The following is a 219,782-nucleotide window of genomic DNA, read 5'->3' as shown; positions in this document are numbered from 1 at the left end:
GAAATGTCCATATAGAAGACAACATTGCGGAAACCCAAGAATCCTTGTTACAAGAGAAACACCATATCGCCCGACAATAGCTGAACACACATCAAGCGTGAAAACAGGAAGAAACTGGATTGTGAAAAAAAGTAAAATAGAAAGAGTGAATGGTTCAACAACACCAAGTGCAATAGCTGAACACACATCAAGCATGAAAACAGGAAGAAACTGGATTATGAAAAAAATGTAAAATAGAAAGAGTGAACGGTCCACGTGCAGTATAAGGGGGTCGCTGAATGAAACAGCAACACATCGTGTTCGGTTAGTGGGTTAGCTGCCCTCTGTAATAAAAAAAACTGACTTAATGTATCAACGCGATGGACTTCAACAAGTGTCATAGGACGTCCGCCGCGAACAAATACAACGATCAATTACGAAAAAAAAGGAGACTAAAAGAAGTGGTCAAGCCTCCCACATGTAAATTTTTTTCCCTTGCTGTTCGCTCTATTCAAATTTTTGTCTGTGTCACGGTGTAACGACCGTATGCAACAGCGAGGTGTAAGGTAGGGACCTCCGCACGAACCGAGCGAGGTGGCGCAGTGGTTAGCACACTGGACTCACATTCGGGAGGACGAAGGTTCAATCCCGTCTCCGGCCATCCTGATTTAGGTTTTCCGTGATTTCCCTAAATCGTTTCAGGCGAATGCCGAGATGGTTCCTTTGAAAAGGCACGGCCGATTTCCTTCCCAATCCTTCCCTAACCCGAGCTTGCGCTCCGTCTCTAATGACCTCGTTGTCGACGGGACGTTAAACACTAACCACCACCACCACCATCTCCGCACGACTCTATCAGCAGCCGAAAGGAAGTGGCTTTCGAATGGGAACCGCAAATGTTTTATGACAAGGTGACAAGTCAACCGAATCGTCCACCGGAAATACGTCTGGTGCGTCATATACGGCAGTAGTGACACTATATGTGTCATATTGACAAGAATCCCTTGACGCACTTAATTTGTACGACTCATAAGTGAGTGAGATATTCCTACTTGCCCGATATGGGTGTTCGTATGAAAGTGAATGTGATCACTTCAAAGGAAACTATCAAAACGTAATAGTTTGTCACATAAACTATAACAAATGAACGCAACAGTTTCACAATCACACAGTTTCTCTGTGCTCTGCAAAACATATGTTATTAACGTTTATGAAGGCGCTTTCCGTTTGGAAGTCTTGACTCTTGGATTCCTTTGTTGTAACATAGTCCACACCCACTTATTTGTTATTTTCATTTCTGTGAGACGTCTTTATGGCATCTCGCCTGCTCTCCATTCATCACATTTACTTGCGACGGTAACACTCTTACCACACGACTCATATTCTATAACACAGGTCCGCAACTAAAAAACTGCATAGGATTTTTTTAACATTTCTTATAGATTCTGACCTCCCAAAACCAGGAAAAATATTCAAAAAATTCTATCAGATACGTTTTTATGTATATTGCAGTATTTATGTTCATTAGTAATAAACCTATATGTTTTTAAATTTAATAATTATTAAAAATTATATCAATTATAATTGATAAAATAAACTTAAATTTAAAAATTTACAATGTTAACTATTCTTTGATACCACTTGCAGGTTTTACCGTGAACTCCTGGGCGCCATAAGCAGATGCAAACAATCTTACTGTTCAGTTTTATCGTGTTGAGACAATTCAAACGACGATTTGTGCCTCGCATGAAATGAAGAGAAACTCTCAGTAGACATATTGCTATTCAAGTGAACAGTGCTGTTGTTTGTGTCTAGTCATGGCTACAAGAGGTTGTGTTATTTCTTCAAACAATTTTTGTTGTATCTATGGTGAATACACTATTAACAGACAACAGAGAAACGTAAGTGATTTTGTGAGGAAAGCTTATTTTGCTTACTTTAAATTAAAACTTGGCGATCAAGATAAACCATGGGCCCCGCATAAGGTGTGTAGAAGATGTGAAGAAGATCTTTGTTTGTGGTTTAAGGGTAAGAAAAATGCATTTCGGTTTGGGATTCCTATGATATGGTGTGAGCAAAAAACCATACCACTGATTGCTACTTCTGTTCAGTTGACGTAAAGGGATTCAATTCAAAAAACAAAGAAGCATAAGTTATTCTAACCTTGACTCATCTATACGTCCAGTGCCCCATAGCTCTGAAATACCTATCCCACAGTCGCCTTCCACTTTGGATGAATACCCGAGTGAGTTGGAGGACGAAGTTACATTGCATCCTCAGGGTGAATCAAGCTCAGAATTTTCTTCAGACGAAGATGAAAGACCTCAACTATTTTCTCAAAGTGAGCTCAATCATCTAGTAAGAAATTTAGGTCTTTCAAAAGATGCAGCCGAACTGTTAGGTTCTAGATTAAAAAATATAAACCTTTCTTCATCTGACACCTCATTTTCATGGTACAGACACCGAGAAAAGGAATTTACCCAGTTTTTCTCAAAAGAAGGAAATTTAGTTTTTTGCAATGATGTGGAAGGACTCGTGCATTGCTTTGATATGCAGTATGACTCATCTGAATGGCGCCTATTCATTGATTCATCCAAAACTAGTCTTAAAGTAGTATTATTGCACAATGGAAATAAATTTGCATCGCTTCCGATCGGACATTCTGTGCATATGGGCGAAAACTATAACGATTTGGCCATTATCCTGGAAAAAATCAGATATCAGGACCATCAATGGATGGTTTGTGGGGACTTCAAAACACTCACGATGCTTTTGGGTCAGCAGGCTGGCTGTATTAAATACCCATGGTTCTTATGCTTGTGGGATAGTAGAGCCAGAGAACAGCACTGGACTAAAAGTGATTGGCCACCCCGAGAAACTTTAAAACCTGGAGAGAAAAATTTTATCAATACTACTTTGGTACCACCAAAAAAGGTTTTTTTGCCCCCTCTCCATATCAAATTGGGGTTGATGAAACAATTTGTAAACCCGCTGCAAAAGGATGGGGACTTTTAAATATCTATCTACAAAATTCTCGAAGCAGTCAGAAGCAAAGTTGAAAGATGGAGTTTTCACTGGCCCCGACATAAGAAAACTTTTAACCGACACCCTCTTTGTGGATAGTATGAATGAAATGGAAAAAGAAGCTTGAGTATCGTTCAAGGATGTAGTGCGAAAGTTTTTGCGAAATACTAAGGATCCTGACTACAAAAGCATTGTTCAATGGATGCTAGCTGCATACGAAGCTCAAGGCTACAAGATGAGCTTGAAGGTCCATTTTTTACGCTCACACATAGACAGTTTTCCTGTAAACCTGGGAGCTTACAGTGAGAAGAACAGGGGGAGCGGTTCCACCAGGATGTCCGTGATATCGAGAGACGGTACTAAGGAAGATGGGATGTCACTATGCCTGCTGACTACCGTTGGATGCTTAAGCAGGAAACTAAAGATGGAAATCGGAAAAGGACTCGGCAAAGTATCAAGGAAAAGAAGAAAAGATTTCATAAAAAACATGAATAAGTATAATATTGTTACTATTTGTCTCAAAATAATGTTTCATTGGTTGTAAAAAAATATATGATGTTTGTTAATTTTGAAGAAACGAGCGCTTTTACCAATTTTTGGTGTTTGAATTTGCAAAAAAACCTTATGTGATAGAAAAAAATGGACATCACGTCTGAAATCAGCGCATTCTAAAACATATAATTCAGTAAAAATACCTCAGGCAGCTGACAAATTTTTTATTTATTTACTTTTATTTAATTTTTTTTATTTTTTGCAGAGCTGTGTAATCAGCGTATAGTATGACAACTGGCAAGACTACAGAAAGACATTTCAGTGACCGGACAGACAGTTTATAATGTTGTGGGGAAAAAAGAAACAAATGGTAGGTACATGGGAGTTTTGAACACAGCTCAGCCGCTTGACACACATGTTAAGTCAGGCTGCTCTTCATTGTAGTTCTTGTTCTCGGACCGTTCACTGTTTCTATTTTGCTATTTTTTTACAGTTCAGTACACCTTCTTCCTGTTCTCATGCTTCATCTGTGTTCAGTTTTTGGCGGGCTATCCACTGGACCATCTTACCACTACATCTGAGGAGATGCGCTGGGGAGTTTTCCTTGTTAGATATCTTAATGTCAGTAAAGACTGCAGAGGGTACGTCAAAAGATGTTCAGCAGCAGCTGGAAATAGATGGTCTGGATATTGCGTTGTGCAGCGCTCACATTTTTGCCCTCATGAATTTCAGGTGTATATGGAGTACCACGACGAAAAATTTGAGAAGTCAGTCCAAAAGCTATGTTTAGCCCCTGCGTTAATCATTACTTTTTCTTTGTGGAGTTCATGCAGTTTTATGTGTTCCCTCTAGTGTCACCTTTTTTAGGAACTGTAGAGAAGTTACATTCATTCTTCTCGCCTTCTACATGTAGGTGGGAATTACTTGTAGGAAAAATAGGAACACGTTTGAAGCGATTGCTTGGTCTCCGCTGGAGTGCTCATTACAATTCAGTCAGTCATGACAGAAAACGTGGAAACAACTATGAGCACTGAGGAACATATGCAAGGTCCATTCAAAGCAAACATCGATACTAGAGCTGCAGCAAGCTTGCTCCTGCAACTGCATCTGATTTTACCTTTTTAACCTACTCCAACTTTTGGCACACGATACCGGAGAAAGTAAATTTAATCCACCAGTTTCTAAAGTAGAGTAGCCAAATTAAAAACGCTAAATGAGTTTTTAGTAACGGAACAAACTACGATTATAGGAAATACTGTTACTTTTGACAATGAAAACTGCGATGATGTATACATTAACACTGGCCGATCTTCTCTTCGCTAGTGTACATTATACTCATCACATATCATCCTGAATGACGCATTTTCCTTTTGTTTCCATTCGTTTACTTTCAACTCCAGCACGTAGACGAGTTACATTATCCCGCTACCTCCATTGTTTGCTAATGCGAGAAAGTCAAAGACATTCTTCTGATACGCTTTTAATAACGTCATGTTTACTCAACGGTACACTGCGATATGTTTTGAATAGATCCTGAGCAGAGCAAGTGGATAAGTGAATAAAAAATATAGGGTGCCATTTAAGACATTTTGCTGTTCCTATCTTCATAACGAACGAAGTTTCAAGAAAAGCAATCATGCTCGTTTATGTCCCCATAGTGGCTGAACAACTTTTGCTTTGTACATTTTTTATTTTGCTTCTGGACAATACCCTAATGGGTCTGTCAAGATAAATGGGAGACACCTGTAGCACGCAATCAAGCACCGATTGCTTCCAGTGCGGCCCACTCTCCAAAACGAAATACGCTAAATGCGTCTGCAAAAATGCCAGAAAAACTGAACTAAAACAAGGTGCATTATTGTGATGTTTTATTTTTGCCATAATTTTGCTGTGTAGGGTATTTAAGTGCTGGAGCGACATATACGAAAATCCAGTAAGGTAGATATTGTTAGGTAACTCCAACTGTATGAAGAGCGGGTGGATAAGATTTTATACACAGACATGCTAAAATATAATTAACTCTGATATTACTTTGATTGATTCTTTTTTTTTTTACTTTGGGTTCAGGTTCTTGAAAAATAATTTACTCAGATTTACTCATATCAGGTATGTAATTCGGTTTACAACAACTTCAGGAAATAACGCTTCCACAGGATTTTGCATTAATCTTAAGTTCGTGTACGATGTTTCATTTTAATGTCTTTAATAGACGAAGAGGAAAGCGCAAAAGAATAAAAATTTAGTGGCGCGCCTTGTGCATCTCATCAGGGAAGTAATTTCTTGATGTATTACTACTTCGGATGTGGGTATAACAATCTGAGGTTTTAGTTCTATGAAATATCCATTGTCCCATTTGTAAGAACTCGATATTTTGACGCAAAAATAAATTTAAATAAACTTTTTATGTCCGTTTCTTTCGCATAACTTTCTGTTTTTCACAATAAAAATATAAATAGTGTTTCTGGGAGATACTTACAGGATACCTCAGAATATCTGCACTGTAATATTACATATTTCATACACTTCGCGAACTACCGCCTTGAATAGAAATTCGCTGTTCCTCTTCTCAATTCAGTTGCTGCAACATAGTTTACTACAACTGTGAAACGTATGACTTCTGATGCATAAATCAAAGTTTGCTTTTTTTAGATCTGCTTCCTTCATTGTGATAAAGTTGCTATAGTTCGCTGATGTTAGCTGTGCTGCAACAGCGTTTCCAGTAAGGCGATAAGGCTCTTGGTCCTGTGTATGTGTGTGATGATAAACCCAAAACACACGCCAACACAGCTTTAGTTTGTTTTGTTGTACTTTTTTATTCAGTCAAATAATACATTTTCATGGAATATGGAACGCGCAATTTTCCTTTAATCAACATGGATTTTAATGCTTTCCTGCTGTAAGAAAGGTTAGAAAAGAAGCCAAATAGTTGTGAAAACCCCATACTTTCGGACCCTTTCTAAACAACTCATTTCCCAGCTAAATGGTATTAAAAAGAAGTCAAAGTTAGCTCTAAAAAAGCTGGGGAGTTACACAGGTTACACTAATATTTAACAAAGGTAGTAGGACAAACCACTTAAGTACTGCCGCCGAGCCCAGGCAGCGTGCCGATAACGAAGCGATTGCCTTTGGTGACATCTTTTGCAATAACGACTGCGCGAATCGACGGTATCTCGTAAGGAAGGAAAGAGCAGCAGCTGCCGCCGAGCCCAGGCGCCGTGCCTAACACGCAGAAGGTCCCCGGTTCGATTGCGGGCGGAAACCCGTTTTCGTCGCACTCAGCAAGACACTTGCTACGATCTCTACTGTGACCATTTAAATCAACTTCAAACGTTCCATCAGCAGGGTGCACATGGCTCAAATGAAACATGAAACGGTTTCAGAACTGGTTGTCGGATTTTAGCGCTGACTTGGAGGCCTGGAAATGCGCGAAACAGCCGCCGCCATGCGATTTGTTACCACACCGTTGTACAAAACGCAAGGGCTCGTCCGGGATTTGAACCCGGGACCTCCTGCACCCGAAGCAGGAATCATACCCCTAGATGAATGACGCCACCTTTGATGGTCTCACCATGTAGGGCTGCAGCTCAGCCAGCGTTCTCCCCATTAACGTCGATATGCAGCAGGATTTTGAAACATAGGCTATATGTTGTTCGAACATTATGAATTACCTCGAAGAGAATTGACACACAGTCAATACGGATTTAGAAAACATAGTTCTTGTTAAACTCAACTAGCTCTTTACACAAACGAAGTGTTCAGTGCTATTGACAAGGCATTTCAAATTGATTCCGCATTTCCAGATTTCCAAAAGGCTTTTGACACTATACCATACAAGCAGCTTGTAGTAAAATTGCGTGCTTATGGAATATCGTCTCAGTTATGTGACTGGATTCGTGATTTCTTCTCAGAGAGTTCATAGTTCGTATAGATCGACTGAAATTCTTCGAGTAAAACAGAATTGATTTCTGTCGTTCCCCAAAGTTGTGTTATAGACCCTCTCTTGTTCCTGATCTATATAAACGATTTAGGAGACAATCTGAGGTTGTTTGCACATGATGTTGTCGTTTATCGTCTAGTAAACTCATCAGAAGATCAAAACAAACTGCAAAACAATTTAGAAAAGATATAGGAATAGTACGAAAATTGGCAATTGACCCTAAAGAATGAAAAGTGTGAGGTCATCCACATGAGTGCTAAAAGGAATCCGTTAAACTTCGGTTACACAATAAATCAGTGTAATGTGAAGGCCGTAAATTCAAGTAAAGACCTAGGAATTACAAACATATTAAATTGGTAATAATACATAGAAAGTGTTGTGGGGATTGCTAACCAAAGACTGCGTTTTATTGACAAGACAATTAGAAAATGTAACAGATCTACTAAAGAGACTGCCTACACTACGCTTGTCCGTCCTCTTTTGTAGTACTGCTGCCCGGTCTGGGATCGTTACCCAACAGCATTAATGGAGTACATCGTGAAAGTTCAAAGAAGAGCAGCACGTTTTGTATTATCGCGAAATAGGGGAAACAGTGAAACCGACATGATACAGGATTTTGAATGGACACCATTAAAACAAAGGTTTTTTCGTTGCGGCGGAATCTTATCACATAATTTCAGTCACTAACTTTCTCCTCCGAATGCGAAATCATTTTGTTGACGCCGACCCATATAGGGAGAAACGATTGTCATAATAAGATAAGGGAAATCAGAGCTCACACGGAAAGATATAGGTGTTCGTTTTTTCCGCGAGATGTTCGAGAGTGGAATAATAGAGAATTATTGTGAAGGTTGTTCGATGAACCCTCTGCCAGGCACTTAACTGTGATATGCAGAGTATCCATGTAGATGTAGATGTAGATGATTAGGCAACACTGATTGTTTCAGACAGATGATGTCCACCCTCCAGTCAAAATGCCGCCGATGCATTCTCACTAGGAGCGGAACAGTTACACACAACAGTTCGGTTCGGAGGACAAGAAGACCACGGCCAACCGCTCGTTTGGAGGAATAGCCCCACTGCTTAAGCCGTCAGTACACGGACCGTGCTGTCGAACGTTAACGTTGAGCGTGCCAAGCTCAACGTGATGCTGAACGCTCAGGAACGATGCGACTTGTACATACGGTACATGGGCCCCAACGTGGTATACGCGATCGCAACGCATTCCAGCGGCAGTTGAGGGATGTTTCTAGTTCGTAAATCACACTGTATACTCAACGGGAGCGCGTAAAATTCCCACGTTAGCTCTATTACAACGCACATTTCCTCCATCGTCCACAAAAAAGAAAGTAACATGTCCAATCAATAAGGACACAGGCTTATAAAAGTTCCATTACAAACAGTGCGGTACAAATTTGGAATACTTATTCGCATAAGATAAACATTATGTCATCATTGCCCCATTTTAGTAAAACCCCAAGGTCAGTCTTACTTGATCACTGTTCCTACCCAGTAGCAGAATCTTTGCAACACGTGAATAACGAAGCGTAAAAGAAAAAGTAGCAAAATATCTTTATACAAGTAGCGCAAGCTGTCCTGTAGATTAAGTCAATCAAACAAAGTCACATCTCAAAAAAAGGTCAACTTATATTTACATAACATCAAATATTATTGCATATAATTATATTAAACTAACAAGAAAGTATCAGAACCTAATAAAAACGCGAATGTTAGGGAAACAAATTTGGAAGTGTTAAGACGCGAAACACCGCCCCAACAAAAACTCATAATGGAACAAGGAGGCTACTGATTACACTAAACCAACAACACCCACAATATAGGAAATCATATTACGTTAGCCCTTGCTAAAAACGTTAATCGTAGATAATTATGTTACTAATTGAAATTTAATTATAACAAATTGTACCAAGAACAATGCGTTTTGGGTGGATCTTCAGTGTGTTGCTGCCTTCAAATAGCCTACTCTCATAATACGCAAGTTACAATAATTCTTTTGCAACGAATATGATGTTTCTCATTATTTTATTGGAACGAACCACACACCTAACAACGGGTTTTCCAGTAGTTCTCAACTTGCTGGTGCTCAGAAACAGCATATGAGTCGCCTAGATGCAAAACTGTCCATGTCCTCGATAAACGGTTTTGAGAAAAAGTGGAAAAACTGTTTTCACTGGGTAAATACACACTGCCCTACACTGTATGTTGTATACATAAGTATGGATTAGTGCAAAACCATTTGGGCTATTGAAAAAAAATCAGGAACTCAATGCATGTAAGATTATTACTATTATTTTGAGCTTTTCCTCATTACAGAGGCTTATCTCCAACATAATAATTTACTTGGAAATTACAATACAAACAATAAACGTTCTTAAACTATATTCTCAAAATATTCCTCCAGGTGTTTCGATCTTGTGTGTCTTCTTCCTCTGCGCCCATTCTCCTCATTGTGTGCTGTACATTTTGGAACCAGGTGGTCATAGGTCGTTCTCTTCTTCTCCCCTCCGGTTCCCACTCCAGTATCAATTTTGGTATTCTGGCTTTCTCCATTCGTCGTACATGCCCGTACCACTGTAATTTCTTCCTATCCATTACATCATATGTTCTTTCTTTTATTTCCATTCTCCTTATTACTTCGGTGTTCCTTATCTTTTCTTTCCTAGAGATTCTTGCCGATCTTCTCCAAAAGTCCATATCTATAGCTTGTAATTTTTTAATGTGCTTCATGTTAATTGTCCAGGTCTCCGTTCCATACAGAACCACACTCTCTGATATGGATTTGTATATTAACTTTTTTTTCTGCTCATTACATTCCTGCTCCATAAGACTGAGTGAAGCATCCCAATGACCCTCCGTACGCTACTACTTCTTTTATTGATTTCTGACTCTGATTTTCCATCGATTTCTAAAATGGATCCCAAATAACAGAACGTGTTTATCTTTTTGATTTGCTTTCCTTCAATGTATAGCTCATCTGAATCATTAGTCAAGTGTTCTGTTTTTTGGTAATTAATCTTGAAACCCGAAGTTTTGTATGCTACTGCTAGTTGATTGCACATACAGTTAGCATCCTCCCCATCTTGTGGTACGACTACTTGATCATAAGCAAATAATAAATGATGTAGGTAAACTCCATCTCTTATTTCTAATCCCATACTATTACATTTACGAGACCATGTTCTAAGGCTAATATCTATATAGAACTTAAATAATGATGGTGACATGGGACAGCCCTGTAAAAGGCCTCTTGCTTGTTCTAAATTTCTGTGAAAGTTTATTACCAACTTTCACTTGGCAGATATTATCTTTATACATCTGTTGTATTATTTTAATCAAGGAAGGGTTTATGTTTGCCATATGTAGTGCTCTCCAAAGTAATTTTCTTGGAACAGTATCATACGCTTTTTCTAGATCTATGAAAATTAATCTTATATTTTTTTATTTTTCCCTATGTTTCTCCAAAATCTGTCGTAATGTGAAAATATGGTCTACACATGATCTCCCAGCCGTGAATCCACATTGTTCTTCTTGGGTTCTAAAATTTTTTTCCAGTTTGTTTTTAATTACTTTCGCAAAAATTCTCATTACTGTGTTTGTAACACAAATTCCTCGATAGATTGAACAAATTTTGCGATCCCCTTTCTTAAATATTGTATTAATGTAGCCTAGCTTCATCTCGTTGGGTATTGAATCTCCATGTATCATTTTGTTGAAGAGCTGTGTTATCAGTTTCACAATTTTGTCACCACCATATTTCAGACACTCCAGATTGATATTGCCTGGTCCCAGTGATTTACCATTCTTTCCTGTTCTCAACGCCTGAAGTACTTCACTTTCTAAAATCTGGATCTCATCATCTTCATGTCCTTTTTCTTCCCCTGTTCCTTCTTCGGATATTCTTCTCTGTCCTCATTTAATAATTTTTGGAAATACTCTTTCCATTCCTTTTGTGTTATCAGTTGGAGATTAGTTTTGCTTTTTGTATCCTGTCGAAGCCCTTTCCATACTGACCATGCTTCTTTTGCTCTCCCAAATTCTAATTTGCGATTCACCTTGGCACATGTTCTTTCCCATGCTTCATTTTTTGCCATCCTTATGTTTTTCATCACTTCATTCTTCTTTTCCTTGTATATTGATCTTGTTTGTTCTGATTTATCATTCAACCACTGAAGGAACGCATTTCGTTTTTATCTAACGAGGACCTCCGGTTGTGGTTGCTATCTTTTTTACCCAACACCTCTGGTGCTCTGATTTTCACATTAGCTTTTATGTAGTCATATATTTCCTCTGTACTTCCTTCAAATGATTCAACCAGTTTCCTTTCCATCCTGGCCGCAAAGAGTGTTCTGATACATTCGTCTTGTAGGCTGTCAATATTAAGAGGTAAATTTTCATCTTTCTTAGTCTGCTTCGTTTTATTTATGTTACTTGTATCACTCCTTGCATTCTTTCATGGCCAGAAAGACTTCATTTTAACTAGATAATAAGATATAAGCGAAATAAAAATGGACTTGGACAGTTTTGCATCTGACTTTGCAGATGGCCACTTTTGCATGCAACTGAAATGGACATGGACAGTTTTGAACATGACTAGTTGTACATGAGGAGAGGATATGGGGTGAACACAAAACTGTGTATTCAGTTTTAATTTCTTTTAATATTTCTGAAGGTACATGGTGTAACAACTGACAAACTGCAATCCACTTAATACATCATATCTGGAACAGTGTCTTCATCTTCCCCTGCTAGGCATTCTGATTCAACTGATGCCCCTGACCCGCTGGACCCCAGTAATGTCATGTACCACGACAGGGATTCACGTTCCCTCCAGGACTCACCATAGTGTTTCTCGAGGAGATTTGAAACATCCTCCAGTTTCTTTTCATTAATAGCAACAACCGTGTTCGTAATGCAGCTCCGAGTTTATGTGTCCTAAGTGTTTCCCACGTTTGCATACGGACACTGGTAGGTTGATTTCAGTTTTATAATTAGGCTCCCCTTGGACTTTTATAGGATTCTGAGAATGTGTATAACTTTCAGAATAAACAACTGTAAGAGACCACACAAGTACAATGTTTACATGCTTATGGTAGCCATCTTGCATTACAGTCACATGACCCCAGCCTTCAATGCGATTTGTCAAAAGGGACAAGGCAAGTTTTGCACCCAACTTACTGATGGACATGGACAGTTTTGAATTTAACCACACTTTTCGTGAGCTGTTTTCCATAGGACATGGAGAGCTTTGAGCATAAATAGCATTTCAAGCATGTGTAAAATGTCATGCTCTACAATCCAGAGTTGCCAACTCAATTTTTTTTAAAAAGTGGACATGGACAGTTTTGCATCTAAGCGACTCATATATACATATAGGCTTGAAATGAATGCCAATATGGCGCCTCACAACTCTGTACCGAAGGGACACGGCGTGCGTGTGACGTAAGTGGCGTTGTGCCATCTCATTGGTCAACGCTCAGACGCACGCTCAGAATATCTGACATGCCAGATATTGCTCTGCACGTTCGGAAAGACTCCCGAACGTGCTATTCCACGCTATGACGTCTGAAACTCGGCACGCTCAACGTTCGGATGCACGGTCCGTGTGCCGACAGCTTTAGCGTCTGTCGTAGATCGGGGACAGAATTTCCCCGCTCTGACTGCTGCGGCCGCAGCCGGCGGCGTGGCTAGCGGGCGACACGCAGTTGGCTGGCACCCGCGCACAGCTGCGGCCCGGACGCGGCCTTGGCTAGTCAACGCCGCCCTGTGTCGCGTGACTGCCTTTCTTGTCGCGCGCCGTTGCTTACGTGTTAGCCGTAGCCCGCCCGCCCCCTGTTCCGGCTGCCCGCTCTCTTCCCGCTACTCGAAAACAGCTGGCCGCTGCCGATATCGCTTTCCCTATCTGCTCTTACGCGAGGAATGGCGCGAAAAAGTCGCTTCTCTCTCATTACGCGACGTTTAGGCAAGAAGCGAGTCCAGCTTATAAAGCAGCCTTGGAATTTCGTCCGGTTGGGTTACAAATCCGGAGTCCTTGCAGTCGAAACTGTACTGTCGATTGTCTGGGCCGCTATTTTTACAAGGTTAGAAACTGTCTTTCACGAACATACACGGCGGCACAGACGAGGACATCTGCACAATACGATCCATAAACGCACCGCCATACAGCAACAGTGCGACCGAATAAATTTGTCTTACGCTGTAGCATTCAAAGGGCAGAATGTTTTTGTCTATGACTAAATTTATTAAACTCAGAACTCTGAAGCTTTCTTCCACTCAAGTACAATGGTTCCACTCACACGTTACATACCGCCAGCAGCGTGTAATGATCGGAGCCAAGATCACAATGGATGTATGTAGTATCAGGCATCCCACAGCGACCTGTATTGCACCTGTTACTTTTCTCGTTATATGTTTAATGATGAGTCGACTATTATCTCCCATGCCAAATATCATTTACACGCTGACGACCTACAGTTATACCTAAGAGCAAGCACAACAAATCTGCACTCAACGATCTACACTGTCATCAGAAGTATCCGGACACATGGCTGAAAATTACTAAAGTTCGTGGCGCCCTCCATCAGTAATGTTGGAATTCAATATGGTGTTGGCCTACCCATAGCCTTGATGATGCCGGCCCGAGTGGCCGTGCGGTTCTAGGCGCTACAGTCTGGAGCCGAGCAACCGCTACGTCGCAGGTTCGAATCCTGCCTCGGGCATGGCTGTGTGTGATGTCCTTAGGTTAGTTAGGTTTAATTAGTTCTAAGTTCTAGGCGACTGATGACCTCAGAAGTTAAGTCGCGTAGTGCTCAGAGCCCTTAGCCTTGATGACAGCTTCCACTCTATCAGCCATACGTTCAATCAGGTGCTGGAAGGTTTCTTGGGCAATGGTAGCCCATTCTTCACGGAGTGCTGCGCTGAGGAGAGGTATCGATTTCATTATTTCATTTCATTAACACTACAGAGTAACCCATCGCCTTGAAATGAAAGGTGGGTCGGATGCTTCTGAATAGCGAAGACTTCTCATTGTCACAGTCTTATTGGTATACAGTTGTTAATGCTGTTTTTAAATGATATAAAGAACATAATATATAAAGATTTCTCTGAGCTTACAGCGAATTGAATGCTTAAAAAATGGCTCTGAGCACTATGGGACTTAACATCCGAGGTCATGAGTCCCCTAGAACTTTGAAGTATTTAAACCCAACCTAAGGACATCACACACATCCATGCCCGAGGCAGCATTCGAACCTGCGACCGTAGCGGTCGCGCGGTTCCAGACTGAAGCGTCTAGAACCGCTCGGCCACTCCGGCCGGCTCCATTTCACTGTAACATCGGAAGCACTGGACCTAGGGATGTTTAGGGGTATGGAAATCTCGCGTACAGACGTATGACACAAGTGACACCCAATCACCTGATCACCTTCTAAGTCCGTGACTTCCGCGGAACGGCCCATTCTGCTCTTTCACGATGTCTAATGACTACTGAGGTCGCTGATATGGAGTACCTGGCAGTAGGTGGCAGCACAATGCACCCAATATGAAAAACGTATGTTTTTGGGGGTGTCCGGATACTTTTCATCACATAGTGTATAACATAAATGCTCACTTCTTTGCTTTATGAGAAAGGTTGCAGAACATAGGTCTGAAACTTAAACCATCTAAGCAAGCAATCTCAGTTGCTCCAAAATACTTATTACTCCTCATTTCAGAGAACCTTTTCCACTGTTAATCCTAAACAGCTCAGAAATAACTTTTTCATCTTCTGCAAAGACTCTAGGGATAATTCTGGACCACCACGTAGACAGGATTGATGGTTATGATGTGATGATGATGATGTTTGGTTTGTGGGGCGCTCAACTGCACTGTCATCAGCGCCCGTACGATGTCCCAATTTTGTACACTGTCCAATTTTTACACAGTCCAATCTAGCCTCTTTCAGGAATGATGGTGATAAGGATGAAATGATGAGGACAACACAAACACCCAGATCCCGGGCAAGACAGGACTGAAAACGTAACTACAGGTGTCAGTATCACTTCATTCACTACAGAAATATAAAAAAATATATTTCCTGACGAGTTTAAATAGAAACTTGTAGAGTGGCTAATAGGCCTACTCCCGTTCCTTCATCATGGAGAACCTATTCCCCAATGTCTTCCATTTGCCCGCTCATGTCAGCAAGAACTGGCGCTGAATGCTTGTAAGCGATGTATTTGTGAGGTACCCGCACGTTATTTCCACCATATGACTCCTGCCTATGAATAATTATCATGGCTGGTTGCCGATTAGCAGAGAGATTATCATGTATCGTCTACTCAATCATTGCTCTCCTTCCTATTTATCTTCATTCTTACGCTACTATGTACATTCTCAACATAGTAAAATCCTCTCTGTACCACTATACAACATCATGTTATCGAGTGAGGTGGCGCACTGGTTAGCAACTGGACTCGCATTCGGGGCGGCGATGGTTCAAACCCGCGTCCGGCCATCGTCGTTTAGGTTTTCCGTGATTTCCCTATATCGCTTCAGGCAAATGCCGGGATAGGTCCTTTGAAAGGGCAAGGCCGATTTCTTTCCCCATCCTTCCCTAATCCGAGCTTATGCTCCGTCACTCCGTCTCCCCCTCCTCCTCTAAATCATTTTCTGTATAAGGAACCCGATATTATTCATCAAAATATTAGAAAATTAAAATCCTTCCAAACTTCAAAAGACAGCTAAACGCACACTTTCTGTCAAAACAGCTAACTCTGCAGCAGCTCAGTCTCGCCAACCCCACCTCCTCCACCACTTTACCTCCCCTTGTCTACAGAGTTCTCTGTTGAAAATCTCTTCTGTCCTAGCAGCCATTATCATTTTCATTTCAACCATCTCCTCTTCCATTATCCCTGCCGCTTCTTCTAATACCAAATAAGGAGCCGGCCTTTGTGGCCGAGCGGTTCTAGGCGCTTCAGTCTGGTACTGCGCTGCCGCTACGGTCGCAGGTTCGAATTCTGCCTCGGGCATAGACGTGTGTGATGTCTTTAGGTTAGTTGGGTTTAAGTAGTTCTAAGTGTAGGGGACTGATGACCTCAGATGTTAAAGTCCCATAGTGCTTAGAGCCATTTGAACCAAACAAGGCTTGAAAAGGGCTAAACTGTCAATATCATTCTTCATTCCTCCATTATTTTATTATTATTTGTGTTATTATTATTATTTTTATTAACCGTATGCTGCCGGCCGAGGTGGCCGAGCGGTTCTAGGCGCTACAGTCTGGAACCGCGCGACTGCTACGTCGCAGGTTCGAATCCTGCCTCGGGCATGGATGTGTGTGAGGTCCTTAGGTTAGTTAGGTTTAAGTAGTTCTAGGGGACTGATGACCTCAAATGTTAAGTCTCATAGTGCTCAGAGCCATTTCAAACATTAACCGTATGCTACTAACGCTGATAAAATATGCGATTGCAGTTGGTACCAATTCGTGGTTCCTGCCATCCTGTATTCTCAGTATACAGTACACAGCAGGATACTTTTTACATACTGTTGGAGACATAATTCTAATTATCTCATAAACTAAAAATTATGACTTGCTTTGAATAAAACATGGAGTAGTAAAACTTACATCAGTTTAGTTACAATGTAACATTTTCCCCCCTTTAGGGTTCTAAGGCTTATAATGCTAATTATTTTTATTGAGTTATTCATGTAATAACTAAGCAATACCATTCTTAATTCCTCCATTATTTTATGATAACTTTTAGTGTTACTTTTATTTTACATTATTGCCGATTATTATTTTTGTAAAAATAGTTATTATTAATATTGTGATTGCAAGGTAACGTGTTTTGTATGTGACGTTCCTGGTCAGATGTAACAGAGGGCTACTAAGGCCCTAATCTGGTCAGGCTAATAAACAGTAAATAAATAAATTTTTGACTACTATAATTATGAAGCAACCATTTTCTTTTAACGGAAAGGCGTACTTTTTAGAGTGACGTTCTAATGCTTCTGTATAGAATAGTGGGGCCTACAGGAGACACGTCTGTGTTGGCAGTGCAACTTTTTGTAAAAACAGCTGGCAGTGTGAGGTCCGGTCTGTTAAAATTTACCAACTTTGCATTCCTTACCACGTCAGCACAACATTAAGGTCTATCCTCTAAAGCACTGCAAGCGCATGCCTGATCTGCGTGGCACCGAGCGATGTGGGACAGTGGCTAGCGCACTGGATCGCATTCGAGAGGACGACATTCGAAATCTGAGTCCGGCCACACTGATTTCCCCAAACCGCTCCGGACAAATGCCGAGATAGTCCCTTTGACAAGGCACGGCCGTTTTCCTTCCCCATCCTTGAAACAATCTGAGCTTGTGTTCCGCCTACAATAATCTTCCCTCTGCTAGGCAACTAGAAATGGCAACGGTGCGCGAGAGAGGGCGCGAATACACTTCGCTTAATTTGGCGGAAGTTGCCGAAGATCGCCGATGCTACTTCGCTCACAGTACACGGCCACGTGGTTGGCACAGCTGAGTGTGCTCTTGTTCAAGGCCATGTGGATGCCACGCGCGTGCATTCACTTGCGTAAACTATGTTTGCATAGGGCTCCCAAAAAAGTATTTTGTAAACCGATTTTACAATACCATTCCTCCTTGGTCAATATGGTTCCGAAAATCCCTTTCTAACTGCCTGTTTTCCACTTCCACAATCGAGTTTTTGAAATGTGTTTGTATTGTCATGTTAAGTCTTTTTTCAAAATATTCGACTAATATCGGTGCGGTGACTTCCTGTGCAATGAAGGAGTAGAAGAAATATTATACTGAGCGTAAAACTGTCTATCTTAAATATTTAAGCGAAGAGAAATAGCGATTGTGCCAACTAAACCAGAAACTGGAACGGCAGTTTTCAAGACGTCATGTTTAACTGGGCTAGGAAATCGGCTTCAGGTCTTAAAATGTAAACTCGGTAGCAAAAAACAGTTTCCAAAATTCGGTTCTCGTCTTTCGGAAGATGTGTCGCACGTAAACATAGCGACGTAGGCTCCGAACCTACATTGCGCGCATGTACGATGTGCTTCGCTTACCTCCAGAGTTTGGCGAAATTCATTCAAAAGACGAACAACGAATTCAGAGAAAAATTGCTATTCGTGATTAACTAAAAAACATTAATTACTTGGAAATGGAATGAAGTTCCGTGCTTCTTGACAGAGCATAAGGGAACGATGCGGGAGACCCGCACCGCCGTACTAGGCAAGGTCCTAATGGAGGTGAACATGTAATACGTCAGCCTCAGTTGCAAATAGAAACCAAACTTCACCCAGGTTTCCATTAGTTGTCAACCACGCTGGTGGTATAATGGAACACCCTACCACATGAACTCCTCACCAAACTTGTGACCAGCGTGGGAGTACGTTGCAGACCACGCACAGCTGCCTGTGGCGACGAAACACGCTATTAAGATCCACGTCCCAACTTTTGTACTTTCCAGGGTTCAAAAATGGTTTAAATGGCTCTGAGCACTATGGGACTTAACAGCTGTGGTCATCAGTCCCCTAGAACTTAGAACTACTTAAACCTAACTAACCTAAGGACATCACACACATCCATGCCCGAGGCAGGATTCGAACCTGCGACCGTAGCAGTCGCACGGTTCCGGACTGCGCGCCTAGAACCGCGAGACCACCGCGGCCGGCTACTTTCCAAGGGGTCATCACAAACCGCAATGTCTTCCGTGTAATTATTGTCTTTGAATAAAATGTCATCTGTTCGTTCCAGTGCGCATTTCTTTGGGTTACCTTATGTACTACACAGCAGCAATTCGTTTTACGAGGGTGAGTCAAATCACAACCTTAAATTTGTAATAACAAATCGAAATTTCGCGCCGTTATCCTGTAAGTTAAGCGTGCTACAAACAGCGTGCAGACTGGCCTGTAGGTGGCAGCATAGTGCAGATGCACACATACCGTCGCAGTATCAGTATAAAGATGGCTGCCCCACTTGGGACTTGCACCAGGGAAGAACAGCTTTCTGTTATTCGGTTTCTGCGTAGTGGAAGGTGTGAAACCTACTGAAATTCATCGACGAATGAAGGTTCAGTACGGTGATGCTTGTTTGTCACATCAGCAAGTCTACGAATGGAGTAGGAAGTTCGCAAATGGTGTGACTTCAGTGGAAGATGCTCCTCGTCCAGGTCAGGCACAACGAGTTGTGACGCCACAGAACATTGCAGCAGTTGAAGCGATAGTGAAGGAAAACCGCCGAGTGACACGAAATGACATTGCAGCATGTTTACAGATTAGTCATGGGTCAGCACACCACATTGTGCACGATGTGCTCCAGCTTCACAAAGTGTCTGCAAGATGGGTGCCACGGCAGCTGACTCCTGAGATGAGAGAACGACGTGTCGATGCTTGTGAAGAACTTCTTCGGCGCTTTGAAAGAGAATGTGACGGCTTGCAAGAATCGTTACTGGGGACGAAACCTGGGTTCACTTCCACCAAGCAGAAACGAAGAGAGAGAGCAGGGAATGACGCTATTCCTCATCACCAAAACCAAAGAAGTTTCGAACAGAACCATCAGCAGGGAATGTTATGCTGACTCTCATTAGGGAAGAAAAAGGCGTTATTTTGGAGCATTACATGCCTAGAGGGACCACTGTCACCAGTGCATCATACACAGATCTCCTAAAAAATCATCTGCGGCCTGCAATCAAATCAAAGCGACGTGGACTGCTGTCAGCATGTGTCCTTTTGCAACATTACAATGCAAGGCTCCACACTGCCCGTACAATAGTTGCAACAGTCACAGACCCGCATTTTGAGTGTCTTCCTCATCCACCATACTCACCCGATCTTGCCCCAAGTGATTTCCATGTGTCTTGACCACTCAAAGACGCAATGGGCGGAAAGAAGTTCCGTTCTGAAGGAGAGGTACGCCACGCGGTGCATGAGTGGTTGCGTGGACTACCAAAAGAATTTTCTTCTAAAGGAATTTATGCACTTTGTAAGCGCTGGAGGACTTGCATTGAGCGTGAAGAAGATTATGTTGAAAAGTGATACAGCTTTGTACAACTTCTGCACAATAAATAATATTTAAAAAAAAATTTAAAGTTTTCATTTGACTCCCCCCCGTATGTGTGGTCTAAGTTTCATCGAGCTATGTTACTTGGCAGTGATAAATAGTATGACAGCTAATTTTGCCCTTCAGCTCTGCACAACAGTGTAGGTTTCTTCATAAATAACAAACTACAAAATTAGTTCACACCTAAAAAACAGTAAAGATAAATTTTCAGATTCAGGCATGTATAAAATCACGTGTAAAATCAGTGGTTAGGAAATTTCATATTAGATACAATGAACACATCAATTGTGTACACACTAACTAATTCACAAAATCAGCCATAGCAACACACATAAAAATCACTGGACACCCATTCACAAACAAAGAAGAAGGTTTAAAACACTTCATCACTTCCAGAAATCACGTACAGTGAATCACATACAACGGTTTTAATAGAGAAGCTGTAAATTTTTATTCACCACAAAAATTCAGGAGTAAAAATACTCAATGACAAGCTAGATAGCGAGTCGATTCCTTCAAATGTTTCTCCTGTAGATAATAAGTGTAGTAAATCCAAAAATATGTTCATCCTTTCATATATTCCAATCAATAGGTGTATCAAACTGCATAAAATAGAATATAATAATTTATAATTGACAGTTTAAGAAGTTAGTGGCCATAGTGATAGAGGTTATAAGTGACGACTTGATGTAAATAACGTAATTCACTAAAAATGGAACACGTTTCACTGTATCCAAGCACTTTGTGCTATATTTTGATTTCACAGAAGCAAACAGTGTGAGTAATGGTAAGTGTGTGTGTGTGTGAATTTCTGTATGATGAAGGAGGCACAATATCTGCAAGGATATTATTATCTAAATATTATTATCTAACGTTAGTATGTAAAAAAACCTCAAGATTTACATTTACATTAAGAGAGACAGAATAGCACATATCCGAACAACACATAAAATACCTATGTGAATAGTTTCTCTTGAAAATGGGAATAAATTCATCAAGTGCGTCGTGTTTTGCATGAAAAAACGTAGCTGGTGAAGTGTTTTATTATTTCAGTCATTAATGACACAGTTGTAGGGTCACTACAAATACCGATTATGATGAATGAAAATATTCTCTTCATTAGTTCAAATGGTTCAAATGGCTGTGAGCACTATGGGACTTAACTTCTGAGGTCATCAGTCCCCTAGAGCTTAGAACTACTTAAACCTAACTAACCTAAGGACATCACACACATCCATGCCCGAGGCAGGATTCGAACCTGCGACCGTAGTGGTCGCGCAGTTCCAGACTGTACCGCCTAGAACCGCTCACCCACAGCGGCCGACTTTCATTAGTTATATGATCCAATTTTCAGCAATCTTCTGTTGCATCACATTTCAAAATCTTCTATTCTCTCCGTGTCTGCATTCTTTACCATCAATATTTCACTCCTATATAAATCTACATTTCAGACTTGAATTTATTATCGATGTAAACAAATTCCTCTTCTTCTTTCAATGGCCGGCCGCAGTGGCTCAGAGCCATTTGAACCATTTTTTTCTTTCAATATCTCATTTCGTAATATAATTCTTTCAGTGCACCTGATTTAATTTTACTACACGGCATTACCTTTGTTAACGTTCTTCATAGAGCCTTTATTCGTGATACTGTCTATTCCGTTCAAACTGATCTTCCAAGTCATTCGATGCCCCTTCCAGAATCACAATGTTTACGGCAAACTTTAAAGATTCTATTCTTCTCCCTGAAGTTTAGTGCAGTTTTCGAATCTCTCGTCGGTTTCCTTTATTGGTTGCTAATTTCACAGACTGAATAGCAAGGACAAAACTCCAACCCTCCATCTAACTACATAGTGACTGCAGTACGAAAACAAAACTTACGAGAGTAATTATTTACAAAGGTGAAAGACTACAGAAAGCGTCAGGGTAAAATGCTAAGTAATTGGATGTAGGGACCAATGACCTAAGTAGTTTGGTCCCGTAAGACCTTACCACAAATTTCCAAACCGCCACTGGAGCGAACGGACTTTAAAAACTGGAAGTGACTTAGGATACAATTACCGAGTGTCTTTTAAAGGTGGGTGGTGAGGGACTGGTGCATCTGGGAACAGAGAAGTGGAAATTGTGACTACCTAACAGGCGATTCAGCAAACGTACTGAGTGATTATCACACATTCGGACTAAACGAAACTAGGAAAGAGTGGTGTGGTTACACAGGGAAAAGTATTTGAGTCGTGTCTTTGTTGTTAACAAACAAACTGTACGAATTGCTCGCATCTACGACTTCCAATAAAATCAAAGCCAAACTAACTTAATATGAAATTGTTTGAGCAGCAGAACGAAAGTAACCTAATAAAGTATGAGATCAGATTTGACCATCGGATCGATAACAGTGACACATAATATTGTGCTATCTGTGTAGGATTTCTTTTCAGCACGATACACTTGGTATGCAAACAATAAAAACATACTGTATAGGATCAATGGGAGCGTTGAGGGCCTGTGGTGCTGGCGGCCTTGCTATCGCAACAATCCTGAGATCACGGCTCCCGGCAGCGGCTTGCTAGCGGTTGTCGGCTTCACCATTTTTTGTCTTCTGCCGTAAGTAGTCATCGGCTGCAGGCACTGCCCTGAACAAAAACTTGCCGCCGCCGTAACCCCAGTGGCTACGTTGTCTTGCATACCGGCTAACGGTTGAAGCCAAGCACAGTGTGATGGCTGTGACTGTTACATTTAAGGCAGAACTAAGTGCTGCTTCCTTCTTCCGTAAACAGATACAAAATAAAAACCTGCTAAAAGCTAAACCAGGACTAGATAGTGGCCGTAGCCACCGTTGAGTAATCCGACGCGTTGTTTCCATCCAAATCTGTTGCGTTATCACATCCTCAAATGCAATTGATTGATCTATTATCAATACACATCACTAGATAAAAGGCCCCTGCCACGTTTCTCTGTCTGTATGTGAAGGCTAATCTCAGGAAATACAGCAGAGTTTTTGGTACGGTTTTCACTAATAGATAAACTGACTAACATAGATTATTTGGGTAGATAATTTACAAATATTCCGTACAAACTGACTGAACTATCAAGAATCAAATAAACCAGCCGCATTTTTCTGTGTACATGTGAAGCATGATATCAGGGACTACCGTGTGAAATTTAAAGTTTTCCCGGTTAATTAAATGTTCGAAGAGGTTTAGGGATTGCAGTCGGCCGTCGTGGACTGAAGCTTACCACGACCAGCTGCAATCCTGAAACCTCTTCGAACAGGAAGCACCGTATTATTTATTTATTTAACCTGATCAGATTAGAGACTCAAGACCCTCTCTTACACCGCACCGGAGTTTCACGCATACAGTACCTGTTTTACATATTAGTTCCATAAGAAATAACAATAATTTTAACATGACGAATATTAATAAAATGATTTGAGCGTCTGTGGAGACAATTTGAATAAATAGTACTAAGAGTTAATAACATTAATAGAGGCAGTACTTCCACTACTGCTGCTTCCAGTTACGATAGTAATAACAATAATGACAATAATAATAATAATAATACACTCATGCTCATAAATTAAGGATAACTGCAGAATGTGGTGACACACAACGTGGCATTACACGAAACTGGCGCTAATAGCATAGGCACATAGGGAACACACACGACACAGATCTGTAAGTCCACGGTATTGGTGATAAGTCGAGAAAACCGTTCCGAAAAACATGTGCTAAAAATCGCCACTGTTTCCTGTGCATGTACCCCGACATCAATATGGGTATGATCACCATGCAGCCGGCCGGAGTGGCCGTGCGGTTCTAGGCGCTACAGTCTGGAACCGAGCGACCGCTACTGTCGCAGGTTCGAATCCTGCCTCGGGCATGGATGAGTGTGATGTCATTAGGTTAGTTAGGTTTAATTAGTTCTAAGTTCTAGGCGACTGATGACATCAGAAGTTAATTCGCATAGTGCTCAGAGCCATTTTGATCACCATGCACACGTACACAGGCCGCACAATGGGTTAGCATACTCTGGAACAGGTGGTCGAGCAGCTGCTGGGGCATAGCCTCCCATCCTCTTGGAGCTCCTGAAGTGTCATAGGGGTTTGAAGACGAGATCTGGAGAAGAAGCAGGCCACTCCATTCGCCTGATATCTTCTGTTTCAAGGCACTCCTCCACGATAGCAGCTCGGTGGGGCCGTGTGTTATCATTCATCAGGATGAAGGTAGGACCCACTGCACCCCTGAAATTGGCAGACGTACTGGTGCAAAATGACGTTCCGATACCCCTGACCTGTTTCAGTTCCTCTGTCAAAGACATGCAGAGGTGTACGTGCACCAATCATAATCCCACCCCACACCATCAAACCACGACCTCCATACAGGTTACTTTCAAGCACAAATTAGGGGGTGGTATCTGGTTCCTGGTTCACGCCAGATGAAAACCCGGCGAGAATCACTGTTCATACTATACCTGGACTCGTCTGTGAACATAACCTGGGACCACTGTTCCAATGACCATGTACTGTGTTCTTGACACCAGGCTTTACGGGCTCTCCTGTGACCAGGGGTCAGTGGAATGCACCTTGTAGGTCTCCGGGCGAATAAACTATGCCTGTTCAGTCGCCTGTAGACTGTGTGTCTGGAGACAACTGTTCCAGTGGCAGCGGTAAGGTCCCGAGCAAGTAAATCGGTCAAGTACTTACTGAGATTTTTGGTAACAATGCTTCCTCTACATATTACGTATATATTTAAAACTAAACTCCGCCCGAAAAGGCAACGAAGGCCCAACGGTACCGACTGGCCGCCGTGTCATCCTCAGCCCACAGGCGTCACTGGATGCGGATATGGAGGGGCATATGGTCAGCACACCGCTCTCCCGGTCTTTTTGTCAGTTTACTACACCGGAGCCGCTACTTCTAAGTCAAGTAGCTCCTCAGTTTGCTTTACAAGGATTCAGTACACCCGCTTGCCAACAGCGCTCAGCAGACCAGAACGTCATCCATCCAAGTGCTAGCGCAGCGCTCAACTTCGGTGATCTGACGGGAACCGGTGTTACCACTGAGACAAAACCGTTGGCTACGTGTATATTTAGGAATTCTGTACAGTAAAAAATATATATAGCCTACTGTAGTTCTGCAAATTCGACAGAGTATCGTGTAAAATTTTAAGTAAACGTTTCGAGATGTTAGGTTAGAATGTTCCCATTTATATGAACTTCATCCGAGCAGACCTTGGAAGGCCCAACGGTGCCGATCGGCCGCCGTGTCATCCTCAACATACAGGCGTCACTGGATGCGGATATGGAGAGGCATGTGGTCAGCACACCGCTCTCCCGGCCGTATGTCAGTTTGCGAGACCAGAGCCGCTACTTCTCAATCAAGCAGCTCCTCAGTTTGCCTCACAAGGGCTGAGTGCACCCCGATTGCCAACAGCGCTCGGCAGACCTGATAGTCACCCATCCAAGTGTTAGCCCAGCCCGACAGCGCTTAACTTCGGTGATCTGACGGGAACCGGTGTTGCCACTGCGGCAAGGCCGTTGGCAATTCCCCTTTATATATTACAAATTTATTTATATATTATATTTTTTAAAATAGGCATCTAAGAACACGCGCGTATTCATATGCAACTTTAACTTTCAAAGCAATCGACTGACTACTTTTAGACTTCTTTGAGCAAAAAAAAAAAAAAAAAAAAAAAAAAAATGCAGACTAAAATTTTACGTATAAAAGTTATATTATAACACTTATCAAATACTGCCAAAAGTAGATCATTTTTCTGTTTTTGTTCCCTTTTCTTAATATATTATTTTAAATGTAGAACCTGATTTCTGTGCAATTTTCGTGGCAAGAAAATCCACGACGAAGAATTATTTCAAAACCCCATCCTGAAGTCGAAAATGCCACGCTGTTTCCTTCAGAATTAAAATTCTGTTTAGCACTTTTATATTCTTTTTTCAGTTAGAAAAGTTGATTTCACTCCTTCGTTAAACTGTATTGTACTCTAAAGCCTAGCATTCATCTAGTCATGATTTTCACCACATTTCTCCATTCGACTAAACCACCGAAATCACTATATTCCATCAAGTTTCGCATGTGTTTAACGTTACTAACGTATTTGAGTAACTACCAGATTGTAACATTCGATTACATTTCGTACGTTAGGTTGGTCTGGGAAGACGACTATAAAGAGCACATCGTAGTTAATAGCTGCGAGAGCATAGCATTATAAGTTTCTTACGTGTATAGAATGCACTCCTCAAAACAGAAGAGGGCCTATACTGAAATTAAGTAATATTTTAACTATTGTCCTCTTCGTTCTCTGTAGAGTTACGTTTGTTAATAGCGAAGAAAGAGCTTGTTGTTGTTGTGCCATCATCACGAAGTATCCACGTACGCTATTATAGCCTGGCTAGTGCTTTCCCTTATCTGACCACTGATTCAGCTCCCGGGGTGGTGTGTCGAGATTATTGGTTCTAATTACTGACGTCCATGACTTGCTGCCATAAGTGAGCACATTAAATAGCTGACTGCTGACACTAAGAGGCTGAGCAGGTAAATGAAATGGGTGCCATCCCAACATACAAAGAAAATTCTGGATTCTATGTTTATTCCAATTTCAAAGGAATCCTAGCACTTCAACGTGTTGATCCCTTCAGCTGGCGCGCAAGTACTCGAAGCGACCATAACGACCTCTACTGATTCAGTTAGTTGTGTCTTTTGTTGATAATAATTACAATCTCTAACTATGATGTGGAACGTTTCAATTACTTTTCAAATCTATCTCATTTCCTCGGTGAAAATATGGCAACACACTGACTATTTACTTGACTGACATTTACACCAGTTACCTACTTTAATTTTATGATGTTGTACATGTAATCGCATGTGCAACCACACTCTCCCCTCTCTCTGTCACACACACACACACACACACACACACACACACACACACACACACATTACAGTGTTACACATTCAGAAATTCTTCTACAGAATAGAAGGAGTTGTCAAGGACGTATGATTTCCATTTTTGTTTGAATCTATTAGATTCTTCATATCGCCGCGTAGGATTAGCCGAGCGGTCTACGGCGCTGCAGTCATGGACTGTGCGGCTGGTCCCGGCGGAGGTTCGAGTCCTCCCTCGGGCATGGGTGTATGTGTTTGTCCTTAGGATAATTTAGGTTAAGTAGTGTGTAAACTTAGGGACTGATGACCTTAGCAGTTAAGTCCCATAAGATTTCACACACATTTGAACATTTGAACATTCTTCATATCACTGGGCATGTGGTAAAAAAAATTGCGAGTGAGTACTTCATTTGTTTGTGTGTCCGACCAAGGCTGAGAAATGACGGTGTAAGCTCACTTGTGAGTTTAGTATTGTATTGGAGAATGTAACTGTTGTATTTTAAATGTAGTTAACGGTTGGCAACAAACCCCACAACGTCAACATCTACATCTATGCTCTGCAAAACACAGTGAAGTGAAGGACAGAGGATTCTTAGCATGGCACCCCATGTTACAGTGTACTCCTCAATGCAATCATGTATCGAGTGCAGGGAGAATGAAATGCTTAAATGACTCTATGCTTGCTTTAATTACTCTATTATTGTCTCCACGATCCCTGCGAAAGTGATACGTAATGGACTGCACACCGTCACTACATTCTGCACTTGACATTGTTTCTTGAGACGTTGTACGCTGAGGTGACAAAGTCATGGATAGCGATATGTACATATACACATGGAGGCAGTATCGCGTACACAAGGTATAAAAGGTCAGTGCTCTGGCGGAGCTGTCACTTGTACTCAGTTGATTCATGGGAAAAGATTTCCGACGTGATTATGGCCGCACGACAGGAATTAACAGACTTTGAACGCAGAATGGCAGTTGGAGCGAGACGCAAAGGACATTACATTTTGAAAATCGATGGGGAATTCAATATTCCGAGATCCACAGGGTCAAGAGTGTGCTGGGAATACCAACTTTGAAGTATTAGCTCTCATCGTGGGTGTTGTGTACATAGTTCCACCTAGTCAGCGCGTACACAACTTTCCCACTAGAGCGCGCCCCACTAACCACAACAGCACAGGCGCAGCGCTCGTCCGTCTCCACACTACGAGATGGCGCTGCCGTAGAGACGGACCAAATTCTGCTTCCGCCGATCTGCGTATTAATATGTAACGCAGCCAATGAGATTGCTGCTAACGTAGAAGCTTTTCTCCTTGCGGATCACATTCGTGCAGCGATACCTGAACGTGCGAGGTATTATAATGAGTCTACAGACCTCCAATTAGTCAGTCTGCATTTGTCTGCACCTGTCTGTACCAGTCTACATTAGTCTATGACAGTCTATAGTCAAGTTTCAGTCTGCGCCTAATAAGATTACCATATTCCTGTACATAGCCATGAAGATAAATGAATAGACACTTTGTCAAGTATCAGAGATATGTGAGAATAAGATTAACGTACCAAGGTCAAAGGAACTTCAGATTGTCAATTGTAAACAACATCCAGAATCAAGTTACGTAATGTCTATGCTTTTTATTATTTTAATAAATGTGTGTGAAAATTAATCAAGTTCTGTTTAACATTGGTCACTGTCACTCTGCTACTCTAAGCGTGCAAGTGGCATTTCTATCGTCTGACCTAACGGCTGAAGATAAACACGCCACGATAAAACCACGAGACATATTGCTGATACTCGCCTACTTTGTTAGAGCGACAAGTCAAATAATCTGATGGTGTGTGCACCGAAGGTCTTGTAGTACGCACACCACAATGGGTAACGCAGTGGCCGAAGGGCTTCTCGTAACGACCGACAGCAATGGCGTTTATGTAGAGTTGCCAGTGCTAACAGACAAGCAACACTGCGTGAAATAACCGCAGAAATCAATATGGGACGTACGACAAATGTATCCGTTAAGACAGTGCGGCGAAATCTGGCGTTAATGGTTTATGGCAGCACACGACCGACGCGAGTGCCTTTGCTAACGGCACAACATTGCCTGCAGCGCCTCTCCTGGGCTCTTGACCGTATCGCTTAGATCCTAGAGGGCTGTAAAACCGTGGCCTTTTCAGATGAGTTCCGATTTTAGCTGGTAAGAGCTTATGGTATGGTTCGAGCGTGGTGCGGACCACTTGAAGCCATGGACACAAGTTGTCAACAAGATGCTGTGCAAGCTGGTGGTGACACCATAATGGTGTGGGCTGTGTTTACATGGAATGGACTGGATCCTTGGTTCAACTGAATCGATCATTGATTGGAAATGGTTATGTTCGGTTACTTGGAGGCCATTTGCAGCCATTCATGAGTTTTCTGTTCCCAAAGAACGATGGAACTCTTATGAATGACAATGTGCCATGTCAACGGGCCAGAACTGCTCGCGATTGGTTTGAAGAACAGTCTGGACAATTCGAGGGAATGGTTTAGCCTCCCAGGTTGCCCGACGTGAATCCCACACAACATTTATGGGACATAATAGAGAGGTTAGTTCGTGCACAAAATCCTGCACCGGTAACCCTTTCACAATAGTGGACGGCTATAGAGGCGGCATGGATCAATATTTTTTGCAGGGAATTTCCAACGACTTGTTGGGTCCATACCACATCCAGTTGCTGCGCTATGCCAGGAGATCCGACACGATATTAGGAGGTATCCCATGACTTTTGTCACCTCAGTGTATGTTGGCTTTCGCGTGATAATTACAATTGGTTTAGCCTCCCAGGTTGCCCGACGTGAATCCCACACAACATTTATGGGACATAATAGAGAGGTTAGTTCGTGCACAAAATCCTGCACCGGTAACCCTTTCACAATAGTGGACGGCTATAGAGGCGGCATGGATCAATATTTTTTGCAGGGAATTTCCAACGACTTGTTGGGTCCATACCACATCCAGTTGCTGCGCTATGCCAGGAGATCCGACACGATATTAGGAGGTATCCCATGACTTTTGTCACCTCAGTGTATGTTGGCTTTCGCGTGATAATTATCTGTCTTCAAGTGGTTGCCAATTTTGTTTCTTCAACATTTATATGACGCTCTTTCGTCAGTCAGGCAAACCTGTGACCATTTGTATCACTCTTTTCTGTATACAGCCAAATACTCCATGTTATTATGGGTCCTCCACACTTGAGCAGTATTCTAATATGAGACGCATGAGTGATCCGAAAGCAGCCTGCTTTGTAGAGTAGCTGCAGTTTCCCAGTATCCCAGTATCTGCCACGTGCCTTACCTCCAACTGAGCCTATGTGATCATTCTATTTCATACCCTTACAAATTGTTACGCGAAGATATTTGTGTGACTTGACTGATTCGAACAGAGACTCATTGATACTGCAGTCGTAGGACACTACAGTTTTTAGGTTTTTCCACAATTTTACATTTCTCAGCAATTAAGAAAAGAAATGTTAGGACCACACTGAAATTTTCTCGAAATCTGATTGAATATTCCTGCAGCTTGTTTTATCAGACAGTACTTCATCATAGATAACTGGTTCATCTGTAAAATGTCCGAGGTCGGTAATAATATCGTCTGATAAGCCTTAATGTACAACTAGAGCAACAAGGATCCCAAACACCCTTCCCTTAGGCATGTCTGTAGGTCCTTTTATTCTGTCGATTACTCTCTATTCAAGACAACATGACACTTTCTCGTTGCCAAGAATTCCTCAACCCAGTCACTACGTAAGGATAAATATGCTGCGAGGCGTTGTCAGGATTCCGTGGAAAACACACACCAGCTTTCTTACACGCCACTATGTAATGGATCACTTTCTTTAACACTGAAAAGTTGGCACGGAACATGACACAAGAGTACATTAGTAAATGAAAATAGGAAAAAGTAAGTCAGCTTGTTGGATTTTTCATCTCGAAATTCTGCTTTTACCTGCAAAACAAAAGTTGGAGAATGTATACGTTTAAAAAAACACTGTAACTCGTGATCCCAGTTTCTTGTTCTTACCCGTGTAAATACTGTGCCAAAGACTTCAGAACATTTTGCGTCATTTATTGATATCTCTTCGAGTGTTATTCTAGCGGTGTGGTCAGGCCTTGTATAGTACAGAATTGCCTGTCTTTTTTATGTAAATTCAGTGAGAACTATTTACAGATCGGTTAATAATTTTCAAGAGACGCTTTCTTGAAGTCAGTGTACGACATAGAGGAAAAATCCCTATCTCAAAAACTGTCCGGATCACAGTGAAGCATTCTGTATATGAGATTTGGGAGCCAGCAATCTGACAGCGGAGTGATTTTCATGATAATTATTCGTCGTGAATCTGTTCATAGCTTTGCAGATGCCTAGGCATCAAAGAGATAGCTTTTCGTTTGGCAAGGACAAATGAGTCAGTAATAATCAACGGTGGGGTTAAAAGTGAGAAAACTGCAACAGGAGAGAAAAAAGGCCACGGGGAACTGATTACAAGGAAAACGAACGAGGCGACAACTGTACGCTACAGATGGGACTGCCACTGAAGGAAGTTTGGGACTTAACATTCCGTCGACTTCCAGGTCTTTGCCAATTGAACTTTACTGCGTCTACGATGCCGCGTTCACTCATTAATTAATTCATTCGCCCTTCATGTTCCATAAATCCCATCATGAAGCAGTGCCTTCAAGGAGTAGAAGGAGTTAAATCTCATATTAGTTGGCAGAGAAGCGACTACTGCAAGCTGCTTGTGTCAAATATAATGACAACCATTTACGACTAGTGCTAACCTACTCACATTGATAGTTCTGGAAATTACTATCAAATCACTTTACAGTGTCTATTAGCAGAAAAGCAGCTACTTCTCTCCCTCTTCCACTTTTCAGCCGACGTATTTGTGTACTACTTTGAACTAGCAAAACAGCAGCTCGACAGTAAACTATCTGTTTTATATTGTTAAGGTATAACTCCACTCATGCCATACCATTTTAATTTCATTTATAGAAGTTTATGATCTTAATATTCGAAGGCTTGACGAGCTCATCGAAAATGCTAATAGGGTAATTTTAATTATCTAGTTCTACCTGAGCTGATTGTGAGTTTTTCACATCGTACATTGCTTTCTTTGTGGAGAAGGTTTTATGAAAGTAAAACTGGGCAGCTGTAAAAAGGTTATTGTCAGAAAAATGGTTCCATTTTGTGTTATGATCTACCATTTCAAAAACTTTTGAGAACACGAGAAGGAAGAAGATAGAGCTATAATTATAGGGCACCATCCTCTTGCATATTTCAGTCTTTCAGGGAAACAAAAGACTTAGACTCGTTGCTGACTACAAAGATAACTCACATAAAGTGCTAAAACCTAGAGATGTAACGTATCAGTCGCCTATCAGAGTACAACATAACGCTCCTCTTCAATGACATCAAACTTGACTGGACGCTAAATAATACTGAGTGACGGGTTCATTTCTGGTTCTTCATACACTTTCCTTCCACATCTCTTCGCAGTACATCAAAATCGCTACATCAAGATTGCCGAATGGCGATGTTTTGATGTGGTGTTCATTCATCTAGGAAACTGTAGCGATTGATAGGTGATATTTATTCGTTATCGAGTGGGTTTTTCGAAAGAAATGTTTGCGTGTAGTCTAGGTCACAGCAGATAGCGGTGAACCAGGGCAACTGACAATTTCAAATGTGCTGATGCTACTTTTCTTTTCCCACAGCTGGAAATTTCTGAGGTACTTGAGTTAAGGTTTTAATATTCACTTGCATGTTGGCTAATATAAAGTAATTTTTATAAATCGATTTCATCTTCCACATCACACACTCGCATGTAGTCAGTACAGAGACTGGGGTGAAGCAGTCTTCTACGCTAGTCTACCCTGTGCAACCCTGTACATCTCTGCGTAGCTTCTGCAGCATACATCCATTTTAACCTGCTTACTGCAGCACGCCTTGGTCCCTTCCTACCACTTTTACCAACCATACCTTCCTCCATTAACAAATTAACCGTTCGTCGGCGCCTCAGAACGTGTCCTATCAACTGATCCTTTCATTTAGTGAAGCTGAGCATAAATTTAATTTCTCCTCAATTCGATTCTGTTTCTCCCCATTAGGTGTCCGATCTACCCGTCTAATCTACAACATTCGTCGGTAGTACCACATTTCAAAGGCTTCTATTCTCTTCTTGTTTAAACTGTTTTTCATTCTAAAACCGTTATCAGTCCCGTGGAATTGCTGTTCACAATGATAACAATACGCTCTAAGGAAAACAGAAAAGGAACTATCGGAATGGACGGAAATCGGTAGACGTGATGTACGTGTACAGACAAACAAATGGTTAACAATTTTAGAAAATTGGATGATGTAGCCGGCCGCTGTGGGCGAGCAGTTCTAGGCGTTTCAGTCCGGAACCGCGCTGCTGCTACGGTCACAGGTTCGAATCCTGCTTCGGGCATGGATGTATGTGATGTCGTTAGGTTAGTTAGGTTTAAGTAGTTCTAAGTTCTAGGGGACTGATGACCTCAGAAGTTAAGTCCCATAGTGCTCAGAGCCATTTGAACCATTTTTTATTATGGTGTTTGATCATACAATGCGCGTAATGCCCGTTTGACAAAAATCACCATAGATGTACGGTTTTTGTTTTGTGTCGTAACCGTAGAAACGAAAAAGTAATAAACAGTTTGCTGCTCGAAACAAACATGGAACAAATGAATTGAGTATTTTTCGTGGCGTATGTGGTATTATAGGCACAACGGTCACACGCTCGTCGCGACTTTGGGACGATATAGAAACTTGAAGGTGATAACATCAGCCTACACGATGGAATTTTGCAAATAAAAAAGGGTTCACAGCGGCGAAAAACAAATGAGAGAAGCGTAAGTCGAAACGGCTAAGATGTAAAGAAATAGCGTGCTTCAAGGTAAGATTTCTTTTTAGAGGAGTTCTTTTTTATGCATGAAGGGTATTTAATTTTCACAGTGCTCTGTAGGTGTTCGAAGGTGTTTGATGGCTGAATATCTCATTCCTCGTCTGTGTCACATTAAAGCTGTGTGATGGATAGTGCAAGTCATTTCTCTTTCCAGCAATACATTTCTGTATGTCATTGTTTTCAAACTGTGGATGATTGTTGGCAACAACATTTATAAGGGAGTAATACCATAAGACATTAATTAACGAACTTCTGAAAGAAAATCAGTCAACTTTTGTATATTTTCATCTCCAAAATCTAGTATGATCGGCAACGCAAAACTTTCAGAGCTTAGAAACAGAAGTTCTGTTAATGTGACTTTCAGGTCAAGCTTTTATCAATTTATGCACCCAAGAATTTACGATATTCTCTTCCATTTATTGGTTTTCTCTCATGCAATGTTACTAATGATGTGGTCAGGTCTTGTACAGTACTGAATTGCATGTATGGTGTTCTATCTCTGATCAGATATAACCCGTTTCCAACGAACCATTTATTAATTTTCAAGGAAATATTATTTACATTTTCAAGTGTCGATGTTTATCCAGTAGGCTTGATTAAAATAACTGTATCGTCAGCAAAGATAATTACATATTCATACTTCTTGTGTATGTTATTGTAGATGGTATAAATATAATAGGAACAAGAAGGGATCCAATATCGGTGCCTGTAATGCCCCTGTAGTGATCATTCCCCATGATGAAAATGCTGTTTTGTTGTGCAAACCCTTTGCGTTTCTTAATGGGGCACCTCGCATACATTTAGTTAGATAACTGGGAAATCAGTTTCCAACAAGATATCCGAGAACCATAATATTTTAGCTTCCGTAGGATATTGTTAACTGCACAAAAAAGTAGCAGTTGGAATATTTTGCCATTTCAACTTCGTTAATTTGATTCGTGATCGGGAAATAGGGTGTTCTGTGGAGATACCCTTCTGAAATCCAAACTGAGGCCGATGGACCTATTTTGAGGGACGTCTGTTACGGCTGTTGCATCCAGTACCTTCGAGAAGGAAGTACGTGGTGATATTAATCGGTAATTATTGATATCTACGAGGGTTGGAACTTTAATAGTGGCAACTATTTATTTACAGCTCGTACAAAATAGATACGTGTTTCAAAGTTTTACTGACCTTCAAAGGAATCACCAGCATTGTGTATAACCCGTTGCCAGCGATGTGGAGGTCTATGGATACGGTACTCTTAGCACTGCCAGTTGTGTTGACAGTTCGAACGGTGCAGTCTATTGCCCGACGAATTTGTAGCAATTATGAAGCGATTGCCATGAAGTGTTTCCTTCAGTTTAGAAATCGAGTTGAACTCAGGAGGGCTTAAGTCAGGGGAGTGCAGGAGGTGGTATAGCACTTAGCAGCCCCATCAGTCAAACAAATCAGTAAAACTTGCGCTGTATGTGGTCGTAGGTTGTGTTCCAAAAATGAACAGCACAGAGGCAGGAGTGATGACACTTTCTGCAGGACCTGACCATCATTTTGCAGGACAATGCTCAAGCACGTATAGTGCAAGCTGTTACTGATTTGTTAGACTGATGGGGCTGCTTAAGTGCTATACCACCTACTGCACTCCCCTTACTGAAGCCCTCTTAAGTTCAACTCTATTTCTAAACTGAAGGAAACACTTCACGGTATTCGCTTCAGAACTGCTACAAATTCATCGGGCAATAGACCACGCCGCTCGAACTGTCAACACAATTGACACTGCTGAGAGTATCCTACGACTTGGCCGGCCGCGGTGGTCTAGCGGTTCTAGGCGCGCAGTCCGGAACCGCGCGACTGCTACGGTCGCAGGTTCGAATCCTGCCTCGCGCATGGATGTGTGTGATGTCCTTAGGTTAGTTAGGTTTAAGTAGTTCTAACTTCTAGGGGACTGATGACCACAGTAGTTAAGTCCCATAGTGCTCAGAGCCATTTGAACCATTTTTTTTTTATCCTACGACTTCCACATCGCTGGCAACGGGTTACACACTACTACCTTTACAATAGCATATTTCATTCTACCTGTAAATATTGCCTGCGATAGTGATGCACTTGTGAGTGAATATATTGCATAAGAACAGGGTTCTGGTAGTATATTGAAGACATTATCAACTTCGTGAGAGTTTTTACTATTGATGGAATTAATTACATTCTTAATTTCTTTGGTGGGGCATGGAGTAATTCTGATTTTCCTGTACGTCTGTAACGGTATTAGTAACCACGGTAGAAGGCGCTGTCTTCTTGAATGGATATTTCATAATTGTGCCAAGCGACAGCTGACCGAGGCAATAGGCGAGTATTAACATTATGGATCACGGGGCAAGAGACTCAGCAAAGCGCCACTGCCAAGGTCGCGGCAGAGAACCAGCCTCTCGTCTCGGCTCAGTGCTTCGCTTACGGGACTACCGAGAACCGGGGACGTGGTCAGTCGGATGAATCACGCTAACGGCGCTTGAAACTGACGTTCGGTTCCGAAGTGACGCATACACAAGCAGGCCACGTGCTTTGGTTCCAGTAAGGCATTAAACGGGCTGCTGCTCGTTCTGTTCATATATAGCGAGATTTTTCGTTGCTGCTCAGGTTTCAATCATCTTCCCATACATACACCACGTTTACGTGCGATATAACTTTACAACTTGCGGAAGGCGAAAATGGAATTTCCGAAACAGATTTTCATTGCCTCATTTGCATGTTTAGTCTTAATCGATTTCGCTAGCCCGATCTTGGGTTACCATATATTCCCAAATGAAAAAATCGGGAGGGGGGGATATTACAAGTAATTTTTATGCGAACCACAGCGTTGAACAGTAACTTTAATCCATAATTGGAGAACATCGCTCTTGTTTATACATAATTACAATCTCAATATAAACTGGTAATGGCGCCTTGCTAGGTCGTAGCAAATGACGTAGTTGAAGGCTAAGCTAACTATCGTCTCGGCAAATGAGAGCGTATGTGTCAGTGTAGCATCGCTAGCAAAGTCTGCTGTACAACTGGGGCGAGTGCTAGGACGTCTCTCTAGACCTGCCGTGTGGCGGCGCTCGGTCTGCAATCACTGACAGTGGCGACACGCGGGTCCGACGTATACTAACGGACCGCGGCCGATTTAAAGGCTACCACCTAGCATGTGTGGCGTCTGGCGGTGACACCACAAAAAGCATGTTTCTCGATTGCGAGGAACCTTCTTGGGTAACTTTCGTGGATTTGATGTTGTCATAGTACTGACAACAAGTGAGAACTTTATAGTAAAAAAAAAATGTCGTGTGGCGAGGGCCTCCCGCCGGGAAGACCGCTCGCCTGGTGCAAGTCTTTCGATTTGACGCCAATTCGGCGACTTGCGCGTCGATGGGGATGAAATGATGATGATTAGTACAACACAACACCCAGTCCCTGAGCGGAGAAAATCTCCGACCCAGCCGGGAATCGAACCTGGGCAGACGATCAACAATTTCTTTACACCTTGTACAGAAAGACTATTTCTTTCATCAGTCCAATGAATGTTTATTAAGGAGAATACCCTTTCAGCAGGTACACTATGGTCAGGGATTGCAAAAAAGTACTGCATAATTTTCAAAAGTTCTGAATATTCAAATCCAGAACGATTGTTAATGAAATCACGCCATCTATCAGATACAGTTATCTCTAAAAATGTTTACCTGGTTTGCTGTTTGAGCTGTTCGCTTAAAAGCGTTTTTCGACGATTTACGTGATGCAACAATTCACTGTCATTCACAAGAACATTTCTGTTTCTCAAATAAGCTACAGCATTTTCCACATTTTCCCAGTCAAATTTTATGATAAGAGTTAACCAATCGGACACAGTTAGTTCATCGTACTGCTTCATCTACTTGCTGATGTAATCGCTACAAATAGAATAAATGCAATTCATCTCTTTTCTGAACAAAATAACAAACTGGTCATTGCCACATTTAGAGACGACATCTCTTACTTTGAGGGAAGTTGCTATTTTTAGCAGTATCAGTCAGGACAGCATACACTTCCATTACAATCTTTTTCTCACTTTCAATGTGCAATATTTTTTTGTGCAAGTAACTAGAGACGTTATGGAGAAACCGTAGGTCTCGTACACCCAGAAGATTTTCTGGGAAAAGCCTAATTGTAATGGCAATGTTATTTTCAGACATGAAGCAAGATTTAAGAGCGTTGTAAAATTGCAAAATTCTTTCAACTGTAAGTGATAACGATCTGTGTCTTACGATTAGAAAATATTATCTTACGTTCAGTTCCTACAAAATCACGGAATTCAACCGAGTTTTGTCCTCGTAAGTACAAATTGAAAAATGGGAGAATACTTTCGGGACAAGAACTTCCCCATTCATCTTCATGAAGTCTGTAACATTTCTACCAGCATTATGTATAATACGGTACAAACAGCCACTCCTTAGAATGTTGTCCCACAATTCATTCTTCAGTTCACTGAATACATTGTTGAAACCAGGTCGTTCTAGTCAAAGTTGACATCGACGTTACCACTGCCAAATGCAACATCCTTTTTGTGACAGATGACAGGATGTTCCCGATCGCAGTATATGTGATCTGGACTGGATTCGCGATACACTACTCTAGAGGAGCGAAGCTGAAAATCAAATCGCCAAGTCATGACAGTCGACGATCGCCTGTAGTGTTGCTAACCTGATTTTATCTTTCCCAGTTTATGTCCAGTTTCAGTTTCAGTCCATCAGACGACACTTGACATCACGAAATAACAACTCGACACCGAAGTGTAAAAACCGTTTTTTCATCAGACGACACTTGACATCACGAAATAACAACTCGACACCGAAGTGTAAAAACCGTTTTTTTAGTGTTTTATAAATTTGCACCTGGGGGTGGAAATAGGGCATTAGAAACTGGGTGGAATCTGGATAAACCAGGCGATTTGGTAACATCCCAATAAAATACCGGTGATCCGAGCGACAATTGTTTTGCACTAATGGAGTCTACAAACCACCTGTTCCAATTTCATCACATGATGTTCCTTCGAAATATTCTTCTCCTTCTTCTTCTTCAGCCTATCTTAGTGCACTGCTGGATATAGGCCTCCTTATGTTTCCACTGCCTTCATTTATGGTCCACCTAGTACCACTGTGTTCCAGCCACCAACTTTGTCATCAAACCATCTCTCTCAGGGTCTTCCAATGCCTCTCTTGTGATCCCATGGTCTCCAATGACCAATTTTATAGGTCCACATCCTTTAATCTTGTCGAGCTACCTACCTGGCCCATTGACACTTCAGTCTTGCAATTCTCTCTAGAACTTCTTTTACCTACGTTCTCTTTCTAATGTCCTCTCACTGAATCATATCCCTGAAGCTGACTCTTTAGCATCTGTCGCTGCATAGCTCGGTGTGTGCGCTGTAGTTTACGAGCACCTGTCTTAGAGTCACTGTGTCGAGGCTGTAGGCCGTAACTGGCCGTATGCTCATTAATATGGCTTTAGCCTGCAGATTATTTAGGGCATTAATGTTGGTAAGAACGCTGTCCAGCCCAGTCCTGTTCTCTACTTCGTAACATTTTTGATAAACAGTTAGTACGATTTCCTAATGGATGTCAGTAAACTCATAAACAAATCGTTCAAGCCCAGATCACGTAATATTCTTACGGGATCTGGGATTCAAGGAAAATATCTTTAAATGTCGTATTTATGTCAGCTAACTTTTGCGAAACAACCTTTTACTACGCCCACCCAGAACGTATGGTTGTGGAAAAAAAATTATAACTGGTAGAACATTACTGGATGCCAATGTTGGAACTTGAAACGGCTAGGAAACCTCCGAATGAGTAAAGGTAAAGTTCTATGGCTGCGTTAAGAATTGACAAATGTTTTGTCACTACCCATTGCTACTGTACGGGAACCTTTGCCAGTCATGGAGTGGGTAAGGCAGTTAAAAATCAGCCAGCTACGAAGGATATAGGGTTGTTGCCGGAGAGTTCGACTTTGCTACGTCAGTAAAGACAATAGCATTTATCAATCTTTTCTCTTTTAATATGGTTCAAATGGCTCTGAGCACTATGGGACTTAACTTCTGAGGTAATGAGTCCCCTAGAACTTACAACTACTTAAACCTAACTAACCTAAGGACATCACACGCATCTGTGCCCGAGGCAGGATTCGGACCTGCGGCCGTAGCGGTCGCGCGGTTCCAGACTGTAGCGCCTAGAACCGCTATAAAAGGCGATTCATACTAATTAAAAAATGAGGTACGTAACTTTCAGTACAGTCCAATACTTTTTCTTTTCCTTCATACAACTGAGGTTACCAAATCATGGGGCTTATCCGGGTACCACCTGGTTCACACAACTAGGACTACCACATCACATGGTTTATCTGGGCTCCACCCGATTTGTAATGTTCCATTTCAAACCCCAATGGCAAATCCATAAAAAACAACGATTTTAGGACTTCCATGTCATCAGGTTGGACTGTGGCTTCAAGTGTCATCTGATGGACTGAAATTGAAACTGGACATAAACTGGAGAGGTAAAGGCCGGCTGGCAACACTACACGCGATCGTAGACTATCATGGCATGGCATTTGCTCCTCTAGAGTAGCATACCGCTCATCAAGTCATTGACACTAATTATTGTGATCGTATAAAAGGCTTCGAATATGCCTAAAGATAACTGTAAATGCAAATTTAGGGAAAATTAGCTGCTTATCTTTCCATTTCTACATAGCAGGAGCTGAGGTAGCATTTTCATTTAATACCTTACAACACAATCAGTTTATCTCGATGGGATTGTACCAACAAATTGGTTGGAAAGGCTCTCGATGACTGCGAAGTTGCTGGAAACTCTTCTTATATAGAACTAAATGTCAAGAAATAGCAGTGTCTTAGCCTCTGAGTACCTAGATCACTTAAAACTTCAATTGGAAGGAGTTAATTTTCTTAATGGTACCACTGATGCCAGTAACCAAGAAAAAATTAAACTTTTCCTGTGGTTATTCAGTCCTTTTTGCTATCCAGGTCGTTAATGTATTCAGAAAGGCTATGAATGATTTTTATTTTATGATTTCGTAAAAAAAAAAGTTATTGCAGTTCACATAAAGATTGTAATATCCACAGTTTTTTTCATTTGGAAATATGGTAACCCTACACACAATACAAAATCACTTCATCCACATTAATTGTTTAAGCTAGTGGCAAGCTGATCGCCTAACCACGGTTTAAATGCGGTATAGCGTTTACATGGAGCGGAAGCGTATTGTAGAAGCTAAAATTTGGCAGTCAAACCCATATTTCGGAATGAATATTTGACTGTTTACATGACCAGCCAGACGCCTCACTGGGTAATTGGTTTATGAAAAACCTTATTTGGGAGCATATGTATATGTATTGACAGTAAAACGATTGTGACCTCTACGAATGACTACGTGCACCACAGCCCAGTTCACGAAATCACAAAACGACGTTGTATGTCAGCAGTTTAATGTAGCCGCTTATAGGGCGAGGGAAGACCAGATGAGTTTGATGATAACCTTAGAGAAAATCAAAGTCTTACAGAATATCAAACAGTCATTCCAGTGTGATCTGGTTTAATATTTTTTCTGCTTATAGAAAAAATATTCGTCTTAAAAGCCATGAATGGCTATTTAAGACGGTTGCTCATTATCTTTGCGGATGTCCTGTGTTCTCTTCTTAATGGGAAGGAATGTCGTGATAAAGCAGTCGAGAGAATTCCCCATCCTGATTTAGGTGTTTCGCCGTTTTCCTAAATCAGCTTTGGCAATTTCGGGATGGTTCCTTTAATAGAAGCCACAACTGAATCCTTTCCCCTTAGGTGACAGTCGATTTACTTTAGTGCAAACTCGCTCATATTACGATTTCTATATCCGCTGCTATCCTCTTGAAACCAACAAAAAGTGTTTGGCACGGCGTGCTTTTCATTCTATCATACATTAAGATTTCTTCCCGTACCGTTCAAGAACGGAGCGTGGTGAGAACGACTGCAATATATGCGCTGCGCAAACTGTGTTAGTCTTAGGACATTTTCGCAGTCTTTGCAGGAACGATATGCAGAGAGCTGAAGTACATTCTACTCATAAAACGGTTTGCTGGAATTAAGTAAATAGGTATCTGAGGAAGTTAGACGAATTCAAAGACCTGTCGCTTCAAATTAAGCAGAATTCTGTCACACTCCCTGTTGTCGAAACAAGACTCCGACTATTCGAGCTGAACCGTGAACATTCTGTGTGCTCTGTTATCCCAACAAGTTACTAATCGAATAATGAGTTGTATTCTTGTGTAGGCTGTACAAATTGTTTCAAGCAATCTCTTTCGTGCACAGATTGCATCTTCTCAGTTTCTTATCAGCACATCGAGTCTTATCATATGCTTTACCGTTACGTCGGTCTAAGCTATCATCGAACGTGATATCACCATCCATTATTAGCATATTCGTAGGTATTTGTATTGATTTGCTAAATCATTCAGGTGGAATGGAGGACCCGTTACTTTGTTATAGTAATAACGATGGTAATATGAGAGCAAGTGGGATTCCTAACCATGCAACTGACATTTTGTTCCCAGACCTACGTCAACTCTTTGATTAAGTCCTTCAATCAGTACAATCTGATCCTCCACGAGTGGTCATAGTTTTCTTCATACTTAAGTATCACACTGAGTCACCTCTTTTGACACTCAGTTTTCAGTTACTACTGTCTAACATCGTCCAATTATGTTTTGTGTTTGGCAAATCTTTAACAAAACGAATGTATAAGTAGACTGTATGACTGTAATATTATTATTGGTGAGCGTGTGTTTGATTGAATTATTATTACTTTTTTTTTTTTTTTTTTTTTTTTTTTTTTTTTTTTTTTTTTTTTTTTTACAAAATACTGACACCTTATGCAGGGCCGCTTCGGTAACATTAATTTTTCCACACAAGCGCCCTCTCGCTCCATCCTTTTCCCTCGTACACGTTCATCCGTGTCAGTTTTAGCTACCAATAGTGAAACGCACTGCATACAGGTCTTACACTAGGCGCCTCTGGTGCCCCTCTCATCATGGCTACTCGAGCAGCCTCTGAGGTCGTGTACAAGTCTAAAGAAAAGTACGTAGCTTCTGGAATACTGAACTTTAATCCACAATTGTAGAACATCGCTCTTGATGATACATGCTTCATAATATTAATTAGCAATTGAATACGGCGCCTTGCTAGGTCGTAGCAAATGTAACTGAAGGCTATGCTAACTATCGTCTCGGCAAATGAGAGCGTATTTGTCAGTGAACCACTGCTATGAACGTCGGCTGTACAACTGGGGCGAATGCTAGTAAGTCTCTCTAGACCTGCCGTGTGGTGACGCTCGGTCTGCGATCACTGACAGTGGCGACACGCGGGTCCGACGCATACTACCGGACCGCGGCCGATTTAAAAGCTACCACCTAGCAAGTGTGGTGTCTGGCGGTGACACCACACATTACATATACAAAGTCTATTTATAAACTTTTCTCTGAGGCATTGTCTCGCTATCATTAATCTGTAATTACCTGATGATGGCTTCAAAACGGAAAACCACCACATAGCTTAAACAGGACATAACAGAAAATTCAAAGAGTCTGTGTTTATTTTTGAACTAGTACGAAGATGTGACTGTATCTTAGATGTGAATATATCTTATCTACACTGACAAAAAATAAATAAATAAATAACAAATAAAATCGCGACGCCAAGAAGGAGTTGTGCGACATAAACGAAAGTTGGTAGGCGTGTTTCTACACCGACTGGCACGAAAAACGCAAAACCCAATAAATTATGTGTAATCATTGTGAAATTATCGGTTTAATTAAAGTGAAACATTTCAACCAATTTTTGAGACTGGGTATGTTATTGACGGTGCTTTGCGAGCAAACATTCAAGCGTCGATTGTTTATTGCACTAGCCTCAATTGTTGTCTCCGGCGGACCCTCGAAAACACATCACTGAATGTGAGAGAATAATGTTTTCCCCCCTCTTGTAGCGCTTATTGTTGTAGCCTACATTATTCCCCTTTTAATCACACGTGTTTGTAGGATCTTTCTATGACTGTAGTAATCAGCTTTCTGGAGTAAACATGCCGTTAAGCCCTGAACAAGCTGCGAAAGCTGTTGAAGTGTTGAGGACTACACCTTTCACGATTTCCAGAACCGTACGAAGGTACAGGGAAACTGGAGGCTTTGCAAGGAGACTAAGAACAGGCCCGAGAAGAGCAACATCGGAAAGAGATGACCCTTCTCACAACTTCAAGTTCTTCGCAACAGAAACACTACTGCTATTGAATCACGAAATCGATTCCACCAGATTCAATGGGTCAATCTTACTGAGAGAACTGTTCGAAGAAGACTGGAAGAAGCAAATGTTCTGTCCAGAAGACCTGCTACAGGTCCGGAATTAACCAGAGTGCATTGCACAGCTCGACTACGTTTTCCGATCAGCTGATGGAAGAGAGGGTCTGGAGGACAGGGGAAAGGTATTCACCTTACACATTCTCATCCAGGATGCCTTTTCAGGGAGGTTCTGTGGCAGTGTGGGCACGAATCAATACAGCTGAAAGGATGGATTTGGACTTCGTGGAGCTTGGGAGCTTTACTGCACATTGGTGTGTGGAGGAACTCCTTGTGGAGCATGTTGTGCATTTCGCTCCATTTATTGGTGATGATTTTACACTAATACACACCCACATGTTGCGAGAATTGAGCAGGAATTCTTGGATGAAACAGGGACTCATACTGATGGGTTGGCCTGCTCGAAGCCCCGATTTGAATCCTACTGAGCGCGTTTGTGACTGGCTGCGGAGAAGAGCCAGTGAGTACCGTCCAGACACTCTACAGGGTCTACACAACGCCTTTCTGGAAGAACGGGATATGATTCATCAACAGGACAGTAGGGCATTAATCAGGATCATGCCTGAAAGGTTGAATGTCGCCACTGGTGCAAGAGGTGGCAATACAAGCTTTTGAAAATGCGAACAAAGGTCTCCGACCGTGTCTCTGAGGTCTGTGAAGTAAAGAGTGAAGTGTGTAACATCAAAACAGACGTGCATTACCTTTATGAGATTACTCAAAATTTCCTTGAAGTGCGAATCTCTGGCTTAATTTGTTAAATTTATTTATAGTCGTCTTTCTTTTTTCATTGTTGGACTCTTAGATGGGACCATACCACAATATTTCATAATAAGATTGTGGATTGGTGTCATAAATTTAAAATGAATTTCGATTTTTGTAAGAAACTGAAGTGCTTCATTTTTCGTGCCAGTTAATGTACATGTGAAAGATGATATCTATTCAAATTTTGCGCCAGTCGCATAACAATGGCGCTAGTAGCGTCACTATGAGGAGGCAAATCGTGTTTGCTTTAAATACACACTATAAAGGTCGTGAGCGTTAGTTACTTTTGAGAGTAGACATGGTGAATTGGTGTTAGTCAAGAACGCCTTTGAGGTGACAAAGACACCATTATCAAAACCTGACATTTTGAACAAGGTCGTGTAACAGGACTATGAGAAGCTCGATGTTCATTCTGCGGTACAGCAGAAAGACTTCGTAGGGATATAGCTGCTGTATATGATTGCTGGCAGCAGTAGACACAAAAATGTACAATTAAAAGAAGACCATGCTCTGGACAGCCACATGGCACATTGAGAGGAAAGACCATTGTGTTCGGCACATGGCTCTGGTGCATCGTACTGCATCTGCAGCAGCAATTTGAGCAGCAGTTGGCACCACAGTGACACAACAATCTGTTACAAATCAGTTACTTCCAGGACAGCTCCAATCCAGACGCCCTGTAAAGCCCATTCCACTGACCCCAAACCACTGCCATGTGTGACTTAAGTGATCTTGAGAGAGGGCTCATTGGTGGGAAGGGTGGAAGTCTGTTGTGTTTTCTGATGCTGATTGCTGCTTCTGCCTAGGTGTCAGTGATGGCCGTATGTTGGTTGGAAGGGTATCAACTGTGAGCCTGCAACTGACCTCTCTGCGTGTTAGACACACTGGACCTGCACCTGGAGTTACGGTCTGGGGTGTGATTTCATATGACAGCAGGGACACTGTCATAGTTATCCCACACACCCCGGCTGCAAATTTGTATTTCAGGCTGGTGATTCGACCTGTTGTGCTGCCGTTCATTAAGAGCACTCCATGGGAAGTTTTCCATCAGAATAACGCTCACCCACATACCACATTATGGCCCAACATGCTCTACAGAGTGCTGACATGTTGCCGTGGTCTGCTTAATTACCAGATGTGTTCCAAGTGAGCACATGTGGGACATCACTGGATGACAATTCCAGTGTCATCCACAACCAGAATTAGCTGTGCCTGTATTGACTGACCAAGAGCAACAGGCATACAACTCCATCCCACAAACTGACTTCTGGCACCCGCAAGACATGATGCATGCACGTTTGTGTGCTTCCATTCAACTTCCTGATGGTTACATCGGTGATTAATGTACCAGCATTTCGCGTTTGCAACAGCTTATCTCATGCTTGCATTCACCTGTGATATCACAATATTAAACACTTAGATATTTTACCTAGACCAATGTATTCCTGAAATTTCATTACTGTACATTATTTCTTGGTGTTGCGATTTATTTTATGGCAGTGTATTCTGTGCACTGAAGTCTGTGACTCTTCCATAATAGAAATAAATTGTATAGAAACTGCAATCAATTACTACACGATCTTTAGAAATGATTTATTATCTTATTAACCAGGTTTCAAGCCACTGCAGCTGTCATCATCAGATTGTGAATGGTCATAGGACCTTGGCTTTGAAGACCATGTGCAGTTACTCGCTGAGGTTGTCATGACTTCGAGTAGAAGATCCAGTAGGGATTCTTGTAGTGAATACTGTATGCAGCAACTGAAGGGATTTGTATACTTTATTGCCGACACTGCGGTACACAGGAGAGTGCATGCACACACAGCTACTGTTAAGAGCAAACAGCAAGTAAAAGACACTGCCTTAGTGAAACTCTGCCGTACTGACAAAAGAGCTTGCTTAAGGCAATCCATGATTGAGTTTCCACAGCTGCATGGAGCCAAGGAGTTGGCAAGGATTAATAAATGCACTATTAAAGTATCCATTCTTATTGACAAATACCTTCAATAGCAGCTTACGGTGTTAGATGATGCCATTTCTACAGTGAATGAATTTATGAGACTCGAGAGCATAATGTTATTTGTTTCTTTTTTCAATCCTGAAGCTCTGTAATTGGCCTCAGTATACTATCTAGGCTAATTCCAAACTTTCCTGTATGGGAAAATAAAGAGAAAAGGTGGTGGGATGACAGACGATCATTCATGTACCGGGTCTTGGATGCTCATGTCTTGTCACATAACATGGAGGTTGGAGGTTTGCCCACACAGCAAAGCAGGAAAGGCAGTGGTTTGTGGCAGATATCATAAAGAGTACAATTCTGTTCTGGAGTACACCTCTCAGTGCACATTGTTCAATATGGAGCTCTGCAGTAGACAGCTCCTACGTATTCCCACAGTGCCCCTATGACATCATCAGATACAACTGCAATTGGCATGGTATCATTGAGATTTGACCAACGGTTGTTGCGTCAGTTCAATGGTTGTGCCTGGACATGCCATTATTCAGATGAATGCCCACGTGACACATGCATTGTGCTACAGATGCAGGCTGGTGGAGGCAGTATTATGTTTAGGGGACATTCACCTGGTGTTGCGTGGAACCTGTGGCAGTAATCGAAGGCACCATGATAGCTGTGGACTACACAAACATCTGAAAAACTGAAGGCAGCAGAGAATCATACAGGCAAAAATGGCCCAGCAGATATCCTAGCATAGCATAAGAAATATTTATTTTAACTGAGAAAAGAAGAAAATATAAAAATACTACAAATCAAGTAGGTAAAATGGGATGCAGATGCCTAAAAAATGAGATTCACCTGAAGAGCAAAGGTGAAGCAGGATTAGCTAGAGCAGAAATGCAAAGCTATGGAAGCACGTATTACCATGGGAAATAAAGAGTCATTTTCGGAATATATCTCATATGGCAAGCCAGTACCAAGCATAAGTGAAGGATGGCAAATGGAAGGGATATATAGAGCATCTACACAAAGAAAATAAACTTGATGATGATATTACAAAGAGGGAAGAGGAAGTAGATGAAGATGACAGGGGGATATACTATGAGAAGAAACCGATAAAGCAATGAATAACGTAAGTGAAAAAAAAGCCCTGGGAACAGATGACATTGTCTCATGATAATGAAATCATTGAGGCAGCCACCCTTAACAAAACTATTCCACTTTGTACTCAGGATGTATGAGACAGGTAAAATACCCTCACAAGAATGTAATAATTCCTGCTCCAAAGAAAGCAGGTACTAACAGGTGTGAATGTTACTGAACAACCAGTTTAATATGTCACATTGCAAAATATATACATGAGTTATTTACAGAAGAATGGAAAAACTGGTAGAAGTTCACCTCATGGAAGATCAGTTTTTTTTTTTGATAAAGCGTATGAACATATGAGACAACACTGACCCTATGACATAATTTAGAAGTTAGACTGAGGAAACGTAAACCTACATTTATAGCATTTGTAGAATTTAAAGAAAGCTCTTGACAATATTGACTGGACTGTAGCATTTAAAATTCTGAATGTAATAGGAATGAAAAAGAGAGAGCAGAAAATTTAGCTACAGCTTGTACATAGAGTTGATGGACATGAAAGGGGAGCAGAAATTAAGAAGAGAATGAGATACAGTTATAGCCTGTACCCAATGTTTTTCAATTCGTACACTCAGCAAGCAGTAAAGGAAACTAAGGTGAGATGAAAAAGGACTCAAAGTTCAGGTTGAGTTTTTGACAATGACAAAGCCAAAGGACTTAGAAGAAGAGAAGAATGGAATGGATAATATTCTGGGAAGGGATTATATGATGAATATCAATAAAATTAAAACACGGTTAATGGAACATAGTCAAAGTAAATCAGGCAATGCTCAGGAAACTAGATTAGGAAATGAAACACTAAAAGTAGTAGATGAGTTTTGCTACTTGGGCAACAAAGTAAGTGACAATAGTCAAAGTACAGAAGATATAAAATAGAGGTTGGCAGCAGCAAGAAAACTGTTTCTGAAAAATAGAAGATCGTTAACTTCTTGCTGTACCATTTAGTTGGATGAAATCTATGCCCAATTGATTGGGGATGACATATATGAAACGAGCCGGCATGATTCATGAGAGAATCGCAATACAAACCAGCATGAAGTTTCCTGTTATGTAGCTACATGTGTATTTGTTTCCAGTGGAGCTACTCTTGTAGATGGTAACACTGATCTAATTCTTGTTCGTTATTTATATATATTCTTGTAATAGAATATTTCAAACAACGCTTCAAAATAAAACTGTAAATTTTTACACATATACAGTACTTTAGTAGAAACTATAATCTTCATGGGTGTCTCCAGGTGTAGCTTCTTCAAAAGGAATGCAATAATATGCCTAAATCTTGATATTATCAACAAAACTGTAATTACATGAACAAATGCTCGCCTTGAATGAATTTCTAGCAGGAAAACACCCACAACTCTAAAAATTAGTAGTCCTGCATGGCATGGTAGTTTCAAAAGCACTGCAGTAGATGTAATGCCACTTTACACTACATGCATTCCCACATCGTTTCAATTTGTACTTTGTGATTCATGCATAGTGCCTTCTACTTTTTTTGTCATTGAATCAAAGATCAGTATGTTTTGAGAAATGGGCTCAATATTGCACTTGGAATCGAAGAGGTGTTTCACCTAGTATTAGTTTTGTAGACCGGCAATTGGACATTTTTTATCATTACCTCTGCTATGTTTATTTGGTAATCAACATATTTCCTTTCTCTGACTGTGTATTGTTTCTTGGATTGTGTATATATCAAATAGAGCCATATCCGACACATAAAAGTTTGGCGTAAATCTTGTTCTCACGAGTGTGACGTGATGTTTATGTTTGGCCCACATTGGTTTCCACAAGTTGGACTTGTCAAAGTATAGCAAGAGGTTAACATCGAACAGTCTTTTCTGAAAGTATGGTTTGGAGAGTACAATTGTATGTAATATGAAATGCAGATGATAAACAGTTAAGACAAGAATGGAACTGAAGATTTTGAAATGTGATGTTACAGTAGTTTGCCCAATATTAGATGGGTAGATCAAATAATGCTAATGAAGAGATACTGAATTGAGAAGGGGAAAAAAAGAGATTTATGGCACAACTCGACTAAAAGTAATGATTGGTTGATAGGAAACATCCTGATGCACTGATATGATAATTGAAGAAAGTGTGAGGGTTAAAAATTATAGAAGAAGAGCAAATCTTGAATACAGAAAGAGGTTCAAATAAATGTACATTGCAGTCATTCTGCAGAACTGAAAAGGTTTGCATGGAACATTCTAGCATGGAGAGCTGCATCAAACCAGTTTTTGGACTGGAGACCACAACAACAAGTTCACAAAGAAAGATTCTTCAACCTATTATGATTTGAAACATGCACAATTAACTAATTGTTTTAGTTTGAAACCCCTTTTGCTGTTATCATGTGTATTACGTACCTGAATGAAAACACTTAACTTGATTAAGTTTGTGTGTGTGTGTGTGTGTGTGTGTGTGTGTGTGTGTGTGTGTTTTCCAGGTTTGCTTCTGATATATATGTAGCCCCAAAAACTTAACACATACCTACTTTTTATATTTAGTTGTTTGATTATACATTCTCGTATTCTGAAAGAAACACTGAACTTCACACACTAATTTTATCAAGAATTACTGACAAGAAATTTCCAATGAAACATTTAAACCATGTATATCACAGCAGAGTGCTACATTGTTCTTTGCAATCAATGACAGTTTGGCAATCAGTACTTTGTTCTAAAACTGTGACGCTACGAAATATCCAAAAATATTACAAGTCGATATAGTCTTTGGCATTGGGAATCTTGTAACTGACAGGATTCATTTGCAGGTGTCTTAAATTGCACCCACCACTTTCTATTTGGGGTAGCATGAAGTCTGCTACTGAGCTCAGTATCTTCATCTGATGGTCGCTTCTGAGGCTTCTTCCATTGTGATGCAATTTTCGCAAACTGGAATGTACATCATCTATTGCCCATGAAATATACAACTGGTCTATTTATATCATGTTTAGAATAATACAGAATACTTTTGATTAAAGGACATGCTACCTCTTCTGGTCAAATGTTATCTAAGCAGACTGCCACTTTGTGACTAGAAAAGAATTACTTCCAGTCATTGGCTTCCCAGTCAGTTCATCAGAGTATCACAGAAGCAAAGCATGTGTCATAATTAACTGTGAACATAATTCAATGGTTTAAATTTATATATCTGTAAAAGATGGATCATGTAACATCATGTGAAGTGGATAAATGCAAGAATGAAATACCAGAAAAGTATTATTTGAGTGTAAATGTGAACAGAACATGTGCTAGTGACCAACTGGTCATGGTCAGGAATGGGAAAAGAACCAAGAAAATGTATGAACAAAGATCTATTTTACTTGCATTCAAACACGGTGACACGAGCCTAATACATCTAAGGAAGTCTTAGCTCGAGACTGCAAAATTTGTATCTATTTGTTTGTAAACTAAAAAATATAGATCAATGGCAGGATAGTAATTTCAGGTTATTCACTGAGAAATGCAGATGTCAGCACAGAGAGAGAGAGAGAGAGAGAGAGAGAGAGAGAGAGAGAGAGAGAGAGAGAGATTTGAAGAGCAGACCCTCAGTATTTAAAAATTTATTGTCCGCCAACAAAGACAATAAGAATAATCATAAAAACAATATTAACATAACAGAAAAATTACAATTTACAAAACTGATACTATATCTCAATAACATTACAAAATATGAGATCTCAGTATTTTTAGAAATTCCACATACAGTCTGCCAATATTGTTGGTAAAAAAAAAAGACATGTATGAGATCATATTTTATGCTAAGAAATGAATGAAATATATTGTTATAACTGAAAGATGCTTCCAAAGAATTCCTACATTTCTCTTCTTTAAATAGGAATCTCATTATGATCCCAGAAATGATCGTTTTTCTGGCAACAAAGAAATTAGGAATGAACTTAAAAAACAACATTAACATAACAGAAAAATCATAAAAATTTATTCTTAATTTTTTTTTAATTTTTCGAATAAAATTTCTGTTGGAGAAATGGTTCTGATATGTTCTTAACCTGATACCAGTAAGTAAATTATGTTAGTTGTATTGGCCCTCCACCTGGATTCCATGGTACAGGTGAAACAGGACCTGATCGGCCAAATTTTTTCCTATGTTCCACTCTCTCCAGCCAGTCTTCAAATGCCTGCTCTGCCTGATACAGTCTTTCTGTGGCACGCATCTGTTCTCTCTGTATCTTGACTCGGTTACGTCGCCTGGAATGGTTATTGCAATTTGTAGAATATGTCTGTATGCTATGAAAGTGTTCCACCATTTTACATTAGATATTTTATACTTACATGCACCAATAGTGGACATATTCTCATGGCTACGAAACATATCAAGGAATATAATATACAGGATGAGACGCATAAAGTATAACATCTTTTTTATTTCTTAAACAGTTTAAGATATTGCGAGGCACATAATTTTGTGTTATGCTTAATGCTCTTAATTCATTTATTAAGAGTTGCAAAAACCCTGTTTCAATATCTTGAAATATTCACAAATGAAAGGGTTTTACATCTTATGCAACTCACCCCTCTACAGATATTTTACACAAGACTTAATGTGCTTAGATTTATTATTCATAGCACAGGCCTTCAAAAATATGGAGCAACTAAAAACACTAATTTTCATTCACAGATTAATAGACTGATACAGTAGGTGTAACATACACAGAATGATGATGTATCATGTTTACTTTTATTGATCACATTCCTGCAGTTAAAGTACACATTAGTTGAATACTACACAGCATTCAAGTTATGTTATATTACTAAGAATGTTCACATCAGTTGAATCCGCTAAGAAAAGTATTGATGGAATAGAAAGGGTTGGCTACCTTTAAGTTCCTCTTAAATTTTAAATTATAATTCATTAAATTATTCTTGATTTCTGACCAGTTACTGAAAATATGTGTTCCTGGAATAACTGACATCTTTTTTGACTCAAGTGAGTGATGTTTAAGTCTTTGTGCAGATTGTTCTTATTCTTCATACTAAATGTTTGAACTAAGCCATTGGTTAAAAGAGCTATACGTTATTCACAGTTAATTTTCTTAAGGACTCACCATAAAAAAACCATTAGTTAGTATACTTAATACTTTGAACATATTTCCACAACACACTTCAATTCACAGCAAAAATCATTCATGTTACATGCTTTTGGGCTTAGCTTGGACTGAGAAATTGCCTTAAAATATAATACCATTCGACACAGATGGGTAGACAGGTCAAATATTACATGCATTATATATAGTGTAATTGGAAGGGAACAAATACAAAATGCACACGGGATCTATTCCAAGAAGAATTGTCCATCATATGGAAGAGGTCATCCTGGGAGCAATCTAAAGCTTGGGTTGCTGCTAGGTGAAGTAAATTATTCATGTCAGAACCAATGGCATCTATCAACTGAAATTGAAATTTTATTGAAAAAAAAGGTGACTACTAAAATCAAGCAAAGCACCAGGCCCTGGGTATAACTGGCTGATTTTGAATTCAATATACAGCACCAGAAGTCCCAATTATTACTTTTGTTTATCGAGAACCTCATCTGCAGTAAATAAATAATCTCATATGACGGGAAAAGAATGCAGGTCAGTCATGTTTACTATAAGAGCAAATATGTTTTGCAGAATTACAGACCAGTATCTCCCATTATTGCCTGTTTTAAAATCTTAAAGCATATTCTAAAATCAAGCATAATCTTAAAGCATATTCTAAAATCAAGCATTATAATGATCCTGGAGGAATGGAAGTCTCTCTCAAAGACTTAGCATTGTTTTTTTTTTTTTTTTTTGGGGGGGGGGGGGGGGGGGAGGTCTTGTAATTGTAAGAATGTCTTGCAGTAGTAGATGAAAGTGAATTGGCAGAGCCTGTCTCCTAGATTTCTGAAAGGTGTTTGACATTGTACCACATGGAAAACTTATAACTAAGATTCAGTAATGAAAGTTTTGTAGAACATAAATTATTTAGGAGTAAAGGCAGCAATTCACAGATTAGTAGAGGCATTCTGTCAGTGACAGGCACATAAACATAGCTGAAAACTTTGTTAACTTCCAGAAGAATCCTGTTTTGATCTAGAGGATACATATGAAGATACAGATACACCATGCTGGCTGAAGAGACAATGCCAGGACTGCAGTTCTGCATGTTGACTGGGGTAAGGGTTTGTGTTGGTTGGAGTGGGAAAGTGGAGAAAGGAAGTGGGGAATGAGAGGGAGGGAAGGGTAACTGACAGCTCAGAGAGAGCCAGAAGGGGCATGGAAAAAGAGTGTGACAGGGACACTGGCACTGGTAAATTTGTGCACTCCACTTGCAAGGGGGTGATAGAACAGAGGAAGGGGAAATGCTGGGAAGAGGGTGTGGGTACAAGATGAGTGTGGTTAGGGTCCTGGGGCAGGGCAGGGCAGGGTAGGGTAGGGTAGGGTACAGTGGGGTGGGGTGGGGTGGGGTGGGGTGGGGTGGGGTGGGGTGGGTGTGCGGCTGGGGGCTAATGGAGATTGAGACCAGGAGCATTTCATCAATGAAGGATGTAAGAACATCACCCACCTACGTAGTTCAGAAAAGCTGGCGTTGGGGTATGGAACCTGTGGTGTGCGTCCTGTACGACCTTCGGTACACACACCATCAGATTATTTGACTTCTCGCTCTAACGAAGTAGGCGAGTGTCAGCAATATGGTTCGTGGTCTTATCGTGGCATGTTTATCTTCTGCCGTTAGGTCACGCGATAGAAATGTCACTTGCACGCTTAGAGTAGTAGATTGACAGTGACCAACTTTAAACAGAACTTGATTAATTTTCACACACATTTATTAAAATAGTAACAAGCATAAACCTCACATAACTTGATTCTGGATGCTATTTACAATTGACAATCTGAAGTTCCTTTGGTCTTGGTACGTTAATCTTATTCTCACATATCTCTGATACTTGACAAAGTGCCTATACATTTCTCTTCATGGCTATGTACAGGAATATGATAATCTTATTAGGTACAGACTGAAACATGACTATAGACTGGTACAGACAAATGCAGACTGGTACAGACAAATGCAGACTGACTGATTGGAGGTCTGTACACTCGTTATAATACCTCGTGCGCTCAGGTATCACTGCGCGAGTGTGATCCGCAAGGAGAAAAGGTTCTATGTTAGCAGCAATCTCATTGGCTGCGTTACATATTAATATGCAGATCGGCAGAAGCAGAATTTGGTCCATCTCTAAGGCAGTGCCATCTCGTAGTGCGGATACGGACGAGTGCTGTGCCTGCGCTGTTGTGCTTAGCGGGGCGCGCTCTAGTGGGAAAGTTGTGTACGTGCTGACTACGTGAAACTATGCATACAACAGAACTACATGGCACAGATTATGAAGCAGCAATTGAAATCAAGAACATTGTGTTCAGCAGCATTTACCACCATTTAGTGGTCAACTCTTGGCCACAGTTTGGTGGTGTCCATTCATTTGAGAGGACATCTGGTTGGTGGTCACTCCCAAATAAAATGCTGTGGAAAATTTCTTCAGAGTAGGTACATGACATGGCTGCTTTAACAGGTGGGCCTGCTTCTGATGGTATAGGATAAGGCTGTGGTCTTCCACAGAGGTATGAGCTGTGTGATAAGGAATTGGGAGCATGTGTGACATTAGGAACGGCCAGGATACTGCATTTATTAGGTGGGCAACAGAATACCACATTGTGAGGGATGGGTAGAACAGTAGATAGGATGTTCCTCATTTCCAGCCAAGATCACAAATAGCCAAATCCCTGGTGTAGGATGTGGTTTCCAGTTTGGAATGATATTGGGTAATGAAAAGGGTGTTCATTTTCAGCTGGTTCTTCAGGGTGATGAGAGGATTAGGGCTGTTTGAGAGTATGGGGTGGGAAATTTGTCTGTAGACTAGGTTCAGAGGATAGTATCTTTCTGTGAAGACCTGAATGAGACCAGCATACTGGACAAGGGAATTCTTGTCACTGCAGATACACTATCAGAGGTGACCCCATTATATGAAAGTGATCTCAGACTATTTTGTTTGTGTCCATAGACCTGCAGTAATTTAGAAAGGGTAATATTTTCCACATGGCTTCTTATTTAATGTATTTATTCACCATGTTCATGATTTGGGCCTAATGTGCCATTCTTAGTATTTATTGATGTGACAAATGCCGAGTTGCAGGCCCCCTATAACTGTCTAGGCAAGTCAGCTCAAAAGTCAGAGGAAGGTAAGGCACATCACCTCCAACAGGACCATGCCAAGTAAAGCACTGTGGTCCTCAAAACAATCTTCGGGTTGATGACTGCTTTACTTTACTATGTCATTTTCAAGTGAGAGTTCATTGCAAAGTACATCAGTGTATATCATTCCTTTTAAGAGCGCACTGTCTTGTGTCAAACATGTTTATGTAGTCCATGTGTATAATGGGATAGGAGTCTTTGCCACTTATATGAATGCTGAACACTCCTGTCTTATTATACATAGAGAATATCTAAACATGGTTGACACAAGGCTGGGCTTGTATATGAAGGAATCAGACAGCTGTCGGATGCCTTCTGTCAGGTTCAGATTCTGTTAGGTGATTCATCATGATCTGTGGAAGGAGGGCAAGGCCACGTTGGAGGAAAGTCTTTGCTTCAAGATAACCAGGGGGGAGTTTGATGGGTGAGGGGGAGAGTTGGTCTCACCATCCTTCCCCAGGTTTGTTCACAGGAAAACAAACCTTTCAGTGAAAGAAAGAACAGCCATCCGCAACCTCGAGACATACCTTGGTTCAGTCACCTTCCCTGCAGACAAAGAAAGGCTCCACCAACACTGTGGAGACTCATAGCAATTACATTAGAGAAAGCATCCACCAATTGACTGATTCCTCCACCTATAAGCCCTGCCACCATGATCGTACCTCAGAAGTAGAGCAGTCCTGAAATCTCTCCCCTGAATCCATCTCCATTCTCAACCCACTGACCACTGCCCATCAGCATTCTACATGCTTCCCAAAATCCATAACCTCAACAATTTTGGTTGCCCCATTGTAGGTGGTTACTGAGTCCCTTTCAAAATGATCTCTGCTCTTGCTGTCCAGCGCTTCCAACTAGCTGCCCACAGACTAGCCTCCCATATTAAAGATATGATCCACTTCATAAGCTCTTCACCCTTTTCCACTACCACCTGGATCCTTGCTCATCACTGTTGACACCCACTCCTGGTACACTAACATCCCTCATGTTCTTGTCCTTACCATTACTAAAAACTACCTCTCCCAATATCCTTCTTTCTCCAAACTCACCACTTTATTCCTTTTACCTCTGACTAATCACATCCTCACATATTACTACTTCTCTTCTGAGGAGAAGATATATAAACAAATCTGTAGAATAGCCATGGGAACATGCTTGGCACTCTCCTATATCAACCTGAGCCATTTAGAGGAAACCTTCCTAGCCTCTCGAAACCCCAAACTCCTTGTTTGATTCACATTCATTGAGGATATCTTTGCAATATTGCCCCAGTGTCAAGACACCCTACCCTCATTCCTCCACAGCCTTGACACCTTCTCTCCCATGCAGTTCACCTGGTCCTCCTCAACCCAATGTGTCTGCTTTCTGGTTGTTGACCTCCACCTCTGTGATGGCTCCATCCATTCTTCTGTCCATATCAAGACAACTAAGCATCAATAGTATCTGCTTTTTAACATTTGTCATCCCTTCCACACCAAAAAAGTTACACCCATTCAGTCTCGCCACCTATGGATGTCACATTTGCAGTGATGAGAATTCTGTTGCTCATATGCTGAAGGTCTTCACAGACTAGCACTATTCCCCAAACCCTGTCTGCCGACAATTTTCCCACCCCCATTTTCTCAGACACCTCTAACATCTCTACTCTTCCCACCATTCCCAAGAACCAGCTGCAAAGGAGCACCACCCGCTCCCCCCTCCCCCATCATTACTAAATATCATATTGGACTTTTCAAAATCCTCCACTGTGGCTTCAACTATTTCTGATCATGCCTTGAAATGAGAAATATCCTACCCACATTCCTTTCCAGCCATATTGAAGTGGTACTCTACTGCCCAACCAATCTACGCAGTCTTGGTCAATCATTATCCCACGCCCATGTCCAACCCATTGTCCCATGGGGCATATCCCTGTGGAAGACCCAGGTGTAAAACATGTCCAATACATCCACCCATCATATCCTATTCTAGTCCCATCAGAGGCTTACTCTATCTCACCAGTAGCAGGGCCACCTGTCAAAGCAGCCACACCAAATACTGTACCCACTCAGCTGCAATTTCTCCACAGGTTTTTATGTAGGCATGACCAACAACCAGTTGTCCACCTGAGTGGCACCAAACTGTAGCCCAAAGCAGAGTTGACAACCCTATATCAGAATGCACTGCTGAACACAATGCACCTGATTTCAGTGGATGTTTCAAAATGTGTGCCATCTAGACCATCCTCCATCCCCTTCCCCAATACCAGCTTTTCTGAACTATGTAGATGTATCCGTACTGATTTATTCAAATACTTGAACAGTACTACACAGGCACAGTAACTTGGTGTTGTGTGCAGTGGCTGCTAGCATACAATGTAAGGGATTTTACTTATTCCTCCTTTCCCAACATCCCCTATGAGAAGTGGCAACATATAGAACCTGGAAGCAGTGGCCATGAATGTGTGACTTGTGCATTTATGAAAGTGGGTGTGTTTTCCTATGTCTGAACTAAGATTAATAGCTGATATTATCTAACAACTTTCTTTCAATGTGCCTGTCTGGTGCTCAGTGCTTCTTCTATGTAGTGAGTAGGAATCTATCCATTTAATATTGTCTCAGAAATTTTTTTCTTCTGCAGCTCAAGTATTAGGCTTAGGCCTGTTATGTTGCCCATTACTCCATAGTCTTCTCACACTTCTTTGGCCTATGGGATTATAATTTATAACTTTGTAATCTAGTCTGCTCCTGTTCATTATGCCCAGACATTCACTTCATTTTCTTCTGTTTTCTCTAGTTTCATTTCTTATGTTAAATACGTTTAAATTCCTTCCTAATGCCAGTAGTTCTTAATCTGTCTACTCTGGTACAGCATTTCACAGCCCCAATAATTCACATTTAAGATGCCTGGCTCTTACATTTTTGTGTGGTTTGTAACTGACCCATGACCCACTATGTAGAGTAGCGTGGAAGGCCATTACTTTATAAAACATCATGATTTTTTTTTATGTCTTGGTTCTAAAGTATCTATATATTGTTCCAGATATGTTTCCAAATTTTGCTACATTTTTGTCTGTATCTTTGTCATACTCATATGTGTAATCATATACCAGATAATTAAGTGGCCAACCTTTTCTACTACTGTATTATTTACTGCTATTTTTGTTCTTACAGGGTCTTGTCCTATAAAAGGCACTGTTTTAGTTTTATTTGTGGATATAGTCATGTTAGTAATGATAGGTCCTGTTAGTGGTGAAAGGTGCAGCTAGCTCTCTGTATCTAAAGCGACTATTGTGTTTTTATATGGGCTTCTTAATGTATGTATTAAATGGTATGGGTACCCTCTTTTCTTTGTTGTGGTGTGGTTACCCTCTTTTCTTTATCACATGCTTTTTCCAGATCGACAAATGCTAAGTGGGTTTCTTAATTAAATTCTGCAAGTTTTTAATTGATTTCCTTCCACAAGTGTTGAGAGACCTATTGGTACATCAGTTCAATTATCATTTCATCACAAATGTTGCATGTGTAAACCTGTTTGTTCTTCATTTAATAAGCACTCTGATATTACTTTTAAATCTGCTGTTCAGGATCCTGGTGTAAGCCTTGTATGTTATATCCATTGAGCTAATCCCTCTGTTACTCTGACAGTTACTTCTATCTCCTTTTTTATACAGTGATATAACTTTTGCTGGTGCTGTGCTCTTAGTATGACACTTCTTTCCAACACGTATTGAATAGATTTAACAGTTTCAGGTGGAGAGAGATTTCACTGTATTTCAGGATGCTGCTCATGCCTGACAGTTTTCCTGTTTTTCAAAACCATCATAGGCTCTGTCACCTCTTCTGTGTATATGTCACCCACATCTTGCGAATCTATATATACTATTTCACCATTTTCTCTATGCCTGTCTGAATGCCAAAGGCGTTAGTAGCGTTTGACTCATAGCTGCTGTTCTATGTTATTTATCTGCACTGTTTCTCTGTCTGCTTTGTTAAGTATTTTCATTGTCTTACAGGCTAGTGCTTGTCCTCTGTGGATGACATCTTCAATTATACTTACAAACTGTTTCCAAGATTCTTGGTGGCCATCTTTTACCATCTTTTTTTAGCAATGTACCTCTTCTGTTTGTAAATCTGTTTTTTTTCTTCTGTTGGGGCCTTAAGACATTCAAGATGAGGTTATTGTTTGAGCTTTATGGTTGCTCCAAGGCCAGGTGACTAGATTTTGAGGCCCCTCTCCAAAGTATCTTTCTTCTTATCTTCTTCATCAGCAGCATTCATTATTGTTTTCCTTATATTCCTGCTCAATGTCTTCATCTGTCTGCTACAGATATCTGTTTAATCTCTTTGATATGGTTCTCTGACACTGTCTTCATTAAGCAAATATACTTTATGAACGTCACAATTTGTATGCTCTTTGGGCAACTACTGTTTTTCTTTCATTTTGTGAACAGATCTATTTTAGACATTATGACACAGGACATCTGCAACTGCAGCGTATGATTTGAACAGAATTTCAGCATTAATTGCATTTTTAGGTAAATGAAAGTGCAACTAGTGCTGAAAGTCCATTCAGATTTATGTGGTAGTCAAGGCAGTTACAGTTTCTTTCTGTTGTTTAATCACATATTTGTTAATATAATTAAATAATTCCTAAATTATAGTGAGAATTATGAAAAAGATTACATAAAAGTGCAGGGTTTGAGTTAAACTTTTCATTGCTGTGTCTTAAAATCATAAGGGTTATTATCATTTAGATCAGAGTAGCATTGAGTCTTGTTGAAGAAATCAACAACCACCACACAGACAATTTATAAAAGAAAGAGATCTTTTTGTCCTCTTTTACAAAAAAAAAAAAAAAATAAGAATCCCATATCAAACAGTGCACATTATGTGCTCATATTATCTAAAATTAATATAATATGAATTAATTCAGTATGAAACTACATGATGTGATACATATTGAATAAAATGTACTTACTTGCCAGATACTAAAGTTAGGTCAACAAATGTGCAGCCAGCACCAGCATAAAGCAGCTAACAATTATAAATTCTTGGCTGATAAAATGAGTAATTTCTTTGTGGAGGAACTGCCAGAAAAAAGCAAAAAATATGAGAAAAAATAAATGTGAAGGGAACAGGAAGGTAACCAGAACGTCACATCAAGGCAAACATGCGAAATATAAGACTGGAAATGAAAATAACAATGAGAATAAAGCTAAGATTTAGATTTCAGAATACCCATTGAGTTGCAGCTAAACTGGATGCTAGAACAACATATTTTGCGTACGTCCATTCTGTAATTCATTACAGTATAACTTTCTGGGGAACAAGTGAGCAGAATGTACAAACAAAGGCTGTATGAATAATAACAAAAAGTGGTAATAGATCTCACAGTATTGAGTTGTCCAAATCTATGGGAATCTTGACTGTTCCATGTGAATAGATTTATTTATTTATATATAAAAAAGAAAGATGAGGTGACTTTCCGAACAAAAGCGCTGGCAGGTCGATAGACACACAAACAAACACAAACATACACACAAAATTCAAGCTTTCGCAACAAACTGTTGCCTCATCAGGAAAGAGGGAAGGAGAGGGGAAGACGAAAGGAAGTGGGTTTTAAGGGAGGGGGTAAGGAGTCATTCCAATCCCGGGAGCGGAAAGACTTACCTTAGGGGGAAAAAAGGACAGGTATACACTCGCACACACGCACATATCCATCCACACATACAGACACAAGCAGACATATTTAAAGACAAAGAGTTTGGGCAGAGATGTCAGTCAAGGCAGAAGTGTAGAGGCAAAGAAGTTGTTGAAAGACAGGTGAGGTATGAGTGGCGGCAACTTGAAATTAGCGGAGATTGAGGCCTGGCGGATGACGAGAAGAGAGGATATACTGAAGGGCAAGTTCCCATCTCCGGAGTTCGGATAGGTTGGTGTTGGTGGGAAGTATCCAGATAACCCGGACGGTGTAACACTGTGCCATGATGTGCTGGCTGTGCACCAAGGCATGTTTAGCCACAGGGTGATCCTCATTACCAACAAACACTGTCTGCCTGTGTCCATTCATGCGAATGGACAGTTTGTTGCATTAATGGACACAGGCAGACAGTGTTTGTTGGTAATGAGGATCACCCTGTGGCTAAACATGCCTTGGTGCACAGCCAGCACATCATGGCACAGTGTTACACCATCCGGGTTATCTGGATACTTCCCACCAACACCAACCTATCCGAACTCCGGAGATGGGAACTTGCCCTTCAGTATATCCTCTCTTCTCGTCATCCGCCAGGCCTCAATCTCCGCTAATTTCAAGTTGCTGCCACTCATACCTCACCTGTCTTTCAACAACTTCTTTGCCTCTACACTTCTGCCTCGACTGACATCTCTGCCCAAACTCTTTGTCTTTAAATATGTCTGCTTGTGTCTGTATGTGTGGATGGATATGTGCGTGTGTGCGAGTGTATACCTGTCCTTTTTTCCCCCTAAGGTAAGTCTTTCCGCTCCCGGGATTGGAATGACTCCTTACCCTCTCCCTTAAAACCCACTTCCTTTCGTCTTCCCCTCTCCTTCCCTCTTTCCTGATGAGGCAACAGTTTGTTGCAAAAGCTTGAATTTTGTGTGTATGTTTGTGTTTGTTTGTGTGTCTATCGACCTGCCAGCGCTTTTGTTCGGTAAGTCACCTCATCTTTCTTTTTTATATATAATTTTTCCCACGTGGAATGTTTCCTTCCATTATATTGATTGATTTATTTATTTATTTACACATCATGTTCCATAGGACCAAATTGAGGAACAAATCTCCAATGTCATGGAATATGTCAGTACATGAAATTACAACATAAAAGTAATAACAGATAAAAATAAATGTTCGTGAACCTGAAAAAAGTCAGTCCATAAGTTTAAGTAAACGCTATCAGCAATACAATAAGAATCTGCTTAATTTTTCAAGGAACTCCTCTACAGAATAGGAGTGACCCATGAGGAAACTCTTCAGTTTTGATTTGAAAGCACGTGGATTACTGCTAAGATTTTTGAATTCGGGTGGCAGGTTATTGAAAATGGATGCAGCAGTATACTGCACACCTTTTTGCACAAGAGTTAAGGAAGTCCGATCCAAATGCAGGTTTGATTTCTGCTGAGTATTAACCAAGTGAAAGCTGCTTATTCTTGGGAATAAACTAAACACTGGTAACAAGAAATGACAATAAGGAATATACATATTGAGAGGCCAATGTCAAAATACCCAGACTCGTGAACAGAGGTCGACAAGAGGTTCATGAACTCACACCACTTATTGCCCGAACCGCCTATTTCTGAGTCAAAAATATCCTTGTAGAATGGGAAGAGTTACCCCAAAATATAATACCATATGACATAAGTGAATGAAAATAAGCAAAGTAGACTTATTTTCATGTCAAAGTATCACTCACTTCTGATACCATTTGAATAGTAAAAATGGCAGTATTAAGTCTTTGAACAAGATCCTGAACATGGGCTTTCCATGACAGCTTACTATCTATCTGAACACCCAGAAATTTGAACTGTTCAGTTTCACTAATCATATGCCCATTCTGTGAAATTAAAACGTCAGGTTTTGTTGAATTGTGTGTTAGAAACTGTAAAAACTAAGTCTTACTGTGATTGAACGTTACTTTATTTTGTACAAGCCAAGAACTGAGATCATGTACTGCACTATTTGAAACCGAGCCAGTGTTGTATATAACATTCTTTACTACCAAGCTAGTGTCATCAGCAAACAGAAATATTTTAGAGTTACCCATAATACTAGAGGACATATCATTTATATAAATAAGGAGTAGGATCCCTGCCCCCCCCCTCCCCCCCCCCCTTCCACTTGACAGTACCCCACTCAGATCCCACATCACAGCCGTTATCAACATTGTGAATAATGACCTTTTGCTGCCTGTTGCTAAAGTAACGGGTGAACCAATTGTGAGCTATTCCCCGTATTCCGTAATGGTCCAACTTTTCATAGAATGATCTCATAAAGAAAATGTTAATCAGTGTCCAGCAAACAGGTCTCTACATGACTATAGAACCAGATCCTGCCACCACTTACATCTTGGTAGGGGAAAAAAGTGTGCTATATAATGGAATTAACTATAAAAAGGACAGAAATAAATGAAAAATGAGTAAAAGGAGGAAAAATAAATACAGAAAAATAAATAACACAATCACACAAATAAGTGAAGAGTGCACGGAAAGGGATACACTTGTGTGTGTGTGTGTGTGTGTGTGTGTGTGTTTTACCAACAGCCCATAAATATTGCTTGGCTGATGGCTATGTCAAAACTGGTCAGCAGTCAACATTTCATTGAGATTCCTTTTAAAGGGCTGGGAGCCTCCATGAATTCCCAGTGTGTTTTGACACAGCACTCAGCCAAACAATATTTTTGGGCTATTGATAATGACTAGACAGTCAAAACTTGTGGAGCCATGAAATAAATTTTACAGTGGTAAACAATATGATCACTGATGTTCTCAGCCAGTAGCAAGGCAAATGTGTACAATTTGTCAAACCTGTTTCTTTCTTGTTGGGTTTTGATTTCAGTATCCTTAAGTGCCTTCCAGGCAGAAAATGCCTTCTGAGCTGCCTCCGCCTTTTCCATCTTCTCTTTTCTCTCTTTGGCTGCCTTTTGTCTTTTCTTCATGACTTCCTCTTTATTCTTTGCTTGGAATGCTTCATCTGCACGTTGTTTCCATACCCGATAACTCTTATTATTTCCATGAGTGAAGAAAGAAAAAATTAGTCAGTTGTAATAGAGATCAGTTGAACATGCAAGTGACATCACTATATTTGAGGTGCCCCATTCTACGTAATAATTAGCAAATTAAAATTAAAACCTAATGAGCTCCATGCAGTATACATACTTGGCAGCACAAAAAAGTTGCTAGAGCTGAAGTTTGAGATTCGCACCAAGTAGTCTGTGAGCTACTAAAATAACAGTGTACACAATACAGCTCATAAAAATTTACACCTTTAATTGTGAGCAGGATAGAAAGAGTAATAAGCATAAGGACACACATTTTTAAAAACTCACAAGGAACCCTGTTGCATTTAATTTCTCATGATGTGGATAAGGAAACTGCAATTACCTTGTTGACTTGGAGTCAAAGATGTAAAATTGTTAAGATACATCACCTAAACATTGGATAAAACAGTACAATGTGTATATAGCTTAGCGTGTTTGTCGAAAGGTTAGACTGAACTTCCATTTTGTTACATGTGATTCAACACTCCTCCCACCCCAACCCAAAGCTGCATATTCTTCTGTTATTGCTATACTGTGTTGCATCTGTAGAGCACTTGAAATTAACAGAGAAAAGGGATCACAGTTATTGTTAAGTTGTTTTGGGCCCTGAAACTGGCAGAACATGATTTCTTCACCAATTAATATGCTTCCACAGATCTCTTGACTTTAGTGAGGAAGTCTATTAAGAGGGAAATAAATCCCTCATTTCTTGGCACCTACTCCCCTAATGTTTATAAGATTACTTCATCTTCTTGGCATGGGGTCTGGCCAGTTTTCTTGTAGCATCCATCTCATTTCTGTTCACACATTTTTGATGGGTTCTATGCATCAACATGTGAGGAGAACACTTAGGAATAATAATCTTGTCTGTTCTGCAGACAATCACAGCACCATCTCAACATGTGTTCTGGAAACTAGTCTTTCAGAAAACAGATTACTCCCTCACAATACAATTATTGAACTGATGGGATTGTGACATTACTCATAATTACTGGACAGCATGAATCCAGCGATCACCCTGTGAAGCACTTCAGGTCCAAATAGAGAGATCCAGCCACATGCCACCACAGACACATCACTACGAGATGACTCACAGACATATCTGTGGTCAAAATGAACATGTTGTGACTTATGTACTTATATTGAACCATTGTTAACTGAGAAAAATACCATTTCATCAGAAAATGCAAAGTTATGTATACACTTGCAAACTGAGCAATGTCTGAATAACTCTTGAGCAAGTTACTCGCAAGTGTGTATGTTGCTCATGAGCTGTTCATGAATTGCTCAATGAGAGCCATCTGCTGTTAGCATTTCTGGTGACGACAAAGGGACATTCAGGCTCAGAGTGCTGATGCACTTGTGAGCAATGTTGCTCAAAGAATGCTCAGACGAGGGAAGCTCTCAGTCACAGCTTTTTCCCCAAGCTGTTCATGAGCTGCTCATGAACATATTGCCCACAATGATAACACACACCTCAATGTTTCACCAGTTATGATGGACATTTTCCTTGGCAAATCCTAACCACTCCTTGAGGACTGCTTGTTTAATTTGTTGTCTGGTCTCCTAAAGCTGGTGCCAAATTGTACCCACTGATCAGGTAAATGCAGTAACATGTTTCAATTGCATTTTGTTTAAAAATTGATTTTACAATGATGTGTTCACCTTCTCACTGTCCTGGATCAGTTGTGAAACACACCACAGTTATGTTCCTTCATGCATTCTGGATTCTTCATTTATGCAATACTGTTGTATCCACCAAACTCACAATTGTCATATAATGTCTTGGCCTTTTGATGATGAAAAATTTTCTTCTTTCATAAGAGCAATGGTGGGGTCATGAATAGCCCGTTATTGATGAAGTCCACGAATAAATGGCTGGGCTCAAAGTGAAATGATTCAGGTATCTGACATATAATCTTCAGTCAACTGCCTGGTACAGAATGAATGATAAGCTTATAGAGATATTTAACTTGCTGCGCTAGACTGTTTTACATTTGTGAGGTATATTCTAATGTAAAAAAAGAACACAGCTTCAGAATGACATTTTAGTGTGAGAAAGGTGGCTCTATAAGGAAGTTAAGCACATTCCACTGTTCAAAGCTGTCTACGTAATGTTGCTAAGCTTTTGGAGGATGTCCTTCTTCAGAGATAACTACAGAATATACATTCACACAGTTGCACACACATACAAACTTGGATGCAGGGTGTGGGGAGATTCTGCAAATGTGCCCGTACAAAGAGCCAGTAAAGAATGCTGTAAGATGCATAATAAAAAATCTTCTAGAGATTCCAGCAGAAATAAATTCAGGGAACTAAACATAATGAAAACAGCATCACTATACATACATGAAAAAATTATCTGTGTAAAAAGTAGCCATGCTGCATTGTCACAAAGAGATACAAAGAGGTATCCATAACTATAACACAAGAAATAAAAATGATTATCATATTGAAGGAAATCAACTCAAATTAACTTGGCAAAGAACCTACAAAATCAGGATGCCTTTTGTACAACAGTTTGCCAAACTATATGAAGATAATAGAAAAGATGCCTGTCTTCAAAAATAGACTAACATGTCACTTGATTAAAACTTCTCCATACAGTGTTAAAAAGTACCTTGAAGTAAAAAAACTAATGTATTCTTTCATATGTAACTGTGCAAATATGTAAAAACTTTCAGAAAGCATAAATTGATTTTCATCTCTGGTAATTATGTACATATACCACTGTTTTTTTATATAGATACTTGTATTTCAGAGGATATTTTTGAAGAAATCAGCCATTTTACTGATGTATGTATGTAGTTATGTATATTTTAAACTTCTAATTTTTCACATATCATGTAAACTTATCCAATACTATTGTACAGAATGGTCCACAGACATAAAAAATTTAATAAATGTCTTAAGTGAGGAAGTCTTGTAGCCAAGCGTGCTAGGTAACAGATAGCGTTCTGAATGAAATCAAGTTCTATGGTTGAAGTCCCCTACAATGCTTCATTTTCGTACTATACCTATATCTGGTTATATAGGTACCAATTTCTAGTTTTTGTAAATAAACAATAAGGGTGCATTATTAGAGAACAATCAACAGTCATTTATTGTGATACTGTTTTCTGCTGTCATCAGTTACCATTATTAGAATAAATTACTTTTGATTTCTGATCGTCTCTCAGACAGTGTTTCCCATTTCTTGAAATAAAGAGCAGAATCTGTCCATGCACCTAATTTGTTTAAAACTCTGAATAATTTATAGAATGGAAACTCAAAACAAGATTGAAATGAACAACTTCCCCAAACTAGTAATGAACAGTTATTTCAACTACAGTTGTTTCCTATGGTACTTCATCCAAAATATGTTATAACCATTATTATTATTATTGTTGTTGTTGTTGGTACTGCTGCTGCTGCTGTCAAGTAGTGAAAACGTTTTCAGTTTATCAATAATGCAGTCTTCACAGGAGCTCTGGATCAGACCCATCCCATAACAGTGGGCTAATGATAGAAGGTGCTACCACTGATTTTAGAGGCCACTGACTTTAGAGGTTTTTGCTAGTTTTATCATCCTGTCCACCAGAAGTGACCCTTTATGATTTCTATCCAACAGTCATTGCACCTACCCTCAGAAATCATTAACACATTTTTGATAAAAATTCTGGCCACCTGCTGGCCACCACACTGAGTAGTAAAAGCTGATCACTTAACTCAACAATAAAGTGTTAGAATCCTTGAGCCCAGCAGAAGGCATGAGCTGTACATGCAGTAATCTCTAGAGGGAGTTTTCTATCATTTGAATAAAATGTTTCCATATTTGCTAATGTTTTAGTGGTAAATGGCACACAGAATTAAAGAACAGTACCAGTGCATGAGGTTAGGGTTCCATGGCTACTGTTGCCTTCAAAAAACTTTACTAGCTATGTAACTAACTGCATCATCATGTTGTTTTATAAACCAATGTTTTGGCCACTATTGGAAATGGCCTTCACCAGAGTGGTGTGAATATTCCACTCTAATGAAGACCACTTGCAAGAGTGGCCAAAATATTGCTTTACACAGCAATATGAGTTTGTGAATATATACACAGAAAAGTTTTATTGAAAAACACAAGTACAGTGTTCAATACCATACATTGTCTAATATTTTGATTTGGTATTTCACCTTCTTAATGAAAATATATGTCTAATCAATGCACAGCCGTTGTTTATTTAACTTCCTTATATGAAAATATGAAATGCTGTGCAAAAATATCTTCATAAGTGTTCTGGGCTGGATGTCCATCTCTGAACATCTCACTCTCAATGATTGCTTTGTAGAGAATGTTGATAATAACACTTTTGGGATGCATGAATGCATTCAAATAATTTAACATGACCCAGAGACAGCTCAAATTCATTAGAGATTTTTGTGCCGTAGGCAAGTAGTGTACTTGCCCATCCCCTTCCCAACCCTAAATCTGTCATTTAGATGGATGATACATTAGTGGATGTTACTTTATTTGACCTTGTGGTCTGTGGATTTCTGAGTCCAAAAAGAATGTCGACCCTTCTGATATTATGAAGGTTGTATTCTCCCAAGCAATTCTGATGCAGAATGTTAGGAAGACCCTCTGTGATTCCTGTTTTCTTTGTAAAGTCACATGCATCTACATGAAGGACCTATGAGGACATGATGAAAAGTAATGTCCCCCAAATTTTTTATACAAAAACTCTTACAGCTTTTTAAATAAAACATTATTAACATTCTACACCTTTATTCTTACATCTATATATTTATTTCTCAACATAGTCACCCTGGCAACAAACTCATTTCTCCCAATGAGAGAACAATTTGTTGTTAGATTGTTTGACTTTGTTCATAGAGCCACAACCTCACCACTGCTTGCATTGCTTCATCAAAGCAAATTCCTTGAGCATATTCAGTATGTTTTGGAAGCAGATGAAAATTGAATTGGATGGGGCCAAGGTGGGACTGTATGGAGGGTGAGCAATGACAATGAACCCAAGGTATGGGATTGTTGTAGATGTCACAGTGCTCAAGTGTGTTCTGGCTTTTTTGTGCTGAAGGAGATGGTGCTCCATGTGTGGGTGAACTCTCAGAATTTGAAACACGATTATAACATTTTTTTTCTCATGCACAGACGGTCATGTTAGACACCACTATATTACACGCTACAGTTCGGAGCACTCTATAAACAGAGGGTTGCAAATATGCAGACAACAAGAATAAAAATGTAGAACATTAATAACATTTGGTTTATTTAAACACCTTTAAGAATTTTCACATAAAAAATTTGGAGGCATCACTTTTCAAAATGAATGTAAATGAATGACTGACAAAATGCAGCACAAGTAGACTCCTTATTTTAGGATTTTACCAACTTGGTTTCTTAATTTACTATGTCAGGTGTGATCTAGCCTCAACGTCCAGTCTCAATAAAATTATGTATTGTTAGCTACATTTTTTGGGGGAAATGTCTTAAAAGTCATACATAATATAGTGATTAGAAAATGTGGGAACAAACGTCAGCATTGTGAAGGAATTGGGTATCTCATTCCCAATAGTTTCTACAATTTGCAAGGACAAAAAGAAAATACAGTCTCTTTTCAAACACAATTCCTTAAAAGCCAAAACAGCGAGAACATCTGCGCACAAAGATATTGCAGAAGCTTTACTTACATTGTTTCAGCAGCAGAGATCAAATAATGTGCAAGTCAATGGGTCTATTCTACAAGCAAAAGCAAATGGATTTGTGCATCTGTTGGCAAATGTAAATTTCAATTGTTCTTCATCTTGGATACAGCGTTTCCAAGCTCACCATGATATTATCACAGGTAATATTTGTAGATCTCTATAGCTTCTCTATACATGCGGGTATAATAATGTGACATCCTAGCTATCACATTTGTCTCACTAAATCTAGATCTATGGAACTTAGCGCAGAAGTGTCTTCTAACAAGCAGAAGAAGAAGTTTGAGCATTTAAAAAAACAGGAAACATTGATTACAGACAATTCTCATACAGTTATCAACTTGTCTGGGAAAGAACTATCCAAGGAGGAAGTCTCTGTTCTCTCGAAAGGAGAAAATTTTGCTATCACTCCATCACAGATTACCACGGAAGATATTGTTGCCAATACAGAAGGAGGGATTCGTCTGTTATTACCGCATTCTGCCAATGAAATCAGGATGGAGACAGTGAGGATATTATGTAAAGCCAAGCCACCCAGCAGTAATTTATCCCTAGGAGAAAGGAAGGCGTTATGGGAGATTAATGCAGACAGGAATATTATTGTACTTACTACTGATAAGGGTAACGCTGCTGTCGTGCTGAAGAGTGAGGATTATCATAGAAAGATCAGTGGCCTCTTGGATCCTACCACCTACAAAAAACTGAAAAAGGACCCTACAATGAAAGTGTTAAGTGCTACCCTGCGATTAATAAAAAGCTCTTCCATTCGTACAGAAGATAAAAAATACCTTTGCAAAATGGACGCTTACCATCATAGACTGTATAGTTTACCTAAGATACACAAGCCCTATGTCCCATTGAGACCAACAGTAAGTGCCATTGGGGCTCCTACTCAAGAGCTGGCTAGATATCTTGCTTCTTTGTTGCAACCGTATATAGGTAAAACTGACACTCATATTAAAAATTCCATGCATTTTATCGAAAAACTGAGGGAGATCACAGTTAGTCCAAGTGACATCCTTGTCAGTTTCGATGTAGTATCCCTGTTCACCATGGTCCCTGTTGACGAAGCTCTTTCTTACATAGCTGATATGTTTCCTACTGATATAATAGCTTTGTTTTGACATTGTCTTTCCTCGACTTATTTTCAATATAACAACGAGTTCTATGAGCAAATTGATGGGGTGGCCATGAGCAGCCCTCTGAGCCCTGCTATTGCTAATCTATTTATGGAATTTTTCAAATAACAAGTACTGCAGTTGGCCAAAAAAAGCCCTTTGAAATGGTATCAATATGTGGATGACACCTTTGTGATATGGAATCATGCTGAAGAGGAACTGAGTGATTTTTTGGTGCACATAAACAGTCTCAATTCAAAGATACAATTCACCATGGAGAAAGAGAGTAATGGACAACTAAATTTTTTGGATGTATTGGTTATTAAACGGGCGGATGGGACTTTAGGGCACAAGGTATATAGGAAAGACACACACAGACTGATCGTTATTACGTAAGGATTCGAATCATCATCCTAGGCAGAAGAGAGGAGTCATAAAAACTTTACTGGACAGGGCTAATAACATCTGTGAGCCAATTTATTTGCAAGATGAATTAAGCCATTTGCGAATGGCTTTCAGGAGAAATGGGTACACTGACAACAAAATAGATCGAGCACTCCACCCTAGAAGAAAAGTGTCCGAAAATACACAACAACCACCATCGGATGGAAAAGTTTTTCTTCCATTGATTCATAACATCATGAACCATATTGGGAAAGTTTTGGCCAAGTTTCAAGTGGAGACAATCTTTCAACCTACCAAGAAAATTAGTGAAAGTTTAAGATAGGTGAAAGATGCATGACACCCCTTAGCTATCCCAGGTGTGTATAAAATTCTGTGTAGCTGTGGCATGGTTTATATTGGAACAACTAAAAGGGAGTGTTAATACCCACCTAACGGAACACAAAAGCAACTGTAGATTGGGACAGACTGACAAATCAGCTGTAGCGGAACACGTTTTAAAAGACAGTGATCATGAAATAAAATTTAGTGAGACAAACGTGATAGCTAGGACCTCACATTATTATACCCGCATGTATAGACAAGCTATAGAGATCTACAAGCACGAAAATAATTTTAATAAAAAAGAAGAAGGTTTAAAACTAGACAAGATATGGCGGTCGACTTTGAACCAATGAAGTGACAATTGATTAGCTGTAATCAAGAGAGATGGCACTAGCCAGAGATAGTTTTAAAGTTGAAAGCACGTGATGAGTGGTGGCGCCATCTAAGCGCTCTATATAAGCAGGACCTCCAGTACCTAGCAGCCAGTTGCCGACTCACGTCAGAAGATGTTGCCCGCAGTAGGCAATGAAATGTCAGGAAGGAGAAGAAGTTTTATATATGGACCACGGCAATTCAACCCGGAAGTTTTAATTAATGGTAGCAGAAGTTATCCACAAAACTACCATCCAGTGTCCTTGATACTGATACGTTGTAGACTCTTAGACCATATTCTGAGCTCAAACGTAATGAGGTATCTCAAACAGAATGACCCCCTCCATGCCAACCACCCTGCACTTCAAAAACATCAGTCATGCAAAACCCAACTTGCACTATTCTCACACGATATACCAAAAGCTTTGGATCAAGGCAGTCAGGTTGATGCTCTATTTCTTGATTTCCAAAAAGCAGTTGACTCAGTAATACATCTACAATTACTGTCTCAAAATTATGATCATATTGGGTATCAAGGATTTTTTGGTAGTGAGGATGCAGCATATTATCTTGGCTGGAAGTCATTGGCAGATGTAGAAGTAACTTCGAGTATGCCGCAGAGAAGAGTGTTGGGAACCTTGTTCATAATTTATATTAATGATCTTTTGGACAATGCTAATCATAACGTCAGACTTTCCACAGACAATGCAGATATCTATAGTAAAGTGCTGTCTGAAAAAAGCTACATATATTCATTCAGATCCTGATAAGATTTCAAAATGGTGCAAAGATTGGCAACTGGCTTCAAATGTTCAGAAACGTAAAATTGTACACTTCACAAAATGTAAAAAACATAGTATTCTATGACTACAATATCCGTGAGTCACAGTTGGAGTTGGCCAACTCCTACAAGTACCTGGTTGTACACTCTGTATGGATATGAAACGGAATAGGCTCAGTCATGGGTAAAGCAGTAAAGCCTCGGTAGAAAACTGGGAAGATGCAGTCAGTCTACTCGTGTGACCCCTGGAAGAGAGTCACAGACATGCTGAAGAAACTGAATTGGCAGACTCTTGCAGACAGATATAACCTATCCCAAGGAGTCCTGCTTAACAAAATTTCAAGAACAGCCTTCAAATAATAATTCTAGGAATATACTACACTGAAGCACCAAAGAAACTGGTATAGACAAGCGTATTCAGATACAGAGATATGTAAACTGGCAGAATACGGCACTGTAGTTGGATACACATATATAAGACAACAAGTGTTTGGCGTAGTTGTTAGATGAGTTATTGCTGCTAAATGGCAGTTTATCAAGAATGAAGTGAGTCTGAATGTGCTGTTATAGATGGCGTATGAGTGATGGGAGACAGCATCTCAGAGGTAGCAATGAAGTGGGGATTTTCCTGTACGGCCATTTCATGAGTTTACCATGAATATCAGGAATCCAGTAAAACATCAAATCACTGACATTGTTGCTGCCAGAAAAAGATCCTGCAAGAACAGGACCAATAATGACTGAAGAGAGTCATTCAACATGACAGAAGTTCAATCCTTACAAAAATTGCTGCAAATTTCAATGCTGGGCCATTCAATGAAACATAATCAATATGGGCTTTTGGAGCTGAAGGTCCACTCGTTTACCCTTGATGACTGCACAACACAAGACTTTGTGCCTCACCTGAGCCTTTCAGCACTGACATTGGACTGTTGATGACTGGAAACATGTTGCCTGCTCGTACAAGCCTTATTTCAAATTGTATCGAGCAGATGGATGTGTACGGGTATGGAGACAGCCTCATGAATCCATGGACCCTGCATATCAGCAGGGGACTGCTCAATTTGGTGGAGGCTCTGTAATGGTGTGGGGTGTGTGCAATTGGAGTGATATGGGGCCCCTGATACATCTAGATACAACTAATGTCCATTATGCATTCCGATGGACTTTGACAATTCCAGCAGGACAATGCGAGACCCCACACATCCAGAACTGCTATAGAGTGGCTCCAGGAACTCTCTTCTGAGTTTAAACACTTCTGCTGGTCACCGTACTCCCCAGACATGAGCATTATTGAGCATATCTGGGATGCTTTGCAATGTACTGTTCAGAAGAGATCTCCATCCCCTCCTAGTCTTACGGATTTATGGACAGCCTTGCAGGAGTCATGGTGTCAATTCCCTCTAGTGCTACTTAAGACATTAGTCAAGTCGATGCCATGTTGTGTTGTGACACTTCTGCGTGCTTTTGGGGGCCCTACACAATATTAGGCAGGTGTACCAGTTTCTTTGACTCTTCAGTGCACAATCCCTGCTTAATGCTTACATAGGGATTGTGAGGACAAGTTTAGATTAATTATAGCACACTCAGAGGCATTTAAACAACCATTCTTCCCACACTCAAGTGGAATGGAAAGAAATCCAAATAACTTATATAATGGAATGTACCCTCTGCCATGCATGTCACAGGGGGGGTCACAGAATATAGATACAGATCCCATAGTGAGGGCGACATGTTTTAAGAAAGAGCTGATGGTGCTGAAGATGAAGATAAGAATGAGGATGACATTCCTCTGGCAGAGTTAGTGCAAGAATTTTGTCCACCTTTATTATTCAGTGGAATAGAGGACTTTGTCCAGGCAGACATCAATCTTACTGTGTACGTCCCAGCAAGTGAAGAAGAAATTGTAGCTGACGTGACTTAATGAAGCTCTTGGTAACAAAAATTTCTTATTTTCAAAGAACAGTTTAATACTAATGGAAAATTATGAGGCATTAAAACAAGTGCATAATCAAATGCAAAATGTGTATGCACATATTAAAATACAGAAAAATAAAGTTAACTAATTACCTTAAGTAAGACTGTACACTCTAGTATGCATTACTGTCTAGCATTTTAAAGTTAAGGCAACTGGTTAAAAAACTAAACAGCACTGCCCTTGCTGTGACTTTAGAGAACTTGAAAATTAATTTCCAAGATGTTATTTTTTCGAAGTACAGACAAGGAATAATAGAGTATTTGTTCTTAATATTTTGTCGTTATGTGTGTTGAATATTTTCAACATGTCAGGACAGTACATGGCATTTGTGCAAACTTTTAAAGGGAAACATAGGAGAAAGTGTAGGTCTTCAGTAATTTAGTGCGTATAGAATACAGTTTTTCATTTTAGTATTGGTGATTAATTTTTGCTATATAGTAACTGGAACAAAGCTGTGTCAGTCATGCCTGTTATACAGAGTGTCTCAAAAGAAAGTTTATATTTAAAGAGCTCTCTGTGGATGCACAACAAATCATAGGAGAGCAGGAGTTACATTCATTGCATGCTTGGCCTTTAGGATTTCAGTTGATATGGAGCACTTCTCAGGATCAGACCACGCATTCTGCGTGGGAGCATTTTACAAAAACAATGATGCGGTGCCCGTAGTGTGGAGGAAATTTTGGTATCATTATGGATTGCATAATGTAAATGATGCTCAAAGTGTTCCCCTAATTTAGAAATGGATCAAACACTTGAGGAGACTGGTTGAACATTGGTCAAACCAAAATCCAAGGGGCCCAGATAAAGCCAGGTTCTCACACGCAACAAAAGTATCATTACAGCTAGTGGCATACTGTAGTTGCATACGTGGACTCCCAGTTTTTAGTGGTGCACCTTAAGAGATGCAACTTTGTCGTGCCACACGACGTTTAACTTGGTTGTACTTCATTGTGCCACTTTCCTTCCACTACAGCTCTCTGGTGGCAGTATTCTGAAACTCAAGCATTCTTTCACAGTACTCTATTTAATTTCAGAGTGTTTTCATTTTATCACTGAAAATAGTGAAAACATGTAACTTTCACAGCTTCTGGAACTACAATAACAGCAAGCTATATCTGATTTTCTGCATCACTGTTTGTGTGTGTGTGTGTGTGTGGGGGGGGGGGGGGGGGATGGCAATATTTGCAAACCAATGACATATCCCACAACCTTAAAAGATTATCTGATGAATAAATAAATGAAATTAATATATGTAAACCAAAAAGCGAGTCATATAACCTTCATGATTTTTGAGACCAAGCATTGTATAAATTCTTGGTTACATGCAGGAAATGGCTCCCGAGTGTGATATGGCAGCTGTTAAACTAAAAATTTGTTATTTGAAATGCCTATATCAATGAATACAATAAGATTTTAAACACTTGGGAAAGTGGAATGTCTGCAGATTTACATGTCCGCTGTTGGTTAGTTTGCCATGACAGACAGCATTTTTATCTTTGAGTGTTATTTCTTTTATAAATGTGTTTGTGGCCCCTGATTTATCACTGTGCAAAATCTATTTTCAGATCCAATATTTGGGTTTCATCCTCCTTGTATTTAAATCTTGTTACAGCTATAATGCCGAAACCTGCATTATAACATTCCTACCAGCCCACATGATTTCAATTGATGCCATATTGAAAGCTGTGCAACTACATAGAATTCGTGGTGTCCTGTGTGAATGGTATTGCGTGAACCAGGGACCTAGATACAATGGAGAGATTTCCTCCTGCCGTAGCCACAGTGGTCCCCTCACACTGAATCCTGGGTTATTGTGCGGTTCGGCCTCTAGTGGAACTCCCTCCCCCCCATCCCCACCCCCACCCCTTAAGCATCTCATACCAGATGAGTGTAACCCCAAATGTTTGCGTGGTAGAGTAATTATGGTGTATGCATACGTGGAGCCTGTGTTTGCACACCAATTGCCGACATAGTGTAACTGAGACAGAATATGGGGAACCAGCCTGCATTTGCTGAGGCAGATGGAAAACCGCCTTAAAAACCATCCACAGGCTGGCCGGCACACCGGACCTCAACACAAATCTGCCAGGGAAGCAGCGTGTCAGACCGTGTGGCTAGCCAGGCAGGCTGTGTGAACAGTAGCTCATGATGCCACAACAGAAAGCCCCAAGCTGTGGCACCACATTAGCTGTGTGTGTGAACCAAGCTTAAATCAACCTGCTTGTGACAGTTCTAATGTCCCCATTCATAAGCGTGCAAGTTCCTTAAATGTGTATGGATCGCCTCTGCCCCAAATTCAGCAAAAAAACCTTAAACTATGCCCTTACAAAATCCAATTGGTATAGAAAGTAAAGCCAGATGCCAGACATAGGCAGCACTTTGTTAATGAAGTGACTGAGTGCCCTCCATTTAACATCTTGTTTTTTGATAAGGCTTATTTTCACCTGAATGCTCACGTACATAAGCAAAATTGCTACTACTGGAGTGCATCAAATCTTAAACAGAAGCATGAGAAACACCTTCATTCACCAAACTGTCCATATTGTCACCATTTAGTCACATGACATCTCACATTTACACTTACTTAATAACATTCTGACAGAATTCAGAAATATACAAATTACATCATGCTGCAATCCAGTATTTCAAGTGCAACAATGAAGTAAGAATAAAGTCCAATATAAAACACTATGGCATAATACAGGACATAATTCCCAAATTTAGAGACTGAAATGTGCAAACTCACTGCCTCAGCTTGAGCTCTCTTCTCAGAATCCTGTTGTTTTTTGCTGTTTTGAACCTGTTCTTCATTGTTCTCCGACAAGTACTTATTTTTCTCCTTTCTGCTCTTCATTTGGGCCTTCCTTTTCTGATGCAGCCACTGATGGAATGCAGATTCTGCTTTTGCACGGATCTCTTGATTACTTGTGGTGGCAAGTCTATGACAAAATACCTTCATGTTTTCTTTCAACATAATTATGTAGGATTTATTTTTGATACATATTTCATAGATCCAAAAGCATGTGTAAATGTAGTAAAAACCTGGGATGAGTCAAAACATGTACTGTATTTGTCCAAGTATAAGACAAAGTTTTTTTTTCCCTCAAATTCATGATTCAAAAAATACAGAACCACCTTGCATTCACAGACTAAGCTTTCATTGCTGTGTTCAATGTTTCTATGCTGTGTAATACAATAGTATGGAGGTTGTCTTACATTAACAGATGAAACTTCGGCAGCTGAATTCACATGCAGATTTGATTAGAAGGATTCAGAACAGCAGTTGCGGGGTGCGGGGAAGGGGGGGGGGGTAGGGGAGGGGGGAGAGTCGGGGGAGGGGGGGCGGTGGGAGAGGAACAATGACACCAGCTTGGCTGGAGTGCAGGGCAGGCAGCAAATTTTATTGTGCTGCCAACAATGGAAACATATACCATGTTCCTTGGCTTTTCAAGGACATCTACTCATTTAAACTACAGTTTGCTTGAATTAATTTTTGGTTGAAATTCAACTAACTTTAAAACTGGACAAATACTCAACAAGAGTATACATTTCTACAGGAGACAAATTAATGCTAACAAAAATATGTTCGCACAGAACACTTGAACTGTGGCACAACAAATGAAGCAAATACAAATACTTTATTCACCTTTGATCATATTTACATGCAATAAGTGTCATCAAGTTACATAATAATAATAACTTAGGCAAATGCACTAAATACAAGAACGTAATACAAGATAGATATACTGCATAATTAAGTAAATGACACAATAACAATAAATAATTACATAATAGAGCAATTAAAAGCTAATGCACTATATATCAAGTGAATTCCAAAGACAATAAACAGTCAAACACATAAATAACAATAAGCACTTGAAACAATAGTAAAATAGTTACACAGCCTAATGTTTATGGTTACAAAATAATGTATGTAGTTTATTTATTGTGAGTCATTTGTGACACACTCAAGGAATCCCTGAGTACAGCAAAATACTTTACGCTCATCCATTTCACAGGAGTAGTTTTAAATTTATTTACTGGCACTGTGTTGGCATCTTCATGTAATTTAATGAAGTAGAGAAGATCAAGATATCTGTAGCTGTTATGGCTCTTTGCCAGCCTAGCAAACAGCGCATTAATTGCATGTCCACTCCTTGTATTATGGTCATGAATCATCATCTTAAGGTTAAACTTACATTAGTTTTCTTTAACAAAGGCAAGGCATTTGAACATATACAGCCTAGTTACTGTATTTGTATTTAGTTGTTGTGGTCTTCAGTCCTGAGACTGGTTTGATGCAGCTCTCCATGCTACTCTATGCTGTGCAAGCTTCTTCATCTCCCAGTACCTACTGCAACCTACATCCTTTGAATCTGTTTGGTGTATTCATCTCTTGGTCTCCCTCTACGATTTTTACCCTCCACGCTGCCCTCTAATAGTAAATTGGTGATCCCTTGATGCCTCAGAACATGTCCTACCAACCAATCCCTTCTTCTAGTCAAGTTGTGCCACAAACTTCTCTTCTCCCCAATCCTATTCAATACCTCCTCATTAGTTATGTGATCTACCCATCTAATCTTCAGCATTCTTCTGTAGTACCACATTTTGAAAGCTTCTCTTCTCTTCTTGTCTGTATTTAGTTATCTGAAGCAATCTCTACATGATTTGCATGAGTTGAGTTCTGCAAACCACCTGATAGCTTTCTTATCCTATTTAGATATTAATTTTGAGCATACAGAACTACCACATAATAGTATCCCATAAATCAGATGGGAATGGAAGAATGTAAAATATGCATACGATAGAAGTTCTTTACTGACACTGCTCCTCAGCTTGTACATTACATAGATGAGACACGCTAGTCTGCAACATAATTTCCTTGTCAGGAATCCCAGCTGAGCTTCTGGTCTGTGTGAAACTCTAATAGTTTGACTGTTTTGTTAGCATGACTGAGAGCAGTCAGACTGAGTACGTGAGCTTTAATAACAGCACTAGAGTTGCTGCTACTATACATCATTATCGATTTTCACTGGTGGCTACAGTGTTAATCTGAAGTGGAACAATTTCTGTTGATTTGGATATAGGAAATTGAGGGGACAATGTGTTGTTATCATTTAGTTTGCTTAGATTGTCAGTGTTGTAAGAACTACAAATTGTTGCAACTGATAATGAGTGCCAATTACAAGTTTGTGGTTCTCACAGACATTATGATGCTAACTTTATGTTAATGGCAATTCATTAAGCACAGGCCACAAACAACTGTGCAGCAGGCAGAAAATTTGATGTCACAGAAATGAATGTTGATAGGTGGCGTCAGACAAAGAATAAATTAAAGAGTGCCATTTCCACGTGATAAACTTTCAGGGTATCAAAGCACAAACTGGAGCAATAGGTTGTTCAATACGTGCAAGACATATACAATGAAGGCTTCCTGATTACACAAGAAATTATCTGAATGAAGGCACTGGAGATAAAAGACAAATTTTCCAGCTGGATGTGTTATGGAGTTCAAAGCAAGTACTGGCTGGTGCATGAGATGATGAAGAGGGTAGAGCTTACATTGTGATGCAGAACAGAAACTTCTCATACCTTATGGCAAAAAACTACTTGTGTATCAGCATCATATAATCAATTTAAAGAAATTGCATGATTATTTGCAAGGCAACATGGGAAATGCTGATCAGAAGTCTGTTTATTTTGACGTGCCATAAAATTCTACTGTCGACATGAAATCCATGCTGATCAGAAGTCTGTTTATTTTGACGTGCCATAAAATTCTACTGTTGACATGAAATCCATGAAAAGTTCTGACAATGAAAAGGCCTGAAATAACATTAATTCTGGTTGCACTAGCAGATGGAGGAAGCTCCCCCATATGTGATTCTTCACAGGAAAATGATACTGAAACAAGCAGGAGCTATCTTTAAAGGCCAACAAAAGGTATGGATGACATATGACATGATGCTAGATTGGTTGAAGTTGTTTAAACAGAATACCATGCTCTTGGCTTAACAGAAGGAACATGTTGGAGCTGGATTCTTTCAGGTGATACCTCATCCAGGAAGTTAGTGATTAATAGCAGCACATACCTGGATATAATTCCCAGCAGATTGACCTCACAACTACCAGAAATGTACACTGTTGTGAATAGGCCTCTTAAGGCTCACCTGTGACAGCTTTACAGTGATTGGTTTCTTCAAAGAGACCATGCCTTCACTCCAAGGGAGGAAGTCAGAAAACCTCAATATCCATGCTGGGCCAGTGGATATTTGCTGCTATGGCAAAATCTCAAGTGAATCTATCTGAAAGAATTCAAAAAGTGCTGCATATCCAATGCTATGGATGGTTCAGAAGATGCCAGGAAGGACAAAATACCAGTAGGCCTATAAATGAAGACAATGATGATGATAGAAAATAGTGATACCACAGATCACTCCTTGTATTATCAAAATGTATACAATCAATAAATGGCATAATGTTAACATCTTTAAGTAGATGCTTTATATCAATAAAAATGCTTGTAATGTTAAAAATTAAATTTTCTCAAGGAATGTCTTAAAAAGGGGTGGAGGGGGGGGGGGGGGTGTCATCCTATATTGAGGGCTATCTTATAGTAGGATAAAAAAGGTACTTCATTATGTGCATGTCATTTACATACATTAATTTACACACATACCATTTGCATTAATTTACGTACTATTTGTTTATCATTTCACAAATGTGTAAAGAAAGACCTATCTATGAGTTACAAAATACACCCTAAGGCATAAAAAAGGTGCACCATGAAGGAATTGTCCGAATGGGATAGAAATTGGTAGATGTGATGTACATGTACACAGACCAATTTCAGAAAAAGTGGATGATTTAGGCCGGCCGGGGTGGCCGAGCGGTTCTAGGCACTACAGTCTGGAACCGTGCGAGCACTGCAGTCACATGTGTGTGATGTCCTTAGGTTAGTTAGGTTTAAGTAGTTCTAATTTCTAGGGGACTGATGACCTCAGAAGTTAAGTCCCATAGTGCTCAGAGCCATTTTGGATGATTTGTTCAAGAAAAAGACCTTCACAAATTGAGCAAGTCAATAATGTGTTGGTCGACCTTTGGCCCTTATGCAAACTGTTGCTCAGTTTGACGTTGATTAGTAGAGTTGTCGGATACCCTCCTGAGAGTATCATGTTGAACTCCATCCAATTGGTGCTCTAGATTGTCAAAATCCCAAGCTGGTTGGAAGTCCCTGCCCTTAATGCTCCACTGGACTCGCATTCGGGAGGACGACGGTTCAATCCCGTCTCCGGCCATCCTGATTTAGGTTTTCCGTGATTTCCCTAAATCATTCCAGGAAAATGCCGGGATGGTTCCTTTGAAAGGGCTCGGACAATTTCCTTCCCAATCCTTCCCTAACCCGAGCTTGCACTCTGTCTCTAATGACCTCATTGTCGACGGGACGTTAAACACTAACCACCACCACCTTAATGCTCCGTTGGGGAGGGATCCAGTGACCTTACTGGCCAAGGTAGGATTTGGCAAGCATGAAGACAAACAGTAAAACCTCTTGCCATGTGTGGGTGGGCATCGTCTTGCTGACATGAAAGTCCAGGATGGCTTGCCACATTTGGCAACAAAACAGGGCATAGAATATCACTGATATACCACTGTACTGGAAGGATGCCACAGAAGACAATTAAAAGGGTCATACGATGAAGAGAAATGGCATCCCAAACCTTCACTCCTGGTTGTCAGGCTGTATGGTGGGCTACCTTCAAGTTGGTATCTCACACTGTTTAGAGCATCTCCAGATATGTCTTATGCCTGGAATCTCATTGGCTGGAGTAAAATTGTCTTCAGTGATGGGTTCCTCTTCGAACTGAATCCTGATGACCAATGAAGACATGGCTGGAGGCCCTCAGACAGCAGTGGGATACCAATCTGACCGTTACCTGCCATACTGCCTGACAACCAGGAATGATGGTCTGGGACCCCATTAGTTGTCATCTGTGGCACCTTTACAACACAGCAGTATGTTGACAATACTCTCTACCCTGTTTTGTTGCCCTTCATGGCTAGCCATTCTGGGCTTATATTTCAGCAAGATAATATGCGGCTGCACACAGTGAGAGTTTCTACTGCTTGTCTTAGTGCTTGTCAAACTGTTTCTCAGCCAGCACGGTCACTGGATCTCTCCCAGATTGAGAACATTTAGACCATTAAGGGCAGGGCCTTCCAACAAGGTTGGAATTTTGATGATCTAATGCACCAATTGGACAGAATTTGGTATGATATCCCTTAGGATGGTGTCCAACAATTCTTTCAGTCAATGCCAAACCAAACAACTGCTTGCATAAGTGCCGGATCAACACATTACGGACTTGCCAATTCTGAAGCTCTTTCTCCTGAATCAAGCATCCAATTTTTCTGAAATTGTAGTCATACTTTGGCCAGCCAGGTCACCACATCTCTCCCCAATGGAGAATGCCTGGAGCATTGTGGACAGGCCCTTCCAATCAGCTTGTGATTTTGATGTCCTAATGCACCAACTGGACAGAATTGGACACAATATCCCTCAGGAGGACATCTCACAACTCTATCAATGAATACCAAGCTGAACAACTGCTTACACAAGGGCCACAGCTGGATCAACACATTATTGACTTACTCAGTTTTTGAACCTCTTTCTCTTGAATAAGTTGTCCAGTTTATCTGAAATTATAATCATTTGATCATTTGGTTGTCTGTACACGTACATCACATCTACTAATTTCTGTCCCTTTCAGTTAATTCCTTTGTTGTCGGCTTTGTTTTTGTCTTAGAGTTTTAATAATCTAATAGGAAAGGATAATATTGTGTTGTAGAACATAATGTTTGATATAAAATAATAAATTAGCACAGGGACAACAAATAGAAATATAAGTAGAACAGAAACAGCAACAATAATATGTAGGAAATGGCCTAAAACTCACTGTCAAAAACTCATCTAAAGAATAAACTGTCTTTTCAAACAAAAACTCTTTTAATTTACTGTGAATAATATATTGTCTCATAGGGACTTAATATCACAGGTAATGAGAAAGATTTTGATGCTACTGAATTTTACTCATTTCTAAACTAGAGAGAAATGTCACAGTATAGGTCATATTTCCTTCTAGTTTATGAAGGTAATATTTTGTTTTTCATTTGTTTCATAGGAAGAAGGGTGCTCAGTTATTATGATCATGATTGAAAAGGTGTATTGTAAGATGATGGTCAGTACATCCACTTTTTTAAAAAGACTATCGTAGGAGGTTCTTGTATGCTCTGTACAGATAATTCAGATGACTTTTTTCAGTATGATAAATACTTTTGATACTTATGAGTTGCTCCAGTAGATGAGTCCCTAACAAACAAGTGAGTGGAAAAACCACACTAGGCAGGGTTTGAGATAGCGATATCTCCAACGTTTAAAATTACCCTGATACATAGTTACCTGGGACAAGACTGACAGATGGGAAGAAAAGAGAAAAACATGCATGGAATCCAACAGAGAAGTAAAAAAAAAAGTTATTGCTGTGTTGTCAACAGTAGAAAGCAAATAATGTGCAGAAAACATTAAGGAAGCTGTCAAAATAGTGCACTGAGACATTTTTGTTACTATTAACACTTTAATCAATATTCAAAAGGTTGGCCACCATGAAAAATTATATGAGTCTTTGAAAAAGAAATATTAATTTTTCTTTAGTCATTATCTGATAATTTTAATCAAGAAACAATTTTCATAATTTAAAAATATGAAATTATATTTAATGGGCAATCAACGTTCAATTCCAGGATGAGATTTTCACTCTGCAGCTGAGTGTGAGCTGATATGAAACTTCCTGGCAGATTAAAACTGTGTGCTGGACTGAGACTCGAACTCGAGACCTTTGCCATTTTGTGGGGAAGCGCTCTCTGGTAGAGCACTTGCCTGCGAAAGGCAAAGGGCCCGTGTTCGAGTCTCGGCCTGGCACACATTTTTAATCTACCAGGAAGTATCAATGTTCAATTACTTGACATAATATCTAATTTACAAATACACATTTCAAAGCTTCATTTCTAGTTATTTTGAACTACAGCTTACAATTTCTCAGAAGAAATTAGGCCTGTTGTAAACATGAATATTGTGCAGTAAGATGCTAGGACAAAACTAATCCTAATCTCTAAATTTCAAACTGCTTCAAATGAACTCCTAAGGAAATAATATGCACATTTATGAAATACCAGTTAAGCTCGCATGATAATCAAGCCAATGAGCAGAACAAGAACTATACAAGCTTGAGTATGACATTTATAGATTTGGGTAAGTTCCATCACATTCTGAAAAGAATGTAATTAGTACATTTCTAAAGAATGCAAGGGTGTGGAATGAAGTAGGAGCGCTCTAGAAGGATTTTTAACATTACAGCTAGTAACAAAGGGCAGATTTAGAAGCAACATTGCAACATATAATGTGTTAACAGATTTGGTGAAGGTTTTTGATAATGTGGGATGGAATAAAATGCCTTCAATTCTTAGTGTTGTATCAGCTATAAAGATAGAAAGGTAATCTATTCTCTTTATACTAACCAGACTAGAGTGAAATGGTGTAAGAGACCACAGTCAAGATAGACATAATGCACGGTTGCTCATTGCCACTTTTGATAATTTCTATATTGAAAAGGTAAAGCAGGAAGTGAAGTCTCAGTTTGACAGTTGTTACTCACAGGAAGAAAATCAGTATAATTTCATTTTCTGATGATATAGCAGTGGTCACTGTAAGTGAACAGGGGCTGAACTGGTACTTAATGAAACAGAATGTGTGCTAGCTGATAGCTATAATATGCACATAAAAAAATAAAACTATGGTAATGGTGTGCACAGAAAGTGGACATGAGGGATTGCAAAAAAGAAACTCTTCAAGAGGTGGGTAAGTTTTCCTACCCTGAAAGAAGAATAGATAAAGAAGGTAGATGAAAGACAGATATGGTAGTGTAGATTGCACAAGGAAAAAGAGCAATTTATAAAAGAAAATTGCTAATAACAACCACAAATGTAAATCTTGAGACCAAGGAAACAGTAATGAAGCACTATGTTTTAAGAACAACTCTGTATGGGTATGAACAATAGGCAAGACAGAAGTGAAATGATTAGAAGCCTCTGAAATGCTGTCTTATAGGGGACTATTGATGATCTGATAGATTGACAGAGGAAGGAATGGAGAGGTGCAACAAAGAGTCAGTGAGAAAAATGGTTAGCAAAGAACACACTGAATCACAGAAACAGACCACACACAGGGACAGACCTGGGTATGAATATATAAGGCAGGTTGTTGATAACTGCAGAGGATGTACAATTGTACTGAAGCAAACAGGCTATCTGGAAAGTGATGTAACTGATGAACTGCATCACAAATTTTTGTGATCCATGACAGGATTTATAACAAAACAAATATTTCATGGATCACTGTGAAATGTTATTGTGAATATATTGCAACTGTGATTATCAAAGCAATAACAGCACTTCAAAACTCATACAGGCATAACCTGTCTTACCAGGTAATTTATTCCACAGGCTTATTTCATGTTTGTAGACTTTTATTTTACAGTTCAATGACACATTACTGTACAAAGTATAATTGTTACTAACTAGCTTTGATATTTTCTGTCCTTCCACTGACGCTATGGCAGGGAAGCAGGGATGCACAGGATGTATGGCAAGTGCTGACACTGCATGTCAGTGCTGATGGTGTGGCACTTTCCAGGTTACCAATGAGCTTCCCCCAATCACATTGGGTGACTTTTACTTGTGGCAGGCCTGGGAGGCTGCTCCCTCACTCTGTTAGTGATCTTGACAGGTGACGGAATAATCTCAAGGGACTGAAGTTTCCTATCATGCCTCCCACTATGCAAAGGCACTGTACCCCTTCTTCCAATAAACTACTTTTATACCAATGATGCCTTCTTCTTATTATCCCCAAATTTCACAGTCAGACCTGTTGCCCACCCTCCTAGCTTGACAATTCTGTACACTGGTCTGCAGAAGTAGCGTCTGACCTGTAACCTTTGTAGCCTGTTCATGGCTAACAAAAGACTTTCAGAATACATTTGTGAGGAGCACACTGTTTCCTTACAGCACAATGATGTGCTGGACAGCCCTGTTGCACTACACTTTCATATGTCCCCTGATTTGCCACATCATGTGCACTGGTATGCCCACTGGGAGAAGCATGCTGTTCTGGTTTCTGCACAGCTCAAAGCTGACCTGCGTGCTAATGCACTGTTATACATTTGAACTGACTGGGCACAAGAGTATGTACGTGGGTGAATCAAGTGTGCGTGCCATTGTGGATACCGGTATTGACCACATGAATAGCTCTGTGGCTGATCATTCATTGTAGCAGAGGGTTCTGGGATTGGCTCTTGCTCTGCCACAAGGTGTCCGACCATCACCAGCTGGCTGTGCTTTGCCGTAGCTGCTGCAACATTGTCCTCATCACAGCTCAGAGACATTGACTGTGAGTGTTAAACTGTTTTACTGTAGTTCACCATGAAGATTTCTGAGCAGGAAAATAGAAGAACACCTGAAACTATTTTAAAATGTAATTTTACTTCCAGCTTAACAGAAGCATGAGATGAAGCCTTGGATATCGCCACTTTCATTGAAACAGCGTTTGCTTGATAACATTTTTTTATTGTTACTGATTAGTTGCCTCATTTAATTGAAGTGTGACCTATGCTATTTACTTTATTACTTTACTCTTTGTGCATAATTTGGAAGGTTTTAGAATGAGACAAAGAATGGTTATGCCTAGAGCCCAGTGGAAAGATTCACATTGTGCAAATACTTCAAATGTAGAGGGAAGTATTGATAGTAATTGTGTTGTGAATGAGGTCAACATGGAGCAGTTAGAACAGTTTACAACAGCAAATTCCAACTATCATATTGGAAAATCAACAATTGAAGGAAAAGCTGAATCAGACAGTTGTGGCTGCAGCCATAACTAGCAGGGAAAAAAAGGTACAAACTAATCCCTATGTTGAAACTGCTTCAACTTCACAGACCTGTATGGTTTCACCACCTGTGACAATGGCAGTTAATCTGGTATCAGATGTTTCTTTGAGCAATTGTATACCATCTTTTCCAGGGAAGTTGAATGAAAATCTGCACACATTTGTACAGAATATTAGAGATGTTGATCATACGTGGGCATTGTTGAGTGATTTCCAGTTGATTATTACTCAACTTAAATTGTATGTCGATGCCAGGAGCTAGATTGAGTCACTAAATTCACTAAAAATGATTTTTTTCTTTTGAAAAACTTATGCACAGATCGGTGAAGATTCCCGGATCAAAAAAGGGTTAACTTTTGTTGGTATAAGTTATCTACTTTGAGAAAAAAACATGCTGAGTATTTTGAATCATTTGCAGACAGAAGCCTAGCTTTTTCTTTCCGTAAATACATTCTGTCAGAATGCCAAGAATATAAAGATATCCTGCTTCATGAGGCCAAAGCTTGCGCCATAGATGTCTTTAAGGAATTGATCCTAGAACAGGAGGTGAGATCAAGTTCACATCACATAGTGCCTTTCAAGAAATGTACAACTCACTCTATTGAGGGAAGAGGCAAACCAATTTGTAACAACTGCAAGCCAGGAGTCTGATGTGCTCCATGTATTTGTAACCGCAACCAGGTGTGGTTGATGGCTCTCGACCTTCCACCAGAACCGAGTCCATCAACATGAGGTAGCAAATATGAGGCAGCCAAGGAGGTGGAAATGCGGGTTCTACTATGTAAAGACTGCTTGGTAGCTACAACAGGAAAACACAATTAATTAGCAGGAGTACAAAAGAAGAAAGTATTTATTACTCAGCTTTGTTGTAGTCCATGATCTGTTGGCTGATAATTATAGAAGATGTGACTAGACTGAGTGTCTGTAGAATGACATAATTTACAAGTCACAAATCTTGCAGTGACGAATTAATCTCTCATAATCTTGAATGTTCAATCTGATGAATATGAAGACTAACTTGGCTGTTGACCTGACAGGATGTAGAATTGTTTATAACTGCCAACTTAGTACTGTTGACTTTACTATAGAACTATTACAGTGCTTTACAACTGGGCTACAAAGACTTGATGGCAGCAATGGCTGAACTGCAGACAATGACTGACTAACATCGCCACTGGCAGACCACTGAGTGTGACTACGAGCTGTAGGCTGGCACAACTGCACTACACTCCTGCTACACCTGAAGTCGCCTAGCGGCGCCTCGCGGTGAGCATAAGTACTGTGACTGGCTGTGTACTCTTTGGCTAGCACAGCCGTTCTTTTGTTCTGTTTATTAAGAGAATCGCGTCCGGTGGATCTATCTCTCAGCCGGCGGTGTGGTCATATGACTGACGACATCACAGTGGCCATTATTATTGACTGGGGCACCATGCACACAAGAGAAATAGGCCACGTGCAACAGGCATGCTTCAGGCAATGGTACCAGCAGAATAGAAATCTGACAGGTGTTAGTGACAGCTGCAGATGAAATAATAGGGGCAAAAATTCGGAAAAAGCATGAGGAGCCAGAGTAGCCACCGTCCCAAGCTCCCATTAGCCAAGATTAATCCAATGAGAAGCCAAGGAGTAGAAAAGGTGGAATATATGATGTTAATTGGAGAATTAGATTATTAAAATGTGAAAATACATTTTGGTATGGAGTACAGTGAGCACATTATTTGCTCCCCTTAGTGATAGGTGTGCCTTACAACAGGCATCACAGTCATCTGTATGGCTAAGAACACAAGACAATACACTCTGTAGGCTCATGGGACATTAATTTGAATAGAATTTGCCATAAAATAACAATTTCAAGAGCAAATATATGATGTACATAATTTTTTTAATTGTCTTGATCACAGAATTTATTGAACAGAATAACTGGTTTTGGCTATACAATAGCCATCTTCAAAATCTACAATAGAATGGAAAGGGGAAAAAAATTACTGTCTATTACAATAAGAGATTAAAAACAAAGGACAGAAAATATACTGTAAATACAATATACCTCTCCAGTCTGCTGCACTGCAATAAGTCGTAGATGTGTAACTATAATAGGAGTTAAAACTGCCATGTGTGCTTCAACTGTGTGTGTGTGTGTGTGTGTGTGTGTGTAATATAAATCTATCCTAAAAGTCATTCAAGCATGCATAACATACTGATAATTATACAAAGTAGTTAAAAATACGTTCATTTAAAGATATACTTCTATAAAGTATTCTCTATTTAAGCAACATTTTTAAATTTTATTTAACCATGTGAAAAATCTATGTTCAGAAATAAACAACACATTTGAAAATAAAAACTGATTGCAGAAATCATTTTAAAACTCAATATTTTCTTGATGGCTCTAGAATTAGTATTACCAAGGAAGAAAATGAAATAAACTTCAAGAACATGAAGATTGGCCTTGTCTTTCATATTCCAATATATATTGTGACTCAGACAATAAACAATAAAAATAAAAACAAAACAAGCATGAAGTAACTATAAATAAGCAAATTACAACAGCATTTCAATAAAATAAGTGAGAATAGCATAATTTATAACAAGAAGGTAGTGAGATGCAGCAGTTAGTTATGCTAATGGCACAGGCTACTTGTAGTTTCATGTTAGTTTCTTTTCACTAGCGTTCTTGTTGTGCTATTGAAAACAGTGGATGTTACTGCAGGGAATGGCACACTGCCCCATGTGCCATGTGTCCACAATGAGCTGTAGATGATAGCGGCACTGTTAACCTCTGCAAGCCTTTGACAGTGCATGATGCCACCTTAAACTAGGAACTCAAATGTCAAAAAATAAGTTTTTCCAAGATTTCATAATAAATGTTTTGTTTGAAATCACTTTGCTCATTAACAACACAATCAGGATGCTGTCTCTTACTGCCTCAAATTTCAAGTTCCTTTAATATGATGAGGTATCTACCTGTGGGAGCAATGTGCAAGATTTTCAGTTTGTGTACTATGTTCATTACTCTGTTTCTTAATTTTTAAGTGATCTCCAAATGCTGTCTTAGTGCAGACATGTGTGTGTGCTTTACATTTTGTTTCAAAAATACATCCTGTCTACCGAGTATAAAAGTAGTTGTAATCATCACAAGTAATTTTATAAATACCTGAATTTGAAAATGTAGTGTCTTTCTTGCCAGTTTTAAGGCAAAGATGCATTTGCAAAGTGTTGTTAATTTAGAAACTTAATTTTCAATTTTTGGGACACTTTGCTCTGATGTTCCATTGCAACATATTTTGTTTTCTTGCTGTTGTTCTGATATTTATTTCCATGTGTTGTCATTTGCTTATTGGCCTTGTAACAAACGTTCATTACTTCTTTTGTATACATTAGCACAGGATATTTGCTTAGGGATGTTCACTCCTTTATTTACTTCTTCTTGTGACAAAAGGAGCCATATCTTTTGATGGATCACCAAATTAAAGAAGGCTTTTCTCTATCATTGAGGATTGCTTGATGTGACACGATTTACGCAGTATGTGGTAGTGGTTTTTTTTATAACTGTCAGATGAGAGCTTATTGCTTTTTATTGTTGTTTTTAGATCTAGGAAATTTATACTGTTCTTTTCCTCTATTTCCACTGCAAATTAATCTTTGTGTGCATAGAACTTATTGTTTGGACAAAATTATTAATGTTATTTTTTGTCATTTGTGCAGAAAAAATATATCACCCATGTATCTTTTAAAATAGATAGTGCATATGTTTAAAAATAGAGAATTTGAAGGAAAACTCATTTCCCAAGTAATTACTAAAAATTTCTCCCATGGTACCAGCCTTATTTTTGTTGGTAAATTTTATTATTAAAAGTGAAACACTCTTCAAGCTTTCCCAGCGGATGTGTTGTAAATAGTCTTCATGGGTTTGCTGCCGGTTTGTTTAAAAACAAATCCGAATCTGGCGGCAAACCCGTGAAGACTATTTAAAAAAGTAAAAGTGAATGAAGTCATTTGAAGAAGCTCAATAAATTTGATGATTTCTGCAGTGCATGTCTTCCTGCATTTGAGTAACTTTTATTTAATAATGTATGGCCTCACCAACTGCAATGTTACTCTATAAGTTAGCATAATCAAGAGAGGCTAATACTGATTCTTCTGGTGTCTCTATATTTTTAATTTCTTTCATAAGGTCACAACTGTTCTTTATGCTAAAAGGTTTTTGGAAATTATACATCACCATTAATTTTTCATTTAGTTATTTATTGAGTTTATGATTGGGTACATAATAATATTATTAATATAATGGAAGGAAACATTCCACGTGGGAAAAATTATATATAAAAAAAAAAACAAAGATGAGGTGACTTACCGAACAAAAGCGCTGGCAGGTCGATAGACACACAAACAAACACAAAAACACACACACAAAATTCAAGCTTTCGCAACAAACTGTTGCCTCATCAGGAAAGAGGGAAGGAGAGGGGAAGACGAAAGGAAGTGGGTTTTAAGGGAGAGGGTAAGGAGTCATTCCAATCCCGGGAGCGGAAAGACTTACCTTAGGGGGAAAAAAGGACAGGTATACACTCGCACACACGCACATATCCATCCACACATACAGACACAAGCAGACATATTTAAAGACAAAGAGTTTGGGCAGAGATGTCAGTCGAGGTAGAAGTGTAGAGGCAAAGAAGTTGTTGAAAGACAGGTGAGGTATGAGTGGCAGCAACTTGAAATTAGCGGAGATTGAGGCCTGGCGGATGACGAGAAGAGAGGATATACTGAAGGGCAAGTTCCCATCTCCGGAGTTCGGATAGGTTGGTGTTGGTGGGAAGTATCCAGATAACCCGGACGGTGTAACACTGTGCCAAGATGTGCTGGCTGTGCACCAAGGCATGTTTAGCCACAGGGTGATCCTCATTACCAACAAACACTGTCTGCCTGTGTCCATTCATGCGAATGGACAGTTTGTTGCTGGTCATTCCCACATAGAATGCATCACAGTGTAGGCAGGTCAGTTAGTAAATCACGTGGGTGCTTTCACACGTGGCTCTGCCTCTGATCGTGTACACCTTCCGGGTTACAGGACTGGAGTAGGTGGTGGTGGGAGGGTGCATGGGACAGGTTTTGCATCGGGGGCGGTTACAAGGATAGGAGCCAGAGGGTAGGGAAGGTGGTTTGGGGATTTCATAGGGATGAACTAACAGGTTATGAAGGTTAGGTGGACGGCGGAAAGACACTCTTGGCGGAGTGGGGAGGATTTCATGAAGGATGGATCTCATTTCAGGGCAGGATTTGAGGAAGTCGTATCCCTGCTGGAGAGCCACATTCAGAGTCTGGTCCAGTCCCGGAAAGTATCCTGTCACAAGTGGGGCACTTTTGTGGTTCTTCTGTGGGGGATTCTGGGTTTGAGGGGACGAGGAAGTGGCTCTGGTTATTTGCTTCTGTACCAGGTCGGGAGGGTAGTTGCGGGATGCGAAAGCTGTTTTCAGGTTGTTGGTGTAATGATTCAGGGATTCCGGACTGGAGCAGATTCGTTTGCCACGAAGACCTAGGCGGTAGGGAAGGGACCGTTTGATGTGGAATGGGTGGCAGCTGTCATAATGGAGGTACTGTTGCTTGTTGGTGGGTTTGATGTGGACGGACGTGTGAAGTTGGCCATTGGACAGGTGGAGGTCAACGTCAAGGAAAGTGGCATGGGATTTGGAGTGAGACCAGGTGAAACTGATGGAACCAAAGGAGTTGAGGTTGGAGAGGAAGTTCTGGAGTTCTTCTTCACTGTGAGTCCAGATCATGAAGATGTCATCAACAAATCTGTACCAAACTTTGGGTTGGCAGACTTGGGTAACCAAGAAGGCTTCCTCTAAGCGACCCATGAATAGGTTGGCGTACGAGGGGGCCATCCTGGTGCCCATGGCTGTTCCCTTTAATTGTTGGTATGTCTGGCCCTCAAAATTGAAGAAGTTGTGGGTCAGGATGAAGCTGGCTAAGGTGATGAGGAAAGAGGTTTTAGGTAGGGTGGCAGGTGATCGGCGTGAAAGGAAATGCTCCATCGCAGCGAGGCCCTGGACGTGCGGAATATTTGTGTATAAGGACGTGGCATCAATGGTTACAAGGATGGTTTCCGGGGGTAACAGATTGGGTAAGGATTCCAGGCGTTCAAGGAAGTGGTTGGTGTCCTTGATGAAGGATGGGAGACTGCATGTAATGGGTTGAAGGTGTTGATCTACGTAGGCAGAGATACGTTCTGTGGGGGCTTGGTAACCAGCTACAATGGGGCGGCCGGGATGATTGGGTTTGTGGATTTTAGGAAGAAGGTAGAAGGTAGGGGTGCGGGGTGTCGGTGGGGTCAGGAGGTTGATGGAGTCAGGTGAAAGGTTTTGCAGGGGGCCTGAGGTTCTGAGGATTCCTTGAAGCTCCGCCTGGACATCGGGAATGGGGTTACCTTGGCAAACTTTGTATGTGGTGTTGTCTGAAAGCTGACGCAGTCCCTCAGCCACATACTCCCGACGATCAAGTACCACGGTCGTGGAACCCTTGTCCGCCGGAAGAATGACGATGGATCGGTCAGCCTTCAGATCACGGATAGCCTGGGCTTCAGCAGTGGTGATGTTGGGTGTAGGATTAAGGTTTTTTAAGAAGGATTGAGATGCAAGGCTGGAAGTCAGAAATTCCTGGAAGGTTTGGAGAGGGTGATTTTGAGGAAGAGGAGGTGGGTCCCGCTGTGACGGAGGACGGAACTGTTCCAGGCAGGGTTCAATTTGGATGGTGTCTTGAGGAGTCGGATCATTAGGAGTAGGATTAGGATCATTTTTCTTCGTGGCAAAGTGATACTTCCAGCAGAGAGTACGGGTGTAGGACAGTAAATCTTTGACGAGGGCTGTTTGGTTGAATCGGGGAGTGGGGCTGAAGGTGAGGCCTTTGGATAGGACAGAGGTTTCGGATTGGGAGAGAGGTTTGGAGGAAAGGTTAACTACTGAATTAGGGTGTTGTGGTTCCAGATTGTGTTGATCGGAATTTTGAGGTTTTGGAGGGAGTGGAGCTGGAAGTGGGAGATTGAGTAGATGGGAGAGACTGGGTTTGTGTGCAATGAGAGGAGGTTGAGGTTTGCTGGAAAGGTTGTGAAGGGTGAGTGAGTTGCCTTTCCGGAGGTGGGAAACCAGGAGATTGGATAGTTTTTTGAGGTGGAGGGTGGCATGCTGTTCTAATTTACGGTTGGCCTGTAGGAGGATGCTCTGAACAGCCGGTGTGGATGTGGGGGAGGAAAGATTAAGGACTTTTATTAAGGATAGGAGTTGACGGGTGTGTTCATTGGCTGAGTTGATGTGTAGGTGAAGGATTAGGTGGGTGAGGGCAATGGATTGTTCAGTTTGGAACTGGTATAGGGACTGATGGAAGGAAGGGTTGCAGCCAGAGATGGGAACTTTGAGTGTGAGGCCTTTGGGGGTAATGCCAAATGTCAGACAAGCCTGAGAAAACAAAATATGCGAGCGTAATCTGGCTAGGGCGAAGGCATGTTTGCGAAGGGAATGTAAATAAAACTTAATGGGGTCATTGTGGGGGTGTTGTGAGGGTGACATGGTGTTAGAAGGTGGAAAGTGTAACATGAGGTGAAATGAAAATGAAAATAAAAATATATGGGGAGAGATAAAGGTGAACCGGAAAGAAACTGGAGATCTGGAATGAAAAAAGGCGAAAAGGTGTTGGTTACAGGTGGGCTATGTTGGACTTGGGTTGGTAGACAACGATGTGCATAAAGGTTAGGTGGTTGTGTTGCCGCCAAAACACGTTAAAGGACGGAGAAATTCGGGAAAATTTCGAAAAAACTGCGTGTAGTATATTAAAAGGAGTGGTATTGTGGTGGCAGATTATGAAAATGAGGCTAACAATTGTCTGACGAAGAAATAATGGCGTTAAAACCTGTGGGAAGCGGCTAAAAATGATCGGTGATGTGGGAAAAACGGAAATGGAAATAAAGCGAAAGTTATTAGAACTGGCCGAAATGGTTGTTTAAAAGGTGAAAGGAGCTGTTTGTGAACTAGAAACGGTGGATATTATAGCGGCGGTAGTGCTGAAAGCGGCAAAAAAATTTTTTGGTTATGGTTTGGAAGTGGGTTACGTATTGTTGCGTATATATATAGGCGGGATAAAATAGTATAGCAGATTACGGTAAAAAGGAGAAGGTGAATACAAAGTGAAACTACTGGCAAAGACAGAAAGAGGAAAATAAGACGACAGAAAAGATTTCGAAATGGAACAGTGACAATAACAAACGTAATTGTTGGATTCAAATTAATGATATCAATATAATGGAAGGAAACATTCCACGTGGGAAAAATTATATATAAAAAAAAAAAACAAAGATGAGGTGACTTACCGAACAAAAGCGCTGGCAGGTCGATAGACACACAAACAAACACAAAAACACACACACAAAATTCAAGCTTTCGCAACAAACTGTTGCCTCATCAGGAAAGAGGGAAGGAGAGGGGAAGACGTTGACCTCCACCTGTCCAATGGCCAACTTCACACGTCCGTCCACATCAAACCCACCAACAAGCAACAGTACCTCCATTATGACAGCTGCCACCCATTCCACATCAAACGGTCCCTTCACTACAGCCTAGGTCTTCGTGGCAAACGAATCTGCTCCAGTCCGGAATCCCTGAATCATTACACCAACAACCTGAAAACAGCTTTCGCATCCCGCAACTACCCTCCCGACCTGGTACAGAAGCAAATAACCAGAGCCACTTCCTCGTCCCCTCAAACCCAGAATCCCCCACAGAAGAACCACAAAAGTGCCCCACTTGTGACAGGATACTTTCCGGGACTGGACCAGACTCTGAATGTGGCTCTCCAGCAGGGATACGACTTCCTCAAATCCTGCCCTGAAATGAGATCCATCCTTCATGAAATCCTCCCCACTCCGCCAAGAGTGTCTTTCCGCCGTCCACCTAACCTTCGTAACCTGTTAGTTCATCCCTATGAAATCCCCAAACCACCTTCCCTACCCTCTGGCTCCTATTCTTGTAACCGCCCCCGATGCAAAACCTGTCCCATGCACCCTCCCACCACCACCTACTCCAGTCCTGTAACCCGGAAGGTGTACACGATCAGAGGCAGAGCCACGTGTGAAAGCACCCACGTGATTTACCAACTGACCTGCCTACACTGTGATGCATTCTATGTGGGAATGACCAGCAACAAACTGTCCATTCGCATGAATGGACACAGGCAGACAGTGTTTGTTGGTAATGAGGATCACCCTGTGGCTAAACATGCCTTGGTGCACAGCCAGCACATCTTGGCACAGTGTTACACCGTCCGGGTTATCTGGATACTTCCCACCAACACCAACCTATCCGAACTCCGGAGATGGGAACTTGCCCTTCAGTATATCCTCTCTTCTCGTCATCCGCCAGGCCTCAATCTCCGCTAATTTCAAGTTGCCGCCACTCATACCTCACCTGTCTTTCAACAACTTCTTTGCCTCTACACTTCTGCCTCGACTGACATCTCTGCCCAAACTCTTTGTCTTTAAATATGTCTGCTTGTGTCTGTATGTGTGGATGGATATGTGCGTGTGTGCGAGTGTATACCTGTCCTTTTTTCCCCCTAAGGTAAGTCTTTCCGCTCCCGGGATTGGAATGACTCCTTACCCTCTCCCTTAAAACCCACTTCCTTTCGTCTTCCCCTCTCCTTCCCTCTTTCCTGATGAGGCAACAGTTTGTTGCGAAAGCTTGAATTTTGTGTGTGTGTTTTTGTGTTTGTTTGTGTGTCTATCGACCTGCCAGCGCTTTTGTTCGGTAAGTCACCTCATCTTTGTTTTTTTTTTTTATATATAATAATATTATTAACAACAGGATTACTTGATTTTTATTTTCTTTATGTATCTTGACTAGTGCCTTCAATTCTGGAATATGGACATTCATTACTTTCATGGACTTCTTTACAAAGTTTGAAAACAGGAATCCTACAACATCTATTTTTTTAATTCAAGTATTTTGAAAATTTGAAAATATTGAGCAAGTGGTAAAGAAAACAAAAGAAAAATTCAGAGTAGGAATTAAAATCCATGGAGAAGAAATAAAAACTTCGAGGTTCGCCGATGACATTGTAATTCTATCAGAGACAGCAAAAGACCTGGAAGAGTAGCTGAACAGAATTGACAGTGCCTTGAAAGTAGGATATAAGATGAACATCAGCAAAAGCAAAACGAGGATAATGGAATGTAGTCGAATTAAATTGGGTCATGCTGCAGGAATTAGATTAGGAAATGAGACGTTTAAAGTAGTAAATGAGTTTTGCTATTTGGGGAGCAAAATAACTGATGATGTTTGAAGTAGAGAGGATATAAAATGTAGACTGGCAATGGCAAGGAAAGCGTTTCTGAAGAAGAGAAATTTGTTAACATTGAGTATAGATTTAAATGTCAGGAAGTCATTTCTAAAAGTATTTGTATGGAGTGTAGCCATGTATGGAAGTGAAACGTGGATGATAAATAGTTTAGATAAGGAAAGAATAGAAGCTTTCGAAATGTGGTGCTACAGAAGAATGCTGAAGATTAGATGAGAAGATGACATAACTAATGAGGAGGTATTGAATAGAATTGGAGAGAAGAGAAATTTGTGGCAGAGCTTGACTAGAAGAAGGAATCGGTTGCTAGGGCGTATTCTGAGGCATCAAGGGATCACCAATTTAGTATTGGAGGGCAGTGTGGAGGGTAAAAATCATAGAGGGAGACCAAGATATGAATACACTAAACAGATTCAGAAGGATGTAGGTTGCAGTAGGTACTGGGAGATGAAGAAGCTTGCACAGGATAGAGTAGCATTGAGAGCTGCATCAAACCAGTCTCTGGACTGAAGACCACAACAACAACGTTTTGAAAATTCTTAGAGGGTTCTTTTTTAATTTCAATTATACCACTTTTTAATAAGAAACTCTTCAGGCTTTATTATATAATCACTGTCATAAATGATGACTGTGATATTGCCATTATTGTTTTGTGTTCTATATATGTCCAGTAGAAGCATGCATCACAATTTTGACTCATATTATTTTTACATGGTTGTGACTTTTACCTAATTGTTTCACTTCGATTTCTTTTCTCTTTTCCTTGTGTTTCCTTTCCTTTTTTAGTGCGTTTCTTCTCCTCTTGATTTGTCTCTGTATGTGAGGATTTGGAACTACGTCAGGTCTGTGTCTTTTAGCAGTTCTCCTTGTTCGCTGCCCGTCTTCGTCCCTTCACCACATGTGCTACTGTTTCTATGCATTTGGGTGCTGATGACCACGCTGTTTAGCACCCAAAAACCTCAAACCACACAAACCACTGACTTGTTGCAGTATAACATAATGAGAGGTATATTGTGTTTAAATTATTTTTCTTACCTTTGTTTTTAATGTCTTATTGTCATAGACAGTGAAGTCATTTCTTTTCTTTCTTTATTTTAATTCTATTGCAGATTCTGAAGGCTACTGTATATTTGAAACTGGTAATTCTGTTAGAAAGCTTTGTGATCAAGACAGTTTTTAAAAAAAATTCGTGTACATCATAAGGTCACACTCCAAACTGCCACTTTGTATCAAATTCTATTCAATTTCAGCAGTCAGGCAGATGGAGATTTTTTTTAAAAGTATTAGAATCAAATTTAAAGTAGTAAGAGAATACACTAAAGAACTTTTTAATAAAAATGTATAAAATCAGAAGTCCCTAAAAACACCATAACTAAAAATAATTGTTCCCCATTAGCACAGCTAATGCAAAAAGTGAAGAAATTTTGTTAAAAGTGAAAATCAAGGAATCTTATAAAATAAAACATTTGCTCAAAACAGGAGACTTATGCCTAGATATTGAGATACTTCAGAAAAAGACACCTTGTCAGTACCTATTCCTCAAGCAAGAAATTAATAATTGGGTTGCTTAAGACACTGAAAAGATTACAATAAGACATCAGGAGAAAGTTTAGGCTCTCGGTGAAAATCACCAAATTAACTCCAAAAATAATGTGCCTGTTAAAGAAGTAAATGACTGTCAGGACAGAGTGGTTAATTTCACTAAGACCTCTTTTAATGGTGATGAACAATCATTGTTACAAAATGCTTTGCAGTACAACATCGGTCTGACAGTTAACACAAGTACGCTAAACAAATCATAGTCAAAACAAAGTCACAACCGAAATAGCTAAAATGAACAGATTTAAAACCCTGAATACAGCTCCAAACATTAAAAACACAATAAAATTTCTGTGTCAAAAAATCAAGATGTGGTAATTCTAAACAATCTCAATCCAGAACTTCAGACAGAAAGCACAACTGTAATCAAAGCTGTCATTTATGACAGACATTATATTGCAAAAACTGAATATTTTTTCATAAAAAATGATATAACTGAAATTAAAAGAGCCCACTGTGAACTGAAGACTGTAAATGAACAAAATAGACAGTGTAGTCTTCCTGTTTTCCAACTTTGAAAAGAAATCCATGAAAGTAATGAATGCCTGTATTCAAGAACTGAGGTCACAAGTCAAAATACATAAAAATGAAAAGTCTGTTTGTCCCATTGTTAACAATTTTATGTGTCCAAATTATAATCTCAATAAACGGCTAAATAAAATATTAGAGATCATTATGCTTTCCAAAAACCTTTTAGCACAAAAACAATTGTGACCTTTGGATTAGAAACATAGAGATGCCAGAAGAATTGGTATTAGTCTCTTTTGAGACTTTTGAGACCAGTCTCAGGACTGAAGACCACAACAACAACAACTTATACAGTAACATTGCAGTTGATGAGGCCACACATCATTAAAGCAGAATTCATCAAATTTATTGAGCTCCTTCAAGTAATGTCATCCATCAACAATTTTAATAATAAAATGTACCAACAAAAATAAGGCTTAGCCATGGGAAACAGCTAGGCTGGTACCATGGTAGAAAGTTTTATTTATTACTTAGAAAATGAATTTTTCTTTGAATTCCCTATTTTTAAACAAAACACTATTTTAAAAGATACATGGGTGATATAATTATTCTGTACCAATGACAAAAAAAACATTAATAATTTTATCCAAACAATAAGTTCTATGCACTCTATGGTTAATTTCACAGTGGAAATAGAAAAAAAGAACGGTACACATTTCCTACACCAAAAAAAAAAAAAGCATAAGTCACACCAAATCACGCAATCCTCAAAGATACAGAAAAGCCTTCTTTAATCTGATGATCCATCATAACATACGGCTCCCTTTGTCACCAGAAGAAATACATAAAGAACTGAACATCCTTAAGCAACTGGCCTACGCTAATGGATATAAAAGACAATCTGTAATGAATGTTTATTGCAAGACCAAAAAGAGAATCATAGCACATGGAAACAAAGATCAGAATAACAGCAAGAGAACAAAATATGTTGCAATGGAACATCAGAGCAAAGTGTCCCAAAAAACTGAAAATTTTTTCAAAAACTGAATGAATAATTAGGTTTCCAAACCAACAACCTTTTGCAAATGTGTCTTTGCTATAAATTTCATAAGAAGCACATTAAATTTTCAAATTCAGGTATTTATAAAATTACATTTGCTGACTGCATTTGAGGGCTTGTTACAAAAACCAGGCAAGCCCAAAAATTGACTTTTTAAGCTAATACTGCCTTGCTTTCCTCTGTCACAACATCTATTTTGTGGCAGGTTTTGTTTTGGGAAAAGTCATACAGATCCAAAGAAATAGCCCTCTGAAAATCTTGCTCTTCTACAAAAAGCAGACAAGTTACTTATTATCTCTACAAAGCCAGACAGGACCAGGATTTGTAAGGTTCCTATTCTTATCTTGCTTGATTGTTTACTATGCACAATATTCAGAGTAAGTGTCCCAGGATTGTAGATGAAGAATGACATCACAATTGGGCAGCTGCATTTTCCCACTTGACTGCAAGTGGCCTGTCAATGGCAACTCTAGGCATCTTGTACAGGGTGGATGCAAAACAGGGAGGACTCGGGGTTTTGTACTGATCCCCCTAACAACAAGTTTGAGGTGCTGTCTTTCACTGTAGCTGAAAGTGAGCCAGTGTGACTCACTTCACCTGTTTTGTGGAAACCTGTTCTGTCTAATGTCAAGAGGGGGCAAACACAAAAGGATAAGGGTCAATTAATCACTGGCAATTCAGACATATGGTGAATGATGGCACACCTTAGGGAAATGGCAGCAAGGGACAGGGAAGGACACCAGGTGCACTCAGTGTGTATGCCTGCAGGCTTCATTCAAGATGTTGAAGGGGCTATTCCAGCAATCATTGAGGGAACAAGGTGCAACCAACTGCAGATGGTGGCACACGGTGGAGCAAACGATGTCTGTCGTCTGGGCTCTGAGGTCATTCTTGGGGCATTCCAGTGATTGGCAGATAAGGTTGAGGAGACCAGCCTTGTGCATGAAATTTCAATGAAGTTCACAATTTGCAGCATTGTTCTCAGAATTTATCGTGGTTCTTTGGGCCTGAGCCAAGTGGAAGGATTGAACCAGAGAATTTTAAGGTTCTGTGACAAGCTAGGCTGTGACTTCCTGGGCTTGCACCATAGAGTTGAGAACTGTAGGGTCCCCTTAAATGGGCTAGGTGTGCACTACACATCAGAGGCCGCTACTCAGATAGCTGACTGTAATCCACATAAAGACAGCTGTAGGAAACCCAGAGTATCAGAGTAAGATCAAAAGAAATGCCTCCCACAGGTGAGAGTATTAAAAATCATAATGGTAAACTGGTGAAGCACTCACAACAAAGTGCCATCATTTGAAGCACTCATGAAAAGCAGTGAAGCTCACATAATAAGTACAGATAGCTGGTTGAAACCTGAAATTGATAGCAGTGAGACTGTTGGGGAAAATTTAAGTGTATACTGAAAGCATAGGCAAACGGGAAATGGAGGTGGTATATTTGTCGCAACAGACAAGAAATGCAAAACCATCGAGGTAGAAATTGAAGCTGCATTTGACATTGTTTGGGCAAGAGTCAGTATCAGGGATGGGTATATAATAATAATTGGATCCTTCTATCGCCACCAGACTCATCTCCTGATGTAACCGAAAACTTCAGAGAAAACCTCAGCTCACTTGTACATAAGTTCTACAATCATACTGTAATCATCAGTGGAGGCTTTAATCATCCAACAATTAATTGGGAAAATTACAGTTTTGTTAGCAGTGGGCATGATAAGGTATCTTATGAAATTTTACTAAATGCCCTCTCTAGAAACTACCTACTACAGATAGTTAGGAGCCAAACTCATGATGGAAATATATTGGCTCTAATGCTAGCAAATAGACCTGACCTTTTTGAGGACATCCATATCAAAACTGGTATCAGTGACCATGACGTGGTTGTGGCAACAGTGATTACCAAAGTACAAAGGACAACTAAAACAAGCAGGAAGATATATATGTCCAGTAAACTAAATAAAAAGTCAGCAGTGTCGTATCTCAATGAGGAACTTGAAACTTTCAGGACAGGGTAGGAGCATGTAGAGGAACTCTGGCTGATGTTTAAACAAATAGCTGACCATGCACTGGACAGATATGTACCCCCTAGAGCAGTTCAAAATGTGAGGGAACTTCATGGTATACAGTGTAATCTTTCCCTTCCACACATCACCATTAAAATCACATTCCTTGCACAAATCTTGAAAGTTACAAGAGGAGTAAGTTTACAGTATAAGAAATCTTTTGCTTAACTTCATTATCTCATCACTGTTGCTGATGGCTCAAAATCTTGTCTAGGAGTATGTTCTTGCAACTGAAAATTTTGATTTCTTAGGTCCTTGCTGACAAAATAACTGAGGGAGAGTTGCCTGTTGCTATGAATATCTTTTTATTTTATCCTTTTCTTCTAAATGACACTGACTTTACAATTTTCATGTTCAAAAAGCCAATAATTACATTGTTGTTGGCAAGTTCAGCAAAATACATGCATTTCCATCAGAGGCATGAGCACCACTACCTACAGTCTGCTATACTAACATTATTCCAAAGAGTTTACAAAGCAAAAGAGTCTACAAAACAAAGGTTGAATCATTGCTAAAATACATCATTATTTTATAAATTAATTCAGAAATGAATTTAATAATTAGTGTTAGATTGTGCAATAAATAATGTGAATTTTAAGTATGCCACAAATTTGGTAATTTCAAATATTTTTAAAAGAAGAGTAATTTTAACTGTTAGTATATATCAATTGTAACACATTAATTTCTTTTTTATATATTTTAGCCTGAAATATATTACATTGTATACAAAATCATATGAATTCTCTTAATGAAACAGCTGAGAAAATTTTAACCTATGCGAGATTTGAGATTATGGTATTGGTTATCTCTATATGAGGAGGATGATTCATTACAACAGTCACTGTAAAGAAACTTTTAAAGAAACAGAGATTACTGCATAATAGGTGTAAAACAAAGTGTAGGGCTATAGATATAGAGATGCTGAATGAAACTTGTTTGGCTGTCAAGAGAGCAATACGTGATGCCTTGAATGACTACCATAGAAGAATATTGTCGAGTGATCTTCCACAGAACCCAAAGAAATTCTGGCTGTATATAAAAGTTATTAGTGGCACCAAAGTTAGGTCCAGTCCCTAGTGAATGAAACAGGAACTGAAATTGAGGATAGCAAAGCAAAAGTTGAAATGCTCAACTGAAATGCTCAACACAATTTTCAAATGTTTCATTACAAAGGAATACCCAGGAGAATTGCCCCAATTTAATCCTCATACCACTGAAAAGATGAAAGAAATAAGTATTAGTATCAGTGGTGTTGAGAAACAGCTGAAATCATTAAAGTTGAACAAAGTTCAAAAGCCTGACACAATCCCTGTCAGATGATATACTTAATTTGTGGATGAATTAGCCCCTATTTCAACTATAATCTATCATAGATCCCTCAAACATAAAACTGTGCCCAGTTCTTGGTATAAGGCACAGGTCACACCTGTCTACAAGAAGGGTGGTAGAAGTCATCTACAAAACTACCATCCAATATCTTTGCCATTGATTTGTTGTTGAATTTTAGAACATATTCTGAACTCAAACATAATGAAGTATCTTGAACAAAATGACCTACTCAGTGCCAACCGGCATGGATTTTGATAACATTGATCATGTAAAACCTAACTTGCACTTTACTCACATGACATACAGAACGCTATGGATGAAGGCAGTCAGGTAGATGCTGTACTTCTTGATTTCGAAAAGCATTTGACTCAGTATCACACCTACACTTATTATCAAAAGTATAACCGTATTTGGTATCAAGTGAAATTTGTGACTGGACTGATGATTTTTTGGTATGGACACAACATGTTATCTTAATTGGAGAGTCATTGTCAGATGTAGAAGTAACTTTGGGTGTGCCCCAGGGAAGTATGTTGGGACCCTTACTGTTTATGTTGTACATTAATGATCTTGTAGACAATATTAAAAGTAAAATGAGGCTTTCTGAAGATGATGCAGTTATCTATAATGAAGTACTGTCTGAAAGAAGCTACATAAATATTCTGTCAGATCTTGATAAGATTTCAAAATAGTGCAGAGATTGGCAACTTGCTTTAAATATTCAGAAATGTAAAATTTTGCACTTCATGAAATGAAAAATGTAGTATACTATGACCACAATGTCAATGAATCCCTGTTGGAATTGGCCAACTTATATGAATACCTGGATGTAACACTTTGTAGGGATATGAAATGGAATGATCACATAGATTCAGTCGTGTGTAAAGCAGGTAGTAGCCTTCCATTATTGGTAGATTGGGAAATACAATCAATTTACAAAGGAAATTTCATACAAGTCACTCATGTGATTGGTTCTACAATATTGATCACGTGTGTGGGACTGGTACCAGATAGGACTAACAGGGGATATGGAACATATGCAGAGAAGGGCAGCACTAATGGTCACAATTTTTTAATCCATGGGAGAGTCTCACAGAGATACTGAAGGAAGTGACCTGGAAGATTCCTGAAGATGGACGTAAATTATCCTGAGAAAGTCTATTAACAAATTTTCAAGAACCAGCTTTAAATAACTACTCCAGGAATGCAGTGAAACACCGTTTTTAAGTTTTCGTGTGGTTCAGATCTAAAAAAAATGCAAAATTGAGGAAAATGCAGAATTGAGGAAAATGTTAAAACCCTCCCAAACTATGGGCAAAACCACAGGTAATTGGCATATATTATTAAAATTCACAATCCTCTCCAATACTTTGTATAAAATCTGTCTAAGTGAAGGAAATTAAATGTACAATACAATGTTTATACTGTCAAGTAGAAGAAGGTTGGTTGGTTGGTTGATTTGGGGGAGGAGACCAGACAGTGAGGTCATCGGTCTCATCAGATTCAGGACAGATGGGGAAGGAAGTTGGCCATGCCCTTTCAAAGGAACCATCCTGGCATTCGCCTGAAGTGATTTAGGGAAATCACAGAAAACCTAAATCAGGATGGACGGATGCGGGATTGAACCGTTGTCCTCCCGAATGCAAGGTCAGTGTGCTAACCACTGTGCCACCTCGCTCAGTAGAAGAAGGTGTAAGTAGATGAATGACATACACTAACTTCATGTAATGAAGGTTTATTCAGCACTTGCACATACAACAGCACGGAGCGAACTGCTCTGGCCAGAACACATACGGTATATATACAGCTACAGAACATTCCAGTACAATGAGTCTTGCCATTTGTGGATACTTCTAGAATGTACTAAAAGCAAATATAGAAATTAACATTTTTCGGTTCATGTGGGTTTGAACTCATGACCCTCCATGCAACAGTATAGTCTCATAACCATTACACTATGGTGACTGTGCTATTCAGCTTCTTCTGTGACATTGCTCTCTCCTTAAGAGAACAGCGTCTCGGTGTTATGTCCCCGTAGTCTGGGAATGAGTCATCTGTCCTGCATACTCTGACTCCCGATGACTGATGTTCACCCTGGCAGTGATCTTCTTAGAACTTCCATTGGCACTATGTTCTTCATCACCTTTCTGCTTGTTGCCTGTCGTTGGAGATTCAAATTTACCCTGGATTGCAGTATCCTTGTAGGGCTCCATTTGAAGGATGTGGACCGTATCTCTGATCATTCGTGGTCTTGTGTTCGGCTCGAAATCCTCAACTTCATAAGTAACATCAGACAACTGTCTGACAACTTATAAGGTCCAAAGTAGCGCCTGAGAGACCAACCTTCCGAACAGGAGTAAAGATCCAGACAAGGTCACCAGGCTGGTAGACAACAGTTCGGTGGCTTGTGTCATACCTTCGGCAATCGTTTTCTTGAGCCAGCAGCATGGGGAGTCGAGCTACCTGCCCAGCTTCCTCAGCTCTGTTAACACCTGGCTGACGTAGGCATCAGGATGTAACGGAAACATAGTGTCCATCGTCTACGTCGTCTCATGCCCGTGCACAAGGAAAAATGGCGTAAATTCTGTGGTGTCTTGTTTGGCAGTGTTTTTGGCAAATGTCACGAAAGGTAGCACCACATCTCAGTTGCTCTGCTCATCAATGACGGACACTGAAAGCATGTCGGCCGAGGTCTTATTAAGGTGTTCAGTAAGCCCATTAGTTTTCGGATGGTTGGCAGTCATCATGTTATGAGTAATGTTGCACCGATGGTTTATCTGTGTCACAAGATTTTACTGAAAAACTTTCCCTTGATCTGTAATTAACAACCTTGGGGTAACGTGTTTTAATACAATGTCTTCTACAATGAATTTGGCTACCTCAAATGCTTGTTTTTCTAGTGGCATAGTGTGTCAGATAATCAGTGCAGACAATAATCCATCTATTTCCACTAGCAGACATTGGAAATCGTCCGAGGAAGTCAATTCCAACACGCTGGAAATGTGTTTTGGCTCGATGAATTGGTATGAGTCGGCCAGGTGGTTTCTGAGGAACTGCCTTTCTCCTCTGGCACTCTCAACAGTGTGACGCATAGTCATGGACGCCCCTCAATAAACCTGCACAGAAAACTCTTGCAGATCCTATCGTATGTCTTAATAAATCCTAAATGTCCGGCCTCAGGTGTGTCATGGAATTTCTGTAGAACATCTAAGTGCATGTGTTTAGGAATCACTGGTAGCCACCTCTTTCCAAATGGATCAAAGTTTCTCTTGCAAAGTAATCCGTTAACTATCTTAAATTGTCCTTTCACATCCTCTGACCAATTTAAGGCAAGCATAATTTGAGATATCTTGGTGTCTTCCTTCTGCTCAACAGAGAGATCCTGGAGTGCAGCAGGACAGTCACTATCTTCATCAAAGTCTTGATGGTCTCGCACAAGTTTTCTTGAGAGACAGTCGGTGTCTTGGTATTTTCTTCCACTTTTGTACACTATGGTAATGTCATACTCTTGGAGAGTTGTCCTGTTGGGTCCTTAAGACCTGTCAACCAACAAAGTGAATGATGATTTGTAACAACTGTGAATGGCCTTCCATATAGATACTGTTGAAATTTGCACATGGTCCAGATGACAGCAAGACATTCTCTTTCTGTAGTTGAGTAGTTTCTCTTGGCTTTTGTAAGTGTCCTAGAAGCATAGGCTATAACCTTCTCTTTTCCATCCAAAATCTGCACCAGAACAGCACCGATCCCATATCCACTGGCATCTGTGTGTAGCTCTGTAGGTGCTCTCTCATCATACAGACCAAGAACGGGGTCAGTTGACAGAGCTTTTCGTAGCACATCAAAAGAATCTTGTTGAGCACCACCCCAGATAAATTTAGCATTGGCTTTTAACTACTCTTGGAGTGGCCTGGCTTTGATACAAACGTCTTCGATAAAACGACAGTAATAACAACATAATCTGAGGAAGCTTCTCACATCTCTAATACTTTTAGGAATAGGAAATTCTGTTATAGATCTCACCTTTTCTGGGTCTGGCTGCACACCTTCGTTTGACACAAGGTGTCCAAGTATTTTGATTTCTTTTGCTCCAAAGGGACACTTTCTTGGATTAAGTTTCAGTCCAGCTTGGTGGAGACACTTAAGAACGGCCCTCAGTCTTTTTACGTGTGCATCAAATGTCTCTGAGAACACTATAATGTCATCTAAATAACAAAGATATATTGTCCACTTCAAGTGACTTAGAAGATTATCCATCATCCATTCAAAATTTGCTGGTACATTACACGAAACAAATGGCATTACCTTAAACTCATACAGGCCCCAGGGGTATGAATGCAGCTTTCTCATGATCAGCCTCATCTACTTTGATTTGCCACAATCCCAAGTACATGTCCATGGTTGAGAAAAACTTAGCCCCCTTCAGACAATCTAGTGTATTGTCAATTCATAGAAGAGGGTAAACATCCTTTTTATTTATCTTATTCAGCTTCCTGAAATCAACACAAAAGCGCCAACTGCCATCCTTCTTCTTGACGAGAACCACTGGTGATGACCATGGGCTCTGTGAAGGCTGAACGACATCATTCTTAATCATTTTCTCTACCTCGTCGCAAATTATTTGACGTTCTGTTGCTGACACACGGTATGCTCTCTGGCTTATTGGTTGATGGTCTCCAGTGCTAATCTGGTGCTTCACCGTTGATTTGTCTAATTTGCTCTACATCTGTGGATTGAAGCATTCAGAGACCTCTTTAAGAATGGCAAGTAGCTTCTTCTGTTGCTCCTTAGTGAGATTTGGTGATAGTTGAGCAAGAAGATCTTGTCTTACTCGGCATGGGAGGTTTCTATGACACTCAGCTGTTCTCCAATTAACGGCTCAGTGTCTGCTATCCACATGTGTCTTGGAAGGATCTGTGTCTCAGCGACAATTAACTATCCACAGTTCACAAAATCCATTCTTAAATGAGTCGACAGTGGCTGGGATGACCAAGTTATTCTTCAGTGCTTCTCTTACATTCCACTACAAGATCCATGGGTTGATGTTTGGAATGACACATGGCAGCTACCTTTCTAGTTCTGACTGCAGGAATGATCACTTCATCCAGCACACATACTCTCCACACACTCGGATGTGCATCTTCCTGTCCACAGTATCTCATCTCGCCTAGCATTATCTTCAAGCGACCAAAATCGATAATTGCCTGAGAAGCTTTCAAAAAGTCCCATCCAAAATTACATCATGACTACACTCTTGTAAAATGATGAATTCTAAGGGCTGTGTATGTCCACTTATACCCACATGAATGACACATTTTCTTGTAGGTTTTACATATTTCCCATTAGCCACCTTCAGCAGAGATGTGTTGTTGTCAATGAATATGGTTTTGTGCAACTGGACAGTATTTCTCCGAAATGACAGAATATGATGGTCCAGAGTCCACAAGAGCTTGGGCTGGTCAGCCATCCATGAGGATATCGACGTAGTTTCCTATCATTTTTGTAGTGATCAATGGCAGAGGATTTTTCTCTTCAGCGGCCTCACCTTCAAGGAAGGTCGCACCCTTTAGTTTTCCAGGTTGCAGCAGCTAGGTGATCGGCTGGAGCTTCTAAATGGCTGCTGTCTTCTGGCATGCACGTCATCAAATATCTGCCACCTTTCTCGACAATAGTGCACCACATGTCCTGGTTGTCTGCTGTGGAAACATACTGGTTGGTTATCCTGGGTCCTCCAGACGTCAGTCTTCCTTGGTACCCCAACAAGTTCCTCATGCAGCATTGTAGGAACATAACTTCACCTGGGTCTCAGACTTCTTCAGCATTTTAAAGGGAAATGAAGGATGAGAAATTGGTTTCAATGTCTGTTCCATTTCCTCCCTTATGACCTCTTGAAGTGTCTCAGTTTTTTGAAGTGTCTCAGTTTTTTGATCGCTGTGCAATCCAATTGCCTTCTGAACTTCCTCTCTCACTGTCTGACAAAGAACATGTGTGAAATCAGTTGCTTCCTCCATCACAGACATTGATAGGACATTTGGAAGCTGTTCAAACTTCTTGCATGTAATTCTTTTTTGATGCATTGTCTCGATATACTGGCACCATTTTATGAAGTCGTCTGCTGTCGAAACCTCCTTCATGAGTAGGGCTTGATACATGTCCTCAACAACACTCTTCATGAGATGTGCCACCTTATCTTCGTCCTTCATTCTAGGATCCACCATTTTACACAGCTCCAAGACATCTTGAATGTAGGGTGCTGTAGTTTCTCCTGGATGCTGTGCCTGGCACTTCAATTTATCTTCGGCCTTGCACTTCTGTCATTGTGTGTTGCTGAAATACTTGCACAGTTCCACCTGGAATACTTCCCAGCTTGTGAACTCCTCCTCCTTGCTCTCATATCATCACTTGGCAGTGCCCTCCAAGTAGAAAAATACATTAGCCAAAGACACAGTGTCATCCCATTTGTTAAATTTGTTTGTACGCTCATATACCTTCAGCCACATGTTTGGATCTTGGCCATCGTCACCAGAGAACCTGGCAGGATGTCTCATGTGGTGGCACATAGTTGCTGTCATCATAACATCCTCTTCTTCTTCTTCTGTCTCCGATAAATTGCAATCTGTTGAATAGGGCTCGAGCTCAGGTTTCTCGCCACGTAAACGGTGGCTCTGTCATTGATAATGTGCGGTATCACAAGTTCCAATACCCGGCGCCTCCACCAGAATAATGTCACATAGAAGAAGATGTAAGTAGGTGAATGATGAATGCTAACTTCACTTAACAAAGGTTTACTCAGCACTTGGACATACAAGAGCACGGAGTGAACTGTCTCCGGCCAGAACACATACAATATATAGACAGCTACAGAACATTCCAGTACAATGAGTCTTGCCATTTGTGGATAATTCTAGAATGTACTGGAAGCAAATATAGATATTAAAATTTTTCAGTTCAGGTGAGTTTTGAACTCATAACCTTCCATGCAACAGTTTAGTTTCGTAATCACTACGCTACGGCGAGTGTGTATTCAGCTTTTTCTGCGACAATGCAATAATTTGTCGAAATGAATTTTGTAAGAGCTTAAAAAATATCACAGACATGTAAAAGCAAGTAAAAACTCATCAAAAATTTGAAATTGGTGTCTGGGTACAGGGCAATTGAACTGTTTTCTGACATGCTACAACTACAAATTATACATTCAAAACACACATTTTTGAGAGATCAAAAAAGTCAAAATTGATTAACACATTGAATTAAACCAAAAACATCACAGCAGCTCAGTGATTAAACCATCAGCATTAGTGCGGACATCTGCTTATAGACATACTTTGTCACCACTGCTGTTATTGTTTAATGCTTTTCTTATGCACTGCACTTCGTACACTCACAACTGTTAAAGTGTTATTTTAGATTTGATGAGAGAGACAGATATGTGAAAAAATGAGTGACTGGATAGAAGCTTTAGAGCCCCTTAACAATTTCATGTATGATCAGAATTTTCTCGCATTCTCGGCAAGATCTTTTACTAAGGTACGATGGTGGTAGTTGTTGCATGCTTCGTGCATTGATCTTTTTACAGACACACAAATCTCTATTAATTTTAGCCTCTTGTCACATGCATGTTCTCCTCTGAATCAAGAGTGCAACAGCCATTCTTTCCTCAGCATTTTTCTGAATTTCATTATTAACCCACAGTGAGCGTTTTCCATACTTAATCCACTTACTCAGCACATATTTCTCCAGAGAACAATTTACAATCCATTTAAACTTTGCCAATAATTTGTCTCTGTCCGTCAATGATGTCAATTCATTGTCTAAATGGGATGCTAACAACTGCTCATCTGCTCTTTCTAGCAAAAATACTCTCATAAACTTCTTGATTGATTTACTGACTTTAGTAACAATAGTTTCTACAATGGGGACTAGTTTCTGTCTCAATACTGATGCTGTCAATAAGGTCAGGCCTGTTTGTAGCTACAAGGTCTAAAATATTTCCATTATCTGTGGGCTGCTGAACTAGCTGCTCAAGACAGTTTTCAGAAAATGTGCTCAAAAGTACTTTGCAAGACTGTCTGTTTGGGGCCCCTCAGTTAATGCACAGCTGTCCCAGTCTATACTCAGTAGTTTAAAGCCACCTTCAACTAATATTACATAATCTGGGTATTGCCATGCTACTGACTGTAGATTATCTTTGAGTGACTCTAAAACTGTGGAATCAGTGGCAGGTAAAAACATCCAACAATTAACCTGGTTTTACTTATGCCTATCATACACGGCCAGACAGTTTCACTGCACATTCATATTTGACCTCAATGGACACAATATTTTAATCAGCTGCAATGAACAATCCACCTCCTATTGTGTCTAATCTGTCTTTCTGATATACATTCCATGAATCACTAAATACCCCCAGTATCACTAAATACCCCCAGTCAGTACAAACTATTTATTGTCCATGTTTCACTTCCATACATGGCTACACTCCATGCAAATACTTTCAGATACGACTTCCTGACACTTAAATCTATACTCGATGTTAACAAATTTCTCTTCTTCAGAAACACTTTCCTCTACCAATTAGCCTAAAAAAAGTGCACTCCACGAGTACTCTGCTATGCTCTGCTACCGTAGTAGCTGCATTCTGGCTGGAGCGGCCAGAGATAGTGATCATGTATCTTACAGTGAGTAGCAGTCTATACTTTTCATAATAATATTGATTCTTCCAAGAAAGCCATAAGAATTTAAAGTAGTTGACTTCACTGACTCTCTGATCATCTTGGGACAGTAAAATTTTGCTTTTACAAGAGTTCTATGTCACAAACTGTAATCGCTGTGTTTTGTTGCAACTAGTCTGTTCTCTAAAGGGCAGATGCTTTTGACATCAACTATCTCATTAGGTATGTCATTTATAATATGTTCTACATCTTTCACCCTAATACTTGTGTCATCTATATGGAGAAAATTTACTGAGTCATCTGCCATGTTTAACAGCAGATAACTGATAGAATCTAAATAAGCAATGAACACACAACAGAACCTAGTGAGATCACCCACTTTATATGGCCACAGTCAGATTCAAACACTTCCTCCCCATTTCTTGACACTAAAGCACAACCTTCTGCTTCCTACATTCTAGATATGAAGTGAACCATTGTTGAGATTTTTCCATAATCCTACAATGTTCCAACTCATGAATTCTATAGAACCACATTTCAAAAGCTTCTGTTCTCTTTTTGTCTGAACTGATTATTATTCAAGTTTCACTTCTGTACAGTACTATACTCCACACAAATACCTTCAGAAACACTTCCTAACATTTAAACTTATATGTTAGCAAGTCTCCCTTTTTTCTGAAATGCTTCTCTTGCTATTGCCAGTATGCATTTGATATCCTCTCCTGTGGCCATAAATTATTTTACCACCCAAAATAACAGAACTAATTTACTGCTTTAAGTGTCTCATTGCCTACTCTAACACCCTTAGCATTGCCTGATTTAACTTATCTACATTCAATTTCTCTTATTTTACTTTTGTTGATTATTATCTTACAACACCTTTTCAAGACATTATAAATTCCATTAAACTACTCTTCAAAGTCCTTTCACTTTGTCATCATCAAAAACTCAATTTGAACTTTCTCTTTCCAAATTTCTACTGGTTCCATTCATAGCTCGCACAATGTACAGATTTAATAAAATTGTGGATAGGCTACACTAACTATTTCACCCCCTCCACAACTACTGTTTCCCTTTCATGTCTTTTGACTCCTATGATAGCAGACTGCTTTCAGCATATGTTGTAGATAATCTTTCACTCCCCGTATTTTATCCCTGCTACCTTCGGATTAGCCAGGATGATATGGCAATCATTAATGTTGAAAGCTTTCTCTAAAGTTACAAATGAAAAAATGTAGGACTGCTGGTGTTCAATCTCTCTCCTACAATAGGATGTAGGTTCAGTATTTCTCTGTGTGTACTTATGTTTCTCTGGAAACCAAGAAAATCTTCCTAAAGGTCAGTTTCTATCAGGTTCCCCATTCCTCTGAAAAAGCTCACAGCAGTATTTTGGAACCATGAATTATTAAAGTGGTGGTTCAGTAATATTCACATCTGTCATCTTTGGAACTGGAATTATTACAGTTTTCTTGAAGTAGAAGGGTATTTCACCTGGTTGTTAGGTAGAACAGTCTTGTCATGGCTGGCTCTCCAAAGTACGTCAATAATTTTGAGGAGGAGATGTCATCTACTGTTTTGACTCAGCTCTTACACGCTATGTCACATTAGTCACAAAGTACTACACCTCCCATCTCATCTTTGCCTACTCCCTCTTCACTTTCTGTAATATTGTCTTTAAGTTCATTTCTCAAGTATAGATCTTCTGTATTTTCCATCCCCTTATTAGCTTTCACATCTTTACTTGCTAACATCTGCTCTTAATATTCATACAGGTGCTCCTCTGTTCTCAAAAAGTCTCTTTAATTTTCTTTAGGTGATATATATATTTCCCATAGTGATACATGCTTGTACAGTCTTACATTTCATCTCTACCCATTTTTGCTTTGACATTTTGCACTTTCTGACAGCTTCATTTCTCATGTGTCTATATTCTGTTTTGTCTGCTTAATTTGCTTCCTTTAAACATTTACTACTTTTTCCAAATAAAATTAATGTGTGTTAGTGAAGGATTTCAACAGGGTATTGTCTTTTTTCCTATTTGAGCCTCTGCTGCCTTCACTATTTCATCTCTAAAATCTAATATCATCTATAAAAGCTAATATGACCTGTAAAAATATTTTATTAGTTCAAAACATTCTCTCAGATCCAAAATTTCCAAAGGAAACCATTCACTAAAGAAACATATGTTATATTAGAAATTTGCTGAGGCAACTGGTATACATTAAAATGTAAATGTGAATTTTAGCTTACTGACTGGAACATCAGTGTGATTACGTACCCAATCTGAGTGTCATCATGTTTCTTACTCTTCAGTTCATGAACCTTCTCTCTCTTTCGACTGCACCATCGCTGGAACTCCAGTTGTGCTTTTTGGCGGACATTTTCAGATTTCTATAAAATATTCATCATATGATTAACATTATGAGATGGGGATCAGGGTGGAATCTAAACAAGTGTTACAAAAACAAAATAAAACACATACTCAAGGTCATCTCTGTTCCCCTTCATAATCTCCTATTTTATGATCTCTTGACCACTGATATAACTAGCAATATGGTTTGAGAAGAATGAGAATGAATCATGAAAGGAGAGGAAAGAGAAATGACACAAGGTGAAATGAGAGACACAAATGGAAGCATAGATAGGAAGAGCTAGGAAGAAGAGGTAAGTCTGTAAACAAGAGAGGGAAAAATACACATAAACAAAAGCTGATAGAAACATTATCTTTCAAACCCAGAGATTTCTTGCTACAGAAAATTTTAAAAAAAGTTTAAGAACATGGGATTATGCCAGTATTAGGCAACTGAGGTCCTTGTTGTGGTAAGGAAACCTGAATACATGAGAGGAAAATCAACAACAAACTGCAAGAAACTGATGAAATTTCACTGTTGTCTTGCCCAGTCATGTTGGTTGGTTGGTTGTTTTGGGGAAGGAGACCAGACAGCGAGGTTATCAGTCTCATCGGACTAGGGAAGGACGGGGAAGGAAGTCGGCCATGCCCTTTGAAAGGAATCATCCCGGCATTTTCCTGGAGCGATTTAGGGAAATCACGGAAAACCTAAATCAGGATGGCCGGACGCGGGATTGAACCGTCCTCCCGAATGCGAGTCCAGTGTCTAACCACTGCGCCACCTCGCTCGGTTCCAGTCATGTCACCTTGGTTGAACCTCCTGCTCTAATTTCATTGATTCCATTTTCCACAAACATTTCCTCTCTTTTTGACATGAAATCTAATCTTCCTTTTAGTTTATTTTAGTCTGTATTGTAGTTTTATAAATTACAATTCAGCTTAAACTGAATTGCATTATTAACAACAAATACTCTTATGGAGTAAATGCATTGGGCACTCTGTTGCTATTTATTGTCTGCTTCCACTGACTGAATATTTTCGCAATGTTGCTCCGGAAGTACAAAACATGACAGACTCATTGGTTTATGCACATATTTTTATCCAGATGGACCCCTCATGAAATTTACATATAGTGTTTTATTTAGATAATGACTATTAAGATCTATTTCTAGGTCCATAAGTCATTTTTCTTTGTCTGAAATTGTTTAATATTGGTCTTTGTGTGGTTCAAGTTTAAACCGTTTGCTGTGAAACTGCTGTAGGCCTGTTCAGTTATCTTTAATGCTGTACCTGGTGTGACACTTGATTAGTTTGCTAATATATGTGGTTGTAAAATTATCTCCTTAGGGGTATATTTGTGAAACTAATGCATGATGGTGATGAAACTGTATTTGATGGAGTAAATATAGTACTCCAGTATCTGGCTGTTTATTAGCAGTTCCCACTATTTGGTCAGGAAGTAATCGTTGAAGTTGGTGACTAAAAATGTCAGTGTGTCAGCGTCTCTGCTACGACTATTATTTGACAACTCAATTATATTAACATCACTGTTTTTGTTTGTTTCTTGTTTAACAATGCTCTGGATTGTTTTTGCCTTATGCTTGGAGTGTTAAACTTTTTTGTGCACATACTTTACTTTTCAAACAATCGAAGATCCAGGCTGGGATACTGACAATAGTGTGAAAAGGATAGACTGCTACTCATCATATAGTGGAAATGTTGAGTCACAGACAATGTTGAGTAACAAACAGGCACAACAAAATGACTACTAAACAAGTAAGCTTTCAGCTGAAAAGCCTTCTTCATGCAAATTCACACAAATGCAATTCACACACACATGACCGTTGTCTCTGGCTGACGTGACCAGACTGCGAGAAACTGTGCATGGTGTCAGAAGCATTCTGGGTGGTAGGGGTAAGCAGGAGGCTGGGGTGTGGATTGGGGGTGGGGGTGGGGGGTGAGGGAGGGACAGTAGCGTAGAAGTGGGAATGGTAAAGTGCTGCTTGTGGGAGCATAAAGGGGTGAGTTGGAGAGATGGCAGGACAGCTAGGTGCAGCTTGGAGGTTAGATGGTGGGGAAGGGGGAGGGGAGGGGATGGAGAAGTGAAAAAGGAGAGAAGCATAAAGAATGTGGGTGCATTGGTGGAATAAAAGGCTGTATAGTGCTGGAGTGGGAACAGGAAAGGAGATAGGTGGGTGAAGGACAATGAATAATGAAGGTTGAGCCCAAGAAAATTACGGGAATGTAGGATATATTGCCGGGAGAGCTCCCGCCTACACAATTCAGAAAAGCTGGTGTTGGTAGGAAGGCCCAGATTGCACAGGATGTGAATCAGTCATTAAAATGAAGAATGTTGTGTTGGGCTGCATGTTCAGAAACTGTGTGGGCCAGCTGTTTATTGGCCACAGATTTTCGGTGGCTATTCACGCGGACAGATAACTTATTGGTTGTCATTCCTACACAGAACACAGCACAGTGGTTGCAGCTTAGCTTGTATATCACATGACTGGTGTCACAGGTAGCCCTGCCTTTGATGCGATAGGTGATGCTTGTGACTGGACTGGAGTAGTTGGTGGTGGCAGGATGTGTAGGACAGGTCTTGCATCTAGTTGTACTACAGGGATTGCTTACCAGTTCCACTATATGGTGGGTAGCAATCTATCCTTTTCAAACTACTGTACTTTTCTTGATACTAGACTGAAGGATTGTAACAGATTCAACTGTGGGTTCTGGGTGAAACATTGTACATTGTATTAACTAAACAAAAAGCTTTTTAGCCTTGTTTCACAAATTGTATTATTGTTGTATGATGTAGGTTTCAGGTTATAAGCCCATTTTCTAGTATATAACTGATTCAAAAGATGAAACCAAGCAAAGGTAGACATGTGATATGATTCTTCAGTTTCTCCTGGTGTATTTGTTGAGTGAACAGTGCTATAATGTAATGTCAGTCCACAGTATCCAATGAACACAATGTTTTGGTGATCAGACATGTTGCCATTGCCAAGTGCATTGATGAACTCTCAGTTCATAGCACGCTGGATGATGATGACATGTTTGATGGCCAAAATATTGTGCTCGTTGGACACCATGGAGAGGCAGTACACACATGGACTGTTCAGTCATGTAAACTTCTTAATCTACTGAATCTTGACTTGAACTGTGGAAGTTATTACTGTGGACAAATTTGACACAATTACATTTGTATTCTCCAACATCCATTAGGAAACATTGACAATAAGTATAAATAACAAACACTGGACTAGATCTAAGTGTACAGGAATTTGTGCCATTATCTAAACGTGAAAGAAGGCATCCAAGTTCTTCTCCTCCATAGAGATCATAACATTGTCTAAAAGCGGTGAAAAATTGAATAAAGTCTGCTCAATCGATAGCAGAAGTTGGATACACAGTCTGCTTTTTTTAAATTTCTAGTATTTCTAATTGAGTGAGCTTTGCACCCTTTCCCTCTGTACGTAGGGTACCTACACCTATTAGTTGTTGTTTTGGTTTAAATAGTGTTTGGTGAAGGATGATTCTGGCTTCTTTAATCTCCAGCTTCTGTGGAGTTCTTTGAGCTTAGTACACACTGACTTTTCAGAATGTCCAATGTAGCAATACTGACACACTTGGCAGAAACCCACTTTTCATACTGGCCAGTTGAGTATTTTCCAACTGAAGCAACATCTATCTGGTACTTGCAGGAAATAGAAAGATGCAGATAAACACTTTGACTTTAACATTGCTTATTCTATTAGTCTCTTTTGATGTACAAAGCTTGTTCTCAAGCATTCCTTTGAAAGACTGTATAGATACTATGCCAGAATCATTGTATTTACACATCATTAATCAGGAGAACAATTGAGCATAGTTTGTACAATAGAATGCTGCTTAAATCAAAACTGTTTCTGTTTTCAAGGGAGCTACTATAAGCACGTAGATGATCTGACAATGGACTCACCCTTATTTGTCTTGCTAGCATAAATGTTCATGGACAAGTGGGAGACTGATTTTCTTGAGAGTGAACCACATGGTGAAATGTGTATCGGTACAGATATGTTAATGTTATTCTGTGTATGTGGAAAAGTTGCTCCAGACAGATCCAGAAGTTCTTGGGAAATATGAACCAGAGGTATACTAACCTGAAGGTCAATATGGAGTTAGGAAGTTCCACCATTAATTTCCCATGCATGAACTTATGGATAGAAAATAGAAACCATAAATTTTATCAGAAAGTCTCCTTTACTGACACGATCATCACAACTTCCTCTCATTCTACCACATGATCCACTGCCTCCTTTTTATTCCCATGTCCCAAGAAGACTATGATGAGAAACTTAATACAATAAAAACAATTGCTACAAATGATGAATCTGAATTCACAATAATTGACAACATTCTCATTAAAAAAGCTGTAGAATGAAGCCAGATCCCTACTGTACCCAATGAACAATGCAGATAAACCAAAAAGGAAATGGTGTTGGTTACCTTTTATAGGTACAATTTCTATTAGCATAAACAACATATTAAAATCAAAGGGTTTCTCCATTTTTTCCTCTGTCCCACACACATTAGTTACATGTTATTTCAATTCAAAAAATAAGCAACTGGCCATGATGAAAATGGGCTTTATAAGATCTATATCTACATCTATAATCAGGAAACAACTGTGAAGTGTACGGCAGAGGGTACATTACACTATTCCAATTATTAGGGTTTTTCCATGTTACATTCACATAAGGAGAGTGGAAAGAATGGTTGTTTAAAGGCCTCCATATGTGCTGTAATTAATATAATCTTGTCCTCATTATCCCTATGGAACTGATGTACAGGGGGTTGTAGTACATTCCTACAGTCATCATTTAAAGCTAGATCTTGAAACTCTGTAAGTAGGCTTCCTCAGAATAGTTTACATCTATCTCCAAGAGTATGCAAGTCCTGTTTCTTCAGCATCTCTGTAACACTCTCCCATGGATCAAACAATCCTATGACCACTCATGCTGAACTTCTCTGTATGTGCTGAATACCCTCTGTTAGTCTTATTTGGTAAAAGTCCCACACACTTGAGCAATATTCTAGGATGTGTCACACATTATCTGGTAAGAATGTCAGCCTTGCTATACTGAACAGACTGAAGATGACAATCTGTACTTGGCTCAAAGAACACCACAGAAGCTGGAGATTAAAGAAGCCATATTCATTTTTTGCTGAAACTGCTTACGCAAAACTGACAACTACATGATAGAACAGTGTGAGCTTCCGGAGATGGCAGTCAAGTGTGCATGAGGTGTGCTTGCATGTGTGAATGAATGTATGTATGTTTCTTTTTCTGACAAAGCTGGGGCTGAAAGCTAATGTGCAACTGATGTTTGGTTGTGCCTGTCTGCAAATAAATGTGTCATCTTTACGGTAAGTAGTGCTTTATCTTTTTCTTGCATTATAGATGTAAAAGTCCTGCACATAGACAGAAAGGGTGCAAAGCTCACTCAATTAAAAATATTAGAAATTAGAAAAACAGATGTGTTTATCTACACATTTGCTGTTGAAGGAACAGACTCAATTCAATTTTTCGTCCCTTTTAGACAATGTTAAAATCTCTACATATGAGAAGAACCAGGATGCTTTCTTTCAATTCCTTTGCACATAGCTTTACTCCAGTGATTTTTTATTGAGAGTTATTGTAAATCCTGTCCTAATGAATGTTGTAGAATGCATATGTAACTGTGTCAAAACTGCCAACAAAAACCTTTATAGTTTAAGTAAAAAACTGATAGATTAACAAGTTGACATGTTTATCTTTGCTTGGTTTTCACCTTTGGGGCCAGTTGTGTACTAGAAAATGTGATGATAACTCAAGACTTAGATAATGCAATAATAATAAAGTTTGTGAAACAAATCTAAAAAGTGTTTTGTTTAGTTAAGACTGAAAAACTTTACCTTATTGTAATGGAGTTTGGTTCTTGGTTACAACTTATTCTCTGAAGTGGGTAGAGGTTTCCCTCCATGGCACAAGATACTTTAATCCCTCATATTATCCATCCTTTGCCCCTGCTTCTGTTTGACTGTACCCCTTCTGTAGAACAACAAAGGACTTAATGTAGTGAAGAAACATCTTGGAAGGAAGAGTTAAATCTTTCACTGACAATTTCTGTGTGATGTCTCATATCAGTACCACCCTACCAGCATCTTTGAGTTGGCAACAGAATTGCAAGTTTCTGTCAAATGCCAACAGTGGTCATGTGGGACCAGCAGACCCAGCAAATCACACCCGCTGTGCCACACCTCCATTAGTTCTGGGCTACGAGCACCCTCTGCCACTGCAATACAGGATGGCTGGTGGGAACCACTCAGCCCACTTGCACCTGGAGATTCTTCACTGCAACACCATTGTTCATCCTAGTTGATAGTGTGATAGTTGGACTCTGTTTCTTGCAACATTATTTGTACTGAGTCCTTGTATGCTTGAAGACATACAAGTTAAGCAAATCTTCTGTTTGCTGTGTTACCTTGTTCGCTAATCATTTCTGCTCCTGTCCAGCTTTCCTGTCATGACAGTTGCCACACCATTCTGTAGCCCACCTCTCCTTATCATTGAGTAAGAAGTTCCACACAACGGTCTGTTTTGTAAATCCCTTCCTAGTGTTTCTTCCACAGTTTTTTTTAAACACTGTGATCAAGCCATTGGTTATGTTTCCGTTACGCATTTGTTTTTCTGTGACGATATGAACCTGACTGTTAAGCTTGTTTTACTGTTAACATTTGACCATTATACTATCATTGTCTAAATTACTGTGGTTTTTCAGTTTAAGAACAAATTGTCAGTGGCTCTCACACCTCAAAAGTCACTCCTCATTGGGAATGTCACAGTAGGAAATATTCAAAACCTGGAAATCAACTACAGTGTTCTTGATCAGAACTATCAGATCAGTGTGAAAGCCTCCACTATGAAGAGTCTCCAGATTAACCTGTACATCATTATTAATCACCCCCTAACTTTTTTTTTTAGGAAACTTAAGATACTTCCTGCTGGTTATCAACTGCCGTAGCACAGTGGTCAAAGGTCTTTTAAACACAATGGTCATTAACTTTTAAGACCTAGGTCTTAATAATGGTTTTTGTATATGTAGTCACTTCCTATTTTCTTTTACTAGCTCTACAATAGTATTTTATTAGATTATATACAGCTAGATCTATCTCTTCCATTAATACACAACAGTTTTTTTGTTTATTTTCAATAGAATGAAGATCCTTTTTTCTTGTTGTTCTACATCAGCTTAACTGTTCAGAATAGAACAAAATAGAATATTTATTATACTTTAAACATGTTTACATGCAATTGGTCTCATCATGTAAAGTTTATATACATACATAGTTACAACAGAGCTCTGTGCCTAACTAATTCATAATTATGTTATAAGAAGGCATTTATTTATTAATTCAGTAATGCACATTATATACAATCTGACCTTTGTTTGTAAATCTAGTACAATAGGCCTCTGCTGTAATGAATCAACATGTCACATAAATAACCTTATAACAAATTAACATTTAAACAATGTAAATGCTAGTATGGAATAACAGCAATATGAAATGAATAGGCTGCTTCTCACCACGTAGAGGAGGCATTGCAGCTGCGACTTTTTATATTTACATTTTTATAATTTTTTATAGGTACTGGGGAATCAAAATTCCAAGACAACTATTATGTGTAGCTTGTCCACTGTGTGTTAATTTCTAGTGTTATGGTAGTGTGTTAGCATCCTAAGGTTTAAGTAATCAAGGCTTCCATTAGCATATACCAGGCAACGTGATAAGGACAGTCATATTATTCATCCCCTTGAAATGTGTCTACATGATTCTCATGGTATTAATCCCACAACACATTGGATAGCCTTTTTTTCCATTTAAATGCAGTCTTTGATCTTGGTGAGTTTCCCCATAGCAGAATTCCACATGTTGAATGTGAAGTGAAGAAAGCAAAGTAAGCATACAGTAAGAGAGTTTCACTAAAATGGACTTTCAGTTTATTCAACAGATAAGTCACACTTGACAGTTTGGTGCAAAATTTATCTGTTTGTATATTCCAGCTAAGACTTTGGTCAATATGGAAGCCAAGAAGTTTCATTGGTTTAGTTTCCTAATTGGGTGCATTTGAATTTTGTGCACTGGCCTGAAACAAGAAGGTATACATATCTATTACCATCATTACATTCTATTGTATTCTGAGCAATTAATGTGAAGTCATCTGCATACAGTATTGTCTCAAATGGTATTTGAAGGGTATGTCATTTATGTATATAATAAACAGAATGTGTCCAAGAATGAAAGAATATGATTTTTTGTTGTTTTCACACACTAATACTTTCTTATTAGTTAGGTATGAATGCAGCAGGAGGAGAGCGTTCTTCCCTCTTCTGTTGTACTGTAGCTTTCTCATTAGGATGTTATGGGACACTTCATCAGAGGCTTTCCTTAAATCTAGCAGTGTCACATAGGTTACAGACTTACTCTCAACACAGTCATATACTTTTGTTATAATGCTGTCAACTGCCTTCACCACCAACAGGATAGATTTAAAACCGTACTATGCACAACAGAGTAGGTTATTATATTCAAAATATTGGTTCTTCTGCTGATGCACAGTACTCTGTTATTTTAAAAATTATTGGGACAGTTGAAATGGGTCTGTAATTGTCAGTTGATCCTGTCTAATGTGTATTACACAAAGACTTGATTATGGATGTTTTTAGCATTCTGGGTTGACACCTTCATTTAATATTTTCTTTATTATTTTTGTTCAAAGGCATTATTATCTATTTTTTATGTGTTTAGTAACATAATTAGGAAGACCATAATGCTCTTCAGCCTGAGTTTGGCTATTGCCTCACTGACTTGTCTACAAGTTACGTGACCCAACCTGAGACTAGCAGTTGCTTTACTGTGTAATGTTAGCAGTAGTGCTTCTCCCTTGCCCACATCTTCAATGTTGTTTTCTGAGATAGGATAGTCAAATAATGTATTTAATGTGTCAGGACATGTTGGAATACTGTACTCTTTCTTTTGACGATTTATTTCTGTTTCAATGATGGTTGCTTTATATTTAAAGAGTGTAAAACATTGGCCTTTGTGCTTTGTTTTCAGATCTGTAGTGCTTTTTCATGTTCTTGTATTTGTTATTATCTGCTTCAGTGTAATGCGACCAATCACACTATGACAGCACCAACATACAGGGCTACTGGAAATGATTCATTCAATTTCAAAACTCTATATTTTCCGAAGTATTACATGTAAAAATATAACTGATACATGAATAGGACTGTAAACTCTCCAGGTTTGCATTTTTCAGTCTACAAATATGCTATGAGTGCCCTCTTGACCACACAACACATGTCCAAGTGATAGTCAAGTTCATTCTATACCTTATGGAGCAATATCCTGTCAATGGTCATCACGGCAGCATTAATACATTCTCTGAGCTATTCCAGTGTTCTTGGCAGTGGGGATACGTAAACATGGTCCTTAATGTACCACCAAATAAAAAATTCACAAGGTATGGGAGTGACATGGGGGGGGGGGGGGGGGGGGGGGCTTGGGGACAGAGCCACATCATCTTCACCACCATTCCCTATTCAGTGATGTGGAAGTTTGTTGTTCAGGTAGCCTTAAATGGACTGGGACCCATGGTGAGATGGTGAGCTCTGACAGTGATCTCTCTCTCTCTCTCTCTCTCTCTCTCTCTCTCTCTCTCTCTCTCTCTCTCTCTCTACACACACACACACACACACACACACACTGCATCTGAGGTGCCTTCTGCAGATGACATAGCACTGCTGCACGTGTGAACTTTCGAAAGTATGTGCACACATCACTGCATTTATGATAGTAGGTGGCTTTGCCTAAAAAACCCTGAAGTTCTTTGACTGACATAGGGTGTGAGAGTGACACAACAGCAGAAACATATTGATGCAGGGGTTTGAAACCCTCACAAGAAACTTTAAACCCAAGATAAATGATAGAAGGTTGAAAAAAATATGATATTTTTCTAAATTATAGTTCAACTTGGCCACTTGAAGGACAGAAAAAAAAAGAGTATGGAGATTTTGTAAATGTTCCTCAATGGAGGCCCCAGAAATGACAGTCATCAAAATAGTTTCCACAACCCAGCACACACACTGAAAGTTGTTCTAAAAAAACTTTGAAAAATAGCAGGAGCACCGGAGACTCCAAAAGGCAACCAAAAATATTGATACAGTCCAAAATGGGTATTGACAACTAACGTTTGTTGTTACTCTGTATCTAAAGTGAGTTGTAAATAGGCATCCGGCAAGTCAATTTTTGAGAAATATTGACCACCTGATTACTTTGCAAAGAATTCATTTGGACGTGGTATCAGGTACGCATCCACTAGAGATTGTGTGCTCACAGAAACTTTAAAATCACTGTAGAGGCGTAACCAACCTGACAGTTTCTTTGCTATAACTAAGGGGGTATACTGTTAACTTAATGAAATTGGCCAAACAACACCAGATTCTGTGAGATCTAATTCACCTCTGACTTATTTCCTGAGTACCACTGGAACAGAAAAGGCCCATAAAAATGAGAGCAAGCAGAAGGTTTCATGGTACTGTGCACTTGAAAATTGTTGGCACACTCCAATCCAGGAGAGAACAAAGAGGAAAACTCAGAACATAATTCATTTAGCTGTGTATATGGCACTTGTTTTGACATTAAATTCATTTCATCTGAAATGGTAAAACCAAACATCTTAAAAGCATCAAATCTAAAAACATTCTACATATTTGCTGAGCCATACTATGATGATGGGTCACCATATGTCTTCCACATGCCATCTTTGCCTCTAGCCGTGGGTTTGTTATTTTGATGTAAGGAAGTGGCAGTGTGAGGAGTCAGTTGGACAGTGGTAGGTGATGGAGCAGGAAGGCCTCTTCAGGCATGGCATGTTAGGATTTGAGCCATGTGATTTCTCTTTCAGATGACTGATCTTCAGTGTTGTGCTTAGGGCTGTGTGTCCAAGAATTAGCTTACATCCTGCATCCTGGCAGCTCTGGAGGACATGAGGCAATCAAAGCTATTCCTACTGTGGAAGTTTGTGGCTGCGGTGCCTTTGTTAAGAGGGAAGCATAGCGTCTTAGAACTATGGTGAAGCACGTTATATCTGTTAATTGAATTTTGGCACAGTGTGAGGTTCACAAAATGTTCATTTCTATTGTCTTTCACAGTAGCTGTCATTTTTAAGCATAGATACTGTATTAAATTTTTGCATCCTTCTTCTGTCACATAAACTTGTACTAAAAAAATGTCTATGTCCTAATAATTACATGATATCTAATTATGGGAATTGAAACTTAGTGTTAGTGATTAGTTCTCAAGCGTCTGAGACAAATTTCTTTGCCCCTGTGACATGAATTGTTGAAAATATTTGCTTTCATAATTGTGACAGTTAAGTGCAAAGCTCATTTGTTGTCTTCAAACACAGATATTTTGATAACCATATACAATATTTTTTATTTCCCACGTTTTCAACAGTACAGTGTGGGTCAGTGTGACAGCATAGTAAAGACTTACTTGAATGCAAAGTAAACACTGCAGCACATGTTTGGGGATGTGCACATTTATGAAATTTAATCATTTTGGAGACTTGTTGTTGTTTTTGTCCTTAACATGCTCAATTAATTAACTGTTGAAAGCTTACAAGTAATTTTTTAATTGGTTTGATTGATCTTTTAAGAATATGTTATTCAGTAAATAGTTGAGTCATGGACCACGTTCAACCCTTACTTAGGCCTAGTCCTCCCCCTCCTAGACAACCCTTTACAGTAGCTGTGTACCATTTTGGTAGCAAAGTGCGGTTGTCTTTATGTGTTGGAGATTTTTATGGTATTAGACATCATTCATACAAGTTCTCTTTTCATAACTGATTGTTGTAACTAGGTGAGATTGGTGCTTTCTTGGATTTTGGTATTGCAAATCCATTGCCTTCCAAATGGAGCCTTGAGCTATAATTACAGTGGAGTGTTTGAGAAAGGAACAGCTTTAGTATGAATCTATGATCCGAAACCTTTTGGAAGATGTGGGGCTGGTATTCCAGTACACAGGTAACAGCGGAGCTGGTTGGGCAAGTAAGTGTTGCCATGCAGCAGTGCACCACTTCCCTATGTGAACTTGAGGAAAATTTGAACCTTTTAAAAGACAGTGTTCCTTCATGTCATCAGATTTATCATATGCACACTCAAATTTTGCACTGGCTGTGGTGCATAGAGGACCTAGTTGTATTGCTACTGACTCCAAATTTCAACCCATTATCAAGCAACTTACAATACTTAGCATACAAATTGGTTTGAGTAACATAGAGTGTGGAGGACATTGGGTTGGTAGGGAGGTAGATTCTGAGGTTGTCGAAAGGGAGTTAGTTCTTCCAGGACCTGGAACTCAGGAGGTGGAGGATGCATAAGTGCCCTTTGCTAAGTTATCTAATCCTTTTGTGCATGTATTACATGGGGTAGAGCAGCTTAGCATCAATACTCAGGAGGAACAAGTTGAGTTTTTGTGGTTTATTGTTAAGTTAGAAGAGCAAGTCAGTGTTTTCCAGCTGTCATGGGAAACTGTTTTCTGGTTGCTATACCCATTATGTTAAGGGTCCTTGGTGGGGCTAATTGGGGAGGTCCTTGCAACAGGGGGTCCATCAAGGAGTTCTGTGCATGCGTACTAAGAGAGCATCTATCAGCCAGAGTTAAAAGTGACCTTGTTAATGGACATTTCTATAGTGTTCAGGATACTAACGAGGGTTTGGCTAAGTATGTCCGGGAGGTGCGTACCGCTGCTGTAGCCTTTGATTTGTGACTCCTTCAGCTGGAAATTTTTGCCACTATCCTGCAAGGCATTAAGTCAGAAGATCGGTCTAGAGTCTTGCTTGCAGAGCGCCCAAGGACTTACCACAATTTGGATGATCTTGTCGTGCTTGTGGAAGGAGTTACACTAGCAAATCAGAGTAGAGGATACACCAGGGCATTGGTTTTAACACACGTGAATTCCCATCCTCTTTTAGTAAAAATCACACTATTAGAGAAAATTGTGACCAGCCTGACCATCCTGCCTGACAGTGCCCGGGCTGATGTTAAACATGCTCCACACAGTTGATGCCACAGGAGCAGACAACAGGGGGTTTTCCTCTGTTGTATCTGCTCACTCTAAGGCATTCAAAGTTGTAACTACTAATCCTATTCCCTTTTCATGTACTTATATTAACAGTGAGCCCTTGTGTGCATTGCTCGATTTGGGTAGTAATGTTTCCTTGATGAGCCAGCAGTGATACATTAGGTATCTCCACAGTTGTAAGTTTCCAGGTTGCATTTAGTGAGGTTTCTTGCAGAGCTGTTAATGGTAATGCCTTTCCTGTTTTGGGATGTGTACAGGTCTTTTGTCATGTTGATGGGTTTTCCTGTCCCATAAGGATTTTGGCCACAAAGGGTTTGAATACTGATCTTTTAATAGGTTGTGATTTTGTGAGTAAGATGGGTCTTGTGTTGAGTTATGCACTTAATAGGTTCTACTTTGGTTTCCATCCAGAGGCGGAGTTTCCTTTGTGTCATCATCTAGCCAAGTGGTGTTGTGTAGCAACGATAGTAGTGTGATCAAGGAAGGGGCATTTGGGACCTGAACAGGCTCATGCTCTCCTTATGGTATTGCGTAACTTCTCTGAGGTTCTAACTGACAAACTGGGTGTTACCAGTTGTATAGAGTATAAGATTTTGTTGTCTATCACATTCTGGTTAGGCAGTTGTTTATCAGTTGTTGCCTCTTACAATGAAAATATTACTGGAGTTGGTGAATAAAGTGCTCACAGAAGGCATTATACAGCTGTCCACCTTGCCATATGCCTCACCAATATTCCTGATTCCAAAGAATAATGGAGGGAATTTTAGGGAGGTTGTTGATTATCAAGTTCTTAACCACAAGGTGACATTGGAGTCTGCACTCCTTCCCAATTTGCAGGGGCATTTCTTGTGATTTTTGGGGGCCCATTATGTTTTGGTAATTGACATTAACCAGGCATATTACGAAATTCCCTTATCTGAGTAATCGAAGCTGGCCACCACCTTTTGCACAGGTTGGAACCTGTATAATTTAATCAGGTTCCATTCAGGTTGTCCACCAGAGCAGCAATCCTATCAAGGTTACTTGATTCAATACTAGGAGATCTTAAATTCAAATATGTCCACAATTAATTGGACAATCTTGTTATTTATAGTTCCTATTTACAGTTCCTACTTTGATCATCATATTCAGCAGTTTAGTCATCATATTCAGCAGTTTTGTTTGATTTTGGAACAGTTGAAGGGAGCTGACTTCAGAGCGAAGGTGACAAAGGTCACTCCAGCTTGAAGGGAGATTTCCTTTCTTGGACATTTGGTTTTGGCAGACAGTGTTACAATAGATCAGCTGAGAACAGGGGCCATTTATAGCTTTAATCCTCCAAAAATAAGAAAGGAGTGGCGCATTTCAATGGGATGACCAACTATTTCTGGACATTTGTATCCAAATTTGCCAAAGTAGCAGCTCCTCTGAATCTTTTGTGCAAGAAAGGGAAGCCCTTTGTGCGGACAGGCGGTCAGCAAGCTGCCTTTGTCTCTTTTTTATGGTTGCCTTAAGTAAAGCTCACATTTTGACTGTACCTGGTTTTAACTTGCCCTTCATCTTTCAGACAGACACCACCAACTCTAGAGTGGCTGCCATTCTTCTTCAGGAGCAAGAAGATGAGCAAAGGCTGTTGGTCTACATTTCCCGAAGTTTATTGGCATCAGAGAGAAAATATTCTACTTACAAACTGGAGGCACTTGCTGTTGTTTCTGCCCTTGAGAGATTCAAATAATATTTGGAACACTGAGAGTTTATGCCCTCAGTTGGGTTCTGGCCGATCCTCGTAAAACTGGATGCATTGCATGATGGGCAGTCAGGGTCTGCTCCTTTTGGTTCAACATGCCCCATGTAAAAGAGTGTGAAAACAGCCAATGCTCTGAGTCACATGTTTGGGGTGAAAGAAGAAGAAGAGTGCTCTCTAGATATTGCCGAGCTGGTGGAGCAGTAGGTTAATTTCATTCTTACCGATATTCCCGCACTATTTTGTGATTTGGTTGGGCATCAAGAGGAGGACCCCAAGCTGGAGTGTATGAGGGGGCAGTAAGAGTCTGGCCAGGTCAGTCCCAGGGTATGAGTTGAGGAGAAAAATGTTGTGTTGTAATGCAGATCAGGGGCAGGAGGTGGAAATCTGCCTTCCAGCCATGTTGACCCTGGCAGTATTTAAGTACCCTTGTCGTTCAGTGGCAGGAGGCCACCTAGGACTTCATAAAACTATCTATAAAATCCAGAAGTCCCTTACCCTATTTACATTGTATCAATATTATGAGAGGGAAACTCCCTACTCACCATATAGCGGACATGCTGAGTTGCAGGTAGGCACCACAAACTCACACAAATGCAACTCACACACACGACTGCACGTCTCAGGCAACTGGTGGTTTCAGTTGTCTGAGACTACAGTCATGTGTATGTGTGTGTTTTTTTTCGTGTGTGTGTGTGTGTGTGTGTGTGTGTGTGTGTGTGTGCGCGCGCGCGCGCACGCGCGCGCGCACTTATATGTGTGTCTGTTGTTGACGAAGGCCTTAATTGCTGAAAGCTATGATTGTGATAGTCTTTTGTTGTGCCTATCTGTAACTCAGCATCTCTGCTATATGGTGAATGGCAACTTTCATTCTCATAATACTGTTACATTCCATTCTGGATTTTCTTTTGTACATTTAATCAAGATATTTGGAGGATGGTTGCTTTGTCAGGACTGTCAGATGACCAAATGGAATCCTGATGGGTGTACATCTACATCTACATCTACATCTACATCTACATGGTTACACTGCAATTCACACTTAAGTGCCTGGCAGAGGGTTCATCGAACCATTTTCATACTACTATACCATTCCACTCTTGAGTGGCATGTGGGAAAAAGGAGCACCTAAATCTTTCCATTCAAGCTCTGATTTCTCTTATTTTATTATGACGATTATTTCTCCCTACATAGGTGAGTGTCAACAAAATATTTATGCATTTGGAAGAGAAAGTTGGCGATTGAAATTTTGTAAATAGATCTCGCCGCCAAGAAAACCACCTTTGTTTCAGTGACTGCCATCCCAACTCGCGTATCATATCAGTGACACTCTCACCCCTATTGTACAATAACACGAAACGAGCTGCCCTTCTTCGCACTTTTTCAATGTCCTCTGTCAATAGTACCTGGTAAGGATCCCATACTGAGCAGCAATATTCCAGCAGAGGACGGACAAGTGTAATGTAGGCCATCTCTTTAGTGGGTTTATCACATCTTCTAAGTGTTCTGCCAACAAAGCGCAGTCTTTGTTTTGCCTTCCCCATGATATTATCTCTGTGGTCTTTCCAACTTAAGTTGCTCATAATTGTAATTCCTACATAGGCACCACAAACTCACACAAACGCAACTCACACACACGACTGCAGTCTCAGGCAACTGGTGGTTTCAGTTCCCTGAGACTACAGTCGTGTGTGTGATGGGGACTACTTCAATCTACTCAAGTTGAGACGCCATTGGAAAGCCTTTTTATTAGATACATCGGTCCTCTGTGCCATACCCAAGGTGGGTATCGATATAGTTCTGTCATCGTTGAAGGGTTTACCAGATTTAGCTGGTTGTTTCTTAGTAGGGGCATTATAGCTACACAGAGTGTTAGCCACCTGAGTAGAATTTTTACTTGGTTTGGTCCCTTCGGAGTTCTGGTTAGTGATAATGCTGCTACTTTTACTTCTATGGAGTTTAGTAACGTTTGTTTCTGCTCCGGGGTTAAACATGTCATCACTATGCCCTGTTATCCCCAGCCACCAATTGTAGAATGAGTCAATCGTAATTTGAATCCTCACTTATTGCCTTCTACTCTGAGGATCAAACTAGTTGGGACTGTATGTTGCCCTGGTTAAATTTCGCCCTTACTAACACTAGACGTGAAACCTGTCAGGCTACTCCCACTTCGCTTATGTTATCTTATCCCCTTGATTTTCCATTGGCCAAACTGTGGTAGATATAAATCTGTTGCCCAATAACCTCACTGCTGAGTCTGTCAGCAATGCCTGATGAAGGGTCAAGGCTAACATTCAGCGCACCTATTAGCATGGAATCAGCATAATGCAACAGGGGGCATTGTCCAAGAAATATTCAAGTCAGGGATATAGTCTTTGTCAAAAATGATGGGGTAGCGATACACGCAGTAAGGTTCTTAATAAGTTGTCTCCCCATTTTCTGGGACCATATAGAGAGTTGGAATTCCCACTCGTCACTTCCAGGGGCAGATGTGGACTCTGACCACAATCTATTGGTTATGAACTGTAGATTAAAACTGAAGAAACTGCAAAAAGGTGGGAATTCAAGGAGATGGGACCTGGATAAACTGACCAAACCAGAGGTTGTACAGAGTTTCAGGGTGAGCATAAGAAAACAATTGACAGGAATGGGGGAAAGAAATACAGTAGAAGAAGAATGGGTAGCTTTGAGGAATGAAATAGTGAAGGCAGCAGAGGATCAAGTAGGTAAAAAGACGAGGGCTAGTAGAAATCCTTGGGTAACAGAAGAGATACTGAATTTAATTGATGAAAGGAGAAAATACAAAAATGCAGTAAGTGAAGCAAGCAAAAAGGAATACAAACGTCTCAAAAATGAGATAGACAGGAAGTGCAAAATGGCTAAACAGGGATGGCTAGAGGACAAATGTAAGGATGTAGAGGGTTATCTCACTAGGGGTAAGATAGATACTGCCTACAGGAAAATTAAAGAGACCTTTGGAGAAAAGAGAACCACTTGCATGAATATCAAGAGCTCAGATTGAAACCCAGTTCTAAGGAAAGAAGGGAAAGCAGTTGTTGTTGGTTGTTGTTGTTGTGGTCTTCAGACCTGAGACTGGTTTGATGCAGCTCTCCATGCTACTCTATCCTGTGCAAGCTTCTTCATCTCCCAGTACCTACTGCAGCCTACATCCTTCTGAATCTGCTTAGTGTATTCATCTATTGGTCTCCCTCTACGATTTTTACCCGCCATGCTGCCCTCCAGTACCAAATTGGTGATCCCTTGATGCCTCAGAACATGTCCTACCAACCGATCCCTTCTTCTAGTCAAGTTGTGCCACAAACTCATCTTCTCCCCAATTCTATTCAATACCTCCTCATTAGTTATGTGATGTACCAATCTAATCTTCAGCATTCATCTGTAGCACCACATTTCGAAAGCTTATATTCTCTTCTTGTCTAAACTATTTATCATCCATGTTTCACTTCCATACATGGCTACACTCCATACAAATACTTTCAGAAACGACTTCCTGACACTTAAATCAATACTCGATGTTAACAAATTTCTCTTCTTCAGAAATGCTTTCCTTGCCATTGCCAGTCTACATTTTATATCCTCTCTACTTTGACCATCATCAGTTATTTTGCTCCCCAAATAGCAAAACTCCTTTACTATTTTAAATGTCTTGTTTCCTAATCTAATTCCCTCAGCATCACCTGACTTAATTCGACTACATTCCATTATCCTCGTTTTGCTTTTGTTGATGTTCATCTTATACCCTCATTTCAAGACACTGTCCATTCTGTTCAACTGCTCTTCCAAGTCATTTGCTGTCTCTGACAGAATTACAATGTCATCGGCAACCCTCAAAGTTTTTATTTCTTCTCCATGGATTTTAATACCTACTCTGAACATTTCTTTTGTTTCCTTTATTGCTTGCTCAAAATACAGATTGAACAGCATCGGGGATAGGCTACAACCGTGTCTCACTCCCTACCCAACCACTGCTTCCCTTTCATGTCCCTCAACTCTTATATCTGCCATCTGCTTTCTGTAAAAATTGTAAATAGCCTTTTCGCTCCCTGTATTTTACCCATGCCACCTTCAGAATTTGAAAGAGAGTATTCCAGTTAACATTGTCAAAAGCTTTCTCTAAGTCTACAAATACTAGAAATGTAGGTTTGCCTTTCCTTAATCTTTCTTCTAAGATAAATCGTAGGGTCAGTATTGCCTCACGTGTTCCAACATTTCTACGGAATCCAAACTGATCTTCCCCGAGGTCGGTTTCTACCAGTTTTTCCATTTGTCTGTGAAGAATTCGCGTTAGTATTTTGCAGCTGTGACTTATTAAACTGATAGTTCGGTAATTTTCACATCTGTCATTACCTGCTTTCTTTGGAATTGGAATTATTATATTCTTCTCGAAGTCTGAGGGTATTTCGCCTGTCTCATACATCTTGCTCACCAGACGGTAGAGTTTTGTCAGGACTGGCTCTCCCAAGGCTATCAGTAGTTCTACTGGAATGTTGTCTACTCCCGGGGCCTTGTTTCAACTTAGGTCTTTCAGTGCTCAGTCAAACTCTTCACGCAGTATTGTATCTCTCATTTCATCTTCATCTACATCCTCTTCCATTTCCATAATATTGCCCCCAAGTTCATCGCCCTTGTATAGACCCTCTATATACTCCTTCCACCTTTCTGCTTTCCCTTCTTTGCTTAGAACTGGGTTTCCATCTGAGCTCTTGATATTCATGCAAGTGGTTCTCTGTTCTCGAAAGGTCTCTTTAATTTTCCTGTAGGCAGTATCTATCTTACCCCTAGTGAGATATCCCTCTACATCCTTACATTTGTCCTCTAGCCATCCCTGTTTAGCCATTTTGCACTTCCTGTCTATCTCATTTTTGAGACATTTGTATTCCTTTTTGCTTGCTTCACTTACTGCATTTTTGTATTTTTACCTTTCATCAACTAAATTCAGTATCTCTTCTGTTACCCAGGGATTTCTACTAGCCCTCGTCTTTTTACCTACTTGATCCTCTGCTGCCTTCACTATTTCATTCCTCAAAGCTACCCATTCTTCTTCTACTGTATTTCTTTCCCCCATTCCTGTCAATTGTTTCCTTATGCTCTCCCTGAAACTCTGTACAACCTCTGGTTTGGTCAGTTTATCCAGGTCCCATCTCCTTAAATTCCCACCTTTTTGCAGTTTCTTCAGTTTTAATCTACAGTTCATAACCAATAGATCGTGGTCAGCATCCACATCTGCCCCTGGAAATGTCTTACAATTTAAAACCTGGTTCCTAAACCTCTGTCTTACCATTATATAATCTATCTGAAACCTTCTAGTATCTTGAGGGTTCTTCCATGTATACAACCTTCTTTCATGATTCTTGAACCAAGTGTTAGCTATGATTAAGTTATGCTCTGGTCAAAATTCTACCAGGCGGCTTCCTCTTTCATTTCTTAGCCCCAATCCATATTCACCTACTATGTTGCCTGCTCTTCCTTTTCCTACTGTCGAATTCCAGTCACCCATGACTATTAAATTTTCATCTCCCTTCACTACCTGAATAATTTCTTTTATCTCATCATACATTTCATCAATTTCTTCATCATCTGCAGAGCTAGTTGGCATATAAACTTGTACTACTGTAGTAGGCATGGGCTTCGTGTCTATCTTGGCCACAATGCGTTCACTATGCTGTTTATAGTAGCTTACCCGCACTCCTATGTTTTTATTCATTACTAAACCTACTCCTGCATTACCCCTATTTGATATTGTATTTATAACCCTGTATCCACCTGACCAAAAGTCTTGTTCCTCCTGCCACCGAAGTTCACTAATTCCCAATATATCTAACTTAAACCTCCCCATTTCCCTTTTTAAATTTTCTAACCTACCTGCCCGATTAAGGGATCTGACATTCCACGCTCCGATCCATAGAACGCCAGTTTTCTTTCCCCTGATAACGACGTCCTCCTGAGTAGTCCCCGCCCGGAGATCTGAATGGGGAACTATTTCACCTCTGGAATATTTTACCCAAGAGGACGCCATCATCATTTAATCATACAAGTATGGAAGGTATGCTCTTGCATCCCGAACCAAACGAATGATAGCACCTCCCTCCATCTAATCAGCATAAGTCTCTTTAAGCACATCAGATGCAAAATGATAAAGACTACTTAACTCATGGAGTTCCACTGCCAATGCTCTATAGGACTGATGTGGTTGCTTCCTACAGTGGTAAAACTCAAGCTGGGATGCAATAACATGGGTGCGCTTATAGCAGTATTTTGAAGGAAGTTCACACATTTGGTCAATCATTAAAGGAGGCAGATCCTGCAAAGGTGTGAACTGCCATAGGACTTGATACACTTTTGGTGATATCTATAAAAGGAACAAGGCATGACATAAAATAGTGTCAGTGATCCGAAAAGCTTGAAGTGTTGTTGCAGATGTTTTTTGTATGCATCCCATTCCTCAACGGACTCATTGTATGTAGAAAAGGGGGGCAGGTAAACCATGGGGGCCATGGAGGACAAAACAGCAGATGACACAAATGAAGGAGCATGCTGACTACACAAAACAGAATCCTGAGTCTGATTGTTCAGCACCTGCAACTGCTGCTGCAATTTCATGCTTGCTGTTCAACCACCAACATAAAAAGTCCTCTGTAACACTATCAGTCATCATGAGAATAAATGGAGGTCCTACTAGAGTAGAAAGTTGTATGGAGAACAGAACCACACTCGTCGCCAATCATGTTGTAATTAGGTATAAGTGCAACATGACCAACAGACTGAACACAACTTTATTCCAACAAAGCACTAACAAATTGAACACAGTATATCGTAGCCTTGCAATATCTGTTTGTGGTGTATACAACTTTGGAATGGGAGTTTAGCCTGCATATTTCTGGTAATGTCTAGGGCATATTTCCTCAATGATTTCAGTTACCATATCTATCAATGCTTTGGTTGACTCATTAGCTTCCATATTAGGTGCAATTAGTTCATCCATTTTATTAATTGTAATCTAGATATTACTTTGTTTAGCTTCTGTTCATTGATGGATTGGAATACTCTTTCCTGATTGGTGTTTGCTTTATTATCTAGAGGAAATCTAAGCCACAACCTTTTATGATCAGAATACCTAGTTTAAGTGTATTAGACCGCATAATGCCTCTGGGAATACAGACAATTCACAGTTTCACTTTCTTTACATTCTTTCTTTATTTTATGGGTTTCTGTGATAGTGGAATTGTTCACTTATATTATATTTTGTCAAAATATAGCTAGTGGGATAGAAAAAAGCTATGTAACTGTTAGTACATAATATGTTCAATATGTTCCCTCATTTATACAATATAAATATGATAACAGTGCACTTGTTGAAAATACTAATTATACATATAATAGAGGGAAACATTCTAAATTAATGATATCAATATAATAGAGGGAAATATGTCTGCTTGTGTCTGTATGTGTGGATGGATATGTGCGTGTGTGCGAGTGTATACCTGTCCTTTTTTCCCCCTAAGGTAAGTCTTTCCGCTCCCGGGATTGGAATGACTCCTTACCCTCTCCCTTAAAACCCACTTCCTTTCGTCTTCCCCTCTCCTTCCCTCTTTCCTGATGAGGCAACAGTTTGTTGCGAAAGCTCGAATTTTGTGTGTATGTTTGTGTTTGTTTGTGTGTCTATCGACCTGCCAGCGCTTTTGTTCGGTAAGTCACCTCATCTTTGTTTTTATATATACTAATTATACATATATTTAAAAACAAAGATGATGTGACTTACCATACGAAAGCGCTGGCAGGTTGATAGAAACACAAACAGACACATACATACACACAAAATTCGAGCTTTCACAACAAACTATTGCCTCATCAGGAAAGAGGGAAGGAGAGTGAAAGACGAAAGGAAGTGGGTTTTAAGGGAGAGGGTAAGGAGTCATTCCAATCCCGGGAGCGGAAAGACTTACCTTGGGGGAAAAAAGGACGGGTATTATTGAGTATATATAGGTGGGATAAAATTGTACAGCAGATAACAGTAAAAAGGAGAAGGTGAACACAAAGTGAAACTACTGGCAAAAACAGAAAGAGAAAATAAGACGACAGAAAAGATTTCGAAATGCAACAGTGACAATAACAAACGTAATTGTTGGGTTCAAATTAATGATATCAATATAATAGAGGGAAACATTCCCCTCTCCCTTAAAACCCACTTCCTTTCGTCTTTCCCTCTCCTTCCCTCTTTCCTGATGAGGCAACAGTTTGTTGCGAAAGCTCAAATTTTGTGTGTATGTATGTGTCTGTTTGTTTTTCTATCGACCTGCCAGCGCTTTCGTATGGTAAGTCACATCATCTTTGTTTTCAAATATATTTTTCCCGCGTGGAATGTTTCCCTCTGTTATACTAATTATACGATTATACCAACATATGTAGTAAAATTTTGGAGCTATCCCACACTGATCTGCTCTATATTATTATGTTTGCTAGTACCAATATGTGCTGTCTATGACTCAAGACATCTGAGTGCCTGTTACTACACAACAGCTACGACAAATAGTACTATTTTGACATCTTTCTCTCTCTCTGATGCCTCCCCCTCCCCCTCCCTTCTCCCACAGTCTCCCCTCTACATCTTTGTCTCCCTTTGTTATTTCATCCTCACAACAGGTGGGTGCATCTCATCCTGTGGCCTGAGAGGCCTGACCTTTCTTTTTTTAGAAAAAACTTCTTGACAGGACAGTATATTTACTTTTTTTGTATGTGTCTATCAACAGTGCTTACATTTTTCTGAAGGTAAATACTGTCCGCAATTCTGTATTTCAATTTTAAAGTTTTTTGAGATAATTTTCCTTTTTGATATAATTACTATATTTGAAAAACATTCCAACTAAGCTGTACAACACTGGAAATCAATATTATTTTTCCTAATGTACACCACATACTGTCAAGCAGACTAAATCTTAATTATGACTTTACAGTACCAGAAGAAAGTGATATAATACAAGCACTAAAATTTCTTATTATTTATTAATTGTTAATGGCTTCAACAGAACTAGAAACTAACTGTCTGCGGGGGTCCCTATGGAATAGCTAATTGATCCACACTTAACTTTTTTAAAAAAAAGAATTATAAAACTATTCTACAATTCCCTTGAAAATTATTTTTTCTTGGGCATTATCAAACAATGCAAAATCCTCACCTCTTGTTGCTGTTTTTGTTTCATTCTCTCCCTCTCACGTGCTGCACGCTCCTGCATTAACTTGCGAAAATACCACTCCTCATAAACAGCTTTAGACAACAGTTCACGATCTGTTGGGTAAAAAAAATGAAAAACTGTAATGGTATCTCTCACAATACTTTCTACGTTCCAAATATATAAAAATCATCAACAAATTGTATGCTTCCCTTCAAATTTGAAACTATTAAATCTATTTCATGAGGCTGCTGTTAATTACAATGAAAATTATTATTTTTAATTGAATTTATCCAGCACAATTCTTTTTCAAAGGAAATTTAGTATTAGTGAAAAGTGAATAGTGAGTAGCAGTAGCAGTATTTATTTTTATTTATTTATTTATCTTACAGCTCAAAACATGTATTTAACATGCATGGACAATGTTACAGTAGGCCTAATTACATTTAGATTATTGATACACAATATACATAGATTACATGTTATTAAGTAAAAGATCATTTAAGTATATTTAACATAGCATTCCTGAGGTCAAATCATGTCAGCACCATACTGAATGGGCACTTCAATATAAGCCATTTTTTTAACACATTTTTAAAAATTCTACCAGAAAGCTGTTTCAGGTTGTTTGGCAGAGAATGATAAAATATTGCTCCCTTAATGAATGGGGTATTTGTTGTTAGATTCAATCTTTTGCTCACCAAATGAAAGTCTGATTTGTGTCTTGTATCGTAATCATGGATTTCCATATTCCTGTTTGTCACTTTTTTGTCTTTTTTCACTAATAATATTGACTGAAAAATATATACTGCATAGATAATCATAATATTAAAATTAATAACCACTTTTTTGCATTAAGTTCTGGGTCTTACTTTTGCCAGAGTTCTTATTACTCTTTTCTGCAATACAAATACCCTTCTTATATTACAGGGTTATTACAAATGATTGAAGCGATTTCACAGCTCTACAATAACTTTATTATTTGAGATATTTTCACAATGCTTTGCACACACATACAAAAACTCAAAAAGTTTTTTTAGGCATTCACAAATGTTCGATATGTGCCCCTTTAGTGATTCAGCAGACATCAAGCCGATAATCAAGTTCCTCCCACACTCAACGCAGCATGTCCCCATCAATGAGTTCGAAAGCATTGTTGATGCGAGCTCGCAGTTCTGGCACATTTCTTGGTAGAGGAGGTTTAAACACTGAATCTTTCACATAACCCCACAGAAAGAAATCGCATGGGGTTAAGTCGGGAGAGCATGGAGGCCATGACATGAATTGCTGATCATGATCTCCACCACGACCGATCCATCGGTTTTCCAATCTCCTGTTTAAGAAATGACGAACATCATGATGGAAGTGCAGTGGAGTACCATCCTGTTGAAAGATGAAGTCGGCACTGTCAGTCTCCAGTTGTAGCATGAGCCAATTTTCCAGCATGTCCAGATACACGTGTCCTGTAACGTTTTTTTTGCAGAAGAAAAAGGGGCCGTAAACTTTAAACCGTGAGATTGCACAAAACACGTTAACTTTTGGTGAATTGTGAATTTGCTGCATGAATGCGTGAGGATTCTCTACCGCCCAGATTCGCACATTATGTCTGTTCACTTCACCATTAAGAAAAAATGTTGCTTCATCACTGAAAACAAGTTTTGCACTGAACGCATCCTCTTCCATGAGCTGTTGCAACCGCGCCGAAAATTCAAAACGTTTGACTTTGTCATTGGGTGTCAGGGCTTGTAGCAATTGTAAACGGTAAGGCTTCTGCTTTGGTCTTTTCCGTAAGATTTTCCAAACCGTCGGCTGTGGTACGTTTAGCTCCCTGCTTGCTTTATTCGTCGACTTCTGCGGGCTATGCGTGAAACTTGCCCGCACACGTTCAACCGTTTCTTCGCTCACTGCAGGCCGACCCGTTGATTTCCCCTTACAGAGGCATCCAGAAGCTTTAAACTGCGCATACCATTGCCGAATGGAGTTAGTAGTTGGTGGATCTTTGTTGAACTTCGTCCTGAAGTGTCGTTGCACTGTTATGACTGACTGATGTGAGTGCATTTCAAGCACGACATACGCTTTCTCGGCTCCTGTCGCCATTTTGTCTCACTGCGCTTTGGCGGCAGAAACCTGAAGTGCGGCTTCAGCCGAACAAAACTTTACGAGTTTTTCTACGTATCTGTAGTGTGTCGTGACCATATGTCAATGAATGGAGCTACAGTGAATTTATGAAATCGCTTCAATCATTTGTAATAGCCCTGTATATTGGCTACACCCACCCCACAATACAATTCCATAAGATAGATGGGGATACACCAACCCAAAATACGCTATTTTTATTGCTTCAATATCTAGATATTGAACTAATCTCCTTAGTAAATACAGACTAGATGTTATTTTACCACAGACATGATCTATTTGCTGATTCCACGAAAGTCTGTCATCTATATATATATCCCTAGAAATTTACATTCTGAACAGGTATTTTCCTGAATGTCCTCATTTACAACAGTATTTTTATTTGAGCCACTTGTCTTAAAATAAATTAAATTAGTTTTGTTAATATTGCCCCTCAGGTTTTCTTTTTCAAAATGTGTTTGGGCTTTTTCAACAAAATTCTGTACCACTGAATTTAGGCCATCATTACTACGTGCCCAGCAAACACCAGAGGTTTCATCAGCATACATAGTAATACAATGTAGTAGCAGTAGTAGCAGTAGCAGTAATAGTAGTAGTAGTAGTAATAGTAGTGGTGGTTGTGTAAGCAGCAGCAGCAGCAGTATAATGAGAAGAAAGAATGCATTTCCTTCTCTTTGAAGTACACATTAAATAATGCCCTGGTCTCAGAGATAAATATACATTTCTGAAATGGACTTGCAGGTGTGGTGTCACCGCCAGACACCACACTTGCTAGGTGGTAGCTTTAAATCGGCCGCGGTCCGTTAGTACATGTTGGACGCAGACCGAGCGCCACCACACGGCAGGTCTCGAGAGACGGACTAGCACTCGCCCCAGTTGTACGGACGACTTTGCTAGCGACTACACTGACGAAGCCTCGCTCCTTTGCCGAGCAGATAGTTAGAATAGCCTTCAGCTAAGTCCATGGCTACGACCTAGCAAGGCGCCATTAGCCTTACATAGCAATTGACACTTATCGTATAAAGCATGTCTCATCAAGAACGATGTATACAACAAGGATGGATTAAAGTTAAGTATTCCAAAAGCTACGTACTTTTCTTTATAGCATTCATTACGTATCCCGTTTCAGACCTCACGCCATCCTTCGTGTGTTTATAGCGTGCATTGCGGTCCCCTCAAATCACACTGTGTCGGCACTTCTGTCGACATATCAGCAGGCATATTAATAATTTCAGTGTGCTTACTCAAATGAATACTGCAAACCTGGTTTATTCTTCATTGAAATAGTATACACAATCCTGTGGCAAGCGACCTCCATAAGTTCGTTTTTACTGAAAAGGCATACATGATCCACAGTGTTATGCAATAATAGACGATTTTCATAAGTTTGTTGTCCTCAATTTGTGTATAGTTGATGTACTCATCACCAGAAGTGCTGTTGCTGTTATTTATGTAATGATGATTTTGCAGTCAGGAAAAGCATTTTGAATAATGGAATTTTGTGAACAGAGACTGCTGTGGCAGAGTGCAACAATTTCAAACTAACTTTATAAATACTCACCTCAAAGAAAATTTACATCATTTGGTGCAACAGTTTTGAAACTCCTTATGTCTTTGCAATAAAAAAGTCTTTGTCACCTGGGACATTAAGGGAGACAGTGGAGAAGATGCCATTTGCACATGTAAGGAGTACACAGAAACTAACAATGTGAGCCAGTTGAAAAATTAAGAGCAACATTACCTACTAAAAAAAGAGGGGATCCACCCTTTAAGCTACACAAATCATGGCTCACTCAAAGCTGAAACGTGTGGACAAGTCATAGTACATTAGTGTCTTCTTACAAGGGGATCATCAGATGTGTAAATACCGGACTTTGATGGGTCTCGGATATGTTGTAGAGGGACATGCCCTGAGTACGAAGCTATTCACATTTTTTGTGATGGGCCTTGGTTTTTAAAAAAATTGATTTTGAAGTTCACTGTGCGCTGTAATACACTTAATGTTAGCCATGTTCCAACCAAGTGAATGTGGCACAGTGGTTAAGGTCTACAGCTATCACGCTTGAGGTACTGTGTTTGGGCACTTTCCATGTTTTTTGCTTTTTTTAAAATCAGAATAGTCCAACATTTTTCCATTTTATTTTACAGAACATCAAAATTGTGTGAAATTATTAAGAAGTTTAAATTTTGTGGGCTCGGTCAAACAGAAAGCAGACTGTCCACACGGACATCCTGTGCAAACTCTGTGTATTGTAACAGTGTATCAGCTTGGTCACTGCCTTTTATTTGGCTACAGCAATATAATTTCATAACACACAGAGTTCGTACGGACAGTCCTCTGTGTATTATGAATATGTATTCCCGTGATCAAACAAATGGCGATGATCTAGCTCCTAAACCACTAGTTTGCATTTGTCAATATCCATTGCTCACAACGCATTGTTAGTGCCGTGCGTGTTTGAAGAATATGGTGAAATGGATGACCCAAGTGTGTCTACAGAAGTGCAGTCAGAAGAAAATACATCAGAGGTAGAGGAGTTGAATGAACCATAGGGACGTGAAATCACTAACACCATCAAATACGCCAAAAAGTTTCTCATGATTTAAATCTTCTAACAAATACACCACCCAGCTTGATCTCTGCTAATTCAATGGCAATTGGCAATGAGGTATGTATCACAATACAAGACCTGTTGGCCAGGAGACGGATCATCAATGGCGATGAGTTAATAAACATCGACGAAGAAGATGAGGTGCACGAGTATGAGGCAGTAACTTTCACTTTTGTGTGGATGTTCTCTTTCTAGCAGACGAATTTACATAATATAAAGCAACTTACTTTGCAGTATATTGGAGTAGAGGGAGATGGCAATTTCATCGTCGATGAATTCACACATGAACCAGCAGATTATGTGCCTCTATCCTACAAAGAATGAGCAGTTGCTCTTGCAGTAACTCATCCAAAATGGGCCTAAGGAATTTGCAGTCCCATGGCAGCTCTCAATTAAAACATAAATCAATGCTATATCAATAAAAAGAGGATGGGAAATGAGGTGGACCTCGTCATGATAAATGGAACACTATCGATCAAGAGATGTATGAATGGTTCGTCGAAGTGAGACAGAATTTGGAACAGGTGAATCATATCAAAATATATGTCAAATACATTATAAGAGAGAGACTGGCTTGTGAAAATAATATAATTTCTTCCGTGAGCAGGTGACAACAAGAACTTTACAGCAATGGGTGATGAATGGTGCTGTTCCACTTTTACTGGATACTTTTAATTTCGTGGCCAGCGTGGCTTGGGTTGAATGATTTAAACAAAAGCATAAAATCAGGCAAAGGAAGATTATGAAGTTCATCTGTTTCAAAGAATGTACAATGATGGAAAAAGCAATAGTAGCTATGGAAGAATTCCACACACAAACAAAAATACTTATTGGTAATTTTAACCTCAACTACATAATCAACACCAATGAAACGGGCTGTCAATATCAATCAATATACAATAGATCCCTCTTGGAGAAAGAGGCGAGAACCGTTCTCATGCAGAGAAAAGATTTAAACAAGATAGGTCATTTGTACACAGCACAGTACACTCTAACTGCATCAGGAAAGGTGATCCCTTATGTCTTTTTATGTATACAGGAACTATTGGGAAAATTTTGCCCTAATGTTCAGAAGACAGTGGATGAATTAACTCTCAAATTTAAAAATGTAATCGTGTCCCGCATGAAATCAGGGAAGTTCACGAAAGTGGTGTATGAAGACTTTTTTAAAATCTGTGGTTCTCCCATATGTGGGGCAGGAAAAATTTCTATATATTATTGATACTTGGGGAGGGCAGACTGATCTGACCATATATGATCACATCTTTGTGGATGAGACAAAAGCGTCTGCCTGCATCATAAAAGTTATCCCGCCAAAGTGTACTCCACTTTGCCAGCCTTGTGATGTATATTTTTGCTGACAGGTTAAAATTTTCATGAAGAAAATTCAGAATGCTCCCAATTTGTTGAAGACCAACAGAGCAATCATGTCCAGGGACAATTCCATAAAACTACAATCATTAATTTTGCATCAGTTCAGGGCACCTGCTTTTTTGAATATGATCAAATATGCATGGTTCGCATCAAAGTTAACGGATGAAAGAGAAACTTTTTTGAATGTAAATGAACAATGTTTTCCAGTATTGCTCTTAAAAACTAGATGTGCCTGCAAGACAGTAGCTTTTATGAAATGCACTTGGTGCTGTAAAACATTAGTTTTCTCAAAAACCAAGGCCCATCGCTAAAAAAGCGAGTAGCCTCATACTCAGGGCATGTCCCTCTAAAACATATCCGAGACCCATCAAAATCTGTTATTTACACTTCTAATGATCCCCTTGTTAGTGCCAAAATGCACAAATTTCTGCATGGAAGTCCACAAACTGTTACAATAGAGTGGATTGCAAACATATCAAGAGCAATGTCATTTCTGAATGTGGAGGTCAATCACCATAATGTTGGCATCTGTGATATAGAAAACTTGTGTCCCTATGGAGTCTGAGAGGATTCGCTGGAAGTGAATATGCTTTGGGCAGTGAAAAGTGTATGGGCCTCTCTTCTTCATAGGGTCCACTGTCACTGGCCCCACTTTTCTGGCTGGGAGTGCTAACTAGGGTGATGTCCTTCTATGGTGTTCCTTCTCATTTCCGTTGAGTTATACATAAACACCTGAATGACACTCCACCAGAATCCTGGATCAACTGCATCAAGAGTGATGACATGCCAATGCTCATCTGGTTTCTGCTATCACATGATTTAACTCTCAATGATTTGTTTTCTTGGGAATGCATCAAGTACACAGGGTACAGCCCCAGCTGGATTATTTGAAGAATTGCATATCTCATATAGTGGAGCTAAAACAAAAGATATGATGGACACCTCTGGGACAAAGTGGACTGATATCTAAATGTCTGCCTTATGACCCAGTGTGCTCATATTTAACACCTATAATGCCTGCCTAAGCACACAACAGAAGCACTTTTGGCTGTCAGTAAATGAACAATGCGTACAGATTTAAAATTGTGTACCACGGTGAATTTTGGATATTATTTCCACAAACAAAATCAATTTTATTTTTGCACTAATCCTTGTATTTGTAATGTCACTGACCATTATAGGCTCATAGTTAAGACAAATACTACTAGGTCTACAACTTTGCTTCCGCTGGTTTTTCTCGAAGTTCGAGCCTTTATTGTGTAAAACTTACAAAAAAATTAAGATTCATAGTAATGCCCATAGCTGGCCACTACATTCCCCCATCTTTTGGATAGCATACAAATCCCATAGTGGAAGAAATGGACGTCTTTTGTGGGGATCCATGAATCGATTCAGTTTTGCACTTGTTCATATAAGCAGAAGTGCTGGTCAGCCAGACTGTATGCCTCTGATCAAAAAAGGTGGTAGTCAGAGAGAGCAATGTATAGAGAATACAGCGGGAGGGATACGACTTCTTATTTCAACATTTCCATGTATATTTTGACTGGTTTTGCGACATGGGGTCGAGCACTGTCCTGCTGCAAAATTACTTTTACATGTCTATTGCCGTATTATGGCCATTCGTGTTTCAGTGGTGGGCTTGAACGCATCAATTGCTTTCAATAATGATGTTCTGTGACTGTCTTCATCTGTTTCAGTAACTACAAAAACATTCTGTCTTCCACTGCAATGCCAGTCTTTGACATCAAAATTACCAATTTTAAGGCGTTGAAAACATTCTCTGCACTTTTCCATTAATAGCTCCCTCACCATTGGTCTTACCCAGCATTTTAAGAGCCACGGCTGCAGATTTCTTCACGTTAAAGCAGAAAATTAAAACTTCCTGCAAATGGCGAGAAATGGGTAGGTAAGTTGACATACTTAATGAAGAATAACCTTATGATGCTATCACAGATTGACTAATATTTTTATGGCATTATGTTTACAGGTGCCTAAGCTTATTGTATTACACCTATAACCAACCACCCGAACCCCACTTTCTGCTACTGCTGTCTATTGCAAAACAGTGGAAGCAAAGTTGTAGACCCAATATATGACAAGCACTACAGCAGAATAATCAAAATCACCAAAGCCTATGAACTAGTGACTAGCCTACAAATTAATGAAGAATATTTACAAAAATGTGAGAGAAGTTCAGCTGCTTCAGGATAAAAAGTATGAAATGAATATGTGAATATGTACTGGTCGCTACTCAGCCAACTTCAAACACAGACTATGTTAGAGGTATACAATAGGTAATAAGCAGTAAATCATTCTATATCTCATTTAAATGTGGACATTAAAAAGCCAGTCTCCCACATTAATGAAAATGTTAACATATTTTTGAATTATATGATAATGTTAAGAGATAAGAAAATGTTTTATGTTACTGTTAAGCTCATCAAATGTTAGGGTCAGAACAGAGTAGTTATGAGAATGCGTGCTTTGGAGAAAAATAGACTATGCAGGTTCATAAGCTGATTTATCATCTCTCAGTTCTTATTTCACTGGCCATCCACAACTCCGTGCCTTCAACATATGATGGGTTGTCACATTAACTCTTTGCATCACAGTTATTTTATTTTCTGCAATGATGATGAAGAGACTAACTAACATCAATATATTTGACACAGCATAAAGCATTTAATTTGTGTTTTAGTGAGAAGTACAAAAAAAGGAAGGAAGATTAGGGTATACTATAACACTGATGATGAGATCATCCCCCCAAGAACCATGGACCTTGCCGTTGGTGGGGAGGCTTACGTGCCCCAGCGATACAGATAGCCGTACCATAGGTGCAACCACAACGGAGGGGTATCTGTTGAGAGGCCAGACAAAAGTGTGGTTCCTGAAGAGGGGCAGCAGCCTTTTCAGTAGTTGCAGGGGCAACGGTCTGGATGATTGACTGATCTGGCCTTGTAACACTAACCAAAACAGCCTTGCTGTGCTGGTACTGTGAACGGCTGAAAGCAAGGGGAAACTATGGCCGTAATTTTTCCCCAGGGCATGCAGCTTTACTGTATGATTAAATAATGATGGTGTCCTCTTGGGTAAAATATTCCAGAGGTAAAATAGTCCCACATTTGGATCTCCAGGCGGGGACTACTCAAAAGGACGTCGTTATCAGGAGAAAGAAAACTGGCATTCTACGGATCAGAGTGTGGAATGTCAGATCCCTTAATCGGGCAGGTAGGTTAGAAAATTTAAAAAGGGAAATGGATAGGTTGGAGTTAGATATAGTGGGAATTAGTGAAGTTCGGTGGCAGCAGGAACAAGATTTCTGGTCAGGTGAATACAGGGTTATAAATACACAATCAAATAGGGGTAATGCAGGAGTCGGTTTAATAATGAATAAAAAAATAGGAGGGTGGGTAAGCTACTACAAACAGCATAGTGAACGCATTATTGTGGCCAAGATAGACACGAAGCCCATGCCTACTACAACAGTACAAGTTTATATCCCAACTAGCTCTGCAGATGACGAAGTAATTGAAGAAATGTATGATGAAATAAAAGAAATTATTCAGATAGTGAAGGGAGACAAAAATTTAATAGTCATGGGTGACTGGAATTCAGTAGTAGGAAACGGGAGAGAAGGAAACGTAGTAGGTGAATATGGATTGGGGCTAAGAAATGAAAGAGGAAGCCACCTGATAGAATTTTGCACAGAGCACAACTTAATCATAGCTAACACTTGGTTCAAGAATCATAAAAGAAGGTTGTACACATGGAAGAAGCCTGGAGATACTGACAGGTTTCAGATAGATTACATAATGGTAAGACAGAGATTTAGGAACCAGGTTTTAAATTCTAAGACATTTCCAGGGGCATATGTGGCCTCTGATCACAATCTATTGGTTATGAACTGTAGATTAAAACTGAAGAAACTGCAAAAAGGTGGGAATTTAAGGAGATGGGACCTGGATAAACTGACCAAACCAGATGTTGTACAGAGTTTCAGGGAGAGCATAAGGGAACAATTAACAAGAATTGGGGAAAGAAATACAGTAGAAGAAGAATGGGTAGCTTTGAGAGATGAAGTAGTGAAGGCAGCAGAGGACCTAGTAGGTAAGAAGACGAGGGCTAGTAGAAATCCTTGGGTAACAGAAGAAATACTGAATTTAATTGATGAAAGGAGAAAATATAAAAATGCAGCAAATGAAGCAGCCAAAAAGGAATACAAATGTGTCAAAAACAAGATCGACAGGAAGTGCAAAATGGCTAAGCAGGGATGGCTAGAGGACAAATGTAAGGATGTAGAGGGTTATCTCACTAGGGGTAAGATAGATACTGCCTACAGGAAAATTAAAGAGACCTTTGGAGAACAGAGAACCACTTGTATGAATACCAAGAGCTCAGATGGAAACCCAGTTCTAAGCAAAGAAGGGAGAGCAGAAAGGTGGAGGGAGTATATAGAGGGCCTATACAAGGGCAATGTACTTGAGGACAATATTATGGAAATGGAAGAAGATGTAGATGAAGGTGAAATGGGTGATATGATACTGCGTGAAGAGTTTGACTGAGCACTGAAAGACCTGAGTCGAAACAAGGCCCCGGCAGTAGACAACATTCCATTAGAACTACTGACGGCCTTGGGAGAGCCAGTCTTGACAAAACTCTACCATCTGGTGAGCAAGATGTATGAGACAGGCGAAATACCCTCAGACTTCAAGAAGAATATAATAATTCCAATCCCCAAGAAAGCAGGTAATGACAGATGTGAAAATTACCGAACAATCAGTTTAATGAGTCACGGATGCAATATACTAACACGTATTCTCTACAGATGAATGGAAAAACTGGTAGAAGCTGACCTTGGGGAAGATCAGTTTGGATTCCGTATAAATGTTGGAACACGTGAGGCAATACTGACCCTACGACTTATCTTAGAAGCTAGATTAAGGAAAGGCAAACCTACATTTCCAGCATTTGTAGACTTAGAGAAAGCTTTTGACAATGTTGACTTGAATACTCTCTTTCAAATTCTGAAGGTGGCAGGGGTAAAATACAGGGAGTGAAAGGCTATTTACAATTTGTACAGAAACCAGATGGCAGTTATATGAGTTGAGGGACATGAAAGGGAAGCTGTGGTTGGGAAGGGAGTGAGACAGGGTTGTAGCCTCTCCCCGATGCTATTCAATCTGTATATTGAGCAAGCAGTAAAGGAAACAAAAGAAAAGTTCGGAGTAGGTATTAAAATCCATGGAGAAGAAATAAAAACTTTGAGGTTTGCCGATAACATTGTAATTCTGTCAGAGACAGAAATGGACTTGGAAGAGCAGTTGAACGGAATGGACAGTGTCTTGAAAGGAGGGTATAAGATGAACAACAACAAAGCAAAACGAGGATAATGGAATGTTAAGTCAGGTGATGCTGAGGGAATTAGATTAGGAAATGAGACACTTAAAGCAGTAAAGGAGTTTTGCTATTTGGGGAGCAAAATAACTGATGATGGTCGAAGTAGAGAGGATATAAAATGTAGACTGGCAATGGCAAGGAAAGCGTTTCTGAAGAAGAGAAATTTGTTAACATCGAGTATTGATTTAAGTGTCAGGAAGTCGTTTCTCAAAGTATTTGTATAGAGCGTAGCCATGTATGGAAGTGAAACGTGGACGATAACTAGTTTGGACAAGAAGAGAATAGAAGCTTTCGAAATTTGGTGCTACAGAAGAATGCTGAAGATTAGATGGGTAGATCATATAATTAATGAGGAGGTATTGAATAGGATTGGGGAAAAGAGAAGTTTGTGGCACAACTTAACTAGAAGAATGGATTGGTTCATAGGACATGTTCTGAGGCATCAAGGGATCACCAATTTAGTATTGGAGGGCAGCGTGGAGGGTAAAAATCGTAAAGGCAGACCAAGAGATGAATACACTAAACAGATTCAGAAGGATGTAGGTTGCAGTAGGTACTGGGAGATGAAGAAGCTTGCACAGGATAGAGTAGCATGGAGAACTGCATCAAACCAGTCTCAGGACTGAAGACCACAAAAACAACAATGATGAGATCATCAGAGGTGGGGCACAAGCTTCGAATGGAGAGGCATGTGGAAGGAAACAGCCCATATTCTTTTCAGAAATACCATCTGGGCATTTGTCTTAAACTATTTCGGGAAGCCTCAGCAAATCTAAATCTGGATGGCCTGACAGTGAATTGAACTGCTGTACTCTCCAGTGTCAGTCCATTGTCTTACTACCTTGCTCAGTGAAAATGACAATTACAACCAAGGTGGTCTGAAATGAAGTTTACGTCATGACATGTTGCAACTAAAACTATGTGTGGTTGCATTTGACCATGACATATGTAACATATTTCATTGTCTATTTATATGATGAGTTACAGGTGAATAGACAGCAAAATATACAAGTTTGGACCTTCATCTGTAGGTATCTGGAGCCTTCTAAAAACAGAAAAAAGGTAGTACTTTTAAGTTTCAAGACCTTATGATTTCTTACAGCGAATGCCTTAGTGCTGTTCTTGCTACACTAACAGTTTTAACTAGTCTATAAATATTGTTTGTCTATTAGAAATGTATGTAACATTTCATAATGAGAACACACTGAAACAAGAATAGTCATGCTTCGTCTAATATTTAATTTATTAATGCCTTGTTTGTTACACTATGCAGTGCTGTTGACAGACACCACACAAAAGTCACATCCATGACAACGTTAATCTTTGGCTGCAATTTTCTCATTTACCCTTGTGGTTAAATATTATTATTGCTACAGAAGTAATAAGAATATTAATCACAGCAGCTTGATGCTGAGTTTGTTTTGTTCCAGTTACACATACCTACATCTGCTTGAAACTGTAATAACCACAATCAGCCTGTCACTTTTATTATTATAAATGAGATAAGAAAAATTTTACATGTTCTGTTGTAAAATTATGACAGTCAACAAGACCTGAATGAATGCTAATAACTGATTTCTACTAATAATTTCACTTGCAGATCAACACAAGTGCTAGGAATGACCTACTACAATGTGTAAAATATGTTTCATTATGATTATAATAATTTGTTGGCAGCTATATTGTCACATAGAAGAAGGTGTAATTAGATGAATGTCGAGCACTAACTTCACTTATGGACGGTTTATTCAGCACTTGCACATACAAGAGCGCGGAGTGAACTGCCTCTGGCCAGAACACATATAGTATATATACAGCTACAGAACATTCCAGCACAATGATGCTTGACATTTGTGGATACTTCTAGAATGTACTCAAGCCGAATATAGAAATTAAAATTGTACAGTCCAGGTGAGTTTTGAACTCACGACCCTCCATGCAACAGTTTAGCCTCATAACCACTACACCATGATGCTTCTCAGCTTCTTCTGCACCATTGCTTCCTCCTTAAGAAAACAGCGTCTTGGTGTTACGTCTCCTAGTGTGGGAACGAGTCATTAGTCCTGCATACTCTGACTCCTGATGACTGATGCTCGCCCTGGCGGTGATCTTAGAACATCTTTTGCCGCTACGCTCTTTGTCACCTTTCCGCTTGTTGCCTGTTGCTGGAGCTTTGAATTTACCCTGGGTTGCAGGATCCTCGTAGGGCATCATTCGAAGGATGGGGACCGTATCTCTGATCTTTCATTGTCTTGTGTCAGGGTTGAAATCTTCAACTTCATAAGTAACATCAGACAACTGTCTTACAACCTTATAAGGTCCAAAGTAGCGCCTGAGGAACTTGTCAGAGGGAATTTCTGCAGAACATCTACGCGCATGTGTTTAGGAATCACTGGTAGCCACCTCTTTCCAAATGGATCAAGTTTTTCTTGCAATGTAATCCATTAATTACCTTAAATTGTCCTTTCACATCCTCTGACCAATTTAAGGCAAGCATAATTTGAGATATCTTGGCGTCTTTCTTCTGCTCAGCAAAGAGACCCTGGAGTGCAGCAGGACAGTCACTATCTTCATCAAAGTCTTGATGGTCTTGCATAGGGTTTCTTTAGAGATAGTTGGCATCTTGGTGTTTTTGCCCATATTTGTACACTATGGTAATGTCATACTCTTGAAGCCATAGTGCCCACCTGGTGAGTCGTCTTGTTGGATCCTTAAGACCTGCCAGACAACAAAGTGAATGATGGTCTGTAACAATTGTGAATGGACTTCCATAAAGTACTGTCAAAATTTGGACATGGCCCAGATCACAGCAAGACATTCTATTTCTGTAGTTGAGTAGTTTCTCTCAGCTTTTGTAAGTGTCCTAGGAGCATAGGATATAACCTTCTCTTTTCTGTCTGAAATTTGCACCAGAACAGCATTGATCACATACCCACGGTCATCTGTGTGTAGTTCTGTAGGGGCTCTCTCATCATACAGACCAAGTACAGGGTCAGACATCAGAGCTTTTTGCAGCAGATCGAAAGATTCTTGTTGAGCACCACCCCAGATAAATTTAGCATCGGCTTTTAACAACTTTTAGAGTGGCCTGTCTTTGATACAAAAGCCTTTGATAAAATGACGGTAATAAGAACATAATCAGAGGAAGCTTCTCACATCTCTAATACTTTTAGGAATAGGTAATTCTGTTATAGATCTCACCTTTTCTGGGTCTGGTTGGACACTTTTGTTTGACACAAGGTGTCCAAGTACTTTGATTTCTTTTCCTCTAAAGAAACACTTTCTCAGATTAAGTTTCAGTCCAACTTGTTGGAGACACTTAAGAATGGCCCTCAGTCTTTTTATATGTTCATCAAATGTCTCTGAGAACACTATAATGTCATCTAAATAACAAAGACACATCGTCCACTTCAGGTGAGGTAGAAGATTATCCATCATCCATTCAAAATTTGCTGGTGCATTACACAAACCAAATGGCATTACCTTAAACACATACAGGCCCTCAGGGGTGATGAATGCAGTTTTCTCACGATCAGCCTCATCTACTTCAATTTGCCAGTATCCCGAGTACATGTCCATGGTTGAGAAAAACTTAGCCCCCTTCAGACAATCTAGTGTATTGTCAATTTATGGAAAAGGGTAAATGTCCTTTTTAGTTACCTTATTAAGCTTCCTCGAATCAACACAAAAGTGACAACTGCCATCCTTCTTCCTGACGAGGACCACTGGAGATGACCATGGGCTCTGCGAAGGCTGAATGATGCCACTCTTCATCATTTTCTCTATCTCATTGCAAATTATTTGACGTTCTGTTGCTGACAGAAGGTATGCTCTCTGGCTTATTGGTTGATGGTCTCCAGTGCTAATCTGGTGCTTCACCATCGATTTGTCTAATTTGCTGTTCACCTGTGGATTGAAGCATTCAGAGAACTCTTGAAGAATGGCTAGTAGCGTCTCCTGTTGTTCCTTAGTGAGATCTGGTGACAGTCAAGCTAGGAGATCTTGTCTCATAGTGGTAGCACTAATTTCATCCACAGACTCAGCATGGGAGGTTTCTATGATGCTCATCTGTCCTTCAATTAACGGCTCAGCATTTGCTATGCACATATGTCTTGGAACGAACTGCAGTTCTCGGCAACAGTTAGCTATCCACAATTCACTGAATCCATTCTTAAAGGAGATGACAGAGGCTGGGACGACCAAGTTATTCTTCAGTGGTATGCTTCTCTTACATTCCACTACAAGATCCATGGGTTGATGCATGGTGCGACATGTGGCAGTTACCTTTCTAGTGCTGACTACAGGAATGATCACTTCATTCAGCACACTCGGATGCGCATCTTCCTGTCCACAGTATCTCATCTCGTCTAGCATTATCTTCGAGCCACCACAATCTATAATTGCCTGAGAAGCTTTCAAAAAGTCCCATCCAAGAATGATGTCATGACTACACTCTTGTAAGACGATGAATTCTAAGGGCTGTGTATGGCCAATTACACCCACATGAATGGTACATCTTCCTGTAGGTTTTACATATTTCCCATCAGCCATCTTCAGCAAAGATGTTTTGCTGTCGATGAATATGGTTTTCTGCAACTGGCAATGGTGCTTCTCTAAAATGACTGAATATGATGCTCCAGAGTCGACAAAGGCTTGGGCTGGTTGGCCATTCATGAGGATATCGACGTAGCTTCCTATCATTTTTGTAGTGATCGGTGGTGGAGGAGTTTTCTCTTCGGCGGTCTCACTTCCAATTAAGGTCGCACCCTTTAGTTTTCCAGGTTGTGGGGGCTAGGCGATCGGCTGGAGCTTCTAAACAGCGATGGAGACCTTGATTGGTGTGTTGGGGAGCGCCTTTTCCAGTGGCTAGCTTGTGGCGGTGGTGACATATGTCGTCCTGCACCCACATCTTTTGTTCATCTTTGTCGTCCTGGAGTTGGTGTCAACTATGATCGGTCTGCTGTCTTCTGGTGCAGGCACCATCCAATATCTGACACCTTTCGCTACAATAGCATACAACATGTCCCAGTCGTCTGCAGTGGAAACACACTGGTTGGTTATCCTGGGTCCTCCAGATGTCAGTTTTCCTTTGTGCCCAAACAGGTCCCTCATGCAGCATTGTAGGAACATAACTTCACCTGGGTTTCAACTTTTTCTCCATTTTAAAGGGAAATGAAGGATGAGAGATTGGGTTCAATGTCTGTTCCACTTCCTCCCTTACAACCCATGAAGCGTCTCGGTTTTTTGCTCGCCGTGCAATCCAAGTGCCTACTGAACTTCCATTCTCACTATCTGACAAAGAACACTTGTGAAATCAGTTGCTTGCTCCATCACAGACATCAATACGATGTTTGGAAGCTGTTCAAACTTTTTGCGTGTAATGTTTATTGATGCATTGTCTCATTATACCTGCACCATTTTATGAAGTCGTCTGCTGTTGAAACTTCCTTCAGGAGTAGGGCTTGATACATGTCCTCAGCAACACCCTTCATGAGATGTGCAACGTAGTCTTCCTTCTTCATTCTAGGATCCACTATTTTATACAGCTCCAAGGTGTCTTGAATGTAGAATGTTGTAGTTTCTCCTGGACACTGTGCCCTGTACTTTAATTTATCTTCAGCCTTGCACTTCTGTCGTTGTGTGTTGCAGAAATATTTGCGCAGTTCCGCCTGGAATACTTCCCAGCTTGTGATCTTCTCCTTGTTGTTCTCATACCATTGCTTGGCAGTGCCCTCCAAGTAGAAAAATACGTTAGCCAAACACACGGTGTAATCCCATTTGTTAAATTTGGCTATACGCTCATATACCTTCAGCCACTTGTTTGGATCTTGGCCATCATCACCAGAGAACCTGGAAGGATGTCTCATGTGGTGGCACACCATTGCTGTCATCGTAACATCCTCTTCTTCTTCTGTCTCCGGTAGATTGTGATCTGTTGAATATGGCTCGAACTCGGGTTTCTCGCCATGTAAACGGCGGCTCTGTCGTGGCCTGATGGGACCACTTTGCTGTCTATAATGTGCACTATCACAAGTTCCAATACCCAGTGTCTCCCCCAGAATAATGTCATGTACAAGAAGGTGTATTTAGATGAATGACGAACAGTAACGTCACTTAACAAAGGTTTATTCAGCACTTACACATAGAAGAGCACGGAGCGAACTGCCTCCAGCCAGAGCACATACAGTATATATACAGATAAAGAACATTCCAGTACAATGATTCTTGACATTTGTGGATACTTCTAGAATGTACTCTAGCCGAATATAGAAATTAAAATTGTACAGTCCAGGTGAGATTTGAACTCATGACCCTCCATGCAACAGTTTAGTATCATAACCACTACCCCACAGTCCTACTCAGCTTCTTCTGCGACAATATAAACCTGCAGTTCAAAAGAGGTTTTTGTCATTTAGGAATATATTCCCAATGTATTAGTTTTGTGATGGTAATTTTTGATAAATTTCTTCTATTTGGTAAGTAGTATTGCAACTCTGGTTGCATCAGTTTATTCCAGATGAGATTTACTTTTGTTTATTTATTTTCATGTTCCATAGATGCTTGATGTGAGTTTATTGCAATGCTGTAGAATTATTGCAGTAATAACCATGTCTAAATGGTCATGTGGCTTACAAAGTAAATCATAAATAAACAGACACATGAGGTTCAAATGTTTAAACAACAAACAGATTGCAGTAGTAATAATGATTATGCAAACAAATTATAAGTAATACATGCCATTACACATAAAAACCATTCTGCCACCAGTTGATATGCCAGTGCTATATAGTCGGTTTTTATAGCAATTAAAATTAAACACATTGTACTAATTGTTACACACTGTCAAAGATTCCTGTGTAAAGAATAGAAAGAGCTATTCAAAAGATAAAATTTCAGCCATTTTTTGAAATCAGTCATATCCCCAGTGACAGATTTAATATGAAATGGAAGTTTGAGACAAACTGGAATGCACCTTCATATGTGCTGGGTGGTTTTTAGCAGCAAAAGAATGTATGATATTAATTATCAAATGAAATAGTTTGCTACTACATAACAACCAGTGGCTCATTTACAAACACAGGGATCTGATTGTATGCCACAAAATTGTGCTCATAAGAAATTGTTCAAGAGTCTGTTGGTATAAGGCACAGTTAATGAAAATAGAACACAAATAAATGTATAACATTAAATAAATCAAATGGGAATGGTCCATTATGACAAGGGTGTACTCTGACAACAAATTTATTGTTGTGACTCGCCGATCTTTCAAAGTGCCGCCGCACAGTTATGCGCGTCCTCTACATTACATGCAGTGCTGTCTGCCAGCCATGCAGCGCCACCTAAGCGGCCAGCCAGCCAGCGGCCGCTAGATTTGGACTCGGTTATGATTTGACTGTTAAAGTGGACACACGTCTTATTCTGTTTACTTGATCTGTGACTTTCATGTATTGCGTCTTCCTTGAAATATATTTGTTCAACTTGAAGTTATTACAATTGGCGACAAGGTAGTGATTTTTCTTTTCCATCGTTGACCCACAAGTTTCCGTAGCTACTTTAGAGCAACTATTGCAAGGTCTCGTAGAACAGCAAATGCTTCTCACAAATGCGATTCGTGATTTCTTCGTGGCATCAAATGCGGGGTGTCTCTTGTCGTTGTCTCTACCTACTTTTCCTCCTTACGACAAGACAGCGGAAGACTGGTCTGATTAAGAAAAACGTCTTCGACAGCACTTCTTGGCATTTCATGTCGCGGACAAACAAATATGTAAGTCTCTGTTCCTTTCATGGATTTCACCTCAAATGTATTGGTTGTTGTTGCAATTGGCTCCTTTGAAAGATCCTGCACCTTTGTCCTTTGCTGAAATGTGCTCACTTTATAAAGGCCCATTTGCATGCCGAGCGTGAGTTTCCTCGGAAACGCGAAATATTAATTAAATAAATAATCAGTGACAAATAAATAAAGCCTATGGCACACAACTGCAGCGCTGTGTCGCTGATAAAACAAAAGCACACTTACGTTACACTTATGTTTTGTTTAAGAAAGAGAGAGCTCTGGTTGAAGTGGTGCGAGAAGCACGTATTTTATTTTATTGTCTGGCACACCGCCATATTTCATGTTATAGAAGAACACTGCGAGTTGCAACCACACTAGGCACTCGATTCTGTAAAGAATTTATATTTATAAAAGTAAGTAGGATTATGAACTGTAGGCTTATTCATTGAATATATCTGATTTAACTAACTGTGTAACTTTTTTATGTTTAGTAGACAATCACCTCTGTACGACGTATTGGCATGGCTGGCAAATTATTGTAATACTGAGATTTAGATTATGAGTCCGCACCTACTGCAGCAGTCTTTGGAAACGATTTAATTACGAAGTCCGATTATTCAGTTTTATTTCACGGTCAACTACGAGTAACATTGCCTTTAAGAAAAAGCCATTGTCAAGCGTCTGATACCGAATAATTAAACGTCCACGTTCCAGATAAGCAAATACAATTGCAATCACAATCACCATCATACAGATAGAATAATCAACATATTTAAAATAACAATATGTTTTTTATTTAATTTTATTTATTTTATATTGGCGACTGCGTGTCGGACTTGTTATTTTGTCATTTGTTACATTGTTCTCTTTGTTTCATGTAAAAAATCAACTTTCTGGACCTGGACGTAAATGTATGAGAGATAACAAAATCTGAAGATATTTTCCAATTCTGAAATTTTGCGGGAAGACGCAATGAAACTTCCAGCAAAATAAGGTAAGACGCAGCATCTTTGCATTAGCAGGCTTGACCAGACGTATAATTCAGTGTATTAGCTTTTCAGTAAATTCTGTAGTGTTTCTTTTCTGCATAACAATTTCAGTGATAAATTTCATTCTCAGTACTTTTTTCCCTAAACAATAACGTATGCAACAATACCAATACATGAGTGTACAATATGGCCGACTTCTGTACGATATCATGTAACATGGCTAGCAGCCATTACCAATAATCTCAAATTCAGTTTATATTTTTAAATTAACAGACAGCCATTGTTGCTACGAGCGATTCATGCTCAACTACATTTTATTTTAAAATCAGTGTCAAAAATTTTCTTGAAACATATATCACGTGTGGCATGGTAATAACTAGAAAACAACACGCAAAAATGGAACAGCAAGGACGTACTATTCAGACGCAATCCGACTCGGACGTGAGACAAGTGTTAGAAAATGACTTTACGACAGCAACCGGTAGTGACGATTCATCAAACATTGACGCAAGTGTTGACGAAAATTTTGACGATAGGCCGTCCACTACAAAAATTTCAAAATCTCAATCAGAGCCCATGTTAATGCATGACGTCACGTCTAATGACGCGGCGGGGGCAGAGACCTTGCAAACGGTAAACATTGCCGACATGTTACAAATGCTAATGAAACAAAACGCCGAAAACATGGCAACCTTAAAGGCACAATTAGAGACACAAAATGAACAGTTAAAAACACAAAATGACGAAATCAAATCTGATCTCATAGCAATCAAGATAGGTAATGACACTTTATGTAAGCGTGTGGAACTTATAGACGCCACACTGACCAAACAGATGACCGAACTCAGTACTAAATTTTCCCAGCTCAATACGAGACAAGAAAAGACTACAACTGACGTAGCACTTTTACAGACACAAGTAAAAAACCTTAATGTCACGTGTGAAGTTCTTACTGAACAAATTCAAACATATCCTTCGGTACATGACAACCTTGAAAAACGAATTACTGACGTACAGAATAAATTTGACAATGTTGAACAACACCTGACTGACATCTTACAATCAGATGCCACAGCTCATTTTCAAAATATTAATAAAGAATTTCATGATTGGGTTGAGAACAAAGACAAACATTTTGATAGATGCTTACGTGAAAATTTACCAACGATTGTGCACGACTCCGTAGCGCAATACATTACTAATAACAAACAGCTGAGCAGTGCCGCAGTTACACAGACGCTTCTGCGCATGCGCGCACTCTATCTGCCAACATTAGAACTTTTACGGCGCACCCGCGTCATTCAAATTTTGTATATAATGTGTAATGTAAGTCATGTAAATAGTTGTAGATAACTTAGATTTTCTTGTGCCTTTAGGTGAATTGCTCGCCTGCAGGTGTGTCCTTTCGCCTCGCAATTCAGGGGGCAATATAAAGGCACATTTGCATGCCGAGCGTGAGTTTCCTCGGAAACGCGAAATATTAATTAAATAAATAATCAGTGACAAATAAATAAAGCCTATGGCACACAACTGCAGCGCTGTGTCGCTGATAAAACAAAAGCACAATTACGTTACTCTTATGTTTTGTTTAAGAAAGAGAGAGCTCTGGTTGAAGTGGTGCGAGAAGCACGTATTTTATTTTATTGTCTGGCACCCCGCCATATTACATGTTATAGAAGAATACTGCGAGTTGCAACCACACTAGGCACTCAATTCTGTAAAGAATTTATATTTATAAAAGTAAGTAGGATTATGAACTGTAGGCTTATTCATTGAATATATCTGATTTAACTAACTGTGTAACTTTTTTATGTTTAGTAGACAATCACCTCTGTACGACGTATTGGCATGGCTGGCAAATTATTGTAATATTGAGATTTAGATTATGAGTCCGCACCTACCGCAGCAGTCTTTGGAAACTATTTAATTACGAAGTCCGATTATTCAGTTTTATTTCACGGTCAACTACGAGTAACATAGCCTTTAAGAAAAAGCCATTGTCAAGCGTCTGATACCGAATAATTAAACGTCCACGTTCCAGATAAGCAAATACAATTGCAATCACAATCACCATCATACAGATAGAATAATCAACATATTTAAAATAACAATATTTTTTTTATTTATTTTATAACTTCTGTCAGTCTATTTTCAAAAGCAAACGCATGTGGTAGCCTCTCATGTTGCCTTTTATCGTTATCAAAAACAACCGAATCAATCCTATCGCGCTTGGGCTGCTGAACTTCACGGCCTCAATAGAAAGTGTCAATTTGTTACTGAAGTTCACAAAGAATCCTACACCGATTCCATGGTACGGGATGCTATTATCCGATTGGTGCCCAACAAAGAAGTTACGCAACGTGCCCTTCAGTTGGCAAATCTGACTCTAGATGAAGTCCTATCAATCGCTCAGTCTTTTGAAATTTCTCGTGCCGCTGGAGCGCAAATAGAGGCATAGGGCAACGTCGGGGAAATACAACCTCTGTGTGATGTTGATGAAGCGTGTGGCGTGTGCCCACTGGCTGACGTGGCCGCAGTACACTCCCAAGCGCAGCCTCGGCCTAACCGTAAACAAACCTCTAAGGAACTGCAGCAAAACCCATGGCAACTTACTCATGTCCATGATGTTTTACGAAACATTCACAAGAAGATTGTCCACAACATTGGGCCGTGTGTCACAAATGCAAAAAAAAGGGTCATGTGTCCACCGTTTGCAAATCCAACCGCATACATGATGTTCATGAACATGACACTGATTCTGATTCTGTGTTGTCTGTCAGTTGTACTTCTTCCCTTTCAGGGAAGTTATTCCTCACTGTTCAAATACTTGGTCGAGGTGTTCGCATGCAGGTGGATACTGGTTCAGCTGCCACTATCATCAATTCTCAGACGTATCTTCAGTTGGGTTCTCCAATCCTGTCACCTGTCACTAGGCAATTACTGACTTAAAATAAACAGAAAATTTCTCTCTTGGGACGATTTGATGCTGAGGTATCTTACAAATCTGTCGTTCGCACTGTTCCCAAATTTGTGGTTGACCATAGTAACGGGGAGAATCTTTTTGGTTTCAATGCCTTTCGTGTTTTGGGGTTCTCCATAGATGACTGTCAATATTGTCTCTGATGCTATTCTTTATACTCAACTGGATTCCTTGTCGACGACATTTTCGTCCCTTTTTTCTACTGGGTTAGGCTGTGCAAACAACTTTGAAGCTCATATCATGCTCAAACCCACTGCTCGGCCTAAGTTTTTTCGGGCTCAGCCCATTCCTGTGGCCCTTCGTGATCAGGTCAAACAGGAGCTGGATCATCTCACTGCTTCAGGGGTCTTGCTTCCTGTCACTTCCAGTGAGTGGCCCTCTCCTGTCGTCATTGCTAAGCCAAATGGTGATATTCGTCTCTGTGGCGATTTCAAAGCCACTGTAAATGCTGAAAGCCTTATCGACACTTACCCTATGGCTTGATCTGAAGAATTGGTTCACTAAACTTGCTGGAGGCCAGTATTTTTCTAAACTTGACCTGTCAGAAGCTTATCATCAACTTCCTCTCGACGCTGCTTCCCGGCAGTTTCTGGTCCTTGACACACCTTTCAGCCTCTATCAATACCAACGATTGCCATTCGGGGTTGCCAGCGCCCCTGCTCTCTTTCAGTGATTCTTGGAACAATTATTGCTCACTGTCCCTGGGTGTATAAATTACCAGGACGACATTGTTGTCACTGGCTCCACCACTGACGAACGTCTTCAAAATCTCTGCACACTTTTTCATGTCTTACAGATTGCCAGTCTTAAGTGTAATCTTCAGAAATCAAAATTTTTTCAGGCATCTATCATGTACTTGAGGTTTCAACTCTCTCGAGATGGTATTCATCCGCTTCAGCAAACTGTCGCTGTGATCTATGCCCTTCCTTGCCCTACATCTGTTAAGAAACTGCAGGCCTTCTTGGGGAAAATAGCATACTATCACAAGTTTTTACTGTCTGCTGCTTTGGTGGCCCAGCCATTGCATCGCCCGTTGCATAAAAATGTGGCTTTGCACTGCTCCGCATCATGCGATGCGGCTTTCCAGAAATTGAAGACTATGCTGAAACAGGCCCCGTGCCTGGCTACTTATCGACTTGGCCAACATCTTGTTCTTGCCACGGACACCTCTCAATACGATGTCAGTGCAGTCCTTGCGCACTGTTTTTCTGACGGTTCTGAACAACCCATTGCTTATGCCTCCAAAATGCTCAACGGATGCCCAACAAAAGTATTCTCAAATTGAAAAAGAAGCTTTGGCCATTATTTATGCTCTTCATAAGTTTGGTGTTTTTCTCTATGGATTAAAATTTCATCTTGTTATGGATCACAAACCACTTGTTTCCTTGTTTCATCCATCAACGTCACTTCCCGACAAGGCTGCACACCGCCTCCAGCATTGCGCTCTTTACTTGTCTCGTTTCAATTATGAGATTCATTTCCAGCTGACGGCTCAACATGCAAATGCTGATGCACTGTCTCGCCTTCCCATGGGTCCTGATTTGGCATTCGATAGGGCCAAACTTTTGTGTTTGCACCTGGATGTTGCCGAGCAGTGGGTTGTGGACGGGTTCCCCATCACCGCGACTGGCTGGTGGCTGCTACGGGTTGTGACCCTACCCTCTCCCGGGTTTTACACTGTATTCAGAAGGGTTGGCCAGATCGTCTGTCCACTAAGACTTCTGATCCGTTGCAGAACTACTATGCTTTGTGTTACCGCCTCATGGCTAGGTATGGTGTTATCCTCCTTTCCACCGAAAATGCTTCGCTGCGTGTTGTGGTACCTACGTCTTTGCGTGCTTTGGTTTGTGCCTCCTTCACCAAGGGCACTCATCACCTTCACGCAAAGTGTTGGGTTCACGCCCAGTTTGTATCTTTATAGCTGCTGGACTGCATGTGCCTCTGCCTAATCTGCCACAGCTGCGCCATTCATGCATCTCCAGGAGGTGTTCTGTAGATGGTGGTGTGTGGGGAATGGCAGGCAGTGGTGGTAGGGTAACTCTCCAGCTTGTTGGAGGGTCCTGGGGTCGTGTCCTGTTGCTGTGCATCTATTCCATCTGCTGCCTTTTCCACTTTCACATCAGAGCACTTTTGTTAGTGTTACATCCCACCTGAACCTCAGTTGGAAACTGCTATTCCCATTGACAAGGTCATCATGGATCCATAATTCCACTGCCTTTTTGATGATCGATTCCCAGAACATGTTCATCTGGCACAACATCTCTGTCTGTTCAAAATCAAACATATCGGTATCATGGATCCATAATTCCACTGCCTTTTTGATGATAGATTCCCAGAACCTGTTCATCTGGCACAACACCTCTGTCTGTTCAAAATCAAACATACCGGTTTGACCTCCACGGAGGCTGTGCTCTGCCACTACAGATTTGTCATCTGACAGATGAATGCTTCTGACATGTTCTGAGCAGCACTGTGAAATACACCACTGAATCTGGGCAAATGGAAACATCTGCAGTGGTACAGCCTCAATGAAGAACATATGTTGATTTTGAATGGATATAAGTGTTGTGCCAGATGAACAGGTTCTGGTACTCAATCATCAAAAAGGCTGTAGAGATACAGGCCCACGATGATTGTGGCAAGTGGGTAGCAATTTCCAACTGAGCTCCACATGGGATGTGGTGCCACCAAGAATCCATAAAGAGTGCTGTGGTTGGAAAGTGGTGAAGGCATTAGATTGAACAGACAGGCAGCACCAGGATGCAACACCAGGATCCTCCAGTATGCCAGTTGTCTCCCCACCACCATCCCCCATCTCTTGCATGCCCCACCACCATCCACAACACCGCTTCCAGAGGTGTGCAACTGGCCCAACTGTTGCAGACGAGGCAGAGGAGCCTGGATATGAACCCGACACTTTGCCTGAAGGTGACAAGTAGGAAACTTATTGAAAGATTGCCACAGAATGACGCCTTGACTAGGCTGATAACCTGGGAAGACTTCATCATTAAAATTCACTGAGAAAACGTGCATTCTAATGCATGAAACATATTTCAAGATGATAAAGTAATTGAGTCAATTATCTAGTAGCTCTGCAAGGTATCCTTGAGAGTTTCTGCAGATTTTGGAAAGTAAGAGAAAGGTAGGCCTGCCTGCTCATAGAATTGAAGCTGTGAAGATAGGTCTTGAGTCATGCCGGTATCACTTAGTCAGTATGAGCATTTTCCATGAAAGACAAGATTCCAGATTTTAATCTCAGTCCAACATACAGTTTTAGTTTGCCAGGAAGTTTCAAAATAGTGTTTGATCTGCTGCTGAGAAAAAAAGTCATTCTTAAATTCTCTTTTTCTTTTCTTTATTTATGGATTCTCAGAAAGACACAGTATAGTGCATGGCAGAGGGTACTTTGTACCAGTATCAGCCATTCTCTGCCTTATTTATTTCATATAAGGAGGGAGAAAAAATTACATCGTGATTCCATATATTTTCTAATTTCTCTTTTTATTCCCACAGTTACTATGCATGAAATGTCAATAGAGACAGCAGAAGTGTAGCACACTATATCTCAAATACTCATTCTCTCGAGTTACTCAGCAGAGTTCTGTGAGAACAAAATTACCCTTCTGCCAAAAAGTCCAATTTTAGTTTCTGGAGATTCTATGTGACAGTTTCATAGAGAGTTAAACTGGTCTATTACAGTCCAAGCAGTGTGCATATGAAATTCTTCAGTGTTACATTAGATAAACTTGATGCTGACCTAAGTGCTCTAGAATCAGTCACTTTAGATTGTTGTGTGCAGTTTCCTTTTTCATGTGCATTGTACTTTTTCAGAATCACTCTAAGTAATGTAGGTCTCCCATTAGCTTTCCTAATACTGTTTTCTTGTGTCTGTCCCATACCATATCAATTCATAGCATCTTTCTCAGCTATTTAAATGAAGTCACACACTCCTCTATACTGACATCATTTTGATTAAACAGTTCTATACTCAAGTTTTGATCTGTCTTTATCAGATAACTTTCTGCCATGTACAACTTTGCCAATGCTAATGTCCGAGTTAGTGAATAAGGATAGCGTAAATATCATAACTTCTGCCCCAAGCCAATACACTGCTCTCAAAACTTCAACAAACACTTCATATGAAGCTGAAAGAGGGTCTACACATGACTTACAGGGTCACCTGCAGCTGCTCTACAATTTCTTACCTCTGAGCATGGTGTACATGTCATCTTGCCTAAGACTGGCCAACGATAATGAGCGTTCATGCAATCTTGTACACAATCGTGGTGTTGGTGTCCGTCTGTAAAAATACAATTGATACAACACCTAAACTGAAAATCCCTTGTCCATAAGCAGCATTGTGCATCAACAATGTTCACACTTGGCAAAAGAGTAATGAGAAATCATTGTAGGTCATATGACCGTTACAGTCAGTACAAGTGAATGAGAAAACTTGTAATATATCACACATTCCAAAGGTGCAGAACTGTCATAAGTGTTCATAATATCAGACACCATCAGTAACATTAATAGTAGAGGACAAAGATAAAAAATAGTAATATTCTGATATGTCCAGAATGCTGGAAATACATAGGTCAATGTCATCAACACAGTGTAGGAAATAACATGGTGAAGTAACTGAAAGCAATATCAGTGGGTTGTTGCTGCACAAAGAAACACAACAAATTCCAATGAAATCACAGGGAAATCATATGCTGAAACTATGTCATCCAATTAAATATTAACTGATTACAGATGGCTCAATGAATGAACATGAAACTTACACAGGTCAGTCATAGGGTCTTTGGGAAATACAGTAACCATCTTGTAAAAAATTTTATCATATATTTCAGACTCATATCCCACAAATAATATCCTTACTAGTTTTGAGTATAATTAAGTCAGCACCAGGTGATTCAAGTATGTTACACAGCTGTCCCATAACTGACAACCCCATAACTCATTAATGCTAAGAATTTTTTAAAATATGCAATCTCCAATGCTCTTTTGTTGTTTAATATTCTGAAAATTTCACCAGAATAACTCCAAGGAGCTCTCAGGGGCTGTATATTCAAGATGTAACTTGAACTAAAATTGGCACTTGGCACCTCGATGGCCCATCAAAGAGGAAGGAGGAGGATTTAAATAATGAAACTAATTAAACCATAACATTTTTATACAGTATTTAGGATTTTCAAACATTTCACAATTAATGTTTCAGAGGCCAACCTAAATGTAATTAGCATTGAATTGTTGTTCTTTAGGGAACTGGACCCCATGCCCTATATTAAATGAAATCTTTTTTGGCCATGGTTAATATCATAAGATAATCACATACATTAATGGGCATGGTTGTCAAGAATGGATATATTACACCTGTCAAGGCATTACATTGCTTGGTGTGACTGTAATCCATTTTCTGCTGAAACAGACATAAAAGTTGGCAGTTTCATTCTTACAGGAGTGTAAGCACATTAAATGGTCAGGTACAGCATAAAATTCATTAACAGACTGTAGTAATTGTCTCATATGAACAAGGTGACAGTCATAAGAACCCCGTACATAGCAGCTTTACATAGGTCTAAAACATACTTGGCAGAATCAGGCGGTGCTTGGGGATTTCTAGCTGGTTAAATTAGTGTAACTCACTCAGTCTGTTTGTTCAGTTTTTCAGTTTCTTCAGTTTTCCAACAATGGAAGAAGTAGCAATGCTTTAATGTTGTCATCCTCTACTTGCTTGTATAGACCTTTCTTCCCAAAAGAACATTCAATACAGTATTTCAAATATCCACTTGCCTTAACTAATGGCCTAATTTAGCAGTAGTAAACTGGTGTTTGACACTGACTGTGTTCTGTGATTATGATTTTGTAATGTGGTGCTAAATATAGTAGACAGCAAGGTTCTTACAAAATTAACTAGAAATGAACAATGTAGGAAAAGACAGATTACTACTTACCATAAAGATAGCACATTAAGTTGCTGACAGGCACAATTAAAAGGCGCTTACACTAAAGCTTTTGGCCACAGGATTCTTCAGGACAAGAAAGAGAAACACACCACGCATTCAAACAAACAAGTACACCTCACACACATGACTGCCAACTCAGACCAGAATGCAACTTTCACGTGGAATAGAAGCAGCAATCTGGAGGGGTTGGAAAATGGGAAGGGATAGTAGTGAACAGGTGACAAGTGGGGAGAGAGAGGAGCACTGCCTGGCAGAGCCATCTGGATCCTCCCCTTTATCAGCAGCTTTTCTGAACTGTGCAGATGGGAGTTAGTCTTACAACAGATCTCTGCTTCCATAATTATCCCGGCCTCAACCTACAGTAGCACACTGTCCCCATACCCTCCACTCCACAGTTTTCAACCCCTTTTTGTCCTATCACCTTCTCCCCATTCTCGTCTCCCACCCTCTTTTTTTGCCATCCTCTGCCAACGTACCCACCCATCTTTCTCTGTTCCTCTCCTTTTTTGCTCCGTTTTTCTTTCCTGACACAGTGCCAGTGGGCAGTGTAGTCCCTGCACCTACACACACTGCCAGGCAGTGCTCCTCTCTCCTCCCACACATACACTGCCATCCCCCAACCCCCACCCCACCCACCCACCCAACTGCCCACCCAGTTTGCTACTTCCATTCCACGTGAAAGTTGCATTCTGGTCTGAGCTGCCACAGTTTGGTTCACAGACATGTGAGTGAATGTGCTTGTTTGTTTGAATGAATGGTGAATGTTTCTCTTTCAGTTCTGATGAAGGCTTTGGTCAAAAGCCTATGTGTAAGTGTCTGCAACTTAATGTGTCATCTTTACAGTAAATAGCACTCTTTTTCTAAATTGTTGATATTCCAACCTGGAGTTTCCATTGTTTGATTTAACTAGAAATGAACATGGCTAAAATAATAAAAATGTGTACACTGAAAACATGAAAATTTATTTAGAATGCTGTTTGCTGTCTCACTGAGTCACATTTCTCTGTCACAGATGCAAACTTAAAACAGACATTCTAAAAATATCAAACATTCTTTGCTAAAAAATACACTGTTAAATAAGATTAGGATAATTAGTGAAAGGTAAAACTATAAGTTAAGACACAATAGATGATTGATCCCTTATGAAACAATTGGACAAGCCAGGTAATTCAGAAACATGCTGAAATTTCCATTTTAACAGTTTAGGAAAGGGGTACGATGTTACACAAAACTAAAATGTGAAGCTATCTGATGCATGTATGGTTTAAGTTTCAATACTTCCTGTGAAATGTGTTTTGTGCAGCACAAAATATTGACAGTCCTGAGTCTCTATATGGTTCAAATGGCTCTGAGCACTATGGGACTTAACAGCTATGGTCATCAGTCCCCTAGTCTCTATATGTTTCAGACCCATATGTACACTAAGATCAGTTGGGATGACAGAGCTTTTGCCCCTCTTATTCTCACGAGTGTGTGTATTGCAACTGAAGATAACATAACTGAACTTAGCATATGTACCTTATGTTTAATTGAAATTTGATTTCTCCTGTTTCAATATGTAAATGTGCAATTATGTGCATTTAAAGAGGCACAACATATTATCTCCGGGTAACTGTGGACAAAGCCTTGCATAGCTTGATAGCTGCATAATGGCTATGAGAATAAGGAGCCCCGCACATCAGTCTTTACTAAGGACATTATATTATTAACAGAAGCAGCAATAACAGTCAGCTATATGTTGTGGGACATAACTCTGTTCATAATGTCTAACAGGGTTAACAAGGAAATTGATAAGTGAGGAAGGGCCTTTTAAAGAAGGGGAGTTCAAAATGGCTCTGAGCACTATGGGACTTAACAGCTGTGGTCATCAGTCCCCTAGAACTTAGAACTACTTAAACCTAACCAACCTAAGGACACCACACACATCCATGCCCGAGGCAGGAGTCGAACCTGCGACCGTAGCAGTCGCGCGGTTCCGGACTGCGCGCCTAGAACCGCGAGACCACCGCGGCCGGCAAAGAAGGGGAGTAATTTGCCAAATCCTTACTCTGTAAGAAGACATTTTGCTTCCATGTGGTGTCATAAGCCTTCTCTGGAATATTAATTGAAACTAAAATTTACTGTAACTAGGTGGATTTATGTTATTTAACAGAACAAGCACGTGTTGTCTGTACAACTTCTGAGTAATCTGTGGCACTTTTGATTGCATATGTGAATAGCAACGTAAATGTAATACCTTTGACAACTGAAAGGTGGGCAGCTATGTCTTGAACCACCTCAACATCATCTAAGGGCTATGCCGTGTCACTGCAATGATTCTCGCCTATTTCGTGCTGTCCTCATTTCCTGATGATTTTGGAACTTTGTTATTTCCTTTCCAATTTATCAACTTTTTTTTTCTTTGCCTTCCCTTGGTCTTCTTTATTTATGTTAAACTCATACTGTGTCTCAATACATCCCACAACAAGACCACACCGTTTAGTTGTTACAGTTCTTTTTCCAACTTATTTCCTGCAGGTTCTGTTATTAATGTGTCTAAATAATCAAATTTTTCATCTTCTTCAATTTATTTATTTCCATTTGGACATCAGGTGACCACCCCATTTTGATTTGCTTTGGTTTCTGGCTATTACTTTTTAGTCGAAACTTTTTCATAACTGCTGAAAATGTGTGAAGTATATGTTGTATATGTTATTATGTATCAGATACTCAGGCAATATCAGCTGCAAATCTTACAAAGTCAATTGAAAGACCATTCTCTTCAACTTCTGATGTTTTTCCTTTTAAGATACTCAGAGATCTTTTCATGGAGGAGTTAAACAAATATGGGGATAATGAGCATCCTTGTCTTAAATCCTTCTCTAATTTTGGCTTTCCATTCTTCTCCATTAATATCTATTCTTACACTTTGGTTTTTATATATGCTTAGTATTGTTCTTGAACATTGGAAAATCCAAGATGGAATGTAACAATACTATAAAAAGGAAAGTTGTTGCTATAAGTGAATGGCAACTTTTCTTTTCATAATATTCATTATATTGTTCTATATTATCAGTCTAAATGTGTATCTTTCAAGATATCAAAGGGTTCTTCCAGCTACGTATCCCTATTTACTTTTAATGTTCTCTCTAAGAAACATCTACGCTATGATGGCTTCTCTGGTCCTAATTTCTGGCCTGGACAGTGCAGAAGACATGGGCTATCAACCTGGACTGTGACTGAATATTTACTGGCATGATCAGAATGACCTGAATGACAGTAAAATTTTAGTGTGGAAGGATATGGGATATCATTAAGTTATTTCCTAAGTATAGTAACCACGAGGGTACAGAGAATAATTTTTACATAAGAGATAATAGAAATCTGAAGTCGAGATCTACAAGGATATGAGAGAGGAGGCCCAGGTCAAGATCCAGCAAAAACCACACAGTATGAAGAAAGGGATGAAAATGGGACCATGAAATATCTGTCGGGACACTAGACACTACTAACAACACAGAATTTAGAACATAAAAAAATTATCAACCTGTGTGAAACTAGATGTAAAGACAAGGTAATTTCAACAGTGACTTAATGACAATACTGTACAGTGGCACAGCAGTAATGTGGGGGGAGGCGTCTAATGTTACGAACACACGTCATGTAGACTATAAAAATAACAAGTGACAAGGATAATGTACCCATAATGGGAGATTTCAGAGGCATACTAGGGAGTAATATTGGAAGAGGGGAAGCTGGGAGATTTGGCTTAGCAATAACTAATAACAGATGAGACCACTTACTTGAGTTTTGTGAGAAACATAACATAATGACAACAAAAACAACCTTCAAAATGAATAAAGGAGGAGATGCACATAGAAAGATCCAGATGCAAACAGGATTCAAATTGAGTTTATATTAGTGAAGATAAGGTATATAAAGTAAATAAAGTCTAGCCATAGCTACCCAGTAATAGATGTAGACAGTGATTTTTTCTTATCAAAAAGATGGAGTATTGAAAGAGTCAAAGAGACAGCAGTAAGAAGGGAGTATCAACAAGAACAAACTCTCTTAACAATATGAATATGAATATGAAGATGAAGATGGTATCTGTTCTTTTGGACATGTCTGGAAGAACAGATACCATCGGTGACCATGCAGCTCTCTAGAATGAAATGATAATTAAATCAAGAACCCAAGCTGACGACAGGCACTACAAAGTAGTGTGTGGACATTAAGTTGGGAATGTGGGGCTCGCAGCAAGTATGCTAGGGATACATCCCTGCAGTCACACTATCCTCTGTGCCCTCAGTGACTCAGATGGATAGAGTGTCTGCCATGTAAGCAGAAGATCCTGGGTTCGAGTCCCGGTAGGGACACTCATTTTCAACTGTCCCCGTTGAGGTATATCAACGCCTGTCAGCAGCTTAGGGTCTTGATTTAATTGCCATTTCCCTTAAAAATAGTAGATGAAATACCGATAAACACTGAATATAGAAAATTATGGATGATGGACATAATTACAAAGTTGATTCAACAAAAAGAAACCCAAGTACATCAAGAAAGATAGAGAGTCATAAAGAACAAAATATAAAAATGGATAAATGAAGTTGTGGAGATATAGGAACAGATGTAAAAATGGAAAGAGTGGTAAAGCATTCAGAAAGATTAAGGAATTACAACTCAAGACAAGGACAATATCATTGTGGTATGAGACACACAAGGAAACATATTATGAATGCAGATGAAATAGTCAACAGAAGGAGGGAATATCTTTAAGAAATTTATGGAGGACAAATAGGCCCTCCAGTTATGAAAATGGAGTTTGAATCAGCACTGAAAGAACTTAGACTAAACAAAACTCTACATCTTGAACCTGTTAAACTGAAGTTGCAGTAAGGCAACTTTCTGCCCATGAGTTGTTAGTATTTTATTTCTCTCTTCATTTTCTCAAAGTGAGGACTTTGCAGCGTCTGGAGGAGATGTGTTGAGAGGGCTTCTGACAACACAAGGTAGGGTTTGAATGATGTCCTGTTTCTTGAATAGATCTTTAAGGATTTTTGACTTCAGTGTTTCTGTTTCAGTGATGATGATGTTAGTGAACTTCACTGTATACTACTCAAGTTACCTTGGATGCTGGCTTTCTGAATATCAGAGCAGATCGAAGATTGGTGATCATCTACCTCTATGTTGACTATCTGCCTTATGGCCTTGAGATCTCGAACTACTTCTTGTTCACAGGACATTCACAGCTCCATAGAGCATGAGAAATTTACACAAACTTGAAGTGAGCTGATACCTACCAACCATTCTATGAGCCTTCTTGCTACATCATGTAGATGTTGCCTAGTGCTTATATCATAGTATAACATACGCATACTGCTGGGATTTAAAGCACTATTGTGGGTAGGTATGCACTACAAATCCTCTCTTACTGCCCCCACATGCTTCACTTGTGGTATCAAAGGCATCTCAGTTGATCACAGCTATGTGGGGGAGGGCACTTTTGAACCTCTTGCCAGTATGCCAGGGTTGAGCTTGTTCTTCCTTTCTTCACTTTTCTCTGAGGGAGACATTCAGTAAGGACATGAAACTGATGTAGATGATACTACTAAACATAACTTTGTGTCAGTGTATCAGCATTCACGAATATTTGTTACAATCAAGAACCTCACTCTCTTTGTATACAACTTGGCACTGCCAAATAACTTACAGCATTCAAAGTTACGTATAACTCATTATTAAGTGTACATATTGTAATTAAACTTATTAATGTGTTACCTGTGTCTGATTGTGCTTACTGGCCATCTCCACTATTCACACAATCACTGTTAATGTACATGAAATTACAATATATACAATATATTAAGTAGTAACAGATAAAAAATGAAATGTTTATGAACATGAAAAAAGTCAATCAATAAGTTTAAGTAAACGCAATCGACAACAGAGCAAGAATCAGCTTAATTTTTCAAGGAGCTCCTCGACAGAATAGGAGTGACCCATGAGGAAACTCTTCAGTTTCAATTTGTAAGTGCATGGATTACTGCTAAGATTTTGGAGTTTGAGTGGTACCTTATTGAAAATGGATGCAGCAGTATACTGCACACCTTTCTGCACAAGAGTTAAGGAAGTCTGATACAAATGCAGGTTTGATTTCTGTCAAGTACTAACTGAGTGAAAGCTGCTTATTCTTGGGAATAAGCTAATATTGTTAACAAGAAATGACAGTAAGGAAAATAGATATTGAGAGGCCAATGTCAAAATACCCAGACTAGTGAATATGGGTCAACAAGAGGTTCATGAACTTACACCACTTATTGCCTGAACTGCCCGTTTCTGAGCCAAAAATATCCTTTTAGAATGGTGTAACTACCAAAATATAATACCATGTGATATAATCAAAAGAAAATAAGCAAAGTAGACTAATTTTCATGTCAGACAATCACACACTTCAGATAACGTTCAAATAGTAAAAATGGTAGCATTAAGTCTTTGTACGATAGGCTGAATGTGGACTTTCCATGACAGTTTACTATCTATCTGAACACCAAGAAATTTGAACTGTTCAGTTTCACTAATCATATGCCCATTCTGTGAAATTAAAATTTCAGGTTTTGTTGAATTGTGTGTTGGAAACCATAAAAACTGAGTCTTACTGTGATTTAGTAGTTTATTTTCTACAAGCCATGAACTTAGGCCATGAACTGCACTATTTGAAACTGAGCCAATGTTGTACACATCCTTTACTACCAAGCAAACAGAAATATTTTAGAGTTACCCATAACACTAGAGGCATATTATATATAAATAAGGAACAGGAAGGAGTGGCCCCAGCACTGATCCCTCAGGCACCCCCCACCCCCCTCCCACTTGACCGTACCCACTCATACCCCACATCACAGCCATTCTCACCATTTTGAAGAATGACCTTTTGCTGCCTGTTGCTGAAGTAAGAGGTAAACCAATTGTGAGCTACTCCCCGTATTCCATAGTGGTCCAGCTTCTGGAGCAACATTTTGTGATCAACACAATCAACTTTAATTTCCACCAAGGTACATGGCCACTGACAAATATATGAAGAATGTTTTGACTGTCTTTTGTCAAGTTCACAGAATAAACATTCAGAAGCCCTGATTACTTATCGTCAGTCAGTACAGATTTTTTAGTTGGCCATTTGCAATGAGCTACTAGAATGAATAGTATTTTTCAATTAAATTTAGCATAGCAGGAATATGTTATTGACATATTGACATATTTCCAAAAATTTACATGCAGAATGACTGAACACTGCTACAGTGGATATGGATGGTTGATAGCTAATCTAGAAATGGATGACATGGCACTGTGTGACACACTGAAAGTGTAGGGTAGTCAAAAAATTAAAAATAATCAGTCCTGCTTCATTAACAAGAAAAGCAGAGGAAAGGCTTCCCTTTAACATCTGCTACTGTTCTATTGTCAAATTATGAAGCACACCTTATTACTATGTGGCTAATTGAACACATACGCCACATGCACCACAAATATGTGGATCCTCTTATTACAGTAAAAAGGCAGAGAAAAACATTATATACATGATGGTGCAGTGCTACCTCATCTTATTTCTTCGAGTGGAAGGAAATATTATGGCGATAAAGCTGATTCACCAGCTGCAGTTCTCTCTCTCTCTCTCTCTCTCTCTCTCTCTCTCTCTTTTCCCCCCGGCATGTCCATGGCAAGGTTCCTCGACTACTATGTCAGCTCCATCAGTTTCCTGTATTTTGATCCACCAATGTATCTATAATGATGATATTTTTTTTTTCATTGCTTTTCTCACATGGGACAGGAATCAAGAACAAATGAATCATTTTCTCTACTGGATTTATCTCTTGAAGATTCACAAGCTGTTTTGCATCACAAACTGATGATTTGCCTGGCAGATAAATCCTGAAGAAATGGTCAAGGGAAAGAAATGACAAGCAAAGAGAGACCCAAGAAGGTAATTCCTGGTGAACAGTGAAGGAGCAGATAACTAAAGTACATATTACATAATGCCCATGCTAATATTAACATGAACTGTTTATTCTTAAAGTGATTACTATTTAAATATGTAGTGACTAAGATGAAACATTTTATAAAGATTCTTCATTGATTTAAAAGGAATGCTCTGACCTGTGTTGCCAAAACCTAATTGGGCTGAACTGAATTGTATTGTAATTGACCTTCATGTCTACAAAAGTGGCATAAGCACAAGGCATTGGGCAAGTCAATTTGCATATGTACAGGTAAAGGTCATTTCCATTCACACATATTTAAAATTACAAATAATACACTTCATACATTTAAATAATCGTCAATGGAGTAGAAAAATTGAGGTTTTGACCTCACTGTTTGCTTTTATGCTCTTTAGAAGTTAGTTATGACATCTAACTACAATATGGAAAGTACCTTTCTGACATAAGGATTTCTTGCTTTGGATCAAATGTACATTTTTATTTTCTCCGGTAATAGTAATCATGAGTACCAGAGTTTTTTGCAATCTGCTGTTCTTACAAAAAGGTACGGCCAAACTTTCAGGAAACATTCCTCACACGCAAATAAAGAAAAGATGTTATGTGGGTATGTGTCCGGAAATGCTTAATTTCCACGTTAGAGCTCATTTTAGTTTCGTCAGTATGTACTGTACTTCCTCAATTCACCGCCAGTTGGCCCAATTGAAGGAAGGTAATGTTGACTTTGGTGCTTGTGTTGACATGTGACTCATTGCTCTACAGTACTAGCATCAAGCACATCAGTACGTAGCATCAACAGGTTAGTGTTCATCACGAACGTGGTTTTGCAGTCAGTGCAATGTTTACAAATGCAGAGTTGGCAGATGCCCATTTGGCCATGGCACGGTACATTTGTCTCGAGACAGATTTCCAGAACGAAGGTGTCCCGACAGGAAGACGTTCGAAGCAATTGATCGGCATCTTAGGAAGCACGGAACATTCCAGCCTATGACTCGCAACTGGGGAAGACCTAGAACGACAAGGACACTTGCAATGGACGAGGCAATTCTTTGTGCAGTTGACGATAACCCTAATGTCAGCGTCACAGAAGTTGCTGCTGTACAAGGTAATGTTGACCACGTCACTGTATGGAGAGTGCTACGCGAGAACCAATTGTTTCCGTACCATGTACAGCGTGTGCAGGCACTATCAGCAGCTGATTGGCCTCCACGAGTACACTTCTGCGAATGGTTCATCCAACAATGTGTCAATCCTCATTTCAGTGCAAATGTTCTCTTTACGTATGAAGCTTCATTCCAACGTGATCAAATTGTAAATTTTTACAATCAACATGTGTGGGCTGACGAGAATCCGCATGCAATTGTGCAATCATGTCATCAACACAGATTTTCTGTGAATGTTTGGGCAGGCATTGTTGATGATGTCTTGATTGGGCCCCATGTTCTTCCACCTACGCTCAATGGAGCACGTTATCATGATTTCATACGGGATACTCTACATGTGGTGCTAGAACATGTGCCTTTACAAGTACGACACAACATGTGGTTCATGCACGATGGAGCTCCTGCACATTTCAGTCGAAGTGTTTGTACGCTTCTCAACAACAGATTCGGTGACCGATGGATTGGTAGAGGCGGACATATTCCATGGCCTCCACACTCTCCTGACCTCAACCCTCTGACTTTCATTTATGGGGGCATTTGAAAGCTCTTGTCTACACAACCCGGTACCAAATGTAGAGACTCTTCGTGCTTGTATTGTGGACGGCTGTGATACAATACACCATTCTCCAGGGCTGCATCAGTGCATCAGGGATTCCATGCGATAGAGGGTGGATGCATGTATCCTCACTAACAAAAGACATTTTGAACATTTCCTGTAACAAAGTGTTTGAAGTCACGCTGGTACATTCTGTTGCTGTGTGTTTCCATTCCATGATTAATGTGATTTGAAGAGAAGTAATAAACTGAGCTGTAACATGGAAAGTAAGCGTTTCCGGACACATGTCGACATAACATATTTTCTTTCTTTGTGTGTGAGGAATGTTTCCTGAAAGTTTGGCCGTACCTTTTTGTAACACCTTGTATAAAAGAACATACAATTAAGGTCAATATTTGACAGCCATATGAATAGCAAATAGACTCCATTGTTTTTGGTTGGTTGTTTTGGGGAAGGAGACCAGACAGCGTGGTCATCGGTCTTATCGGATTAGGGAAGGATGGGGAAGGAAGTCGGCCGTGCCCTTTCAGAGGAACCATCCCGGCATTTGCCTGGAGTGATTTAGGGAAATCACGGAAAACCTAAATCAGGATGGCCGGACGCGGGATTGAACCGTCGTCCTCCCGAATGCGAGTCCAGTGTCTAACCACTGCGCCACCTCGCTCGGTGACTCCATTGTTTTTATATAGAACTGGACAGCAGTTGGGAATGAGTCTGACCTAATGTTTACATGTTTTCAGGAATGCCATTCATATTTAATTGATATTTACTCTGAGGAGATGAAAACTGATAGCTTACTAGAGACCGAAAATTAAAGGAAATGATGATGACAGACCTGGAACTGCAGTGATGTGTTCAAAATAATTTTCTGTGTTAATGTTCTATAAGGTGCCACCACCTTGGTATATGATTGTATCATGATAAATATGAAGTATCTCTACTTCAGGGTAAGTTTGATACAAAGCTGACAGTAAATGAGAATTTCTGTGACATGGCCAAGAATCTACAAAGAAAATCGATTTCATACCACAAAATTAACAATTAAAAATAATCCAAAGTTTCCAGCTGATTTCAAAAGACAACAAGTGATGTAACTATCATGTAATCATTGCTGGAGACTTTTATCATCCAACAATTGATTGGAAAATTATAGTTTTGTTACTGGTGGACATACAAGACAGCTTGTGAACCATTGCTATGAGACTTCTCTGAAAACCACATAGAACAGATAGTTCAGAATCCCACTCATGATCGAAAGATATTACATCTAATGGCAACAAATAGACCTGATCTCATTGTGGATGTCTACATCGAAACTGGTATCAGTGACCATGATGTAGTTGTGGCAACAATTATTACCAAAGTACAAAGGACAACTACTCTAAATGGGAAGGTATATATGGTAAGTAATCTAGATAAAAAGCAGTAGTGACATATCTCAATGAGGAACTTGAAACTATTAGCGCAGAACAGAAACATGTAGACAGACTATGACTCAAGTTTAAAAGAATACTTGACCATGCACTGGATAGATACGTACCCAAGAGAATAGAGAATAGGTCATAGTAGGAGGGACCTACCGTGGTGTATAGTCACTGCAAAGAAAATTCTAAAAAAACAAGACCTACTGCATAACAGGTGTAAAACAAAGTAGAGGGCTATAGATACAGAAATGCTGAATGAAATACACTTGGCCGTCAAGACAGCAGTGCATGAAGCTTTCAATGACTACCGAAGCAGACTACTGTGATATGGTCTTTCACAAAACCCAAAGAAATTCTGGTTGTATGTAAAGGCTGTTACCAACACCAAAGTCAGTGCTTAATCACTTGCAAATGATACAGGAACTGAAATGACATGAATGAAATAAGTGTTAGTGTCAGTGATGTTGAGCAACAACTGAAATCATAAAAAAAGGTCTAGGGCCTAATGGAACTCCTATCAGATTATATACTGAATTTGTGGCTGAGTTAGTCCTTCTCCTAACTATAATCTATCATACACCCTTCAAACAAAAAACCATGCCCACTAGTTGGATGAAAGCACAGGTCACATCCATTCACAATATGGGTAGTGGAAGTGATCCACAAAACTACAGTCCAATATCCTTGACATCAATTTGTTTAACAATCTTAGAACATATTTTGAGCTCAAAGATAATTAGGTATCTTGAGCAGAATGACCTCTGTAATGTCAACCAGCATGGCTTCCATAAACATCAATCATACGAAACCCAATTTGCACTTTTCTCACATTACATATTGAGAGCTTTGGATTATTATTTGCTGTTAAATTTTTTTATAAATGTAAAAACATGGGATCTAGAATATGTATGTGCTATATGACTGTATTATACCATATATATAAAATGATGGACCCACAGTATAGAATTACTGCAATTAAATGTCCTTTAATTTAGGTACATAGATTATGTATGCCTCATAAAATCCATTTAGTTTACAGTATCTAAAATTTTGTAACTATGATGTTAATTTCCAGAAATGTTGTGGCTAAAATTTATTAGTTATCTTGGCAATACTATAGTTAGAATCAGCAAATATGTACTTGAGCTTACTCCATAGATGTACATCATAAGCTGCTAAATAAATAAATACATAAAAGCCAGTCAGGTAGAGGCAGTATTTCTTAATTTCTGAAAAACATTTGACTCACTACCACATCTACACTTATTGTCAAAGTATGATCATGTGTGGGTATCAAGTGAAATTTGTGACTAGAGTGATGATTTTTTGGTAAGGAGAATGCAGCTTGTTATCTTGATGGAGAGTCATTGTCAGATGCAAAAGTAACTTCAGGTGTGCCCCAGGAAAGTTTATTGGGACCCTTGCTGTTCATTTTGTACATTAATGATCCTATGGACACTGTGAACAGTAATCTCAGACTTTTTGCTGACGATGCAGTTATCTACAGTGAATTACTGTCTGAATGAAGGTGCATAAATACTCAGTCAGATCTTGAAAGATTTCAAAGTGGTGTAGATTGGCAATGTGCTTGAAAGTTCAGAAATCTAAAATTCTGCATTTCACAAAATTAAAAAACAGTATCCTATGACTATAATATCAATGAGTCACAGGTAGAGTTGGCCAACTCCTACAAATACCTGGGTTTAACTCTTTGTAGACACATGAAATGGAATGAGCACATAGACTCAGTCATGAATAAAGCAGGTGGTAGACTTAATTTTGTTTGTAGAATACTGGGAAAAATGCTGTCAGACTACAAATGAGATTGCTTACAAATCATTTGTGTGAACAGGTCTGGAATATTGATCAAGTGTGTGGGACTCATATCAAATAGCACTAACAGGTTATATTGAATGTGTATAGAGAAGAGCAGCACAGTTGAAACTGAACCGGCAGACTCTTGAAGATAGATGTAAACTATCCTGAGAAAGGTTACTGACACAGTTTCAAGAACCAACTTCAAATGATGAGTTTGGTAATACCATACAACCCTCTGTCTATCACTCACATAGGGATCATGAGGAAAAGATTATATTAATTACAGCTCACACAGAAACATTTACACAGTCATTCTTGCCACACTCAGTATGAGAATGGAATGGAAAGAAACCCTCTGCCATGCAATTCACAGTGGTTTTCAGAGTATGGCTGTAGATGTATGTGTAGGTGTAAAAATATCCAGAGAAAGCAAAATAGGTGCTGGTGAACAGCTACCTCATACCAGTACTGACCTATGGTATTGAAGCATGCAGCCCCACAAAGAGAGAGCCAAAGACCACGCATCAGAGATGAAATTCCTTAGATCCACCTTCCAGAAGACCAAAATGGATAAGTTAAGCAATGTGGGGATAAGGAAGAACACTGGACTCAAGCCATCCATTTTAGACCAAATCAGCACATCCAGACTACAGTGGTACTGGCATGCAATGAAGTTGCAGCCAACAAGAACCGCCCAAAAAAATCAGGAAAGAAAAGTGGAAGGAAAACATCCTGTAGGAAGACCCAGAAACCACTGGGTAGATAAGGTCAAGGAAGACATCACGTCAGAGGAAGGACAATGGATATTGATCTCCATGACAGGTTATACATGGACAGAAGGAAATGGAAGTGGTTTATTAACAGATTAGAACTGTACAATGTTGTTGTTGTTGTTGTTGTTGTTGTTGATGTTGATGATAAAATACTTATTACTGAATATAAGGAAATAATTCTTTACAGAAACTCAATACAACAGTATCAAGATCTCATTATTGCCTTAAGTTTTATTCTTAGAGTCCAGAACACATATATTTGCATATCTAAATGCAATTAGCATACCTGCTGATAGAATTATTTGTTGGCTTATAACAGGTAGTATAGGATTTATTCGTTTCTAGGCCCAGCAATTTGAGACTGCGTTGAAATGCTGACAAAAAGTCCTGTATTTCTTCATCCTCATCTGTTTTCTCAAATGTTACACGTTTCTTTGGTTCACAGCTTCTGGCACGTACTCTTCTATTATTTCTCCTGTATTGAAACAGACACAAAAAAATCAGTTAATCTTCTATGAACGCTCACAAACATAGCCTCAAACTGCTGAATGATAGCTAGGTTGATGAGACATTCATGAGACTGAAGCATCTCAGCAAGTTTGAGAGACCATAAGGCATTGAGAAATAAGTGTTCATTGCTCATGAGACAACAATAAATTAAAGTAACATACATTAGTCAAAGAGTAAGTACGATGCTACTCACAACCAATACTGTATGGTGTAAGTGCACTATATCTACCGATGCTAAGTTCTTTGATAACCTGGCAGAGACAGTCATCGGGCATTGTAGTGTTGACAATGCATGGCCTTTAAGTCTAATGTCCTGAAGTGGACTGACAGCCACAACCTCTTTTACAGAAATGTTCTTGGAAGGTCTTGGTATTTCAAATGGGTCTAAAATAACACACACTATCTTTGCACTTCCATCAGGCTGATACATTTAGCAGCAGTTTAAAAAACAAGAAATAATTTGATGCAAATGCTTGATATAGCATTTACACAGGGTGATGTTTACCACTATAATTCAAGCAGATAAAATGCCAGAAAACTTCAACCATAAGGCATCACTTCCTCCAGAAACATCCATATCATATAGTGTTGCCAGTTCATGTAGGAGCTCGGTCCATCGAGCAGACCTAGTATCCATGGCTGCCAGCCTGTGGCCAGAGTTCACGTGAAAGACTGAACAATGAGTAATAATAATAATAATTATTATAATAATTATAATAACAGCTTCATTCAACATTGAATGGTACACTGCACATGTACAAAGAAACAGTAATGATTAAAGTTATTTTTACAATACACAAGACACGTTCTTTTACAACAAAATTACAATAAGATGTTTACTGATTTCTATTCACATAATTTCTCAAAGCATTTGTTGTTCTTCATACAAGTATGGTACTCTTGTAATGTGTAGAAAGGGTGTTTTACTAAAAATTTCTTAAGCTGATGTTTCAGTTTAATTGTAGGAAGAGCCATGACTGCACTAGGCAGTGCATTAGCTGATTTCATACCTGCATACTGAGGCCCCTTTTCGTAAAGTGCTGTTCTGTGGCTGCCAGAGTAAAATCTTTCTTTGTTTCTAGTATTGTACTGGTGGAAATCTGAATAAGTGTTTGGGTGCAGTCTTTTCACAAGCAATATGGCTTTTAGAATGTATGTGTTTATAACAATTAACACCTCTGTTTTTGGAAACAAGTTGCAACAAGATTCCCTATATTTTGCTCCACAGACTATTCTCACACCCCTTTTTTGAAGAATGAGTAGCTTATCTAGATTAGCTTTGGTTATTGCCCCCTAAATTTCAATACCGTAGTTCAAGTGAGAGGAGAAAAGAGCATGGCATGCAGTCTTTAGGACTACAGTGTCTCTACAGAACTTGCTAATAGTACTGATTGCAAATATATTTTTTGACAACTTAGTTGCTAGGGAGTCAATATGTGTGTCCCATTTCAGGTTGCTTTGGATTGTTACGCCAAGGAATTTTACACTAGACTCTTTCTTTACCAATTTGTTGCCAATGTATAATTTAATTTCATTATTCAAACTACTTTTCTTAAACTCCATCAAACATGTTTTACTGGTGCTTACATTTAAGTGGCTTTCATTAAAAAACTGAACAATTTCTTTTGTCACATTATTACACTCAGCCTCTAGTTCATTACATGATTCCTTTTTACACACAATGGACATGTCATCGGCATACAGAACAATTTTGGAATTTATAGTACAGTATTTAATATCATTTACATAGATCAAGAACAGAAGGGGGCGCAACACCGAGCCCTGGGACACGCCATATTTTATGCAAGTGATCTCTGATTTGTAGACACCATTTTCCATTTTAAGTAGAACAAACTGTTTTCTACTGCTCATATAAAACTTTATTACGTCATAAGCAGCGCCTCTAATGCCCATGTTCCATAGCTTGTCTAATAGGATGTCAACATTCACACAATCAAAGGCTTTTTCCAGGTCTAGGTATACATCTGCCACATGTTCCTGGGTTTCAATACCCCCTAACACCTCTTCAATTAGTTGAGCAGCTGCAGTGCTAGTTGATTTACCTTTTAGGAATCCATTTTGATTTTCAAACATCAGGTTGTGTTTGTTAAGAAAGTTTATAATCCTGTTATATATAGCTTTCTCAACTATTTTGGAAAAGACAGGAAGGAATGAGACTGGTCTGTAGTTTTCTATTTTGTTGTTGTCACCTTTCTTAAAAATGGGTGTTACCTGTGCTATTTTTAGTCTGTCTGGAAAGGTGCCTGATTCTATTATACTGTTGACTGCTACAGACAGAGGTACAGAGACATTTTGGCTACAGGCTTTTAAAACATTAATATTTAGGCCATCATCCCCAGCTGAATTAGAGGGTTTTAGAGACCTAATGATGCCCATTATTTCTGCACAGTTTTTGGGGGCTAGGTATATACTATGGTCACATGTATTACCTTTAAAACTGTAATGCATGTTTTTATGTTTGTCATTTATGGCTTCCCTTATGGGAGAAAAATATTCATTAAAAATATATACAATTTCCAATTGGTCTTTTATGAGCATACCATTGTGGTTAATAGTAAAGTCCATACAGGACCTGTCACTGCAGTATCCAAAACTGTTTATGATTGCCCAGATGCCAGCAGTTACGTTTGTGAGTTTTGAAGCTTATTTGCAACATAGTTGCTCCTGGTCTGTGTGAGTAAGTCCTTATAGTGTGCTTGATATATTTTGAAGGCTTCCATTAGCTCAGGAATTTCTCTATTATTCAGCATTGCACTGTGGAGTAGTCTTAATTTTTTCCTCGCTTCAGTGACATTACTATTTACCCAAATATTTTTGTTTATATTTTTTGTTTGTTTCTTTTTTGTGATTACAATTGGGCATGTGGTATCAAAGCAGTAATAGAAGTCAGCAGCAAAGCTATCATATGAAAAGCTATTATTTTCAAACCATTTTATTTGTGCTAGCAAGCAGTTTAGTCTGTTTATGTTGTCATTATACATTATTGTTTTAGTTACGAACTATTGCTTTGTGGTGACAGTGGGGGCCTCATGGAGCTCCAATTTAAGCTGTACTGCATGGTAATCTGAGATGGCATTTTAAAACTGATGCACTGTGGGATAGGTGGGTCATGTTTGTTATTATGTTGTCAAGACATGTTTTACTATTGCCAATTTCTCTAGTGGGTTCCCGAATGAGTGGGGTCAGGTTAAATTCATCACACAGGTGATGTAACTTTTTGGTGCTGATATCATTTGTTAATAAATCTATATTTATATCCCCTGGAACTATAATATTTACAGGACCATTTGGCCCAGAAAATGTTGTGTCTATATATACAAGCAAGTCAGAAAGATTTAAGAAAACGGTATCTGTATTTGCTGCAGGTGGCCTGTAAACACCAATAACTGTTATGTTATCTCTATCCCATTTTAGGTTTATTGCAGCAAATTCTGAGACTCCTTCCAAGCAGAAGGCACTCACATCAACAACATCAAAATTACTTTCATTTACAGTGAAAATTGCTACACCTCCCCCTGTCTTGTCTTTTCTACTGAAGGCTGTGCAGAATTTCATACACAGTGGTTGACTAATGCTAATCAGAGCTTCATTGTACCAATGTTCAGTTACAACTAATATATCGGGTTTGTCAATCCGTGAAATTACATCTAGATCATTATGCTTATTTCTAAGACTACCAAGATTCTGGTGTATGATTTTAAGGCTGAGTTTTACCTGCTGGACCTTAGAAGATAATTTTGGACTAGTGATGAGGCCAGCAGGCTTTACAAGTTTCCCTGGCTTGCCAGCGGTGGCTGGTGTTGTGGCAGATTTTGTTGAGGTGGGTTGTACCGCCCCATGGCAATGGACTTCTTTTCATCATTTTGTGAACAAGTAGTGAGTAGTCATGTTAACACCTCAAAAAATTCAGTATGCAACGACAAAACTTGGTGATACTGTTAGTGTTTCACTACATATTTACCCTTCAATGTGACATGTATCTCCCAATGGGAGAGACCTCAGTTGTAGGAGTTTGAAGTTTGGCTGTTCAGGAAACAGTTCACCTCAGAAATCAACTCATTGTCATTCTGGAAATGCAAGCCATGCAATGGAAAGACAAAAAGAGACATGAGGTGTCACATCAAAAGAATACAGAGGGAGGAAGGAGGGTGAGCCAATATTAGATAGCCCAAATATGTTAGAGAGTGTGTGTGTGTGTGTGTGTGTGTGTGTGTGTGTGTGTGTGTGTGTGTGTGTGTGTGTGGCCCTTGCTCCTTTTTCTGGGGGGAGGGGGGGGGGGGGGAAGACGGGGGAGGGGGGGATATCTAGTGATAGACAACACAGCATTTGTCTATGATTATTGGCTAGCTTATGAAGTCATCTTGGTTGGCTTGGCACAGGTGTAACATTTCTGCTGCTGTGCATATTCTGTACCTTTCTTTCAATGCCTCTGATCAGTTGCAGAACACAGCAGAAAGTAGCCTTTGTCATGTACAAAATGTCATGCAAGATGCTGAAAACTGATCAGCGACTAATTTTCAGTTTTTCCATTATCACCTCTCGTAATCCTGCCAGAACTAGAAATGCATAGATCAGTATACACTAGGCTCTATCTGGCAAATCCTTGGACCTATCGGTGCTGAATTAATGGAAGTGCCAATTACTGAGTGTCTTAAACTTAGTGTAAACACACAGGGATTATACTTTATTAAATCCAAAGATACATTCATTTTCATAGAAAACTTAGTCTTTGAGTGTGTCCAAAATTTCTAACTGTCACAATGACAATATCCAATGACAGTATTCTGTATGACGTAATGGCTTTGCAAGCATTAAATCTGTACTGCATGTATTTGATTGTTGTATAATGCACTCTGGGAAGATGTCTACAGCTGCAGCACCGGCAGTGTGAGGTATAATGTGTTCTCTTCCCCTGTGCCCTATTCTTCATCACTTTAATGATAACTTTCCTTTAAACTTTTAATTCTCTCTTCAGCTGTTAAGATTTGTCCATAAACAGTTGATGGTGGTGATGATAATGATGATGATGATGATGTCAGTTTGTGGGGTGCTCAACATCGTGGTCATCAGCGCCCATACAAGTTCCAGTCTTTCCATTTCTGGCCTCGCCATTATCCAATTGATGATGAGGACAACACAAACACTCAGTCCCTGGGTAAAGAAAATTGCCTACCCGCCAGGAATTGAACCCAGGACCTCGTGATCCAGAGGCAGAAACACTAGCCCCTAGACCACAAGCTGCAGACCATAAACAGTTGCTCATTCAACGCTGTACTCAGCGGCAATGGCTTTCGGCAAAGAACCTCAGTTCAACTTATCTCTAACTTCCAGTGCTTGAGGCCTAGCATAATGTGTTCCTCTTAGGAGCCATCATACTGAATCATAAAGAAAGCCACAATTCCAAACATGTATAGCATTCTTTAACATTATAATTATCTAACAACACTGTTGTGCATAACAGTTCATTATTGTGTGTGTTCTCTGCTTGAGTGACTAGAGGCTGGATGTAGGGTGGATTACTGAGGGTGAGATCAGTGAGAGTTTAGTGTAATTACAGATATGTCAAATGGGGTCATTAGGTGGAGTGCAGAATTGTACACCTGCTGGTACCAGTACACATGAAGCATGGTTTGTATTCGAGTGCTTCCTGGCCTGACAAAGTTACAGTGTTCTAACATTTGACTTAGTCATTAAATCTCCAGAATACTTTAATTGCAAAAAGATGTCCACCTCTAAAAGGATTTGTTTGTGTTTGGTCCAAGAAGAATCAGGATCTATTATTTTCTGTGATTTATTTGTACATTTTGTTCAATAAAACCTGTGTTACTGAAGAAGCAGGCTTACAACAGCCTCATCTGTGACATGGCAGTTTTCGAGCACCAGGGCCTCCACTCCTCTCATTATTCCTGGTACTTCATAAAAAGATGGTCTGCCATTTCTTTTTTCAGACTTGTTCCAGCTCCTGCACTACAGGGTGCTAAAAAAGTGTTGAATATTTTGAGGGGTGGTAGTACCCAAAAAAGTCTGGTAAACAAGGGTTCTAAAATGCATACCTTAAAAGCTGTGAACACTTGTCCATCTTTGACAGAGCAAAATGCATCTCTTCCACTGCAAGCTCTTTCCTTTTATGTTTTGGGAGGAGACGTATGGACCAACACAAGAAAAAAATATCCCGTAAACATGAGCTCTAAAATGCTCCCCTTCAGAGCTATAAGGACTTGCACTTGTTAAATAGAAGAGATGTGTTTCATGGTATTGAAGATGAACAATTGCTCATAGCTCTTACAGTATGCATTTAGAGCTCATGTTTACTGGATATTTTTACCCATATTGGTCCCTACTACCTCCTCCCAAAATATGGAAAGCAAAGAGCTTGAAGAAGAAGAGAGATTTTTCATAGTATCTATGATGAACAAGTGCTCATAGCTCTTAAGGTATACATTTTGGAGCCTATACTTACTAGACTTTTTTTCTTGTATTGGTAGGTACTAACACCTCCAAACAACCCGTATGTGATGGTTCATTTGCTGTACACTTCCACTAACTTGGCATGAATTGTTGCAACGTTGTCCCCCTTCAAAAGCACAAAATGTATTACCACACAATACTCCACTTTATCAGTGAGCTGTGCCATTTTTTTTCTCCTCTAGTGGTGTGCTACAGTACTAAGGCATGAGGACTTCAGTGTGCAGGAGGACTGCAGACATAAACCTGTATTTATGAACAAATTAACTGTGTAACTTTTACTTTTTATAATGCAATAGTCAAAACTTTGTGACTGCCCCTTGTATCAGCAACGAATACCATGAAGCAATAAATGTACTGTGAAGAGTGTATGAATTGCAGGGTTCTTAAGAGGTCTCTGCAACATTTGCAGTTATCTATTGTGAGGGAGGAACTGTATGGCTTAGAACTTTAGCAGCATGGAAAGCAGCACAGAACCATGATCAGCCACAGCCTGTCAATGCTTCTGCCTACACAGCAACATCAGGAGAAGCTGCCACCCACTTCTGCAAGCTGTTGGCTGAGCCTGGAACAGTGACTGACTACCACATCATAACAGCCAAGCCAAGGTCATTAGCCAGTGTTCCAGAGGTTTCTAATTGACGCAGAAACATGGCTCTCCCAGAAACTCAGCCCTGGGCAGAGGTTTTTACACCCACAGGTCCAGTCTGTCATCATCAGTACAGATCGGACATACTATGATGCATAGCCTGTGCTAGCCATCACTGAACTTATGACATAGCCACAACTGCCATCTCAGGGCCATGAACCAACAACTGCCCTTTAATTGTCTGAGCCAGGGCAGCCAGCAAGCTGGGCTGCCTTCATGGTGCAGCCAATGAATTGAGTTCCAATCAGCTCCTAACCTTGGGGGACCACTGCTGCTCTCCAGCAGTTCTGTGTTCATCATCCAGATAGCCCTGCTGGGCATGCCTACCCAACCCTGGCTACTGGCTATCTCATGCTGCCGGTGTGTCTGTATCAGCATGGTAGGGTCCAAGAGATGTCACCTGCTGCTTACTCATATACTGCTCTATGTTTACATATGACTGTTAATAAAGAGTTCTGGCAACAAACTGGCTGCCTGCATTGTCTGTACCTCTACCAACCTCCAGCAGAGCGCCACTCATCCATACCTTCCTGATATCTCTTCTAATGAATAAATACTTTATTTACTTTAGATTCTTGACCCCAGAACATTATTACATAAGATGACAGAGAAAGAAAAATGAAAGTCAGTTAACACCCTTGTCTTTTTGTCAGGAAAACGAGATATCCTTCTCAGTGTAAAACATGCAAAATTGAGCTGCTTAATTAGTTTATCCATATGTGGACTACATTTTGAGGTCTCAGGTCTGCTGCCAAATTACACTTTTATAAATGTAATTTGGTGGCTGACCCAAGAATCATTTACTGAACGTATCAAACAGGAATGCCTGAAAAATTACATTTCGAATTTGTTATCAAGCTGGACCACAAGATACTTTACACAGTGTATATCATTTGGTCTACTTCTATTTCTGGTACTGACAGGTAATCTTTGCACTCTTGCACCTGCGTATGAATCTTCATGAGATTAACATTTAAATGGTTTCCTGTGAACCAGTTACTGGCCAATTCAATCATTACCTGGGCTGCATCTTGTGAGGTATAGTATGAGACTTCATTTAGTAAGTGTATGTCTTGAGAAAATTTTAGTTTTTGAAATCTTCTTTAAGGTCACTGGAAGATCATTAATTTAGGTTACGGACATAAATGGATCAAATACCAGTGTGGAGTCCACATGTATCCACTCATTCTGAGCTTAGTTTTATTATTGTGACAGTCTGTTAATGTGACCCTCTTCTCTCTTTTATGAAGGTAAGTCTCTAATAATCCACAATGGATCCATAACACTTTAGTTTTTTAAGCAGAATTTGGTGGTCCACACAATCAAAGGTGTTGGCAAGGTCATAGAATATTACAAGATAATTTTACTTGTTTAATGCTGCCAGGATTTCATTTGTGATGTCTTCCAGGCCTTCTCTTTGGTTAACTGTTTATCAAACCCAATATTTTCTACTCAGAAAAAATGTGACAATATTCTGTCACATGTCACTTTCTCAAAAACTTTTCAAAAGACTGGAGAAGTGAAATGGGTGGGTAATTAGAGGTAGTTTCTGTTTTATGGGTGGAAGTGTTGAACAGCATATTTCAGCTGGCGTTAGTCATTGACCGCTTAAAGATAGTCCTGTCAATTCCGTATAAGATGTTAATACTCTGATGGTAACACAATCAATGCTAGAAGTGCTACCACTTTTTAGGGGTCAAATTTTACAATCACATAAGGGTTTTTACTTTCTTTGTAGTCAATGTATCTCTGTTAGAGTTTGCAGTGTCTTCTAAAGCAAATCAAATGCATCTCCAGCTGCTTGCTTATCAGTAGGTACATTGTTTGCTGTCACTAGGAGGAAGTAATCATTGAATTTGGTGGCCAATGATTTCAGTTTCCATCATTTTTATCAACAACATTCAAGGAAGAAAATTTCATTTCAATCTCAAAATTGTTTTTGGTTTATTCTTGAAGTATTTTATTTTCTGTCTGTAGCTTAGCTTTTTAAATAAGAGGCTGAAGGATTTAATAAGACTGGTGGTTGTGGAGCTTCAATTATTGACTATTATGTGTCCTCCATATTGGATACAGCTTTCCATTCATAGTGCATGATGATTAACACCCTTGGGTTAGCTATCCCCTGTAAATGCTTCTGTTTAATTTTACCCTTAAATGCGTTAATAAGACTTACTCAGGAAAGTCCAAGATGGAATAAACACTATTATGAAAAATGGTAAATTATACTTACCACATACAGGAGGTGCTGAGTCACAGACAGGCACAGTGAAAAGACTGCTAAGCATTTAAGCTTTTGGACAAAACGCATGTGTGCGAATGGACACGCATGTGCGCCCCTCCCCCCCCCCCCCCCCCTCTCTCTCTATTTTCGAAGCAGAACTTTTTATCCAAAAGCTTACATGTTTGGCTGCCTTTTCATTGTGCCTGTCTGCAACCCATCGCCTCCTCCATGTGAAGAGTAGCAATCTGTCCCTTTTATAATACTGTTAATAAGACTTACTCTGCACAAACTCGCAAGTCTCTTAGAAGGTGGCCTGCACCTGAAAAGTCACACCACTGTCCATCTGTCATTTTAGACAAAGTGCCACTAATTGCTTCCCGTGAAGGACAAATTACATGTAGACTATCAAAACTGATTGTTTGATTGTTCAGCAGCCTGATGGATGGCACAGATCACATAAACTATCATATTATGAAGCCCCTGGCTGTGCCTGTCAGTATAAGTTTCAGTGGATTCCATGTAAATATGAATTTTTTTTCTATCATGTCAATACACACAGCATGGAAAAGCTGATGAAGATGTCAATACTCCTGAGGACAACAGTATGCAATGTTGAAGTCTGTTATTTTCACTGTATTTGAATGACAGATGTCCGTCCCCAGTAGCTAAGTGGTCAACACAACAGAATGTCAATCCTAAGGGCCCGGGTTCGATTCCCGGCTGGCTTGGAGATTTTCTCCACTCAGGGACTGGGTGTTGTGTTGTCCTAATCATCATCATTTCATCAGCATCAATGTGCAAGTCACCGAAGTGGCATCAAATGGAAAGACTTGCACCCGGCGAATGGCCTACCTGACGGGAGGCCCTAGTCACAAGTCATTTACATTTTTAATGACAGATATCACAAGAAGGTTGATGTCTAAGATTATAGATGTAGGTTGTCTCATTGGAATGTGCAGACTGTGTCCCCCTAGAAATAAGGTACACCAAAATCTCTAAGAAAGAGAGTTGGGCAGAAAATAGGGCCTTCAAAGCCTTACTTATCAACGTCCTAGACGAAAGATACAGTAACATTGTGCGAAATGATTCAAGTTTGTGCTAAATATGGCAGTCAATTAGTAGCATTTATTATCTTGTCAACTATTAATCAGTATGTAAGAAAAACCAAAGAGTAGTACACATAACTTTTAAATATAATCAAGACTTTGTTAGCTCTATCACGACTCAGGCTGACTTGAGTGTAGCAGTATTGCTTATGTTGAACAGATAGTGCAAAATGTAGTTTTCAGTTACAAAGGCATGTTCCAGGAACTTTTACTCATTATATTTGAATTAGGTAACTGTTCTCAGTCCATTGCAATATAAGCCCCACTTACAAAGTTTGCCCTTTTGCTTGGCCCTTACACTTAAGCTGCAGTGGAAGTGTTTACATATCACATTACACCATTTCCCAGGTGTTAAGTGTACCAGCCTACCTTGCAATGTTTACTTTCACCCACTCTGTGAAACCCCAATTAATCACAACACATTCGGAAGCACTGTCACTCTGGTAACTGGTTGTTCTGAACGAGTTAATATTTGTAGCTGAATTTCTATGCAAAGCTTTCAGTATCTGTTCAGATTTTGGGTCTCACACTTGAAATGTTTCCATACATTTGCTGGTGTGGTCTCTTGTTTGTTTTTGACTGTTTTGTGCCCAGTTATTTGATAGGATTTACATCAGAGAATTATTCTCATACATTTTCTGTACATATGAAGTCAGAATAAATTTCATATTTGTGATGAAAATGACATATCCTTGTAGATTTGAAGGGGAAGATATCCTGGAGAAACCCCCTAAGAGTGGTGGTGAGGATAAATTCCGTAATGCAGACTATACTAACAACTCTTCTACAGAATGTTAAAGTAGCAGTCCACAGACAACTACATAAGTACATACCATCAGTGCCACCCATTTTACAGTCCTTCAGAAGCTGAATAGTCTGTGATGTGGTGGTGAAATACTTGTGAAACAAGCATATTTTATCTAAACATTCTATTGAAGGAAATGGGATTTTTGTTAGTTTACACAAGGGTTTGATGATTCAGATTCAAGACACAATGTGAACTAGTGAATCATTATCCATATTTATGACTGAAGACCTGACAATGTTGTAATGGAAATGTTGGTGGAATATAAATAATGGTAAGAATATAGGAAAAATCTCATCATATAGTTGAGGTACTGAGTGGTCGATAGCCACATATACATGACTGCAAAAACTGCTGTGCCTTCGCTTAGAGATGTTTCAGTCTAGATTATGTGACTATTGACCACTCAACTCCTCAACTACAGTGTGAGTTGTTACATTTTAGCAAAGAAATTTAGCAGATTTCATTGTACAACAAGGCAAATGAAACCGATTTCCAGCAGTTTCAAATGACAAAGTGGAAAAAGATACAAAATTTGTGGAATCTTATTGCTCTTTGCATTCTCAAGGATTGGCCAAAATTACAATTGCAAAAACATTACTTTTGAACACTACAGTTTTCGGTGAATTTGCCCTGATAGTGTTTTACGTTAATTTGGATAATGTTTCACTTTTGTGACAACTCTGACAGCACTGAAGGAGACTCTTTACTCAATCTTGTGAATATTATCAATTCATTTGAACATTGTTGCATAATATGTTCATATTTATTGAGATCTACTGTTCAAACAGAAACTGTGTCTTACACAATTTATTCTATCCAACTGAAATGGGTTTGGAATAAAGCTATTTGTGCTGTGAACCTTTGTTTAGATTGCCTTTGCAAATGAGGAGGGATTGCAACTCACCACCTAAAGGAGGCACTGAGTAACAGATGGGCACATTTAAAAGTAGATTGTTGGATGTTTTGTGCGCACACACACAGACACACACACACACACACACACACACACACACACACACACACAAATTATTTTCAGTTATCAATAAAATTCACCAACAGCTGTGTAATTGAGATGCTATTTTATTTTAACTGCCAGTTTTGGCATTCCACTATGCCATCTTCACGCCCCACATGCATGTCTCAAAAATAAATGATATTATCACACAGTGGCACATATTCCTGGATGTCATGAATTCAAAACCGTATCCCAGGTGCTTCATTTGAAGACTTGATTGAAACTTAGCATACCTGCATTCCACACATACTATTGTCTCTGGGTGCTGTGGCACCACTGAGGTATGTAGTGATCCCGGCTAAGGTGGATAATGGACAGTACAGAAGAAGTGTGGGGCAGGATGAACCATCAGGGTAGGGGTGGAGGAAGATAGATTTATTTATTTATACTTTTTTTCATCCTTAGAACATTCAGCACAACACTATCCAATATGTCAGATACATTAGAGAAAAAAAATTAAATACAGTGCTTGATTTGTGATAGTATGCACCAGTATACTGTACTGGTACCTCTGACGAAAAAAAATGAGAACATTTTCTTTTACAAATCAAATACTATGTACATACATAAAAGATATACAGAGTAGGGCAGGATTAGGCGAGGATAGGGCAATAGGGCAGGAAGTCAGCCATGGCTGTATCAATGGAATCATCCCAGCTATCCATTTAGCAGCTTTAGAAAACCACAGAAAACCCGTGACAGGATGGCTGAAGAGGGTACAAACCACATTTCTCCTGAGCAAGAGTTCAGAACATTAACTCAGGCTCGGCCTTCTGGCTCGATACATGATTTTCAACAAAAATAGTGCTGGCTGTGGGTGTGTGCAGGGACAGGATAGTGGCACCTGGAGGGGATAGACTAGCAAAGATTGAGGCTGGGGGAAGGGGGGTTACAAGGACAAAGGATATACTGCAGGGAAAAAAATTGGTGTTGGTGTGAATGCACATGGCATGGGCCGTGAAATAGTTGTTGAAGTCAAGCAAACAGTATTTCGTGGCATGCTTGGCAACTGGGTGGTCCAGCTGTCGTTTTGCCACGATTCGACAGTGGCCATGAATGCAAACACCAGTGTGTTGGTGGTTATGCCCACACAGAGTGCTACAGCTAAGTTTGTAGGCTTACGTGTATGCTATCTCAGGGTTGCCCCACGTTTAATGGGGTAGGAAATGCCTATGACAGGACTGAATTAAGGTGGGAGGGGAAGGATGTACCACACCTCCACCACACCTGTGCTTCCTAAAATTCATAAATCCAACAGAGAGAATCTCTGCCCTTTCTGACCGACACTTTACCTTTAACTTGCTCTCCTATATAGAAGACAATAACCATTTTCTCTACTGACTCTTCACAGATCCTGTCCCTTTATTGTTCGATGGCCTGCTTGTTACAGTCGACATCACCTCCCTCTACACCATCCATGGCCTTGACACCATTGAACACTTGATAGCATGACTGTCTCCATATTTACAACCTCCTGCCTGGCCACCTCGACCTACTATTTCCTCACCCATAATTACCTCTCCTTGAAGGTATGATCCACAAACATATCTGTGGTAGAGATATGGTTAGACGCATGGCACTGTCCTAGGTCGACATATTCATGGGCCTCTAGAGGAATCATTCCTAGCCATCCACCAGGCTCAGGTTTATTGATGACATCTTTACAAAATGGATCACAGGTGGGGGCATCCTATCCACACTCCTCCAGAACCTTGGCACATTCTCCGCCCATTCTCTTCATATGGTCTTCTTCAAACCAACAAGGCACCCTCCTCAATCACACATCAGCCTCATGGACAGATCCATCAGTACCTCTGTCCTCATCAAATCTAAAAGTCTTCAACAACATAATCATTTTGACAGCTGCAACTAGGGGATGATAGTTACCAGTCTGTGTAACTTGTGCCTGTGTGAATATGTGTGTGTTTCTTCACATGACTTTGTTCAATAGCTAGTAATATACTTCTAACTTAACTTGTCTGCTGGTCAGTGCCTCCTCTATGTTGTGAGTAGTAGTCTACCTTAATTCATATTGTTATAACATCCCTGATTTTACAGATACATATGTTAAGGTGGATGTCTGAGAAATGTGTGAACTGGCCTGACCTGTCAGAAAAAGTGCAGTATGCACAACAAAATTGTATGCACTGGAAATCATTACATCAGATAAATGTGGCTACTCCAATTGCATCTTTTTACTTATTTTCTATACTTTTTTTACCCTACCTTATTTCAAGGGGATGCTGGTGCAGTCAGAGAAACATTTTTCATTAGTTAACCAAGGTAAAATTAGGCTGTTTTAGTAACGGATAGTCATTAATCAGTAAGTTGGAGATTGTTTTATTAGTGTGGACTTCTTTTCTTTCAGTAACAAAGTTGAGAGATACAGAAGTGTTAATGCCACTGACTGGAATGCTTTATCAGAACAGCAGTTAAGAAATGATGTTAAGGAAATGTGAACCATTCAAAAGTAAGATGGTGGTGAATCAGAGATTCACATTTAAAGCTGGCTTTACATTACAGATGAGCGGATGAGCATTGAGGGCTCAACCTGCACCTGTGTAAACTCACAGCCAGCACAAAAGTGCAAGTATGCCATGCTCATGAACTATGATGCTACATGACATCATTCTTTCAGTTCTGTTTTCCAGATTTAACATGTGCATTTGTACTGGTTACTCTACTCTCTCTCTCTCTCTCTCTCTCTCTTCAGAACTTCAATGCTCTCAGCTTTGGCTTGTTCCTAGATTTGATTGTAGTTTATCGATTGTACCGTTACCAGTAAAGTGTTACATGCAAATAAACACTGGGCACTGTTTTATGGATATATATTGTATTTCAGGGTTCTGCTTTCTCATATTCCTTCTTTACACCCAAGATGTATAGAATTAGATCCTTTCAAATGAAAAAGTGTTATTGCATACTCTATGACACCAAAGTGATATCTGTAAAACTAATTTGATGATAACACCCACACAAAAATCTAATCTTTCGTAAATGAACCATTACAGCAGAGTTAAATGAAAACAAGTACATTTTGTTGTAGTTCTTTCTGTACAAATAGTTAATAGATAATCCAGACACTATAGGACTTCTTCCAGAAATTGATAAACTCCTCCTTGAACATATGTCTCATACAAGCAGATGAAGTGCATACGGAAAGTGAATCTTTGAAAAAGTTGGTAAAATTATTTTGAGTAAAATTGACTGTTTTATAATGATATCAGTTACTTAATTGCTTTCTTGAATTATTCTTATTTGAAAGAGTGGGAAATCATTTTCAAATCATGACTTCTGCAGTTCAAAAGCTGTTCCAGTTCATATACTTTTAGGATGACCAATGAATGATTAATGAATCCATTTATAATGGAATAGGTCAAAAAGGCATGCAAGCAAATTTAATCATAGTTAGTTGCTCAGAAGTTTCACAGTGTATAACATGCAAATGACTGTGCCATGTATTGTGTAAATGCAGTGCTGCAACCAAGCAAATGCCTTGATAGCTAGAGAACAATTCACTAATGGTGCAACAGTACTTGGAGTAGCTACTTTGTTAGAAGTACAAAAAACAGACAAAAATATGGACACAACAAAAACACAGCACATTACCATGCCTAATGTGGTGTACAAAAACTGTTGGCATTCAAAACAGCTACCAGCAAATGGATGAAATATTCCAGGGAATATTGCACTACTATTCTGACAAAACACGGCAAGTTCAGGTAATAATTAAAGAGCTGGATAGCAATCACACACCCTTCTATCCAAAGTGGACCACAAAGGCTCGATAATACTGAGGTCTGGTGACTGGTGGCTAGGGGTAATGTGACAATTCATCCTAGTGCTCACAAAACCAGTCCTGGATGATATACGCTATCTGAATCTTGGAGAGTAACCATGGGGGCTTTGTGGAATACCACAATATGGCTTCCCAAATCACCATCCCCCACCCCCTCCCCTCCCGCATGTTTTGCTTAGGTTTTATGGCTTCAGCACCACATTTTTCCTGTTACAGACACATCAACGATGAGTGATATTGGTATTCCAGCTTTCTCTGAAATTCCCAGCTTCTGGAGCTCCCTTCAAGTTGTTTTGGTGCTGAAAGCGTTTGTGAGGGTGATGTTTGGTTCTGCAATGACTTTCGCAGCTGTCATCCCTTTATTTTTCATCACAGTCCTGTTCAGTGACTGTCTGTCACGATCACTCAGTACACGCTTTCATCCACTTTGTGACTTAGTGGATGATTTTTCTTCCTGTTTTTCCTATATGTGGTATAGATCTTCGATATGGTGTCTCTTGAAACACCACAACTTTACTGACCATGACTGATCTTTGCAACATTTTGAGGACATTGCACAGGTGCCATACATGGTCAAATACAACAAGCAACCTGGAGGCTTGGCTAACATTTGCATTTACATTCAAGCATTCATATCTCACAGTGTTTCCAAATTTTCGTATGATGCATTAAGACAGTGGTGCCGCCTGCACATAGCATGCCGACAATAAAATTACTGATAAATGCAACTAAAGATTGGAAAGCAAAACCGGGTGCATTGTTAATGTTTAGCAGCTCACATGAGGAAGTGTGTGACAAAATACAGCAACTACCAAACATTTTAAATTGTCTATTGAAATTTACCTCTATTCATTGTGCAATGACTTTTCAACTGCTTCACTGCTACATGAACATCCATTCTTGAACTTAATCATAATTAAGATATGTTGTTGGTAAAACAATTTTTTAGATACACAAATGTGTAGAAAAAAAAAACCATGATATTGCAGTACAAAAGAAGTAGTGTGGTGATTAAAGGCTTCTTAAATAATGGTTATTTCTTATGCTTCAATTGAGTAAAACGAGTCCTAAATGCATACTTTTGTGTCCATTGTTATAGAAGTGGATTTGCTGATGGTGAATAGAAGTGAATGAACTGATAAATTAATCTGCAGTAGGGAAATGTTTTCCATAATCCACATGACTACACTAGGTAAATACAGCACCAGTACTGAAAAATGTTGTATATATGGTACAGTACAATATCGTATCACTGGAATGGTATAAAGAAAAGCTTGAAACAATGACTGAGATACTTATACAAAGCACAGCAAATACCAAAGACATGAAAATTATGCGAGGAGAGAAAAACTGTAACACTGCTAGACAGCCATGGTAGACTCGTGCCCGAACACAAAATAAAGAAGCTGAATTGAAAGTAAGTGGCATGGAGCATGGAACTCCACTACACAACAGTTTAAAATGCATCTTCATAACATGTGGGAGTCACGAATATTGTTTACCAATTTACTAACAGGAAAGAAAATTTTCTGTAAGAGCACTGAAGGATATACTACCAGGAAACCCAAAAACTGGAATATTTTGTAGTTTATAAACCAAATGTGTCATCTAATACAGGTTTTCTGAATTTACATTTCATTTTTGGTTTTTATAACAGAAAAGTTGTTTAAATGGTGTGGGCAGCTGGCTACACTGTTAGTTTGTTAACAACATTGATTCACAAATTATCATCTTCCAACTGTTACACTCAGGCTATGCTACAGATCAGTCTGTCTCACAAATGAGATTTTGTTTGGGGGGGGGGGGGGGTGGTACTATAATCCTACAGCCAAAGACTGATGGAAAATAGACATGTGTCCAAACAGAAATCCTTCAGCAAATAGGCAATACAGACAAAACCATTTAGAAATGTGCCAACTGCAACATTTATGTCAGTAACATCTTTCACAATGCATATTTTAAAAAATTCATGGATTACATAGACAGCACTGAGGAAAATTTACATTTCTTAAGAAACCCTACATGTAGTCAGGGAAGTGACAAACAAAAAGCTCCACAGCATACAGTTTCAATCTTCCGCATTCATTAACACACAATGAAACGAAAGTTGATGTCTCAATAACGAAAATATCTGAGCAATTGTGGGAGTGTCAGAGGAATCACAGGGTGAAACTTAATAAGGTTGGTGAACTGTTTCTGAAATATGGTGCTATAGAAAAATGTTGATGATTAGAATGGATAGATCAAGTAAATTTCTGAAAGACATCAAATCAGATTGTGAAAAAAAAAAGAGAGATACATTTCAAGTTGACTAAAAGAATAACTTGTTAGGGCATATCCCGACGTGACAAGGAATAGCTAACCTGGTAAATGGTGGGAGATTTTAGGATGACACCAAGGCTTGAATACAGCAGACAGGTTCAAAAGGACATAGGCTACAGTCCTTATGCAGGTACTAGTATGAAATGATTTGCACAAGACAGACGAATGTGGTGAGGCACTTTAAAGCAGATGCTCATCACCACCACCACCACCACCACACTACTTCGTAGGGAACAAATGTGCAGCACATCAACCTAGCTTCAAGTTACAAAAAAGGGCTACATGAAGTAAAACAAAACGGCCACAGGACAGCTCACTTCACTGACTTGTTTAAAAACATTTGCCATTATCCAGATCCAGTTACCATTTACACCTCAATAAAGACAAAGTTTACACTCAAAGTGATATCCTACATAATGGAATCATGATATACAACACACTTCCATGAGAGATCAAAGACTAGAATGAATTTCATGCATTCACAAAAGTTGTAAAGATCTTTTAATTAAATTAAGTAAATCATTTCAATGAATTTTCATCTCAAACAATCATCGGTCATGAGGAAGTCGTCTTACTGGAGAAATGTCTACAGAGTTCTCTATTTTCCTAACAGTCATTGTAACTTTCATTTCACTCTTCTCCTGTTGGATTAGCAAACAAGCTTTCAAAAGTGCTAAACCAACCAGAATCTTTCCCCCATTATTTTATTAGTGTGACTATTATTGAGTCTGTTTTGTAATAACTACTCAATAGCATTCTTACAGCTTCTATTATTTTATCAACATAATTAGTGTTACTATTATTAATAATCCGGCACGTAAGGCCCTAATGTGGTCTCGCTAAATAAGCAACAAATAAATAAATAATAAACTACGGAAATATCACACTGTTATGGAAAAGACTGAATGTGAAATAGAACAGGACCATAAACCAAACAGATATGTAATCTAATATTTACAAAGAGGGTGTGTTTTGCTTCTGTGCATATTTAAATTATGTATTCTTTCGACAACATCCATACAATGCATTTTGTCCACATACTGGATAAATAAATAAAAATTGGTCACGTAGTATACTATGATATTTTTGGTTACGCTGAAATTTAAATAAGTTTTCTCTCTATTTCCTGTACAACTTGTCCCTGTTTCTGGACAGTTTGAAGCAACCCATAAAATACAGTCTACAGAACTGAATTTCAGCAACTCCACCACCAATAACTCTGAATAGTAACACACAATGAACATGAAAAATTCGCTGAGACATTTAAAAGCTGATTATGCAAACTGACTCAATGTGATTCGAATCTGTAATTCGACTCCTATACGTACTTTTCAAATATGTCACTGTTATAGCTGTCATAACGTAAACTAAGACTACTCTTTGGTCTGTTATACGACCTATCACATAGGTCATTCACGTCTAGAGTTGACTTCGTAACATGTTCCTTTGTGTACGTTGCGTCTGAATGCTCTGATTCATCTTCAGATGAATTATAATCAAAATCCTTTAAATCATCACATGGTTCACTGTAGAGATCAAAATCGTTATCATATCCACCACAATGCGACGGAATAAATGAACTTTCAGACTCATTGGGAGTTTCCATAATCCTCACAATAACTTCATCCTATTTACACCGGTAACGCCCCTTCCCTAACCCCCACCAACATCCTTTGTTTTCATAGCAAGTATGTGCAAACATTATCCTTGAAAGACACGTATGTTTCAACATTGACGTTGGGTGTATCTTCCGCATCATTGGAACAATTGCCAGTGAATGAGAAAGGTACGTATTTCACGTAGTCCGGAATGATATAGGCATTTACTATCGGCGCCAGATCTGTCCGCAGCACCATATAGCCAATGCCAGCTGCTCATTCCACAGTTACGAATTCATTACTATCCTAAAATTTCGAGTACTGCTGCAGATGATGAAAAGCTCTCGGGTTTCCAGGTGGATTACATAGAGGGATTGATGCAACCAATTCAGAGTACAAACTGCAAGCAAAACTGGAATCTAAATTATGTACCTACCAGCTATTCTGCCTTGCTTGCTGCAAAAAGCCAGTGAAATTAATTTAAAAATTATTATATACCTCTTATATATTGTGTGTAAAAAGATAAAACATACACAGTTCATGAAAGTTAATAACTACAAAGTCAAGTAAAACCGATATGGAACGTCGTTAAAGAAGAAATAATTAGGAACAATGTGATGAAAAAACTGAAGTTGATGAAAAAAAAAATGAATTGACTTACATTGCTCGCTTTTACTCCTATTTTTACAATGCACACCCACTCTAAGTGGATATTACAATTTTCGATTGCCCAGACATGCTATAATGGATTCTTTCAGGTTTCAGAAGTATCTGACATTACATGTTTACACATTTCTCATTAACTGACGGCACAGAGCTGACATACTGTAGTGTCCCAGATGCATTCAGATCAGATAAATTTGATGGCTAAAGCCAGGTCCACACACGCAACAGAAGTGTTGCCACAACTAGTGGCATACTGCGGGTGCACGTATGAGCTCCCAGTTTTCTGTGGTGCAACTTAATAGACGCAACTTTTGTCACGTCACAAAACGTTCAGCGTGGTTATACTTTGATGCACCACTTTCCTACCACCACTGCTCCCTGGAGCAGTAATTCGAAACACGACAATTCTGTCGCAGTTATCTTGGCGTAATTGCTGCTGTATGCCATTCGATTTAAGTGTTTTTTTTTTAATTTTATTTCTGAAAAAAAGTGAAAACAGTGGTCGGCAGGTACACTTTCGCAGCTTCTATAACTACAAGAACAGCAACCTATGCTTGATTTTTTCCAGCAGTGAATATTTGCAAACCAGTGACGTATCTCCAAGTCCTAAAAGATATTTGAATGAATAAAGAAACTTGACATATTTAACCAAAAAAAGCGAGTCGTATAAACTTCGTTACTTGTGAAACCAAGCATTGTATATATTGCGGATTATACGCAGTAAATATTTCAGAGTGTGATGTGGCAGCTGTAAACTAAAAATTAATTATTCTAAATGCCTGTATCAACGAATATAATAAGATTCTAAAATCTTGGAAGAATGTCGTGTCTGGCAATGATATTTCCATGCCAGCTCTTGGTTAGTTTGCCACAGCAGACAGCATTTTCTTCTCTGAATGTTGTTTCTTTTATAAATGTGTTTGTTTCCCCTGATTTATCCCTTTGCAAAATCTATTTTCGGATCCAGTATTTGGGTTTCGTTGTCCTTCTATGTAACTCCAGTCACAGCTCTAAGACCATAACCAGCACCATAACATTCATATGCACCCATATGATTTCAGTTGACGCCATATTGAAAGCTGTTGAGTACATAGAATTTGTGGCATCCTGTGTGAACAGTAGCGCATGATGCCGTTACAGCAAGCCACAAACTGTGGCGCCACATTAGACGCATATGTGAACCCTGCTTAAGACGTCAATATCAGTGCTCCTCAAACCAAAGTCAATTATAAGGGTGCTTGTGCACGAAAATTCACTATAATACTTCATTAATACACTTGGATACTGTGGTGCAGTTAGTACAGTACTAGGAGCACATTCTTTTCACAGATTCACACAGCAGGCGTCATAGTGGATTCAGTAAGGTAGCAGCATCAGATTCATACTATAATTCAAATAGGTTCCTGGATAGCTGTAGAAGTAGTTCTAGATTCATCCAATAGATTCCCAACTAGCTGTACTACCGTGACTACACACTTTTGTGATGGATGACAGAAGAGTATGCATAGTGCTCTAAGAATCTCACCAATTCCTGTCAATGGCACAGAATCGCTACAGCTATGGGACGGAAGACTCAGTTAATGTTCAAACCCCTTGTAAGTATACCTGATTTACAGAGTAGATTCTTTTACGAGTTTGATACAGCTTTTCACTGTAGTACATTCCCAACTGTTCATCTATACATAAATGCAGTACCCTTCATCCAGTTGCACTCAATTAATGTGGTAGGTAGCAGGAGCGTTATGACTACATTTATGAGGCTATCATAATAGTGATATATATACAGTCTAAATCAATATAGCACAATTCAAGCCTTCTCACACAGACGCACATCCTGCCAGAAGTAAATTTCACACTGGAATTACCATTGTAAAGAAAGTTTATGTTAGTGTTACCAGCTATAATTATATGCTCGTATGTCGATTCGAGACCTGAAAGAACAGTTTGGAAGCAGGCAAACCCACCTACTTTAGTAAGTTTTTAGATGACAAATACAAGCCATGCTCTGTAAGGGATTTGATCTCTATGAACGTATACAGGTTGTCTCAAACCTTTTGAGTGAAATTGAATCAGGTGATAGTGCGTCCACAATCGAATGTATTGAGACATAGAACCAATGGTCAGAAATGCAAATGTATTGTGTTATGGATATTGAGACATAGAACCAATGGTCAGAAATGCAAATGTATTGTGTTATGGGCACACAGTGTACACCATGTAACAATAACATAGCTTCAAAGTGACGACTGACAGTCTCAATTCATGGATGGCAATAACACAAGAATTTCTGCCACACTCTCTCAAAGCTCCTTGGTGGCTGTTGTATTAGGAGACAGACAGCTTGGATGTCAACAAGCAGGTCTTCGTCTACTTCTACATGGGTTTCACACACCAACATCTTGACATAAATCCAGAGGAAAAAGTCCAGAGGTGTGAGATCTGAAGATAGCACTGGCTATGGGACTGGGTCTCCCCTTCAGATCCAACGATGAGGCTACGTGTTGTTCAAGTACTCATGGACATTAACATTGAAGTGGGCTGGCACCACTGTGTTGAAACGACACCCTTTGTTGGACAACAAGGGGCGCAGGCTCCAAGAACTGTGGCACAACATTTCGCAGGAACACCAGGTAACATGGACAGTCAAATGGGGTGGCAGCAAATACGATGGTAATAGATGATTTTGCACAATGCCCACCTGCATACGTTGGTGGAGTACTGTTGCTGGCAGTCACCGATGTCGTTGGCGTGGTGTTTGTTCTCACTCTAGACGTGGCTGCTGCAGATGTTGAACACACCATCATGGATGAATGAAGCCTTATCCATGAACAATACAAACTGTTTGAAGTTCAACAGGACAGCACTGTGATGGACAATACATTTACAGAAAGAACATGGGTCTCAAAATCCGTTGCAGTACTTGCGCAAGTTCTTAATGATAGGGGTGTAATTTTCTATAACGTTTCTCTCTGAACTCCCTGCTCTCTGGAACTGTGGATTACACCATCTTCTGCTGATTTTCGGATTTTTCTGTGTTAGATATATGCATTAAAAAAACAAGAACATGACTCTAAATTTTTCAGATTGTGTTTTCTCATTCTTATCGCCATGCAGTGGGTCGTCTGGGACTGGAGCGTTTTGTAATTATGCGCTACGGCCATTGCTGAAAGATGATGTGCAAGTGTTAGTCCGTTATAATCACGAGTAATTTAGTTTCTCGCCGTAACTGGTGAAAATTAACAGCTGCGTGTTTCATGGTCACTTCAAACCAGATCTGCCACTATCCTATGCCATACGCATTTGTTTTGACAACATAGAACAAGGTGGAGTCTTATTCAGTTTGCTTCACTGTCGTCGCAGTGTTGCCTCAATGTGGTATTCTACCTCTACGCTACTCGCCTTAACTGTCTGAAACCCTGTCAATTCTGTGGTCTCAGGCTGCATCTGAGAAGCTGGTCACTGCAGTCGGCACCACAAGGCGCGCCATTTATCTGTACCCATGATGGCAACACCAATTTGCCAGACGTCAGATTCTGAATAAACTGAGACAGAAATAGGATGCTGCCAGGGATAAGTCCACTTTCTAAGTCACTCCCACCTGGGTGCTGTCATACAGTGCCAAAAATCTGCATCTAAATTTACATCTGCACTACGTACACATTCTTACGATGTATGACAGCGGGTTGTTTGGGTATCGCTATCAATTACCCAGTTACTACTATTAACTAATAGTGTGCGGTAAGTTTCCATTTCCTCGATTTTTCCGCCAAAGTCATTTTTCGAGATGAATATAGCCCAAATTGATTTATTGTTTGACTCCTCTTGGAAAGCACACTCTCATAATTTTAATAGTAAACCTCTCTGTGGACCACAACGTCTATCTTCTAGCGTCTGTCACGAGTGTTTGACGATAATGTAAGTGACGTAATTGCACTTACTAAACTAGCTCGTGAACAAACGCATAACTGATGTCTGGATCTTCCCTATATCACCTATTGGTCCTAACTAGCAACGGTCACAAGTTGGCGAGCAGCCCTTCAGAACTTGCCAGAATGAGGTTTTGTCATCTACATCTTTGTGCGTGAATTACATTTTGTAAATATTCTTCCAATGAATCTTAGTCTGGTATCAGTTTTACCTACATCTAATTTTATGTGGTTATTCCGTACACATACTTTAGAAATTTTTCTTTTGTTACTGTCCCCAGAGACTGGCTGCCGATCTTGCAATAAAAAAATATATTTCCTTTGGCCTACTTCAGGGCAACACATTATATTTACTCATGTTGAGCCTCAACTGTCATTTCCTTCGCCAAGCATTGACCCTCTGCTGGTCTTCCTGCATTTCAGTTTGTAACTTTTCTATAAACGAAGTATTATCTGCGAACGGCCCCACAGAGCCTCCGACGTTATCCGCCAGACCATTTGTGTCTTTCATGAAGAGTAACCTCCCAATAGCTCTGCCTTAGAGTTCTTCGGAATTCTATTACGTACGTCGGTTTTGTCGTGTTAAGAAGCTTTGAGTTTCGTGTGTTAGGAAGTTCGTAATTCACTCACAAAACTGGTCAGATATCAGGTAAGCTCGTATTTTGTTCACTCCAGTGCGTAACTTTATCGACTGCCTACCAAAGTTAAGGGTCACAGCATCAACCTGGATGACTTTAACTACTGCCTTCTTGATCTTACAGATGAAGAGAGCGATCCGACTTTTACAACACTGATGTTTGCAGAATCAGTGAGGATTCTTACACAGGAGATTTTAAGTCTGCAAAAGTAGCCGTAGCACAGGAGCATGAATCCGGTCAATTGTTCTACAACAGACTGAGAAAATCAGCTGATCATAGTGATGATCCCTGTGTTCCCCCCCTCCCTCCCCAACTTCATCATAAATCTCTGCTTTACAACTATACATGAAAGCTTTAAGGGAGAGGGATGGTATTATCTCTGGAAGTAATTGAAAACAGAGACGTGGTGTTCACAGTAACTACTCAGTTAAGAAGAGCAATACCAATAATGGCCTCAACCGCAGCACATCACATCTTCGCAGTACTCTGGTACACTGTGGACTCTTTACTTTGTGATATTCGCTTATGCTGCACCCATTGTTTTACCAAACGGATCACTTTACTGTGATCTAAACTATCCAAAACTTTGTTTGTGGACATACTACGAAATACTGTTAGAGACCTGTATCACTGTAAGGTTCATTTCAGTGACTGATTCAGTGCATGTTCGGCAGTGCATCAGCTATTCGTTACTGTCTTCATTTGTGCTTTGAATAGGAAATAGAGTATATCCAATAGATGGTATTTTTCACAGTTATGAAAGAGTGCAACAATAAACCATAGTGACATCAAAATGACTGATGTATCTGGAAAAAGCAGGACTCTAGCCTAACCTCTTACTTATCTGTAATAATCCCTATTGTGCTACTATCAAGTGTTGCTTCTGTACTGTAACTCATGAATGATACATTCTTTCTTTTTAATGTGTAACAGAAAACTTAAGCTCAACATAAGCTTTAGCAAGATTACCTGATCTTATTAATTACATCATAGCAATTTTAATGCGTTTCTTATTTTACAGATTGAAGCAACTGAAATTTTACATACCAATTGCATATAGAACTTGAAAACCACTAATTTATGTTCAAATCAAGATTCAAAATGATGACATACAAGGTCTATTCCTTCCTGATTCTTAATACTACTTTTTCAGTGAATAGCAACTTACTGAAAACATGAGGTAATAAATTACTTGTAACAGTTTCTCTATTTTGGGTAAAGCAACCTTTATAAGTATGCAGATTCACTGTATCAAAAAGAGGTGCATGATATGGCGTCAGGAGGCAAAAGTCCAAAATAAACTGAGCCAGAGCTTAGTGAAAGCACATTTAGTGGCAACAAACGCAGAACACGATTCACTTGTCTCATTTGACTCTGAGTCTACACTATACCTTGTACTTTGCAAGCAAACATTTGGTATGTGATGGAGGATGAATGGCTTGCCATCAGATCTAGAAAAATAAGAAAATAATCAGCAAAGTGTATTGTAGGAAGGATCAATCTCTTTCGAAAAGAACCTACTTGGTGGAAATCACAAGTAGATAAATGCCTACAAAAGAATAAGACCATCCAGAAAACAGTGATGGCTGCTACAGCTATAGGGGGGAGTAGGGCACTCTGAACCACGGGGCACAATGAATCTGGTAGCATAATATCAGTGTAAGGTGGTAAATTATTTTTTCCTCTGTGCATATGTTGTCAGTACTGCTCTACCAACTGCCACTTGTTTTCTGCAGGATTTAGTTCCCACCATTAGTGTTGTACTGGTGATATGTTAGTTTCGCGACAGTGAAGTAATTTTTGGGGACATAGATAGATTGAATTTTGTTCAATCCTTTGTCACCAAATTTTAGAGAAAGTAAGTCATTGTAACAATATCAATACTGTATTTTAATGATATAGATCTTCAAATATTAACAATGTTCATACATAACCTCACATGAGCTTTGTTTGAAATATGTACTGTTGGGGCACATTGAACCAAGCTCTCCCGGGGCACAATGAGCCATGGTTCATTGTGCCCCAGGAATCTTTTAAGTGTCCAATACAAGCACTCTGTCTTTGTTTCTTTAGCATGGGTAAAACATATGTGTAGGAATTTAAGGCTTTTAATTCACAGACGTTCAGCAGTCCTGTTTTATATTATCAGGATTGAAGATGGTTCTGTCATACTGCAGGAAGACGGACAGAGGTAAACTGACCATTATGTTATCCAAGAAGCTGTGCAGGATGTTCTTAATAAGGGCATGGCAGTTCACCAAGCAGCTAAATCTCATTTAATACCTTACCCAACTCTTCATTGATATGTTCAAGACATTAAATGTGGATCCAGAGAATGATTGACACCAAACTATGACAATCGTAAGGTATTTTCTGTGGAGCAGGAGAAAGAATTAGGTAAAGAATGAAACTTTTGTTCCAGATAGCAACATACTTTATGTGCTCCCACGACCTGCTACCGATGGTGTGACAAAGAGACAAAAATCATATTTCAAATTTGGAATCAGCTTCGAGTCCATTGATGTTCAGTAATTCCAAAATAAGTAACATGATTGTGTGCCTACAGATTTAATTACATGATTCACACATGGAATATGTGTACACATTATGTTTAAAGTATATTTACACTTACTTTGTATGCTAAATAGGTTCTTTCAGTGAACCTGTTTAAAGTGGTTCATTGTACCCCACATGTGGGGCACAATGAACCATTTACCAAATTTTCTTCAAAGGCCTGCAGCTAAAAAACAATTAATGACAATGCAATCATATAAGGCCATTTGATACTTGAATTATTAAACTGTAACATCTGTAAATCACAACTCTGTAATAAAATTATTGGATGAGTAACATGGAGAGATATTTTTTATGGTTCAATGTGCCCCACTCTCCCCTACACTTTAGGAGGATTAATTTCTGTACAGTATAATATTCATAAAGCGAGGTGGCTTTTGGAGTGTAGATGCAGATGTAGAAGTAGAATTTTTCAGCTATTTTAAAATCACTTTTTAGAAGCTATAGACCGCTTTACTTATTAATAACAGGAATTCGCTAGTGGATGCTGAAAGTTGTGCTTCTGCCTGAATCAGAACGAATCTTTAATTTACAGATATCATTGTTCTTATTGCATTGAGAATATCGAGAATAAGAGACTATAATGATTAATTTTGTGTATAGTTTCTCCTATTGGGATATGCGTAACATCTAGTATTTTATTTTTGCAACAGAGAAGTAAATCTAGCTGCCAGTGCACCATGATTAGAAATACTAAAGGATGATACAGTGACATTCCAATATTATGTGCAATCTGAAACACTTATTGAAAGGGACGTCCTGTAAATGTGCTCCACCAATTCTGCAACACTAATTCCACCTAAATTGCTCATTCTTCCTTCTAACATTGTGTGTAACATAGCCAAATTTGCACTGCAAATGACACTCTTCACTTCACGAAATGTTCATGTTCACACTATATACATCTACAGTGGTAATGTATATCCAAAAGAGGTAGTCATATACCCTTATATCACGCAAATTTGGAGGCATGTAACCCAACATAATTCACAAAATAATATCCTGAAGGCATGTGCTGTAGACTAATTGAGTGAAATCGTATCATCTGGCGAAAGACAGGTGGGTTATGAGCAGAATACCTGTGCAGCATCCGGAGAATTGAATCTGCCAAGTAACAAGCATATTCTTTTTTCACTACAGCCGATGCATAAAAATGAACTTTGTCTGTCATTGCAGGAACTGCATCACCAGTCGTTTCATTTAAGACAATCTCATATTTTGCATAGGGATGGGCTATGATCGCGCTCGAGAAACGCGCGACGCGAAGGCAATTTCTCGAGAATGTCTCGGGTACGCTCGAGAAGTTGACAGTGCTGCGCTCTCTGAGAAATTGCGCAAACCTTCAGTACACGAAGCACTGAGCCGCAGCTGTCGTACTCGTCGTACGTACGTGCACGGAAAACTTTGAAATTCTATGATTGATATCAACTGTACTACCGTTATTAATGTGTACTGAAGTTTTAGTATATGTCTCATAAGACAAAAATCATACAATTGTTGTTTAAAACAAAGCACAGAATTCGCATGAAACAGAAGCTTTATTCATACAAAATAAATTACCTTGTACATTCTGCATGTATGCATGCATGCTTAAACGTAAAAGAGAAGTGCTACAGTCTTTTATATACAGAAACTGCGTACATGTGTTTACTTACTGAAGAAAGAAAGGAAACAAAAGTTGCTCAGCAGAAGGCATTTTTACATCCCATTGCTGCACTGCCATCGATTTTTGTTTAGAAATATGATTTTATTAACCAATTGGCCTTTCAGTCTGCTTCTTTGTTTGTTTATAAGTAGTCCTGTTTTCGAAAATATCCTTTCACTGGGAACAGAAGTTGCAGGCATTTCAAGATATTTTTTTGCCACGACAGTTAGATCTGGGTAACTTTTCATTTTTTTTCCAGTAGTGTAAAGGATTATCCGTGTGTTGTAGGTATGGTTCTTCCAAATATCGTTGTACCTCCAGGTCTATGCTATCACAACCGCTTTTCATTAGATTTTTATCGGAAACCTCTTCATCGAAAGAAGCTCATAAGGCTTTTGTACGAAATGTTACTCGTGGCTAGTGTCGTCAGCAGCCGAATGAGTAGATCGTATGGTCTCTACCACGTTCGTGCACTCTGCAATTAGGCTTACAATGGCATGTTTTGAATGAATGGGATTCGTAGATGGTAACGTTTTGAATCTTGGGTCGAGAACTGTGGCAATGGCATGTACTTTGTCTGTTTCTATTAATCCTAGCCGGGCTATTAGTGAGTTGTGAAAATGTTGCTTTAGCTCTTGCGCTGTCGTGGTAGCCCACTTCCCATTGCGTACGGTTGGGATTAGCTGTCTGATTATTGGAATAGCTTTCGAATGAGAGGTATAGTTTTCAGTTGAGATTTCACTTGTTACCACTTCAAATGGCTCCAAATTCGCTACTCGTCAGCTGTGAGGTCCTCTACACCTGAATGCAAAGATGATAAACAGGCTGCAATGCATTCCTTTTGCTCCACTAGACGTTGTAGCATATAAAACGTACTGTTCCATCGGGTTTCGGTTTCCTGAATCAAATGATGAACAGGTTTTTTCATTAGATACTGGATCTCACGGAATTTTTCAATAGAATTTCAACTTGTTTTAAAATAGCTAACAATTTTTCTGGCCTTTTACTACATTATGCACAGCTCACTGTTGCTGTTCAAAGAACTTTTCACAACTAAATTGATGATGCGTGCTAAACAAGGCACATGTTGCGTATCTATGTTGCCACTGTGAATAAGTTGCACAGCTACCGTCATGTTACTGGCGTTGTCACTTGTGATGCTTACAACTTTGTTTTCAATGTTACATTTTGAAATCACGTTATCTAAGGGCTCACTAATATTTAGCGCTGTATGCTTTTCCGGGAAACGGAATCTCTCGAGAGCTAAAGCTTTCAGGTACCAATTAGTTTTAATGAAATGACCAGTTACAGCAATATATGCCTCACTATTGAGTGAGGTCCAAATAACGGTCGTTAAAGAAACACAAGTAGAGTCTTCCACGGCCAAGTTTACAGCCTCTTTCTGTTTATGGTAATCATCCTCAATCATGAGGCGCAACTTTTTTCGATTTGGTACCGAGTATTGTGGGTCCAACAGTGAAACAAAACGTCTAACACCAGTGTCCTCGACGATTGAAAGCGGTTGAAAATCGTCTGTTATCATGGCCACTAGTGCTTCATCTAGCTGTTATTACCATTTACTTCCCTCTATGAAGAGAAACGTAAGATGTAGATCAGTGCTCCTGTAAGGGGATATGTTATGGTCGACAACTAGTCCAATAAAATTACATATCGTATCGTGCAAAAGCTAGGATAATACAGGTTTCATTTTGGGGTATGTTGTATGTTGTTGGAGTACAATTAAAAAATCAATGATTCTTAAGCGTGGCGGACCGCTTCGGACACTATCCGAACTTTTGCACGGAATTCACCTTTTGTACCATACGTACCTGGCTGGATATTTTGTCTGCCTCGCACCATTGGAAGAATGAGCCTCTGTACCCACGGACGTCGCTGTTTTATTGCTCGATAAACTGTGCAGTTTAAGATGTCTAATTACGCCCATTGTATTTTTTTATACATTACGCAGATTTTTACTATAGAAGTTGCAAGTAACGTTATCTCCATCCTCCGTAAAGTATTGCCAGCACCATATTGATTTGAATAACAACTTTACTCGAATGAAACCTGAGACATACTAGTTACGAGCACAGCGAGCAGCGAGCGTGTTTGTCTATTGGCGGCATTCAATTCATAAAACAACAGCGGCGCGGCGTATGTTGTCACAGCCAAGTGGTGTGCAGCGGCACACGCCGCCGAGTCGTTTCTCGTGAGCTTATCGAGAATTGTTTGAGAACTAGAGGCTTGAGGAATTCTCGGTGCGCTCGAGTCGCCGCGCCACGCCATTACATCACTGATTTTGCATAGATGCAATTTCAAATCGTTGGGCATCATTTTGTGGATACTGGTGTGGATTTACTGAGAGGTTGATTGCGTGTTTTTGGTGGAATGTTATTGGATTCTTATCAGTCTATACCTCACTGTTGAAGCATTATCCCTATTTTGTACAATTTTGTGGAACCAGATTTTTTTTATTTTGAGCAGACAATAGTTTTTCAAAAGCTCCTGTGATGTGTAATATTGAAATTCGATGGAACAGCTACTATTTCTTCGTTGCGAATGAACTTACCATAAATAAAAGTTTTCATTATGAACACACAAATTATTATTACGCTGGTCTATCACTACTGGAGTCGCTCTGTATGCCCAATCAAAACTAAAATAACAGTGTTCCCAATAAATGGACATTTAAAATAAACCAGATTGCTGGGGTACACCCAGTATTTACTTGTTTCTAATTCTTTATTGCAGAGATTAAATATAAATATACTACATAATATAAAACTAATGCTAAACCATAGTTTATGATTAGTTCATTACTATATCAGTTTAATATTTATTACAGTTCAACTTAAACTAAGGACTGCAGACAACCATATTCATATGAACTTGTCTACTGATAATCAAATAAACAATTATTAAATATTTTCCTATGATAAATCCCAAAATTGTTTTATAAGCGTGAATAATTTCCTTGGTCATGACTTACATCCTCTTCATTTTTGTAGTCAAATCATATCTGTGTCAAACAGATAACTCTCCTGAATCAGTTATGAAGTTGTGTAATAAACCAAATGACAGTAAATTATAGATTCTTCCAGTTTATAAAATTGCAAAATAATCACAAAGAAGTTGTCAGGTAAGTAAAAAATTACAGAGTAGTATACTGTTGGTGAATCTCTGGAAAATGATAATTATTGTCAGAGGAAATGTTGCATGCTATTATGTGGGCTAACTAAGTAGTAAATTACCAGAGAAATTTGCTGTAAGGAAATAACACTTTTGATAATGTACTTTTATCTTTTGAATGTAAATTATGATGTATTAGTCTAATGCACAGTTATTTTGAAATTTTGTTGGAATTCAATTAAATTACCTTTTTAGTAAAAACGGTTAGCTAGTGATGTATCTAGGAATAAATCCTTGAGCATAAATGGGGAGTTATAGAGTGGCTGTAGGGTATGTGTCATGGTCCCAAAACATTAAATTTCTTTTACACCATCTACTTCTAGAAGTAGATGTAGATCAATGATGGACACCTAAAATAATTAACATTATATACATGTTGAAATGCAGGTTTAAAAGTAAAAGTGACAATAAATCATTTTCTTACAAAGAATTTTTACACTTATTGGATGCATGTTGCTGTGGATGTAAGTTACAAATGTAGCCATAAGGCACAAACGAAGATAATATTTCACTTCATTAATAATACAATCACAACATATATGCTGAGTGACATTAGAAAGTGTTATGTGACTGCACCTAGTGATGTTGTGCCAATGTCTCATGAGTTGAGGAAAATTTATAATGCAGGAGTGCTGTACATGTATGTGTGGTAGAAGTGGGTAGCATGAATCTGTTGGGATACGAAAAAAGTGAACTAAATTTCTTAGACATGAAGTTATTTTTACAGAGTAATAAAATTATTTTCAATATTTTGCATAAACCCATCTACACAGTAAATATATGTCTACAGATTCATGCCACCCAAATGCCCATAAAACCACAGTTTTTCCCTCTACAATAAATCGTCCTGTGTGCATACTTCTAGCCAAGCACAGTTTTCAAAAAGAAATAAATGTAATCAGATCAATTGCACTTAATAATCAGTATGAACCACATTTAGTTGATCACATCTTAAACCGTAAAAAATATCTAGTATCTAGTAGATGCTCAAATTTAGGTATGGTATTAACAATAAGAAGATAGAAAGAGAGAACAAGAAGTTTCTTTCAATATCGTTTCTACATAATGTATCATACATAATGGATTCTTGAATAAAAAAAATATGGTTGAAGAGTCAGTCTCCCTGTTATCAGCAATTTGAAACAAAATTTAATACAGAGAATCGATGCAGAAGATGATCAGTACACCAACTTATGTGTATATAGAATTGTGTGTAACGACTGTCCTAATCGTTATGTGGAGCAAACAAGTAGATATTTTAAAATAAGATGCAAACAACATTTTATGGGTAAAGAAGGTTGAAATGTGTACAGTTCATGTTTTGTTGAACACTTGCTACTTCCTGAGCACTTGTCATGGGAATTTGAAGATTTAGTGCTTTTGAATCATGAAATTAGAGGCCATATACTTGATTTGTTGGAGAGATTAGAAATCTTTAAACATATCTCTCCTGAAGATGGTTTTATTTTAAATGAACAGGTACAACTTAAAACAGTAATGTTTAAGCCTTTATTTTTGATAACATTTGTACTTATTCCTTTTGTATATGGAATTACTTTCGGTCTCTGCTATAGACAGCATATTATGTAACTTGTAATTTTTATTAATGCATTTCATGGTGTTTTTATACTAAGTTTGGCATATGTTTTGTGAATTTCTGCTTCGAATTTATGGTGACAGTTACACTGTAGGTAACTAATCGAAAGCCCCCTTTCTCTCCCCCTTTTTATTATATTTTCACATCATTTTACTTACTCCCATCTCCTCCCTCTTTCATCCTCCCCACCTCTTTCTTATCACTTGCAGATGATGTATATCAAGTTATTTTTTATTTGATTTATGTCACAGGTTCCAAAAAAGTTTTGGATGATTATAAAATAAAATACTGTATGTTTGTCTTTTCGTACAATGATAATGGCATCAAGTCGCCCATTTCTTATGTTAACATGTTAATATTGTAATTGTTATCTAGTCAGTTCAGTACCATTCTTTCCCTTACTTCGCCATGCACACACATATGGCACTCTCATGTTGTACATATTCCTCAAATACTGTGACACCATCATGATATCAGTTCACTAGGTACAATTGAAGCATTTTCTAATGAAGTCAGTCTGTATGTTGTGATTTTATTATAACACAGGTAAAATTTTGTCTTTGTTAGTGATTATGGCTACATTTTTAACTTAGTTCCACAACATCATGTAACCAGAAGTGCAAGTCGCTTTTACTTTACACCTCAATTTTGATACACATCTAATGTTAACCATTTTAGGTGCCAGTCTTTGATTCTTCTGAAGAATCAGTTTTTAAAGATGTCAAATCATAGGTGAAGAGGCTTTAATAAACTCTTTTATTATTGTAACTGATTTGGCTGTGTTTCACCTTTTGCTCACAAAGACTGAATTGTACAGTTGCTGCCTCCTGACATGTTCAAGACTTTACAGTTGTCTTTACTC

At 39.5% G+C, this 219,782-nt stretch overlaps 1 protein-coding gene and 1 pseudogene across 3 annotated transcripts; both read right to left on the bottom strand.

Moving 5' to 3' along the window:
- Positions 1-25,915: 25,915 nt before the first annotated feature.
- On the bottom strand, positions 25,916-26,033 carry LOC124560270 (annotated as a pseudogene).
- Positions 26,034-52,415: 26,382 nt separating this feature from the next.
- LOC124620577 (protein maph-9-like) lies at positions 52,416-205,586 on the bottom strand. 3 transcript variants are annotated; one of them, XR_006980195.1, is made up of 9 exons: positions 204,416-204,745; positions 184,458-184,646; positions 168,701-168,795; positions 141,240-141,349; positions 117,075-117,187; positions 79,005-79,197; positions 65,360-65,553; positions 61,794-61,902; positions 52,680-52,814 (listed from the first exon to the last, which is right to left on the bottom strand). XR_006980195.1 is itself a non-coding variant. In XM_047147080.1 (8 exons), coding segments are annotated over exons 1-8 (1,077 nt in total). In that variant the 5' UTR covers positions 205,349-205,586; the 3' UTR covers positions 52,416-52,633. The 3 variants fall into 3 exon arrangements, 2 of the variants coding, with proteins under 2 accessions (XP_047003036.1, XP_047003035.1); XM_047147080.1 differs by lacking the exons at positions 61,794-61,902; positions 204,416-204,745 and adding an exon at positions 205,347-205,586 and having other exon boundaries at positions 52,416-52,814; XM_047147079.1 differs by lacking the exon at positions 61,794-61,902 and having other exon boundaries at positions 52,416-52,814.
- Positions 205,587-219,782: the final 14,196 nt, after the last annotated feature.

Source organism: Schistocerca americana, chromosome 1, assembly GCF_021461395.2.
Source record: "Schistocerca americana isolate TAMUIC-IGC-003095 chromosome 1, iqSchAmer2.1, whole genome shotgun sequence".
NCBI classification, from domain to species: Eukaryota; Metazoa; Arthropoda; class Insecta; order Orthoptera; family Acrididae; genus Schistocerca; species Schistocerca americana.
This window is presented reverse-complemented; position numbering and strand designations above follow the sequence as displayed.

Bases quoted from the DNA above. Each gene is read 5' to 3' on its own strand.
- LOC124620577 (XM_047147079.1), bottom strand. From the start codon at position 204,693: ATGGAAACTCCCAATGAGTCTGAAAGTTCATTTATTCCGTCGCATTGT. The intron at 79,198-117,074 runs GTACGTAATCAC...ATTTTGTCATAG, and splicing joins CATGATGACACTCAGATTGG to ACTTGCCACCACAAGTAATC. The intron at 52,815-65,359 runs GTTTGACAAATT...TAACCATTCCAG, and splicing joins ACCCAACAAGAAAGAAACAG to GCGACGTAACCGAGTCAAGA.